Source organism: Armigeres subalbatus, chromosome 2 (genome assembly GCF_024139115.2).
Source record: "Armigeres subalbatus isolate Guangzhou_Male chromosome 2, GZ_Asu_2, whole genome shotgun sequence".
NCBI classification, from domain to species: domain Eukaryota; kingdom Metazoa; phylum Arthropoda; class Insecta; order Diptera; family Culicidae; genus Armigeres; species Armigeres subalbatus.
The window spans coordinates 453,689,304-453,921,688 of NC_085140.1; the positions used below are offsets into that span (position 1 = coordinate 453,689,304).

Consider the following 232,385-nt stretch of genomic DNA (forward strand, 5'->3'; position numbering starts at 1 on the left):
CAACTCAAATTAGTTGCTTTGAATCCATTACACCCAGGTTTTTTTTTACACGGTTGGAATTCTTTAATTTCTCGGTTAACCCGAACTTTCACAGCTTTTTAAATACCACCTGAATTTTCTTTGATTTTTTGTGAATTTTTTCGTGGGGTTAACTCATTGTTTCATTGACGTTGAAGGTCTTAAACGACTAAAACCAAACCGTGTAAAAAAAAACCTGGGTGTATAACACTCTTTTGGCTGCTATAATGAAAAAAACCGTATAAAAAACAACTTTTAATCGAAAATTGTTTTTTCGCGATTTTTTCGCAATCTATCGACCTGTTTCAAATATGGTACATGCTCCTTGGCACGGCAAATGCTGGGTAAAGCGTACCATTGTTACTTCGCGTACCTGAAGGAATAAAAAAGACCCCATCTCGCGGTCTTTAGCCTCTTACCCAGCAACTCCTATCCCTACCTCCCCGCGGTGCTGGCCGGGATATGAGCAACCTTAGGGAAGATCGGGTAACCAACCCCGGTGGGAACTATGGTCGTATGCTGACAGGGAAGGGGGGTTTGCTCCCCTTCGGAGGTGCAAATCTTACTGAGCGTCTGTTCTCCATGTCAGGATCGGCTCACAACAGCGTCTGTTCTCCATGTTAGGGGCGGCTGATCATCGTTCGAGTGCCAGCGAGGGACTCTAAGTGAAACTGTGCACCATGGTCCACCGGAAATAAGGAGGAGTGGTCCTTCGGAAATTTAGGGGGTTTGGTGTCAGGCTCTGAAAGCCAGCCTTTAAAAAACATAGGCAACGAACAATCAGCAAGATAGTACGCACCGGAACCATCGGCGAAGACCACGGCGACGAAAAGGGACTAGCGATTGGAAACTCGGTTCGTGGAACTGCAAATCTCTCAACTTCATCGGGAGCACACGCATACTCGCCGATGTGCTCAAGGACCGTGGATTCGGCATCGTAGCGCTGCAGGAGGTTTGTTGGAAGGGATCAATGGTGCGAACGTTTAGAGGTAATCATACCATCTACCAGAGCTGCGGCAACACACACGAGCTGGGAACAGCTTTCATAGTGATGGGCGATATGCAAAGGCGCGTGATCGGGTGGTGGCCGATCAATGAGAGAATGTGCAGGTTGAGGATCAAAGGCCGGTTCTTCAACTTCAGCATAATCAACGTCCATAGCCCACACTCCGGAAGCACTGATGATGATAAGGACGCATTCTACGCGCAGCTGGAACGTGAGTACGACAGCTGCCCAAGCCACGACGTCAAAATCATCATAGGAGATTTGAACGCTCAGGTTGGCCAAGAGGAGGAGTTTAGACCGACTATTGGAAAGTTCAGCGCTCACCAGCTGACGAACGAAAACAGCCTACGACTAATTGATTTCGCCGCCTCCAAGAATATGGCCATTCGTAGCACCTACTTCCAACACAGCCTCCCGTATCGGTACACCTGGAGATCACCACTGCAGACAGAATCACAAATCGACCACGTTCTGATTGATGGACGGCACTTCTCCGACATTATCGACGTCAGGACATATCGTGGCGCTAACATCGACTCGGACCACTATCTGGTCATGGTTAAACTGCGCCCAAAACTATCCGTCATCAACAATGTTCGGTACCGACGACCGCCGCGGTACGACCTAGAGCGACTGAAGCAACCTGATGTCGCCACTGCATACGCGCAGCATCTCGAGGCAGCGTTGCCGGAAGAGGGTGAGCTCGATGGGGCCCTCTTGAGGACTGCTGGAGTACAGTTAAAGCAGCCATTAACGACGCAGCGGAGAACAACGTCGGGTATATGGGTCGAAGTCGACGGAACGATTGGTTCGACGAAGAGTGCAGACAGATTCTGGAGGAGAAGGACGCAGCGCGGGCGGTCGCGCTGCAGCAAGGTACCCGGCAGAACGTGGAACGTTATAGACGGAAGCGGAGACAGCAGACCCGCCTTCTTCAGGAGAAGAAACGCCGCCTGGAAGAAGCGGAGTGCGAGGAGATGGAACAGCTGTGCCGTTCTCAAGATACACGCAAGTTCTATCAGAAGCTCAACGCATCCTGCAAAGGCTTCGTGCCGCGAGCCGAAATGTGCCGGGATAAGGATGGGAGCATCTTGACGGACGAACGTGTGGTGATCGAAAGGTGGAAGCAGCACTACGAGGAACATCTGAATGGCGCTGAGAGTACAGGCAGTGAAAGTCAAGGCAGCGGAGGAGATGACTACGTCAGTTCAGCGGACGATGGAAGCCAACCAGCCCCCACCTTGAGGGAAGTTAAGGATGCCATTCAACAGCTAAAGACCAATAAAGCAGCTGGTAAGGATGGTATCGGAGCTGAGCTCATCAAGATGGGCCCGGAAAAGCTGGCCACTTGCCTGCACATACTGATAGTCAGAATCTGGGAAACCGAACAGCTACCGGAGGAGTGGAAGGAAGGGGTTATATGCCCCATCTACAAGAAAGGCGACAAACTGGAGTGTGAGAACTTTCGAGCGATCACCATCCTTAATGCCGCCTACAAAGTGATATCCCAGATCATCTTCCGTCGTCTGTCACCATTAGTGAACGAGTTCGTGGGAAGTTATCAAGCCGGCTTCGTTGACGGCCGCTCGACAACGGACCAGATCTTTACTGTACGGCAAATCCTTCAAAAATGCCGTGAATACCAGGTCCCAACGCACCATCTGTTCGTTGATTTCAAGGCGGCATACGACAGTATAGACCGCGTAGAGCTATGGAAAATTATGGACGACAACAGCTTCCCTGGGAAGCTTACCAGACTGATCAAAGCAACGGTGGATGGTGTGCAAAACTGTGTGAAGATTTCGGGAGAACACTCCAGTTCGTTCGAATCGCGCCGGGGACTAAGACAAGGTGATGGACTTTCGTGCCTGTTGTTCAACATTGCGCTAGAAGGTGTCATGCGGAGAGCCGGGTGTAACAGCCGGGGTACGATTTTCAACAGACCCAGTCAATTTATTTGCTTCGCGGATGACATGGACATTGTCGGCCGAACATTTGCAAAGGTGGCAGAACTGTACACCCGCCTGAAACGTGAAGCAACAAAAGTTGGACTGGTGGTGAATGCGTCAAAGACAAAGTACATGCTTGTGGGCGGAACCGAGCGCGACAGGGCCCGCCTGGGAAGCAGTGTTACGATAGACGGGGATACCTTCGAGGTGGTCGAGGAATTCGTTTATCTCGGATCCTTGCTAACGGCTGACAACAACGTTAGTCGTGAAATACGAAGGCGCATCATCTGTGGAAGTCGGGCCCACTACGGGCTCCAGAGGAAAATGCGGTCGAAAAAGATTCGCCACCGCACCAAATGTGTCATGTACAAGACGTCGGGGGCAGCAGGGACTATGTCCAAGGGCTTGACGACCCCTCCCCAGGCCATCTGCGAGTTGTGGCGCCTGCCTAGGATGTGGTGGGGTTTGACAGTGGGCCCTGTTAAACCTCTATAAAAAGCTGCATGTATCCGCAAGTAGGCTCCGCCAAAGCGACCGTGTGCCGCTCAAAGCGCGCAAGCCCAAGTCCTGGTGTTGGGTGGGACGCTAAACAGCCCTGACACGACGGCCCTCCGACGAGACAGGAGGTTTGCGCAGGCCCAATAAGCCGCCTTTAAAAACAACTATTACGAACGACATAGAAGATAATACGACTCGATACAATCGGCAACGACCTAGGCGACGAATAAAGGATCACGATTGGAAGCTTGGAACATGGAACTGCAAGTCGCTAGGCTTCGCAGGTTGCGATAGGATAATCTACGATGAATGCCCGCAACTTCGATGTCGTAGCGCTGCAGGAAATCTGCTGGACAGGACAGAAAGTGTGGAAAAGCGGGCATCGAGCGGCTACCTTCTACCAAAGCTGTGGCACCACCAACGAGCTGGGAACCGGCTTCATAGTGCTGGGAAAGATGCGCCAACGCGTGATTGGGTGGCAGCCAATCAACGCAAGGATGTGCAAGCTGAGGATAAAAGGCCGTTTCTTCAATTATAGCATCATCAACGTGCACTGCCCACACGAAGGAGATCCGACGACGAGAAAGAAGCGTTCTATGCGCAGCTGGAGCAGACATACGATGAATGCCCTCTGCGGGACGTCAAAATCGTCAACGGTGACATGAATGCTCAGGTAGGAAGGGAGGAAATGTATAGACCGGTCATCGGAGCACACCGTATCGAATGACAACGGCCAACGATGCATAAACTTCGCAGCCTCCCGCGGAATGGTAGTCCGAAGCACTTTCTTCCCCCGTAAGAATATCCACAAGGCCACATGGAAATCACCTAATCAAGTAACGGAAAACCAAATCGACCACGTTCTAATCGACGGTAAATTCTTCTCCGACATCACGAACGTACGCACTTACCGCAGTGCGAATATTGAATCCGACCACTACCTCGTCGCAGTATGTCTGCGCTCAAAACTCTCGACGGTGATCAACACGCGTCGAAGTCGTCCGCCGCGGCTTAACATTGGGCGGCTACAAGACGGTAGACTAGCCCAAGACTACGCGCAGCAGCTGGAAGTGGCACTCCCAACGGAAGAGCAGCTAGGCGCAGCATCTCTTGAAGACGGCTGGAGAGATATTCGATCCGCCATTGGAAGCACCGCAACCGCTGCACTAGGCACGGTGGCTCCGGATCAGAGAAACGACTGGTATGACGGCAAATGTGAGCAGTTAGTTGAGGAGAAGAATGCAGCATGGGCGAGATTGCTGCAACACCGCACGAGGGCGAACGAGGCACGATACAAACGGGCGCGGAACAGACAAAACTCGATTTTCCGGAGGAAAAGCGCCAGCAGGAAGATCGAGACCGTGAAGAGACGGAGGAACTGTACCGCGCTAATAACGCACGAAAGTTCTATGAGAAGTTGAACCGTTCACGTAAGGGCCACGTGCCACAGCCCGATATGTGTAAGGACATTAACGGGAACCTTCTTACGAACGAGCGTGAGGTGATCCAAAGGTGGCGGCAGCACTACGAAGAGCACCTGAATGGCGATATGGCAGACAACGGTGGCGGTATGGTAATGAACCTAGGAGCACGCGCGCAGGACATGCGACTTCCGGCTCCGAATCTCCAGGAAATCCAGGAGGAGATCGGCCGGCTGAAAAAAACAAAGCCCCTGGAGTTGACCAACTACCAGGAGAGCTGTTTAAACACGGTGGTGAAGTACTGGCCAGAGCGCTGCACTGGGTGATTACCAAGGTTTGGGAGGATGAGGTTCTGCCGCAGGAGTGGATGGCAGGTGTCGTGTGTCCTATCTACAAAAGGGCGATAAGCTGGATTGTAGCAACTACCGCGCAATCACATTGCTGAACGCCGCCTACAAGGTACTCTCCCAAATTTTATGCCGTCGACTAACACCAATTGCAAGAGAGTTCGTGGGGCAGTACCAGGCGGGATTTATGGGTGAACGCTCTACCACAGACCAGGTGTTCGCCATACGTCAGGTATTGCAGAAATGCCGCGAATACAACGTGCCCACACATCATCTATTTATCGACTTCAAAGCCGCATATGATACAATCGATCGGGACCAGCTATGGCAGCTAATGCACGAAAACGGATTTCCGGATAAACTGATACGGTTGATCAAGGCGACGATGGATCGGGTGATGTGCGTAGTTCGAGTTTCAGGGGCATTCTCGAGTCCCTTCGAAACCCGTAGAGGGTTACGGCAAGGTGATGGTCTTTCGTGTCTGCTATTCAACATCGCTTTGGAGGGAGTAATACGAAGGGCAGGGATAGACACGAGTGGTACGATTTTCACGAAGTCCGTCCAGTTATTTGGTTTCGCCGACGACATTGATATCATGGCACGTAACTTTGAGAGGATGGAGGAAGCCTACATCAGACTGAAAAGCGAAGCTAAACGGATTGGACTAGTCATCAACACGTCGAAGACGAAGTACATGATAGGAAGAGGCTCAAGAGAGGTCAATGTGAGCCACCCACCACGAGTTTCTATCGGTGGTGACGAAATCGAGGTGGTTGAAGAATTCGTGTACTTGGGCTCACTGGTGACCGCCGATAACGATACCAGCAGAGAAATTCGGAGACGCATAGTGGCTGGAAATCGTACGTACTTTGGACTCCGCAAGACGCTCCGATCGAATAGAGTTCGCCGCCGTACCAAACTGACTATCTACAAAACGCTTATAAGACCGGTAGTTCTCTACGGACACGAGACCTGGACGATGCTCGTGGAGGACCAACGCGCACTGGGAGTTTTCGAAAGGAAAGTGTTGCGTACCATCTATGGTGGGTTGCAGATGGCGGACGGTACGTGGAGGAGGCGAATGAACCACGAGTTGCATCAGCTGTTGGGAGAACCATCCATCGTTCACACCGCGAAAATCGGAAGACTGCGGTGGGCCGGGCACGTAGCCAGAATGTCGGACAGTAATCCGGTGAAAATGGTTCTCGACAACGATCCGACGGGAACAAGAAGGCGAGGTGCACAGCGGGCAAGGTGGATCGATCAGGTGGAGGACGACTTGCGGACCCTCCGCAGACTGCGTGGTTGGCGAAGTGCAGCCATGAACCGAGCTGAATGGAGAAGTCTTTTATGTGCAGCACAGGCCACTCCGGCCTTAGTCTGATGATAAAATAAAAACAAGACGTTAATAAGACCGGTAGTCCTCTACGGACATGAAACATGGACAATGCTCGAGGAGGACTTGCAAGCACTCGGAGTATTCGAGAGACGGGTGCTTATGACCATCTTTGGCGGTGTGCAAGAAGACGGTGTGTGGCGGCGAAGAATGAACCATGAGCTCGCCCAAATCTACGGCGAACCCAGTATCCAGAAGGTAGCTAAAGCCGGAAGGGTACGATGGGCAGGACATGTTGCAAGAATGCCGGACAGCAACCCTGCAAAGATGGTGTTCGCTTCCGATCCGGCAGGTACGAGACGGCGTGGAGCGCAGCGAGCGAGATGGGCAGACCAGGTGCAGAACGACTTGGCGAGCGTGGGGCGTATCCGAGGATGGAGAGTAGGGTGGCTCAAAAAACACTTTTTCAAATTTTTTGATGGGCCGCCCTCTTATTCGGTTCTATTTGATGCCCTGATGCTCTGGACAAAATTTCAGCCAAATCGGTCAACGTTTGGGCAGTGCTAAAATCTTTGGAAGTTTATATGGAAAAATGTATGCAGAAACATCCAAAAACAGTGATTTGAAGTTGGACGGCACATTTTACGATCAAGAACCATGATACTCATTCAGCTCTTGTAAAATAAAATACAGAATGTTATGCTGAAAACCGCGAGAAGATTAGAATTTATTACGCAAAGATATTAGCATTTTACTGGAGTGTTGTAGGGGTGAATTTATTTCTTTTCAAAGGTAAAAGAAACGAAATTTGCTTAAACCCCACTGCAGAGAAATGCTAATAACTTAGCCGGGCAAACTCGAATCTTCTCGCGGTTTTCTGCATAACATTCTGTATTAAATTCTCCAAGATCTGAATGAGTATCATAGCTCTTCGTCGAAAGTTGTGTAGTACAGCTGCAATTTACTGTTTTTGGATGTTTCTGCATACATTTTTCCATGTAAACTTCCAACGAGCTTAGCACCGCCCAAACGTTGACCGATTTGGCTGAAATTTTGTCCAGAGCATCAGGGCATCAAATAGAACCGAATAAGAGGGCGGCCCATCAAAAAAATTGATCAAAGTTTTTCCCATACTAATTTGAGCCACCCTAATGGAGAGATGCGGCCTCGAACCGTGCATTGTGGCGTCAAATTGTTGATTCAGTGTTATCTGTTTAGATGTTAACTAAATAAATGAAATGAATGACATGCTCCTTGTGGTACAGAGAATATAATATGTACACAGCATAACTTCTCGATCATCCATAAAACAAAGCACAATATTCTTCCATGACTGCCTTTTATGCGAAAACCCACGATTCTTTCATTTGGTAGCCTGATATAGAAAAAGGCGCTTTGCTCTCAGTCTTATGACGATCATGACCTTTTGCAGTACTGCAGAGCGGATAAATTTTTCACACCTGAGAGCCTTGGAAAATAATCACGAAAGTTGTTATTTTGTTGCAAGACACAATAAAAAGCTAAACCTTTAAATAGAGTATGCAGACATTAAAAATGAATATCTCATTTGCATTTCGAATTGTTCTTTTCACAACATGCTACATGCAATGCAATGAAACTGATTCAGTTCGTTCGTCAACGTTTATCAATTTGCTCTCCTGTTCAGGATGATTCAACAATATCTACAATTATTTGTAATCGGTTCTTATTTACTAATGTTCGTTAGATCCACAGTGATTAATTCAACCAATCGTTTAAACTTCGATGACGAGAACGATCTCGTGGACCTCGAGCGACTTCTAGTAGACCTGGTGGCCAAAATGAAAGCTGGCCACTGTTATGTGTTCATCACGGACACTATCTATCAGAGGGTACTGACAGATCGACTCTTTCTGGAAATCCGAATAAACCCGCGTTACGTAGTCATAATACCAGATGATGAAGATACGCTCGACCCAAGTGCACGTGTTCGATGTATGCTCGAGGAAGTTCGGAAAATTGGCTGCGGAGCTTACGTAATGTTGCTCGCCAATGGCATTCAAATGGAACGACTACTACGGTTTGGGGATAGGTAAGAGACTATCGACTATCGATTCTAAGTAAGACTAGATTTGAATTTCGCTTTCGATTACACCGTAGAACAAGGATAATCAATACCCGCGCAAAGTTCATCATTCTTCACGATTATCGCCTGTTCGTGCCTGACCTGCATTTTCTTTGGAAACGAATAGTCAATGTCGTGTTCGTTCGAGAGCTGGTGATTGACAGGTCGAAAAGCATGGAAACTAGCCATCATTATGAATTAAGCACCGTCCCGTTTCCATTTCCTCTCAGGGGAGTGTTTATTTCACGACGACTTGATTTTTGGTATGATGGAAAATTTAGGAAAGGTCGAAAACTGTTCACAGATAAGACGAGCAACTTGGACGGACAATCGATGAAGGTTGTAGTGCTTGCTCATACGCCTGCAATATTCCGAACTACCCACAATGAAACGGATCAGCACCTGAAATACTACGGCTTGGAAATAGAGTTACTCAAAGCGGTTTCCGACGCAATGAAGTTCAAAATGAATTTTTATGAAACGGCAGATGCGGCCATTGCAATGTGGGGAACGGTAACGGATGGCGAGAATGCCACAGGACTACTTGGCGAAATGGTAAGAAATTTGAATCATGTCATATAACCTTTTAATGAAAAACCCATATTCATCCAACTAACGGTTGTGGTGTTTTTCTCGTGTATTGTAAAATGTACAAAGAAACCGCTTTAGCAAGTTCAATAGCACTTTAGGGAAGAGTTAAGAATTTATTTCATTTTCTACTATCTGGTCAGTCTTATTTTATGTACAGACAAAACACTGAAGAAGTTTGCAAGGAAAGAAAATACGTACCAGTTGATGTACATAAATTTGGTGTCAGCCCAACAAACATTCACTAGTTGAACAAACATCAGTGTGATGATTCTATTCAGCGCTGTGTTGAATTATGTCTGTACTATTTCTTATCACAACTTCTGTTCAAGCTTTGTTCACACAATTTTGGCGAAGTTATACAACTACATCATCTCATTTTGAAAAACAACTTTATTAACTGATTCGTTAAACCTTTAATAAGCATTTTACTAAGCCTCAATTCAGCTACATGTGAATTCTTCGAAAATAATAACGCATAGAAGGTAACATCAGTAAGATCTTCAATGAACGTATTTTAAGGAATTGCTATTTTCATATAATCATTTTAAAATTTTCCTAAATCGGGTCTCGAACTGCTGTCATTTGATCATCCGCCGGTAACGTTGTCATCCGCGCCATCCTTGATTTGTTAGATATGGCTCACTCAATGCATAACATAAATAATCTTATTGCTGAATATGAATCATAATTGGACTCTTATTCAATAAGTCGATCTGTCAAACTACAGTTTGTTAATAACTGTACAATTTTTTATTTCAACCATTGTTCAACCAGTCATAACCATCGCACACTAGGAAAAATACGTAAAAATAATGTCGATAAACGATAAAATAAAATCCGTCCCCAATGCTATTTATGAATTTATGAAAATAAAATCAATGTATATTCGGCCTTCCTCAGAATCTCTTGATAATCGGTTGCGATATGATTGTCAAATGCTAAGATAATTTCAATTATTTCGCCGCAATAAAGATCAACATCCATGCGATAATATTGGGATTCCACACATCAAAGATTCAATAATTTTCCGATGTTATTCAACGGCGTTATGTCCGGCTTTTAGTAAATTTAGTTCCGCATGAATGCATGATTTTTTTTATTGCTCCAGCAGTTTTGTTCGTTATAATCTCCGACAGTTTAATAAATCACGAAAATAAAAAGCATGTCTTGAAAATAAATCATTATTTTTCTATAAATCAAATTTCCCAGATCTAGAACCCAGATTTTCTCTCAAACTGAAAAAGCATGTTTTTTCCCACTGTGCGATAGATCAGATAAATTTGTAGTCCAATGGTTAAGAAGGATGTCTAATGCCTGCTTATTAATTTACTATTCAAACTCAATTCGACCACCATTTTTGAGCATCACATCATAGTCGAACAGAGAACTTTAAAAATCATTGGTTCAGTACATTGTTAAACTTCCCCAATGTGCTGAAATATGATAAAACGAAAACGTAAGTTCGACTCCAAATAAAGGTAGTAAACAAATAAATAGGCCATGTCGAATATTAGTTAGATTAAATGCTGAAATGAAATTTGTCTAGCAAATTATTCAGCATCCATTTTATTCAGCTACAAAGATCACAAATAAACAATAATTCAACCTAGATGCTTATTTGTAGCTTGTCGTTGTTTGTTGGGAGGCCATTAGGCCGAATGGTCATTAGGCCGAATGGTCATTAGGCCGAATGGCCATTAGGCCGAATTAGCAAAAAGTGAAAAATGAGAAGTTCTTCCTTCTCCCTTCTTGTATCTTCCTTCTTCTTCCTTCATTCTTCCTTCTTCTTTCTTTCTTCTTCCTTCTTTCTTCTTCCATCTTCCTTTGTCTTCTTCTTCCTTATTCCTTCTTTCTTCTTCCCTCTTCCTTCTACCTTCTTTCTTCTTCCTTAGTCATTCTTTCTTCTTCCTTTTTTCTTCTTCCTTCTTTCTTCTTCCCTCTTCCTTCTTCTTTCTTTTTTCCGTTTACTTCCTTCTTCTTTCTCCTTTCTCCCTTCTTCCTTTCTTCTTCTTTCTTCCTTCTTTCTTCACCCTTCTTCATCCTTCCTTCTTCCTTCTTTCTTCTTCATTCTTACTTTTTCCTCTCATTTCTTTTTTCTTCTTCCTTCTTCTATCTTCCTTCTTCCTTTTTCCTTTTTTCCTTTTTCCTTCTTCCTTGTTTCTTCTTTCTTCTTTCTTCTCCATTATTCATTCTTCCTTCTTCTTTCTTCCTTCTTCCTTTTTCATTCTTCCTTCTTCCTTCTTCCTTCTTCATTCCTCATTCTTCCTTTTTCCTTTTTCCTTCTTCCTTCTTCCTTCTTCCTTCTTCATTCTTCATTCTTCTTGCTTCCTTCTTCCTTCTTCCTACTTCCTTCTTCCTTCTTCCTACTTCCTTCTTTCTTCTTCATTTTTACTTCTTCCTCCCATTTCTTCTTTCTTCCTTTTTACTTCTTCCTCCCATTTCTTCTTTCTTCCTTTTTCCTTCTTCCTTCTTTCTTCTCCCTCCTCCCTTCTCCCTTTTTCTTATTCCTTCTTCCTTCTTCCTTATTCTTTCTCCTTTCTTTCTTCTTCCTTCTTCCTTCTTCCTTCTTCCTTCTTCCTTCTTCCTTCTTCCTTCTTCCAACTTCCTTCTTCCTTCTTCCTTCTTACTTCTTCCTTATTTCTTCTTTCTTCTTCCTTCTTCCTTTTTCTATTTTCCTTCTTTCTTCTTCCTTCTTCCTCCTTCCTTCTTCCTTCTTACTTCTTCCTCCCTTTTCCTTTTTTATTCTTCCTTCTTCCTCCTTTTTCTTTTCTTCTCCTTCCTCACTTCGCACTAGTCACTTCTCACTCCCCAGTTCTCTTTCGGCCTAATGGCCATTCGGCCTAATGACCGTTCGGTCTAATGACCATTCGCCCTAATGACCCAGCATCCATAAATTTATACATATAGTGGAAAAAGAAAATTAAGTGGAATCGCTTGACTTGACATTAGTCGACACAAGTCGTTATACACTGAAGACAGCCTTACTGTTGAGTTCGAAACACGTATCTGTAAACTTGCAATTAAGTATGTGGCAACACACTGAACAACACACGGTTGGTATTTTGGCTAATTACGAGAAAGACTGTATCACTACTAGGTGAATTAAATTGGTTTTTATGCTAGTGTTAGAATGATTATTTTGTTCGTTCCAGAATGAAGGACGCGCTGATTTTGCCTTGGCCGATCTGCACTACACGCAGTATCATTTAGAAATCATGGACCTGAGTATTCCTTACAACACCGAGTGTCTGACGTTTCTAACTCCGGAAGCCCTAACGGACAACTCTTGGACGACATTGATTCTGCCGTTCACCGGAGGTATGTGGGCCGGTGTCCTAGCGTCGCTGTTTTCCATTGGATCTGTTTTCTATGCCCTTTCGAGACTACTCATGTATGTGCGCCATGAGAAGTCCTACCAGAGTGATCAAGATATGATTGCAAAAAGACCCAGAAAACGCAAAAGAAGGGAACAATTTTGGATATTCTATGCCCTACTGGAGAAATGTAAGGGAAAGCTGAGCAACCTCAAATGCCTGAAGCTTAGGAAGACTATCGAGGATACAGAAAAGAATAAATTAAAAATGCTTAAAATGATTCATTTCAAACGACAAGCTCTTCCATGGAAGGATCCACTGCCACCACGTGACATATTTGATACTTTCTCCGGTTGTATCATTTATACGTACAGCATGCTGCTGCTAGTTTCGTTGCCTAGACTTCCAAAAGGTTGGCCATTGCGTCTTCTCACTGGTTGGTATTGGATCTATTGCATTTTGCTAGTAGTTGCATATCGAGCATCGTTGACTGCCATTTTAGCTAATCCTGTAGCTAGAGTTACTATCGACAAACTAAAGGACCTCGCCGAAAGTCCCATTCGGTGTGGGGCTTGGGGAGAACAGAACATACTATTCTTCCAAACTGCTTCAGACCAAGTATCGATGCAAATTGGAGAGAAGCTTGAACATACGCCAATAGTGGAAACTGCAGTAGAACGAGTGGTGCAAGGCCATTTCGCATATTACGACAACGTTTACACTTTGAAACAGCTTCGAGCAACACAGAAATCAACAAAAGCTCACGAAACATTGCATATCATGGAGGAATGTGCCGTCCATATGCCGATATCGATTGGGATGGAGAAGAACTCCCCGCTGAAACCAAAGGTGGACAAGTACGTGCGGGCGCTAGTGGAAGCTGGACTAACCAAAAAATGGCTCTCGGATGCCATAGAGGAATTCCAATCCAATGTAGAGTTACCTCCGCAAGAAGCTACAATGGATTTACACAAACTAACGGCTGCTTTCATAGCACTTGCAATCGGCTACGGGGTATCGTTGCTAGCTTTCAGCACAGAAAAACTGTACTGGCGTTGCGTGATTGAAAAGCATCCTGCCTATGATAAATATATCGTTGGATCGTACCGTGGACAAGTTGTAAGAGATTGAGGAGGAAGTGCAGAAATAATATAACTACCTATTTCATTTCGATTTAGAAAGAAACTTACAAATAATAAGAAAAAATATTTAAGCTCTTTTAGTGTAATGCCTTCAACTGTCATAGGACGAGTTTTGTACTTTCCATTTTATTCCACCACGTTTTGTAATGTTTGCTGATGCGTATTTTGACCTTAACTGTAAAACCGTCTTCTGTGTCTCGTGGAATTGAATGGAAAGTACAAAACAGTACAGTTACAAATTATTCCTAAGCACATGACAGAGTATAATCCCCCAATTCTCAGCATATTAGTTCTAGTTTATGGGGAAAGCATAAAACATGATGGCAGTAGACGTCACACGGCGGTGGTGCAAAGGGTCGACATGAAACATTTCCATCCTGAGCGTTGCCCGGCTATCGCTTTAACCTGTTGCCAGGTTAGATTTCGGTCGACTTCTTTTATTTTTTTATTGAGGCTTCGCTGCCATGAGCCTCTGGGTCTGCCTCTGTTGCGATGTCCCGCTGGGCTCCAGTCTAATGCTTGTTTACAGATTTCGTTTCCGCCCCTACGTAGAGTGTGGCCGACCCAGTCCCACTTCCGATCCCGAATTTCTGTTGCTGGTGACAACGACGATGGAGCTCGTTGTTTGAGGTTCAGTTGTGAGGCCACCAGGCCTGAATTATATACCGCCGGCATCTGTTAATGAACACCTGCAGCCGTTGAGTGTTCTCCACTTCGCTAGCGTATAACAGCACAGATTTCACGTTAGAGTTGAAAATTCGTATTTTGGTGCGTTCACTTATCTGCCTGTTTTTCCAGATATTTCTTAAACTGGCAAAGGCAGCCCGTGCTTTCTTGATCCGTGCGCCTATGTCGATCTTGGTACCGCCGTCTGACGCCATTTGGCTACCAAGATATTGGAAGCTTTCAACATTCTCCACTGGTTGCCAGGCTACTGTGAAACTAGAAGGGGCGCCCGCGTTTACATCCAACGATTTGGTTTTGTTGACTGGTTATAGGCTGCCATAACAGCCCGCGGTTTGGTTCACGGTCAATCGCATCTACCAGAATCTCATCGATTACGATGAGGAACAGTAACGGTGATAGAATACATCCTTGCCTCACACCAGCTACGACCCGGATAGGGTCGGACAGGACCCCATTGTGCAGCACTCTACACGAAAAGGCCTCGTACTGTGCTTCGATGAGTCCGATGATTTTCTCAGAAACCCCCTTGCGTCTCAGGGCGCCCCACATATTCTCGTGATTGAGACGGTCGAAAGCTTTTTCGTAGTCAATGAATACCAAATAAAGGGACTCTTGGAATTCGTTGACCTGCTCCAGAATAATACGGAGCGTGACAATATGGTCCACACAGGATCTTCCGGCACGGAATCCGGCTTGCTGCCGCCGGATAGTCACATCGATCTTCTCCTGAATCCGAGCTAGGATAATTTTGCACAGAACTTCGAGAACGGTACACAGCAACATAATGCCTCGCCAGTTATCGCATACAGTCAGGTCACCCTTTTTGGGCACCTTCACTAAGATACCTTGCATCCAGTCGACCGGGAAAGTTGCTGTGTCCCAGATATTACGAAATAAACGATGCAGTAGTTGAGCGGATGTCATGGGGTCAGCTTTGAGCATCTCGGCTGAGATGCGATCGACCCCTGGGGCTTTATTCGATTTCATACTTTGGATGGCTGTTTGAATCTCTAGCAGTGATGGAGCTTCGGTATTGACGCGTGTTATACGTCGGATCCTAGGCAGATCATGCCGAGGTGGTGATGGCCTTGCTGGCACTTGAAAAAGTTGTTCGAAGTGCTCGAACCAGCGTTTCAGCTGGTCAGTTGGGTCGGTCAATAACTGATCATTCGCGTCTTTCACAGGCATCGTTGCATTCATCTTCGCCCCGCTTAAGCGTTGTGAGTTATCGTAGAGGAGGCGGATGTCCCCGGTAGCGGCGGCTCTCTCTCCTTCGTCGGCCAGAGTCTGCCCATGCTAGCTTGTCTCGTCGACAAGAGCGTTTTACTTCCTTCTCAAGAGCCGCGTATCGTTGACGGGCTAAGACTTTGGCTCCTCTGGTTTTCGATCGCTCTATCGCGGCTTTGGCTTCTCTTCGCTCCTCTATCTTCCTCCAGGTCTCATCGGTGATCCATTGTTTTCTCTGGGTGCGTAGTTCGCCCAGATTGTTCTCGCTGGTGGCGATGAAGGCATTCTTGATGACCATTGGTCTTCCACGCTGGCACCTTTCGGAATATCTGCAGCACGCGTCTCCAGTTCTTCAACGAAGGACCTTCCACCGTGGCATCTTCCAGTCGTCGTCGTCCAACTCTTTCCTCCTGCCGACGAATCCGCGCAATGCGCAGGCGTATTTCCCCGATGAGGAGGTGATGATCAGACGCGATATCGACACTACGTTTATTCAGTACATCAAGAAGGCTCCGTTTCCATTTTTGGCTGATGGAGATGTGGTCGAATTGATTTTCTGTAAAGCTGTCACGGGAGACCCACGTGACCTTGTGAACTGGTCGATGAGCCATCCCCCGATCACCATGTCGTTATTACCACAAAATTCTGCGACCAGCTCTCCGTTTTCGCTCATTTCTCCGAGACCATGGCGTCCCATAATGCGCTCATGGTTCAAGTTGTCGGATCCGATCTTCGCATTGAAGTCGCCCAAATAGACCTTGATATCACCCTTCGGAATTCTATCTACGACGGCATTGAGTTGACTGTAGAAGTTCTCTTTGTCTTGCAGATCGGCAGCATCGGTTGGCGCATAACATTGGATTATAGTAAGGTTTCGGCCCCGTGTTCTAAATCTGGCAACGATTATCCTTTCACTTAAAGGTTCCCACTTCATAAGCGCAGAGTGTGCCTGAGCGCTTAGTAGGAAGCCAACTCCGCGATGCCGGGGAGCGTGTTCACCTCGTAAACCAGAGTATAGCAAAACTTGTCCCGACGGCGTTCTGTGTTCTCCAAAGTTTGGCCAACGGACTTCACTCAGTCCAAGGATCTCAAGCTTCATGCGGCGTGCCTCATTGGCAAGTTGTGCCAATTTACCCTGCTGGGCTAGGGTTAAAACGTTCCATGTTCCTATTCGTGTCCGTTGTTTCGCGCTAAGAGTCGTCGCCGTAAAATCAGTCCGTATTCTTTCATTATCGGATTCTCGAACAAATTGATGTTTCGGAAACAGTAGGTTGTTGGCCCAAGGCTCCCTATCCACCGGAATGGGGCTGCCATCTTAGGTATAGCTTCCGGGAAATAGCATTTCATACTCAGCCGCTGGATGCCAGAACAGACGCTGTTGGAACCTCATGATGGTGTCAAAAATTACTTTGTGTAATTGTGAATCAAATTTCCATCCCAACAACTCTTTGCTGCATCGTGAGGTTCGTGAGAGATTCGATTTTTTGTTTCTTAAAAGCCCAAACCGTCTAAAACAAGGTTATTGTTGAAAATGAAGGTGTTTCAGCTTTTATCAATGGCTTTGGAAATGTTGCAATATTTTAAAAAAGGAAAGGAATGCAAAATATATTTATTTGGACAAATTGGATTAGGATGTCGATTTATCAAATTAAAAATTAAGGAAAGTGACATATATTTTTAAATTTGTTTGAGTTTCCGTTACGTACGAAACATTGGAAGCTCTAAAATAGAATGGAACGAGCCTACCAATTCTCTCGCGATGTTTGAGATTGCTGCACTAATGTTCACAAAGAGACAACTGCAGATTTTCAAATTTGCCCGGTGTTTATTAAAATTCCCGCATAATTCCCGACATTTTCCCGGTTTTCCCGGTTCGCTGGTCACCTTGCACATAAATGAGGTTTCAAGATTGGCTGTGATATTATGTTTTTTTAATCTACAAGCTCAATTCACATTTACTGCTCTTTATTATCTGTATAGTTTAAATATTGATTTTTCTTGAAGTTCTAATGTCACCACTTTTTTCGATTCTAATCTCCTGTTTGTCTGTGAACAAAACCTGACCCAGTCAACGTTTTCAAAAGGAAATGATAGGATGGAGAAAGTAGTGTTTTTTCCAATGTACTTTTGATAACACGTCCGAGTTCTAGCAGCCAGATGTGAAATGAGTACATATCGCGCTTGATCTAGTACTAAATTAGGCCAATCAAACCTACTTAATTAGGGTTCCTATAACGATAAACCAAACTAGAAACAACTACGATTTTTTTACTTGAAAACATGGTTTTGAAAATATGTGTAGCGATTATTTTTGATCTTAAACTTAGTTGGCTTTTTAATTTCCATGTCATATCACATTATTACACGTTTTTTTAAATTTTAACTGTGGTACTTGTTATTCTTCTTGGAGTACAAAAATAATTTATTAAATTAGTTACCTCACAATGTATATAATTCCTTATTCCATCCTTCAACTCATCAATTAAAGCTTTTGCCACAATTGCGTTCTTTATTACTACATCTTTTAATCTGAGATCTCGAATTGTTCATGAATACAAAATGTCAACGACATCAGTCTTTAACGAATTTCAATCACATCTATTGTTGCTTCGAGTGAAGGAATAGAAAAGCAAAGAATGTTAATATATTCAGTAACAAGAATCAGAACGATTCGAGATGTTGTGTTTTAAATTTTTGAAATCATTTCATATGAAAATTATTCCGTTAGAAAAATGTATGACTATTGGAAATTTTAGGACAAGGTAATCACATTGAATACATTTAAACTGATATGACATTATTTTTTTACGACGCCATTTAAGAACTGATTTCTTTCAAAAAATTAATGCATTGCCAACTTTTTCGCAACACATATTTTCTGGAGTTAGAACCAAATGTTTTTCCACACGTCACGCTGCTGCCAAGGACTACTTACAATTCTGATGAGGACGACGACGGTGCATTTCAATTATAAATCCTAGCTTTATCATTACTTAACTATCATACTAATAGATAGAGCTACTTCTTCCATCTGAAAACTAAACAAACGTATGGATATATTGTTGGGGAGTCGAGTCTGTAGAAAAAAAAAAGTTCGTAGTTACGGTAATAAAGCGCGCCTTGCAGGGTACGCTACACAAGTCGATCCACAACGGTAACGCAACCGAACTGAATAGAAGGCAAACGAAGATTCCTTAACAAAGTGTTACATTGCGAGTGTTTGTTGGGTGTTGCTTGGTTCCGAGGGTAATTGTGTGCACCGAAACGCCAATAGGGAATCGAGGATCGAATCTTGTGTGACCTCAAGGGGAGCTTTGAGTTAGCGAAGCACACAGTTCAGTTCGCGAATAGACTTAGAAAAAGAATGCGGCCTACTACGGAATAGTTTACCTGGCGGTTGGTTTCTTTTGCTTCTGAATTTGGAATTCCGATTTTCATTGAGTTGTTGCTATTTTTTATTACTCTTGTTTCAATTTAGTTTATTAGTTTTAGTATGTTTTCCTTCGTTATGGTTAGAATTATAAATATTAGTGATTTTCACATAAAAATATACAGAACGTCAAATTTAGGAAATCACGTTGCATATCTGAAAAAAAAAATGGAAAAAAAGGCGATTATGTGTCAATTTGGATGATTGCGGAGAACTATTCTTGCTTATTCTGCGTTACGACATAACTCGATAGGCGTCGAATCATAAATTGTTACATAAGTAATTCGTGTACAATATAACATTCATTTCAATTTACATACGTATTGGCTAACATGTTTGCATGTGTTTTACTTCTTTTGTTCTAGCATTATACCAAATGGTTGTTATGCCGAACAGCAAACTACAACTATTTTCCAACGGTTATTCTAAATGCCAAATGGCCCTTAGTAATTCAACTTGTTATGCCAAATGGCATTATGCCACATGGACTTCTCTCATTATTTACATAATATCATTACACCCGACGGAGGATGCGTTCTGTGTTAAAAAAGTTTTCAATTCAAAATTTAAAAAATCCGTGTGAAAAAAGTTTTATGGTTTCTCAACGAATCATGAAAAATGGAGCAACTTTGCAAAAATTGTGTATGGGATGTTTTTTACACGGCCGTGTAAGAAAAATCCGTTTAAAAACAGAATCGGGTGTAATTCTAAAATACTGCAAGGAGATCATAATGGCAATCAATTAATTGGAAAGTTTGAACAGTTTAGCTCAGAACAAACTGACTACTGATTGTAGGTAATTGAAGACAGCTCAAAAAACTATACCAACTACTAGCTAACCCGACGAACATCGTCTCGCCCAAAAGTGATTCATCAGGAGAAATATTTCTAAGCATTAAAATAATTGAAAATAGTCATAAAATGTGAAATACATCGATTCATCGAGAAAGGAACTGATTTACACAGATTTCCAGCCTTATCGTAACTCATGATTTCCCAAACTATGGGTCCCGACCCCCAGGGGGGTCGAGAGCGGATTGTTGGTGGGTCGCGCAGAACAAATATTAATTGCAGCTCGAATGCCGAATCTTTTGATCATTTTTTTCAGGATCATTATTTCAAGTTCCAACCGCATTTTATTTTAAATATCCATCACCACGCTATTTTGTTTAATTATTTATGTCTTTATAGCTTCCGGCTCAGTGGTGCCCCGACGACGCGCGAAGCCGGTGCATTCGCACGCCACGATCTACTCAACTGGTCCCAGGCGGTGGACCTAGCCTACTCCGATTAACCGATTTCCCATGCACTGCACCTTTTAGCTTCTTGCTTAACCGTTGAGCCATATAGCTCACGCCTTGGTAGCGAACTACTCGTATAGTCCCCGGTGGTGGATCAATCATACTCCCCGTAGGACGACCCGTCTCAACGGGTGACCGGACAAGTGCCGAGGTCAATCCAAGGATTCCGGGTGGAGATAACATCCGGTTCAATGGTACCTCGACGACCCGGAGTTAGTGCATTCGCACGCTACGATCTACTCAGCTGGTTCCCGGCGGTGGGCCTAGCCTACTCCGATAACCGAGTTTCGATTGCCTCGAGCCATGCAGCTCTCACCTTATTCGTTGAGCCATTTAGCTCCCGCCTCCGTCGCGATCGCGAACGACTCGGATAGTCCCCGACGGCGGATCTAACCTACTCCGATGAGAAGTTCCCCGAAAGCGGGAGCTCCTCCGAAACCGGACGTTTCGTCACGTTCTGAGGCTACGCGCAGTAGCTGGCGCTGGCGTTCCCATTCATTATCGACATATATATTCACGACCGCCGCTGGAGTACACGGAGGCGTAAAGGCTGCCTGCTGCTGCTCTATTCGCCAACTTCGTTGTAAGATAACGGCTATCCTGGACGTCGCTCTTGCGACCGCTCTCCTCTGTTCTGGGTTCTGGCACATGTTATCGGTGGTAGTGTCCGTTCCACATGCTTCCAATATCGCACGCCTCTCCGTTTCGCACCGGGGGCATGTGAACAGGGTGTGTTCAGCCGTTTCTGTAACGTCTGGGCATTGCGGACAGGCGGGAGAAGCCGCGTGTCCGAAGCTGTGTACGTACCACTTGAAGCATCCGTGGCCTGTTAAGAACTGGGTCGAGCCAAAGTTTAGCTCTCCATGTGGTCTGTGCCGACATACTTAGGACTAGGCGATGGGTTCACCTTCCCTTAGCCGAGTTGTCCCACTCCCTCTGCCATTTGGCTACCATATGTTTGGCTATGATATGCGCTGATGATTCTCAGGCACATTAGCCTATGAGTACTCTCCAGCTTTCGCACGTTGCAGTTTACACTCAACACCGATCCTCAGGCTGGACCTCCGTATCGTAGTATTGAAACCGCAACGCTTGCCAGCAACCTGCGCTTGCTGGAGCACACCCTAGAGCTGTTCGCCATCATCCTCGATAGTGCCGCTATCGCCGTCGACGCGCGTTTGCAGGCGTAGTCGACGTGACTTTTAAAGCTCAACTTATCGTCGAGCATCACCCCCAATTGTTTCAGAGATCTCTTGGAGGTGATGTCGCAGCCTGCCGTGATGGGGCGCTAACCTCCATCCAGCATGCACTGTTGAATGCTTTCCGCACATCGAGTGTTATTACTGCGCATTAACGTATACCACGCCGCTTGCATTTGATGGCGACCTTTGCAGTGTCCACCACCGATTTAATGGCGCCCAGATAATCCTCCTACCTCCTTCACGTACGGCGAAAGCCTGTTCAGGATCAGAACTTCTCCAGTAGCTTCCCTACCGTGTCTATTAGGCAGATTGGTCTGTACGCTGAGGGGTCTCCTGGTGGCTTACCAGGTTTCGGTAACAGGACCAAACGCTGTCTCTTCCATATATCCGGGAATGTCCGCTCGTCCAGACACCTCTGCATGGCTAACCTAAACATGTCCGGATTAGTCATTATGGCTGCCTTCAACACCATGTGCAGGATCCCGTCCGGACCAGGTGCTTTACTCGGGTCGAGTACCCTCCTCTACCGTCACTCTCGCCACTTCGTCATTTGCTCCTACCCTCGCTGCTGGCGGCCAATGGGTTGGGCCGTGGTGCGGTAATAGTGCTTCAATTATCGTCCTCAGCCTTGTTGGACATCGCTCGGGAGGTGCCAGTGCTCCTATTGTTTTGGCCATCATTAACCTATAGGCGTCTCCCCATGGGATCGAGTTGGCGCCCTGGCATAATCTGTCGAAGCAGGCTTTCTTGCTTTCTTTGATGGCCTTGTTTAGATCCAGTCTCGCTGCTTTGAATTGCTCGATGCGTTCCTCCCTCATTTCCGCCGAGCGTGTCCTTTGCGTTCTTCTTCTTTCCCGGAGGCAGGCTGCTAGAAGGGCTGCAATATGCTCGTTCCACCAGTATACCTGTGATCGACAATTCCGCAGTCGTGCCTTAATAACTGTGGAAGTGCTTAATGAACACTAAGCTGCGAGGCGGCAATGTTTCAGTGGGGGATGTAATGCCAATAAGAAGATAATGTTGTTTGGCATAAAATCATTTCTCTAAATGAGTTGGATATACAAGGGCCATTAAGCATTGTTAGAAACTAGACTGAAATTCGATCGGCCTTAATGAGTAATGGCCAAAAACAGGAAGAGCGAACAGCACGCGTTGCCCAGAGGAAACGAAAACGAGTAAATGTTTCCTCCGAAACACGAATGTATCCAGGATAAGGTAAACGAATAGATGATGCCTTCTTTGGAAACATGCGTGATTTAGGCATTTGACGGGAATAAGGCGAAAGAGTAGATGATTCCTCCTCCTGCTCGAAGGCGAAGCGTTAATGGATGCTTCTGGAGAAGCAATGAGACGAAAGGGTATAAATGGCTTTTTAAGGCAAGAACACTTCTATTGTAGATTCTTTTCCTGTTTCAGGAAAGTTCGCATATACCATTCAGATACAAGCGACCATTCATGCCATTCGGTGTCAACGGTGTGAATGGAGCTAGGCCCATTTTTACACTCATTGAAGTATGGAACTATATAGATATACCAATATAGGCACACAAATCATTGAGATTTTTTTTTTATTATTGGAAACATATTCTGGGATACGGTGCATTTTGGGGAGTGGTTTTCGGGGAAATGGTTCATTCTGGGAAAGAGTTTTTTGGGGAATGGTTTCCTGGCGACTGATATAGAAACGAAATAAATGCCTGGTTGTTGGAGCAATGACGTAATTCGGCTGTTAAGTTTTTTTTATCAACATGCCGTAATTTTCGAATAGAAAGAAAATGTAGCCAATCGTTTTAAAAAAATGACAAAGTAACAATTATTGCAATTTAAATTTTTCATTTCAACTCTTGATTTTCTATCTATATGCGAAAGTTATGCTTTTATGGATGGAATCGAGGGTGGAACAGGTACTTTAAATTTGTCAACATCTGATGAACTGTAGTAAATAAATGCAACAACTTACCTCTTAGTCCACAGGCGAGCAATTCGGTCATGCTCTTCCCGATTTTGCAGATATTGTGTGGCAATACTTCCAACCAATGGATCAGCTGTAAAACACAAAACATGTAAATATACATATGACAAACGACGGAAAGATGGATACGCACCTGGATTGCAGTCTGTTAGTAGAGAACAAATGGAAAGCAGCACTTTCGAGATGGTGAGCGCAGGTGACCAATTGTCCTTGAGGATGTCGAGGCAGATAACACCTTGGCTGTTGATATTGCAGTGATATATCCTCGTTCTGAATGTGACCTGCAAACAAAAAGAAAATATAAGTTATTAATCGTATATATTTTAGCAGGATCAACTAGACTGACCTTGGGCGGTTTGAACGGATATTCCGGTGAGAAGTGAATATCCAGGAAGAACACACCTCCCTCGTAGACGGATCCTGGAGGGCCCAAAATGGTAGAAACCCATTCGTACAAGTTATCGCCTTTCGGGCCAGCACTGCAATTCGGAGGCGGATCAAGTGTGATTTCGGCCAACTCCTTTTGGATGCGTTTGGCCGACGTTCCTAGTGCCTTGGAAATTTTCGGGTTGGACTTGGTTTCCTTCGTCTCGGGCTTGGGCACTGCCGGTGTTTCGGGTGTGGTGTTTCCACTGCCATTGCCGTTTCCGTTGCCATTGCGACGTCCACCACCGGAACCAGTACTGCTGCTACCACTGCCGCCGTTGCCAGCAGCGCTGCTGCCTCCTGCGTTACCGGCCGAACCGCCGCCACCGCCACCTGGAGCCGTTGTACCGGCAGTGCTACTAGATCCGGCACTGGTCGACATTTTTGCCCACAAGCTGCAGAATTGCACTCAACTTCCGATCTGAAATGTATTACGAGAAGGAATGCTAGACGTTAATGGTTTGCCTATTTCACACATTATTGGCTACTCGCTTGAAAGCAAAACAGCGGCTCTATCCGGCACCACCCAGCGTTAGACATGTGTTTTCCCAACCAACTAAGCTTTGAAGGACCTCCGTCGTCCTCCGCAGCTTAGCGGGTATTGATGAGACCACATTCTCAGCACCAGGCACGTAGCCGAACTCTCGCAATCTATTTTTAGAACTAGCTCTCTCTCATGTGTTATTTGTACAATGCCAACCAAGTAAGATGAGTATTTAGGGTCTGTCTCATTTGGAGAATTAAACTTAAAAGTAACAGTTCGAAAATTAGCAAGTAACCCAATCATAAGAATGGCTGGTGCTACCCAGCAATTCCAATAAGACATCGATGCAAAATGATTCGATATCTGTCGAAAGTAATCTTGCTCTGCGAGCAGGGTTATTCGATAATTATTGAAATGTCACTTTTAAGTTTAATTTCAGTTTAATTCTTTAATTGAGACAGAGCCTTAGTATTGTCTGGCTCCAACACACTTGCTTCATCAGCAACTGCGTTCGATGAAGTAAGTGTGTAGGAGATTGTGCCAGTTGGTCGTCAGATCCCAACCCGACGATATTTTTGCCTTTGATATAAGCATATAAGTACCGCCATCGGAGGGTGACAATGGGTCATCGCTCTCACCGGCAACGTGGAGGTCGGATAACAAAATCGTTCAAAAAGGTCTCTTATATTTTAGTCTTCTTGCCCTCAGGTACATTCAATCTATTCTACAACATCTAAATTTTCCTAATTCAAATTAAAAGCTTATTCATATTTTTACAATCAAGTGATTCAAGTAAAATCTATTCTTGTTCTTAGAGGTTACTTTATACCTAATCCAGTTGGCCATACCGCCCCAAACCAATCTATGTTGGTGAAAAGTTAAATATCCTATCGGTATCGATCATAATTACTGTGATTCTCCCAGATGTATCATTGTAGACAGGCTATAGTTATACGAAAACCTTGTTATATATCAATTTGTGTTATAATTATAATTATAAGAAAATTCGAATTTCTGCTAAACCATCTTGAAATCTATATTAAATGTTGTACTAACTGCTAGACTAGACATTCTAACATGAACTTGGGAATGGGGCAAGATGGGTCAGCACATACTGAAAGGCATAGTTCGTATTCAAAACATATTTTCCATTGCTAATTTAATAATATTAAGGTTACTTTTGAGCATAATGATGTTAATTTGTTAATTAGAAATGTATCAATTTTGTATTTAAGAAAGCATTACATGGGCGGCTTGTTTCCATAAGAAATTGCAGACATTTTTAAATATAGAGCCCCTTTGTTCATCCAAAGCCCAAAAATCTCTCATTATTCAATAAAATCATTAACAATAAACCTATCTATCTGTGTGTCTCCAGTAGCCTTGCGAGCAAAGGCGAACACACTAAGTTTTCCTTTTTCGAGCTCGACAAAATCAGGCACCGCTGTAGCTCAGTAAATTTGAAAACTGAATCTCGGCGGAAAATTTCGTTTATTACTGATTTTCAGCAACATATTTACCGTATCTCAGCAACCGAAACGTCACTTTTACTGAGATTTCAGCAAAAATCATGTTTGCTGAAAGTCGGCAGTGCCCACCTCGGGAAAATAAGCACAAAATACTGAGATCTCGGCGAAAAAAAATAAGTGTGTAGGATTGCCAATCCGGAGATGGCGAGTTCGATTCTTGGTCCGGTCTAGGATGTTTTCGGGTTGGAAACGTTCTCGACACCCTGGGCATAGTGTATCCATTGTACTTGCCACACAATATACATATATTCATGCAATGGCGGGCATAGAAAAGCTTTTAATTGATAACTGAGGAAATGCTAATAGAATACTAAGTTGAAAAGCAGGCCAAATTCCAGTTGGAATGTAGAGCCATTGAAGAAGAAGAAGATCTGTGTGTAATTTATAATTGTGAATAAGAACAATATTTATTGCAGAATTCAAAGGTGACCCATCTTGCCCCGTTGTTTGACCCATCTTATCCCGGCATTTTTTGATTGACAGAAAAATAGACTTCTACTTTAATGACACAAAAAGATATAAAAAGTGGAATTTTTATTATTTCATACCCCTGACTTAGGGAAGATCCATTAATTACGTAACGCAAAAATTGGACTTTTATTCTGTTAATGAATTCTGCCCAGGTTAAAACAACCGCTACATGTACTTTTGTGCGTGACAATGGGTTTGGATGGGGCACTCGGTGCGGAATGGCAATACATCGACCCAGTGGCGTAGCCACGGGGGTGGTTTTGGACATAACCCCCCCCCCCCCCCCCGGCAATAAAATTTTCAAAAGAAATTTTTTTTATCGAAAAAAAATGTTCGGAAAACCCCCCTCCTGACCAATTTTCTGGCTACGCCACTGCATCGACCACATGTTAAATTGAATGAATGTTATCCCAGCGTGGACAATAATTAGGTATTGGATTATTTGCATGAGCCATGCACCTTTTTTGTCGTACCACCCTCCTCTCCTTTTGCTCCTATACTATCTACGTCGTATATGGAAGACCCCATATGAACATGGCTAATGAGGCAATCAAATTCTTTCATTGCGTATTAGTCATATTTTGAGTTTTATGACAAAAATTCGGTAAATAACGCATGGATTAAATCCAAGGTTATACTAAGGACGCACAACATGATTCCAGTGTGTTACGTACAGTCGACTGTCGAAATGCATATAGAAAACCCAAATTAAATCACCTAATAATGATACTTCCTTTCTTACATTTAGCCAAGACACCAATCTTTCCGGTTTGGTTCACCATTTTCATTATATTATTTGTACGCAATGACCGATCGTTATCAAATTCAATATCGATCAACAAGACTTTACCATCTTTCGAATGCAACTTGCTACGAGAAAATCGGTTAAGGATTAGTATTATGAAGAGTTTGTTTCAATTTTTTCATCTTTTCATCCTCACACATACACACACTCACGGACGGACAGACATTTAATCTTCACAGTTCATCGAGCTGAGTCGATTGATTTATAACACTATGGGTCTACGAGCCTTCTATAAAAGGTGAAATGACTTTGTTGTACAAGAAAGGCAAAAATGGTATCATGGTACAGAAATCACAGTGGAATCAGATGTCTGTACACAACTACTCAGAGCGAATCTCGCTAAGGTTGAAGCGGATCACGATCCGACCCAGTTGAATAATTGAACGTTTTCACAGGGGCTAGGGCCTAGGGCAGGGCTGGTAGCGACCATTGCCGCTCAAAATAGTGACTTTAGTGACCAAAGCTGACGAAAAAAGGGACCAAATAGTGACTTTCAGTTGCATAAAAAGTGACCAAAAAGTGACTTTCAGTTTCAGTTGCAATTTCGATGAGACGAAATTAAGCGTTTCTGGGTCGAGGGAAAAAAAATTTTCGTAATTTTTTTTCGTAATCTGCGAGCGAATCAAACGTTTGCGCCACTGGAAGTTGGTTATTTATCACTCATAAGACCTGTTTTTCTTCCCCGAAAAATGATTTCTAGGCAAAAATCTGCGTGAATGAACATTCTCTTCTCGTGAGAATGAGTGAAAATTACTATCAGTGGATTAGCTGAACACCTACTTAAGAAAGATGCAGATTTGCTATAGGTTTAAGAAGTTTTTGGTTTTTTTAGTGCGAAAGGAACATCAGTACGGATCGTTTTGGTAGAAAACGAAACAAAAATTATGAAAATTCAGTTACAACGAACCTGGGATTGAACGAATTGAAGAATCTTTCACATTTATGGTATTTTAAATGTATAAATTATCATCTCTCTCTCTCTCTTCATTGGCATTACATCCCCCACTGGGACATTGCCGCCTCGCAGCTTAGTGTTCATTAAGCTCTTCCACAGTTATTAACTGCGAGGTTTCTAAGCCAAGTTACCATTTCTGCATTCGTATATCATGAGGCTAACACGATGATACTTTTATGCCCAGGGAAGTCGAGACAATTTCCAATCCGAAAATTGTCTAGACCGGCACCGGGAATCGAACCCAGCCACCCTCAGCATGGTCTTGCTTTGTAGCCGCGCATCTTACCGCACGGCTAAGGAGGGCCCCATAAATTATCATGATAAATTATCATCGCAATATATTTAAAAAAATCCAAAACATTAATCGAAGTGGATGTTGGAAGGGAAAAACGGCTTTTATTTTCTCATGTTCTTACAGCAAAATTACTTTACATATTCAAAGTATCGCCTTTCAATTCGAATGCAGTACAATCATAGATGCAGCTATCATTATTTCGATTTGAAAATAAATATTTTCATTTTACCAAAATATCACGCGCTGAGAATCATAACTTCGTTAATAACTCAACAGTTACAACCGTGATTATTGCGTCTGGTGCAAGATACAATCATCCTTTATTACACCAAACCATTAAATCTTCGGCAAACTACCGCAATTTGCTACAATGATAAAAAGAAAACATCGACGAAGAGCAATGTATTAATGCAGTTACGTCCCTTCTGTTATAAAAAAAACTGATAAGCATGTTTGTTTTAGGTATGCACTAAATAACAAGCCTTTCATCAACTATTGGGTTTCCTGAAGCACCAGGAAGAATATCTAAAATTGAAAAGTATAATTTGAACCGCCAATAGTGCAATTGATAGGGGAGACTGGGCAGACTTGATCCACTTTTCTCTCAATTATCTTAGCGCATGCAATCTTCAAAATCGGGGAAACTTTATCCCCTTTATATAATATCTATATCCTTTCCCGTCAAAAATTGCATCTCATTTTATTGTCTCAATCGATTCTTTGGCTTATTTAAGGTAAACTTTCTCTCTCTTTCAACTCTCTCTCTCTCAAGCCTCTAACTATTTTAAAAATCCAAAACAAAAGTTGAAAAAATGCTGCACATGTGAACCGGTCTGAAAAATTCACCCGCTGTTCGTTCAAAATCGGGCGAATGTTAGCCCAATCTTAAAAACAACACTTTTTAAATATTTTGTTTTAAATTTAAAAAATACTTAAAGGCGTCAAAAAAACATGGGTTCGTTGGGAAAGTTGACTTTAAATAAAATAAAGAATCGATTGAACAAGTTTAAAAAATTGACGGGAAAGGTCAATTAGCTACTGGTGAAATACCAATAAGAGCAGCGAGTAATATGGCTGGCGAAGTTTCAGAGCGATCATTTTTCCAAGATCCGTAATTTCATTTCCGCCATGAACAAAGCATCAACCGACTTATACATAGAGCTTCATTAAAAAATAGTCAATAGTTTCAAAATAGTTGAAAATAGTGACTTTTTGCGAGAAAAAGTGACTTTAGTGACTTGAGGTCGAAAAAAGAGACTTTTTAGTTACTTGCCCGAAAAAAGTGACCAAGTCACTAAAAAGTGACCCGCTACCAGGCCTGCTAGGGCTTTTTAGGGCTGATCTAGCTTCGCCCAAGCAGTAGCTAAAAACGACATTAGTTTTTTTTAAATGTTTACAAAATAGAGAACGGTTTGAAACTAGAAAATAATTGAACTGGATTTCAATTAGTGTATTCTGAGTTTGAAGAGTTTGGACTGACTAGGCAAACAGCAAACAAGTATAGACCCAGAACAGGTCGACTGGACAACACTTTTGTGTTTACAAAATTTCAATCGCGATGCGCAATGCGACACAGGGTGACCGCTGTGGCTCGGATGCATTCGAATCAATCTATTTTGGCATTTGTCTAACGTTGCATATGAAATGTAATATGAACAAATTTTTATTTTACACAAAATACCTGCAATGCAATAAATGCTTTTAATGATTATTAAAAATTATATCAGTACTCGATCATTCTTTTGTATACTTATATATCAAAGTGATTGTAAATGATTTGTTACACAAATTCTAAATTACTTGCCTCAAAAACAATGCAAATAATTAATTTAAATGCAGACAGAAATAAAATCATGATATGTGATTGTAAGGATAGAACTATAAATCAAACACATTCGATGATTCATTAACCAAAATTAAATTTATATAACGGGAACCATTAAAGAAGGATTTTGCCAGAACTAGAGAGAAGAAGAATAGCATTTTCTGAGAATGATTGCTTCTTTCTTTGTTTTCGGCTTTTTGCTGTTGTTTCCTCCACCAAAGCAGGAGGCTGGGAACTTTTTAATCCAATCGATACAAAATATGCCCACAGATGATTCTGTTTTCTTCGTCTTTTTAGATCACTTCTGCGACTGATTTTAATTTTCTTTAATTTTTGAAAATAAGCACTACCAATTAACACACTCAACTATTGATAAACTAAACAGAATATTAACTAATATTGATTTTAATATATCCGTTTCCTTTTTTCCAATAAATCAAAGCGGCCATTTTGAGACATTTTTCGTACTATTTTTTTGATATTTTAACGATGAACTACTTATTATTCACTTTCACCTTAATGATTACCTATATCACCAATTGTAATTGAACAGCTGGGAAATTGTTTCAATAGTTTTTCCCAGACAAAAGCACCGAAAAAAAACTTCCTCCTACAACAGGCAGGAAATCATTCGCCTGCCTTCCTTCTATCACAGACTCGAACTCAACTCTTTTGGTTTTGATTTCCTTCTTTGCTTCTCCGCTCACTCATGAGTGCACTGTCACCCGGTGACATACGTTTGAGAGCCGTTTTGCATTCACTCTAAAAATGTAATGAAGTGTTTGAAAATATCCTAATCTCCTCGGTTTCTTGTACACAGGATTTTGTTTTCACACGATTTTTTTTCGCTCGTATTTTTGATCGTGTGACTTCAATTTGCCACCAATCTCTTCGCAACATGTTTCAAAAAATCCAGAATAAATCAAAGAAAAATCACATGACAATTAATATACGTTTAGGATGAGTGGAAAATTGAGAAAATGTAAATCGAGCAAAAATAGAATATTTATCATTTATGCAAAAAAAAAATGCCAAGATAAGGTATCAGTGTTGATTTGAGTTATGCTACGTTTTGACAGGGCAAGTGAATTGAACAACTCAGTTGACTTGCCAAAAGTTGAACATGTTCAACAAAAGATGTTTTAGGGTCTGTCTCATTTGGATAATTAAACTGAAATTAAACTTAAAAGTGACATTTCAATAATTATCGAATAACCCTGCTCGCAGAGCAAGATTACTTTTGACAGATACCGAATCATTTTGCATCGATGTCTTATTGGAAATGCTGGAAAGCACCAGCCATTCTTATGGGCGGGATATGTGCTAATTTTCAAATTGTCACTTTTAAGTTTAATTCTCCAAATGAGACAGACCCTTAGTTACAAGATAAACATTGTCGCTGTCCGAAACATCTTTTGCTGGCGAGGATAGGGGATCTAAATGTCAATGAAGGAAAAATACATACGATTTGACAGTTAGGTACCACACATGTTTCGGACAGCAGAACAAAGGGAACCGAAGCGACAATCTTTATCTGGTAACTAAAATATCTTTTTGTTCAACTTTCTTTTCGTTCAAGTGAATTGAATTAAGGTGTTTACACGTTTAGTTCGCGTTCGATTCATGCGACTTGCTCAATTCACTTGTCTTGTCTAAAAGTAGCATTAAGGTCTAAATACGCATTTTTGTTACAGACTTGTTTTCCAATTAAGATTATGATGCGCGTTTTCTTTCTGAAACCCTTGAAAAGTTATTCTAGGACCACATCTGTCAAATATTTGAGTTACTCACATTCAAATCATCATGCAGTCACTGGTCACTGTTCACCCCTCACTTTCAGCTCTCAGCTCGTCAAGGGTTCATCAACTTCATGCAGTGTTGCCAAACTAATAATTAGTGTATTGCTTCTCCACTAATGCAGCATACACACGGTGAAGCAGTTTGACCCCAGATGAATACAAACAGGTGTTGCAAAAATATATTTTAGTTACCAGATAAAGATTGTCGCTTCGGTTCCCTTTGTTCTGTTGTCCGAAACATGTGTGGTACCTAACTGTCAAATTGTATGTATTTTTCCTTCATTGACATTTAGATCCCCCATCCTCGCTAACAAAATACGTCCCGGACAGCGACGACAGCGACAATGGTTATCTTGTAACTAAAATATCTTTTGTGTTACAGTATGCCAATTTCATGATTCATAATGATCATTTTGACGTACACTCTGAAATAAACTTATTCTAAATAGTTTAAAAGTCATTCTAAATGACTATTTGCCTGGTTGACCCCAAATTAGTATTCCATCCGAAAATACCGGGATAGTATAAATTTCAAAAAATGTTCTATAGTATAAGTAAGCACTATGATTGGTTAGCTTATTTTGGATTTGGTCATAGTTTCTAGGTTATGTTTGTTTCTTGTCACTGGGTTCTCCTTCAATGATATTGAAAAGAAACAGCAAAATAAGATAAATACATGTTTTATTCTCCATTTATAAATAATTCGGCATTCCGTCACATTCGTGATGGTCGTTGATGCTTCTGGTGATGAGCCGACCGAATCATTGATGGTTCACCTAAAGGTACGTAGCGAGACATAGTTGACACGTTGAACATAGAAGTGGATTATAAGTGTTGCTCGTCTTCCGGGGCTCAGTAATCCTCCTCCATTCTCCATGGTTCTACATGGTCCATGTAGAAAGTGCAGCTAATCTTTTTTTCATTCGTATTGAATTCGACGATCTGGGAAACATAATTAATTGAATACAAACAACCTCCAAAAACTGACGCTGTCTTACCAAAATAAGAGGCCGAGTTTTTCCTATCGAATAATCCGCTGGGAACATGGGTAGTTGTTCCCTCGTCGTAGCTGGCAGGTGTTAGAGCGTCTTCTTGCACCGACGCTGTGTGAGTAGTTCCGGGATCAGGTGTGCTAACTTTTTACGGGTTAAAGGCAGGAGGTGTCGTCCTTGAGAAAGGGCTGCAGTTCTGTTCTGGAAATTGCCCAAACAGGCCACCAAACGGATAAAAACCGCGTGCACTAGTTGCTCCATTTGTAGCAGTTCGAATTGGATGGCGTTCTCGGCAATATCCACTTCCACTGCCAATTGCCTTGTCGTGTGGCTCCGATCAATTGCTAATAAAGTCCAATTTAGGACATTTTAGTTAGATTGCGGTCCGTAAAATACTCTGGATTTGTAATAGAAGTTCGCGGAGCACTTGCGATGGAACGACTATTATTTTTGGCCGAGTTTTTGCCTGGAAAGTCCACCGGAAAATACTCGAACGGACATTGTTGCACACGCGATTTGATGGAATTTTGCAAATGACAGAATGCAAACAAAAATATTTTTACGTTATTCCGGGTTAGTATAAATTATAATTCTCGATAGTATACTGTTTATACTTTGTAAGGTATAAAAGTGAATAATGACTGGAAAGAATAATTTTAAATCCGTTACGGATTAATTTTATTTCTGAGTGTATAAGAGCCCTGGTTTGACCAATATTGACTCCAACTCTTAATCAGTCAAACATCCACCAAGTTTTACCAACAGTGGCACGATCAATCAATTCATTTGACCATCAATATGACACACGAACAATCGAAGCGCCAACTTGAGCACCAACCATCAACAAAAAAAAATATGGGGGTTTGTGCAACTTCACTAAATACAAATGCACGGCGAACCTTGACTCTGCCCCCGACAGCTAAAACTAAAATCTAACCGTTTTATTTTTTCCAACCGAGCCGCCAACTGACAAACGGTTGTTCGAACAACTTCACACACGATCAAACAAAGCAGCAACCGAAGCATTTCCTTGGGGGCGGAGTCAATGTTGGTCCAACGTGTTTGAGCGTCTCGTCGACTTAATCGAGTCAAGTACGAGACACTGAAGACGGCCTTACTGTTGAGGTCGAAATACGTATCTGTCAAGATACATGATTAATTTTTTTTTAACCTTGTCAAGATACAATTAAGTGGTGGAATTCAATGGGATTGTAAAAACTCGTCTTATGACAAGTGCTGATTTGTTGTTGAGATGTTTTCGGCTTCTTCAGAGAATTCAAAGAATTCCGTCTGTTGAGCTATCCTCAAGCTCTGGGTTTGCAGAAATTGCTCTCAATAGATAACGAACAACGATAAAAGAGAGGCAAAAACCTCTTCGAATCATAACAAGCCATGAAAACAAAACTATCGCACTTGTATACAAGTTGGAAAAAAACTGATTCGGATAGGCGGTCCCCACCGATGGGGTTTGATAAAACGCTTTTTTCTCGTTCATTTTATGTTGGAGACCACATTTTTTTCGCACTGCTGTGTAAAACAAGTTGAAATGCATCATCAGAACCGGTGCCCCCGCAATTGGGTTGTTTAGGGGTATATAGGTTTTTACATATTCTGAATCTGCATAAAAAACTAAGCCTAACCCCAATTTTTCAGAATTTTTGGAAACCCGGAACTATTTTTAATTTGCATTTTAAATTTATATGGGACTAAAAATTTGTTCTTATGCTGCATGGGCCAACTGTTATTCTATGAATCTTAGTGTCATTCTATCGATTGAAATGGCTTATTGTTTGCTGTATAAAAATGTAAATAAAAGGTTTACAAACAAAATAAAAATATGTTGGAGATCAGCAAAGCATGCTCTTTACGTTAAACTATAAAAAACCTCATATTTTTCTTTGCTAAACAACCCAATTGGGGCTTAATACAAGAAATTTATCATGGGTTGTAGCCCCCCGAATCAGTTCATTGTCGTAACAGCTATCGAAAAACGTCTCTCACGTCTCTCATGCTACCTATCGAGAGTGTATACAGACATGATATAAAAGAAATTTTCTCATTATCCTTTGGATTCAAAACCTGATCCTGGTTGTTAAAGGCAATATCAAAAGTAGGTGCAGATGGCTCAACTTCACTTTTTGGAACTTAGCATAACCCGATTTACTCGCAACAAGTTGCATTCGCCGGAGAATGCGGTCCCATTGTTTGCTATTGAAAATTGGCCCAATCGGACATTGCATTTCGGAATTATTTAAAAATCATTGTTTTTCCCAAGGGTCCCCCTTGGAAAAAAAATTTCAAAATCGAAATTGTTTAAGGATGGTGGCAATGCATAGTAATTAATGCAAAAACATGCAAAATGATGGAAAATATGCGATCTATCCCCCTAAGGTCCTTTTTGACCTTTCTTATGTGATTTTTTTCAGTACAGTTTACGATGCACCAGAAAGGCATCATCGCCGCTACGTGGATTAATCTGGGTTTTTCTTATACATGTCAGAAATATTAATAATAAACAACATTAAATTTGTTTTACGTGTACGATTACGGTTCAGTAACAATATTATCATTATGTTACAACGTGGAACGTAAACCGATCCAATAATCAAGGGCCCCAAACGCCTGTCACTGGCGAACAAAGCTCGTGTACTCTGCATCGAAGCTTAGAACCGGTGTTAGGGCGCAATCTTTAATGCGAACATATTCACATCGTTATATTGCTGCATGATTGAGTGTTTTATTTGGATATAATATCGAAAACAAAAGTTTGCATAAAAATTGCCTCGCCATAACAAAAAGATGGTAGAGAATTAACACTGTTGTTTACATTTTAGAACCAAATCCTCGGGGTAGTGCTCCGCCTTCTCCCCTGCCAATAATAGCTATTGTTTTGATTTATGCGGGAAGCCGTGTTTTTATGAAGCCATGAGGCTCTAGACACCCCAAATCTTGATTATTTTACGTTTTGACCCTTCCTTCGGAAGTGTCTATAATTTCACTTTGTATGCGTTACGCAGGTGTGTTACGTATTGATCTATCAAGAAATCTCGTGAATTATTAAATAAAATGTATGGTATTTCAAACAAATACACTTTGACATTGAAAATATAATTATAACAAATAATATGACATGGAATTATGCCTATTTTTCTGATTTGTTTCAAAGAAACAAATGATTTTAATTTAAGAACATATAGAAGCATGTACAAAAAATCTTCTCAGAAAAGCAAAAACGTAAAAATTGAAAGGGATTTCAAAAATTTCTTCAGTGGAAGCTAGATAGCAAATGTGAGCATGTTTTGAGACACTAATAGATCACTTGTATGCATGTATGTGTGCGTATGTGTGCAAATTCTGAAATTTACTACCATAAAAATCTCGCTCATTTTTAAGGTATTGAACAAGTTCAGTTTTACCAAATTAGGCATCCATAAGGCGAAATATATGTTATTATTGAACGCTATTGAGTTTCGCTCAGATCAATGACTGATTTAGTTAGTTCTGGATTAATTAATATCGAGGTCTCTGGAAATTACGAGTACAATATATTAATCCACCGTTACGATAGTTACTAACCATGTCACAATAGTTATTCAATCCGACGAGCGCCTTATAGATAGGCAGCATGAAGCACAGTACGTTATCATTCGTTAAGTTGTTATTCAACCCATGACATCCGCCTTTGGGTAGGCAATTATTTTGTCAGCTTCACGATAAATCACCGTGGGAAGCTGAGTAGTTTTATCTCGGTTTAAATACTGGAGTCTGGAAAAAATTCCTTATAACTAAAGCCCCAAACGCAATACAACGGAACGGCGACGGAAACGGAAAATTTGACAGCTAGCCCATATATTTTCTGTCAAATTTGCCGTATCCGTCGCCGTTCCGTTGTATTGCGTTTGGGGCTTAAGGAAGGGTCAAAATCTCACTGTAGGTGGATTAATCTGGGTTTATCCTAAAGCAATAAAAAATGCATAAGTTTGTTATGCAGTTATTTATTTCAAGCAACAAATATGGCATCACTGTATAACTCGAGCTACGCATACTAACACGATTCGTGTAGCAAACTTTACTAATACAATCACCGATCACTTCCAATATTTTCAAGTGCATCGTAATTTACACATTCTCCGGAACTATGATTTACTGCTTATATCCGACAATACCTAGTTAATACTAACAGAAATATTGGAATCTTTTATTACCCACCTTATTTGTTATCAAAAATCTACGCACTGATTAATCATAAAAAAAAATCACTTCAAAAGCCGCTTACACTCGTTTTGCTACTGAATCGACTACTGAGTGAGGTAAAGTACTGAGTTCTGCTCACGCTCAGCTCGTCAGGTGAGATGGAGTTCAGCTTGGCACACTCAAAATAATTTTCACTAAAAAAAACATAAACTTAAAACATGTGTACAGTAGACGTTTGATAACTGCAAGTTTGATAACTGCAAGACCCTGCAAAGATTTTTTACTGAAATTTAATAGTAGTACAGTTACAGTTACTTACAAATCAATGAACGCTGTTAACCAAAGAGAAACATGGAATGCGATTTTCAATAAAAAAGTGTGTCAAGCAAAGTTTCAAGCCGATAAATATTCAAAAATGGTTTGAAAGACAGGAATATAATTTTAATTATTCTCTTTAAACACATTTCATTGAATGTTAACGAAAGTCTTCAGTCCCTGGAACGCAATACGCTAGGAAAAAAGTCAGAAAAGAAAAAGTAGAATTATGAAAAAAAAATTACATCGCGAGAAATGGGATCCAATTATCTAAATAACTCTACATTTGTTTACACTTTTGAATATCCACATTGTACATTTATTTGATAGTTAATGATATTTTTTTTCTCCTATTAATAGGTCCAATCGGGTCAATTTTCAGTACATTTCAATTTTCAATAGGAAACAATGGGACAAGATTCTGCGTCGAATACAATTTGTTGCGAGTAAATCGGTTAAGGATAAGTGCCTGAAAAATGAGCTAGACTTTTTAATATGCTTTTATTTGAAAAAAAAAAAGTATTTTGACCATAACTTCTAAGCCCATAGTCCGATCGGGTCAATTTTCAATAAAAAAAACAATGGGACAAGATTCTGCGGTTAAATAAGTACCTGAAAATGAGCTATACTTTTTGCGCACACACACACACACACACAGACATCACTCCAATTCGTCGAGCTGAGTCGATAGGTATCCAGCTTTTTACGCTAGCCATAAATTAACACGGGGTGAATCGAATTTGACATATGCTGTGAACTTAATTTAAAATAATATCTTGGTAGCCTTGGATTAGAGTTATAATCTTTCCCGTTACCAACGGAGATATTTAGGTTGTTTATTTTTAAATAACAAGGAAATTTATACATCTATATTTTCTTTATTACAAACCATTTTTCTATTTTAGGCATTTCAAGGGATGAATAAAAAATGATTTATAGCCACGCAGAACGCCGCCATTAGCAGATTTGATACGTTCATTTGTATCAAAATTGAGTCTTTACGAGTTCGTCAGATGCCGCGCCTGTAATTTTGGATCGTCCTTGGTTCTACGAACAATCCGAGACTCTGTGCTTTGCCTCTGCGACGTAACCCTTTGCAGCTATTTTCCACGATTAAATCCTAGCTTTCGGAGTGAAAGTTCGCACAGCTGTTCCTTATTTATTCAATGTTTATATTTGGTGGAATTCTACAGGTAATTTAGTCACGAATTGTGTAAAGATTTTTTTCCTGGAGTCTCCAACCCTGGGGAGGGTCATAGTTAGAGTTTTTCTCAAACTTTCTGACCACGAGCCTAAATCGAATGCACTTTGAATACGCGCTATCTGATTTCAAAATTGCTCGTACTTTACGAGTGAAGTAAGATGAACATTCCGTTTCGTGAACGACGAATTTAACACAAGAGCATTCGACTTTGATCAATGAAATATTAATTCGTCTACTACTACTCTCAACTACTACTCGTGAAATAAGCCCATGTGAGAAAAACAATTAGCTCATTACGCTCTTCCTCTCTTAAGCAGTTCTGTAATAGTAGATATTGTATTTCATCCGTAATTGAGGAGAAGAAACGCGCGGCTTTAAGAAAATTATCCAGGTATGCAACTTATATTTTAGATGCCATACATTATTGATCTCATTAGCCACATAACCATACATTCAGCCAACCATATCAAGTATTATAATACCACACTGCTTAGAACGAGTGTGTCCATTATTCTTGAAATAATGCATGAAAGCTCGTTAACCAATAATCCATCCCCCCCCCTTTTAACTGGCAACGCCACTGGGGGAAGTGTACCGGTTTTGGCCACCTTAGTGCCTAATTTGGCCAACCCTGAAAAATGCATATTTTCCAAAAACTATCGATCAGTTTCCACAGTGAAGAAGCATAAGAGATATATCTCCTGTTACAGCTAATAAAACCCTCGGAAATTGCTTTATTTTCGGAGCTATGCGAGAAACTGGCCAAATTAGGGACATGGTCAAAACTGGTTACCTACAGTTACAGTTACCCACCCAGTAATTTTTTCGGTATGGTTTCTATAGGCGAATTCGAGAAGGATCCAGTGGTAGAGTGCGCTGCGAGAGTTTGGGAGAAAAGTCGTCAGAAGCGATTATTTACATTCAATATCAAATTTTCTCCATAAAATTTACCTCATTTTTTGGCATATTGTCACATGTTTTCCACTGGCAATGGCTTCTTACAGTCTTTAAGCAACTGTTGAAGACGAATCCCACCCAAATAAGCCGCGAATTAAAAATCCGGGAATTCATAACCAATATAGTGCGGTGGAGGCACTGCAAGAGATGTGCTATTTAATCGGAAAAATCATATGCAAGCATCCACCGGATGGAAATTCATCCCAAAGAAAACAAAATTTTCTTCCAATTTGTGACTATTTCAGCTTTCATGAATGGTTGGATTAACCAGAAAACGCAAAAATCGTACTCCCTCCGTATGCTGCCAATGCACTTTTTTGGCCAACGACACTTTTTTCGTGGTTCTTGCGACGACCACCAGATGTCGAAATGATCGATGAGCTTTACTCAAATTCGCCTATTTCGATTTGGTTACTGTAGAATGTGTTAAATTTTAAATAAATAGACCACAATAAAAACATTTTATTTTTTTATTTTATTTTGTTTTTTTTTATGTATTTCATATCTACATCAGCACTTTTACCATTATTTTACAAAAAGGAGAATCTCTCATTTTAAACAACTTACAAGTTTTAAGTCTGAAACTGGTTTTCCTATAGCTACAGACAAATTACACAGGCTTAATTGATGTTTGATAAGCTTTTTAACGCGCTGAAAATTTCGCAAAATAATAGCTGCTAGTAACCAAATGTTTACGCTTCTTAATTGCACTTTTAAATAGAATATTATACATAATTTACTAGACAAATGACATCTAGTTTTCTATAACTTATGAGCAGAAACGACATATCAAAAATACAAGGCGATAGTATGATCATCACATCTTTGCAAACGCGCAAGTATTTTTGATATCAGCATTTCCGTATACTTTATAAATAAGAATAGCTGAATAACTCAACTCATATTTGCATTCCGTTACCTGACAAAAAGCTCTTTAAGTAGTAAATTGTAGTATCTCTGTTTAAACAATCAACAGATAGTATAGATACCCTTTAACTGGTTCATGATTTGCACTCTCTAAATAACTTAATCCTTAAATATCAATAGTGTAAACTATTCCGTAAGATGATTCACATTATAAATTTCCTTCATCCGGTCTCTTTTCTATTGTATTTGTTTCACTATGCTGCATTGATAGATTTTGCACAACTTTGTCTTTTGGTGGATTGATATAAATGATCGTTTACATCTGTTGATACAACTAGTTATTGTCGCTCACGTTTCTTAATCCCAGCACAATGGTGCAGCACTGGGGAACATTTCTCGAGATAACTACATACTGGCAATTTATATAATCTTTATAGAAAGGAATCTCTTACAGGTTATTTTAAGTACGATAGTTCTTTCATCATGATCTTAGAGATGCTTGTTCTTTTGTTCTTTTTCGGGTGGGGATTTATAATTTGGTTTATATAGCTGGTTCTGATATTCAAAAATATGTTCAAGTTCATGATATGTAGTGAAAATCCGGATCTGCAGAAGAAGCACCCCCTTCAGGATTATTTTTCATTTATTCTAAAGAGCATTGAAGAAGAGGAGTATTATACGCCACTCGGTACCATTTAGATGAGGTAACAGTAACTGTGCTGAAGATTGCAACTAGTCCTTCAGTCTATAATTTTGGCAAGAGATTCTCTAACAATAATGTACGAAAAAAGTGAACTTCGAACTCCAATCGAACCACATTAACATATCACGACACAATCAGAACTTATTAAATTTTTTCGCCATTACGCCCTTTTCAAATGTTGATCTAGAAATATTCTCTGCATTAGCGGGTGCTTGATTACACTCTCCAACTGTTTCGTACAACAGTGCCATATGGAGCGAGGAAGCATTTTTCACTAAGCACCTTGAAACTGTTCTCTCATGAAGCTATTTTTCTCGGGAGTATATCTGGTGCTGAAGCAGCTTCATTGCTTCGTTCATCCAAGCTCTGATCCTCCTCCTTACATTAAGTTTATGCCCAATGAATGTTGACCCTTCCCAAACGCCAGACCCTTCAGCAAAAGGGGCAGTGCAATTTAACGAAGGTTTTCATAGGTGCGGGAATTCATTTCAATTGAACTGAATGTTTGTAAATTTTGGCACCGCTCAATCGTCAGTAATGAACTCGTGCACAGAAACATAGACCAACGTCAAATGGGCTCTCCGAAAAAATATGACGTTTCAGAAAGTCGCATAATAAACGCAAAATTATCTTTTGTTTATGTGTACTTGCTTAAATGTAACAATTCATAGACCAACGCAAAATGAACAAGAAATTATGATGTTTGAGCGGGTCGTAAATGAACGCACAACGAAGAAGTGTCAAAATCCATAAGATGAATTAATTTGATGAACTCCTGCACAGGTCTATAGACTTATGCAGGGGTTCATCGAATTCACTCACCCGATGGATTTTGACATTTCAGCGGGTCGTCCACTTGAACAAAAGTTCATTATGCGACCCGCTCAAACGTCATAATTTCTTGGGGGAGTTCATTTTGTGTTAGTCTATGGGGCAGTGCATAGATTCATTACCGTGGACCCCCGGTAATATGACCGCTTTTAATCTGAAAACTTTTTAATTTGAACCCCGTTCGTTTGAACATCGTTCAAATTAAAAATGGTTCAAACGTCATTTAACACGTGGAATCGAAAAAAGAAAAATAGAACTTCGTGAAACGGAATGCAGAATTAAAACAAACCAGCAAAGAGAGCAGCCAGAAACCAGTTTTTCTGATGCAAATAGAGTAACCAGAAGTTCAAATTAAAAATGAACCCCGTTAATTTGAATGAGGTACCGTTCAAATTATCGGGGGTCCACGGTATTTGACTTTTGAGCGGTGCCGAAATTCATTTTGAATGAACTCGATGTATGAAAGAGTGTTCATTTTTTTCATTTTTTGAGTGAGTAAATTTGATGAACTCCTGAATTTTTCAAATCATAGGCCTATTAGGTTCTGCAGCATGACGTCACGGTCCTTCAAATGAAGTTTTTTGACAGTTCAGTAGTACTGATTTCGACGAGGACTCCGACAAGGGTCGCGTTCGTGATTGGTTGGCCGCCCCTGAGTCCAATAAGGGTCTGTCTCATTTGGAGAATTAAACTTAAAAGTGACAGTTCGAAAATTAGAAAATCACCCGGCCATAAGAATAACTGGTGCTATCCAGCAATTCCAATAAGACATCGATGCAAAACGATTCGATATCTGTCAAAAGTAATCTTGCTTTGTGAGCAGAGTTATTTGATAATTATTGAAATGTCACTTTTAAGTTTAATTTCAGTTTTATTCTCCAAATGAGACAGACCCTAAAAGTACTACTAATCTGTCACCATATTAAGGTTACGTACAGACGCTGCAGAACCTTATATACCTGTGCAGGAGTTCATCAAATTTACTCACTCGATGGATTTTGACATTTGAGCGAGTCGTCCACTCGAACAAAACTTCATTTTGCGTTCATTATGCGACCCGCTCAAACGTCATAATTTCTTGGGGGAGTTCATTTTGCGTTAGTCTATGGTTCAATGCACCGAATGAACACAATGACGTTTGAGCAGTTTGAACAGCGCACAGTTTACTAAAAATGAACACTTGAATGAACTCGATGAATGAAAAAATATTCATTCTTAGTAAACAGCGCACCGCTCCAACGTCAATGATGAACTCAATGCATTGGACCATGCGAATTCACTCAACCATCGGATTTTGACATTTCACTCGTTTAGCGTTTATTTTTCGACCCACTCAAACGTCAGAATTTCTTCAGGGAGTTCGTTTTGCGTTTGTATATTACAACCAATCATCAACAACTTTAAGCAGTGTATGTGTTTTGTGTTATGTTTGATCTCCTCAGGTAGAGGGTGCTTCCACGCTAGGGCTTTCCAATCTGCCTGCTTCTCTTTATAGAGTTAAGTAGGATAAGCAGTACTCCATAGTAAACTTCAATAACTATCATTAAACGCCGTCCACTGGCAACCAATCACGATTTATTCATTGCACTTCTAATGTAGCAATGCACAACTAGACATTTTGTTATTTCATGCGTAGTAGAACAGTAACGTATTGTGAAACGTTGATGAAGCCAGCATATCTTTTCGAAAGAATAAATTACTAATAACTAGGTTTATAATCTTTCTATGCCAAACAGTTCAGCTAATATTTGAGTTCAGTTTCCCATTTTCAAAGCAACGCAAAATGAGCTGCCCGAAGAAATTATTACGTTTGAGCGGGTCATAAAATGAACGCAAAATAAACTTTTTCTTGAGTGGACGCTCCGCTCAAATGTCAAAATTCATTCGGTGAGTGAATTTGATGAACCCCTGCATAAGTCTATTCTATATTAAGCGAATGAAGTTGCCCTACTGATCAGATTGAAAACAATCAAGGAGAGTAACAGTTGAAAACCAGTAGTTTTGTGTCAAACGAAACTAGCAAAATTACAATCGATAACGCAATCATAACTTGAAGCGTCTTTGTCCACATCAGATTGGAGTATATGTGTGTGGTTTGTAATTAGTATAGCGATTCTCGGTAATTCGAGTTTGCATATCCAAATACTATAGCCATCTATAGCTATAACGACTCTTTGTAAATGTTTCTCAGTAAACCCGGTTTCTTGAATATCATTCTTTACAATTAGTTTTTTTTCTTCATTAGTGTTCATTGAGCACAGTTATTAACTGCGGGGTTTCTAAGCCAAGTTATCATTTCTGCATTCGTATATCATAAGACTAACACATAATACTTCTATGCCCAGGGAAGTAGAGACAATTTCCAAACCGAAAATTGCCTAGACCGGCAACGGGAATCGAACCCAGCCACCCTCAGCATGGTCTTGCTATGTAGCCGCGCATTATACCGCACGGCAAAAAGGGCCATTTATTTCTATTCTGTGTAAATGCATGTCTTGCTTTAATTATTTCCAGGCAGCATGCTTTCAACGAAAGAATAATTTCCTATTTCATATTATTTCATACTCGGAAATGTAAATGTTTAGGCACATGCTGCTTAAAGTATACACAATCATTATTTGTTTTTACTTTAGATCAACAAACGATTAAAGATTTATATAGTAGTAGTTTGATATATATTGACGTTGAAATATGCGAGGCGTAGAACCAGGGGCGACTCGTCCATACGTTCTACCTGTTCATGGAACAGGTAACCATTTTTAGGTCAGAAGTAAGAAATTAATGTCTTGGCAATTAATTATAATATATAAATAATTTACAATGATTTTAACATCAAAACATCTAAAGAAACAAAATATTTCGTAGGCAGATCAAGTTAACGCCACATGCTTGGCGTACAGTCAAATTGCAGCTAAATGTGTGTTTCTCTGAAAAACCACACCCCATCACATAGAAAGCTTTTGCCAGTCGTGCGATCTATAATGAAGAACCAACAGCAGCGCTGCCAGAAGTAAAATTTAAAGTTTTGCGCCATGAAAAATGATTTGAAATAATTTCCTCCTTGGTATGCTCACTCGTTCTCCGCGCGCAGAGAACCAGCGTGAGCGTTGCCAGCTTTCTCCGTTTTCTCACATCATCGTCTTTCGCATGCGAAGCAAGCACGTTTAGATGCAAGTTCTGCTATGCGCGCAGGAGTCAAACCCGTTCGACGCGCTGCGAGAACAATCAACGACGCGACGCACCTTCGGTTAGACTCGATCGTAGTGTCGGGCTGTGCTTTGCCGAAAGGTGCACCGCGCACGCTTTCGCGCCGATGATTAGAAACAGTTTGTTTTTCTTTTTTCTCGTGATGAATATGCAATACATCAAGAACAATATTAAATTAATGTTTGCGTTTTCAAAAGAGACTTAAAAATTGTTTTTTATACGAATACTCAAAATCAATCAACATAGAGAAAAATGTATAGTTTTCACTAAATTTGAAAAATTAAATAACTGGAACACATTTCAGCTTCTAAATGTGACTCATTGGTCTTCACAATCTGGGGTCGCATCAAACAATAATTGTATAATTATATACTATAATTATTATACTAATAATGGTTAATAACTTTTCTTTCATAGCAACAATATATGTGAGAGTTTAAATATTAGCGTACCCTGAATGGTGGAATGAGCCGATATGAAAGATCTCTATTCTGAGCAATATCCAGTTATTGCCCAACTGTTACCAAGTTAGATTTTAGACGATTTCCGAGTCTAAAATTTTAAGTGCATCTAAATTTAAAACATTTTTGTAACAAAAGAGAAAAATAAGTCATTTATTGTTTTGTAAATCTTTTCTATTTAAATTGTTTTTTTTTTCTTCTAATATTTGATTAAGTTGTACAAGAAAAGGTTGTAATATAGATTAAATGCCCAACTTTCATTCGAAACCACTCAGCTTGATGAATTTGTTTTTATCAGCAAGGTAGAACAGGTGTAGCAAAAGTCCACGAGACGCCCCTGCGTAGAACTAATTTTTAATATTCAATAGACTTACTGACGTTTGAAATTCTGACGTTTGAGCGGATCGTATGAGGACGTGCACCGAATGAACACAATAAAGTTTGAGTGTTGCGCTGTTTACTTGAAAAGAATAATGAACCTATGCCCCATGAAATTCGGACGTTTGAGCAGATCGGATAATGAACGCAAAATGAACTTTCGTTCGAGTAAATATCCCACTCAAATGTCAAAATCCATTGGGTGAGTGAATTCGCGTCGCATCGCTCGTCGCGTTTACTCTGGCTTGCCCCTAACCCGTCTAACACTTCAATAGACACTATAAGGTTTGCTAACGTTGATCGTCTTTCTCTTGCACGCGCACGAAGGGGATAGGATTTGTTTTCATCAAATCCTATTCATTCTGTGCGCGCACAAGAGAAAGATGATCAAACGTCAGCAAGCTCTATCCAGTTTTCCGCGAGCGGTAATGGCCGCCAGCTTGCCTGCGGGTTAGTCTCTGATTTGACATTTCTGGAGGTCAACTGCACCCACCGTTCGAGAATTTTGATCAATGTGGTATATAAAAAGGCTTGAATTCACTTAATCAGCACCTTCTTTTATACCACATTGGTCTGAATGCTCGGAGCGGTGGGTGCAGTTGACCTCCAGAAATGTCAAATCAGAGACTAACCCGCAGGCAAGCTGGCGGCCATTACCGCTCGCGGAAAACTGGATACACTAACGCAAAATGAACTCCCCCAAGAAATTATGACGTTTGAGCGGGTCGCATAATGAACGCAAAATGAACTTTTGTTCGAGTGGACGACCCGCTCAAACGTCAAATCCATCAGGTGAGTGAATTTGATGAACTCCTGCATAGGTCTATGAGGCAGTGCATAGGTTCATTATTTGACGTTTGAGCGGTGCCGAAATTCATTTAGAATGAATTCGATGTATGAAAAGGTGTTCATTTTTAGTAAACAGCGCACTGCTCAAACGTCAAAGTGTTGATTCGGCGCATATTTCCAGCGACATGGTCAAATAAAACGACTGCAAATTCGCTCCCCATCGCATGCCGGATGCCTTGTTCGCCACAATCGATGTTCACGCCGGACAAAAGGTGCCCTCAGACGTTGCAAGCAAATCACTCGCAACGAGCATTTTGCTTGCAGAAAGTGACAACTGTCAAAAATTTGCCTGTCTGACTACACTGAAAGTGATTGCTAGTGCAGCACTAGCAAATTTTTCGCTCGCAAAAGTGAAAACGTTTTCAGGTGGCAGTATTAGGTTCTGCAGCATGACGTCACGAATGAATTCGGTCCTCGTCGAATGAACTTTTTTGACAGTTCAGTAGTACTTTCCACTGACTCCGACAAGGATCGAGTTCGTGATTGGTTGGCTGCCCCCGAGTCCAACGCGAAGTACTACTAATCAGTCATCAGTTTGAGGTTAGATACAGACGCTGCAGAACCTAATTGCACTGCAAAAATAGGAATGAAATTAGATTTTGTGGCCGAAAAACAAGTTTTTTGTTTTTGTTTATATTTGCATGAGAGTAAATCTGTCATTTGCTTAAAGTAAAAAACTGCTACGTGTGACTGCAATTGCGAGTGCTCTTAGAAATCATTCGCTCGCACGAGTGATTTGCTTGCAACGTCTGACGGGGCCTAAAGTGATAAATTTTCAATTTCCGAAAGTTACTGAAATGGCCCACTAATATTGCATTCCCTACTGCTTATGTTTTATTCCTTTTCCCACGTGTGTCGCGTGTTTTGCCAAGTTGCCTGTATATTATTTAGACTAAAATGGTTTGAAATAAAAATTAGTTCAATGAACAATGTTTCTCTCTGTTTTAATAACGAAAAATTCAATTGCAAAAAGATTAAAATCTCCCGAATATCAATTGAACTTCATGCAGATACAACGTAGATGCATCTGTATAAAGTAAGAGCTACTTTCAAAAACGTTCGTTTTTTGTTTTAGCTATTATTCGGTTTTTGGATGATTCGCACATGGTGTTTGTCGTCAGGCGAGCGACCAAATGCGTATCATCCAGAAAACGAATGACGTTCATTAAAGGGCAGGAGCAAATCAACTGTCAGTCATTATGAGGCTGATGTTTTGGTTCAGTGTAGGTGAGTGGATTTGATGAACTCCTGCACAGATCTATGGTCACAGAGAAACAGACGTCTCACTCAACACATGTTACATCGTTCACCTTTTCAACGGTTGATTTAGTTTTTGGTAGGTGGTCAATCAGCCACCGATGGCGCTTCCATCGATTTTGCTTGTGTTTGACGTTTGCGCACTAGCGCCATCTGGTTGCCGCTTGACCAAACACAATGATTTTAGCATTGGGGACTGTTTCCGTGACGATGATTTTGATTGCATGTTGTTCAGGGATTGCAGAAATCGCTCTCAATAGATAACGAACAACGATAAAAGGGAGGCAAAAACTGTTCCGAATCATAACAAGCTATGATAACAAATTTATCAAACTTGTATACAAGTGCGAAAATAGGCAGCCCCCACAGAAAAATGGTGATTCTCGCTCCTTTGGTTATTGCACAGCTGTGCAGAACAAGTTAAAATGCATCATCAGAGCCAGTGCTCCCACATTTGGAGCTTTCTAAAAGAAAATTATCATGGGGATGGGGTATAGCATCCCGAAACAGTTCTCTCGCGGTATGCTACATATCGTATATGTATACAGAGATGATAAGTGAAAGACTTGTTCTTTCTCTTTAGGATTCAATCCCTGTTTAGGCCCCTATTAACGTCAAATGAGTATTCTAGCATTAAAATCTGTTTCTTACGTTTCTTCGCCTTTCGAGTTCTCAGCCTTATGTAAGATTTTTACTTTTTAGGCCTTTTGTGTGCAACTTTATATGGAGATCCCCAATTTCAGACCATGAGTTTGAACAAACATTTACAAGAGGTGCTTCGGGTTGGCAGTTAGATTATCTTACTACCATTTCGCTGTGTATAACTCTGACATAGATTCAAATTTGAAAATAACGATGCTCTAGCAGTTGTATAAATCAAAAGTTTGTTTTCGAAGTGATAGCCTTTCGGTACAACTTTGTTGTACAAAAAACGCAGAGATGTTTACGAAGATATTAGGCCACAGGTTAATTCGGACATATTAGACCACAGTTAGGACATTTTTGAAATATTGCAGAATGATTTACAACTGACTATGAACCAGTCATTCCATTTGTTAAATTTAAAAATGGTTATTACAGCAATCTTTCATTTGTGTGTTGCTGTTTCATATTAAAATATTGGAACTATCAGAAGTTATAGATACAGATGTCTATTTTGGTAGTCAACAATAGAAAAGACTCTTAAAAAGATTCTATCCCATCCTATCAGGAAAGATATATATAAGTAAAATTTAAATAATTTTGCAATAGAAAAATTTGAATAGTTAAATATGTAATAGAAAACACAAATATTCCTCTTCTGTCAATACTCATGCAATAAATTTCTAAACGTAAATTAATGATCGTGTGACCCAACTATTGAAAGCTAGCATCCTCAACATGAGTATCACTGAAATAATTTCAGATGGCTACTCAATGGATTGCAAACTTCGAACCATACCGAGAATCGCGTCCCAAATGTAATGTGTATCGGATGTTCGTTAATAGCACAGTTATGACGACGTTGTAACCAATTCCAGCTCATCCAAACCTATACCGGATAGGTTTGCTCCTACCTTACTTCCTGATGATGAACGGCAACTGGGCGGCACAGAAGCAAGCCACCACGTAAAGGATACCAAAGAACAGATTCAGTCTTGCCGTTTGCCTTGGCACGCCGTGGAGTGTTGCCTCATTGCGGAACTGCTTCTCAATTTTGAATGCTTGCGGAAGGGTCACCATCGGCAGAAGAAACGCACAGGAGTACTTAACACCCAGCACCACAAACATTACATACGGCGTGAAAAGAAGCAGTGCGTAGAGAATGTACGAAGACGTTCTGCCTATCAGGATTGCTAGCGTGACTATTCCCACCTTTTTGTCGGACTCCGCATCTCGGGTATTATTGCTGTGCAGAATAGCTTCAGTGTTCAAAGCCAATGGTATTGCGTAGTAAATGGTCATCCATTCCACGTAACCTGTTTGCGCCATGTAGGCAAATAGGACCGAAATCGGTCCGAAGATAACCAGAATCAGCACGTCCCCCAGGGCAATGTACTTTAATCCAATGCCACCAGTGTACAGGAAACTGGAGGATAGTCCACCGAAGTAAACCAAGGCCAAATGCTCCAGCTTAGCCGGTGATAGGTAGACCAAAAATATGAATCCAAAGCACCCGGCACAGTATAGCAGTGCGCCCAAAGTAACGACCTAAAAATGCAATCTTTAACATTTGATATAACTATTTTAACCAATTAAGCCGACTCACCTCATCCTTACTAAGAATATGATCCACCAGTGTCCGATCGTCTGATTTGCGGTTGTCAATGCCTTTAACGAAATCGAAATACGTGTTGACGACATTGCCTGCACAGTGAACCGTCACGACGGTGAAGATCGTGAACAGAAACGTTAGAAAGTTGAACTCATGGAAGCCATTGGTCCGGTAGGCAATCGCTGCTCCGAGCAACGTCGGTACCAAACTGGCCGACAGGGACCACGGCCTCAGTGCTGAGAGGTACGTTTTGATCTTCATCAATGGAGCTATAGAAAAGGGAGAAATTGATTAATGTTGGTCAGCTGTGGAAATGTAAATAGAGAATTGCACGCCCAGCTTACGTCTACCTCACCTTTTCTTTTGTACTTTTCTTGCTGATGGCAATCGTCTGTCTTGTAACCATCAGCATTGCTATAGGAGCCATCATTCAATGAACTGTTCTCCATTTCGGTGCGGTGCTCCAATGGGAATATTCAGGGCCGAATTTAGAAATCACGGGGCCCGGGGCCGGGAATTTGTGGGGCCCCTGTGCGCGTTTGTACGATGTACAAAAATGATCTGCTCCAGAACTGCCACAACAGGGTCTATGAAGAATAACAAAAATATTGTAAGCTAATGGAGCATAATTGTTGGTTGATTCGATATTTTGTTTCATAACTATCATCAATATGACAATTATACCATATTTTTGTTTTCAAAACAAGTTATTCAAATTGTTGTGCACCTTCTACTAATTCAAAAATACTCCACACGTGTGTTTCGTTTTATCTTTCTTATGAATGTAACCATAAATATAGTATTTTGCCTAGTATTTTCAAGGCGTTATAACTAGCCGTATTATAACTTGCTAAAATTCACCTTCACCGAATTCAGAACGTATTTCAGCAGATAATAATTGAGAAAAGTTTACTGAAACGCAAAAGTTTGTATGCTGTCGAGAAAATTTCTCATCCGAATGGTAGGTCGAAAAATCGAACCAGCCTCTTCGACTAGATCTCAAGGTTCTAGATGATATGTTTACGTTTTACTTTAGTTTAATGTTTGAATTTGGGAAGTAAATTAACCAGTTGGAACAATTAACTAGCCAAAAGTTGAACATGTACAATTTTATTTCTATTCAAGAAAGTTGTATGAAGTTGTTTAAAAGTTCAATTCTTGTTCAAGTCGAGCAACTCGCTTATTTGCATTATCTAAACTTGAAATAAGGCTCGGTTATACGATGTAAGTGAGTAAAACAAATCATGTGAATAGTCATAAAACGAGATATTAATTATTCAACCACTTGATTGTACCATAACATTAGTGCTGTCCAACGAGCAGCTCGAAGTAGCTCGAAGTTGTTCCTGTCACGCTCATGCCCGTTTGTTGACAAAAAAGAACGAGCAGGACGGGAACAACTTCGAGCTACTTCGAGCTGCTCATTGGACAGCATTATTGATACGTACTTCGACCATCGCAAGGCAAGTCAAGTAGAGTACGAGACACTGAAGACGGCTTACTGATAGGTTTGAAATACATGTCTGGAAAGTGAAGACATTTTCCTAAAAACTCTCAACTCTCAAATGGTCGGGGTTCAGCCAAACCGCACCGAGCGGCTTTTCGACTGACTTGTGATATTTTGATCGTACAAGGACAACGGAAATAGTTTCATATCAATTTAAGCGTACATTTGCAGAAGGATATCCTCAGTTATGGGGTTGAGGGATATCCGAAACGATTTGCGTTCAATTAAATCTGCTAAACGAAACTTTTAGCAGAAAAATCGGTAATTTTTCGTTGGCGCTTGGTGCGATTTGGCTTAACCCCGACCAAATAAGTCAATTGACTTAGGTGATATTCCATACAATTAAAATTAGTAGAGCTTTCATAATATATTCAGCTCTACTACAAAAATAAGATTTATTATATGAACCGCACTTCATTCTGCCCCTCCTTAAATGCTACCCTGACTAGCCTACATATTCATCACTTTCGTTCGTTCAACTGACAGCTGCTTTAAAATATTCAATTGAATGTACTCAAAGAAATATTATAATTCAAACTTTTCATAACTCGTACAATCCTTACCTTTGTGCTCTTGGTCTCAGAACATCGAAGATCACTTGCCCTCACTGATTGCTACTTTTTTCTATCGTTCAAAGATGAAACTGGTCCAGCAGCTTCTTTCAGAAATCGCTGTTGACTCTTCTCGTCGATTTGTAGCACCAATTCATTCAGCGCTTTTCCACCTTTTTATTTTGGATAAGTTTCCCTGAAGCTGGAACTGGAATTAGATGTGTTCACAGATCGCCCAAATCGTCTGCCGTCCGTTTCGAATACTCCAATATTTACAGGCTTTTTATTCAATCCAGACACCGAACTCCTCCGGATCGTCTACTCGGATGTTGATTTCTGGCGCTTGTCACGTCATCCAAAACCGAGAAAGCATCTCACTCCGCACTGATGTACAATTTCTAGTGTAATATTTGAAAGCAAGCTAACCACCGTCGGAAAAATGCTTCAGTAGTATTTGAATGAAAAAGTTTACAATATCGAAAGTAAATAATATTTACATTATTACAATAAAAACAAGTTGGATTACATATTATAAAATATAACAAATAACACTTTGGAAGTGCTAATTGTTGAAATTTTTAAATAATGGACACTTTAAAAATAAAAAAACAATAGGGTATTTTGAAATGTAGCGTTAGAATTCCCGTTTGACAGATCTCATTTTTGTCGCGACTTGATGACGGTGTAGCCACACGCTAACCTGAATCTATCCAAAATATGTACACGGTTAGAAAAAAGTACCTTATTTTAGGTACTTTTTTTTCTCTTGCATCTCCTTCACGTAAAAAAACTTATTTTGTTTTATTTATTCACTCTGAAATAAATTAATACTAAATAGTTTAAAAGTCATTCTAAATGGCTATTCGCCTGGTTGACCCCAAACTCGTATTCGATACAACAATACCAGGATAGTATAACTTTGAGAAAATCGTTCTGTAGTATAAGTGAGATATATAACTTTTTAGTTTATTTTGGAATTGACTATGATTTGTAGGTTATGTTCGTTTGTTTTGATTGATTTACATTCGTAATATAGTAATTAAAATGAAAATCACAGTAAAAGTATATTCATTATCATCTTTATTAAAACCCATAATTTATGATCGGTGAAACTTGAATTTGGTACCACGATCATTCGCAAAGCTGGCGTCGTACTTGACCAGGGCCTGAGGTGCCTCTGAGGTACACTTTCAACAATCTATTCTTTTGAGGGGCGGTGTTGGTGGTGGATATTTGGGATTACTTGTGGATGGGGAGCCGGAACCTCACTAACTAGCTAATGTGGATACGGGCAGCTGGATTCAGTGTTTGCTTTTTTTCCACCGAGAATGCCTTCCTAGCACCAGATAGAAAGTGTTGTATGCAAGTCTGCATCCGGAACGTGAACGATCCGGCCATGAGTAACAAGGTGCATGTACAGGTAATCTGCAATGTGTGAATTTCCTTTCTGGCGCTCATCCAGCTCCGGTGGTACGGTACGATACGTTCTCGGGTGATTGTCGGTGACCACCAATAAGTTGAGGTAGTAAAGTGTCCTAGCTGACGTGAAATTGCCATGCCGTTCTGTCACCAAAGAAAGGCCAAGATTTTAGCCGACCGAAACATGAGCGCTCTTATGATCACCACTACGAAATGATTTATGCTGCAAAATTAAACATATTTTGAGCATTTATAACGACTGAGCTTATTTCAATTATAATACTTACATTTTTCTGCAGCATTGCTGTTCTGTTTAAATACAAACTATTAAATAATAAAATAATGAAAATTCTTCGCTCTTTCACTAATGCGAAAAAGCGGTGCCATCTTTTTCGAAGAAATCAATTCTAGAGGTAAATACATTCACGTTATTCTTTCATAGTATACATTTTTATTATTGGTAGTATACTATTTAAACTATGCTTCGTATAACTTTCAAAAATACCAAAAATGTATAATTTCAATTCTATTTTAAATTTGTTATATTTCTGAGTGTTAAATTTGATTCATATAAACTACACAGCAAAAAATGTTGAATATTACATCGAAATCGCTGCAACCCATTGAATCCATCGCTTGTTTAATATTACATTGTATTGTCTATGCGGGTCATCGCGTCATCGCTGGACCGTCGCGTCGCTCAACCAGCGAGCGCTTTCCAGTTTGGTGCTGTAGCGACGCATTGAATTTGCCTTTTGGAAAGGGTCGCCAGCGACTAGCGACGTTTCAGTCGAGCGACGTAGTTGAGACAAGTTCATACATGTTCTTGATTTTATCTGCATCGACAATACGATGTAATTTCTTTCGATGGAATAAATAAACAGATGTAATTGAAGCGATGTAAAAGAATGTGATGTAAAACCGTGCGTATTGCATGGTGTTGAATAAATATATTTTGGTGAAATAATTTGCATAGCGTGGCATTTTCGTTTTTAAATTAATTTTTATTGAATTTGGTTTGATATTCATTTGTTTTCTTATTTTTATTATTATATAATAGATATAATATGAATTTATTTTAATAACATAATATTACACACTTAACTCATTTCACCGTATTCGGTAAGTTTTACCGAAATCTCAACAGCAGAACTGTTCGGTAATTTATTTTACAGATTTTTTGTAACTTTTTCCATTGCTCAACTGTCAAAATCACCGAAAATCAGTTAAATTATTTACCGAACAGTTCTGCTGTTGAGATTTCGGTAAAATTTTACCGAATTCGGCGATTTATTTTAAGTGTGATGCCCAAAGATGGGTTTTTATATACAGCTGAAGCGACCCATTGAAATTCGGTGACCATTTTCGTTTCGTTTTATTTTTGATGCGTTGTCCTGATCAATCTATCCGCAGCTCTGACATGTACAGTCGTGATTCGCTGGTTGGGCCACGACCTCGACCCAACTAACGAATTCGGTTTTTTAGTTGGGCCAACTGACAGCCATTTGAACACGTGTATTTCGACTTGAACATCACAAATGATGTCTAGTGACACCCAATCCCGTTTTCCGTGTTTACATTGAGTTTTGACGTACGGTTGCTTTTTAGTTGGGCCATGACCCAACCAGCGGAGGCCCAACTAAAAAAAGGCCCAAGTATTAAAATCCCAACCAGCGAATTCCGACTGTAATGGCAATATTAGACAGTTCAAAGAGCCATTGTGAATATGACTTTGCGATGCGACGAAAGGTGAGCGGCTTCTTACTCGAAACTCGCAGGTCGGTTTCAGATGACCCAACCGGGCAATGACGTCCGGATATCTGCTGGTGTTGTTCTTCTGGTTTCGGCTGTAGATGTTAACTCTGCCATCCTCTAGCAAATGGATCTGAGCGCGTTCTTCATCGTACTTCAATTTGCAGGTAAAATCTATCCCATCGAAACACTCCAACTCTTTCTGTATGCCTTTTGTGGGATGCGCCAACATGGGTTTCAGAGGAGTTCCCTGTATGATTGGACACTTTTCTAGCGAATAATCGATACCGTCATCCAACAGGACCGGAATAATTTGATTGTAGTTTGGGCGCTGACAATAGACCGTTTTCAAGATGAGAGCAATGTTGTCCACTTTGGCCCTCGCAGTTACTCAGAGCATTTGTGATGATTCATTTCTGTGTGCTTGATTGGGCGTAGTTATAGCACACGTTTGAGTCACTGCCTGGAGTAAATGTACAAGAGTACTTCGTTTGTATGTTTTTTGATGCGTTGTCCTGATCAGTCTACCCGCATAGAAATAAATCGTACGCTGAACAGTTAGTATTATAAGTTTTCCATTACACTTTTAATCATCATGAACAGTATGATACATGTACAATCATATGATTAATACTTTTAATGAGCTGGCCATATAAAATTATTGACGGATTATACATGTTGCAATAATGATTACTAGAATGGGAAATGAAAAATAATCTGAAGAGCAAAAAATCATTCATGATATGATTTGGGTTGCTATTCACACATGAGGGCAGAAATTAGGTGAATTTTATTTTCAGTGTAATAGAGACATTTCTGCCAACGGCAGTTTTTGTCGGGCCGATTTGAACCAACGGCAATTTTTTTTTTCCAAAGTCGGTGTTGAAAGAAAAATTACAAGTGAAAATACTTGTTTAAAGGGATTGAAATGCATGTAAGTGCGAAAAATTATTATATACAATAAAGAAGTAAATTTAATTCTGTTTCTGTTTAATTTTGTTTGTTCCTAGAAACATCCGTTTCCTTCCACTTCAAGAGGAAATCTCAAAACGGTGTTCCGCCACTGCGCTAGGAGATTCGGCGGAACCACAAAGATATGCATGCGAAGGTAAGAATCTTCTATTATGGATATTCTTCAATATGCAGTGTTCGACGCTTAGAATAATAAGAGTGATCTAATTACTCAATGGTTTTGCGACACATCGTTTCAGGATTCCGGAACTCCAAGTCTCTCCAAGTCACCATAAGTCTGGAACACAATTAGTCTGGCACTTGGTCTGGCACGACCAATCCCAATAATCTTTCAACCTGCTTTCAACTTCATTGGGCCGATGTCAGTTGCCATTTATGTTATTTCCGGACATTTATTAATCATAAAATAAATAATTAATATTATAAAGAAAAAAAATGTTGACTTATTTTAAAAACCGAAAACCAAATGAATATTCCCCGTACAATAGTTTGTGAAATAATATTATACATATTGTAATACAATAATCATAATATTGAAAGATTATTGCACAGCTTTTAATTTGGATCAACTGCTGAATCGTTCTATTTAAAGTCTTTCATTCAAAATCATTCTATTTAAAGTCTTTCGTGAATATAATCATAATCGTAATAATCGCTAGAAACAAAAAGTGAAGATAAACTAATGATTCATGGTAAAATTGCATTACAAAACCCTGATTAATCCACCTAGCGGTGATGATGCCTTTCTCGTGCATTATAAAAATAGTATTTTGGCCATTACTCTTGAGCCCATAGTCCGATCTGACCAATTTTCAATTGGTACCAATGGGACATTATTCCGCGTCGAATGCAGCTTGTTGCGAGTAAATCTGTTAAGGATAAGTGCCCGAGAAAAGAGTGACACTTTTTCACGCGATTATTCCGTAAAAAAAAGTATTTTGGCCTTAACTTCCGATCACATAGTCCGATCTGGCCAATTTTCAATAGGAAACAATGGGACAGGATTCTGCGTCGAATACAACTTGTTGCGAGCAAATCGGTTAAGGATAAATGCCTGGGAAATTAGTGACATTTTTAATCAATTTTTCTATAAAAAAGGGGTATTTTGGCCATAACTTCCGATCCCATAGTCCGATCTGACCAATTTTCAATAGGAAACAATGGTAGAGTATCCTGCGTCGAATGCAACTTGTTGCGAGTAAATCGGTTGAGGATAAGTGCCCGAAAAATGAGTGACACTTTTTTACGCGATTATTCAGTAAAAAAAGTATTTTGGCCATAACTTCCGATCCCATAGTCCGATCTGACCAAAGTTCAATAGGAAACAATGGGACAGGATTCTGCATCAAATGCAACTTGTTGCGTGCAAATCGGTTGAGGATAAGTGCCCGAAAAATGAGTAACACTTTTTTACGCGATTATTCCATAAAAAAAAGTATTTTGCCCATAACATCCGATCCCATAGTCCGATCTGGCCAATTTTCAATAGGTAACGTCGAATGCAACTTGTTGCGAGCAAATCGGTTGAGGATAAGTGCCCGAAAAATGAGTGACATTTTTAATCAATTTTCTATAAAGAGGGGTATTTTGGCCATATCTTCCGATCCCATAGTCCGATCTGGCCAATTTTCAATAGGAAATAATTGGAGAGTATTCTGCGTCGAATGCAACTTGTTGCGAGTGAATCGGTTAAAGATAAGTACCTAAAAATTAGTGGCATTTTTGTTTGGGTGGATGCGCACAGACACACACACACACACACACACACACACACACACACACACACACACACACACACATACACACAGACATCACCTCAATTCGTCGAGCTGAGTCGATCGGTATATAACACTATGGGTCTCCGGGCCTTCTATAAAAAGTTTGTTTTTGGAGCGATCATATAGCCTTTACGTATACTTAGTATACGAGAAAGGCAAAACATAAGCAAAAGTTGATGTTTTTGAATGGTAACGATACTTAACAACCCATTCAATCTATCATCCAAAATCAAAATATTACATACACGCTTACACTCAGAAATATAACAAATTTAAAATAGAATTGAAATTATACATTTTTGGTATTTTTGAAAGTTATACGAAGCATAGTTTAAATAGTATACTACCAATAATAAAAATGTATACTATGAAAGAATAACGTGAATGTATTTACCTCTAGAATTGATTTCTTCGAAAAAGATGGCACCGCTTTTTCGCATTAGTGAAAGAGCGAAGAATTTTCATTATTTTATTATTTAATAGTTTGTATTTAAACAGAACAGCAATGCTGCAGAAAAATGTAAGTATTATAATTGAAATAAGCTCAGTCGTTATAAATGCTCAAAATATGTTTAATTTTGCAGCATAAATCATTTCGTAGTGGTGATCATAAGAGCGCTCATGTTTCGGTCGGCTAAAATCTTGGCCTTTCTTTGGTGACAGAACGGCATGGCAATTTCACGTCCCGAAAGCTAGGACACTTTTACTACCTCAACTTATTGGTGGTCACCGACAATCACCCGAGAACGTATCGTACCGTACCACCGGAGCTGGATGAGCGCCAGAAAGGAAATTCACACATTGCAGATTACCTGTACATGCACCTTGTTACTCATGGCCGGATCGTTCACGTTCCGGATGCAGAATTGCATACAACACTTTCTATCTGGTGCTAGGAAGGCATTCTCGGTGGAAAAAAAGCAAACACTGAATCCAGCTGCCCGTATCCACATTAGCTAGTTAGTGAGGTTCCGGCTCCCCATCCACAAGTAATCCCAAAAAATATCCACCACCAACACCGCCCCTCAAAAGAATAGAATGTTGAAAGTGTACCTCAGAGGCACCTCAGGCCCTGGTCAAGTACGACGCCAGCTTTGCGAATGATCGTGGTACCAAATTCAAGTTTCACCGATCATAAATTATGGCTTTTAATAAAGATGATAATGAATATACTTTTACTGTGATTTTCATTTTAATTACTATATTACGAATGTAAATCAATCAAAACAAACGAACATAACCTACAAATCATAGTCAATTCCAAAATAAACTAAAAAGTTATATATCTCACTTATACTACAGAACGATTTTCTCAAAGTTATACTATCCTGGTATTGTTGTATCGAATACGAGTTTGGGGTCAACCAGGCGAATAGCCATTTAGAATGACTTTTAAACTATTTAGTATTAATTTATTTCAGAGTGTAGATCAGTTTACCTACACGGTAACCGCAAATTACTCCTTTTATGAGTACATTTCACACATTTTCCAGTTTATATTGTATACGTCACAAAATGAATTATTTTTACTTCTCAATAAGGAGTAGAAAATATGCATTTTCATAGATTTACCATCATCCTAAAAATGCGTAAAAAATAGTACCAAACCATTTTCCATTTGTGTGCTCGCCATTTTTTATTTGTTTGTTCCGTGAATGCACATAGTTTCGTGCTATCTTTGGTAAAAGGTGGAAAAAGTGAAGGATTTACTAAATGTTTTGGCTGAAGATAATTTTGAGAAGCTTTCGGGTAAGAATTATGATTTTGTAAATAAAATTCCAGCCGAAATTGCAGCCACAATCGGGCGTTGATGTTCCTTTACATCCGGAATAATCCAATGGCATTCGACGACAAACTAAGCACAACGAATGATGTCGAATGAACTCGATGATGAATCCTAACTGTTCCAGTCTGATCCCAGCTTTTTTTTTTCTTATAAAGAATATAATGAATATAAGAGCTTTTTTTTTTCCCTTTTTACGTCTAAAGGCCAGTATCGACTTAAAAAGTAGAGGAGTTACGGAATTTTGTTCATTATTCCCAAGCGGAATTTTGACAACTGATCTGCATGGAGTAAAATGTCACTTGTACCTTCGGAATAATCGAGCAGAATATTTTTCCGAAAGTAAAGTGACAGCTCCCATTACTTTGCGTGGGAACCTTACAAATTCCAATTTTGATTTTTGTTCTTGTCAGGTGGATACTGCTGAAAGAATTTTGTTTCGATTCTTTTCTTTTCCGATTCAGTAAACGGAATTTAGGGTCTGTCTCAATTGGATAATTAAACTGAAATTAAACTTAAAAGTGACATTTCAATAATTATCGAATAACCCTGCTCGCAGAGCAAGATTACTTTTGACAGATATCGAATCATTTTCCATCGATGCCCTATTGGAATTGCTGGGTAGCACCAGCCATTCTTATAACGGGGTGAATTTTTAATTTTCGAACTGTCACTTTTAAGTTTAATTCTCCAAATGAGACAGACCCTTAACATGTGATTGAGATAGAAAAAGAAATTTCTTTTGAACACGATACCAACCTTAAAAACAGTTGGCCTGAAAGAAATTTAACATTTAATCATATTTTCGATGAACCGAGAAACTCACCCATATATTTCTCGCCTAACTTTTCAAAAGGACCTAAGTAACATTTTTCCATGAATTAATTTGAATAGCGCAATCAACAGAACAACATGAAAGCTATTGATTGCACTATTCAAATTAATTCACGAAAAATTTGGTCCTTTTGAAAAGTTAAGCGAGATTTGTTTACTAAAAATGCGTTAATTTCACTCATGAGCAAATTTCTTGGAGGAATAAAAAGTACGCAATTTTTGACATAGAGCTGGAATACGCATTAATGAGTAAAAGAGTTTTACCCATTTATTGGGTAGTCCCAGTTGGTCACCGAAATGCGTATTTTGTACTAATTATTGAGTATTTTGGGGTTACCGTGTATATATGGGTACTTCCAGGCTATAGACATCCCTATCTAACTCCATTAGCCTAAAAATAGCCACCATGTCCCGGGCACAGTGTGCAGATAGACCGCTGTCAGTTGCATGAGATGTCAACAATCGTCAACAACACCAATGATTGTAGCTTGATAATTAAAAATATCCACAAAAATAAAAGAGCAGGATTTATTTTTAAATTCTGCTCAAGCTTTTCACGGTGAAATAAAAGACAAATTGTTGTTCTTCATGTAAGTAAAATCAAAATTGATCATGTAGATAAGTTTTGAATCAATTAAACTCATTAGTCATATTTAATGAATATTCCCGATTAAAGTTGCATATTGAAGAAAGCTGAATTTGGATGTTTTATGATGTTAAGCTTTTTTAGATTTGACGTACGTTGCTCGGCGTTGGTGTTGGTGTTGGCTACGCTAAACATGAGCTCTTAGCATAGGCCTGGGTACTTCAACCACCCATATTTGGGTACTGCAAACATTACTCATATTATGGGTGAAATGTACTAAGAAAATTAGTAAATTTAACTCATATTATTGGTAACATGACTCTACCCATATATAGGTAAACCAATTTACCCATATTTGGATGAAAAAATAAACATTAGCATCAAAACCACAACCAAACTAATAACAAGTTTTGAGGGCGTGTAATGTATTTATATAATGTCGGAGTTCGTTCGGTCAGCTGAAATAAAAATCAGGATCAGCTTCATCCGAACGCAGTGGAAACAAAAATATTTGCAGAGGACCACCTGTCCCTGGCCCCGATCAAAAGGTAAGTTTAAATAATAATCTGCTCCTCTAACTTTTATAGGTAATCAAACTACCTTTGTCACCCTTATAGGAACAGCAGAAGTCGTGGAACTATGCAGCTCGAATCACAAGGTTTTCCGCTGTTGGAAGTTCCGTTTTCGTTCGTGCCAGAACTGAAAGAATTCGACTTGCGTGCTGTGAAATACTTGCACCCGCCGGCACTCAAACAAGTGCAGTTCCTACTTTTCACCAATAGTTATGACCAGCAGATCCTCGAAATCCACTCATCACGGTAAGAGAAGCTGGTGATTTTGTGCTATCAGAAAGACTTTATGTGTATTATTATGTTTCAGGAAACCGCTGGCCGCGACAGAAACTTTTTCTACCACTAGCAGCTGCCGTCGATCTACAAGCCATGGCACCGCTAGCTGGAGTTACTCAGTTGCAGGGCGATATTACGAAACTCAGCACGGCGAATGCAATCATCGAACAGCTTGGAAAGAAAGCTCAGCTGGTAATTTGCGACGGGGCTCCCGATGTGTCCAGTCTTCACGACATCGATGAATACATTCAATCTCAGCTGCTGCTGGCCGCCCTCAACATCACAACTCACGTCCTGGCCGAGGGGGGTACATTCATTGCGCGATCAATTTTCCGCGGACAAGACACCACATGGAATGAATTGTCATCGGGAATACCTGTTTTTTTTTTTTTTTTTTTTTTTTTATTCTTTATTAAAGTGTTTTTTTAACGAATACCTGGTTTGATACTGCGAAGTGTTCAACGTGATGGGCAGCAGGCACGGATATTCGGCAACATGTCGACGGCACCAGCTTTTACTTAATCAGATGCGGCTCTTGGTGTTCCCGACTTTAAATTCATTACTATCATATTTCAGTCTGCTGAATGGAGGCTCGAATTACCTATGTATACTTTAAATCATTTTTACTTGATATTATATCGATTTATGATTTTTTCATTAAAATTATTTGTTTCTTTATATCTTTTCGAAAAACAAAACAAAAACACTACCTAAATATGGGTGAAATTTACCTATAAACCGATCCTATAGAAGTACCTATATATGGGTGAACTGGGTTTACTCATAAATAGGTAAATGGAAATTCACCCATATCTAGGTATGTGCACTTTTTGATGATTTTAGGTACTCTTCACCCATATTTGGGTGAACTGAACTAAGCGTGTAGGCTATCGTAAATATCATTCGTCGTATAATTACTGTACAATATTTCAAATGATTCCATAAAAAATTCAACTATGATTTTTTATACTCAAAAAACGATAGCTAGAAAAATAGTAGTATGATTCTTTTTTATTCGGGTATCCGCAGCTCTGACATGTAATCGCAATATCAGCCAGATTAAAGAGCCATCGTGAATATGACTTTCCGATGCGGGGAAAGGTGAGTGGACCGAAACTCGCAGGTCAGTTTCTGATGAGTTGCCATCGTGGAAAACAACATAACGGAGCGGCCAGGGGTCTTGGGTGACGTCAAGCGCTGAAAACGAGAGAGAAGTTTAGTAGGCGTGGAGCGATAAAAGATATTATTTGGAACGATTCATGTTTTGCTATTTTTTATATCACTGATGATTTCCTAGAATTGCCTCGAAGAAAGCTCTGAAACTTTTTCTAGAGTTCACATGGGGAAAATTTGATATTCCATAATCTTTAGGGATTCCGAAAGGTAAGTATCTTCAGGAAGTTCGAAAAGATCCCTCTGGACTTTTGAAAGGCATTCTTCTGGAATTACAAAGGATATCCTTCTGAAATTCTGAAAAGAAGCCTTCTGGGATACTGCAAATAATCCTTTTAAGATGCTGAGAAGATTCCTGGGATGAGAAACCTCCTGGGATTTTAAAAAGAAACCTTGGATACTGAACAGATTTCACCTGAGATTCTGAAAAGAACCATCTGGGTTGTTGAATGGAATCCTTCTGATGGGATTCCAAATGGAATTCTTTTGGAGTTTAAAATTGAGTCCTAATAGGATTCCAAATGAAATCTTTCTGGGATTCCGAGAGAAATTCCTTTGGAATTCCAAAAAAATCTTTCCAAAGGGAATGCAATGTTTATGAGTTTTTGAAGGGAATCCATATGGGATTATGAAGAGAGTTCTTATGGGAATCAGAGTGGAATATTTATGACACTCCAAAAGAAAACCTAATGAGAGCCCTTGCATATGTCATCATTCAAATAAATTCAATGCAGATGTTCTAGAGTCTCCAAATTGTCCGGGAGTTGAGTTCAAATGGTCTACTCTGCCAACTACGCCTGGTATCAAACCAATAGCAACCCAGCGTTTCCTTGCCCTTGCGTATGCTTCACCATTCAAACAAGTTCAGCACAGATGTTCTAGGTTCTCCTAATTATTTGGCAGTTGAGATCAATTGGTTTACCATGTCAACTATAGCTGGTATGAAACCGTTAGCTATTGATTAGCTATATGATTTACTATTCAAATAAGTCTTTAGCAGATATGTTAGGGTCTCCAATTAATTATGAATATCACATTAGTTGAACTACCAAATCCACCGGCACTGATAACAAACCGGTAAGATGCGCGGCTACAAAGCAAGACCATACTAAGGGTGGCTGGGTCCGATTCCCGGTGCCGGTCTAGACAATTTTTGGATTTGAAATTGTCTCGACTTCCCTAGGCATAAAAGTATCATCGTGTTAGCCTTATGATATACAAATGCAGAAATGGTAACTTAGCTTAGAAACCTCGCCGTTAACAACAGGAGAAGTGCTTAATGAATACTAAGCTGCGAGGCGGCAATGTCCCAGTGGGGGATGTAATGACAAAGAAGAAGAAGAACAAGCTGATAGCAACCAAGCATATACACAAAAGTCCTCAGAGCCCTGCCCTGGTGAATGATGAACTGTTCGAATAATTATTTATTTAATTTATTTATTTATTTAAAGCCGTAGTGGCCTGTGCGGTATATAAGAGTTTTCTCCATTCGGCTCGACCCATGGCTACATATCGCCAACCACGCAGTCTACGGAAGGTCCGCAAGTCATCTTCCACCTGATCAATCCACCTTGCCCGCTGCGCATCTCGCCTTCTTGTGGCCGTCGGATCGTTGTCAAGAACAATTTTCACCGGATTACTGTTCGACATTCTGGCTACGTGCCCGGCCCACCGCAGTCTTCCGATTTTCGCGGTGTGAACGATGAATGGTTCTGGGGAATCGTTGAATGGGGAAACGGAATGAATGGGGAGGAATCGTTAAGCCCTTGGACATAGTCCCTGCTGCCCCCAAACTGTTCGAGTAAGCCTACATCTATTATTCTGTGTCCTCTGAATTGGGTCCTAAAATGAAGAATCGATATTCGATTTTCTTTCAGGGAAGGTAATCATTCTAAACGTGTCAGTTTTTCTTTAGACTCAAAAATCGAGAAGAACATTGTTTAATTTGAAATTGAAAAATAGATGAAAAATGCTTCCTCGACCTTTTCGGTCTTGTTTGACGTACGGATTCAAACGCACTAGCAAAACACCGCAGGGCACTTGACTCAACCTTTGACAGGTAATATACACGCTTACTTCAGTTCACCCAAATATGGGTGAAGAGTACCTAAAATCACCAAAAAGTGCACATACCTAGATATGGGTGAATCACCATTTACCCATATTTGGGTGTTTCGTTAGGAACAGTGAATATTACCCAAATCTAGGTACTTTCTTGAGCTACCTGAGGATCGTTTTTGTTATGGACTCAAAATTGCATTTGTATGTTCCGATTTATTTTTAATTGCAAAAAAATGTTTATACAATTAAATAAATACGTGATAGAAATCATTTTTATTTGTGTTATGTTTATGATACATTTCAAGACAATAATAAACTGATTAAAAGGGTTAATAATACGTGTGGGAGATGATTTATGTTGTGATTTTCTTGGCTCCTTCCAATGTTGAACCATCTGAAAAGGCCGTTGCGGATTTCATTTTCTGGAATCTGGATCAGTAGTGGTGCTCGTTGCTGGCGACATATTGCTAACATGTTGTGCCTTATTGTGTCCAGTTTTGTGCTGCTGATGTTTCCGCGGTCGGCATCGTCGGCCCCGATGATTGTTGACCACGCCACGATAGCTCAAATACGCAGATATTCGGCACACCATACAGTGAAGTGAATTGTAATTGAGAATGATATCTGTCGCTTCATTGTGACCGTCGATATTTTTAAATCCATATGTTCGTTTCCACTGCAGCGCGGCGGTCAACGCTCGGGCGGAAACAGAATCTGAAATTCAAAAAGAAAATGTTCATGAAAGGTAAAAATAAAGTGCCTCTTGCCATATGGACAATTATTACTTATAAGTTAAATACTCACCAATAAATAAAATACATCTTTAGATTCAATCATTCCAAATAAAGGGGAATCACATTAAACACACCGAGGTTCACACTGGTCCATACTGATCTCGACTGAAAGAAAATGTTATTTTTTTCATCCAAATATGGGTAAGTTCATTTACCCATATATAGGTAAATGCTGCTTCACCAACATTATAAGTGAATTTTACTGACTTTATTGGTATATTTTACCCATAACTATGGTGTACCCAAATATGGGTGAATCAAGTACCCATAAATAGGTAAAGTGAACTAAGCGTGTATGGGGCTGACGTTTTGGGCTGCACTGTGCCAGCAAAGTACTCTTTAATGGGTGAAAAAGTACCCATTTTGAAGTTAAATAGTTCAACTCATTAAAAGAGTAAACAGCGTTTACTCATTAATGAGTAAAAGGCATATACGTCATATTCGGGCGTACTTTTTACCCATTACCGAAAAAAACATTTTTGGAGAAATGGGTATTTTTCACCCTTGATTATTTTTAAAAAATGGCCTGAATTTAATGATATTCATTAAAAAGTGACGCAATTACAAGGTATATGTAAAAAAAACTCTTTATTTTATTTATTATTTCCTGTAGATACATGACAAGACATATTTAGAATAGCAACTTTGCTTTTTTTGCTCGCAAATCTGTTTTACTACGGGGCGCATCGAGGAAACTATCAGAAGAAAAGATTCCACAATTGAAGAAAGAACTCGTTTTATGCGTGGGAGCTCCCACGGTGGCTGTCTCTGGAACCAGTCAACCAAATTGATGGTTTGTGCCAACCATCTTTGTCGATCGCCGCAACAACGGAATCGCCAGGGAAGTTTGGATTTGCGAAGCTGACATTCTGCAGACTGTGCACTTGGAAGACCAATTGCACATCCTCGATGTACCCAAGCACGACACCATCCATATTAAGGCGGAACAATCCAGTACTATCCTCGTACTGAGGCCTGCGGGTGAAAACAAAATAATTATTTTGTGAAGGTGGGCCGGGTTCTGAGGAACTTACATTCTAATCACTTCCACTAAGTCCGATTTTCCTGTGACGTTTTTGGATGAGTCTGACTGAAGTACAGCAGCATATCGTTGCATCCCTTCATTATGAACAGCATCAAATATCAACCGCAGTCTGATTATTCTATTCTGGAGAGAAATGTAAGATTAAAATGGAAAAGTTCGGCGCATCAAGCAAGCAACTTACAATCCTCATGAAAGTTCCTTAGCTATTTTAGCAATCCTTGTCTTGGAACAGCTGGAACAGTTGGCTGACGTGTTAGCTTTCCCATCCATGATGGGGTACCTCGCGTTATATTATATTTCGTAATATTTTAAAATATGTGTACCTAACATAATTAGCAAATGCTGCAATCGACAAATTGCACAAAAAGATTATGTACAAAAAGTACATTTTGTTTTTCACTCATTAAAGGGTATAAACAAGGAACTTGAAAATGGGCATAAAACACTCATTGTGCAAAAAAAATAATCACCCATTTTTTTGACATTTTCATATATCACCAGAAAAGGGGTGATTTTTACTCCTTAAAGAGTATTGTCGGGTTTACAGTGTGATGGTTCATTCGTTCTGAAATGTTGCACAGCCCAAAATTTGCCTTAAAATGTCTTGAACACAAAAATATTATTTTTATTGATCTAGAAATTTACCAGAATTTTTATAACAACGGTACAAGTATTCTTGACCGATGCACTATCGTTTGCAACTATAAACGAGGTAGGGCTTTAGGACCCAATTGTTCTAGAGTTCATATTAATTTTCCTACCAAGTCAGCTGCTGATTTTCAGTACACTGCTAAAAAAGTTTACACACAAAAGACTTTGAAGTATGCTCTTTTGACTATAAAGTATTTGTAGAGTAGGTGGTTCTACTTTTGATTTTGTGGTTTATGCTAACGTAAAAACAGCTAACGTAAAAACAGTTGGACATAGTCCTGATGATGGGCAACATCGCGCCCGAAACCGGTCGACGTAAAAGGTAATTTTTTAAATCTTAGTTGACGAATGTAAAAACGATAAGTGTTATGTCTTGTCTCGCGTCGCGTTTTATTAGTGTGGTTCTACTTGTTTGAAGAAACTTCGGAGGATTTAAGAAAAGACGTCCAAAGTTAGCGATTGCAAATTAACGAATGAATATTTATTTTCAATCAACAAATTATGTTACTAAGGGGTTTCTAGGATAACGTTGAGTATAACTGATTGGCTACTTGATTACACCCCCTTTCAATCAGTCAGTCCAAGGCTAGTTCGTAGAGTTTTGAATCTTGAGAAATCCAATGCTTTGGTGAACATATCTGCTAGTTGGTCCTGGGTTTTGATAGGTTCTATTTTTAGAGATCCAGAAGCCACATGATCACGTAAGAAATGATATTTAATATCTATGTGTTTCGTCCGCTTTGTTTCTAAGTTCTTCGCCATACAGATACTGCCTCTGTTGTCCTCATAGATGGTAGTTGGTTTGATAGCTTCTTGCAGATCCTCTAGAATCCCTTGAAGCCAAATTGCTTCAGTGACCGCCATGCTTAAAGCAACATATTCAGCTTCACTGGATGACGTTGCTACGGTACGTTGTTTCTTGCTGCTCCAGGAAACCGAACAACCAAACACCTTGAACAGGTAACCGCTCACCGATTTTCGATCGTTTGTGTCCGAAGCCCAATCCGCATCTGCATATCCAATCAATGATGAACCTGATTCGTCCCTGTTGGAATAATAGTTTTATGTCTCTTGTTCCCTGTATATACCGAACCACTCGCTTTAGTGCTTGCCAATGTTGAGATTTAGGACTTTGCTGGAAACGACCCAAGTATCCAATCGGAAAACAAATATCTGGTCGCACGCACAGCATGAGATACATCAGCGATCCCAACATTTCCCGATATGGTTCATCGATGTGTTGTCCCGTCAAGTCCAGTGACAATCCCTTTTCCATCGGAACTCTGACCGAATTGCAGTCACTCATCCCAAAACGTTTCATCAATCGGTCGATACTTGCACCTTGTGAAAGCTGCATCACTCCGTATTCATAGTTGTAATCTACTTTGATTCCTAAAAAATGACGAAGTTCTCCACAGTCCGACATTTCAAAAGCTTGGCCAAGTCTAGCTTCAGTTTCCGAATCGATGAAAGATTTCGTCCTGCAACCAACAGATCATCCACATACAGAATGATGATTAGTTCATCGTCTGGAATCAGCTTCGTATATAGACAATAATCGTGCTTCGATCTGGAAAATCCCATTTTGAGGAGTTCGTCGTTAAAACGTTCATTCCAGCATCGAGGTGATTGTTTGAGACCATATAGCGATTTGATTAAACGACATGTTTCATCAGGCTTCGCTTTAACACCAGCCGGAGGTTTCATATAGTTGATTTCCTTGAGACGACCATGCAGGAAAGCAGTCCTTACGTCCATTTGGTGGAAGTGGAACTTGCGATGAACTCCAACAGCTAACACTACACGGATTGTGGCCAACCTTGCCACTGGTGCGTAAGTTTCTTCAAAATCTCGTCCTGGTTTCTGGAGATATCCTTTCGCAACTAACCTTGCCGTATATCGGATGGGCCTGCCGGTTTCATCCTCTTGTAGCCGGAATACCCATTTTGATGCCAGGGGTTTTACACCGTCTGGGCACGTCGTTAGCTCCCACACGTTGTTTGCTTTGAGGGATTGAAGTTCGCTGTGCACCGCTTGAAACCATTCTTTGCTATCGTCTCGTCCAGCAATCTCGTCATATGTTTGTGGGACATCTGCATAAAATGAATCGCCAGAAGTTGCTCCGTAGCCAACAAAGTAATCCATAAACTTACCGGGGAGCGTGCGCTCCCTTTCGAGCACCTCATTTGCGTTTGTCTGCTGGACTCGCAATGTTCTAAGTGCGAAGGGAGCGCTGACAGTGGATGACAGGATCATCTTGTTGAATTTCATTACGATACAATTGGTCATCTGCATATTCAAAAGCATCATCGGTCTCTACATCAATAGGTTGAGAACGTTCAGCACCGATATCGACATTAACAGGTTGAACACGTTCAGCTTCCTCCTCTTGTTCAGCCGGGAATATTACCACCAATGGAGCTTGTGACGTCTCATCTGGTTTGGTGGTATAAGGAAATCTCGTCTCGTCAAACTTAACATCACGGGCTACGATGATTTTTCGATATTTACGGTCCCAGAGTCTGTAGCCATTGGGTGCATATCCCATCATGACCACTTCCACGCTTTTCGGATCGAGCTTCTTCCTTGATTGGCTTGGTATCCACGCAAAAGCTTTACAGCCGAAGATACGTACCTTCTTCAAGTTTGGCTTCATACTAAACCAAAGCTCCGCTGGCGTCGTATTGCACGGGAGACTTGTTGTAGGGCTACGATTCAGAAGATACACACCGGTGTAGGCTGCTTCAGACCACATATCTTTCGGCACTTGGGAGTCCAATAGCATAGCACGCACCTTCTCAATAAGCGTCCTATTGAAGCGTTCGGCCACACCATTTTGCTGCGGCGTATATGCAATTGTTGGTTCCATTTGAATACCCTTTGATTTGTACCACAATTTCTGCTCGTTGGAACAATATTCTCTTCCTTGATCCACTGTAAGCTTCGAAATAGCCTTTGCTGTCGCAGCAGCTTCAAATTCGCAAAACTTTTCACAAAACCTGGGATTTTTTTTCATAGTGTAAATAACCGAGAAGTGGTGGTCATCAATGAATGATACAAAGTATCGTAAATCATCCCACGCCGTCGGGTCAATTGAACCATAGACGTCCGAGTGTATTCGCCCCTATTCCCACGTTGCACGTTGCCTGGTTCCGCTGAAAGGTTCACGGTATTGTTTACTTTGTATGCAGGGATCGCAGAATCCGAGAGGTTTTGGATTTAAGTTGATTCCTTGGAACACGTTGTGTTGCACCAATTTCGCTATTCCCTGTTCGTTCAGATGGCCAAGTCGACGATGCCACAATCCGGTTGTTTCTACTTGGCGTACATTAGCAGAAAATGAGTCGACGCTAACCTCCAGCTCGTATAAACTGCCTTTCAGATGAGCTGTAGCAATCACTTGATTTTCCTTTCGCAGCACTGCTTGACGTCCATCGAATAACACCGAAATTCCAGCACTTGCCAACCGTTTGACCGACATCAGATTGTCTCTCAAATCAGGGATGTACAGAACGTCATTGATATTAACCGGAACTCCTTTGTTGCTGTATCCATTTATCACGCCCTTAGTCTTCGCCACCAGACTTTCACCATCCTTTGCTACTTGAATGACGATTTGATTAGGTAATTTTGATGACGACGAAAACACTTTGGCATCATTCACCAAATGGTCACTTGAACCAGAATCGAGCTTGAAAATTAGTTTGCCGCTTTCACATGGGTAAGTTTCTTCACGTTTAACCATAAAACTCACTGCCTTGCTTCCTGCTGCAACGTTAGCCTCACCAAAGCTTTTCTGGCGACAGTCCTTCTTCATATGGCCCTTCCGGCCGCATTTATGGCACTTTCCACTGAAAATCTTGAACTTTATTTTGCTTTTCTCACCGGCAAACGCTGTCGACTTCTCCAATACATGACGCCCTTAGTCTTCGCCACCAGACTTTCACCATCCTTTGCTACTTGAATGACGATTTGATTAGGTAATTTTGATGACGACGAAAACACTTTGGCATCATTCACCAAATGGTCACTTGAACCAGAATCGAGCTTGAAAATTAGCTTGCCGCTTTCACATGGGTAAGTTTCTTCACGTTTAACCATAAAACTCACTGCCTTGCTTCCTGCTGCAACGTTAGCCTCACCAAAGCTTTTCTGGCGACAGTCCTTCTTCATATGGCCCTTCCGGCCGCATTTATGGCACTTTCCACTGAAAATCTTGAACTTTATTTTGCTTTTCTCACCGGCAAACGCTGTCGACTTCTCCAATACATCTAGCTGCCGGTCTCGCTGCTTCACTTCCTCTGCTAGAAGACGTTGCTTCGCCGTATCCAATGTTAGCTCATCCTCACCTAGATTCTCAAGCGCCGTGATCAACGGATCATATGATTCCGGAAGTGTTCCGAACAGCGTCACGATTAAGTCCGCTTCCGCCAATACCGCACCCGCCAGTTTGAGTTGCCGAATTAAATCTTCAAACGCCACCAAATGACTGCGCATCCCAAGTAACATTTTAAGTTTTATTCCGCTCTAAGAATGGTTTTCAAGATCAATTTATAAGATCTAACAATAAAACCGAGTAATACACGGCAACCTTCTGATGACCACTATAAGAGTAAGATATTGCCAAGTGGCCCTCTCCAGATAACCACTATAAACCTATTATAAGAGCATTTAGAAACCCTTTTTAAACCACCCGCAAAAAAGGGAATTTGGCTGCGGCAGCTGTCAAAATGTTGCTTTAAAAAAAGAGAAACAAATCTTTGCAGAAAAATAATAACAAAATGGATTGTTGATGAAAATTATGATGATGACAACAAAATAATATTTTATTTCAGGTCGTTTTTACGATTCAGTACCATTGAAAAGAAGTGCGCTTCCGATTTTATGGTCAAATGTTGTGAAAAAAATAAGGTTGAACACCACGCGCCGGCCATATAACGTAGTTCAGGGAAATAAATCGAAAATATTGATCACCACAACATCTAGGATGTCCACTAAATCGATTAGTATTTTTGCCAAAACTATTAATTAATAAAACTATTTATCGGTAAAAGTATGATAAGCGGTAAAAATTTCGATAAATCATGCATTTCAGTGATGTATTTCACTGACTGCGAAATGTTTTTCCGTTTTCAATATGGCCATCATGGAATTTGATCAGAAAATTTTTGCTTTTATAAAACACCGTCATAAACTCTTCCCAATACAAACATTCTTATGGGGGTAATTCATTTGACCACATTATGACCAAAAATTGTAGCTTTATTCGAGCATTGAAAATTGGATTTATTACGCTCTTCATCACTACCATAGATCTGTTCATATGGTCAATAGGCATTTGACGTTTGAAGCTTTTTTCAGCAGATTTATGGGAGGTTTATTGATAGCAATAAGAGCGCCAATAAAACTGAGCAATCAGCTTGGTGATTGCTGTCATAAGTCCGCAATAAGAATTAGATAAATCCAAGAAGCATGGAAATTGTTACTTGGGATGGAATCACATTCCTTCATTCTTAACCGTCCCAGCTGCTTCCGCACTAGGTTTTGTGTTACAAGAGACTTCTTAGCAAAGGAATTCTCCAGAGCTCACCACATTTGCTTCGCCGTGACTTTATCCCGTACCATCTCCAAGCACTCATCACCCAGGAAACTGATCAACAGGGATTTCGCCTTTCGGTCCGCCTCGTCGAATTAGACTTTATCGGCAGCCTCCGCCGGAGAATCTTCTGTTAACGTGTTGACCACTCCACTAGCGTCCAGGAACATCCGCACCCGAAAACTCCAGTTGTGGAATCCAGAACCTCCGCTGAACTGAGGTATTCCGTGCGCCGAATCCTTGGTCGAGCCCATAACCTGTAGAGTAGGTGGTTCTACTTGTTTGAAGAAACTTCGGAGGATTTAAGAAAAGACGTCCAAAGTTAGCGATTGCAAATTAACGAATGAATATTTATTTTCAATCAACAAATTATGTTACTAAGGGGTTTCTAGGATAACGTTGAGTATAACTGATTGGCTACTTGATTACAGTATTCAATTATGATTTCAAAGTACGCTCTTTCGTGGGAGAATGGGACTACACATAAAAAGGAATAAATATTATGCACAATTATGGCTATCTTTTATTCACAAATGATTAACATTTATGCATAAAATCAGGAAAAGTGTGTAAAACTTATTCTTTTTATGCATCAAATTTTAGTCCTTTTGTGGGTAGTTCCATTCTCCCGCAAAAGAGTGTATTGCTCCCCAAAAGAGCATACTTTCAGCTGTGCGTGTAGTTTACGTTGCCGATTTCGTTATAATCAGCATAAAGTAGCCGAAAGTACTGTAATTGAATAGTTTTGACGACCGTTTCAGCTTAAAAAAGTACCGAACATCGACTAACCAATTAAGTGTGTAACTTTCTAACAGGTTACACAATAGAGGTAATAAACTATAGAGGACGTTTGTCGCTGCGGTTCCCTTTGTTATCGTTCCCAAACATGTTGCGTACCTATCTGTCAAAACGTACTGATTTTTCCTTTGTTGACATTTAGTGCCCTATCCTCGCCAGCAAAAGATGTTTCGCCAGTGACGACAGCGACAATCTTCCTCTATATAGTTTATTACCACTCATATTACACTGCCAAAAATATCTATATAAGATATATGTGTCGCCGTTATAGATTTTTGCAATAGCTCCACCCTAATATAATCGATACAGAACTACACATAAATTAAATAATTGCTAATTCGAGACCACACATAAAGTTTATTTGGATATATATTTTATCAGTAGTTCGCGTGGAGAATGATTATGTGTGCGCTGATACACATCATAAGTTAAATCTAAGGATTTTTGCCAATAAATATGTGTGGATTTTTAGTAGTGTAGGGTCAAGTTAGAGTAACCTTGTTTGCTAATGGGTATAGCTGCACGGTTAGATGACTTTACCCATTAATGGGTACTATGTTATTGTTGATATTATTCCCACCGTGAAAAATTCACCCATTTTCTTGAAAAAGTGCCACTACCCAAAAGTCCCCAGCAAACAAAATGTGAGTCGTGAGGCATTCGTTAGGCACTAGTGAGTGGCTGAAAATTGAGAAAAAAAAACAAACGTTTGATCGAAGCGTTTGAGCCTTGTTGATATTGTTTTTATTATTTCTCCACCGATGCACCAGACCTTAGTACTTGCGAGAAAAAACATGTCGTCGCGTCGGCGAAATCGTTATCTTTATAAAATTAAGCGCGTGTGGTGAAGTTTCAAACATCCGCAAACTAAATCCGGTCGATTTTCCGCGAAAGTGTCCAGTGAAAGTGGATTCCGTCGGGAGAATTGTAAAAACGAGGTGAAAATTTTCTTTAATTGATCGGGGTTTGTTTTTCGATAAAAAAAAGTGCTTTGTTGGGAAAGTTTTTGCCGGAGAAAATGTTATGGTGCTTCCACGAATGATCACATAAAGTAGATTCCGTCCGGAAATTGGTAGAAAACGTAGTGAAAATTTTATTACACTGATCCTTGCACTGATCGGTGTTTCTTTTGCAATGAAAAAGTGCTTGAGTAGAGGAGTTTTTTCCGGAGAAATGTCATGGTGCTGGTACGAATGGTTACATCCAGCGGCCGGTGAAAAAAATGCAAATTACGAGGCATGGTATTTTGAACCATGGGCGGAAGTGGATGAGTGAAATTTTGATAATAATCGCATCGTTGTGTTCTCTAATTCGATGAATTCCGTCAAAGGTGGAATATACGGTTTTTTTTCAGAAAAGTGTATCATCAGTAAACAAGTGTTCCAAGTATCTGGGAAAGCTTCAATTGCTTCGAAAATCATATTCGGAAGTGTATGTTTTATTATTATTGTCAGTATTCAAGAGACTTGTAGCCCTAGGCTGGCTCATTTCTAAAAAGTGTAAATACATAGGTGAATTCCTTCCGGCGGTAGTTATGGGTATGGCATTATTGAGACCCACCATTGTGCAGGTAGTGTGACTATGCATCAGTACGCGCATAGCAAATGTTATTTTGAGGTCCTTACTGTAGTGGCAAAGTCCACTCGGTAGAAAGGTAAATCCCACTGGTTGGGTTCTCATTTCCAACTGCGCTTGAGTGATCAATGTATTGAGTTTAAGATGAATAAACATCTTGTTATAGTTTGACTACCAACTGAACTAGACGTCTCATTCCCTGTGCAAACTCAAAGAAAACCCATATAGTTGAACTTTACAGTGGCGACGAGGAAGAATTTTTTTTTCAATTTCCCGTACTTTTCACGACCGCCGGTTTCATTATACTTTTGGCGTGAATTTTATCGGCGTAAGTTGATTTTGGTGAAACTGAGTGTGAATTCAGAATTTTGTTTTATATTTCACTATCGCATTGTATGACGCGTGCCGACTGTGTAGTGTTAAAATTACGGCGCTAAGTTCATTTTGAAGAGTTAATTGCTTCCATAGTGGTGTAGACGCTTTTCCTTGTGGATTTTTCGTCACCCATTTTATTTTATTTGGGAAAAGAGGCGTATTGTTGTTTTTTTTTGCTTCCTTTTTTTTCGCAGACAATTGATACAAAGGATTTTTACTTTCCATATTTTACCGCATTCTTTGCATTGTTCGATTTTTTTATAGGTGCCATTTTTATTTCTTCCGCAGCACGAAGTATACAGCTGCAACGCACCCTAGTCGTGGTCAACTGTGGCATACACGCGGTAAAATCATCACTTCCACTGAATTTGACGTTTTCGAGAAGGAAGTGAATAACGCCGAAAAGTGCATCAGTTGAGAATTTAGGAGTGCATTTTGTTTTGCTTAATGCTTTGCTATTTGCTATTGCTTCGTTCGACAAGACCAGTCGTTGATGGTGCATAAAGAGATCATATCGACCTTAATCAGCTGATGACTTCCGTGTATATCGTGGTGGTTGAGCGGATTTTGTGAAAGTGACTTTCCCCGCCGGTTTCTGTTCAACCATTTCGCAGAGATTCATCGCTGTTGCTGTTGTTGCCGTGTTGCTTGCTGTTGCTGCTGGGTGCATTCGGTGCATTTTGCTGTATGCTGCCGGAGTTTTTTTTCTGCTGGGCTTTGAGTACCGGCGCTTTAAGCGGTGATTTTTGTTTTTCACTGCAGTGTCAACAGATCTGCGCATAAGCGGCAGATCAAAATCACTGGAGACACTCGCCACCGATTTTCTCATCGTTTTGTTTAAAATGGAGAGAGTCCGACACAGCTTTCAATCGAGCCAAGCAACAGCACTTATTCAAGCAGCGGCAAGCGAAAAAGAGACAACAAGGAAGCGTCCGATGATTCCGATTCGGATTTTTACGGTTTCGCTGCTGACTCCTTTTTGTTTGAGGAGAATCTTCCACGCATGCCGCATTTGGATGATCAATCCACTCGAACTGCAGGATCAAATGATGCCGTTTCGAGTGGATTGATCATCCAAATGCGGCATGCGTGGAAGATTCTCCTCAAACGAAAAGGAGTCAGCAGCGAAACCGTAAAAATCCGAATCGGAATCATCGGACGCTTCCTTGTTGTCTCTTTTTCGCTTGCCGCTGCTTGAATAAGTGCTGTTGCTTGGCTCGATTGAAAGCTGTGTCGGACTCAAAATTTTATGGATTTGTTTGCAAAAAAAAAAAAGAAAGTTTATGTTTGTTAAAATTAGAGTTAAGAAATCGTTCTGTGTAATGTCAGCATGGAATTTCGATTTTGTGAATTAAAAATAATTATTTGCTTTCTGAAATTTCTAACTAGCAAATATGAAAAAAAAAAAAAAAAAAAAAAAAAAAAAAACTTGAGTGATCAATGTATTGAATTTAAGATGAATAAACATCTTGTTATAGTTTGACTACCAACTGAACTAGACGTCTCATTCCCTGTGCAAACTCAAAGAAAACCCATATAGTTGAACTTTACACTTACAACTTACAGTGCCTACTGAGGATCACCAGGGCGCATATAATGGGAATCAAACAAAACGAATAGCGTGAATTAAACAAAAACAACACAAAAGATATGGACTTAACCACGAGCGTGCGCGAACGCGTCTAAGCACTCGTGAAGCAGAATATCAGCAAGAGGATTCCTTTTGTCTTGGACGCATTCGCGCACGCACACGCGTCACTATGTCATCAGCCTTAGTCCATAGACCATCGAAGAAGAAACACTCCTTGAATTCGGACTCCGGCGATTCCAACAGTTCCTGTTTCCACCACGCTGGAGGCAAGCTGTCCTGGCATCAAGAGCAAGTTTCCCATAAAGACAAGGTAGGTCTTGGAATATTCAACATGCTTTTAGTCGTAATAGCTCAAATTGAAATGCCCACCAGGGGACAAGTAGTTTTAACGTTTTAGTATGTATCCGCTCGCACATAGCCAAATGTTTTTTGAGGAGCTTGTTGTAACTGTCTTTGCATCATTGAACCCCACGAGAGTGCAAGTACATAATTCGAATATGCATCAGTTTGCGCATAGCCAAGTGTAGTTTTGCGGTGCTTGAGTTGTTGTAACTGTCTGTGCATTACTGAACCCTACCAGGGTGCAAGTAATTCGAATATGCATCCGCTCGCACATAGCCAAATGTTTTTTGAGGAGCTTGTTGAAACTGTCTGTGCATTACTGAAACCCACCTGGGTGCAGGTAATTCGAATATGCATTAGCTTGCGCATAGCCATATTTAGTTTTGAGGTGCTTGTTGAAACTGTATGTGCATTACTGAAACCCACCTGGGTGCACGTAATTCAAATAAGCATCTGTTCGCGCATAGTCAAATGTAGTTTTGTGGTGCTTGTTGAAACTGTCCCTGCATCACTGAACCTCACCAGGGTGCAGGTAATTCGAATATGCATCCGCTCGCACATAGCCGTATTTAGTTTTGAGGTGCTTGTTGAAACTGTCTGTGCATTACTGAAACCCACCTGGGTGCAGGTAATTCGAATATGCATCCGCTCGCACATAGCCAAATGTTTTTTGAGGAGCTTGTTGTAACTGTCTGTGCATTACTGAAACCCACCAAGGTGCAGGTAATTCGAATATGCATACGCTCGCACCTAGCCAAATGTTTTTCGAAGAGTTTGTTGTAACTGTCTGTGCATTATTGAAACCCACGATGGTGCAGGTAATACGAATATGCATTGATTTGCGCATAGCCAAATGTAGTTTTGAGGTGCTTGTTGAAACTGTCGGTGCATTACTGAACCTCACCAGGGTGCAGGTAATTCGAATATGCATCCGCTCGCACATAGCCAAATGTTTTTTGAGGAGCTTGTTGTAACTGCCCGAACAAGGGTAGTGGGGATGGAAAGCTGAACCCCGGCCAGGTACCTCCAAAACCGGGGGAGGAAGAACCTGGAAAGGTCCGTCCACCCAGGAAAGACGGTGGTAAAGGGGTTACGGTAGGCTGAGAGTTCTCAGCCGCACCAGACCAGGGAAATAGAGAGGGAAGGCGTCATGGACTCTGGTCAAGAACAAGAAGAAACCGAAGACGTCAAGGGCCGAAAAGAAGGCCCAGGCGAATGAGGGTAGCAAGAAGTCTAGGGTAGGCGCCAATCGCTCCAGGGGCGATGCCCTAGTCATCACGGCGGACGAGGCTAAGTACTCGGACGTTTTGAAGGCGATGAGGAGTGACGTCAAGCTCGGTGAACTCGGCGCCGACGTACGTCGAATAAGACGAACCCGGATGGGCGAGATGATCCTCGCGCTGAAGCGGGGCGTCTCGCAAAAGGGCGCCGCCTATAAAAGGTTGGCGGAGGAAGTCCTAGGCGAGACGGTCAAGGTGAGGGCACTCACCGCGGAGGTCAATCTAAGGGTTAAAGACCTGGACGAGATCACCGAAGTCGAAAAGCTCGTCACGGCACTGCGGCGACAGTGTGAAGTGGAGACGCCCACCGCAGCCGTTCGGCTACGGAAAGGTCCGGCTGGGACGCAGGTAGCATTGGTTCGGCTATCTGCAGCGGACGCCTCCAAGGTAGTCAAGTTAGGGAGCGTAAAGGTGGGATGGTCGGTATGTCCTGTGGGCATATACGAGCAACCCGAAGTTTGCTTCAAGTGCCTGGCACCGGGGCACAAGCAATGGGACTGCAAAGGCCCTGACAGAAGCAATCTCTGCCGACGCTGCGGATTGGAGGGACATAAAGCACAATGCTGTACGAACCTTCCCAATTGTTTGATTCGTTCCAGCAAAGCTGTGAACAGCAAGCACCCCATGGGGGTTCGATGTGCCCGGCGTTTAAGCGTGCTGCAAAATCACATTGCAGGTAACGCAGCTGGCTTGCTTGGCCTCACCCGAGTGTTTGGTGTGCGCAGGTTTAGAGGAAACGGCGGAACACGTGGTGTTCGTGTGCTCACGTTTTCGCGCAATGCGTGACCACATGCTTGCCACATGTGGTCTGGACACTACCCCGGACAACCTAGTTCGGAGGATGTGTAAAGATGAAGTTGGCTGGAACGACGTTTTATCGGCTATCGCCCAAATCGTTTCGGAGCTACACAGAAGGTGGCGCGTGGACTCAAGGATGGCTAGTTCACGCGCAAATAAGAGGTGGCCCAAGGGATCCGAATCGGCTTCGTGGGTAATACCGGTGGTCATACTCTGTGGTCGAACTCGATCCTTTTATCGAACAAGTGGCCGCGCGAAGAACAACATGGTATCGTCGCTTTCGCGGCGTCGGTCAACCGGGCGGGTTCCGAGCACGAGGACGGAAAGGGGTCTTCGTCAAGGCTGGGGAAGGCGTAGGCACCGCGTCGGCAAGTCCTACTGTGTGTTGGCGAATAGACCCTGTCGCAGAGAGGTCAATTTGGGATGCACGCGGCATCATCATTAATACGTGGCGAAACGTATAATGGAACTCCTGTGTGACGACCCCAACTACTTAAATTCCTTCAGGGGGTTTGGCACAATCTTTTATGCGGAGTCGGTTTACCTTGGCACCGACCCGCACTAGAAAAGAGTTTGCGCCCAGCAACAGGGTTCACTTTTGCTGTTAAAGCAAATTACAGCACTTGGCAAGGTTCTAAATGAACGCGTTTTCGGGAGCACACCACTCGATACGGAAGCAACGCACAACTGTCATTTTTATTATTTCACGCATGCTGCGACGCAGCAAAGCTAAATCAACAAAATGACAGTTGTGCGCCGCCTATGAACTGAGTGGTGTGCTCCCGAAAACGCGAGCACTTTGGAACTTGAATTCCGTCAGGAGTGACCTTAAAGAGAGAGAGAGAGAGAGAGAGAAAATTGTCAACATAAAGTAGGTTAGCTGTAAGTTAATAAAGAGTATGATTGGTACCACCGCAGCGGAGTGGTGTTTTAATTGATCATATACCCGAAATCCAGTGCCGCCGCGCTCACCGGCGGGGATCATCGCCCCGTCGGTGGAGGTGCGCTTCACCTGAAGCAATTCCTGGTGGAACTCTTGTAGCAATTCATGGTGAAAAGCATGATGAAACTCCTAGAACAATTCCTGGTTGAACTCTTGGAGCAATTTCTGGCGAAATGTGTAATGGAAATCCTAGATCAACTTTTGGTGGAACTCTTGGAGATATTTCGGGAGAAACGTGTGATGGAACTCCTGGAGCAATTCCTGGTGGAACTCTTGGAGCTATTTCTGGCGAAACGTGTAATGGAACTCCTGGAGCAATTCCTGGTGAAACTCTTGTAGCAATTTCTTTTCTGGTGAAACGTGTGATGAAACTCCTAGAGCAATTCCTGGTGGAACTCTTGGTAGTGCTTGATGGGGATGGGTTTGAAGCTGTTGAAGAATTTATTTAGTTTGAAGCGTTTCAATGTGACATGCGTGACATGTTTTGCCTTTCTCGTACACTAAGTGTACGTAAAGGCTATAGGATCACTCCAAAACCGAACTTTTGATAGAAGGCCCGGGGACCCATAGTGTTATATACCAATCGACTCAGTACGATGAATTGAGGTGATATATGTATGAGTGTGTATGTGTGTGTGTGTGTACAAAATGTGAGACACACTTTTGGTACTTAGCATTATCCAATTTGCTCGCAACAAGTTCCAATCGACGTAGAATTCAATCCCATTGTTTGCTATTGAAAATTAGATCGATCGGACATTGCGTTCCGGAGTTATGGCGAAAAACTGTTTTCACGTGCAAAAAAAGCAAAACGCCCTAGCTTGATTCGAAATCGTGATCTATGGGGTGGGAAGCGCTTACTATACCACAACACCATCAACACACTTGACATGTGAGAAGATACATACAAATATTAATCATCGAATTGGAGATATGTTTATTGCCTCTATATAGCATTAGAGTTTATCCTGCAAGGGTGAATGTTCCTATACTGGAAATATTAATGCATTTAGAAAAGAAAACATTTATTTTTATCGTTGGTGATTGAAAATATACAGTTTCATTACATTAACTAATAGATAAAATATTGATTTTAAAATAAGATTTATTTCACCTAACCAATTATTCAAAATCGCCTCGTGTCCTATGGATACATTGTTCCTTTAGTGGAGGTAAAAGTTGCTTCACCAAATGTGAGGAAGCCAATTTTGTTATGAAAAATTATATTGGTGTGATAGCATAATTACATCATACCGCTTCAACTAACGAAAGGAAACATATGTGTATAATAATGGGAAATATCAATAAGAACCCACTACCTCCACTCAAGGTACGGGTGCCTTATGGAAATTACAAATAAGCAATTTGGGGTGACCGTTTTACGATAGGATATCCGTTCAGTAATTGAAAACCCTCTTTTATGCTAACCGTCAGACATAACTTTTCTCATGTCTTATTGCTATCATACGCTAAGAAAAACACAAATACCCTATATCCCATACTCATGCAGCAATTTCAAAGAGCATCGTGCTTTGTTCAACGCTCTCCCGTACGAAAGCGCATGAAAGAAGGAATGCCGTCGCACAGTGGCGGGCCCCCATATAAATGTCAGACTAGACGAATCTTTCACATTTTAAATTGCCCACACATTTTTTTTAGGAGATGTTTTACAGCATCAACTTTTACCAAGTTACCAAAAATTAAACTTACAAGCTACAATCAACAAATTAAGGAATTAGCTCATTCACAATATGTGTAAAATTGAAATAATATGAGCTTCGCGAAAAAAACGAATCTTTCTTGAGGTTTTGTACGAGTTTCCGCCACTGCGTATCGATCGGCTTAACCACCTTGCATCACGCATCGCATTGTGCACAGCCCGTACTGTTCTATTTTTAGCACTGATAGAAGTAAATACCAATGAGGCAAGAAAGCACATAGGTAGATCATTTCGACGTCTGACGGTTGTCACAAGAACCATAAAAAAGTGCTGTTGGCGCCGAACTGTTTGAGCAGCATAGGATGGTGTATGTTTCTTGTAAAATATTCGTAAAATATTGTAAAATCATTCAGTTTGTGAGTTTCAGGAAATTTTCACAAAGTGATAGAAAAGGTTATTATGGAAGAATAAAATTTGATTTTAAAGTTTGAAATAACGACGATTAAACGACTACATAATATAATAACTTAATTATGATTATTTGCTTTTTGCTGATTCCAAAAGACGTTTTAGTGGTAGAGTATGCTGTGGGAGATTAGGAGAAAAACTCACACAGCATACTCTACCATACCACAAAAGCGTTCTCGAATTCGTCTTTTGGAATTAGCAAAAAAGCAAATCATAATAATTATGATATTATATTGAAAATTGCTTTATTGCATTTGTACATCGCATATTTGTACCATCTTCATTTTTGAATGATTTTCCAGTCCATAAATTGTCATAAAAAGCTTTTAAGTATATCACTGATTAAACAATGGAATTATTTTTATTCATACGGCGTAAGGCAGGGTGAATATTTTTCTGAATTTTGTCTACCCCTTGCATAAATCATTTTGAAAGGAATACAGCAAAAAGTATTGGTAATTACACGACATGTGGTCGGGGCTTCGCCAAATCGCACCAAGCGTCTTTTTCACTGACTTGTTGTATTTCGTTCGCAAAAATAAAACGGACATCATTCCATATCAATTTTTACGTACATTTGTTGTAGGATATTCACAGTTATGAGGTTGAGGGATATCCATACGATTTGTGATAAATTAAATCTGCTAATCGAAAATTTGAGTAGAAAAATGGGTTATTTTTTATTGGCGCTCAGTTTTTTTAATCAGATTTCCTCAGAAAAGGAAAGCAGATTAATAATTTGTTTGAGAAACTGCATATATCCATTTTACACAATTTCGAGAAAACAAATAAAACTGTTTTTGAACAAATTGGTACCGAATCTTTCGATTTCTTCAATACATATCAACAGTTTTTGGCAAATCTCACAACCCTGGGGTACTTCCAATGCGAAAACTGTAAGCAGTACTCCATAATTGCTCTTCGAAGTGCATGTACATATGTAGTTTCTCAAACAAACGATTTTTTTTTCAAATATTCCACAACAATTTTTTTTTGTTTTTTTGCCAGATTACGTATTTTTGGCCAAAAATGTTACATATGCAGTTTCTCAAACAAACGGTTCAAATTGAATCCATAGCCTAGCCATACAACATATTAAATGAGTACTCGACCTTTCTAGCACAGTTCGACCAGAAACTGCCAATTTTCGTTTAATTAGATGAAATAAATTGACCTCCGTGTTAAACAACATAAAGTTATAGGTTAATTTAAATTTACACTGTAATTTTCAAGTTCATATTATTAATGGAAAATGAAAAAAAAACTAGATCTGGAGAAGAATCGAACTAAGATCCGTAGAGTGAGAGCCCATGGCTTATACCACTCGGGCAATTTCACTTCTTGATAGCAAGGCGATCAACGTGTAACAGATTAAGCATTCTAGTGATTCAATTATTCTTCATCAAAATGTTTGAGAGACTCAGTAGGTATGCTGAATGCATTACAGATTTCTCGTCGAAATGCTTGAAAAGATTAAGTTATTGCAATGAAATGGCCACTTTGTTGGAAGTTGGAACATTCGAATATATCTATTTGATTAATGTTTATATGAATAAAATAAGCACCAGCTGCAGTTTGCATAAAATGGAAGGGGATTTGTTTTAGCAGCCAAGTGCTCGCACAACAAGGTTTCCGTAGAACGCTAGTAAAATCAAGTCATACTGAATCGAAATATCAACGATTTTATCGTTTACATCACAGAAATAGAAAATTATGATCTGGTACACATTCTGTTAGCACATTTTCGTGGCTTTCGTAACATCTTACTGCGAGGTTTTCTGAATCGTTTTAGGACCACAATCTGCAAAAGATGGGCTCGATTGGTTGCGTCCCCGCTTTCCGCATCGCTTTCTATATTTACTTGATGAATAGTGATAGAAACCTCACTTTTAATTATTTTTTTGCCATTCTAATTTCCAACCAAGGGGCCGTACACATATTACGTAATCACTTAGGGGGGAGGGGGGTTCTGTCAATATCTTACGCGCCATATAAATAAAAAATCTATTGTATGGAAAAAATCTTAAGTGTACGGCCCCCAAACTATAAACGTGATGCGGGAAGCAGTATAAAGCGGTATAAAGGGCTAATTTTTTTTTTTAAAGAATGAAAACTTCGCTTATTTTGGTTCATTCAAAGTTAATTTCCTATGTTTCGGGTATTAAGCCACCCGGAGTGGAAATTAATTACTATGTCTGAAACTCGATTTATGCATATGCAATGCACAACATGTGATAGATTTAGCTCGGAAAAGGTATTGAAGGGTAACCAGACATAGTAATTCGCTTATTTTGTTACATTACAAGAAGCCGCTAGGAGCAAAAATCTTGAAAAGTACGTTTTCTATCTTTAATCATCATATAAATATAAAACACGATATGATGGAAACAATGAGATCTATCCTATCTATCACGATATATTTTATGACGATCGAGAAAGGCATCATCACTGCTAGGTGGATTAATCTGGGTTTTTTTTTATATTTTTAAGGAGACTTTCAGCCCTAGGCTGGCCTGTCTCCGGGATTGTGACATGGGGCAATGGCATTTTCCGTGAAGTGAAAAGACGTATTGCTTTTGTGAATATGACTTTCTACGGATTACTTATACCATCTTAGCCACCACAACATGCAGACGGAAACAAAATTTACTCTGCGTAAAACTCTGATTGTATCAGTGGCCCTTTCTGAAATTTATAAAGCATGGATATTAAAAGGGAAAGACCGGACAGTTTTCGGGGTTTTTAAGCGAATAATGCTGCATACAATACTAGGTGGGAAACCAGCAAATGGTGTGTGGCACAGACGAATGAATCACGAGCTGTATCAGGTGTTCAAAGAAGAAAATATTGTGAATCGAATTAAATACGCCAGACTTTAGTGGGCTGGTCACTTAGTGCGAATGTCGGAAGAATGAATAGCGAATATACAACAGAGAACCGGATAGAGGCCGGTGACTTCGTGGACGACCATGGACACGCTGCCTGCACGAGGTGGAATCGGACTTGGGACTGGAGGAACATCGCCCAAGACAGTCGATTGTGGAGCTCTACAATACGCTAGGCAAAGTGTATCGACGCTGTAGCCAACCAGGTGTCTAGGTAGGTATCATAAAGGACATACTGTTGATCGTTTGAGAAGCAAGTTTTAAAGTGAAATTTCCCTTTTTCCTTCTTTCGTTCCAGATCATATTGTTCGTGCTACCACCAGATCGTGTAAAAAAATACCTATAAAAACTTCAGGAGCGATTTTCAACTAATGATCGACTTGATATTATCATGGTACTTCAAGTAGGGACATTTTGTCAATGCGCTGTACACTATTCTTTAAAATATTGTTTTCTCTGTCTATAGAATTCTTCTGCAATTGTTGACTTCAACTATGTCAAATAAACACGGTGAGGGCGTCGTTGAAGTTTATGGCCCGATGTCATTATCCTACAAGATTACAAACAGATCAGTAGAAAACATTTCCAACCAAATGAACAAATGCATTTAATATTACTGTTAACGAAGCAAAATGCATCACTTGTGTTTTATATTTTAATTTGAAGTAAAAGATTTAATTTAAAAAGAAGGAAAAGGAGCAAGTGTAGTTATATGAACACAGTTGCTTTCATGAATTGCAACACGAAGAAGATAATTGAAATTCAGAAAACCTACAGATGTAAAATTAAAAAAAGCTAAATATTCAAATTTATCTGTAAAATGTTTCCAACAAAATGTTTACAATAAATAAATTGTTGAATCGATAAATAACATGTGTTTTGACTTCGTTTCTCATAACCTAGTTTGTTTGCTTACCTTCAAAATAAATACGGGAAATTGGTCAACCTTTAACTTGTCCACATGTTAGGGTGATAGCGGGGAATCGCCCACGATGAAAAGCTTTCAAGTCGGTCAAGTCTAATCTAATGAAAATTCTTGTAGGAGTTCCACTGAGAATTCCTTCAAGAGTTCCTCTGGATCTTCCTCCAGGAGTTCTACAGAGAATTCCTTCAGGAGCTCCTCTGGGAATTTCTCTAGGAGATCTGAGATTTTCTTTAGACGTTCTTCTGATCATTTTTCCAGGAGTTCCTCTAGCAATTCTATCAGGAGTTTCTCTGGGAATATCTCAATGTGCTACTCTGGGGATTCTTTCTGGACTTCTTCTGAGAATTCTTCCAAGCGTTTTGTAACAATTCTTTGGAGGTTCCTATGATTTTCTCCAGGAGTCACTCTCTGAAAATTCCTCCAGGAGTTCTTCTGGGAATTCCTCCAGGAGGTCCTCTCAGATTTTCTACAGAAATACTTCCAGGAAATCCTCTGGGAATTTCTTCAAGAGTTCCACTTGGGATTCCTCAAGAAGTTCCTCTGAGAATTTATTCAGGAGTCCCTCTGGCATTTTTTCCAGGAGTTCCATTAGCCTCTCTGAGAATTCTTCCATTAGCTTCTTTGAAGATTCTTCTAAGAGCTCCTCTTGGAATTTTACCAAGAGTTCCTTTGAGAAATCTTCCATGGTCTCTTCTGACAATTCTTCCAGGAACTTCTCTTCTTCCATGAGAAGAATTCTTTTGGGACTTCCTCTGGGAATTCTTCCAGAAGTTCCTCTGGGAATATTGCCAGGAGTACCTCTGGGAATTCTTCCATGAGCTTTTCTGAGATTTCTCACCTAAGTTCCTCTGGGAATTCTTCCAGAACTTCCGGAATTATTCCTGGAGGAATTTTCGGAATAATTCCTGGAGAAACTTCCGAAAGAAAATTTCGAGGAACTTCCGAAAGAATTCCTGGAGGAACTTCCGGAACAAATCCTGGGGAAACATTCTGAGGAATTCGTGGAGGAACTTTGCCGAGGAATTCTGGAGAATCTTCCGGAAGTAACCCAGGAGAAATTTCTGGAGAAACTTCACGAGGAACTCTTGGAGGAACTTCACGAAGAATTCCAGGAGAAAGTTCCGAAAGAATTCCTGAAGGAACTTTGCGAGAAATACTTGGAGGAACTTCTGGAGGAATACTTGGAGAAAGTCCACGAATTCCTGGAAGATATTCCAATGAAACTCCTGGAGGAACTTCCGAAGAAATTTCCGAAGTAATTCCTGAAGGAACTTTCCGAGGAATACCTGAAGGAATTCCGGAGGAACTTCTGGAGAAATTTCCAGAGGAATTCTTGGAGGAACTTACGTAGGAATTCTTGGAGTAACTTCACGAAGAATTCTTGGAGGAACTTAGCGAATAATTTGTGGAGAAACTGGAGGAACTTACTGAGGAGTTCCTGAAGGAACTTTTGGAGGAATTCTTAGTGAAACTTTCGGAGGAACTCCTGGAGAAACTTCCCGACGAATTCCTGGAGGAACTTCACGAGGAATTCCTGGAGAATTTTCCAGAGTAATTCCTAGAGGAACTTCTGGATAAATTCCTGGAGAAACTTCCGGAAGAATTCCTGGAGGTACTTCCCTAGGAATTCTTGGAGGAGCTTCGCGAGGAATTCCTGGAGAAACTTCTGGATAAATTTCTGAAGGATCTTCAGGAGAAATTTCTGGAAGGATTCCAGAAGAAATTCTTGAGGAATTCTCGGAGTATCTTTCAGATAAATTCTTGGAGGAACTTCCCGAGGAATTCCTGGAGGATCTTCCGGGGGAATTTCTCGAGGAACTCTTGGAGGAATTTTCGAAGGAATTCCTGAAGGAACTTCACGAGGAGTTCTTGGAGGAACTTCGCGAAGAATTCCTGGAGGAACTTTTGGAGGAATTTCCAGAGGAATTCCGAAGGAACTTCTGGAGAAATTTCCAGAGGAATTCTTGGAGGAACTTACGTAGGAACTCTTGGAGTAACTTCACGAAGAATTCTTGGAGGAACTTAGCGAATAATTTGTGGAGAAACTGCCGGAGGAATTCCTGGAGGAACTTACTGAGGAGTTCCTGAAGGAACTTTTGGAGGAATTCTTAGTGAAACTTTCGGAGGAACTCCTGGAGAAACTTCCCGACGAATTCCTGGAGGAACTTCACGAGGAATTCCTGGAGAATCTTCCAGAGTAACTCCTAGAGGAACTTCTGGATAAATTCCTGGAGGTACTTCCCTAGGAATTTCTGGAGGAACTTCGCGAGGAATTCCTGGAGAAACTTCTGGATAAATTTCTGAAGGATCTCCCGGAGAAATTTCAGGAAGGATACCAGAAGAAATTCTTGAGGAATTCTTGGAGTATCTTTCAGATAAATTCCTGGAGGAACTTCCGAGGAATTCCTGGAGGATCTTCCGGGGAATTTCTCGAGGAATTCTTGGAGGAACTTTCGAAGGAATTTCTCGAGGAATTCTTGGAGGAACTTTCGAAGGAATTCCTGAAGGAACTTCACGAGGAGTTCTTGGAGGAACTTCATGAAGAATTCCTGCAGGAACTTCCGGAGTAATTCCTGGAGGAACTTCTGAATAAATTTCTGGAGACACTTCCGGAGGAATTCCTGAAGGTACTTCCCTAGGAATTCCTGGAGGTACTTCCTCGCGAGGAATTCTCGCTTAACTTTTCAAAAGGACCTAAGTCACATTTTTTTCATGAATTAATTTGAATAGCGCAATCAACAGAAAAACGTAAAAGCTTTTGATTACAGTACTCAAATTAATTCATGAAGCAATTGTTACTTAGGTCCTTTTGAAAAGTTAAGCGGAGAGAGAGAACTTCTGGATAAATTTCTGAAGGATCTTCCGGAGATTATGGAAGGATTCCAGAAGAAATTCTTGATGAATTCTTGGAGTTTCTTGCGGATAAATTCCTGGAGGAACTTCCCGAGGAATTCCTGGAGGATCTTCTGAGGGAATTTCTCGAGGAATTCTTGGAGGAACTTTCGAAGGAATTCCTGAGGAACAAGGAAGAATTTCTGCAGGATTTTCCGAGGACTTCCTGCAGGAGCTCCCCGAGGAACTTCGCGAGGACTTCCTGGAGGATCTTTCGGAGTAATTCCTGGAGGATCTTCCGGGGGAATTTCTGCAATATTTTCCCGAGGAATTCCTGGAGCATCTTCCGGAGTAATTCCTGGAGGAACTTCTGGAGAAATTCCTGGAGAAACTTCAGGGTAATTCCTGGAGGAACTTCTGGAGAAATTCCTGGAGAAACTTCCGGAGGAAGTCCTGGGGAACTTCCGGAGGAATTCCTGGAAGAACTTCAGAAAATAATTCTGGAGGAGATTCCGGAGAAATTCCAGGAGGTTCTTTCCGAGGAGGAGGATTGTAGGATTTTCGAGAGGAACTCCTGGAAAAACTTTCGGAGGAATTCCCGGAGGAACTTCTGGAGAAATTCCTGGAGAAACTTCCGGAGAAATTCATGGAATATCTTCCAGGGAAACTCTTGGAGAAACTTCCGAAGCAATTTCTGGAGGAATTCCTGGAAGAACGTAGCGGTGAATTCCTAGAGGATCTTCCGGAGGAATTCTTGGAGGATCTTTCGGAGGATATCCTGGAAGAAATTTCGGAGGAACTTCTGGAGGAATTTTAGTAGTAACTTCCCGAGAATTACTCCTGGAATTACTCCTGGAATTCCTCCGGAATCTCCTCCAGAAATTACTCCAATATTCCCTCCAGGAATACCTCCGGAAGTTCCTCCAGGAATTCCTCGGGTAGTTCCTCCATGAATTCCTCGTGAAGTTCCTCCTGAAATTCCTCCAGAAATTTCTTCGAAAGTTCCTCCGGGAATTCCTCACGAAGCTCCTCTAGGAGTTTCCCCAGAAGACCATCCAGCAATTCCTCAGGTAGTTCCTCTGGAAGTTTCTCCAGGAATTCCTCTAGAAGTTCCTTCAGGAATTTCTCGTGAAGTTCCACCAGGAGTTCCCCCGAATAATACTCCAAGAATTTCTCCAGAAATTCCTCCGGAATCTCTTCGCGAAGTTCCTCCAGAAATTCCTTTGAAAATTCCGGAAATCCTCGGGAAGTTCCTTCAGGAATTCCTCTGGAAGTTTCTCCAGGAATTCCTGTCCTGCGGCAGTTTCTATGAGAATTCTCCGGGAATTTCACAGGAAATTCCTTTAGGAATTCCTCCGGAAGTTGCTCTAGGAATTCCTTCAGAAGTTCTTCCAGGAATTCTTTCTAAAGTTCCTCCAGGAATTCCTCCAGAATGAATAAGGTAGGAACTGAATGGCTCAAGGGAATCAAAACTCGGTTATCGGAGTAGGCAAGGCCCACCGCCGGGTACAAGCAGAGTAGACCGTGGCGTGCAAGTGCACCGGCTTCGGGTCATCGGGGCACTATTGAACCAGAAGTTATCTCCACCCGGAATCTTTGAATCGATCGACCTCAGCACTCGTCCGCTCACCCGTTGAGACGGGTCGTCAGTTACGGGGGAGCTTCCGACGAGTAGCTCGCAGTTAAGGCGGGAACTGAATGGCTCAATGGTTTAGCAAGTAGCCAAATAGCTGAGTACATGGGAAATCAGTTAATCGGAGTAGGCTATATCCACCGCCGGGGAACAGTTGAGTAGATCGTGGCGCGTGAATGCACCGGCTTCAGGTCGTCGGGGCACCATTGAACTGAAGTTATCTCCACCCGGCATCTTTGGTCTGACCTCGGCACTCGCCCGGTCACCCGTTGAAGTGAGAAAGTGCGTAGGACTTGAGCTGAGCTTTGAATATGCTGACCAGGTGAAAGCGTAGTGTTGGTAATATAATAGCCTTCCACGGATGCGGGTCGTTGGTATCAGGGGAGCTTCCGCCGCCGGATGACTCCCCGTCTGAGTAGGATAGATTCGCCACCGGGAACTATGTGAGTAGCTTGCATGTGCTGAATGGCACAAGGAAAAGATAAAGGGCTTGAGGGCTCAAGGCTTTTGTGTGCTTTCTGGCACAAACAAGCAAGCTTAAGGTAAGAAGTACCGGTTTGGGAGGAGTACGTTTAGTACTGCCTATCATACAGAAGTAATACTGGAAGGTCGTCCCGGGTAGATCAGGGCATTAGAAGAGAGAATAACTCAAGTAGCGTTCCTTTACTTGCGTGGGTTTACTGGGTCACCCTTCCGCCAATCCCAATCCTTGAGTGATAATTTCAGGTGTCTGTTTTCAAATTTGCCTTCATCCCTCTATACAAAAAAAAACATCTGTTCGTCGACTTCAGAGCAGCATATGATACAATGACAACCAATATAACTGATACGGTTGATAGAAGCGGCGATGGATCGGGTGATGTATGTAGTTCGAGTCTTAGGGGAATTCTTGAGTCCCTTCGAAACACGCAGAAGGTTACAACAAGTCGATGATCTATCGTGCCTGCTATTCAAAATCGCTTTGAAGGGGGTAACGGGCACGGATTGACACGAGTGATACGATTCACAAAATTTGTAAGACTGCGGTGGGCCATATACGTAGCCAGAATGTGTGACAAAAACCCAGGAAAAATGGTTCTCGACAATGTTCCGACGGATACAAGAAGGCGAGGTGCGCAGCGAGCAAGGTAAATCGATTAATGATTTACGGCCCCTCCTTAAAGTGCATGGCTGGCATTGCCATGGACCGTGCTGAATGCGGACGATTGTTATGTACTGCAAAGGCCACTCCATCCTTAATAGGCTGAATAAATAATTGAATTGGGTTTAGATTGGATTCGGATTAGATTTGGATTTGAATTTTGATTTGATTTGAAATAGATTTGATTAGGAACGGATTTGTATAAAAAAAAGTAAGTAATGTAAGTAATGCATAGTCATTGAAGACGACGCGGCATTCAGTTCACTGTTAAACATCACCTTGTCCTGTTACTCGGCAGCAATCTTCCTCTGTCCTCTAATTTTACCCAAAAAAAAAAAAAATTACTTATCTCCTGTTGTATGTATTACAACATGAAATTGAAATTTTTTTATACTAATATGTTAGAGCGTGGAAACGCCCTGCGTCACATCTTTGGTCTCGGATTGATGCCATCCTAGCTCATTCGCTAGATTAACTTCATCAACAACTGCACAGCTGGAAAATTGATGAGACTTCTATTTTGATTTAGGTACCTCCTGAAACCGAGTAGGTGGACAATGTGTCAAAATTCGAAAAAAAGCGAACTAGGTATCTATTTGTAACTCTTAATTACCTCACGAACTGTTGCGAGTCATCTCCGGTTGCCAATCGTTTCCCTCTTCACCGAATCACCGTCTTCAAATCGATTTTACGATGCTTGCTGAGTATACACTCCTCGTTTAACTTTCGGGTGCGATTGCAGCAGCGCTGATGGCGTAAGTAGCGGATTTACAGACGATTCCTTCAATTCATGTGAACATTCCGAAATGTGTAAGCACCTGTCCTTCGATCGGTTACATCATGATGTCCAAATCCTGAGATCGTGAACGACGTCGGTAGAATCGTTGATCGAAACGATCGTCAAGTCGGCACCACTACGCACTCGCCACCACCACTGGTCCCAGCCACTGACGAGTCCTCCGCCAAAACGCCACGAATGCCAATCTTTCATGGTGTGGGCAAGCTCTATATGAACCAGAACCCGTTATAATTTGAGATCCGGAACAGCAGCCTCGAGCTGGTTCGGGTCGTAGGTGGCATTCTCCCGTACGAGTGTATAACTACCTGTTGCGCTTACTTCAGGTGAAACGATCGTCACGTCGGCACCACTACGCACTCGCCACCACCACCAGTCCTCCACCAAAACGCCACGAATGCCAACCTTTCGCGGTGTGGGCATGCTCCATACCGACCAGAACCTGACGTAATTTGGGATCCGAAATGTGGAAGCCGCCTCGAGCTGTTTCAGGTCGTAGGTGACGTCCTCCCGTACAACGGATTTTCCTCGCGGATTTCAACCAATGCCGATATCGGATTATTCCTCGGTTCGAGAATAGAAATAATCCAAAAACCGGTGGCAAATGATGCTGAAGAAAACCCCTTTTCTATGCTATCGGCACAGCGAACGACGACCATGATATTTTCACTTCACAATTTCACTTTTTTTTTCTCACTTATGGCATCGGCAGAATTTTTTCTTTCTTTTTTTAAATTGTTTACATCGATCTGTCATCGAAGATGTACATGTAATGTTGTTGTATTAGTGAACACAAATCATGTTCTCACTACTACATACACTATTTTGGTCGACTCACTGAAATGACTCACGTTAGGGTAAGGTTACACTAATGTTACCCTAACGCAGACGTTTGATATCAGCAAACGCCTAACACGATGTTGCAATATAGCGTAATTTTAGTCGAGGTTTACCCTAACGTGAATCATTTTTTTAGGCTCATGAGGTAACATGTTACCCTAAAGTTCGGGTCATGTTAGGCTAATTCTCCTTGCTGGGTCATCTAACCGTGTGGAGGAAAGCTCAAAGCTCATTGGGGGAGGGGAAGTTAAAAAAGGCCTTTTCGCCGGTGAGTTTTCCTCCATGCTAGTGTCAAATGCTACAGTGACCGATTGATTTTTTCACACCGACAAGCCGCCATTACCGAGCGTGGAAAGCTGGATACTGTGTGTATATTATAATATCACAAATTAAAATTTAGAAAAGAAATATTGTATCTCTGGTTGTAGGATTGCTATCGGAAATGGCAAATTTGACAGATAGCCCATATATTTTCTGTCAAATTTGCCGTTTCCGTTGCCGTTCCGCTGACATTGTGTTTGGGATTCATCTCTATTTCGAAAACGGTCAAATTACCGAGGGTCCACGGTACGATTAAAAAGGTAGAATCGACTACGGTGTAACTGAAAAGACCAATTTATGTGCTGCGGTTTTGTTATTGTTATGATTCGCACACGAGCCAAAATTTGCGCACATCACATCATACTCGCATGCTGTTTTAGTTTTATTTTTTTGCAACATTGCATGCATTTTAACTAATTGTTTCTCTTTTTAATATTATATATAGTTTTTATTAGTCTCAATTTTTTCAATAAAGTTTCAAGTAGTAATGGATAGTGATAATAACAATTCGCAAATTGTCTGCCGGTTTTGCCTACAATACAGCAGTGCAATGTGGCCTCTGGAAACGGTCTACAACAGGGAGAGATCGTTTCTGGAAAAAGTCTACCAATGTGCTCACATCAATGTAAGGAAATAACTCATAGTAGGATATGGAGGTTTGTATGATAAATTGTGGGAAATTATTTTGCTAGATACATTATAGATATATCTGCCCCCGTTCTATGAAATCGCTAGGTAGACTCCATTAACAAACAAAACTAAACTGAAAAAAATCAAACATGTTCAGGGTCGCCTAATTATAAGTTATTATTATAAGTTGGTTTGTTTATATTTGGTTACTTCAGGACTAGTATCGACTAATTTATAACAGCTTTTTCAAATATAGCGTCAACTTTGTAGGTGCACATATTATAACAACGATTAAACTAGTTTTTTACTGTAACAAACTGATGGCCAAAGGTGACAGAAGGGCCGATTTCGACTACGATAACACTTGCAAAGAATGGCTTCATTTCATTTAACTCGCGAACGAGTTGACTGATTTCAAGATTTTGTCACTAATCGTTGATGCGCATTTTTTTTACGTAAGAAAAGTTAATAGAAAAATGATTCAAACGAATCGGATTCATTGAAAAGTATCGATCGTCCATAAATAAGAATACGGGTGATTGACTAGTACGCAAAGCTTAACAGCAAACCCGTTTTGATAGTAGTTGAGTAGATATTTCAGGTTAATCAAGTACCTGAGTGGGGACCCTCCTTAGCCTAGCGGTAAAATGCGTGATTATAGAGCTAGACCATGATGAGGGCGGCTGGGTTTGATTCCCGGTGTCGGTATAGGCAATTTTCGATTTGGAAATTGTCTCGATTTCACCGGACTTAAAAGTATCATCGTCTCATGATAAACGAATGCAAAAAAGGTAACTTGGCTTAGGAAACCTCGGGGTCAATAACTGTGGAAGTGCTGAATGAACACTAAGCAGCAAAGCGAGGCGGGAGGGATGTAATGCCAATAAGAAGAATTCATTACTTTGCCAATGAATGTGAAACAAAGCAAGCTTGTGAGTCTTGAAGTGTTGGCACACATTTTCTGACTAATTATGCGCATCTACTTACATTCGTTCAATTTATGTTTCCCTAAATTTATCATATTTGAGTGAATATTGAATAGACAAACTAAGATCATTTTATCGAATTACAGATTATTGACCTTGACGAATTGCGCACGTGGGTCTGCGAAAGCTGCCTAAACAACATCGAGAAATTCTATAGTTTTCGAAACATGCTCCAACACAACTTGGCGGATTTTAACGAACGGTTTCGTGAGGAACAGAAGGAGCATCAGCACGAAACCGCCTGGAACGACAATCAACAGGTGGAGGTCTATTTTAGTGATTTTAGCAACTGCGACGATTGTTACGAGATTCCGCCAACAGATTCAGAGTATGAGACGGAAGGTGAAGTTGGAGTTCGTGAGCGAAAACCGGACGACTATACGAGAAAAGGCTCGTATGAAGTAGCTCAAATCGAAGCAGAATTTGCGGAAATACTTACGGAAGATTGTCCTTTGACCAATTACGAAATGTGTCCTCCTGTCGAAAGACGGGAAGAAATCAAACAAAACTGTACATAATTTAGGAGAGTTGTTTGAACTGTTTGGAGTAGATCATTAATTCGTTGAATGAATTATGTTGTTGAAATTGTTTTTCTTTCCAATGATTTTACTCGGTTATTGTGTTTACGAAAATCTATTATATAATTTGTATAATGAAATAAATCGTGCCAGAAATTTACTTTTGCTCCCCTCCTATTGCTATTTTGGATTTGAAAACACGCACCGAATTGTCCGACCCTCCCGACAGAATGAATTTCGGATTCGACCAATCGCAGGCCAGCACCTTGTCTTCGTGACCAATTAGCTCAAAGATGGGCGCCTTCGGGCTGCGATAATCCCACAGCTTGACATGGTTGTCGTAAGCTCCGGACACAAACAAGTATTCATTGGTATTGCTCCAGCGCACCGATTGGACCCACTGCGTGTGACCGAGGTAGGTATTCTTGACGATGGTTCCCTCTGTGAAACGGGTAACAACAGATGTGACACTCAAAACTTAGAAATTGACTTAAAACTATGCAGTAGAGACAGTTACGGATAGTGCTAAATAAATTTTTAGTGCATCATGCTAAATCCAGTCACCCAGCATTAGTCAAATCATTGCATCAAACTCAGTAAAGCCATTTTTAGTAATTTTATCAAGTTTATTAATTTGATTGTCTACTGTTTATACTTGAAATAAATTTGTTCTGATTCTTTTAATCGTTATTTTTTCAACATTCATTACGCATGATAAAAAACAAAACGAAATCAAACTTCTTTGCCAGTAAGTTTCCAACTTCAATAAAATTAAAGTAAAGTTTATACTCACGGTTTGACTTGGGATCATACAGTCTCAGGTTTTTATCTGGCGAAGCAGCAATGATCAACCCGTTCAAATGGGAGTAGCTCAAATCGAAGAACGATTTGTGACCGCAGATTTCCGACTTTATTCCGTTGAGGGATAGGTCCCAAATTTTGATGGTGTGATCCCACGAGGACGTAACGAGCGTGTTGTCGTCGATCCACTGCACACCGGAAATACACTCTCGGTGGCCGGCCAGGGTAAGGATCGGCGTTCTCGCATTGCCTTGGTCAAGTTTTTGTCTCTTGCTAGTAGAGGGCTGCGTTTCACTTTCGTTACGCACATCCGTGGACCAAATTTTAAGCATTGTATCCCAGCTTCCGGTGGCCATCCGCGTTTTGCTCCGATTAGCTGAAATACAGTCAACTCCACGTTCGTGTCCTTTGCAAACTTGAACGCACTCAACCGAGTTTGCTGCAACATTCCACTCCCACAGCATGACAGTTTGGTCCTGCGAAGCGCTGGCAAATACTCCCTTCTCTTGATCTAACGACACCCAAGTGACTCCCTTTACCGGCGCAATGTGACCCGGGATGGTCAACTTGTGCTTCCCTTTCGTGGTCCAGATATTCAAGGTGTTATCATAACACCCTGTCAGAATCCAGTTATCCCTAGCTTCGACAGCTGAAACCCAGTCATCGTGTAGCAGACAATCTTGTGGTTCCGGGGCCGGATATCGTTCTACATATTCAAGTTCCACTTTGTCTTCGAACGATATTTCTCGCTCCTTCAAGTGTTGTCCCAATGAAATCTTAACAAATTCTCCATTTAGGAGAAAATCAAATTCAACCTTGCCGGCCTCCGGGTTTCCCGAGTCTTTAAGCAACGTATTAATTAGCACGTTTAGCTCTTTATTGTTAACATTCGCTCGAATGGAGTACGGAACATCCGGTACGGCAAATCTGTAAACAGAGTGATTAGGCCGGGCACTCATTGTCGATCATCGTGGATACTCACTGTTTTTGCTTGGTGTAAAGATGCAACTGCAGTTGTCCTTCGGACTTGCCTGTGATTTTAAGCGACATATTTATTGTTTAGCACAATAGGTGCTCTACGTTGATTATTGCTGATGAATTTCAGTTCGTTTTTCCACGGGTTATTCACTGGATAGCACAAAATCCGCAAAAAAAAACAATCCGCGCTTTGGAGACACCGACCACGCTGATAGTAAAAATTCTTGTTTTGACAGTTTGTCGACCACCAGGGTGGCCAGATATTGTTCTATAACAAATTTGATTGTACCACCGGTAATTATCGGTATACCGATAACCTATATCCAGTTTTCCGCGCGAGCGATAATGGCCGCCAGCTATAGACCAGTGCATGATGACGTAGATTGACAGTTCACAGAGCTTTTTCTCCGGGACTTAGCCTCCGGCGCAGCTTCCGATAAAATTGTTTCGTCATTTATTCGCATGTAGATGTTCATTGCGATTGATTTCATGCTGAATGCAAAGAATAACACTAAAATATTCGGAAGACAGCAATTTTAAAATAAAAATATGAATTTTAATTTTCCCTTCGTCGATTTTTCTTCTAACACCTTGTAAACAAGCTCCGTGAACTGGCAAAATAAGTGAGGTTAAGTTAGAGTTTGCATTGGTCTATAGCCTGCGGGTTGATGAAGTGAATTCAAGCCTTCTTAAATATTATATTTACCACATTGATCAAACTACTCAGAACGGTGGGCTCAGTTGACCTCCACAAACGTCAAATCAGAGACTAATGCTACGTTTAGACAAGGCAAGTGAATTGAGCAAGACGCTTGAATTGAACGCGAACTGAACGTGTAAACACCTTAATTCAATTCACTTGAACGAAAAGAAAGTTGAGCATGTTCAACTTTTGGCAAGTCAATTGAATTCAACTGAGTTGTTCAATTCACTTGCCCTGTCAAAACGTAGCATAAAGGGGCAAGCCAGAGTAAACGCGACGAGCGATGCGACGCGACGCGACTCACGTAAAAGAATAACAATCATTATTAACAGGCATCGCACGTCGCGTTTACTCTGGCTTGCCCCAAACCCGCAGCCAAGCTGGCATCCATTACCGCTCGTGGAAAACTAGATAGGTTTAGACTATGAGGAAAAAATGAAACGCCCCAGACTGAGTTCGAACCATGGACGTCGGGGCGTCCATCGACGCTTGAATACTCGGGAAGGTAACTGATGAGTATAAGAAGTATTGTCGGTGAGATAATCAGTCGAAGATTTTTTTTCCTTTAAGTGATTTTTTAATTTTAAAATTAAGTTCATCACTAACAGTTGAAGATTCGTAAGGCACTAGTTATGAATTTCGATAAGAGATATTTTAGTTAGAATATAAAGATTGTCGCTGTCGTCGCTGTCTGGAACATCTTTTGCTGACGAGGATTGGGTGCTAAATGTCAATGAAGGAAAAATACATACGATTTGACAGTTCCGACATGTTTCGGATACCGTCATGTTTCGGACACCAGCAAAAAGGGAACCGAAGCGAAAATTTTTATCTTGAAACTAAAACATCTTTTATTTCGATAGTCCAGTTTGCTGAGTGAAAGTTTGTTGAAAACAAGTTTAAAGTAAATTTATTTAACTATGATCGTGTAGAAAAAATTAATAATTTTTTATGTCAAAATAACAACATAGTTTTCAAAAACACTATGCTGCCAAGGTACATAATTAACCATCTAATACTAAAGACACACTGGTGGTACAAGTACCACGGTTATATACCCTAGTACATATTGTACCATGGTTTTCCACGTTGTACCAGCATGGTACAAGGTGACACACTAGTGGTACAACTTGTACCATGGTACGAATACCACCAGTGTGTCATTAGTATAACCTCGCCATCTACACTCAAAAAAATGTAGCGGACGAAACTATCATTCCGAGGGTTAATTTAAGAATACGCACCGACGATTTTTAGCAGACAACAAACCCGTTTGATTTTACCATCCGCGCAGTAAAAATCAACTGTGGTCCTGGTAGAATGTTGTTGCATGAACTGAATCAGTGGTGAATTTATCCGAATGCGTGGTTAATTTAACTGAAAATTTGTGGTTGTTTTAAAAACATGACGTAGTCTACAAAATAGTAACCGTTACCATGGAATTTTTTTCTGTGTACATGGTTAGGCTTACAACACCTGTTCTTGTTCAGCTGCAGGAAAGCTCTCTGGCGTTCCTGGTTGAGGGAAAGGGAAAAAAGGCCTTTTCGCCGGTGAGTTTTCCTCCAGCTAGTGTCAAAAAGTACAGTGACCGATTGATTTTTACACACCGACAAGCCGCCATTACCGAGCGTGAAAAGCTGGATACAAATATATCGTACACGCTCGTCCAGCTGAACTCAAATTTGGGTCAGTTTAACTCAAAATCGGAAAAACTGGCTCAAGACAAAATTGAGTTCACGACCCTTAACTCAATTTTGAGTTATTTAAAGAGATATTTTATTATGAGTTACATTCACTCAAATCATAAAATCGATTTTTTATGAAATTGAGTTTGTCATGCGAGAATGTTATTATAAATTTCAATTTCAAAGAGAATGTTTGAGGTGAAAAATGAAAAGCATTTTATTCATTTTATTTGCCAAACTCGTTCGCATATAAATAGATACAAAGCTTAATATAAAATAAATTGAAAAGGATTAAAAATATATGTATGAGATTGGAGGAAACGGAGAGCTCGTTGTTTATAGATCTGGCCATATTTTCTGCGACGTATGTTGGACGCTTCGGAAGAAGTTTGCGATGAGCCTTTCTTAAATATATTAGCATGCTATAGATGTTCGTGTCATGTCTTCGGAGCATCCTTGACTAGAATTTCGCCGATAAAGAGTCTCGTGATAGCTGGCAACGATGTAAAAAATCAGCAGTCGTCGAGCGAAGTCTATAAACAACTGGATGCAAATGCAATGTTGTTCATTTAATCTGTATCAAAACATAAAACAACATATTTAATCGTGATTCACAGACACAAAATGTATATAATTTTCTCTGGAACTTACCGAACAAAATTCCCTGGCCCTTTCTAATTTCCTATTAGATAATTTCATTAATCATATAACTCAATCTCTTTGCAAATCAAATTCTCATTGCTAGCAAGTATGATTCTAAATATAGAATTGTTATAAAAAGCTGCCTGTTACTTAGTAGCAGTAAATAAAATGTAAAAATATATTGGTATTCATTTGTACCCGCATACGAATGCTATATACGGTCGCTACGCTCGTGCAGGCCTCATACAAGTAAGAATGTGTGAGGTTGATGTTCGGGTAGCGATGGTGTGGTAGACGTGTGCGTGGTATTAGAATCCAATAGCATTCAAATTCTAATTGTAAAAAATGAATCCCATTAGAACTCACTTTAATACTTTCTCATTACTCTAGTACTTCTAATTCTCATTCATAAATTCCTACCCCATAGATCGCATCACTTACCAAAGTGAATCCAGATAATATATCCCTTCATACTAACACAATATCCTATCCTAAGACTATCGTGGAAATGCAGAGGTATACTCGGTCTCTAGTAGCAACGAGAGTTGAACTAATAATCCTTCCTTCCCTTGATGACCGTAAGGACGTGGCCGGCGCCGTAATTGACTTAGTAAAATGCATTGAATTTCCGAAATTTGCACATTGAGAATGATAGCTAAACCCAAGCTCCATTCAATTGGTTCCCTGTGCAATTTCGCAAGTTCTAGTCAATCACGGAGTAGTAACTACGAATTGTACGGTTATCCTGCTCATGCTCATGCTCATAATTTTCTCTGGAACTTACCGAACCAAATCCCTCCTGACTGTTTTTGCCTTTCTCGTATTTTTCTGGTGATTAAGCTGACTCCAATAAAATCTTTTCCGGAATAAAAGCCTCTGGACTCGGCTCTGGAATAAGAATGACAAATTTCATCAAAGAGGAGGCAAAAAATAACGTTTTGATAATTTTAACTTACATGAAACAAATTAACAAATTTTAACCCTTTTGCTATTACTGACCGTTGAACTTCGCAATTTTTCTAAAATTTTCACGGTGAACTCAAATTTCAGATAGGGGTCTGTTCAAATATTACGTAACGCAATAGGGGGTGGGGGGTTGTTTTATTTTTGTTACGATTTGTTACGCAAAATATAGGGGGTGGGGGTCCTTCAAGAAATTGTTACGCGTAACAATGAGAAAAAATATTTATATTTTTCAAAAAATAGTTATTGTCTTCAAAATAGCATAAAATACACAAAAAATAATAATTTATTGTATCGTGGTTCTAATTCTACCGAAAACAAGATTGTTCTAAAAAATGTATTTGTTACGCGTTACGTATGGGGGTGGGGGTAGTTCTAAATTTTGTTACAGATTGTTACGAGGGGGTGGGGGGTTCTTAAAAACAACGTTTTTCGCGTTACGTAATATTTGAACAGGCCCTAGTTACTTATTTATTTTAGTTTGAGTAACAGTTACTCAATTTCATAAATCTCTCTTACTCAGCGTTTGACGTTTTAGAACAACTTATGAAATGTTAAAGAACAACATCTGGCAACCCGGTTGTATCTTATGCAATCGCCGCTACTGTGGTGTGCCCCTACCGGATAGGCGTCACTGTGGTAGCTGTCAACCTTTCCCTCGTTTTTCAACAAATGTAAAAATCATATCGAACAATATAAACGTGTTTAATCTTGTCTCTTCAAACAGTATTCTTTTATTTCCGTTTTTCCGTACCAATCCGAAATCCTATTTCAGGTTTTGGGTCCAGTAAACGCGTTGCGCGAGTGGAACATTTTAGTGAAGTGGTTTCGTGATGGAAGTTGAAAAAGCCGATCGTGTTTTTCTGCCGCTTTTCGACGGCACAAATTTTTCAGCATGGAAGTTCCGCATGCTGGTACTCCTGGAAGAGCATGAGCTTGTGGAGTGTGTGCATACTTTTGCTGCTGATGTACCGGCTTTGCAGTACGAGGCTGGTGACAGCGATGCTGTGAGGAAGACGAAAGATGTGGCCAGAGAGAAGAGAAAGAAAATGGACAGGAAGTGTAAATCGTTGCTAGTGTCGCGTATACATGATTCGCAGCTGGAATATATTCAGGACAAACCCGATCCAAAAGACATTTGGGATGCACTGCGTCGTGTGTTTGAGCGCCGCAGTATCGCGAGCCGCATGCATCTTAAGCGCCAGATGCTCACAATGCGGTTTGAGGGTGGTACGCTACAGCAACATTTTCTTCGGTTCGACAAGTTAGTGCGTGAGTATCGTGCGACGGAAGCAGTGCTAGAGGAGATCGACGTGATTTGTCATCTTCTTCTCACACTTGGCAATTCGTATGCCACCGTGGTTACCGCGATTGAAACAATGCCGGAAGAAAACTTGTCGCTCGAGTTCGTAAAATGTCGGTTGCTTGACGAAGAAACCAAACGAAAAGGTGTCGATTTGTGTTCCTCAGCTGCGAGTGGTGAAGCTGCTTTTTCGGGCTCAAAGAAGCCAATGAAAACGAAGAAGATGAAATGTTTCGGGTGTAAGCAGGAGGGACATAAACTTTCGGAGTGCCCTGTGAAGAAAAAGGAAGGCAATAAATCGAAGGCGAATCTTGCCGATCAAGGTGGCGTGTGTTTTGTTGGCTTCAGCAGGGGATCTGATGTACAGTGCGGATCGCGAAAAGTGAAATGGTTCATTGACTCTGGCTGTTCGGATCATATAGTGAATGACAGGTCGCTGTTTGATGATCTGAAAGTATTGGATCAGCCAATCGAGATAGCGATTGCTAAAAATGAACAGTGCATTGTGGCAAAACATTCCGGAACGGTTCGCGTTCTCTCCGAAGTTAACAGTAAACAAATTGAGTGCACAGTAAAGGACGTTTTGTACGTGCCGGAATTAAGGTGCAATTTGTTTTCGGTGATGAGAGTAGACGATGCGGGAATGAAGGTGATTTACGAGAATGGGAAAGTGCAAATTTTGCGTGGATCGGAAGTAGTCGCCACTGGCTCGCGTGTGGGACGCTTGTACGGTTTGAACTTTTTCGTTGGCGAAGAAAGTGTGCGTAAATCGTTGTTATCGTGCGGGCGGATTCCAAAAAGTTTGGAATTATTGCATCGTCGGTTCGGACATTTAAATGCAAGAACCCTTGAGAAACTTATTCGCAATGAAATGGTTATCGGAATAAAATCGGACAGTGCAATTAAATGCAAGGACATGATAGTATGCGAGCCGTGCGTCGTAGGCAAGCAAACTCGAAAGCCTTTCGCAGTGCGTGAAGGAAAACGTTCATCGCGTGTGCTTGAACTGATTCATTCGGATGTTTGCGGTCCGGTTACACCAGTTGGAGTTTCGGGAATGAAGTACTTCGTTACGTTCACCGATGACTGGAGTCATTTTGCCGTAGTGTATTTGATCACATCTAAGGACGAGGTGTTCGAGTGCTTTCAGATGTATGAGGCATTGGTATCGGCAAAGTTTGGGCGTAAGATTCATCGACTGCGCTGTGATAATGGCGGTGAGTACAAAAGTAAGCACTTTGATCGATTTTGCAAATCTAAGGGGATTCAAATAGAGTGGACGGTTCCTCACACACCTGAGCAGAATGGGGTTAGTGAGCGGCTGAACCGCACTCTGGTGGAGAAGGCTAGATCCATGCTTGAGGATTCGAAGGTGGATAAGCGTTTCTGGGGTCAGGCAATCCAAACGGCTGCATATTTGCTTAATCGTAGTCCATCATCGGCAATCATATCAAATGTGACTCCTTATGAGCTGTGGGAAGGCTGCAAGCCGGATGTAAGCAAACTTCGAACGTTTGGCTGCAACGTGTATGTTCATGTTCCAAAAGAACAACGAACAAAATTGGATGCTAAGGCATGGAAGGGGATTCTCTTGGGTTATGCTAACAATGGTTATCGCATATGGAATCCAAAGATAAGTAAAATCATTCATGCTCGAGACGTAGATTTTCTTGAAGGGAAAGAGTCAAAGCTGAACCCCAACAGCTTGGTGCCGAGTGATATTTTCTCTGTTTCGAAGAATTCTGCCAATAGTGATGATGAAGAAGAAATCCCCGTATCCGATGATGAGTTTGACAGTTTCCGCGAAGAGGATGGTCCGGATTCTGGTGAAGGACCGGTGGAAGAAGATCTTGGAAACAGCTCGGGAAACAGATCAAACGGAGAAGCAGCTCAGAACGATAATGGAACAAGTCGTCCTCAGCGAAATCGGAGTGTGCCATTACGGTACGCGGACTACGATATGGATTATGCAGCATATGCACTGAATGCAACAAGTTATGTTGAGAATCTACCAGATTCGCTAACTGAAGCAAGAAGGCGAAGTGATTGGAGTTTATGGCGTGCTGCCATTCTGGAGGAAATGGATTCCTTGAAGAAGAATGGCACGTGGAAGTTGACGAGACTACCGAAGAATCGTAAGCCGATAACCAACAAGTGGGTTTTTAAAATCAAGCGTGGCATGGATGGAGCTCAAGACCGGTACAAGGCAAGATTGGTCGCTCGTGGATTCAGCCAGAAGTATGGAATTGACTACAGCGAAACATATTCTCCAGTGGCGAAACTGGATACTCTGCGCACTGTGTTAGCGGTGGCGAACCAGGAGAAATTAGTCGTCCATCAGATGGACGTAAAAACGGCTTTCTTGAACGGAACGTTAACGGAGGAGATCTATATGGTGCAACCAGAGGGATTCGTGGAAGGAGAAGATTTAGTGTGTCGTTTAGAGAAGTCCATCTATGGGTTGAAGCAGGCTTCACGTGCGTGGAATCAGAGGTTCCACTGTTTCATCGAAGAACGATTGAAGTTTGTAAGAAGTGAAAACGACCAATGCTTGTACACTCGAAAGGTCGGATCGGAGAAATTGGTCATAGTTTTATATGTTGACGATATTCTCATAGCAGGGTCGCTGAAAGCAGTGAAAATGGTGAAAACTCTTCTTTCGCGAGAATTTGAAATGGCGGATATGGGCGACGCTAGAAGCTTTCTTGGAATGCGAATTGATTACGACATTGAAGGTGGTGAGATGCGCATCAGTCAGCAGCAATATCATGAGGATGTTTTGCGAAGATTCGAAATGTGGGACTGTAAACCAGTCTCGACCCCTTTGGAGAACCGTTTGAAACTTCCAAGAGGAGTAGAGGAGAACAGAATCAACAAGCCATATCGGGAGTTAGTAGGTTGTTTGACCTATGCGGTGATGACAACGAGACCAGATTTGGCAGCAGCTGTGAACTTCTTAAGTCAGTTTCAGAGTTGTCCCAATGAAGTACACTGGGTGCATCTCAAGAGGATTTTACGATACATCAAAGGCACCGTAAAAATGGGCTTAGTGTATCGGAGAATGGACAATGTGCCAGCAGTGGAAGTATATTCTGACGCAGACTGGGCCAACGATCAGTTTGATAGGCGTTCTGTCAGTGGCTGTATATTCAAAGTGTTTGGATCAACGGTTAGTTGGATAACTCGAAAACAGCAAACTGTATCTCTATCATCAACCGAAGCAGAGCTGACTGCATTGTGCACAGCAGCTTGTCACGAGATGTGGTTAGTTCGCGTATTGGAGGATCTTTGGTGTAAACCTAAGGAAGCGACGACGTTTTACGAGGACAATCAGTCAGCGATGCGCATTATCGAGAACTCAAAGGATTTTGGGCGACTTAAACATGTGGATGTGAAATTCCATTTCTTACGGGATCTGGTGAAGCAAGGAAAAGTTCGACTTCAGTTTTTGCCTTCGTCGGATCAGCCAGCCGATATGATGACCAAGGGTCTACCGTTGGCAGCCTTTCAGAGACATCGAGCTGCTATTGGTCTAACGAGTTGCAGCGATTGAGCAGGGTGTTAAAGAACAACATCTGGCAACCCGGTTGTATCTTATGCAATCGCCGCTACTGTGGTGTGCCCCTACCGGATAGGCGCGCGTCACTGTGGTAGCTGTCAACCTTTCCCTCGTTTTTCAACAAATGTAAAAATCATATCGAACAATATAAACGTGTTTAATCTTGTCTCTTCAAACAGTATTCTTTTATTTCCGTTTTTCCGTACCAATCCGAAATCCTATTTCATGAAATTGAGTTAAGTTCACCCAAAATTGAGGTCGCCTGGACGAGCGTGTAACAAAATTAAATAGCCCCCCACCCCCCAACCCCTACTGCGTTACGTAATATTTGAACAGACCCTTTGACCCAATGAGCTAGACTTTACTAAGGTGGCGCAGATCAGCGTTGCGTGCCACTAGTTGTCTCTTTTACTCTTCCGCTATTCTTATGCAACGCAAATAGTGACGTCACTATTTGCGTTGCATAAGATCAGCGGAAGAGTAAAAGAGACCACTAGTGGCACGCAACGCTGATCTGCGCCACCTTAGTAAAGTCTAGCTCCTTGCCTTTGACCATTGAGATTCTCACGTCCGAATGTGTGAGTGGCGATAAAAGGAAAACAAACACTCCTAGATGGAGCTACTCAGCAAAGTTTGGGTAAAAATGAGTATATTTCCATATAATTTTTGACTCCTTCGCAACCATTGTGATGACTCGATCAATTTTGAGGTTATGAGCAGAAGGAAAACAAACATGTATTTACACATGCTGAATTGCACATCAGTGTGCGAGCGTTAAACGTCACTCATCTCTATGCTTCGATCGAGGCTGAGTGAAATATTTCATCGTCTTCCATTCCTACCCCTGTAATAACAAAAATTGTTTTATTTTTTCCCATTTTCTTTTCTGCTTTCTTGCTTGACGTTCGCGGAATTTTTCTTATTACGTCTTGTGAATCTCGGCGCAGTAAATCAAGTGCAGAAAGTTGTCAATTTCCAGTGAAAAGTGAAGAAAACATGTAAATTCGTACAAAAAAGTGGTTGAAAAACGTTACGCCTGGATCAAGTTTCCGCGGAGGATTGGAATCTGTGCTGCCCCCGATGTTGCAGTTCCTGAAAAAGTCGGGTAAGTTGCAAGTTGCAATGCTTTCCAATGGAACCCCCTGTCGCTCAAAAGTATGCCAAACCATGATCGCCTTCGTCATGGTCGTCATCACTAATCGTCGTTGTATTGTGATTTCCGACGTCAAATTATCGTATGAAGCGGGTGGTGGGGAGATTTTTTATTGCATTCCACTGGATATTTCATTGAAATTATCTTTGATCGCTTTGATCAACATACAACATACACTTTTCGGTGGAACCGCAATGTTGAAGATGTTTTTGTTTTTTTTTCTAACACAACAGGGCTAGTAGCGAGTCATTTATATGATTTTGGTATTTGAGAGCAATGTCATGTTTAATAACATTCAAACAGCTTTTTTAAATATTGTTCTTGTCTACTGCAATAAACTGTAATACAATCCAAGCTTGCAGGCGCTTATACTGATCAGTCGCCTTGGTCGAACTATCAACCGTCTTAAAAAACAAAAATGTTTTTTTTAATCTTTATTAAAGAGACTTTCAGGCTGGTTCGTATCTTATAAGTGATTTTATTTTGTACGGTTGGATTGTATAAGAATAGATTATGAATGAGTGCCTCGTCGATCTTTTGAAAAATTGTGTTTTTATTCACGGTAGAATTATAGAAGCGCATATGCCCAATCCCCAATTTCTTTGATTTTGATCATTAATAGAAAGCACTATTTTTTTAGGAAATTTGTATGGCATAATATTATGGTCTTTTATTTATTTCTATTTGAATAGTGTTTGCTACCAGCCCTGTAGCACCCTCAGGTAACGCGCGGAAAAATCAATAAACGATTTTGATGATAATGATGATAACTACAATGAAAGGAAATGATCAAAAACTTTCTAATTTTGTTGTTGTTTTTCTTTTCCTAACCATTCAGCCGTGGCGCGAAAAAACTCCAACAGCAGCAGTAGTTCAGCGCATCAGGAAGAAAACACCAAAGGCAAATCATCGAAGGCCGGTGATGTCATCAATGGCTCAATTGGATACGAACCGGTGAACGATGAACAAGCACTGCTCGAAGCGGAACACTACTGGTTGGAGCGATGGAAGAACTTACCGGAAGTGAGATCACGGTTATCCAGAAACCTTTTGGACATTTTGGCCGAACATAGCTGCATATGTTACTACGTGCAATTTCTAGAAACGAAAGATGCCCTTCCGCTGGTCAAATTTTGGCTAGATGTCGAGAGTTTCAAGGCCGCTGCAAATGTGGAAAATTCGCGGTTGGACGGCAGAAATTGCAAAGGGGTGGCGCATCGTGGCTTACAGAGAAGCGTCTCTTCGGACGGATACGATAGTTTGTCCTTTTTGAGTGTTGACTGCGATTCGATATCAACTTTTTCGGAAAATGCTTTCGATGACGGTACAACGGCAACTGACGAAGGCGGACCAAGCTGTCGAACGTCCGGCAATTGTACTCCAATCCCACCCGCTTTGGAAGTGGTATTAGAGGAAGAAAAGAAGCCATTAAGCGACAGTTGCAAGCAAATGCTGGAAGTGTGTGATATGACTATGCGCCAATCGTTGACCGACGACGAGAAAACTCAGATCTGCGAATCAAACAAAATGAAACAAGAGGACACGCCCGATTCCGTAACACATAAGGAAAACGGTTTCAACTCGTTGGTGAACTCGGACGCGGTAAGAATCTACCGAAAGTATTTGACCAGCAACTCGCCTTGTTACATTGATGTGCCGGCGACAGTTCTGTCCCACATTTCGTTAGCACTCTGCGGTGGCAGCTGTAGCGAACGAATTTTCGACGAGGCTCAGCAGTATTTGCTGGATGTGATGGATAAGAACTACCTGAGCTCGTTCCTGGAAAGTAGCTTCTACTGTAAATACACCTTCGAGGTAGGTATTGCGACCTTGTAACTGACTGTAACGGCTAGGTGGTGACCATTACTGGATATGACGCAGTTTCATACAATAAGTCAATCCCGTAAATACATTATCATTACGTATTATAGGGGAACTGTTCGGCACTGTCGTAGCCAAGCAAATCCGTCTTCCGATTTTCCCTCTACCAACGAAAACAAGCGTAGAACACCGAAGGATAATTCGCATGTTCACGCCTCAAAAACAGAACACTGAATGATGATCGTTTATTTTCACCGTTCTAATAATCTAGAATTCTCTGTCAGCCTACTGAGATTAAATTTCAAATTTCTTCTCATTAGCTTCTTAATATGCTGGCATTTCAAATGCCTACTCACCGAGAAAATTCTTTAATACTAATGCTCTCATTATGTTTTCTTTGCTCGGGTACCGGACAATTTTTACTTTTTATTCGGAATAACTCCCTATACACTGCTAAAAAAGTGTACTCACAAAAGACTTTGAAGTATGCTCTTTTGATTATAAAGTATTCAATTTTGACTTCAAAGTACGCTCTTTCGTGGGAGAATGGGACTACACACAAAAAGGAATAAATATTATGCACAATTATGACTATCTTTTATTCACGAATGATTAACATTTATGCATAAAAACAGAAAAAGTGTATAAAACTTATCCTTTTTATGCATCAAATTTTATTCCTTTTGTGGGTAGTTCCATTCTCCCGCAAAAGAGTGTATTTCTGCCCAAAAGAGCATACTTTCAGCTGTGCGTGCTCCAAAGCCCTATAAGATCAATAATTTTCAAATGACACTCAGTTAAATTATTGGTCCACGTCCACGTAGTTCGGCAGGGTTGGCAGAATAAACGATTTTTTGCATATGGTTTGAACTAGAGGCCTTGATATCGAGGCCTCTAGTTTAACACTCAATATAGCGTTATAACTTTTTTTGTGGACGTTCCAGACTTCAAACGTGATAAGGAAAGCGAGGCCCAAATTCTGTTTAGGACCCAGAATTGCTTCGAAAAACCATTGATTTGAAAAAATGACCATGACGCCCCACTCCATTGTCCATATATCACCTAGATGTTTATTGGGGAGGGGTGGGGGGTTGTGCAAATGTCTACAGTTAATACACATTTTTGAAAAATTGTATGAGCAATTGCCTACGCTAAGGCAGGGGGTATCCAAAACTGATCAAAACAGTCCTTCCGCACTTAGAGGTATGCTCTGGTTTAAGCCTAGTACGCTGCTCTTACGTAATGGGTTTACTGAAAATTTGATCAAATTACCACGGTAAATTTGACAGCTGATTCAGTATGGGACAAATGTCACTTTTCCGTACGGAATATTTTTCCGTAAGGAAAAGTGACAGCTCCATTCAGTATTTTATTTTCTAAAATTTATCGAAAAATTAAAAAAATAAATCTCATTTTTTTAGGAATTCCTTAGGGAACTTATTTACCGTGGAGGTACCATATTCTGCGCATTTCATAAATCTATGAAGCATGAAAATTTTGATAAAATTGACGAAGAACATATCGTATTAATCGTTTTGTAAATTGCCATATGGTTCCTAATTCTGCGCACATATTTTGAAATGTTCCATATTCTGCGCACAATGTTCCTAATTCTGCGCACAATAATAAAATCTCAGTTGGGTAATTTTATGTTTCATGAAATGGTTTTGAGCATTTATACAAACATTTCATCAACTTTTGCACGTTTTTAGTGCCATGTAGGGGAACCAGGGGCAAAAAGGACACCGGGGCAAGAAGGACACCTTTGATTTCCCTGTAAAATGTAATAATATAAGCATAATCGATGACTTCTTAAACTTCTTGACAGTCTTATAATGTAATATACATCAAATTTCGTATTGAAAGTCTTGAATAAAGCTAAAAATAGCTGAAAAAACAAAATGCTACTTGGATCTGGTAAAAAATTATAATAATGACATCACATAAAATAAGAATTTTCAAAGGGCATTTTATATATATATATATTTTTTTTTTATCTAATTTTATTTGCTAATTATCTAATACATGCATTCATCTCTTAAACTAGGTGTTCCGTGTTTTCTTAACACTATCATCCTTATTTGCTATGTTATATTTTTAGTTATTATTAATACATTTCAATTGCCTCTGGCAGTTAGAATTTTTCCTCTGGTTGAATTAAACCATGTAGGAATTACAATGTTTTCTACTTAAACTAAACTTAACCTAATTTTAACTAAGGGTACAAGGAGCTAATCGTTGCAATAGAAGATTGCAACGATTTTTGTCTAAAATTGGAAATTATTTTGTTGGACATTTGTTGCAATGTCTCAATATTAGAAATTCTATGAAGTTCATTGGTACTATACCACGGAGGCAACTTCAGAATCATTTTCAGAATTTTATTTTGAATCCTCTGAAGTGCCTTCTTTCTGGTATTGCAGCAACTAGTCCATATTGGCAGTCCATGACTCTCGTACTTACGAGTCGAGTCGAGTCAAGTACGAGACACTGAAGACGGCCTTACTGTTGAGGTCGAAATACGTATCTGTCAAGATACAATTAAGTGGTGGAATTCAATGGGATGGTATAAACTCGTCTTAGGACAAGTGAAGACATTCCACTAAAAAGCTCAAAATAATTTTCTTATCAAAATGAATTGACGTTTGTCGCATAAAATATTAGACACTCTTTTATGTATAAGCAATAAATTGCCCCCAAATTGATTTCAAATGCGTTTTTAAACCAAAATGATTTTTGGCAAATGAGTGAAATGATGCGTTTTAGCATGAAAAATTCAAGCGTGATGCATTCCTTTAAAATCGCAGACGATTTCGTTCGCCCGGGAACGCTCGTTGATTGAGATTTGTGAGTGATTTTACCAACACTGCTTCTTGCCCCGGGCTCCCCTATACTTTCTAAAGTACATCTGACTACAACGTTTTAACGTTCTTGTACGCTAAATATACGTAAAAACGTCCGGACCAAAACGAACTTTAATAAATACAAGACCTGGCACATTAGACCCAATCCAAATCGACTCAGCTGCGATGAATTGAGATGATGCCTGTATATGCGTGTATGTGTGTATTATGTATGTGCACAAAAATCTTATTCATTTTTCAAGACCATTATCCGATTGCTAGCCATAGCCACAAGTTGCTTTCGACAATCCATTTTTTTCTGTTAGACAACTTACCAAATCGGATATAGTGTTCATATCAATGGTCAAATCAATGTTTTGCCTTGTTTACTGAAGGATATGTTTATGTTTATGATTATGTTTACGGATATTCATATGGAATGGAAATAAATACAATTCAACGCGAAAAATAAGACCAGTCCTACATGAATGTGAATATTGCCCATAGGGGAAGGTGGGGAGACTTGATCACTCCCCGTTTTATCGAGAACTAAACCGCCGCTAACCGCAAGTCGATCACATCTGTATATGGGCCTCCATATACAGATGTGCTCGACTTGCGGTTAGCGGCAGTAAAGTAGTTTTGTTCTAGCGTATTTTTTAGTATAGATCCTCTAAACAAATGACCTTTATGTGCACACTTAACTCATTTCACCGTATTCGGTAAATTTTACCGAAATCTCAACAGCAGAACTGTTCGGTAATTCATTTTACAGATTTTTTGTATTTTTTTCCATTGCTCAACTGTCAAAATCACCGAAAATCAGTTAAATTATTTACCGAACAGTTCTGCTGTTGAGATTTCGGTAAAATTTTACCGAATTCGGCGATTTATTTTAAGTGTGTGGTGCACACTTAACTCATTTCACCGTATTCGGTAAATTTTACCGAAATCTCAACAGCAGAACTGTTCGGTAATTTATTTTACAGATTTTTTGTAATTTTTTCCATTGTTCAACTGTCAAAATCACCGAAAATCAGTTAAATTATTTACCGAACAGTTCTGCTGTTGAGATTTCGGTAAAATTTCACCGAATTCGGCGATTTATTTTAAGTGTGTGAGTTATTTTTTGGATTGACAACCTTGTTTATTCTGCAGGGCAATTTGTATGTTTGTATGTTTTGACCTTCCTAAAGATTTTTTTTCTTGGCCACGCAAAATTTGAACAACTTTTAATAACAATGACCAAATGCTTTCGTTTTGTCACAGCACAAAGCCATAAATATGCTTAATGATCTGTACTGATGAAAATGTTAACATTCCATCAAAGTTTTAGGATATTTGGATTTGAAGTTATTGCCTCAATATGGGGACACTTGATCCCCCATTAGTCGCCCATACAAAAATTCGTCGAAAAAAATTAATAAAATATAAATCTGTTCTCATGCTTCTATTTTTTTGTAGATTTGACAGTTTTGACAAAGGGTTGGCAGGAAAAATTATTAATTGCGTAGACATCATAGAAAGGGGATCAAGTCTCCCCAAATTTAAAAATTGCATGTGCTGTCGAATTCACTAACAAAAATCGTTCGGAATCGTTCAATTCCGCGTATTTCGAAGGAAAAAATATGTAAAAAATCTGACGGCACCTTTCTAATTTTATCAAAGCGAGTTCTTAGAGAGGGACCAATTTCCCCCGAATATTTTAAAAGTCGATTTTTAACAAGCACTCCAAAAAATCGATTGTGTATCAATAACAACAATAATATAAGGACTGTCATACATCAGTAAAGTTAAATACTATATTTCTTAGAGAGTCTGTGTGGAAATCGTGTATGTTCATTTATGTTTGGCTGTGATACATCGGAAATCCGAAAAGGGGATCAAGTCTCCCCAGTTTCCCCTAAGTGCTATTTTCTCAAATGTCGGAATCCCAGTCCAGCCTAGCAAAATCAAGTTGAAAATTATGTCGATTGTAAAGGGAAAATAATTCGTGCTAGCCACGTGATATACACATTTTTAGATACCTACCGCGAAGTTTAAAAAACGCTTAGGGGAGCTGTGGTGCGCAAGGCCAAGTAGCAGACGTCCCTTGTCTTTTTCCGGATAATCTATCATCGCATTTTTCTTGCTCTTCTTTTTTTATTCCAAAATTTTGAAATATTCTTCCTTGCTAAAACAGTTGCTATGTCCAATTTGGGTTGACATAACGGGCCCGCGCGCACAATTAGGAACAGAAAGCTGATTTTGTGCCATATTCTGCGCAACATAAATTGCTTTCTATAAGATAGAGATTACACTCTGACAGCCAATTTTCATCATATTGAAGCAACCTGCTTTTACACTTAACTTAAAAAAACGAGTCCAAATCGTTTTAATAAAATATGAAGCAAGTAGGAAGAAAGAAGAGAGAATTAAGGAGAAAAAGGAGAAGAAAGAGGAGAGAATGTATAGCCACCCTCGATTTGTACAACCACATATGCTAAGCTATGCTAAAAGGAGAAGAAAGAGGAGAGAAGAATAAAGAATAAAAAATAAAAAATAAGTATTCTTGGCAAGAATTAAAAACCAAATACATGAACCAAGAACAATAAAGTCTTGTTTTTTTCTATGTTACCTCAAAATTGTTTAAGCTGTGTGTAGTGACCACCCTATCAGTGTGGCGCATGCGATGTTTTGATTATAAAGGACTGTTGGTCTGTTCTGTGAAATATATCGCTCATTCGAGCCTGAGCCGTTGACTTAGACGGAGACATATTATACTTGTTATATATATATTTCAATTCGATAAAGAAACCCCTTATACGGTAACATATTGTTATAATAATTATTATTATCATCTTAGTGATAGTACATCACAGTGGCGACGAGGAAAATCGTGGAACAGTGCACAAAGTGTTGTTGAGAAAAGACAAGCTCAAACGGAGTATATCCAGAGTGGGCGAACGTAAGTATTACACAGAGTTTCTTTGAAAGTAGCGTTTCGAGAAACTTGATTCTAGACAGATAGGTTTTGCTTGAAGATCGTTGCGTCAAAAGACGATTAGAGCGCCTGTTGGGTCATAAAAATAGTAAATTGTACATATATTAATATTGTGAAAGCCCCATATGCAATATCGAAAAGCGTGGTTTTAACACCATTTTGATTTCTAATCGTTTCATTCTATAGCTCTTGGATTGGCGCTCTTCATAATTGCTCTCCAACCTGTTCTCCATACGTCGAGATCTCTAAGAGAAACTGTCGGATGAGAGTGAGTGCCTCTGAACATTAAGTGTTCAACTCCGTGCTGCTGCTGTTGCTTGGATATACCTGTTGTTGCTGTTGCTGCTTAGATCCGTCGTGCTGCTGTTGAGAAAGGTGCTACCCACTCGAGAACGGGAGAAATCAGGTAGTAAAGCTACTGAGATCCTTTTCATCCAGTACTAGATTGTGGCGGAGATTTCTCACATCTCACGAAGCTCTACGGCGCGAAAGTGAGGACACATCAGATGTGGTAGACGACTGCATGATATCGTTGAACCTACCTACAGTATAGAAAAGTGCATGCTGGGAAATTCGTTGGAGGAGCAGAGCTGATTTCATTAAGTGGAGTAGAAATCTATGGTGAGATAAATCTTCAAAGACCGTGAGTAGATTTTATATTTTGTCTTTTTGTTCCTAGTGAAAGTAGTACAATGACCACTATGATAGGATCGATCGATCAATATCAGCGACACAAATCATTCACTCATTATGTAGAACGCTTCGAAGTGATGTGTAAGCTAAATAAAGTTAATGATGAGACGAAGCAGTCTTGGTTCATTTCGGTTAGTGGGGATGAGGTTTTTGAAGAGATAAAACTAATTTTTCCAAAAAAGGATGTTTGTGAAATTCCCTATGACGAAATGATCAAGAAGCTAAAAGCACGGTTCGACAAAGTGGAGCCCGCGTTGATGAACAGATATGAGTTTTACAATCGTATTCAAAAACCGAACGAGTCTGCTGAAAATTTTGTGCTAGCAGTTAAACTTTTAGCTGAAAACAGTAACTTTAGGGAATTTAAAGATGAAGCTATTCGCGATAGATTGATCATCGGGCTTCGAGACAAAGACCTGAGGAAAAAGCTTCTAATGGACGATGATGTGAATTTGGAAACTGTTGAAAAGACAATAATAACAAGTGAGAAGGCTGAGAGTAGAGCTGATCATATTAACGATTTTAGTGAATCGGGCAAAGTGATGTCAGTTAAGGAACGTTTGGGCAGAAGATTCGATGATTATGAACGTAGGGGTAGCTATGAAAGACCTCGTTATCGTAGTTGGAGTCGTGATCGAAGTAGAAGCAATGATCGTGCTAAGGGTTTTGTTAGGAATAGAAGCAGGGACTATGAGTGGAACAGAGGCCATCGCGATATTCGACCAAAGCATATTCACGGTAGTGCAGTTTGTAATTACTGTAAACGTAAGGGTCATATCCGTAAAAACTGTTACTTTTTGCAAAATGATAAACAAGTGAAGACTGTCAACTTTGTTGACGAAAAGAAAGACATTGAGGAGCCATCAATTACGGATAAATTCGATAGAATTCGCGTTAACGACTCTAGTGACGAATCAGAAATCAGTTGTATGATGATAAGTAGTGTTAACAGGATTTCTGAAGCGTGCATGGTTGATGTTTTGATACATGGTTACAATGTATCTATGGAGATCGATACAGGATCCGCTGTAGCTGTAATTAGTGAAATGCTATATAAAAGATTGTTTCGTGGAATTAATATTGCCAGGTGTGGCAAAAAGCTGGTCGTTGTCAATGGTTCCAGTATTTCGGTAATAGGACAGATTTATGTGAAAGTAGAACTGAACGGAATGCACGCTGAGACAAATTTAATTATTTTAAAAACTTCCAAGGATTTCACTCCACTTCTGGGTAGGAACTGGCTGAAGTTATTCTACCCGAATTGGAAGGATGGTTTCAAGCAGTTTCATTCTCTCAAAAGCATAACTTGCATGGAAACACCTGAGCAACAGTTGAGTACAATTAGACAAAGATATGCCAAAGTATTTGATGAAGATTTAACCGAACCAATTACAGGTTACGAAGCGGAACTCACCTTTAAATCAGAGCAGCCAATCTTCAAAAAGGCCTATCAAGTGCCATATAAAATTAAAGATAAATTTTTAAAACATTTAGAATTGCTTGAGAGACAGGACGTGATAACACCGGTACTGGCGAGTGAATGGGCATCCCCAGTAATAGCTATTATAAAAAAAGATGGAGAAATTAGAATGGTAATAGATTGCAAGGTATCTCTGAATAAAATTTTGATACCAAATACTTATCCTCTTCCACTCGCTGAGGATATTTTTGCATCCTTGGCTGGATGCACAATTTTCTGCTCTCTTGATTTGGCTGGAGCATACACTCAGCTGAAACTTTCTCAACGTTCCAAGAAATATGTTGTTATAAACACTATTAAAGGTTTATATACATACAATCGTTTACCCCAAGGGGCCAGTTCCAGTGCTGCAGTTTTTCAAAAAGTCATGGACCAGGTTCTTGAAGGTCTGACGGGTGTTTGTTGTTATTTAGATGACGTGCTCATTGCAGGCAAGACTTTAGAAGAGTGTTTAAACAGATTAGAGGAAGTTCTTGTGAGACTTTTCAAGGCAAATATACATATAAATTTTAAGAAATGCAAATTCTTTGTATCTTCCTTACAATATCTAGGGCATTTGATTACTAGCAATGGAATATTACCGGCTCCTGACAAAATTTCCACAATTGAAAATGCAAAAACCCCTGAAAACGTGACTGAGTTAAAAGCTTATCTCGGTTTAATCAACTATTACAACAAATTTGTACCAAATGTTTCAATGAAATTGAAATGCTTATACAACCTATTGAGAAAAGATGTTTGTTTTAATTGGACTAAACATTGTGACGATGCTTTCAAAGAAAGTAAATTAAATCTTTTAAATGCAAATTTATTAGCATTTTATGACTCAAAAAAACCACTAATAGTTGTTACGGATGCATGTACTTATGGTTTGGGAGGTGTTTTAGCTCAAATAGAGAATGGAACGGAGAGGCCAATTTGCTTTACTTCATTCTCACTGAATGCTGCACAACAAAAATACCCGATTTTACATTTAGAAGCCTTGGCTTTAGTTTGTGTTATAAAAAAGTTCCATAAATTTCTTTTTGGACAAAGATTTCAGGTGTTCACTGACCATAAACCCCTAATTGGAATTTTTGGTAAGGAAGGACGAAACTCAATATTTGTTACGCGATTACAGCGTTATATAATGGAGTTATCCATATATGATTTTATAATTGAGTATCGCCCTGGTTCCAAGCTAGCCAATGCTGATTTTTGTAGTAGGTTTCCTTTAGACCAAAGAATACCGAGCAGTTTGGATCAGGAACATATACATAGTTTGAATTATACCAGTGAGTTGCCAATAGATTTAGCGTTAGTTTCAAAAGAAACACAATCTGATAAATTTTTAACAGAAATAGTTAGATTTATTACGTTTGGATGGCCGAAAAAGATTTCAGTTCAATTTAAAGATTTCCTTGCGCAAAAATCTAAGTTAGAATTAAACAATGGTATATTAATGATGGAGGACAAAGTGGTCATTCCTTATGCTTTAAGAAAAGGTATATTAAAATTGCTGCATTCAAATCACCAAGGAATAGTAAAGATGAAAACTTTGGCGAGAAGGGTGGTGTATTGGCCTGGTCTGACTGTAGATATTGAGGATTTTGTAAAATCATGTGAAGTTTGTGCAAAAATGCAAATAGTTAAAAAACCAGAAATGACTACCTCTTGGATACCCACTTCACGGCCATTTAGCCGCCTACATGCAGATTTCTTTTATTTTGAAGGCAACAATTTTCTTTTGGTCGTCGATAGTCACACCAAGTGGCTAGAAGTAGAATGGATGCGGTCGGGTACAACAGCTAGAATTGTCAACAAGAAATTTGCAGCCATTTTCTCGCGCTTCGGCCTTCCAGATGTGGTCGTTACCGATGGTGGACCACCGTTTAACTCACACGAATTCATTAATTTTTTAGAGAATCATGGTATAAAAGTGCTCAAGAGCCCGCCTTATCACCCGGCTAGTAATGGCCAAGCAGAAAGGATGGTAAAAACTGCTAAAGAGGTTTTAAAAAAATATTTGCTTGATGACGAAATGAAGACACTAGATATAGATGATAAACTAAATTTATTTCTTATCAACTATAGGAATAGTTGTACGGGCGAAGAGAATTTATTTCCATCAGAGCAAATGCTTTCATATAAACCAAAGATGTTATTGGATTTAATTAATCCAAAAAGGTCTTACAAACATTATTTAGTTGAATCTACTGAGAGCAGGCAATCTCATAACCAAAACAGGTCAGAGGTACCGAATGTAATACCTCAGGATGACTTGGACCAGCTTGTGGCAGGGGATAAGCTATATTATAAGAATGTCAATAAATTCCCTAGATGGCTGGAAGCTGTTTTGATTAAAAGAGTATCCTTAAATGTTTTCCAGGTCCTAGTGGGTAAACATACGACGAATGCGCACAGGAATCAACTAAAGGTTGCGCATAAGACTGGTAGACAAAAGACTGCGATCTTTTGCCCACGACAGGACTCGTTGTGTACAAGTAAGCGAAGGCGGACCTCTTTAGACGACGAAGATGAATTTGAAGGATTCGGGGATGTCCCAGAGGCGAACAATAGACCGAGGAAGAAGAAAATCAGAACACGTGAGCGAAGCCCAATACTTACGCGTTCGAAAGATGTTCATCGTAGCTAGGCGAATACGCTGTAGCGTTTCATCGTCGAATATTCTGAATTTGGAGTGCTAGTGTGCAAGTGCAAGTTATTGAATTATTGAAAAAAAAGTAGCAATGAATTTGCATTCGAATTGTATTATTTTACATATCGTAATTATTTACTTAAGAGGGAAGAATTGTAGTGACCACCCTATCAGTGTGGCGCATGCGATGTTTTGATTATAAAGGACTGTTGGTCTGTTCTGTGAAATATATCGCTCATTCGAGCCTGAGCCGTTGACTTAGACGGAGACATATTATACTTGTTATATATATATTTCAATTCGATAAAGAAACCCCTTATACGGTAACATATTGTTATAATAATTATTATTATCATCTTAGTGATAGTACATCACACTGTGTAGACTAAAAAATAACAATACAGTTTTAGAAAAAGGTTTGCCTACTTTCTGCAAAGGATTTCTCGAATCCTCATAATTGTTACATACGTCTTTATGAAAAGTTTGCTTCGACCGCGGTCATTTATCTGGTTCTACTTTTTGTGCGAATCACCGCACAAAAGTAGAGCGCAAGAACCAATCGCACCAGTGGTCGTAACGAGACTCTGAAAATTTACTGGGTTTGTAAAGAATTGGTATTTTTAATGTTTTTACGTTGATAATCAAAAGTTTTAATGGGCTTGAAAAATTGCTGGAGTGTTTTTGATTCGATTGATAATAAAATATCAAAAATCCATCGAAAGATAAAGGACCTATTAGCGTTTGAAATCTCGCCTAATTTCGTGACGGTCTCGAATTTGGAAATTTTTCGAGTTCTCTGTATTTGAGTCTTCCCCTAAGACATAGTTTACGTCAAAGGATTTGGATAGGCAGTCTGCAACGGGAGTGCTATGATATAACGCTTTGTTCTTACTCATTTTATGTTAAGAACCATATTTTTTTTAAATTACTATGTCTGAAACTCGATTATGCATATGCACAACATGTGATAGATTTAGTTCGGAGAAAGTATTGGAGGGTAACCGCCCCTTCGGTGGGGTTTGATCCCACGAAACCAGTACGCTAGACAGGTGCTTTCCCTACTAAGCTACAAAGGACCTCCGTCGTCCTCCGCAGCTTAGCGGATACTGATTAAACCAAATTCCCAGCACCGGGCCAGCCGAACTCTTGCAATACATTTTCAGAACTAACTCTCTCATATGTATTGGTTGGCATTTGTGCAAAAATTTGTACTGGTTGTACTGTACAAACATCAGAACTGGTTCTCCATGTAATTGGACCGTATTTTATACATTTATACTGGAGCACACTGGAATATAGCCCCCGAATCAGCTCATTGTAACAGCTTGCGAAAAACATCTCTCACGATCAGTATGCTACACTGCAAAAAATCCACACAAATGTATTAATCGAAGAAAAAACATAAAAACAATCAACATTTATAATACTAGAATCAGGTATTAAATGAAACCTCAATCAAACATTTTAGGTTCTATCAAGCGACAGTTTGACCTTGAAGGATATACTCTGCAGTGAAATGGCTCTGTTCTACTTCATGGAGTATCTCGAGCAGAAAGGTAAGCGCCACATTTTGGAGTTTCGCGTTTCAGCTAACGACTTCCGCAGGAGTGCCGAAAACAGTCAAGCACAAGCCGACGCCGTTGTCTTGTACGAAAAGTATTTCTCGCTGCAGGCGACCTGTCCGTTGAACGTTAGTGATAAAATCCGCTTTCTGGTCGAAGAGGGAATTTGTTCCCAGGATGCTGCTTCCATCAAAAACTGCTTCGAATTGCCTTCAAGAATAATAGAACGCTTTTTGGAGCGAAGGTATTTCCAGGGATTCTTGAAATCTCAACTCTACACGCAATATCTCTCCGAACTGCTGAGCAAGATCAAGACTACTCCGGCGGGAGAATCCACCGGTAGCAGTTTGGGCATTCTGGCGGGTCGAAAGCAAATATTTTCCGCCGACCGAAACAGAACGAACAATCAAAGACGCGGCCATCGGAAAACGTTCTCGGATGTGACGAGTGAGAGTTCCGGACGAGCGAAAAATTTTGTTTCCTCGCAGAACACTCTGTTGGCCATGTCGGATACGAGCTTTCATCGTAAACGAACAAACACGATAGGAGCTGCAACCACAAGCGACATCATGCAAATCGATTCACGTCAACTGTACAATCCGGACCTGTTGTGGAGGCGGAACTCGGTTGCCGGGCTAACGTTCGGCCGAGTGGACGCGTTGGGGCGCTACGAGCGAGATTTTGATATCGCGGAACCCCCGCAGGACGACGACCGTTGGAGCAAGAACCGGCTGAAAAAGGCAATGCGAAAGCTGGTGAATTTGCCCGAGGACAAAGCACAGGAGGAACTAGCCTGGCAGGTGGCGGAAATGATTGTTAAGGATATCACGAGCGTTACGATGAGTGGCAGTAGCGAGGGTGGCGCTCAAACGTGATTGTGGTGCTGGCTCTCATTTACGTTTTATTCCATTTCGAAAGTATTTCTTATCGTATGTATTTTATCTCCCTAAATATGTTAAACTAATCCCATAATAATGTTTATTGTTTATTTAATATTGTTTCATCGTACGTCCACGTTGTTTACTCGAATAATCCTTAAGTACTTCCTTGAGTTTTTAAAATTTTATCTCTGTTTATTTCTCTCTATAGTTGATTATTTTCATATAATAATTTATGGTTGCAAAAAATGTACAATCTGTAATAAAGACATGCGTGTAGAACTTGTTTAGTATAATTCCGCTACTTTTTTGCATCTTGGCAGATAATGCTTATCGGTTAAGATTAAAATAATAACGCATTAAAAGTAAACGGAATATTACAAACTCGATCTCTAGACGTTTGAATAAGAACATTATTATTTTGTAGGAATCAGATTCAATTGATCAAATAAACTCTCTATGACTCTTTCTACTTCAACTCATAGAAAACATGAATCTGTATGGTGCTTGATAAATTACGTAATAAAATGGACTTTATATCGCTCGAAATTCACATATAAATTTTTCATCGAAATTTACTCTTTATAACTAAGATCAGACAGTCAATGTATTTTCGGTTGTTTAAACTATAGCCAATTGTCGTAAGGTAATTAGGAGCAAAATTTATTCACCATGTTCTCTTTTTTGTTATGAATGATAATTCAGAGCAGGATGACAGAAATGTGAAAAGCGTGCCAATATCGAAGAAAGTGGATTATTTTCGTTTTAATTTGAGGCAAATAGAGCACGAACATTAGGAATGTTTGAAGGCGTACTATTGATGTAAATCTTGTGAAATTCTGATTGATGTTGACAAAATCGATAGTGATGAAAAGAAAAGGATTACCATTAATGGCAGAATAATTCTAGAATTCTAATAAATAAAATAGGTACACAATTATGCATAGGTTGAATTATCCATTTGCCGACCATGTTTGAAGAATCTATCTCTCACTCACTTACGTGTCATGAGCACCCCCACACGGTAAAAAATATACACGTCCATGCGAACTGTTCTGCATTTGAATATGCACTACTTTGGAATCAAATCAATATCAATAGCTGAGCTCGTCGCATTCAAAGACCACCACGGGGCCATCCAGAAACCACGTGGTCATATTTTTGAAGATTTTCAACCCCCCTCCCTCCATGTGGCTTATCGTGGTCATTTGGCAAACCACCCTCCCCCCCTATGACCACGTGGTTTTTCCAAGTACAAAAATTAAAAATAAAACCTTATGTAACTAAAACATATGGTTAATCCGATCAATTTTGAAGATGGACAATTTCAATTGATTCAAAATTAAACTAAACCCAACATGGAAATTATAAATTTTCATGAAGTCGAAAATTTTGATTATGTTATCATGTTGTAATGTGTATCAGGTATTAGGATATCTAGAACTCGCACACCTTCAATGCATCAGGAGGATACAAAAAAATGTGGACTCGCGAATACCTATCTATGATTTACAAATTTTCCAAAATATCCCTATATTTTAATTTTTTCAATTTTTTTTTTAGTGTTTTGTTTTAAATAACTGTAAAGTTCATCACTGAATATCCCTATAGATACCTTAGAATATTTGGGACCTTCCATAGCTCTGGAGCTGGAATTCCTAAAATATTAACCTCAGCGAAGCATCTGAACTGAACTCCTACATCGAAAAGTATATCAGAGAATCACAAAGTTAATATGTAATCTTAGAGATGCAAATAAAACTTCCTACTGTTGTTTCTTTTGAGTAGCATTCTTGTAGAAATTTCAGTATTGTTTTCAGAATCATCAATATTAGAAATAAATAATTATAATTTTTTTTTAATTGATCATTGCTAATATTGATTTATTCATGAAATTTTTTTATTTTTTCGTTGAAAATTTTGATTTCTTTATGGAAAATTCTTATTTCGTAATTGCAATTTTTGCTTTTACAAGTGCTAATTTATTATTGTTGTGTGTATTATTGTTCTTTATTGGCAATTTCCTATTTTATTATGGAAAATTTCTATTTTTATCTATTAAAGAGATTTTCAATCCAGAGCTGGCTCATCTCTCAAAACTTCTAATACTTCATTGAAATTTTATTTTGATATCGACTCGTGGAAGCCAATGATGCCATACTAAAAATATTTTCTCGGTCACTCTGATGGTTCTTTGGAATAATTTTTCAAGGAACTTCTATTCCACATCTCGAATATGCTTCAGTCAATGGTCCTTTCATAAGCGACTCATAGAGGAATGGATGTATTATAGACCAATTATTATTTTGGAGTTCAGATCATTCGATTTATCCAATTAACCAACATATGAATGATGTATGATATAATATCCCAGTAGGTCCATTGGGTTGATATGACTTCAATTATTATTTATACAAGCTACTACAGACTTTTCAGGTTATACAAAACGTGCTGGAAGTCGTAATGTTTGAACTACTTGATCATTCAAGTCCGTGAACCTAGTGCTTCTAAGGCCCTACAAAGCGAACAAACCTCATAGTCATTGTGCAACTTGCTGTTGATTGGGTATATACCGATGATGAGAACATTGCAAATGTCTTGACTGATCTGGTAGATTCGTGGGCTGAACTTGAGAGCATTTTGAAGTACCTTGAGCATCCCGTATTCCTGAATATTAATCACTGGCTTAACGTTCAGGATGACCCATCTTATCTAACCACCCATCTGAATGATTCAAACATTTAAAATTTATTTACACGCTCTTAGAATCGAAATCTTCCCAAGGTTTCGGATATCTGAGTTTTCATGGTCAGTCAAATTTGAGCTCCCATATTTTTTCTGTAAAGCCAATATCTAGATAAACAATTTTACTGAAGAAAATGGTGGCCTACCTCTCTTTTGTGATTTTATAGACAATCTAAAACGCTGGGCATATATGATCCATCACTCCTGAAAGGGTTGAGATTTGTTTTGGAATTCAATTTCAATCGTTATTATAACACTATTTTTTAACCTAGATTGTTTTAGGAATTGGAGAGTTTTTTTTCTGGAACACTGCCACTTTTTTTCAATTCGCAGGAATCTCTTTAGTTCTAAGACCCTTTTATGAATTTAAAAAGCATTTTATTTAGAATTTCATGTTGATTTTTTAAACGCAAGCTTCTCTATGTCATAACCTTTTTCATGCGCAGCGCACTACTAGAATTTTGTGCAATCAGAACATTTAGGTGCATTATTAATTTTTTCGATCAATTATGATAATTATTAAATATCATAAAAACTAGGCTTCTTAAGCCTAAATTATTGCCTACATTTATTGCTTGGATTAATTTTAAATTCCAAGATCTTCTTAATTTTCAAGAATAATTATTCTGGAGTTGCAAGGGAAACCCTTCGGAATATTGATAGGAAATTCTTCGGAGTCTCCCCGGAAAATCTTTAGAATTTCAACGACATTTTTTTCCGAAATTCTGTGGAAGAGTTCCGAAAAATGTTCGGCAGAAATTTTGAAAAAGTAGAAGAATCCGTAGAAGGATCGGAAATGCGATTTACGATGAAAAATCCAATAAACATCAAATTCCGAAGAATTTCCAGTATAAAATAAAAAAAATCCAGCTTACTTTTTTACAGAATCTCTAGTGTTTTTTTTTTCAAAATCCTGGGCAAGTTTAATGAATCTTCAAAGGAAATTCTTCTAAATTTCCAATGGATTTTTTTTCGTTTTCCAAAAGAAATTCTTAGACATTTTTAGCAGTTTTTTTTAATTTCCAAAAGAAATCATTCGGAATATGCCAAAATATTTCCGATGGAAATTCCTAAGATTTTCCAGTAGAAAATCGAAAAAAGTACATCTGAATCACCAATAATGATTTTCCCGAGGAAATTCCGATGTTTTTACAAGTGGAAATAACGAAACAAATGTATTTTTGTAGTACTTCTAAGGGTTGTACTTTTGAAGCATTTCCAGTAGGAATTCCTTAAAAAATTAAATCAAAATTTTAAAGATTTTTCGATGTGAAAATTCCTTAAACCTTCTAAATCATTTCTTGTACATCTTTGCATGGTAAAGATTTAAAGCAATGTTTAGCTAAACCTACAAAGAAATCAAAATGACACCCCGAAGAAGAATGAATTCCCGATGAAATTTTGAAATGATTTCTGGTTAAAATTCAAAAAACATGAACCTTGAGAATTCTAAAGATTTATTCTTTGAAAATCCAAAGAATTTTTGAAGATAATCCATAGATTCTTCCGTGGAAATTCTAAATAATGCCTCGAATAAAAAAATACTTGGAAAATTTAAAAAAATGTGATAGAACTCACAAACAAGGATGTTATCGATCACTTAGTAATCTGCCTTCGATCATTTAGTAGTTTTTCAATAACTCATTCCAGAGGCTAAATTTCAAAATGTGTTGTATGGTGGACTTCTAGTGCAAAGGTTTATCTACAACTCTGCCTAACAGTTTGTTGTTCGAATTTCACTAATAACGGAGCTATAAGGCTTGTAGCAGTAACTTAGACTAAATGATTGCATATTTTCATTTAGTATAAGTATAGCAACTAGCACCGTAACTCCTTTAATAATGGAATTCGAACATCGACCTGTTAAGAAGAGTTGTAGAAAAACCTTCGCACTAAAAGTCCACCACACAATACATTTTGAAATTAGGCCTCTGGAATGAGTTATTGTCAAACGACTAAATGATCGAACGAAGATTACTAAATGATCGATAACATCCTTGCTCACAAAAAAATTAACGGAAATAACAAAGTGTTTCATGTGGCATTGGCTCCATATTCCAACTGGAAGTTGGTCTGCTTTTCAACTTAGTATATTCTATTAGCATTTTCTCAGTTATAAATTGAAAGCTTTTATATGCCAGCCATTGCACGATTATATATCTTGTGTAGCAAGTACGATGGATACACTATACCTAGGGTGTCGGGAATGTTTCCCACCCGAAAACATCCTAGACAGGAACGAGAATCAAACTCGTCATCTCCGGATTGGCAATCCTACGCCTTTGCTCGCAAGGCTAACTGGAGACTGAACATTTTGAAGTGCACTCCTTAAAATCTTCGAAAAACTTCTTTTGTAAATGAAGAAGAATTTCTGGTGCAGATTCACTTGTCGAAGAAATTAATTAGAATGTTTTTTCACCGAAAATTATATGTATTTCCCACGGGACTGTTTTTAATTTTCAGACAGAATTCACATGGAATTTTTTTCGGAGTTTTAAGGAAAATTTTTCGGAATTAACACTGGAGATGTTTTATTTTTTTTTTTTCATTATCAATTCGTATCAAAATTTTTCAGAGAGAAATGTTCAAAAAAAATTCTGAATGCTAGGCACTTTATCAAGATTGTATGAAGTAATGTCAAAGTTTTTACAGGAAATTTCTTTACTTGATCTTTCCTGAATATCCACAAGAAATTCTTTTGAATTTTTCTTCTTAAGATTTTTTCTTGGATTATTGTATAAACATGAACAATTTTCAAAATTGTAGCTGCAGTCCGTTGATGAAAAAGTGTGGGCGGCGTGATGCCAAAAACCATCTGCGGCAGATTTTTTAAAAATATTTTTCCATTTTTCCTATCCAATTTTTTTTTGTGGAAATTGAGACTGAATCGCAACCTGTTTTTTCGTTTATTTATGTATGGACATAGAATCTTAGGCTAAGATGGTCAAATAATGCAGATATGTATCGGCGTTGCGACCGACGCTGCGTTATCGATTTTTCTCGATGCACACCTACGTCTTTTTAACGCTGAGTTGAAAAGACGCTACGTGGGCATTGGCCCTTAGATGCGCTGTGCGTTTAATGATTTAATCATTAAATTTTAATGATTTGTATTTTTTACACCGCTATTCCAAAAGTTTTTCGTGTAAAAAAAAACCACGTGGTTCGAGAGCAAACCCCCCCTCCCCCCATGTGGCTTATCGTAATCATTTTCCAAACCCCCCCCCCTCCCCCAATATATGACCACGTGGTTTCTGGACGGCCCCCACTTTCATTTGACGTGCACAATGTTTTGAATATAAAACAACAAAATAAAAAAATAGAATTACCTCAGCTCAGATTTGAATAACATACCTTTGCTTAAAAGTCCTTCGTCTTACCATGACTCCATCTCACACTTCGAAATACCTCTTGAAATAAGCAGAACAGATCAAAGAACTGTCATCTATTTTTAGAACAACACCAATATCGCTTGTCATAAGACGAGTTAATACAATCCCATTGAATTCCACCACTTAATTGTATCTTGAAGACACTGAAGACGGCCTTACTGTTGAGGTCGAAATACGTATCTGTCAAGATACAATTAAGTGGTGGAATTCAATGGGATTGTATTAACTCGTCTTATGACAAGTGAAGACATTCCACTAAAAAGCTCAAAATAATTTTCTTACCAATATCGCTCCACTCTTAAATCCATAGCCTTGAACCTGTGAATTCAATAGCATAGCACTTTAAATTCTAGTGGAGACATTATTGGTGCACAGAAAAAAATTCCATGGTAACAATTACTATTTTGTAGACTACGCCATGTTTTTAAAACAACCACAAATTTTCAGTTAAATTAACCATGCATTCAGAGAAATTCACCACTGTTTCAGTGCATGTGACAACATTCCGCATGGCCCACAGTTGATTTTTACTGTGCGCATGGTAAAATTAAACGGGTTTGTTGTCTGCTGAAAATCGTCGGTGCGTATTCTTAAATTAACCCTCGGAATGGTAATTTCGACCGCAACATTTTTTTGCGTGTGCAGTTCGAAGTGCTAATCATTTCAACATCCAGTGAGTAGCACTTTGATCAACAGTGTTGATGTTATGGAATTGTCTGCATTCAACACACTTGTGAAAGGTGTGACACCACTTTAAAATCAAAGGAATATCATTTTCAATAATAGTGATTTTAAAATTGATCATTCAATAGATGGAACAGTTAAATTGAGCGTGCTAATTTTTTACTGTGTGGGGTAAATAAGGCAAACGCAAAAGTAATCTCTACTACTAAAATAATCGATTACTTCGATTAATCGATTCATCGTTATGATAATCGATTAATTTTGAATGGATTCCTATCCAATGATTAATCGATTTAATAATAGAGGAGAATCGAGAGTAATCGATTAGTTACTAATCGATTAAATTGGATTTTACGACATCATTAGGATGTCGCAAATTAATCGATTACTTCGAAAAATTGATTCATCGTTGCGATAATCAATAAATTTTTAATCGATCACTAGCCAACGATTAATCGATTCAATAATCTACAAGAATCGAGAGTGATCGATTGATTATTTATCGATTAATCGGGATTTTACGACATCTGGGCCCAGGTCAGATTCCTGTTGATTTTCTTTATTTCTTTGTTGAGGCTACGTCGCCGTTCTGTTGGATTCCAGTCCAGTGCTTGCTTGAAGACTTCGCCTCCGCTCTTTCGTAATGCGTGGCCGACCCACCTCCATTTACGCTCTCGAATTTCAGTTGATTTCAGTTTTTGATTACGGCTCAGCTTTCAAGATTCAGTTGTGAGGCCACCTGGTCCGAATTATATAATATAACCTTTAATTTGAGTATGCTGGCATTTGGAATAAACGGAATAAATTCGAAAACTATTCTTTCTGTCCTATCAATTTGGCACCAGATAACCCAGACGTATCTTCTGCCGTAGAACTTAACTTTCAAATTCAAATAAAATTCATGAACTGATGGTAGACAGAGCAGTGTTCTCGGCTTGAAGTGAATGAATGACTGCATCAGCATTTCCTTTTTATTACTCGGTAGACCGTAATGACGTGGTTCACACCGTTATTAGCCATTGAAAATTATAGAGCTGCTTTGACTGTTCACATTGCGATTGGAAAGCAAATCCCATACTTTATCTATAAGTTCCCTGTGTTAGTACAATTGTTCTGGCCAATCACGGTATTAATATGTACGGTCATCATGTAATGCAATCTGGTACGGCTCCGCACTGCTGTGTAGAACAAGTTGAAACAAGTGCAAAATGGGTGCCACAGACAGCCATTCCTCTGGCTGCGGCAAAATTGACAAGCCTCAGGCCGATGACATACTCACGCGTGTGCGTGCGCGAACGCGTCCAAGACAAAAGAATTTCTCTTGCTGATATTCTGCTTTACGAGTGCTTGGACGCGCTCCGCATCGCTCGACGCGTCAGTATGTCATCGCCCTCAAGCCGTTGTCATTAGGAGTTAATAAAATAATGTCATCCATGCGAATAAATTTTTGGAGCGTCTCCCTCTGACGCGCCTCGTGATTATGATACGGACGGCAACTTTCTGCCATCGCCAAACGATTATGATTTGCACTTTGAAGAAAACATGCGCACCTACATCCCTACAGATGCAGGAACCATCGTCATCGATGCTGAGACAGCTACCGGCCAAGTTCCAGTTGGAGAGTTGTAGAGATATAGAAGAAGAGGAAGAACTACTACTGCCCATGATCGCATATTATTTGTAACATTTGCATTTCGGTTGATTTTGTAAATTGTTTGTCAATCCTCCACAAAAACTCAATCAGTTCCAGATTACCATAGATAAGGAAGATAATAAAGCCTATTTTACTGAATAATTATTTGCTTAGGGGTCTAGTCTTAGGGGAAAATGTTACACGGTTGAACGACTATTGTCTTCCTTTTTCTCCCACTAATTAGTTTTGTGGTATCAACACAGATACGCATTTCGCCCTCCACTTGAGGACTTCTTCAGTGTGAAGTCCTCATGTGGAGGACAAAATGCGTATCTGTGCTAATACCAAAAAACTAATTAGTGGAAGTAAAAGGAAGACAATAGCCTATTTTACTGTTGTTTGATTGGATACAGTAAATTGAGACAATTAAATCTGTACAATTCACAGGCTTTTTACAAAATGAACAAAAATGCGAGTGTTACAAATATGTGATCATGGGCAGTACAAACATTATTTTAAAGCTGAAATCAGAATTTCTTTCATTTGTTTCATTATTTGAAAAATATTTTTGACAAGATGTGAGTTTATTAAAAAGATTATTTATGATTACGGTTTCCATTTTTGATCACGTTTTAAACACAGCTTATAGACACATGAGCGCTCACTCCAACTATGACACTAATCTATACATAATACTGAATATTGTTCACACGTGGTTAATACATTTGCTATTTCTAGGGCTTTGAATGACAGCTATGTTGCTGAATTAGAAAAATGAAGAAGATGCAAGCATAGATTAAGTTGGATGACAAAATGCAAAAAACCTTAATTCGGCGGTAGCCCATATTGAAGGCTATAAGCATTCTTTATGATTGGCTTATATGATGACTGAATGACTTTCCGCAATTTGTCTTACAATCGCAGATGCTTATGGGTATTACAATGTCTACAAAACGTCGTTGTATCGTTCCTCAAAGTTATTTTTAAAAGCAGTTGTTGTGTGTATAGATAAAACATTATAATATTAAAAGCGAATACTGATCATATTATGCAGAAAATAACATATTTAGTCTAATGCTGCTTTGCGAGCAAACTGCGTCAGGGATGAAATTTCACTCGGGTTCGAGTCGGAAGGTAGATTACTAAATTCGATCTCTTCGCTGATAATGTGTTCTGGAAATGATAAGATGTTTTATTTTACCATTAGAAAATAGATATTAGGTGAAACCTGATAACAATATACGCACCGGTAGTTTCGTTGGCTGGCCATTTCTTATGGCTCGGAGCATAGAGAACAATCAGGGCAAAGATATAGATATTCCACATGCCGTAGACTCCAGTGAAAAAGGCTGAGGTAAATTCCAGATCAATGTTCTCATCCCACTTCCAACGACCCTCCGATACTTGACCGATGATGAAGCCAATCACGGTAAGGGCTGCACACAACAGGGTGGCCAACATTAGGAATTGGAAGCGATAGATTATCCCTTCGTAGTGTAGACGGCGAGCCGATGACATTGATGGGAGTGATGTCCTTTTAAGATTTATATTGCAGAATACCCTCCAAACCATGTAGCAAAGAAATAGGAAGTATAGTCCTGCCGAGATGCCCGCCAGAATTATAAAACCAAGCTGTGCACAAAATAATCATTAGGTTTAAATAATGTTGATATTAATAAATCGAATTTAGATACTTACAGCAACGGTAGAGCCAATCCTTGAAACCCAAATCGAGTAGAAGGGATTTCTTAGTTGTACACCACGCTCGCACATGTCGAACATGAACAACGAAATACATCCAACAGCTACCGCGCTCAGATGTTTCCAATAGGTTTTGAGAGTAGATTTTTCGCCAGATTCTTGGATGAGCATGTGCTCCCCGGCAAACACCAGCCAGAATGACAACAAGCAAGCGTAAAATATACCTTGGCGTATATCACTTAACAAAAGCATGAACGGCATATCGAAAACCAGTGTTAGATATTCCAGAGGAAGATTCAAGAAAGTTAGAGCACTACCGAGAGCAAGCAACATATACTCCAGTAAAGCGGGTTTACGTTGAAGCAGATGAACGCGCTGCCAGAACCAAGCCATAATGATAACGACAAAAGGCAGAAAAACAGTTTTCAACGAAACCCATATTTTCGTGAATCCACCGTTCTGGTAGATAACCGACAGATGCAAGTCTTGAATGTGACCGATATCCAGATTCATCTTTAAATCGCTGTCGACCGGAAGCCGCACGTTCAGTAGATAATAATCATGGTGCAGAGAGCCCAGTTCAAATAGTGGAATGGCATTGCAGTTGTACAAATATTCGTCAGTTACGTTGTCTGCGGCACAATCTAGATCGCGTCGTTCCAGCGACGAAGCAAGATATTTCCAATCCTGATCGGAATCACCTTTATTACGGTACGCCAACCGTGCATCAATAGTCATCTTGGAATGTGGCTTTAGCAGTATGTTCTTATCGTAGGCAATGTCTGTCTGGAGGACACCGATCAGATTCTGCTGCCACCGAGAATAGTCCAACTGGCGACCTTCCCGCGGCAGTGGCATTTGAAACACGAAAACAATTTGGTTGGCCATTTTAAGGTCGTGGTTCTCGATGTCCAGATGGTCCAAACTTTGGCAGTGATCCTCCCCGCGGGAATACAACCAAATGGAAGTGTCATTGTGCGAACCGGGCACGTCCTTGCAGATTGTAGCTAAAATAGTTTGCACACTCGATGGCACAGGAGCTGAAATTTAAATGAAGGTTTGAAACTATCAAGGAAATTGAAAACATATTTCATTTATATTTTACGAGGATTCTGGATATGGATTTTGAACGTCATGTCAGCATTTAAATATGAATTTGTTTTTAACATAGCAAAATATTTTCCATGATTTTAATTTCATCATTATCAGGATAGAGTGGAGAGGAACAGTGTCTTGAATTTAATATTTTTATAGTAATGTTTGCAGAAAGATATTGTGTTCATAAAATTGGATTATTTTAGTAAAATAACATGCCATTTATTTGATAAATCTTTTCCCTTGATTATTTAATATAAAAAACAACTCATAATTTTACTTATTTGGAAATTAGCAGATCGCCATCATCAATATAAATGTGAATATGTAGAAACATTATCAAATCTATAACGATGCTTCCCGGTGAGCAACAAATAAACAGCATGCAAGTACACCCACACATCGAAATGCATATAAAATATAGTAATAAAATAAACAAAGGTAGAGCGCCGAGACGCCATTTTTCGACGTCTACCGAAAACTATAAAAATACCATTCTCATTTGAATTACACCGCTGGTATTAATGATCAATGATATTGAACAGATCTTATGAATAATGAGCCAAAACCAAACATACTATTCTTAATGAGGCACACATTGATATAGTTTCTAGACAGACTCACCTATAAGACCACCCAACAGGAAGCAAAGAAATTGCAGAAACAGCAGACACGAAACAAGAATGCTGAGCTTCTTGCCGCTGAGATTCTCCAGAATCGTTCCGGACATGACGCGGTGTGATCCCGTTGCACCAGTTCACCTTTTTAGCTGATGTTCTAATCGAAATTGAAGATGAAAAATCCAATCGATACAATACAGCGGAGATGTATCTTTGTCGATCCTACTCCGATACCTGGAGCCGACCGATTGATGGGTAAGTAGAAGAAGGTACACTCAGAAATTAAATAAACCCGTAAAGGCTTTGAAATTAATCTGTTCAGTTATTTTTTACTGTTAAACATTGCATAGTATAAAAAGTATACTATTCAACATCATTATTTATACTAAGCCGAAATAACGCGAAAAAATGTTTGTTAGTATTTTGTCTTCTGTGAAAATTTATATTTCGTTAAATGTTGCCGCGATTTTTTTGCCAGAAAAGAGCTGAGCAGAATGGATACGTTTGCGTGCGTTTTGACAGTTTTGCCATGGAAAAACTGTCAAAACGCACGCAAACGTATCCATTCTGCTCCGCTCTAAAGGCGAAGTGCGGACAACTAGCTTGCATTGGGAGATAAGTAGGCCTCTGAACTAGAAGATGTCACTGGAACAAGCAGGAGCTGCCATTTACGGCTTCATACCAACAGGGTATGGCATGGAGCAGCGGCCAAATTTGATTACGGTTACAACGCTAATCGGTTCCATAATTCAGAGGACGTACAGTACCGGCGGAATTGTAAGTAATATACAAAATTTGGTTTGGTTAGTGAAACCATTTTGTTGAAATCATATTCATATAATGCAATACAAACTTGAATTAAATTGGAAAAAATATTTTCAGGTTAGCGCTCAAAATCAAAATTTAACTTTCCGGCTAACACCAGGATGGTGTTCATCGAGTTCTCATGCCTGGTGAAATGGACCAACACCGAAAGGCTCGATCCAAGGTATTCAAATCGGCCAATGTAATGGTTTTTCTGGACCGTCACTTCTATTCATGGACACGGCCGACATCCGAAAACGAATCCGATTATTTCCCTGGTGAAGCGTAAGGCTTTGTAGTATTTGATGATTGTGCGGCGATGGCAAGATCACCCATCGTCTATAAACGTTTGAACCTGCGTTTGTATTACTTCTGTTAATCCCTGCGACCTGAGCTTTTGTTGAAAGACAACTTAGCACAGTGCGGTTGACGCATCATTTTCCAGTTCATCGAATAAATGACAGGTTGCGGCTTCGAAGCTCCAGAGCTCCCGAGCATTCACATCTTATTAATGTATCTGATCGCATGGTTTTAATAAAACTAATAACTTTCACTGTGCGAAATCTTAACTCTCATTTTTATTTTCACTTTTCCAATAAGAAAAACAGAAAAGCAAAAGAACATAACCCAAAAAATATAAACAAATCGAAAGTAAGCTAAACAGTCATAAAGCTTAGTTATACTAGCGAACGATTATCTTCAACACGCAGAAAAATAGTTTGTTCTCTTAACAAAAATTTGGGTCAAACTCGGCAAACATGTTTGTTATCTGAGGGCTTACAAACATTTTTGTTGAATTCAACCCGAATTTATTGTTAACTCAACAATCTTGATAGTTATCGCCAGAAATCGAAATGACAGCCCATTCAACAATCAATTTTGTTACATCAACAATTCGGTTTGTTGATTCAACAATATGTTTATTTATTTTGATATTTAACCTCCAGATGTTTTGTTTTCATTTCTTGTGAATAAAAATACAGTTTCCATACCTGTCTTAATATTATTTATATATATTTTTTATTAACATTTTTGTACAAATCGATCACTAATTTATGTATCCATAAAATTATTCCTTTCTCCATTTTTTTGTTCCACGAATAACGCCTGCAGCGATGGGTAGTCCGCTTGTTCTCCACTAGAAAACAAATGTTTTTTTATAGTTATTGTCACTCTTAAATAATTATTTGAAGTACTTACTGCTTTTTTGTTGTAGTTTACGAACAACCTAGAATAATGAGCATGAATAAAACTCGAGATAAAACTTACTATTAAGCACAATAATTCCACAGGATTCTTCTTTTAGTTTGATGAAACATCCAAGGATGAAACTAATTTCTCTAGCACTACACTGTGAATTTTTTTTACAAGTTTCAAAAAACTTCTCCATTTTCAACAAACTAGATTGTTAACTCGACCTTAAATATAGTGGATCAAACAATACGTACTTATTGATGTGACAAAAATTGTTTGTTGGTTTGACAAAAATAGTTAGTTGCATATGACAAACTTTTTTATTAAAACAACCAAACACAAATTCTATGCGTGAAGTTATACTATCCCAGTATTGTTGGTTCGAATACGAGTTTGGGGTCAACCAGGCGAATAGCCATTTAGAATGACTATTAAACTATTTGGTATATAAATATTTCTGAGTGTAGCATTTCCAGTTTTCTTTTACCATTCTCTTACGCAGTAGGGTGTTCCATTAAAGCTTGATCTGAGTCCACAGTTTCTTTCAACTGGATGAATTTGCCTCAATATCAAAAGCATCACCTAGATTTAAAAAAAATATCAATTATTGAACATTAGTGGTCAAAGTTTCATGTAATTTTATATTACTAAACTGCTTTTTTGTGAGTAAATGACGATTAGTTGAATCATATACAAACATGAAGAATAATTTTCTAACGCTCCATTCTGTGAAAATAATTTGTATGGGAAATATCTTAGCATTGGCTGTAGGAAAGGGGAAAACAAAACTCTTTACGTAATTAATGTAATATAGTTTCTAATTTAAATTAAAAATTTAATACCTATTTTTTCATTGATTGGGTCACCTCTGGTTTGGGTTACACCCTCTATTCAAGCAGTCAACGGCCCACCAGCTCATACAAATAATACAAAATTAGCGGAATTCTTCAATGAATGCCACTATAAGCAGGTTGCGAGAATATGAATGAACAAAGTTTTGGGATCGAATATTGATTCGATTGAAATGATTTTGTTTTTAATAGTTCTAACGGTTATTATCGGTATTATTTTAACTATTGAAAAAAGAACTGTGCCTGATTTTTCACTCATTTAGCATAGACATCTCAAGCAATCATAAGATTAAATTAAAATTAAAAATTATTCAGAGCTTTTTAGACTTCATTAAAGTGGTGGAATCAAATGGGATAGCAGGTACTAACTCGTCTTACGACAAGTGATCAAAAGTAAAAACAAATAAAATTCAATAGCAATCAACCAGGCTTAGGTCGAATCCAACTAAATCCCAAGTCTTGTGCTAAATCCGCGTGGACATCTATGTTGTTGACAGGTCTCTCGCTCATTTGGAAACTGAATGTGTATGAAAGTGACTGCCTGAATTGTAACACATGAGGATACTGTCATTCGAACTAAGTCGAATGGCATGTTAGGATGTATTTAAGTGACTTCACGATATAAGCCGTTGGAAGAGTAAAATGATAGCTTTCGGTACGTTCTCATACAAAAAAGCATAATATCCTATATTTTTACATTTTAAACATTGACAATGCTCCATTTCTAATGCATTTTTTCGATTTCATCGCTCCGATATTATTAACATTCGGGGGTTCTCGTTGATATGGGGGTCGCACGGTGTTGTATATCACTTTATCGTATATCGTTTCTTTTGAGGGCCTAGATTAGTGAATCCATAATTTAATTTCGACCAACAAATAAACTTTCCCGAAAAGTTCCATCGTAGTTCTTTTTGTTTGTTAAAGATTTGAATATACATTTTTTATTCTTTATTAGTGATTTTTTCACATAAATTAAAGAATTCATCACTTATAAATTACAAAGGTGGGTTTTGGATGAAACCCTCCTTCGCACCCAACAGGTAACATTTAACAGGTTAAAAGCTCAAAAGCCAGGTTCCGGTAATTATTGACGATACAGAATACAACTGAAAATTGTCGCCGTTTTAGAGACGTACATATATGACACAACAGAACAGACTGCCGATAATATGTATACATGCCGGTTTATTATTCTATGTATTCTTATTTTTTATAAGGGTTATATGCAGCATTTTTTTTATTTAACAGGAACATTCATCTTTCAATTCAGTCTTTTAATCTTTCATTCAGTCTATACTTTCAGCGCTATCAATTAATATGAAATATTTCAACGGAGTTTTTTGCTCGGGTCCATTCATAACTGTATCGTCTGCGGCTGCCTGTCATCGTTGTCTTCTCGGTCGCATTCATTCTCGCATTCTTCTGTTTATTTACAAGTGCTTGTTTACAAGAAATTTTGAGAAATTTTCTTTCACGCGCATGTCCAGTACTGATTTCATTGATAATTTTTTTACGGTAGTACTGTTTTCACCGCCGTGTTTACGCAAAATACCGTTAGTTCTCAGAGTGTTTTGAATTTGTGGTTTAAAAGTACGTATCCACAATTAAGTATACATATGCGTTATGCTGCCATCATAATTTAGTTAAATTTGTTTCATTTTTAACAATCCGTTGACCTGATACAAAGTGTTCCAACAATCGAGGTAGGTTATTGTCTTTTGCAATATTATCTAGCAGAGCAAAACAAGTCAGTGTATTTGGATAATAAACTATTTAGTACAAACCTGTACAAACAGGTTTTTGAATAAATTTAAAACTAACATTTAAATGTTCCTCTATTTGGATATCCATATCGTCCCCGAATTTCAGATGTTATCGGGCTCTGGTGACAACGACGATGGTGCTCGTTGTTTGTGATCCAATGTGTTCTCCACATCATGTTTCACTAGCATGTAGAAGCCCAGATTTCATGTTAGCTTAGCTTTGCTATAGACTGACTGTACATATCAATGTTTGCTACTCCGTGATTGACCAGAACTGGTGTAAATTGCACTACGATCCAAGTAAAAAGTGGTTGGGATTTACCATCTATCTCGAAGTGCACGTTTCAGCAACTCGCAAATGTTGTACAATAACGGCGCCGGCCAAGTCCTTTCAGTCAGTTAAGAAAGGAAGGGAATATTAGTGTGTGGTTATTGTTGCTACTAGAGACCGAGAATACCTCTGCATCTCCACAGTTACCGCGGGAAGGAATTTGTGTTAGTTGGGTGGGGTATTCAGTAACATAGATCGAAATTCAGCATGGAAAGTGATGTGACCTATACAACTTCTACACAACAGTATTAGCATTTCCTTAATTTGTTCATTTGAATTTCGGGTTAGGCTCCCGCGTCGTCATTTCTTTAACATAAGGAAAGTAAAAAAAAAAACGGGATTAAAATTGAAAATAAAGTAATAATTTACGGCTGTTCAACCACATTGATAGTGATCGGAAAGCTAATGTCAATCAGCAACCCTTATTTTATCTCTATTTAAGGTTAAATAAGAATGTTCTGCCAGACATTTTTTTGTTAATTTACGTTTATTTTACGTCGTTTGTTTTGCATTACTTCGCGCGCGCGCGTGTGTGTCGTTTGCCGTGACCCGTACATATACCGTAATCAGGATCTTACTGGCATTAATCCTGATGTGCTGGTTGGTACTCGTGTTGGACATGTGTGCTTTGAGCTGCACACGGTCGCCTCCCAGTCAACATAAATCGTACATGGTGCATGTTGTAACAGATGAAAAAGTGGTGGTGGACATAATAAAGTACGGAGCAAGGAATCACATTAATAAAACACATAAATCGTTTATTCGATAGAGTAAATATATCTGACTACTCTTTGTATCTCATCAATATCGGGGTGCGTTCGTAGGGCTGATACAACAGTGGATGGGAAAAATCTTACATGGGGGGAGAGGGGGTTGAAAAAACCAGAAAAAATGCTTACGTAATTAGTGTACGGCCCCTATTCTGATCATCTATTTTAATGTGTAATTGTAAACGATTTGAATAAACAACAAGGGAGATATGAAGATAGTTAATTTTCTGATCATTTTGCTAAAAATAATTGTGTTTTCGCCACTAGTATTCCATTACCATATATACGTTCAATCAGGTGAACATTATACCATTTCGGTAGCCTATTGTGTAGAGTATTTTATGGTGTAGAACATTAATTCGGTTGGTTTTCCAAGAGGTTTTCAAAACCATAAACTGAATAAATTTTGGGGCTGTGGTGTAAAAGTACGCAGAACGAGTGGGGCAAGAGTACGCATGTGAACCTTTAAGTTCTGTTGTCAAACCCGTATCTCCGGCCGAAATAAGTCTACTTCTAATCCGTATAAAAGATCCAGCACAAAGAAAAAAGGAACAGAAATCGAAAATTATCATAAGTTCTCCTTTTAAAGATAAGTAATTTGGTATTAGAAAGGAACAAAACACTGAAGCGAAATTGGAAAATTGTATTTGGTATTGTTTTACACCTCAACATAGTCCGAAAACACAATTTCATCTAAATGACAATACTGTAATCAAAAGAAACATCCATAAATTATGCAACGCTGAACTGGGAGGCGTTGCGAGATGTATGACGATTCATAGCATTCAGGGGGATTCATACAAAAAGTGTAAGATAGGGGGCGGGGTGATAAAATGGTCAAATTTTCCGTTACGTAATTAGTGATCTTTCTTTAAAGAAAATTCCTTTGTTCAAGCCACGCGAAACCTGGTATATTTTACACCTGTAGCTTTTTTTGTATATAATAAAAAAAATGTTTTTTTGTAGACGGGCTTGATGGTCATATGGCTACCGCTTCTGCCTCATCCGCAGGAGGTCGTGGGTCAATCCCAGGCCCGTTTCATTCCTTCACTTTGTATCTTTTCATATATTTCTCATGTTCTAGAAATTGCTAGAACTGGAAATGGGCTTTCATACCGTTTCCATATTCTATCCTATACCTACAAAACTTGACTACCCAGCCAACACAAAGTCACATATGCTAGCGAATAAGTGTACAAGATAGAGGCGATATAGGCGCATTCTTCCATTTGACTGCATGCAAAGTGCACGTATATGGCCTCCACTTTGTACACTTATTCGCTAAGATATACGATCTTGTGTTTGCTGGGTAGTTCTAGCAGGTTACTGTTAGAAATGAGCAAAAAAACTCGTTTCGGCATCCAATTAGAATATACACCACCCTTTCATTACTATCACATTGGCAACCCGTTAAACAAGACGACCTCTACCATAAAACCTAACCCCCCGATTCCAATAAAATTCCGCAGGAACTCGTGGCGAGTGCAGAGTTGTTCTCGGCTTGCAGTGGGCGAGTGACTGCATCATCAATTCCTTCCCATCCCCGATGACCGTGAGTACACCAGCGCCGTTATCGACCATACAAAATACTAGAGCTCTCAGACTGTGCACATTGAGGTTGGAGAGCAAATCCCATGCTTCCATCCATTTGTTCCCTGTGCAATTGCGATTGTCCTGGTCGATCACGGAGTAGCAACTACGGAATGCACGGTCATTATGCTCATGCATGCTCAATAAAAAAAAAGTTGTTTCGTGTGAAAGTTCATATTGCAGAGTTACGTAATCTTTAAACATTCTATAATATACTTTCAATAAACATCAATTAAATATTTTTTACTTTTATTTTTATTAATATATACTTGAAACACATGACTGGAAAATTGCGTAGTCTCACCCCACCCGATACCCACTCTTATCGCACCGGTGGGGTAAGAGTGCGTTTTTCACATATCTTGCAATAAAGGTTCTACTAAAACTAATTACAAATATTTCAATATTTTTTTCCACTAGGTAACATATAGGAAGAATATATGAAAAATATAAGAATATTCCCATTCCATATGGAAATTTGTTTGACCGTATAATGGAACGTACACATGTTCAAGCAGTTTGACCAATATTGACTCCACCTCTCGTTTATTCAAACATCCATCAAGTTTCACCAACAACGACACGAACAATCAATTTATTCGACCAACAATATCACACACGAACGACCGAAGCGCCAACTTGAGCACCAACAATCAAAAAATATATGGGGGTTTGTGCAACTTCACTACACAGAGTCTCAAATATTCATCTTCATGAAGCAACTTCGGTCCGAATTTTGATAAACATCGCATGAATATTCAAAACATAGAATGACATAGTCAGACGACTACTCCACGAACTCATTCATTCGACTGTCACTGAATGTGTTTACTATGTGCAGAAAAAAACATAATTAGCATTGTTTATGCTGGTGTTTACCACTGAAAGTGCCTCGCGGATGAAAATCGGATTCAGTCCTGTGTGATAAATCACTTTACTCATTTGAAACGTGTTCAGATTTCAGATAATTTATCAATTTGTAAAATGTGCATAAATATTCAATGACTAATATTCAACTGAATATTGACTGTCCAGAGCCGACTATGAATGTGTCGGAAGTGAACTGACAAATGAAGAAAAATGGTCTTCACTAAAAATTTTCGATTATTTTACACTCTGTCACTACAAATGCTCAAACATGTTCGGCGAACCTTGACTCCACCCCCGACAACTCAAACCAAAATCAAACCGTTTAAATTTTTTCCAACCGAGCCGACAACTGTCAAATGGTTGTTCGAACAACTTCACACACGTTCAAACAAAGCAGCAACTGAAGCGTTTTCTTGGGGGCGGAGGCAATGTTCGTCAAACTGCTTGACTGGTGTGTACGTTGCATAAAATAAAAGCATGAACGTGATAAACGACTGCAAGAATAGTACTGCCCAGAAACCTCTCAATTATTAATTGTTGAAATATTTATTCAACACTTGGCTGCGACAGTGGGGGATGTGAAGACAAAGAAGGAAAGAAAATACATAATAATCTTCAGTATTTCGTATAATAATCCTTAGTATTCTAGATTTATTGTTTCTTCTTGATGATCGGTCATCATTAGCATTGACGGGACGCTTCCTTTTTCGCAAAGGAATCAATAATTTAAAAAACGTCATACTCATTACTTTTTGTTTATTCATTCAACTATGTTACAAACGAATTTGTAGTCACGAACTAGTACACAAATATGTCTATGTCTTATTCATCGAAAAGGTTTAATACTCCAAATTTTAAAATGCGACCTTAGTATAATGCCTATATCGATACGTAGGAATTGTTGAGCCCGCTGCTTCGTTCTCCAATGTGCGTATGAAACTAGTTACAGTATGGATGGCATCATCATGTAGAATAATTTGCTAACGAAAACTAATGTCTACTGCCGGGATGTGTTATAAACTATTTAGCTTATGAAGAAGATAATTCATTTATTAATTGAACATGTTAGACTGCAGAACATTGGAGTTCACTAAAATAAATTAAACAATTTAGTTCGATGATTGAGATGCTGATCAATTTTCGATTTGAGCACAAGTTGTAGCGTTCATGAGTTACAGAAACGACCATATTTTTATATCCAAATATGCCGAAATATTGAAACTGAGACCCCCTTTTATATGATTCTGTAAGTACATTTTCCTAATACATACACATAATGCACTCTATTCGCGTGGTAGTTATTTTCCCGATTAATTTTCAATTAGTAGAAAGTCAGAATAAATATTTGAGTTAACTTTTTTGTACATTGAAAGTTGCTATCAGAAATCAAAATTAAAAAGAGAATGTGTCGTGGGAAGATGCATATTTCGAGTCACTTGTAATTAATCCACAATATTACAAATATTTCCTTGGTGGATGTAATACATTATTTATAAATGGACATAACTTTTAAAATAAGAAACTATTGGCTGCATAATAAGTTATATATTCATATGTTCCCGGCCTTAATAAATAACATAATGATAACTTTCCAAGCAAAGTGTTAAATAATTAAAAAATATCTCTAGATGTTTTTTGAAGACTTTTTTTTTTCTCTGATACACAAATCTAAACATCACACTCGTTGATATTTGCCCCTTGATACGTCGTGTAATCAGCTGTATCAACATTATTCCCCAGATAGATATCCTGTATGCATCCACTAAAAGCGGCCGAAAATTTTCCAAACGTTCGATTTCGTATATTTTCGTCGGGAAATCCACCTGAATCGAAAAAAAAAATGTTATCTACAATTACCGACTATCACCTTATAATTCGCTTACCCAGATATGATGCTTCATCAGAGGTGTATCTGAGATCTGTTTCAGATTCCATCGCATTCGACCATATTCTCAATTCACTAAATAGTGGATAACCGTCCACCAGGACTTGTACGGTTCCATTTTCAGTATCTATCTTCACGTTGTGCCAGTCTCCGTCAGCAACATAAGCCTTCCAAGGATTCGTCGAGACAGTTGGATTCTCTGTTTCCTGTACCATGTTGCTAGCGACAGTAATGAATCCGTTCTGAATACCAACTCCAAAGTATCTGGAGTTCCGATCGGTGGTCCAGAATACAACACCATCATCAAGTGTGGAAATGTTGAACGATATCTGTAGTTCTAATCGAGGACTAAAGCTGATCGATTCACCGTTTCTTTTGTCCTTCATTTTAATCTTTTGCGAAGGTATCAGAATGTAGCTTCGATCGTTGAATCCTAAGGCAGAAAATTTCGTTGTCGCTATTTCACAGTAATACCCCGTCCATCCTATCGCACAACTACAACGCCCATTTTTCAGACATTGTCCATTGTTACGACACTGCACTATTTCACAAGATTCTTGAATTTCACAGTTTACTCCCTTGGAGAATTCTGGGCATTTGCAATGTGGCTGCGAATACTCGTCCAGCCAACAGAGACCACCTTTCGTGCAGATATCGCCTCCGCAGGGTGTACCGTCGCAGTCGTTAACGTTTCTTGATTCTACGATACTGCTTTCGTTCAGTGTGAGTCGAGTGCCATTCAGGTTGACGTTTCTGATGCAACCTCGGAATGGAATTGGAAATCCGGAGATGGCGTCAAAGGGTAGTTCGGATAAGTCTGGCAGTCCTCCGAAGTACACTTTCATGTTTGGGTTGATGAATTCTTCACGGACCGATCCAAGCGTAGATGTGCTCTTACCTTCAACCCATAGGCTCAGCCGTTTACCGTACTTGACGATTTTGATATTGTGCCATTCTCCAATTGCCAGAACATGATTACTTCGGACGACTGAAGTCTGCATTTGGGCCGACGATACCCTGTACTCGATTACACCGCCTTGTAGAGAGAGACTGATGAAGCCTTGCCTTTGTTCGTTCGAGTCGAATGTTCTCACGAACATAAGTAATCCCTTTTCTGAAAGAGGCCGTACCTGCAGTTCAATCGAGAGGTAACGAATCTTCAGCTGACGATAGTTCTGCGATCGAGTTGTTAAGGTGTGGGTGTATAAAAGGTTGTTACCCGTGTCGTTAATGTTGACGTTCAGGACGTCATTTATTTTGTCAAGTTCTCTTATAGACTTCAACAGAATGGATTGATTCTGAGACATTAAACTCGAAGGTTGAACTATCTTCTCATACCGAACTTCATTCTCTAGGTAGGAGTAGTCACTGTTGACTGCAGGCCATTTGAGAGCAAGGTAAGATCGTCTCCCAGAAAAGGATACATCGCTGAGATATTTGAGATTGGCCTCACAGCGTTTTCCGATCTTTCCAAATGGACAGTCGCACTCATAGCCTGATATTAGTGGGAAGCAACTTGCTTCTGCGGAACACTTGTTAGTATCATCACAAGGATTATTTTTTTGTGAGCATAATAAGCCATTCCAATCTTCCTGACAGATGCACGTGAATGTGGATCCGTGCTGCAGACAAGCACCGTTGTTTTGACACGCGTGTCGATGGCATTCCTTAGTTCCACATTGTCCAACACTTCGACCACGCATACCTCCGATGTGCTGTAATGGGATATGTACAGGCCCAGCTACTATGTGAATGTCGAACAGGCATCCTTGAAATCCAGAATGTAGTGGTAGGTCGTGAGGTAGGCTTGAAAAATTCGCCTGTTCGTGACCTCCGATGAATAAATGAGGTGACACATTTAGTTTGCTACTGCTTCCCGGAGAATTCCCGGAAATGTTAACCTTCCCGTCAATCGACAACCATGATAGCCGTCCATTTCTGCCAACGTTGATAGAAGTAGGGCGCGAGGGTTGAACATGCACTGGCTGCTGTGTGAAGATTCGACGGGGACCGCTACCCAAATTCCACGTGACCAGAATAAACCCTAGAATAGATATTTCCACGTCACCTACCATTTTTGAAAATATGGCTTAATCGATTTACCTTGAATGAAGCTAACGGAAAAGTGGTCACTTCTCTCTGAGTGATCATCTAATTGCCCAACAAACGCAAGTAACGATATTTGCGATATCGTTGTTGGAATAATTTTGAAACTGAACTCGAAGCGATCCTCCAACGAAAACGAAATTGGATATGCTACGTACGACGAGAGACCCTTGATACTGCCGAAAAATGATGGCTGCAGAATGTCCAGATCGTGTTCGCACAAGTGGCCGTGCTTACCATAAGGACATAGGCAGAGATAACCACTTTCCGGAAAGGTTACGCACGTTCCTCCATACTTGCAGGGATTGTTGTCACATATTGAACGTTCACATGTTCTTCCCATGTAACCGAATGCGCATTTGCAGCTCCAGGTAGCTTGAATGTTAGTTTTATATCGACTTTCCGGGGTAGTGCCTTCCTCTTCTACACAGATGGCCCCGTTTTTGCAAGGGCTGGACAGGCACGCCAGTGAAGTACACTCATAGATCCTGAAGGCATCTTCGGCGTTTCTGAAAATAGAAAATTCGTTATGTTGATGTGTAAATATGAAGTGTTGATAAACTCACTCAAAAACTGCAGTCGGTTTGCGGTTCACTTCCAAATTGTAAATGCATCCCGTAAATCCTTGATACCGGGAGATGTTATGACTCAACGTATACATGGTCTTGATTGGTCGTCCACCTAAATGCAACCAGCTGTGTCTGATAGGAACTGTTGTACTGTTTCTTTCTCCATTAAGATCCATATTCATAAGCCATGTTGGTTGTTCTCCACTCATGGCAAGCGTTTCGTTTACATGAAGAGACGCATTGCAGTGCGTTAGACGATTGTTGAAGTTCAATCTGCAAAATAAGCATCAGTTAACTGAGGGATCAATCTTGGCACCCTTCCAAACTTACTCCACTTTGATCTGTAGCTCATATCCATTGTTGACTGGTCCTTCAATTTCACTCAACAGCATTGTCTGAAGTCCACAAGAAAACTGAAACTGTAGCAGCCCTTTATGAAGAAATAGTGCCACATAATGACTGCCTTCATTCCCTTCGGCTGCAGCAAGCATGATCAACCCTTCCCGGGAAGTCATCTTCGCATTGAATCTGACACTTATTGGTAGCATTTGCTCGAGAGTGATATTTCGAAATTCACTGTCGTTTCGCCGGTAAATGATATGTCTCAGAAACGAGTCTCTCGAGAATGCAGCATTTTGAATGCTGACAGGAATGTCGCAGTACGTTCCCATATAGCGGAAATCACAATGGCACTTGATTCCACCATGGGTCATTGAACAGGTTCCTCCGTTAGCACATACTTTGTCGTCACATTCAGTGATGATTACGTCGGTCGGTCTTGGCGATGAAACGGTTGTCGTTGTAGAAGTAACAGAGGAAGACGAAAATTCAACTGGGCTGGTAGGGAAGTATGATGCGGTATCGTAGGAGGACGTTGTAGTAGAGGTAGACATTGTTACTTGTTCAACTGGTGGTGTTGATGTTGATATGTTTCCTGGCGATTCTGTAAAGAACGGAGTTAAAGTAACATCTACGAGTGGAATGTCCGTTGATTCTGTAGACGTTGGTATTCCTGCTTCTACAGCCGTGGCCGGTGATGTTCTGGGTTCGTCGACAGGCTTTACTGAAACTTCGTGTATAGCACCTTCAGTGGTCTTATCAACGAAATCAGTATACTCCACGGGTTCTGTAGAAACTTCTCGGGGGGTGGATGCCCTAGATGTTGTAGCTATATCTACAACTCCACCAAGTGTTGTTGAAGAATCCCTAATACCCGTCGTAGCTGAATCACCATCATCTGATGTTCCAGATGATGTTTTTTGATCATCAACTTGTAAAGTTGTGAAGGTTATTTCTGGCTTAGATGTTGTAATCGTTTCTGGCCCTGTTTCTATTGCTGATGTAGATAGATCTGGATTCATGGAGATCTCCCCAGTTGTAACTGCCCCTTCGATAGCTTCAGTCGAAACTTTAGTTGCATATTGGTAAGCTGTGGTTTCCGTCATTCCTTCAATAATAGTCACGGTTTCTATTGATGTAGGTTTCGTAGAAAACGGCATTCCGCTTACCGATGTGTATGAAGTATTCTCCATATCCGGTTGATACGTTACTGATACGTTGGAGTACAAGGTCGGGGTAGTTGATTCAATTGTACTTCCAGGACGCCAAGTTACGCTTGGCATGCTAGAATCTGTGTCAACACTAAATGAATACTTAGTGCTGAAAGTTGAATCGAACCAAACACCTGTCGAAGCATATTCCAATGTGGTCATTTCGGGAGCTGTATAATTGCAATCCATTTGAGAGTCCTCCAATACTAAACACTCACAATTTGTTCCACTGAACGAAGGGGCACAAGAGCAGGAATATTCATCTACCCCATCTATACAAGTTCCTCCGTTCACGCATTTAGGATACGGCCCAAGTTGACACTCGTCGTACTGAAACTCACATCGTTCACCGTGAAAGTCTGGCACGCAGTAGCATATAGGTTCACTCTCTTCCACTAAACATAAGGCCTGGTTGGCGCACGGAGAACTCTCACAGTACATGATCTCTTCTTCACAGTTATCGCCACTGAATCCCATCGTACAGGCACACGTGTAGCTGGCGAACTTGTCGATACAGATGCCACCATTTTGACAAGGAGACGACTCGCATTCGTCTGTTTCCTTATCGCAGAACTTCCCTTCGTAGCCTTCGACGCACTGACAAGAAAACTCTAGCCCCGGACCCTCTATGCATTCACCACCGTTGTGGCAACGATCGCCCGTCTCACACACGGCAACGTCTGTCTCACAGAACACTCCCACGAAGCCAGCAGCACAGCTACACATGAATGCATTATCCTGATCATAGCAGCTTCCTCCGTTCTGGCACGGGTTCGAAAGGCATTCGTTGAAGTTCTCTTCACAGTTGGTTCCTGGGGGAACATGAAAAATATTTGTAAGTGTGTATTTTTGAATGATTGTAGATTTTTCTAATGACATATGTTGTCAATGCTGATGAGGGTGAGGCATAATTCAGCGTCAGTTCTATAAAATACTTATTAATAATAATAATATAATCTCTGTACTGGTACATTCCATTTCGTGAAACGAAGCCTGAGCATAATGTAATAAATTTTATTACATTATCCTCAGGCTTCGTTCCACGTAATGGAATGTACTAGTATAGAGATTATATTATTATACCATTAAATCGTGACTGATTGCTTGTAATTGCTACTCAATTATGACCTAATCAGTTATTTTTGTACAGAACAAATTCTGGTTGTCTTAATTGATAGACCATTCCTTCCTCTGTCGAGCCGAACGTGGTGAAGTGAACAGATTGGATGGTAAATTTATTTGCCGACAGTAATCTGAAAATACCTCAAGTTCATTCCAGGAAAGTCCAGAAAAATTTCCAACCCGAAATTGTTTTATATCGAACCGATAATTAAACCAAGCCACCTACAGCGCAGCATATGATCTTTCTTTAAAGCATTGAACCTTAGCACTGGGCTAAGAAAATGTGTCTTTATTACTTTGAAAGATTTTATGTGGACTATAAATATACGTGGAGGCAAGATTTACTTACTGCAATAACAACTAAGTAAGCTTACCTATAAATCCGTCTCGACACGTGCAGTTGTAGGATGCAATTCCATCTATACACGTGCCCCCGTTGCGGCAAGGGTTTGACCAACATTCGTCCCAGTTAGTTTGGCAGTGTATTCCGGTATAGCCATCTATACAGTAACAGGAATATGTGCTGAGGGATAGATAAAAACAGAAAATAACGAATACAAAGTTCAACATGAAACTGTTAATATGCGATATCAAGCCTCCTCCCCCCTTCTGCTAAATCATTGCGAAGAGCATGGTGGAATTCTTTTCGATCACGCGAAATAATTTCTACGCTGCTAGTTTGCTAGTGAATACCTAATTTACAACCTAGCGCACACCTGAGTGAAATTTTGTTTATGCTATGTAGTCTGCTGCAGTCGTATTAGGTTCTGCAGCGTCTGTATCTAACCTCAAACTGATGACAGATTAGTAGTACTTCGCGTTGGACTCGGGGGCAGCCAACCAATCACGAACTCGAACTTTGTCGGAGTCCTCGTCGGAGTCAGTGGAAAGTACTACTGAACTGTCAAAAAGTTCATTTGACGAGGACCGAATTCATTCGTGACGTCATGCTGCAGAACCTAATAGAAAGGCATATGGTGTGAGACTCAAAAGTTTGTATGTTTTATGATTGTAAGCGATTTATACATACTTAGTTGTATGATAGGGTGTACCATATATAAATGGTGAAACCATTGTACAAATCCATTAGAATGAAATATTGAAAAAGTTTGCTTAGAAAAAATTGAATAATTCAAAACATGAATCCTGATTAATTCACCTATCTGTATCAGCTGTTTTTTGCACGATGCACTTTTATGTTTGCCACTGGCCAGTGTTGATTTGCTAGATTTCTGCCTATCTGGATAACAAATGTCTGGAAGCACATACAACATTGTCTATATCATGGTCCTCAACGACTCTCTGTATTTTTCCTTCATATTTGATGCTTCTCGATTCAAATTAAGCCCCTTTTTAATCGAAGTTTTACAATGTTCGACATTGAATCGCTTTAAAATGTTTGCCAGCCAGGCTTCTTGAGCAAGTCGAAGCTTAATGTGGCTACTGCTTCTGCCTTATAAGCAGAAGGTCGTGGGTCAATTGCAGGCTCGTCCCTTTCCTACTTTATATTTCTATCATAGTTTTTTCTGTGTTTCACGTTCTACCAACAAGATTCCTACTGTTATAACCTTCCACAATAACAATTCCAAAACCTCCCGTGGCATCTATGAGAGGTCGTAGAGTTCTCTGCATCTTTCTTAAGTAGGTGTCCGACTAACCATCCTTCCCCTTCCGCAGCATTCACAAGGACGTGGCCAGGACAGATCTGGACTACTGGAGAGTGCATTGCTTTCATCTAAGACAGCGGTTCTCAACATTTTTCATTAGTGGTACCCCTTCGAACTTTTTCATTTATTGAGGTACCACCTATATTTTTTCGTAAATAAAAATAAGCGTAACTCTCAAGATATATGCAAAACGGACCTGCAAACTAACGGGATATATAGTTATCCAACAAGTTGTCTGAAATATTCGTTATTCCGTAAAACTTTTCTATTGAAATTACGTTCATACATCAAGCTTCCCACAATACTTTGAGGACTTTTTGAGCTTTCCGAGCCTCTCAAAAGGAGGCTTCAGCATGTTGATAGGACGCTTCTCAGCCCCTTGAAAGGAGGTTTTCAAGCCACTCGAAAGAATAATTCCGTAACTCTTGAAAGAAGGCTTCCGAACCTTTTAAAAGTAGGCTTTCGAGCTTCTTAAAAGATGGCTTCCAAACTTCTTAAAAGGAGGCATCTGAGCATCTTCAAAGTCTCTTGAGGGGACACTCCTAAGCCTCTTGAAAGGGGGCTTCCAAGCTTCCGAGCCTCTTAAAAAGAGGTTTCCGAGCTTCTTGGAACAAGGCTCCTAAGCCTCTTGAAAGGAGGTTTCCGAGCCTCTTGAAAAGAACTCTCCGAGCTTGAAAGCAGACTATCGAGCCTCTTGAAAGAAGAATTTCGAGCCTCTTAAAAGGTGGCGTCTGAGTATCTTTAAAGGGAGCTTCCAAGTATCTTGTAGGGAGACTCCCAAGCCTTTTAAAGAGAGCCTCTTGAAAGTAGGCCTCCAAGCTTTTTGAAATGAGGTTTACGAACCTCTTGAAGATAAGTTAACGAGCCTCTTTAAAGGAGGCTTCCGAGCTTTTTGAAAGAAGGTTTCCGAGCCTTTTAAAAGGAGACTTCCAAGCCTCTTGAAAGAAGAATTTATAGCCTCTTGAAAGGAAGCTTCCGAGCCTCTTAAAAGGAGACTTACGAACCTCTTAAAAGGAGGCTTCCGTGCGTCTTGAAACAAGGCTTCCGAACCTCTTCAAAGAAGGTTTCCGAGCCTCTTGAAAGGAGCTCTTCGAGCCTTGAAAGTCGACTTCCGAGACTTTGGAAAAGAGACTTCCGAGCCTCTTAAAAGATGGCTTCCAAACATCTTAAAAGGAGGCATATGAGCATCTTTAGAATATGCTTCAAAGTCTCTTGAGGGGACACTCCTAACCCTCTGGAAAGGAGGCTTCCGAGCTTCTTTAAAGTTGGCTTCCGAGCTTTTTGAAAGGAGGCTTCGGAGCCTCTTGAAAGGAGACTTACAAGCCTCTTCAAAGAAGAGTTTTAAGCCTCTCGAAGCGAGACTTCCGAGCCTCGTGAAAGTAGGTTTGCGAGCCTTTTGAAAGTGGAAGAATTCAAAGCCTTTTTAAAGGAGGCTTCTGAGCCTTTTTAAAGGAGGCACCAAAGTCCAAGTTTTCAAGCCTCTTGAAAGTAGGCTTCCTAGGTTTACGAGCCTCTTAAAAGGATGCTTCCGAGCCACTTGAAAGTAGACCTCCAAGCCTTTTGAAAGAAGAATTCTGAGCCTCTTGGAAAAAGGCTACCGAGTCTAGCAAGGAAGCTTCCGAGCCCCTTGAAGAGAGGCAGGCATCCAACCCTTTTGAAAGAAGGCTCCTAAGTCTCAATGAACAGGCCTGGTGGCGGGTCACTTTTAGTGACTTGGTCACTTTCGGGCTAGTCACTAAAAGTCTCTTTTTCGACCTCAAGTCACTAAAGTCACTTTTTCTCGCAAAAGTCACTATTTTCAACTATTTTAAAACTATTGAAACCAGGATTTTTTTATCAAGGTTTATGTATCCATCGAATGATGCTTTTGTTCATGGCAGTAATGATATTACGGTCTAGGAAAATGATCTTTCTGAAACTTCGCCAGCCATTCAACTCGCTACAATTTATAAATTGGTATACAGTCATGCAAGCAGGTGACCTGTCGATTTCAAGTTATTTTAAACTCAATCTTTCTATACAGGAAGGGAAGGTGGGGAGATTTGACCCCTTGGGAGACATACTTCTCCAACCAAGAACTAAAAGTAGTATTGTTATACCGTATTTTTATAATAGATCCTTCTAGACAAATGATCGTTATGTGGAGAGTAATTTTTTTCTTGACAACCTTATTTACTCTATTATTGACTCTTTTTGTTCCTCCTAAAGATGTTAAAATTCAGGAAAATATAATTTGTTTTCAATTTTTGTAATTGGACAGATGTAATGAAGGGTTTGCTCTAAAACAATATTTATTGAGTAGATATCATAGAAAGGAGATCAAGTCTCCCAATTTTTAAGATTACATGCGCTGTCGAAATCCATAGCAAAATTGGTTCATGAATACGCTCAGCAAGTCGAAAAATCTGCGTATTTTGTAGGAAAAAGTATTTAAAAGTTCAGAGAGCATGATCGAGAGTTCAATCCCAGGCTCGTTGTATGTTAAATCTTCATAATTTTGTTTCGTTTTCTACCAAAGACGAATCCGGTACCAAGTTATTCCTGTTGCATTAAAAATTCCAAAAACTTCCGTGGCAATTCAGTGACAAATCGTAGAATACTCTGTATCTTTCTAAAGTAGGTGTTCAGTTAACCCAATGATCGTAATTTTCACTCATTTTCAAGAGAAAAGAGTGCCTAACTCACGTAGATTTTCGCCGAGAAATCATTTTCGAAAGAAACAGGTGTTATAATTGATAACCATATTCCGCTCACTTCCAGTGGCTTAAAACATGATTTGCTTGCAAGACTACTCATAGTTTTGAGTAGTCCTGCTTTAGACTGATATTGAGTAAAATTTCCGTGGGGTTAAAAGAGAGGGTAATACAATTTTACTTACCCTAGGAGCACAACTCACACTGATTTGGTTGCAGCAACTCAAATGTGACCAAATTTGGTTGCATAAAAGTTACCGTAACTACTCTACAACATGTTACTCGGTCCCGAGCAGCAACACATGTTGCACAAAAGATACTGTAACCTCCATACAACGGAATTTAGTCATACATTTTAGTTGCTGCAAACCAAATTGGTCGGGATTTAATGCTGCTAGAAGGTCACTGAGTAGATAAAAGTTAGCGTGTACGGTTTTCTCTTTTTCTATTCTGAGTTTGTTGTGAGAAAACAGTGGTGAGATTAAAGATGTTTTCCGCCACAAATTACGAAAAAAGATTCTCATTCGACCCAAAAACGCTTGATTTCGTCTCATCGAACTTGCAAATGAAACTGAAAGTCACTATTTGGTCACTTTTTCTGCGACTGAAAGTCACTATTTGGTCCTTTTTTTCGTCAGCTTTGGTCACTAAAGTCACTATTTTGAGCGGCATCGGTCGCTACCAGCCCTGCATGAAGGAAGGCTTCCAAGTCTTCCAAAATTTTTACCAACAGAAGTTACTGAGCTTTTTCAGAAAAAAGCCTTCACGTCTCTCAAATGGAGACTTTCGTCTTTAGATTCTTAATTTTAGTTCAGAAATATATTCCTTACATATTATTCAACATTTTGTCTCGATCAGGCAGATTGCATTGAATTTTTTTAAAATTTGTTTATTCGACGTTTTGTGCCTTTGATCTTTTGTCTCATAGCTCTTTATACACTGTGCCGCATGGGAATTGATTTACTGAACGCCATGCATATTATCTACAATATAACTTTATAAGAACTTTATCAAAAAGTTTTTATTGAATATTTTCCATATCCGGGCCATTACGCATTTTGGTCCGAAGTAAGTACCCCTAGGCCTAGGGCCAAGCAGAAGGTACCCCAGAATGTTTATGTACCCCAAGTTGAGAACCACTTTGGAGTCTCTATATGCATAAAGATGATTATTTTCAGCACTAGTAATACGTTTATCCAACGAGGCTTTTGCCTCGCACTCTTCAAAAATGAAAAAGAAACATCTGCATTTGATTTTTTTACAGTTTGCGTTATAAGCAAGGGGGAAGGGATATAAATTGTTACTTTTTGAAGCATGAAAACCACAACACTGTATAATAGAAGATGGGAGTTCAAATTTTAGCTTATCTAACGTTATTTCTAAACAACTCGAAATGAGATTTTCAGAAAAAAAAATTTAAGCTCTCTTTAGTGGAACTCCATTTAATTCCACCAATTATTTCAATATCTTTGCAGATACGTATTTCGACCACAACTGTGTGGTCGTCTTCCAGTGTCTCGTACTTGATTCTCGATTTCTTCAGCTTGACTCTCGAGAGGTCAGGTCAATTACGAGACACTGAAGCTGTTCAATACTGAGTCCCCTAACTCGTCTTAGACGGTCGAAATGAGAGTTCTGTTTGATAAGAGTAGTAGATTCATGACACTGCAAAAACATTAGCACCCATTCCGCTCGAGCTCACTATGCTATGGAAGGAAAAGATCCTTTTGATCTTAATAAACCATTGTTGACAATAATAGGTCCTAACCTGCCGAAACCGTCATTTTTCCTTCACAAAATTGTAAGAATATTGAATAATTATAAAAATATGAGAAGAGAAAAAATCTGTTAGAACATACCCAATGGAAAACCATTCTCGGATAATTCGTTAAAAAATCAAACAATTTTTAGAAATTAAAGTCAGAGATTTTACATTTTGTTTTACGTTTTTCACCGATTTTGAAGGTTGTCATAAAATGATATGCTATTAAAATCCAGATTCCTCTACCAGCGGTGGTAGTGCCCAACATTGTAAAATGTAATGGCAGAAAAACACATGCTACTATGCTTCAGAGAAGGTATCCAATGCAGGTTGCAGTATAACCACTCCAATCTTGGAAAGAGGGGAACTCAATGCTATTCGTAAGCTGTACAGATCGCGATTTGTACAGCCTGATGCCGTCGGAGAGTTGTGTCTATCTTCTCCTGGTTTCGATTCAGAATGGCATTTACAGCATGGGGCGCCTTCAAGAACAATGCAGTAGCATGATGCCCCAAATCCAGTGGTCGTATTATTCAGCTATGAATATCACAAATAAACATTAATTTCGCGCTTGGGTACTTGGTGGCAACTTGTCGTTGTTTGCTTGGGGAACGCACTTTTCGGTACCTTCACTAAGAGGCCCTACGTTTAATCGACCGAAAATCTGGCCTTGTCCCGGATATTACAGAATATTTGATGCAAACATATGGGGTGATAGCATGGGGTTAGCTTTGCGCATCTCTACTGATATGCGATCGACCCCGGGAGCCTTGTTGGATTTCATGCTGCGGATGGCTGCTTCAATCGCCTGCAATAATGGGGCACATGTCGAGTAGTTGATGGTTGGTCGAGCGTCGAAACTTGAAGGAGTTGCTCGAAGTGCTTGAACCTACGCCTACGTTTCAGCTGATCAGTTGTGTCGGTGAATTACTGACCTGTCGCGGCTTTCACCGGCGTCGTGAGGTAGTGTACAGGAGGTGAATATCGGCAGTTGTTGCGGTTTTCTCCCCGTCGTCGGACAGGGAGTTCACTCACGCTTGTTTGTCCCATCTGCAGCGTTTAACTTCCTTTTCTAAAGCCGAATAAACGTTGACGGGACTCGTATCTCGGCATTTGCTTCTCTACGCTTCTCAATGTTCCGCCAGGTTGCATTCGTTGTCCACTTTTTCCACTGAGTGCGCAGTTCACCCAGGCTGTTCTCGCTTGTTACGCATTCTTGATAGCCATCTACTGCTCTTCTATGCTGGCACCTGCCGAAACAGTCATTACCTGAGTTTTACGTTCTTCAACGAAAGATCTCTTCACAGCTGGATTTTGAAATCGGCGTGTGTTGAATCGCCGTCTCTCCTTCCGCTGCTGAATCCGAGCAATGTGTAATCGGATCTTGCCAATTGGATGGTGATTGCCAGACGCGATGTCAATAATGCAATTATTCCGTACATTAAGTAAACTACGTTTCCATTCTCGGCTGATGCAGATGTGGTCGACCTAATTTTCAGTATGTCTATCATGAGAGAGCCACGTGACTGTGCACCGGTTGATGGAAAGAGCAATCCACCAATCTCTATGTTGTTTTTGCCATAGAGTTCTGCAAACAGCTCGCCATTTTCACTCTTTTCTCCAAGACCATGGCGTCATATGACACGCTCATAGTCCGGGTTGTCGGAGCCGATGTCACCTTCCGCAACATTATCCACGTCGGCATTCTATTCACTATACAAATTCTTCTTGTTTTGATGCTCAGCAGCACCGTTTGGTTCATAATATTCGTGTTCTGGAACTGGAAATGATTATTTGCTCTTGGTTCCCACTTCGCTTGATGAACGCCGCATGTACCTGGACGTTGTTCGAATACCGGAATATAACAATACCCGTCCCGACGGTAGTTTGTGTTCTCCAAAGTTTGGTCAACGGCCTCCACTCAGTCCCAGGATTCCGAGCTTCATGCGCTGCGTCTCGCCGGCGAGTTGTGCCAGCTTAGCATACTGAGCTAACGTTAAACCAATTTGTATCTTACGGTTCATCCCCAAAGTCGTTGCCGTTAAATCAGTTCTCGAGCTTTCTTTGTTGTCTCCTCGAATTGTTTGTTCAGTTTTGGGGAACGGTAAGTTGTTGGCTCAAGGTCCCTATCCACCGCGAAGGGGCTGCTATCTTAGATATATTTTCCAGAAAATATTCTATTTTTTCGCATACACGACGATTATTATAATAGATGGCGTAATCTGGACAGGCTTCGAGAAAAGCTACTTTGATATTTATGATAATTTGGCCGCAGCGTGGTGGACTCTGGCGGTGCTTTGATGCTATTTGTACTGCGGATAAATTTAACACATCTATGAGAAATGATCAGGAAAGTCATTTTGTTGCAAGGCTCAATATTATAGCCCAAAGATGGGACCTGTGAGAGTGAGATTTAATAGAAATTGGGCAATCCACTCTGAGCGTGCATTGATGACAGACATGTAAATATAATAACATTGACTAGTGAATAGCAGGCCATGACTTTACCTCTTTCCTCGTTGCACGCTCGAGAAGACAGCGATCAAATCAACGAATAGCTCGTTCGGCGGAATTAGGCCACACATTTGGCGATCTTGCCAGATTGTTCCTGGTTGGAAATTATTGTTCTGTAAGTATCCTGTGGGCGTGGTTGGGACATTTTTTTCTCTTTGGTTTCGACTTGTGATGTGATGTTTCGACTTGTGTCGCCGGAATAAATTATTTGTTTTCTCATCGGTTTCGACTTGTAATGTCGAAGACGCTCTGGAAGAGCGTCGGATTGAATAATTTTCTCAAGTCGATAGACTTGTGATGTCGAAGACGCTCTTGAAGAGAGTCGGATTAAATGATTTGCTCATCGGTTTCGACTTGTGATGTCGAAGACTCTCTGAAAGTGCGTCGGATTGAATGATTTGCTCGTCGACTTTGGTATGTGATGTTGAAGGCACCATGGAATTAAAAATGTGTTGTTGTTAAAAAATGTATTGTTTTTCAACGGTTTCGACTTAAAAAATTGGGGTTGAATACAAGACACGACCGCTTGACGTAAACTACGTCAGTCAAACCAAATATAGTACACTGAGTCAACTATTCTGCCTCTATATAGAAGAGAAGGAACCATCCAATTGATCACCCAGCTTTAGCAGCATCTCCTACTCAGAGGGGAGTAGGGACCCCACTGTTCAGCAGCTGGGCCACTCCCCATTCATACACCCCAGTTCAACAATATTGATAATACCCTAAAAGTTTACCAAGGTTTGGAACGCTCTGCATAGGAGATGCATGATGCATGAAAGAACTAAAATTTTCAATAATTTCCAATACTAATGGCCAATTGGTGGAGAGTTTGCGAATCGATTGATGTATAAATCTTTAAAATCCATTGAAAGATAAAGGACCTATTAGTGTTACAAATCTGACACGATTTCGTAACGGCCCCCAATTTTGAAATTTTTATTTTACACCCTGTATCCGAGCCTTCCCCTTAGACGTGGTTTACGTTCAAAGTCGAAGGCGCTCTGGAAGAACGCCAGCATAAATGATTTATTTTTTCATTGGTTTTGATATGTGATGTGATAAGCTGCTGTGGTAGAGCACCAGCATGTCGATTTATCTTTTCATCGGTTTTGATATATGTGATGTGATAAGCTGTTGTGGTAGAGCACCGGATTGAATGATTTGCCCATCAGTTTTGGCTTGTGAAGTCGAAGACGAGTACGGATTGTTGCAGCTTTTTGATGGTTGTGTAGAAAAGGGGCGAATCGTTCGCGTCAAAGAAACGTTAATGCGGTGGACCAACGTTTCAAATTTGAATTTTAAAGGTGTTATGTGAGAGTGCCGGACCGATTGGCTTAAGTTTTTCTGAAGGGACCAATACAGAGCATGTTTGGAGAGCCATCGATATTGTTTTGACTTTTCTTGTTGGAATGCAATCAAAATTGTATTGGATATATTCTGTCAGTTTGAATTCTACTTGGTTTTGGAATGCAATGCTGGATATATCTGCAAAAAATAAGAAGGAATACAGATAAAGAATCATGAACATAAAAAAGTTGCCATAGTTCAGAAGGCTCAGAAAAGGCTGGATTAATGTGTTTAGTAAATATGGACTTGCTTTAGGATTGGAAAATCGTATCAAAACCTAGGATTGAAATATTATTTTGAATTAGGATAATTTTGAATATGGGAATTGAGTACGGATATTGATACCGAATTGTAAAATTAAATTTAAAAATGAAAAAAAAATGCGTGAAAGAAAATGGTGTAAATCGCAAGTCAATGCTTTTTTTCTTTTTAGATGAGAGAAGAAGGGAATGTGAGAGCAGATTTACTAGAAATTGGGTAATCCACTCTGAGCGCGTATTGATGACAGACATGTAAATATTTCATTCGTAAAACGGTCTGGTTGCCAACATTGACTAGTGAATAGTATGCCATGACTTTACCTCTTTCCTCGCTGTTGCACGCTCGAGAAGACAGCGATCAAATCAACGAATAGCTTCTTCAGAGTTCGGCGGAATTAGGCCACACAGGACCTAACCTAAAAACCTAAAATTTTTAATCAATCGAAGAGGGAGACTAAATCCTGAACAATAACATTAATAAATCACATAAAAAAACACATAAATAAAGGGGAAAATATATTAAGCTCGTTTAGTGGAATGTATTAAACCGTCTAAGACGAATCTACACTGTCCATTTAATTCCACCAGTTAATTTTCGTTATCTTTGCAGATACGTATTTCGACCATTAACTGTGTGGTCGTCTTCAGTGCGTCTTGTACTTGACTCGACGAAGACGAAGATTGAATGACGGCTCCATCAGTTTTGGCTTCAGAAGTCGAAGACGAGTACGGATTGTTGCAGCTTTTTGATGGTTGTGTAGAAAAGGGGCGAATCGTTCGCGTCAAAGAAACGTTAATGCGGGACCAACGTTTCAAATTTGAATTTTAAAGGTGTTATGTGAGAGTGCCGGACTGATTGGCTTAAGCTTGAAGGACCAATACAGAGCATGTTTGGAGAGCCATCGATATTGTTTTGACTTTTCTTGTTGGAATGCAATCAAAATTGTATTGGATATGGTCTGCCGGCTCGAATTCTACTTGGTTTTGGATTGCAATGCTGGATATATTTGCAAAAAATAAGAAGGAATACAGATAAAGAATCATGAACATAAAAAAAGTTGACAGTTCAGAAGGCTCAGAAAAGGCTGGATTAATGTGTTTAGTAAATATGGACTTGCTTGTGGATTGGAAAATCGTATCAAACCTAGGATTGAAATATTTGAATTAGGATAATTTTGAAATAAGGGGGAATTGAGTATGGATATTGATACTGAATTGTAAAATTAAATTTGGGTGTAATGAAAAAAAAAATGCGTGAAAGAAAATGGTGTAAAATCGCAAGTCATCGCGTTTTTTTTTCTTTTTAGGATGAGAGAAGAAGGGAATGTGAGAGTGAGATTTAATAGAAATTGGGCAATCCACTCTGAGCGTGCATTGATGACAGACATGTAAATATCATCCGTAAAACGGTTCGGTTGCCACCATTGACTAGTGAATAGCAGGCCATGACTTTACCTCTTTCCTCGTTGCACGCTCGAGAAGACAGCGATCAAATCAACGAATAGCTCGTTCGGCGGAATTAGGCCACACAGGACCTAGCCTAAAAACCTAAAATTTTTAATCAATCGAAGAGGGAGACTAAATCCTGAACAATAACATTAATAAATAACATAAAAAACACATAAATAAAGTTGAAAAATATATTAAGCCTGTTTAGTGGAATGAAGAACCGTCTCAGCCGAATTAAGTACTGTTCATTGCATTCTCACCTGTTAATTTTCGTTATCTTTAGAGAGACAGAAGCTGACCACAACCGTGCGTGGTCGTCTTCGTCGAGCCGTAAGTACAAGATTACTGAAGACGACCACACAGTTGTGGTCGAAATACGTATTCGCAAAGATAACGAAAATAAACTGTTGGAATTAAATGGACAGTACTTAATTCGTCTTAGACATAAATAAAGTTGAAAAAAATCCTGAACAAATAATTACCAGAACACATCGAGATAGAGAGATATCGAGATATTGAGGTTGTCAAGAAAGAAAGTAAAAATGAATGTGAATTGAAGGGACCGTGAAAACCATTGACATGGGGATAGACACCGTGATATAATTTATATCTCGGAGATATAGAACATCGAGATGTAGGGAGTCGTCTGTATATTTGGTGGGGTTTCGATCACCGTAAAACTTTATATTTTCTAGTGTGTTGATTTTTATCGGTGATCGCCAATAAAAATCAGCAAACCAGAAAGAATACGTCTGTATATTTGTTGGAAGTTTATCAAATCGTTTTTAAGATTCCATAGAAACTAAACCCTAAAATCTTTGGATTTTTCAAATATTTTAAAAATAAATGTTTTACAATCTCGACCTTGTGGCCTTGCTATTAGTGGCGCCGGTCGTCTGGTCTGATCGTATTGTGTAGTATGTTTTGTGGGTTGTGTATTATGGAATGAGGATTTCATTCCGGCTCCAATTGTTGAAACTCTTCAATAAGCGAAACATTTATCACTGGTCTAGTGGGTATTGTCCGTTTTATTATATTCAGTCTTCGGTTGTTTTTAGGCGTTTTCATCATTTTGCAAATTTTTAGAACTTTGTAGACTCAAGAATTCTCTAAACGTTGCTCATTTTTTGATATACTATTTTTTACAGATAATGGAGATGACTAATAGCTTTCCGATTTAGATCATTGATCTAAACTTTTCAGGATATATTATTAGAAATGTGTGATTTTAAAGATCATATAAAACCAAAATATTCCCACATTTTCTAGAACATTCCGGTTATTCAAATGTTTTGGATTTCTAAGATTTCTATGTTATCCCGAGTCTGACAATTCAATTTGTTGAACTTTCAGAATGCCTACATTCTTCAATATTTACGAAAGTTGTCTAGATTCTAGAAATTATTTAAATCTTCATTCTCCAAATTCAGTTAACCCGTCCAAATTCCCATTTGTCGTCTGATTATGCGGTATCTGTTAGCAACTTTCTAAACATTTTTCAGACTTTGCAGATTCATCATGAAGTGCGGGGCGTTTTCCGGGACTCCTGGCAATGTGGAATAAGTAGGCTGAATCCGGGACAGTCCCGCATAATCCGGGACGTCTGGTCACTACAGCTATACGTACGTCCTAGTACGTCCTTCATATGGAGCGAGTAATTCTACTTACTGTTGCCTTCAATTTCTCCAATCTTCTTGGCGATAACGGACTGTTCTGAGGTAGCATTGCCGGCGCATCTCGACTCGAAACGAGCAAATCATGCAAACTGTTATACGAAAGTGCTGTTGTAAGGAGATGCGCAATGAGGCCCCTGTTTTCGCCACGTTGTTTACAACCTGGCAATTTTTTTTAAGTGGTCACGCTTGATATTCCATAACTTACAAGTTATCAAGCCTATTTGGGAATTAGCAGACCACTATGCCCTGACTCACAAAATCCAACTTAACCCTTTCAGGTCCACGGGGTCATATATGACCACAACAGAAAAATGGATGCGTAAAATCAAACGATGGATAAAAGTGAACGGTCTCTTCAGCAAAATGGCTTGAAATTAACTCCCTCAACAGGGAAAATATCAGGCATGGATAAAAATGGCCTTTACGGCAGCCTAGAACGTCATGAACTTGGTGAAGTTATGAACAATACAATATAAGGTATATTAAAAGGATTTTACTGTTTCAAAAAATGATTTTGTTTCGAACGTATCCGCAGAGATACCGCATACACAATAAACTATTTTTAATCTTCCTTGGACGTCCTAGGGCTAAAATAGTCCAAACTATCCATGAGTTCAGGACTTGAAATCTGCTAAATTGCAAAAAGCTTTTTTGTTACTCTTTTGTTTATTCGAATATTAAACCATGTTCGTTACATATTATAGAAGGTGGTAAAACACCGCAATGTGTTTCCTGGAGTATTCTGGGTCATCCAAACTATCCTTGAGATCAGGGACTCTGAGATTTACAGCTGGAAGAGAATCTTTTTTTCAGTACTCAAAGCGTCAATAGGCATTCACTTATATCCATTACACCTCTTGGGAGGTCAATGGATGTCGTAAGACAGTTTAGAGATATTCTGAGTCATCCAAACTGTCCTTGAGTTCGGGACTTGAGATCTACAGCTGGAAGAAGAAAATCTATTTTCAGTAGTCAAAGCTTCAATAGGTGACCACTTATATCCATTGGCACCTCTTGGGAGGTCAACGGATATCGTAAGATAGTTTTGAGATATTTCTGGCCATCCAAACTGTTCTTGAGTTCTGAACTTAAGATCTACAGTCAAAAGAATAGTCTTTTTCAGTACTCAAGTTTCAATATGTTTTCAATTATATTCATTACATCTCCTGGAAAGGGCAAGGGATATCGTAGGAGGGTTTTGAGATATTTTGGGTCATCCAAACTGTCATTGAATTTGGGACTTTAGATCTACAGCTGGAAGAGAATCTTTTTCAGGAACTCAAATCTTCGATAGGCATTCAGTTATATCCACAAGCACCTCTTGGGAGGTAAAAGGATATCGTAAGACAGTTGCTTCAGATATTCTGGGTCATCCAAACTGTCCTTGAGTTCAGGACTTGAGATCTACTAAGCTCGAAGAAAATATTTTTAGTACTCAGAGCTGCGATATGCATTCAATTATATCCATTACACCTCTTGGGATGTCAAGGTCAACAGATATCGTGAGATAGTTTTGAGATATTCTGAGTAATACAAACTGTCCTTGGAGTTTCGGGACTTGAGATCTACAGCTGGAAAAATGTTTTTCAGTACTCAAAGCTTGAATAGGCATTCACTTATATCTATTACAATCTCTTGGGAGGTCAACGGATATCGTTAGAAAGTTTTGAGATATTCTGGGTCCTCCAAACTGTCCTTGAGTTCGGGACTTGAGATCAACAGCAGGAAGAAAATCTTTTTTAGTAATTAAAGCTTCAATAGGCATTCACTTATATCCATTACAATTCTTGGGAGGTCAACGGACATCATAAGATAGTTTTGAGATATTCTGGGTCATCCAAACTGTTCTTGAGTTCTAAACTTAAGATCTACAGTTGCAAGAATGGCCTTTCAGCAAGTACTCTCGCTTCAATATGTTTTCAATTATATTCATTACCTCCTCCGAGGTAAAGTGGGTGATATCGTAAGAGGGCTTTAGGATATTCTAGGGTTATCCAAACTGTAAGTTCATCATCATCATCATCATCATCATCATCATCATCATCATTACACCTCTTGGGACGTCAACGGATATCGTAAGACAGTTTAGAGATATTCTGGGTCATCCAAACTGTCCTTGAGTTCGGGACTTGCGATCTACAGCTGGTGCTGGTATCATTTTTCAGTAGTCAAAGCTTCAATAGGCATTCACTTATATCCATTACACCTCATGGAGAAATTCTCCTTAGCCGTGCGGTAAAACGCGCGGCCACAAAGCAAAATTCTCATGCTGAGGGTGGCTGGGTTAACGATTCTGAAAGCTAGTCTAGACAATTTTCGGAATGGAAATTGTCTCGACTTCCCTGGGCACAAAAGTATCATCGTGTTAGCCTCATGATATACGAATGCAAAAATGGTAATTTGGCGAGAAACCTCACAGTTAACAACTGTGGAAGTGCTTAACGAACACTAAGCAGGAGGCGGCTCTGTCCCAGTGTGGGGGATGTAATGCCAAGAAGAAGAAGTTAGTTAGACCTCAGAGTGTCAACAGATATCGTAAGATAGTTTTTGAATATTTTGGGTCATCCAAATTGTCCTTGAGTTCGTTGGAACTTAAAAGCAAATAGCTGCAAGAATATCTTTTTCAGTACTCAAGCTTCAATATGCTTTCAATTATATTAATTACTCCTCCTGGGAGGCCAAGGGATATCGTAAGAGAAAGTTTTTTAGATATTCTGGGTCATCCAAACTGTCCATGAGTTAGGGACTTGAGATCTACAGGTGGAAGAGAATCTTTTGCAACACTCAAAGCATTAATAGGCATTCACTTATACCCATTACTCCTCTTTGGGAGGCCAAGGGATATCGTAAGAGAGTTTTGAGATATTCTGGGTAATCCAAACTGTCCTTGAATTCTTGAACTTAAAATCTACAGTTCTACCAGGTGGGTGTGTCACTATACTGAGTTGTGATGTGTAATCATTTTTACCAATTTCATTCGATTCGCGAGATGTTCTGGGTCATCTAAGCTATCCTTGAATTCAAAAAACATGAGATTCACAGTGGTATTACGGATTTTTTCGCTATTATAAGTTGTGATATAAAATCAACTAAACTTGTTTCACCTTCTGGAAGGTCAAAATACATCATACAATGGTTTCGAGATGTTCTATGTCTTTCAAACTTCCCTTGAGTTTAAACTTGGGATCTACAGTTGCAACAACAGGCGCTTACTAGTACTAAGTGGCGATGGGTAATATATTACACTCATTACATTTTCTGGGACAGACATCATAAAATGGTTACGAGATGATCTAGTCTTCCAGATTAACTTCGAGCTCTTTAGCTTAGGACCTATGCTTGTAAAACAGATTTAATCGGTATCTAAGTTGTGATATGTGGGTAATATAGAGCAAAAATCCTCGCCGCAATGTTAACTTTACCCGAATATCTGTGGTTTGTTGTTTTTTTGGATCTTTTTGTTTTACTTTTTTTTCATTGGCTTATATTTACAGCTATTTACAGGTAAGTTAACATTGCTATTAGGGATTACGTTCTATTTACTACATCTACGAAATACCATCAAGCGTCCTGAACGGGGTTTCAGAAGGCAAGATGTATATAGTTGAATTCATATCGCATCTTTGTATTACAAAAAATGCATCTGATTCAAGAGTAGATTCGAAGTCCTGAACTCAAGGACAACTATGGATGACCCAAAAATATCTCAAAACTATCTTTACGATGTCTATGGGGTTTCAGAAGGCAAGCTGTATATAGTTGACTTCATTATCGCATCTTTGTATTACAAAAATGCATCTGATTCAAGAGTAGATCTGAAGTCCTGGAACTCAAGGACAATTTGGATGACCCAAAAATATCTCAAACCATTCTTGCATGATGTTCATGGGTTTTCAGAAGGCAAGCTGTATATAGTTGACTTCATATCGCATCTTTGTATTACAAAAAATGCATCTGATTCAAGAGTAGATTCGAAGTCCTGAACTCAAGGACAATTTGGATGACCCAAAATATCTCAAAACTATCTTACGATGTCTATTGAGTTTTCAGAAGGTATATAGTTGACTCTCATATCGCATCTTTTGTATTACAAAAATGCATCTGATTCAAGAGTAGATCTGGAAGTCCTGAACTCAAGGACAATTTGATGACCCAAAATATCTCAAAACTATCTTACGATGTCTATTGGGTTTTTAGAAGGCAAGATGTATATAGTTGCCTTCATATCGTATCTTTGTATTACAAAAATGCATTTGATTCAAGAGTAGATTCAGAAGTCCTGAACTCTGCGACAATTTGGATGACCCAAAATATCTCAAAACTATCTTACGATGTCTGGTGGGTTTTCAGAAGGCAAGTTGTATTTAGTTGACTTCATATCGTACCCTTTGTATTACAAAAAAATGCATCTGATTCAAGTGTAGATTCAAAGTCCTGAACTCAAGGACAATTTGATGAGACCTAAAAATATCTCAAAACTATCTTACGATGTCTATTGGGTTTTCAGAAGGCAAGCTGTACATAGTTGACTTCCATATCGCATCTTTGTATTACAAAAAATGCATCTGATTCAAGAGTAGATTCGAAGTCCTGAATTCAAGGACAACTTGATGACCCAGAATATCTCAAAACTATCTTACAATGTTCATATTGGGTTTTCAGAAGGCAAGCCAGTATAGTTGACTTTACATCGCATCTTTGTATGACAAAAAAAATGCATCTGATTCAAGAGTAGATCTGATGTCCTGAATTGAAGGACAATTTGGATGACCCAAAATATCTCAAATCTATCTTACGACAAGTGTCTATTAGCTCAGAAGGCAAGATGTATATAGTTGACTTCCATATCGCATCTTTTTATTACAAAAATGCATCTGATACAAAAGTAGATTCCATGTTCTGAACTCAAGGGCAATTTGGATGACCTAGCACATCCTAAAAAATATTTTTCAACATATTTAGCCGTTTCTACATTATTGAGCACCAAAACAAACGGAATACATCAAATTTAATGTTGTATGGTATTGCTTGGAAAAAAATTTGGGCCTGGAAAGGTTAACCTAATGTAGGTTTCATGAATAATTTTTATGTGATAAATACCCTTTACGAATATACGATATTATAAAAAGCATATTCATGAATTATATATTGCTTCTTATTCCTGAAATAAGTTTCATAATTGAAGAAAAATGTCCTATTTTATCACAATGTAATTGAAAGAAATAGAAATAAAAATGTTATGTAAATGATGATATGTATTTCTTAAATATACCAACGAAAACTGGTTGAGGTCCGCGCCTTCTATTGAAAATATCGTGGGAACCTCTTTCTGTAATCAGCGGAAAAAGTCAATGGTTACGGTTCCGACTTTTGTCCTTATGAAACAACAATGCCTAAATCAGGTCACCCTAATGCACAGGATCCCAACTAAACGAGGCTTCTGCAATGTATGCAAAACGTGGAGTGGCAAAGACACGCGAGTTTTACGCGTAGCTGAAATAGGATGTGAATTACGCTATTAATAGCCAGCTACTATCACAAACTATCAATATCGATTATACAGTCATTTTCCAGAGCATTAGATCTAATCTGCACTTAATACGCTTGCTAACAAGATTGATTAGTAAAAAGAGACACAAATGACTCTAGCAATTTATCTGATTAGGTTTTAATGATCCGTAAAGCCAATGACCTGAATAGAGTTACCCACCCGAAAAATAGACAAATTCACAATGGCGGTTATACTTTCGGAATTGTTCGATGGACTCCTACCTATTCAAATCATCGATGCACACACCGAAGATACACGGGTTGCTTAGACAGGCGAATCCGGCCTCGGTTTGGTTCAAGACCGAAACGGAAGCTATTCCAATCAGCAGTAGGAACAAATTCGTACGTATCCGTATCGGCATACAATTCCACGTCCATTTCGGATTACTATTTGTACATTTCTTCGTTGAGCAATATATCACTTCTGAATGACCCATTTTTATAGAATACACACAGTACAGTTACACCTTTGTCACTTATAAATCCCACTCGAACTCTGTTTCATAAAAGATCGATGAACATATCCATTATCCTTTAAAATCTGTGGTTTATCAGTTTTTCCTAAATTTTCTAGTGAAGAAGAATTTTTTTTCACAAAACCTTGCTTGCGGGCTAGGTGAAGGAAACTATTTACCGCCCGTAAACATTCTCCGGCAACAACGGTGTGCTAGGTTTCGCTTCCTGACTCCAAATGTGTGCATTCCTAGTTCATGTTCTCCAGCAGTTTGTATCCTGCTTGAGCAATACCTATCTGGTAGTGGGAGGAATCACTCTTCCGGTAGGGGCACTATAGGGTAATCGCAGTAAGCTTCTGCTGACCTGCCGGCGCAGCTGCTCGTAAAGAGAAATATCTGGGTTGCCCATAGTTACCGAAATAATAACCAACTTCAGCTGATTGTAGTAAGTAGGTAGCTTCGGAATGGGCTCGTGGTGAGAGAGTTCTTTCTATTTGACTGATATCGTAGTGTATTAGAAATGGATGTAGAGCATGCAACAATCTGGATTGTGGTTGGCAATGAATTTCGCCGGTAGTCATCGATGTGTCCCTACTGACTGAACGTAGAGCATGTGATATGTGCCGTGCACGTGCTTCTTTAAGGAGCCGTAGTTCTTTAAGTTAGTTGTTTCACCCGGGATCCATGTAAACTATTATTCAAGAAATGAGTCAATAACTAAATAACTCCCTCAATATTGAAAGATAGAAAAGTTTTAATAACTGGACCATATAAAATATATTGAAAACAATTGTTTACGTGGAACGGTATTCAAACAGTGACCCAAAATGTTGAAATTGAAACGCTCTATCTACGTCGATCAAAGGGAATTAGCGGTTTCATATTGTTTGTATTCACTCGTATGGAGTGACACGCAATGTTGGTGGTTTAATAATAATTTTGTATCATTCTTGAACGGTTGTGATGATTCTGACGAAGGACGGCATTATGCTTTTTATATACATGCATTTTTAATTTGTTGACATTTAAAGCTGAGTGATTGATGTAAAGTAATTTATAAAAAAAACAATGATAGCCTTTTTGAATCATAGGGGAAGTATTTCATTTCCCATCGGGCGTGCGTGCTCACTGCACAAAACTAAGGAACTAGTCCTACTCTTCCATTTTTATTTTGTTTCTTATAGCTTGATTTAACATTGAAGTTCTGAGATGAAAAACGGATACAATAACTCTTCACCCATGAAGCAATTATGTAAAATCATAGCATATACAGAAGACCGCAAAATTTTTATACAAAAAAACTTAGCAATCCCTTAGCGATGTTGGTACATTTCTCTTGTTTTGGATATTGTACCTTGCTACAAAATGACAACTTTATTGATCATTTTTTCAAGCCTTCCACAGATCTCAAAAAATTATCCGCAGTACAAATAACACATGCTATCAAAGCATTTACCGCTACAGACCACTACGTGGCGGTCAAATTTTCAAAATTATCAAAGTAGCTTTTTTACTGCAGGTATGTTTTTCTTATTCTTTTTATATTTTCTTTTCTTCGCTTATAGGCGGCGACTATCTGGCGCTTATTTTGGTTGCGACGAAAAGGAAGCGGATGAGTAGATTTTTTTATGTGCGGTTACAATATGTTTAAAAATATGGATATTTTTTTTAAAACCGTGTGACATTTTCCCCTAAGACGCTCGAAAATAATTATTAGTTAAAATGAATAAGTTGTTTTAGTTTGTTTTGCGTTCAATAAATAGTCTTCTTCTTCTTATTGGCATTACATCCCCACACTGGTACAGAGCCGCCTTGCAGCTTGCTGTTCATTAAACACTTCCACAGTTATTAACTGCGAGGTTTCTAAGCCAGGTTACCATTTTTGCATTCATTTATCATGAGGCTAACACGATGATACTTTTATGCCCAGGGAAGTCGAGACAATTTCCAATCCGAAAATTGCCTAGACCGGCATGCATGATCTTGCTTTGTAGCTGCGCGTCTTACCGCACGACTAAGGAGGGCCCGTCAATGAATAGTATTTGGGTTATTAATTCTGAGCCCGTAGTTTGATCTGTCCAATTTTCAATAGCACTGGCGAATGGTTGGATGGTCGAAATACATTCAAAAGTGTTTGGGCTTTGGACACCGAGCAGGAACTTATAAAGGCCCAGATAAATCCAACATGTGCTGGAAATGTGGGAAACAGCTCGATCTTGTGAGGGACTGCAGATTCGATTGACACCGCAAGCGAGCGGCAAGTGTGAAATTAATAGAAACTGAAGATTAGCAGAGGGCCATAAGGAGAGAACAAGCATTGTTGAAATCGCTGTTATTCTGCCTAAACGTCCACCCAGGAACGGCTTCTTCTGATAGTGACGTGTGGATTTACCGTACCAAGACGGCCTGTCTACGTAAAATCCATAAATTTTAATTTTAGGATTTATGGATTTATATATGCGCACATAACCGTCTATTTTGTGGGCAGCAGGGACTATGTCCAATTTGACTATCCCTCCCCAGACCATCTGCGAGTTGTAGTGGCGACATGAACGTTCAGATAGGAAGGGAGGACATGTATAGACCGGTCATCCGACCGGATAGTCTGCATACCGTATTGAACGACAACGGCCAACGATGCATAAACTTTGCAGCCTCTCGCGGAATGGTAGTCCGCAGCGCTTTTTCCCCGCAAGAGTATCCACAACTGTGGACCACAAGGCCACATGGAAATCACCTAAATCAAGAAACGGAAAACCAAATCGACCACGTTCTAATCGACGGTAAATTCTTCTCCGACATCACGAACGTCCGCACTTACCGCACTTACGTCCGCATGTTATGGCGCTGACAAACACCAGTCGCAAGAGAGTTCGTGGGCAGTACCAGGCGGGATTTATGGGTGAACGCTCTACCACAGACCAGGTGTTCGCCGTACGTCAGGTATTGCAGAAATGCTAATGAATACAACGTGCCCATACACATCAATCTATTTATCGACTGCTAAGCCGCATATGATACAATCGATTGGCACCAGGTATGGCAGCTAATGTAAATTATGCTAAAATAAATTATGGCAAATTATGCTTGAACATGGTTTTCCGGCGAAACTGATACGGCTGATTCGTATAACGTTGGACGGAAATATCGACGTCATTTGTTACCTTAGATGGATTAAAGCAGGGTGATGCACTCGAACCTACTGTTTAATATAGCGCTCGAGGGAGCGATTAGGAGAGCTGGTGCAAAGATAGCGGTACCATTATCACAAAATCGCATATGCTCCTGGGATTTGCGGACGATATCGATATTATCGGGATTGATCGCCGTGCCGTGGAAAAGGCTTTTATGCCTTTAAGAGGGAGACAAAGCGAGGATTGGACTCACGATCAATACCAGCAAAACGGGTACATGGTCGCTGGCAATCAAACGTGGTGGTGGTAGCGAAATAGTAAGCTGGATGGTGAAAAATTCGAAGTGGTAGAAGAATCTTGTGTATCTTGGAACATTAGTGACGTGCGATAATGATGTTACCCAAGTGAGGTGAAAAGGCGTATTGCAGCTGCAAATAAATATTACGGACCTCGTAACCAGCTTAAGTCCCGTAGTCTGCAAACGAAAAACAAAACTCGCGCTGTATACTACTCTGATTCTTCCGGTGGTTTTATACGGCCAGCGAGACATGGACGTTAAAGGAGGCTGATCGGAGAGCTCTCGGAGTGTTTGGAGCGTAAGGTGCTGTGACAATACTCGGCGGTAAACAGGGAGAACGGTATCTGGCGGCGTCGTATGAATCACGAATTGTACCAGGTGTGTATAAAGGGCTGAAAACCACAGTTTCTTATACAACACGGCAGACTACGGTGGGCTGATCACGTTGTTCGTATGCCGGAAGAACGTCAAGCGAAGATAATATTTATTAGAGAATCCGGAAGAGGCCGCAGGCTTCGTGGAAGGCCGCGTAACCGATGGCTTTTGCAGTTGAAGAGGACCTGAGGGCGCTCAATGTTCAGGGCGACTGGAAGCGATTACCCAGGATCGAGTCCAGTGGGAGAAGTATACTCCATTCGGCGTAGGTTCATCGAAGAGCTGTAGCCCATCAAGTATCGGCGCAAGTATATGGCAGCCACGCATGAAAACAGATTTCCGGATAAGCTGGATACGGTTGGATCAAGGCGACGATGGATCGGGTGGATGTGCGTAGTTCGAGTTTCAGGGGCATTCTCGAGTCCCTTCGAAACGCGCAGAGGGTTACGGCAAGGTGATGGTTTTTCGTGCCAGCTATTCACCATCGCTTTGGAGGAGTGATACGAAGGGTAGGATTCGACATTAATGAGGTAAGATTTTCACGAAGTCCGTCCAGCGTTATTTGGCTCGCTGACGACATTGATATTATCACACGTTACTTTGAGAGGAAGGAGGAAGTTTACATTAGACTTCGAAGCTAAAACGGATTGGACCAGTCATCAACACGTCGAAGACGAAGTACATGATAGGAAGAGGCTCAAGAGAAGACAATTCAAGCCACTCACCACGAGTTTGTATTGGTGGTGACGAAATCGTGGTGGTTGGTGAATTCGTGTACTTGGGCTCACTGGTGTCCTCCGATAACGATACCAGCAGAGAAATTTGAAGATGTACCGCGGCAGGAAATACATACGTACTTTGGACACACGTACTTTGGACTCCGCAAAACGCTTTGAGAAATATTCGGAACGATCTGGTATCATATATTGAAATCTATTTGTTGCATGAGTAACGGCAACGTGCAGAAATATTGTTGCTGCTAGGGTATACCCAGGGTGTCGAGAATGTTTCCAACCCGAAAACATCCTAGAATCTAAAACCCGAACCCGAAAACATCCTAGATCGAGAATCGAATTCGCCATCTCCGGCTCGGCAATCCTACGCCTTTGCTCACAAGTTTTCCTACTGGAGACCCCTCAGGGTTGCCTCATTAGAGTGAAGCGTCATGTTCATTTTTTCAAATCACTGGTTTTTCGAAGCCATTCTGGGTCCTGAACAACTATGCAGAATTTGGGACAGATTGGTTGTTTCCTCGCTTTCCGCATCGCGTTTGAAGTTTGTAAGGAAATTAGTATGGGAGAACGGTATTTTTGCATTTCTACCACTAGAGGTTTCAGTTCATCGTAAAACCGCGTGGCACATTGCGTTAAAGTATAACCCAAAGGATGCCGAAAAACTTTGTTGAAGAAGGCACGTTGCTGGTACGTCCACGAAAAAGCATATAACGCTTCAAAGATTTAGGTGTTCAAACCATATTCAAAAAATCGTTTATTCTGCCAGAAGCACTGCTGAACTACGTAGACTACCCACCACCAAGTGTTATTTCAAAATAATTGATCTTTATAGGGCTTTAGAGCTACTTAAGCTATCCGGAATCATTTCACAAAGAAAAAATCCGACAAGAAGGAAGATGGGTTTTGCCCTTCGATAACCATAGGTCGTCCGGTAGTGCTGCTGGCAGAAACATTGATTTCTTGCATATGGTTTGAACAATCAATTTTCGAAACGTAATAAAATTTTTGTAGGCCTTCCAGCTAAGTACCTTCTTTGGCAAAGTCTTTTCGGCATCTTCCAGACTATATGCTAACGCATTGAGTCACGTGATTGATGATAAATTGAAGCCGCCATTGCGCAAAAATGTAAAAAAGTACGTTTTCTCCCATACTAACTTCCATGTAAATTTAAAAGGCGATGCGGCATGCGAGGTCGCAATCAATCGAGCCCATATTTTGCACAGTTGATTAGGGTCCCAAACGATTCAGAAAAACCTTGATGTCACTTGATCGGACGAAGTTTGCGTTTTTCCATACAACTACGCCCCACTCTACGTCGCCTAGGCTGTTTCCTATGCGAGTCATCGCTGGAACGTTGCTGGACTGTCGCGTCGCTCAACTAGCGAGCGCATCTCCAGTTTGGCGCTGCAGCGACGCATTGAATTTGCCTGCGTTGCTGGAGAGCACTTACTTGAAAGGGTCGCCAGCGACGTTTCAGTCGAGCGACGAAGTTGAGACAAGCTTGGCTTACATGTTCTTTGATTTTATCTGCATCGACAATAGTTAAAATCGCGGGACGACGTGTCACTAACGTAAGTAAGCCTCGCATGGTACGCATGGTCAGTATTGATAGAATGAGTCTGAAGTATCGCTAGGTCTGGCAGGAGTGTACCTTTGCGGTACCTTAGAATTAGGGGTCTTGCTATACCCAGCATCAAATGGAGTATTCGTGTGCACGATTACATTTGATGCTGGGTACCTTGCGTGGACGCGGCGGGCACGCAGCTTGAAAAAAACGCTACGTGGGCATCGGCCTCAATAGAAATATTCTCAACAAAGGCATCCAGTGTAGTTAACTGATAGCACCAGCACAATCGGGGAACTCTCGAGCGCGCTTTATCGATGACCAATGTCTATCTAGACACCGACCAAGATTGGAGGCAAGCTTCCTGAAGCCGAAGTTTTCTTACACGCTAGTGAGGACTCCCGCCGAAGAAACATTCTTCACTCATGTCGCTGTTACTATCGCAGAGGATGAGAAGGAGCCAAAAGAGATGCTAAAGAAACGACTGGAAGAAGATGTTGATGCTCTTGATGAGATCACCTTGCTCATCAACAACGAAGTACTCAACAAGCTCATCGGTGTGAATTACGCCAAGGAGGCTATGGACCTACGAAAAGACTGGGACTGGGACTGCGGTCATGGTCAGCATGCGAGAGAGGCTGTTCTCTTAATTACCGGCACCGAGAAACATCTGTTGGTTCTCTGTGCAAGAACAGCTGATCAGATCATAATGGTGTAGCAACTACGGGCAGTCTATCAAGCTCAAGCTTAAGCTGAAAATTAATGCAAAGCTTAGAACAAAATATCTTGTGCAGCGGAGATATACATTTTTGTCGTGTGTCGCATGGTCTTCATCAGCATCAGCATAGTTCCCTTTGGTTGTCTTGGACGCTCTTTGTGCAATGATGGTTATCCATATGGCAAGAGTATCATTTTAAGTTTTCTATCAATTGCTTCATAGTGGTTTGTTCTATCGAGATTGAATTTGGGATGGAATGGATGAATGAATCGGGTTCATGCTCAGCCAGCATACATAGAAAAACATGAGTCTTGGGAACAATTGGGTCATCTGAGGAAGGTCGTTCGATTTATATCGTCACCAAAACTTGAACTCCTCCCGCTTTCAATTCACTTCTATATAAATTTCTTCCTACCTGCAGGATACGGAACTATCCAATCTATATTTTTGCCTCTATTTCTATCATGAAAATGTAAGTGGAATGTCTTCACTTTTGTCGTAAGACGGGTTTAGCTATCCCATATAATTCCACCACTTGATTGTAACTTTACAGATACGTATTTCTTTTATATTTGTTTTTCGCGTGGGAAGTGGTTATGTGTGCTCTTATATCATTAATCGAACTTTGTAGATTTTTGCGAACCTAAATATGTGATTTTTTGCAGTTTTTTATAAGCAGCTAATCTTTAAACTTTTTATTTCTACTTCTTCAGAAATGACGCTCAATGATCCGGACATAGTGTGCCTTGAACATTGTGGAAATAAAATTTTTGTCTTCACCATTCCATCACAATGCCCTATATGCAAAATGCCATTATCGCTATCGTCTGGAATTCTACCTTTTGCGTAAGTTCTTATTACAAATTATATCTTATGTTCTTGAACAAATTTAATCGCATTTTGAGAGGCACCCTTCCAAACAAATATGTAACGAACATCGACGGTATTTTGTGTCTCGTTCGGAGTATAATGGAATGTACACACGGTCAAGCAGTTTGACCAACATTGACTCCACCTCTCGTTTATTCAAACATCCATCAAGTTTTACCAACAGCGACAGGAACAATCAATTAATTCGACCAACAATATCACACACGAACGACCGAAGCGCCAACTTGAGCATCAACCGTCAAAAATATATGGGGTTTGAACTTCCTACAAATGCTCAAACATGTTCGGCGAACCTTGACTCCACCCCGACAACTCAAACCAAAATCAAACCGTTTTAATTTTTCCAACCGAGCCGCCAACTGTCAAATGGTTGTTCGAACAACTTCACACACGTTCAAACAAAGCAGCAACCGAAGCGGTTTCTTGGGGGCGGAGTCAATTTCGTCAAACTGCTTGACTGGTGTGTACGTTGCATAACAGAAGTTATCAATTGTTATGTGATGTCTGTAAGTATGTATGTACATATGCAGTGCACACATATGTTGTCTAGTTCGATCATGTCTTCTTCAGTGTCTTGTACTTGATTCGTTGACTGGAAAGTCAAGTCAATTAAATACGGCCCACTAAGGAGGGCTCCGTCCCTATTATAGACCCCGCGAATATTTCTACAATGGACACTTTCGTGTTTCTTTTTTTGCCATTCAGGTGCTTTTCGTAGTGCTGCCGCCACCTTTGGATCATCTCACGCTCGTTCATAAGACAGACTTATCAGGCTGTTTTCTTGGTCCATAAAAAAGTGAATGGCACGAACAAGACGCAAGTCGCCGGGCCACGAACGGATACCAGCTTAGTGGTGACATCGGCGCAAGAGACCGAAAACCCTGTAAGCTGCGGTCAGTAGGATGAAGATGAAGATGTAGTTCTAACCTCGGTTCTAACATAAATGCGGTCAAACCTACTGTGCAGTTGTTGTTGAATATTTCGGTGAAAATCAATACTTTACTTCATTGCATATTTAAGCTTTAGAATGTGGTCATCTCGTACCAATCGCATCATTTATATTAAGCGATGAATGGTCAGTCGTTGGGAGTAACTTAGCTGAGAGGTTTAATGTAATACTCTTTGGGTCGTCGACTTATTGGGATGTGACACAATTTCTGATCTAGTGTCCTGGATTATACACTGATAGACAAAAGTGTTGGGCAGACAAGTGAACCCCCTCGCAAAGAATAACAATACTAGAGTTTCTGCTCACTCACTGATTGATACTTCTTCCAGCAGCTGCAGCTCTCTTTATTCAACAATAGGTTGATTGGATAATAATAACAAACTTCCTTAATCTATACCAAAGAGCAACTACAACTAACCGGCGCCTGCTCCTTATCCATCTACGATCTACTGAGATGTGTCGCTACTATCCTGCCTCCTTCTAACACTAAAATTCGCTAAAATTCCTAGTCCAATTCTAGTAGAATTTTATGTGGAATTGTTCATTGGCATGTTAACTTCATTTCCTGCAAATCTGGCTCAATCGGGCGTTTCCATCCAATTTACTGTACGAAATAGTAACAGAGGTGTATTTTCCCATATATTTTGGCTGAAACCCCCATATTAACTTCAAATCAATTGCGCCAGCTTATGCAATTACCGATCAGGCTGAAATTTGTGTCAAACCGATGTTGGTGATGAAACAAAACATGCACTACAACATGATGCATGAATTATGCATGGCCAATTATAGTTGTTGAAGCATAATTTGGCAACTAATTAAATTGACTACAGCGCCACTAGCGTTCAGTGTTCTCAATCCAGTTGAAAACCGAATTGGGGATATGAAGTTGGATTTTTCTCACAATCCATTTAACTTCGAAGCGGTGCGCTGTTTTCATATCGCGAAGCGCTATTCAGCGCACCACTTCCGAAGTTAGGTTTAACGTACGGATCAGAGAAAAATCCAACACGTAAAAAAATGTAAAGTTGTTTATTATTAATATTTCTAATACTTTTTGCCAAAGCAGGCGCTTAATGACATGTATAAGAAAAAACTTATACATCGCATTAGTCACATATTATTCGGAAACTTATACTTTTCATTAACTTTATGAATGTTATTAGCTTTTTGATACGGGATCATTCATTGGGCGGCATAATGAAGAGTATAAGTATTTTCGAATGGTTTTTTGCCATAACATATGAGGTTATTTTTACGTGTACTTTGCTAGCACCCAATTTCGGGTTTCAACTGGATTGAGTATATTCTTATGTTCTACTGGAAGGCCATGGCCAAGAAAAGTAAAGATAAATAAAAATCTGTTTCTAAACCGAAAATAGTTTGTTTTCCGGATCTCCGACTACACGTATACAGTCTGAACTAAAAACTGTATGAAATGTACTCATAAAAAGAGTATTTTGCGGTTACCGTGCTCAGTCTCTGAGTGATTTGAAACGGGCGCGTAAGGGTTCTTTCTAAAATTACGTAACGCTAAATTTGGCGATTTTTGACCCCACCCTCGTAACACTTTTTGTATGAAAGGTTCAATTTTTTGTATGGTAACGCTCGGCTTGACCCCCTTCCTCCCCCTTCACCGTTACGTAATTTAGAAAGACCCTACATACATGTACGGCTAAAACCCATGCGTAAAATCGTGTAAATGGAAAACTGAATAGTTTTATGAAGTCGTGTATTCTACGGTCACGTCTGTCAGTGATTGTTTTTGTGTTTGCGTGAACAGGCTTTCCGATTTATTTTGCTCTGTCATCATTTTTGGGGCGGACGGACCTCCGTAATCGACGTCGCTCGTCATCAAACACAAAAAGGCAAGTGAACGTAGTAGTCATCGCGCATTGAGGAAAATTTCGCGTTTCCGACGAATTTTATCGCGTTAAATTTACCAGCTTGCAGTGAGGTGGTGCGCCTGAAGCTATCGAAAAGGTGATTATTGGATCTGAGAGATAATTTGAAAAGTGCAATTGCTGGATCAACAAAGGAAAAGCGTGATTTTGAAAGACCAAGAAAGATGGTGAAAAAATAGTTTAGTGAAAAGCGATTGGTCATGTGTGTGTAATTGTTACCTGCTTTTTTCTCCCTTATCTAGCGTAACATGTGAAACAAGATTAAATTCGTGAAGGTGAACAACGATTGTCCTGTTATATGCGGCTGATAATTTTGTAAACAAGAAATGATAGTTTATAGTTTATTGAAAATAATCATGTGAACCTTTTATATCAACACCCTATTATAAAAATTCAATGAACAGAGATCGGGCTAACTGCCACAGATTTCGACAATGAATACTTATTTTAGATGCTTCTACGTCTACCACATTTGAATACTATGATTGGTAGGTTGTAGTTTTTGTTATTTCAATTAACGAGTTATTTGATTCTTTTAGTAAATGTGGCATTCAAATATCTTTACCCATTTTTACGTAATTATTTTTTGTGTCCTATATCTACTCTACGTATAATATTCCGTTGTTCCGTTATTAAGTCGCTAGTCAGGAAGAGTTCGTACGAGTTCATCACGTACTTATAATCAACAGTATGCAAGCCGTCTTTGTTTGTTGAGCTACCAAATACCTAGTGAAATTGAATGGAATGGTGCTAACTTATGACAGGTAGATTTTTTGGTTTGTAATTGTTTACTTCTTTTCAACGATAACCAGTTAGTATATACATACTTTTTATAGGGTCAAGGAGTCAATTGTCTTAAACTATAATTACATTTAGATAGACTGATAGTTTTAACAGAATTACGGGTAAAGCAGTAGAGAACTGCAAAAGTACAGAGTAGCAAAAAAAACTAAAGAAAGCTTGTTAAATTTATGCTAGGGTCTTAAGCTAGAGGTTTGTTAGTTTTGTTTTTGTATTCGTGTAGATTTTTTTTTTTTTTTGATACGTTAATTTAACATTTTTATAGTTGTTCATTTTATCTTTATTCATTTCACAATTTTTACGGCTAGGTTTCTTATAGACTCTTTTCACATGTTGCGTTAGTTGTGTGGATTTCCCATCAATCTGTCATCCATCTCCAGATATTTTGCATTGTTGGTATGTGAGTTTGAATAATACAAGGTGCAATAGCAAAGCGATTTACATTTTCCAGCTTGAAGTGAATATGCCCGTGATCTACAACTTCTCCATGATTTGAATACACCCCATTACAGTGTACCTACATACAGTGATATCCGCTTGTGGAGGAGGAATTTTTGAGATAAGAGCAAAGCGAGAAACAGGAAGACGAATAGTGAACTTGGGTGATTTCGCTCGGAAATCGATAGAAAATGGTGCTTTCTTGCTAGTGGAATTCATGAGCATAGTTACTAATCGTTATTTTTCGTCAGTTATCGAATTTAGAACAAAAAATCTGCTACAATATTAAAACTTAACTAATGGTGAGATAATTGATTTGGGAGGAAAAAAAGTACACGTTAAAGTGAGCAGACAAAGAAGAAGGCCTTCTGGAACGTTGTTGGAAGAGCTCGGAAATAGAAGTGTTGGAATACGAGTAAAAGAGATGGAGCTTCCATAAGGTGATCGCAATACAATCCCGGTGGGTTAGATAGACTGTAATTATTTGAAAAAAATGTACGAAATCGGAACCCAAAATGCTTGAAAAAGTATTTTATGTTCTGAACTTTTCTTAAGCAATGTTTACCTATTATTTGTGTATTATACGCTAGTGTACTAAAGATAAAACCGAAACTTGTTAAAATGCTCAGAGAACCTAAATATACCAATACTCAGTTTGACGAATTGATGCCTATGTATATATGTGTGTGTATATGTACAAACATGTGAGTCACACTTTTTAGTTCTTAAGCCTCATCCGATTTGATTGCAACATTCTGCATTGGATGCGGAATGTGTCTAATTTTTTGCACGTGAAAATTGGCCTAATCGATCATTGAGTTCCGTGGTTATTATCAAAACATTGATTTTTTACCATTAGAACACAAGTTATTTTTTTCAGAAATTAGTCGGAAACAAATTTTGTTACCTTCTGTCTCCGTCCCCTTAAAATTTCTTGTCAATATTCAATTATTTCATAATATCAATATATTGATATAGATTTCATGTTTTACAGAAAAAATAATAAAATTATGAGCTTTCGTAGAAAATTCTTTAGGAAAACTGACGATTTTCTCGATTTTATCTATATATGGCTTGATATCGACTCATGGAAGCAAACTATGGATATTATGCCATATTAGAAAATATTGTCTGGGTTACTGTGATGTTTCCATCAAACATTTTTCCAAGGATTTTCTATTCCGCATCTCGATATTTTCATAAGTCAATGGTCCCTTCAAAATCGACGTATAGAGAATTGTATTCATTTATTTTTTATTTCCCATTATCAAAAGACCTATACATACTGCCTGTAATCGCATATTTGTCTCATCTTTGCTGGGTTTCCTATTCATATGGGACATGAGAGAACAGGCAGTACATGGGACAAAAAAACAACAATATTTGTCGTCCTCTGGAATGAACTAAAATGAATGCAAATACATGTGGATGGAAATAATGGAATCTATCTTCCTGAAGTGCTTTTTTGATCTCCCTCAATAGTTTGAAGGCTGTTACAACAGTCACTGATTTCGCGATTGTCGCGTTTTTCACGAATTTTGCGTATTTGTCGAGGATTTGCTTCCAGTCCTAAAAATCGCGTTTCATTTGAATATATTCGCAAAAATTGCGAATTTATATTAAGGTTCTCTCGAAAATTAATGTTTTTCCTTTTATATGAATGTATAAGGATAATAGGGTTTGGTAGTTATGTCGCTACCGCTTCTGTTTTATTCGCAGGAGGTAGCTGGTTAAATCCCAGGACTCAGGCCCCTTCCATTATTCTACTTAGCATGTTTCTCTATCTTTTTCATGTATTAGCAATCAGTATTGGGAAACACTCAAAATAGGGGGGTCCCGTAGCGTAGTTGGCTACACGTTCGCCTTACAAGCGAATGGACATGGGTTCAATTCCCAGCCTCCACCAAACCCTCGTCAGTCGCCGGATGCAGCCTAATGCGGTATGGCTGGGAAGCGCCCTTACCTCACATGACTGCCAGATGGCGACTGACAAATTGTTCTTCTCGGAGGCATTCCTCCAACGTACCCGGATAAATGGCAACCGAACATAATGCAAAGATCATTGGATTCACGACACGGACAAATGGACACAATGGACTCACGGTGAGATGGACAAGCAACGATAACAACAATGAATACTGGAGAAAATTTTCTTTTGATCTAATTTTAATCTAAAAATAGGTTCTGTATGGATTGTGGGCCCTTCTTAGCCGTGTGGTAAGACGCGCGGCTACAAAGCAAGACCATGCTGAGGGTGGCTGGGTTCGATTCCCGGTGCCGGTCTAGGCAATTTTCGGATTGGAAATTATCTCGACTTCCCTGGGCATAAAAGTATCATCGTGCTAGCCTCATGATATACGAATGCAAAAATGGTAACCTGGCTTAGAAACCTCGCAGTTAATAACTGTGGAAGTGCTTAATGAACACAAAGCTGCGAGGCGGCTCTGTCCCAGTGTGGGGATGTAATGCCAATAAGAAGATAAGAAGAAGATGGATTCTGGCTGCAGCATACCACTGTAGATCTCTGACTCTGAATCACAGTAGTGGTCAAGTAACACAGAGTGCCTACCAAATAAAGAAGGAAATAAAAAAAAACTAAAAATCTCAAAACTCATGAACGATTTAAAACAATTTATTGTGAGATGAAACGCACCCAACTCAGTACCTTTAAATTCATGGCTGTGTTGAATCACCGGTTTTCTTTTGTTCTCCTTCGTTAATGACAGCAGATTGACGTTGATCGCATAGAGCAATGAATACTCTTGCGTCTGTTAACAATAAATTGCCCTCAAATTGAGTTAATACGCTTTTTGGAACAAAATGTTTTTTTGGAAATCGAATGAAACGATGAGATTTGGCATGAAAAACTCAGACGTAAAGCATTCCTTTAAATTCGTTTACAAATAACGTTTTACAAACAAGTTTACTCGCACGGAAGGGCTCGATGATTGAGATGTGTGAAAGATTTTACCAACTCTGCTAGAAATCGCTAGAACTGGAAATAGACTTTCATACCATTTTTATCTCTGTCATATATCTTCAACTTCACTTTCGTAGTAGTAACAACTAGAAAAGGAAATAAATAAAGTTCGTTTTCTACATCTAATTAGAAAATTCCATCAAATTATTATCAGTGGCTACACACATTCTTCATCAGCAAATGCACTAATCAAGTAGAGGTTGTGGGTGCTGTTTGCTAGTCGGTCGTCAGGCTCAGACTTGACCGCATTGAATTGCGTACGTAAGAGCACGCAACTGAAGTGCAGCTCATTCAAAGTTAATTGCCCATATTTTGGCAATATCACACACAAACTCTGCTTGATTAGTGCATTTGCTGATGAAGGATGTGTATAGCCGCCAGACAATTTAAATACTTACGCTGACGCTAATGTGAATGTGTACTACACACATGTAGAAGCGTTGTTTTGATAAATGGATTGTGAGTGATTCGACTATGCGTCCGATTTGGAAATCTTGGGCTCATTCTGTAGGCGAGGTCCATAAACGACTATCGCACTAGATGGATAGATAGAATAAAAGTAAGAAATTTTGCATTGAAATGGTGTTCATCGCTGTTTTTGTTTTGCAGTTGCATCGCTAGGTGGTTTAAACCAGCTTTTTTTATCTTCTACTGGCTTTGGTCCACATTATGCATAGCCTATTATATTTAGAGCATTTGAACAGGATTTTGACGATTGATGTGTCAGACTACGGCACATAGCCCTCAAGTGAATTGAATTTACGTTGTGCGGAACAGAAACTTTTTTTCTCTAGAAAAACAAGTTTTGTTTTGTCATAAGACGAGTTAATACAATCCCATTGAATTCCACCACTTAATTGTATCTTGACAGACACGTATTTCGACCTCAACAGTAAGGTCGTCTTCAGTGTCGTACTTGACTCGTACTCGTACTCGTATGACACTGAAGACGGCCTTACTGTTGAGGTCGAAATACGTATCTGTCAAGATTCAATTAAGTGGTGGAATTCAATGGGATTGTATTAACTCGTCCTATAACAAGTGAAGACATTCCACTAAAAAGCTCAAAATAATTTTCTTATCAAGTTTTGTTTATTTTGTGCCCGTTCAGATCGAGTCACGTTCGCCCTTATACAGGGTTTACCTAAATCGCTCTTATTAGATAACGAACAACGATAAAAGTGAGTTAAAACTGTTTCGAATTATTACAAGTCATGAAAACGAGTTTATCATACTTGTATACAAGTGCGAAAAAACAGAATCGGATAGGCAACTCCTATCGAGAAGTGATTATAAAACGCTCATTTTGTGTTGGGGACTATATTTTTTTCGCACAGTTGTTGAAAACAAGTTCAAATGCATAATCAGAACTAGTGCTTTCCGCGTTTGGAGCATTTCAAAAGAAATTTATAATCCTCCCGAATCAGTTCTTTATCGTGACAACTTGCGAAAAAAAAGTCTGTCACGGTATGCTACATACCGTAAATGTATACAGAGATGCTAAGTGAGAGATTTCTTCATTCTCTTTTGGATTCAATCCCTGCCCTTATGCCTAAAGTCACTACATATAAAGTCTGGCGAAGACACTGACAGGTCACCAATCGAACTGTCATTTACGGGATCCAATCGAACATGACGCTTCAAATGAGCTTGAAGCAATGGAGAGTATTGAGATAAATATATTAGAAAACTATTCCAAAAATAGAAGAAAAAAAAACTTCCGATGAAAAAAGTCCGATGAAAAAGGTAAAGGAATTTGTTCTGGGATTTATTAGTTGAGCAACATTATATTTAATTTTTTGCGAATATAATGTGGAAAAAGTGTTTGAAGTGTGTGTGAAGGCAAATTATAAAAGGTTTTAATCATGCGAGAGCTTGAACTTTTTCAAGGGATGCCAAAATCTAACAAGTTTTTTTTCTGATTGGAAAATCTCACGGTTTCCACTCCGCCAGACTTTATATCTAGTGACTTTACTTATGCCTAGTGCAGTGGCTGCGGCGCTACTTTGAATGCGCAACACTGCTGCTGGTGTATGAATTTTCAAAATTCAATATGATTTTTGGAATCCATGAATTTAAATTTACTTTATATTCACGCACGAAAATCAAGAAGCAAATTCACAATAACCAAATGAAGTTCAGTACATTTAAAGTTAATTGCCTATATGCCGGGTATTAAGCCACCCGGAGTGGAAATTAATGTCTGAAACTCGGTTATGCATATGAACAATATGTGATAGATTTAGTTCGGAAAAGATATTGGAGGGTAACCGCCCCTTCGGTGGGGTTTGATCCCATGACCCCAGTACGCTAGACAGGTGCTTTCCCTACTAAGCTACGAAGGACCTCCGTCCTCCTCCGTTCATTGTCATCCGGAAGCGGTTATTTGTTTATTTAAATTGATCAGTAAATAACTTTATATTATATATTTATTTATTTTCAAACTAAAACTTATCGTTTTTTGGTTATTGTTTTTCGTGTGCACACACACACACACATACATACATTTGGTTAGTTCGACGAGCTTACGAGCTTAGCCTAGTAAGCAATGGCGTAGGATTACCAATCCGTAGAAGGCGGTTCAGTCTAGCATGGTGGAGAACATTCTCGACTATCTGTCTTAAGACGAGTTTAGTACTATTCCATTTAATTCCACCACGCTGTAATCTTGACAGATACGTATCTCGACCTCAGCTCTAATGACTAAGGCTGTGTTCGATTACAACGTAGTGGAATTAAATGGGATTACTAAACTCGTCTTATGACAGATGCAGACCTTCCACTAAAAAAGCCTAATAATTTTCCTATTCTTGACTACTTTTTGTGCATAGTGTATCCATACTTATCTGAAATCGTTTTTGAAAACCCAGCAAATAAAGAATATTTTCTTTTATATTTAGGAATTTTTATTTTGAGAAAATCCTCAAAATTTTCCGGATTTTTTTTTACTTATTGGGCAAAAAAAATCCAAGGGGAGAGAGAACATATTTCTTTTTAAAAATTTGTATTTATTTAGACATTTTCAAACTTTGACGAATTCCGATATGATTTATATTTATACAATATCAACCCACCGTGTATTGCATTAAGTGAAGTGCGATTGCAAAAAATGTCTGGAGCTCAAAGCTAAAGTTCTCTCACTTTAGCAACGTTGTTGAACAAAGCGAGATAGCAGACGCCAACACACACCCGTCCAGCAACGTGTTGTCGTCGCAGCCCACATGTCGTCGTTATACATAAGTAAAGTGGCAAAATAGAAGGAAAGAAAAGCGACATTTTCATGAATGGATATAGTGCGCACTTAGAAATTATTATTAAATTACCGCAACGGAGCTGCTACGAATTCCTTTTTGTTTTTAGCAAAGTGCCGAGGTTAGTTCAGTGCCGAAACATCCGTACTGGCCTGTCCTTCGATCAGGCCTTACCGTCACGAGTGCAGAAGCAAGCAAACCCAATAAAATAGAAACAGGCAGTGCGTTGCAACAGCAATAATGAAAAATATATCCCGTGTTGTGACTTAAATAGTTAAGTTGAAGAAAGCAGAAGGAAAACGAAAACCTACACCACCACAGCGACAGCAATAACAGCAGTTCGGTAATGAAAACAACTATGCATACAGTTATGTGTTCACGCAGTCATCACCCGGATGGATTGCCCCAGGCAAATTAGTGTCTGGAAGTAGAGACGTCGTTTCACACTATAACGGCCCCAGAAATGTGACGTTTGCTAATAGATAAGTAAATATTCCCCTTGTTGTTTGTGGTTCAATGTCGGTTGACGCGAGATAAAATACTGTGCATTCGTCGGAAGACAACAGAAGCCTTGCAGTGCAACGAGATTATCGTTGATTGCGGGTATCGGCACAATGGGAGATGTGCATATGTATTCACTTCATATAGGCGACTTTCAGCGATGCTAAATCAAAACGTGATTTTACTCTAGATTTGTTCTAGAATGTGGGTGTTGTAGATTTATATATGGTCTTTTTTCTTTAGAAATACGTCAAATGACGTATTTATGTTCGCGGCTAACGTGAGTGTGTTTCCTTGTGTGGACTCGAAGATAATTTTCTGTTGATTCGATGACTCACTCCTTGTTCAGTGCGTAGTATTGATAAGGAATTAGTTTGTTTCATGCATTTGTCGTATTTTTGAAGTGGTGTGAAACTGGTGGACATCAAATAAAATGTTTATTCAGAATGAGATTTCCCTGTGCTGGGATTATAATCATTAGAAAATATCTCGCGTCTAATATCATAACTTCATTGATCGAGCTCTCTAGCAAAGCAGCAAAATGCACCAGTAATTCCAAAAATTGTGTGGTTTGGTGTTATAAAGGGGATGATTGCATCTTGCACTACAAGGAACAATCAAAACTGTAGTCTTTAACTCTGTTGAGTTTATTTAAAAAAAAAAACAACTTAATTCACCGAGTGGTGATACTGCCTTTCTCGCATTTAGCCAAGACACCAACCTTATATGGCGCTTATATAGTTCGATTCCATTTTATTAATAACTTTTACCAAATTCAATAGTGATCAACTAGGCTTTGTTCCCTGTCGAATGCAACTTGTTGCGAAAAAATCGGTTCAGAATTACTATATGAAAAAGTGGCTAATGTTTTTCGGTTTTCGTGCGCGCACACACACATACATACACACGGACAGACAGACATTTGTTCAGTTCGACGAGCTGAGTCGATTGGTATTAACATCATGGGTCTCCAGGGTTCTATAAAAGGTTCGATTTTGGAATGAAATGATAGCCTTTCGGTACAACTTTGTTGTACGAGAAAGGCAAAACATTAAATCAATAAATATGACTACAGCAATGCAGGTATGTCCTCATGATACTTAGCGCAAGAATTTGTTTGTGTTGAGTTTTGTATTTTTATTAAAGAGGCTTGCAGCCCTAGGCTGGCTCACCTCTGGAGAGGGAGCATTAAGCTTGTAGACCGTATTAGTACATTGAGAGCATATAATGCCAAACAACATGTTTCAGTTATAGATTACAATACATATAGTGTTAAATGAGTAATTTTTTATATCTTTATTAGCGAGATTTTCAGCCCAAGGCTGGCTCGTCTCGTATATAAGTAATTGTACAATAACCATAATTTGGTTCAAGGAATAATACTTTGCATAATTTGTTAAAAATATTCGACGTTGACGTAACTGGCGCGATGGAGTGTAAAAAATTTATTTTTGTAAATTGTTCATTGGAATCTTTTGTTTAGCTAAATTATTTATAAATAATGTCATTGCTAACTCGCGCCTATTACCTAAAGTTTGGATATCAATAAGCATACAACGAGCTTCGTATAATGGTAAAAGAATATTAGTCCAACTCAGCTTTCTAAGTGCATATAATAAAAATTGTTTCTGGGCTGATTCAATCTGGTTAAAATGTGTAATTGAAAATGGAGACCAAACAATGCTGCCATATTCTAAAATTCACCTGACATAAGCAATGTTTAACGTTTTTATTGTATATGGATCACGGAAATTAAAACAAAATCGTTTAATGAATCCAAGCATACTATTAGCTCTATTTATAATAGTGTTGTAATGGCCAACAAAAGTAAGTTTCGAGTCAAAGATTATTCCTAATAGGCTTTTGTTAGACCATGTATTGAATAAAATAATATCATTTTTAAAAGCGAAGATATCTTCAGAAATTTTAATTTCTAAATATATGATAAATTGTTGATAAATATAATGAATAGTAGAGGACCTAGGTGCGAGCAGAGATGGCACGAACCGGAAAAGATTTTTTTCCATTGAATTTTACTACTAAATCGCGATCAGTCAAATATGATTCAACCGATTTACAGAGTGCTGGATGAAATCCCATCTTTTTTAATTTAAAAAGAAGCAAAGGTATTTATGTCAACGCGATCGAATGCTGTACTGAAATCTGTGTATAGAGCCTCTACATGATTACCTTCATCCATCCATTGCTTCCAACGAGTATTGAACGAATTCAAGTAGAAAAAATATTTTAATCTCTTTTTAGTGGAATGTTCAACCGTCTAAGACGAGTTTAGTACTTTCCATTTAATTCCACTACGTTTTGTTATCTTTGCAGATACGTATTTCGATCTCAAGTGTGTAGTCGTCTTCATTGTCTCGTACTTGAATTGACTTACTCGACTCGACCAAGTCGCTCTTGGGCTCTTGGACGCATCTGAACCTTTCAGTGAATCGAAAATGTGCCCCCCCCCCAAAAGGGTCAAAATTCAGAAGCAACTATTTAACTAGCATCTTCTTATAATTACATGTGCTTTTCTTACTTCCCACTTTCATCGAATTGTTTCAACAGAAAGCAGTATTTAGCATATCTTTAGGGTCTCATTAAACAACTTATGTGATCAATTGTATCTAAAAATAACAAAACTATTAAAAATAATCAAGTAATTATTGATTTGCAATTTGCAATTTTGTTTATTTCGACCTTTTGTTCTTCTCAACATTTAGTCTCTTTTGACCTTTGTCCCGATTCATGCTTTGTTCTTTCGGTCTTTTGTTCTTTTCGACCATTTGTCCCTTCGACCTTTTATCTTTCGACAGGCAACAGGATTACTCCAAAAAACAACTTTTGATAGAAGGCCCGGAGACCCATAGTGTTATATACCGATCGACTCAGTTCGACGAACCGAAGTGATGTCTGTATGTGTGTATATGTACGATTAACTCGCTACAAGTTGCATTCGACGGGAACTGCGGTTCCTTTGTATACTATTGAAAATTGGCTCGATCGAACGATAGAGATTTCGAAACAGTTATGTCGATGCAGTCAATTGAATCGAAAATTGAATGTCTCGTACTTGACTCGACTCGGTCAAGTACAAGACACTGAACACGGCCTTTCAGTTGAGGTTGACATACGTATCTGCTAATATTACAAAACGTGGTGGAATTAAATGAAAAGTATTAAACTAGTCTTAGACAGTTCAAGACATTCCACTAAAAGAGCTTAAATTATTTTTTTTCTGAATAGATACTTACATAAGTTTTAACTTCGAAGCAATCCAGCAATCAGTCAAGAAAAGTACATAGCATAAGAAAATCATTTAGATTAAACATAACATGAAATTTAAATTATTGACATACATATATTTAGTCGTAGCTCACTTTTAGTGTCAATACTACTGGTTTTGTGATAGCGATAGACTAAAAACGATAGCAGGTTTATTTTCGAAACAACATATTTTCCGCTCAGTTGGTACCAAGCTTTTTTCAGATGATCATATGTCGACCAATTCTAAGATTTTGACCTCGACGTTTTTATGCTCGAACATTATTGTTCCACTAATCACTATAACTTGTCGTGGCAAAAAACGATAGCAAACGTGTTTTTGAATCCAGGTGAACTTGCGACCAGTTATTTATCAACGACTGGAAATATTGTTGCTTCAAGGATATGGCTTTCTCAGTTTCTGGCTTAATTAAAACGTTTAGTTTTTGAATTGCCCGAAGTTTCGGCAGGATGTATTCTGCCTTTTTCAACGAAAAATTACTAAAATAGAACATTGCACAGTTAGTTAACTTAACCTTAGTAAGATGTTGGGGTCAATATGACCCAAAACGAAGCTTCAAAGTAGAATAACTTTTTACCTGATAATCCGATCGTTCTGAAATTTCTTGACTTTTAATATTTTGTGGAAATGAAGCATCTGACATGAAAAAAGAATTTTAAGGTGCAACAGGAACGACCCCACAAAAAAAGTTACGAATAAGATGTTAGGGTCATATTGACCCAGAAATGTAAATGCTTATAAAACAGTCAAATTATAACCGAATTACAAAGTTTATATACCGTTCGAAAGATAAACTCATCAATTTTGTGGCTATGTTGTGATATGCTGGTTCTGAAGACAATGGCCACCGGGAAACGACTTCCACGGGGACCTTATCGGTCATATAAGGGGAGCATAAAAATCGCTCCATATATGCCATTCGATCGCTAATTCTTCATAGACTCCCTTAAAACGGTAATGTATGGTCTATGAGAGGGCTTCCGGCGTAAGTGGCCACTCCTGGTACATGCAAGGTACCCCCGGGGAACCCGCAGAAGGGGTCATTTCCGTTTTAGCACCAAAGTATGCCGTGCGGCGGCTCTTTCGTCATGATTTTCCACCAAACAGATGGTTATGCGCTTGAAATCGATAAGTGACCACATATGCCACTCCTGGTACATGCAAGGTGCCCCGGGGAACCCGCAAGAGGGGACATTTCCGTTTTAGCACCACAATATGCCGTGCGGCGGCTCTTTCGTCATGATTTTCCACAAAATAAATGATTATGCGCTCGAAATCGATAATTGACCAAATTGGCCACTCCAGGAGCCTATGAGGTGTCCCCGGGGAACCCGTAAAAGGGGACATTTCCGTTTTAGCACCAAAATATGCCGTGCGGCGGCTCTTTCCTCATGATTTTCCACCAAACAGATGGTTATGCGCTTGAAATTGATAAGTGACCACATTGGCCACTCCTGGTACATGCAAGGTGCCCCCGGGGAACCCACAGGAGGGGACATTTCCGTTTTAGCACCAAAATACACCGTGCGGCGGCTCTGTCGTCATGATTTTCCACAAAATAGATGACAATGCGCTTGAAATCGATAATTGACCAAATTGGCCACTCCTGGAGCCTATGAGGTGCCCCCGGGGAACCCGTAAACGAGGATATTTCTGTTTTAGCACCAAAATGTGCCGTGCGGCGGCTCTTTCGTCATGATTTTCTACCAAACAAATGGTTATGCGCTTGAAATCCATCACATTGGCCACTCCTTGTACATGCAAGGTGCAGGGAACCCGCAAGAGGGGACATTTCCGTTTTAGCACCACAATATGCCGTGCGGCGGCTCTTTCATCATGATTTTCCACAAAATAAATGATTATGCGTTTGAAATCGATAATTGACCAAATTGGCCACTCTTGGAGCCTATGAGGTGCCCCCGGGGAACCCGTAAAAGGGGACATTTCCGTTTTAGCACCAATATAAGCCGTGCGGCGACTCTTTCGGTGTGTTTTCCCACCAAACAGATTGTAGTGCGCTCAAAATCGATAAGTGACCACATTGGTTACATTTGTAACCTATGAGGTTCCCTCGAAGAACACGTAGAAGATGACATTTCCATTTTTACACTAACATATGTCATGCGTCGGCTCTTTCGTCGTGATTTTCCTCCAAATAGGTGCCCTCGAAATTGATTATTGACATATTGTCCACACTTTGAACTTTTGAGGTGCCCCCGGGAGCCCGTAGAAGAGTACATTTCCATTTTAACACCAAAATATGCCGTGCGGTGGCTCTTTCTTTGTTATTTTCTACCAAACAGATGGTCATGTGCTTGGAGTTGATTAGTGATATTGTCTACTCTTTCTACTCTTGGAACCTTTGAGGTGCCCTGCGAACCCGTAGGAGAGGACATTTTCATGGTTATATCAAATGTACTGTGCCGCTAGCGGCAGCTCTATCTCCATGTTTTCCAACATATAGATGGTTATGCGTTTGAAATCGATTTAGATCACATTGTCTACCCTGGCCACAAGTCTTCAAAAAGTTGGTTTTGCGCTTGAAATTGTTCTTCATTTGAAATTGAGTACTGAGTCAAATTAAAAAATAGTTTCTGGGCTACTGTGATGGTTCCTTCGAACAGCTCTCCAAGGATTTTCTATTCCACATCTCGATATTACCATTAGTCGATGGTCCCTTCAATATCGACTCATAGAAGTTTGAGGTTTTTACCGATCGCCGTGGACAATGATATGAAAACGCAACATTTTGATATAAAAAAGGAAATCTCTCCTTCTGTGAGACTCCTGCGGGTACCTTGTAGGTTGTAGATATTAAGTTTAGAATGAATGACCTATTTGATAGAGAAAAAACAAGAATAATCTAGGGAGTGAGTGCTAGTAATGGACCCCTTAAGGGCGGAAATTTACTTCAATTGCTTCGCTAGAGTCAGGCTCATGACATATTGCCATTCTGTAGCACCAGATGACAAGTAACAGTTATCAGCAATGCGTTTCGTACATAAAACATGCTGAAACATTCATTTTTTCCACTAAAATAACTATTTTAAAATAATGTAGCCAGATTGCCTATTATGGCCACCCCCGGGACCATAATACGCAACATAGAGTTTGTTTACATACGTAAGTATTATGGTCCACCACCACCCCCTGACCCCACCCCCCAATTTGATTTACATGTTCCAATTCCACATTTTCCAGTTGCCTATTATGGACCCCCCTTGTGTGCTAGTAATGGACTCTCTAGTTAATATTAACTTAATTTTAGCAGAACGATCGGCCGGTCGTCGAAATTTGGTTTTGCTTTGTCCGGAAAGCAAAACGATCGGCCGGTCACCGAAATTTTGTTCTGCATTGTGCGGGTGAGTAAATTAATCAAAAAGTGAAGATTTAGTTAGCATCCAGTTGTGTAGTTTTGTCGATAATCAAAATAATTAGCTCGATTGTTTTTGTTTTAATTCAAACTACACGCTATACACGGCAGACCGTTTACCAAAACGAACCTTGTCACACTTCCTACCCCATATATCCAACATCCCAGTGATTTCTCGTGGAAGTGCAGATGACTCGTCGGCTTCTATCAAAGCGAGTATCACGTCAACAATTTCCTACCTATTCCTGCATTCGGACACGGCCGGCGCTGGTATTGCTCATTTTTGGGTCTTCAGTTCTTACACATTGAAGATGATGTTAGTCCCAAACATCATCTGTTGGTTCTCTGTGTAATTACAGCTGACCTGGCAATAATGAAGTAGCAACCGTGGGCGGTGAATCATGCTCATGCTCATGCAATTTTAGTATCCCAAGCCAAAACAATTGCATGGAACAACTACCCTGATATGTGAAGCAACTTTATCAAACGGAAATTTGCAGGAAATCGTTGATTCCAGCGTTAACTTTTGGTTTTTGTTTAGAGGGTCCATTATACGCACGGGGTCCATTACTAGCACTCACTCCCTAGTGGTGATGGTGCCTTTATCGTTCGTTCAAAAGGGTTGAGAAATATATAAGAAAAGTCTAATATAAAACTAATAGGTAGATAGCTCTTATTTTTCATATTTGTTTATTTGCATTCTAAAATTTCCTGCTGAACGCAACTTATTGCAAGCCAATCGGATGAGCATAAGTGATTTTCCCATGCAGGTGCTGAAATTAGTATTTTGGCCATAACTTCGGAACACATAGTCCGATCTGGCCAATTTTCAATAGGAAACAATAAGGCAGGATTTTGCGTCAAATGCTATTTAATACCGATATGCGAGCAAATCGGTTGAGGAAAAGTTCCTAAAAAGTGAGTGAGATTTTGTGTGCACAGACACTTTCAATGGATTCTTCGCGGCACTCCACAATTACCGAAACTGGGCCTGGGGTTCCCCCGGATTGATATTAGATTTCAAGAGCATAACCAACTATTTGATGGAAAATTATAGTGAAAAAGCTGCTACACGGCATGTCTTCAAGTAAGAGTAAGAGTATGCACGGAAATGTCCTCTCCTATGAACTCCAAGGCGGTACTTCATAGGTTCCAAAATGGAAAATGTGGTCACTTATTCATTTCGGTATAAAAACGGAAATGTCACCATCTACGGGTTCCCCGTGGGCATCTCATTGGTTCCAAGAGTGGCCAATGTGGTCACTTATCGATTTCGAGCTGAATAACCATCTCTTTGATGGGAAAACACACCGAGAGAGTCACCGCACGGCATATTTCGGTTTGAAAACGAAAATGTCCCATTCTACGGGTTCCCTGGGGGCCCCTCATAGATTTCAGGTGTTGTCAATGTGGTCCTTTATCGATTTCAAGCGCATAATCATCTGTTTTGTGGAAAATCTTGACGAAAGAGCCGCCGCACGGCATATTTTGGTGCTAAAACGGAAATGTCCCATTCTACGGGTTCCTCGGGGGCACCTCATAGGCTCCAAGAGTGGCCAATCTATTCTGTGGAAAATCATGACGAAAGAGCCGCCGCACGTCATATTTCGGTGTTAAACGGAAATGTCCCTTTCTACGGAGTCCCCAAGGGCACCTCATAGGTCTCAAGAGTGGCCAATGTGGTCACTTAGCGATTTCGAGCGCATAATCATCTATTTTGTGGAAAATCATGACGAAAGAGCTGTCACACGACATATTTTGGTGTCAAAACGGAAATGTCCCCTTTTACGGGTTCCCCGGAGGCACCTCATAGGCTCCAAGAGTGGCCAATGTGGTCACTTGGTGATTTCGAGCGCATAATCATCTATTTTGTGGAAAATCATGACGAAAGAGCTGTCGCACGACATATTTTGGTGTTAAAACGGAAATGTCCCCTTTTACGGGTTCCCCGGGGGCACCTCATAGGCTCCAAGAGTGGCCAATGTGGTCACTTAGCGATTTCGAGCGCATTATCATCTATTTTGTGGAAAATCATGACGAAAGAGCTGTCGCACGACATATTTTGGTGTTAAAACGAAAATGTCCCCTTTTACGGGTTCCCCGGGGGCACCTCATAGGCTCCAAGAGTGGCCAATGTGGTCACTTAGCGATTTCGAGCGCATAATCATCTATTTTGTGGAAAATCATGATGAAAGAGCCGCCGCACGGTATATTTTAGTACTAAAACGGAAATGTCCCCTCCTGCGGGTTCCCCGGGGGTACCTTGCATGTACCAGGAGTGGCCTCTTTCGTCGGAAGCCCTCTCATGGACCACACATTACCGTTTTAAGAGAATTTATGAAGAATTAGCGATCGAAAGGCATACATGGAGCGATTTCTATGCTCCCCTTGTATGACCGACAAGGCCCCGGTGGAAGTCGTTTCCCGGTGGCCATTGTCTCCAGAACCAGCATATCACCACATAGCCACAAAATTGATGAGTTTATCTTTCGAACGGTATATAAACTTTGTAATTCGGTTATAATTTGACTGTTTTATAAGCATTTACATTTCTGGGTCAATATGACCCTAACATCTTATTCGTAAGTTTTTTCTAATATCTGAAGAAGGTTAACACTTAAAACAATTTATAATAAATTTGAAGTGGTGAATTCCATTTAGGTTAAGGCGAGGTTTCTAAGCCAAGTTACCATTTTTGCATTCGTATATCATGAGGCTAACACGATGATACTTTTATGCCCAGGGAAGTCGAGACAATTTCCAATCCGAAAATTGCCTAGACCGGCACCGGGAATCGAACCCAGCCACCCTCAGCATGGTCTTGCTTTGTAGCCGCGCATCTTACCGCACGGCTAAGGAGGGACGGTTAGTTTGTAACAGCCAATTAATTTACCACATCTAAGCCTTTATCATGGCTAGGTTCTGTTTTGATCTACAAGTACGGTTGTGTTGAGCATTTGTTTGTGGTCAGTAATGATTGTGATAACATCATGCGTTGTTTTTATTATCTCTCATTATATAACCCCTGATCTTTATACTGAATCAAACCATTTTGTATTTGGTATCAAACTATATTAAACTAGCAGAACAACTTCCGCTCAACCAATGTAAACTTTAAGATAGTCTGATGGATGATCGTGACCAAACCGATATCTATTCGACCCCCATTGAAGAATCAGCAAGAGCAAAGCATGAAAAGCTCACGCACGTCAGGTAATAGCCGCTTTGTTCCGCTTCGACAATTTTTGTGCAGTCCAAAGCCAGCCATCGACCGTATGAAGAAGTTTAAGGACACTCTGTACGTCGGAGCGTTCGCTGCGCGTTGTTCATGCGAGCTACCGTTCCTCCTAGGCACCGACCACAGTGCATTGTGGTATACTTACTCATCAATAAAGGAGCTGGCAAATGAAATGGGAAAAATACGGAATAAACAGCGCTTGTGACGACGGCGAAGGTCAACACACAACAAGTGATTGCAACGATAATATGGTAAATTGGAACGCAATCTTTGCATGCAAAGTAATGTATTTATTAGGGAAGCAAAAAACTTCAACTGACTGCGTTGATGAAAATGGTCCCACTTAGTAAAAATTATATAAATAGAATAAATAGAGAGACTGATTTTGAGATGTACAAAGGACCAAGTTTCTTGTCAAACACAAGGAATCAAGTCATATGAAAGAATCCCAAGACATCAGCACTGTTCCTCAATAGTTGAGCTGGACTCCATATATGGTTCTTCATTTCTCCATGCGGCTTCGTTGTAGTAAATCAGCAACCATATCTTCAGTACTACAATAGACGAATTCTACTTTTTGCTTTAACTTGATATCACGAGCGTAATGGAAATGTGTTGGAATGTGCTTTTGTCGATTACTGAATTCCTCAAGTTTTTTCAAGGCGTTTTGATGAATATATATGTTATACGAACCGCCGGATATTCATCAAGATCACATAGATTTCAAACGTTTTATTGGATAGATTCGGATGAAGCCACAAACTCTGTTTCAGCCGTTGAAAGTAGTGAATATTTGCTTGCGATATGCTCAAATAATAGTCCCTCCATTGTAATTGATCAGCAACCGTTGTTGGGTTATCGATCATCTCGACACCCTGCCCAATCAGCATAAGATAATCCTAATAATATTCCTTCACTGATTTCCGAATGGCTTAGGTGCAAGCGAACGTTTCTTGTTGTCTTCAGGTATAGAAGAATTTGCTTGACAGGGTAACCATCCAGTCTGGAAAACCGTAGAAAACGGGAATAATGCGGGAAATCATCCAACCAAACCGATGATTGTACTATCAATCAAGTTTCAAACATTCATCATTTGTAATATTTTGAGTAGGATAACCGTACCCTTAGTGGAGGTAAAGGGATTTTAATGAGATTTTTCATAATTATAGGGGAGAATGTTCCCAAATCGACCCCCTAAATAACAGAGGTTAAGGGGGGTCCGGTAGCGTAGTTGGCTACACGTTCGCCTTACAAGCGAATGGTCATGGGTTCGATTCCCAGCCCCTCCACCAAAACCCTCGTCAGTCGCCGGTGTCAGTGTCAGTGTTCTATAATTGTAACCACGACAAAATTTTACCACATTATGGAACAGTTTAGTATTTCCTGTATCAATCGCTTCCTAATCATTTTTTGTGTCGACATCCACGCTTAAAAGCAGTAATTGTGGGTTACTGTTACATTGTAGCAATCACATTGGCGGTATGAACGAATTTGTAGCTAATATTTGCATTAAAAAGGCATTGTTTACATTCGCCGCCATTTTGGACAAGAAGTGTTCCATAATAAGGTTATTTGCAATCGATTGGATATTCAGTAATTTTGTTCTAATCCAACCTATTTTAGATTGGATATCACATAGCTGACCGAAAGCTTAGATCCTTACGTTGCTTTTCATGTATTAATATCTACAACTGGTTGGTTTTGTGGCGTGTTAGAAGTAATTGAATGTTGAGAAAGTCGTTAAGCATTCCATAATTGTGGGGGTAGTGTATGGACCAACATTACCCCCTACTCAAGAGTGAATTGCACGTATGACGATTACGTTCGCGGAGCAGACGGTATAATTGACGATGCCCCCTGGCCAAGACGCCCCTGTGAGATTTCTAGAAAACTAGAACTTACTAAGGTCTATAATCAGTTGGTACCTTTAAATATTTGTAAGACCAGTATGGTGAATGTTGAAGTATTTTTGTGTTACATAATGAAAATAATTGCAAAATTCAAAAAGTTACAGATTTGATGTAACTTTCAATGTTTGTTTGCTCAATATTATGGAGCGACGCTTGTATACTGTCTGCAAAACTTGCACTGAAGCACTCAGTTGGGCAACAAAGCAACTTTCCTCAGTGGTAAATATGATATAGGGGAACTTCTCCTGGATTTCATCTCATGGCTCCGATGTGCATCCCATCAAAAACAAAGCAATGAAAAGGTACTTGATTTAATTCTCATTTTTGTGATTTTATTTAGTTAGCACGCATGTTTATCAAAAGAAGCGATGAAATTGGTGCCGTATTTCTTTGTTTGACGATGAGATGAATATATGTTCAGTGAGATGGAAATCGGAAAGGTTCCCCTATATGAAATCTTCTTCTTCTTCTTCTTCTTCTTATTGGCATTACATCCCCACACTGGGACAGAGCCGCATCGCAGCTTAGTGTTCATTAAGCACCAAGTTACCATTTTTGCATTTGTATATGATGAGGCTAACACGATCATCCTGTTATGCCCAGGGAAGTCGAGACAATTTCCAACCCGATTGTGAAATTGTGTAGACAGGTACTGGGAATCGAATCCAGCCACCCTCAGCATGGCCTTGCTTTATAGCCGCGCATCTTACCGCTAGGCTAAGGAGGCCTATATGAAATAAACACTATATGAAACAATATGAAATTGTGTTGAAAATTGTGGGTGTGTTGTTGTAATTTGTGGGTGTTCCCTAATATATCACGAAGTCATTTAGAATTTCCACTCTCTTTCTCCCTTTCAAATCATGCAGTGAAAAGTAGAGTGCAATAAAATGGGGGTTCGGTTTCGGACCATTGCTTGCCGGTCGGTTTCGGACCACCCCGACTTTTTCTCAAAATGACGTGCCGTTCAACAATACCACCTCATACGACCTTATCTAAGTACGTGCAACATAGCTAAGACCATAAGCAATAAGGATAACTTATCGTTGTTCAATTTCTCAATACCCGCTGAAAATATTTTACCGATATCTCCTGCAGCCAAAAAATCAATTCCAACACAATTTGGCATGGTCAAAACACAATATGGCTCGAAAACTCCGAAAAACGCAACCTTGGAAGATGGCTGCCTACGTCCAAATTAGTAGTGATGCGGCAGTGTTCTACTGACAATACAGGCATATTCACCGAAAGCGCCATCTATGAAATCCGACGGTCGGTTTGGGAACACTCTCCCTACACTTTACGATGGTTTCAGTTGATGCATCGTGCGTTTAGTATCCTGTCAAAAACAACTTATCCTAAGATTTCGCCCGAAAAAATATTGAAATCAATGATTTCCCTCATAAAATTGACTCCCTTGCACCTTGTAGTGGTGTAACTGTACCAATAGTGGTGAGTCTCATAAGAAATCAATGGATAGCACCAATATGGGATCCAAAATTATTATTTACCACCACCAAAGGAACAGTGTACCCATTAGTAGTGCAAGTAATATTTGGTAGTTTTCGAAGAAATGACATCAATCTCATTTTTGTTAGCAAATTTATTAGTTTATCTATTGGCTTAGATATCAAAGCTGTAAATTTCCCATAATTATCAATTTAAAAAAAATCTTTTATGGATCTACTAATGCTTCCACTATTGGTACCGTTACCCTAACTATTATTTAAAAAAAATATGTCTGGTTTTAAGTTGTTTTTTTTTTGTTGTACTAATACAATCGGATTTCTAAAATCATTAGAAGTTCTGTGGAGGTTCTTTGAAGCAACATTATTCCGGAGCAAATGGTAGATTTCTTTCAAATAAAAATTCAGCATTGCCACCGAAAAGTGAATCCTATAGCTGACTCATAACTTAGCATTAGTACATTATAGATAATACCAGTTATAATAGACTAAATGCAAGAATAGTTTCCACTTTTTACAAGACATAACTTACATTGAGTTTGATAGTAATGACACAAAAAAAAAACCATGAAGAACCAATCACCCCTATTCTTGTTTACGGACGAATGAAACTTTCGAACGAATGCAGTTCGTTCGAATCGTTTCCCCATTTGATTTTGCTGGCGTAAATGAGAATGCACATCAGCTTTCGTTCGAAAACGCGTTCGTACGTAAACAAGAATACGGGTGAATAACTTAAGCAAATAAAGTAATTCAACGAACGCATACTCCATACCTTCTGACCATAAAGACAAGAATGACATTGTAGGATCCATCCATGTGATTAAAAATGAGATAATGGAAGAGGCCCTCCTCAGCCGTGTGGTAAGATGCGCGGCTACAAAGCAAGGCCATGCTGAGGGTGGCTGGGTTCGATTCCCGGTTCCGGTCTAGGCAATTTTGGAAATTGTCTCGACTTCCCTGGGAATAAAAGTATCATCGTGTTAGCCTCATGATATACGAATGTAGAAATGGTAACTTGGTTTAGAAACCTCGCAGTTGCTAACTGTGGATGTGCTTAATGAACACTAAGCTACGAGGCGGCAATGTCCCAGTGGGGGATGTAATGCCAATGAAGAAGAAGAAGAAGAAGATAGTGGAAGAGAATATCTATCTAAATTTTAAATATAATGTCTTTTGAGCCAGTTTCACAGTGTCTATGGACAACATGATCCTTGTACTGCTGGAGGACTGCTTCAAAAGTTATCAACTATATTATAAAAGTTAATTAAATTTATGAACCGGGGATTGAATACTATCTTATATTTGATAAAAAAAAACTCCCGATTCGGTTACTACGATGAAGCATTGAGCAACATGTTCTATGTGAGTCGAAAAAACTGCTTCGGTAGATCATCTAAACAACATAAAAACAGACAAAATGATTTGACTCTGACAATAAAATGACTTTAAATATTACGAAGTTAGTTAGCATAAGACCTCGTGATTCCCTCCGATTCAGTTGCAACAGCGTCTTCTTGGATGCTACGGCAGGCAAACTGCTTTGAAAGGAATTATGCAACGGTGTGTGTGTGTTTTTGTGTGTGTGTGTGTTATTACAATCTAACTCCCACTGTCTGGCAGTGGCATTATGGATAGAATATTCGTGCAACTATCAAAATTTAATATAATTGCAAGAATCTTAGATCCGGGAGCTAGAAGGTGATAGCTCTATTGTAACTCCTATAGCCCATTTCAAGAACGCAAGGATTCCGAAGCTATAGTCGTTTGCAATAAGCCCCGCGTGATTACAACCACATATCATAAGGATATCTGAAGTGCATTCACACTTCCTGGACCAAAATTAAACTTTCTGATCCTGGCGCATAATTAGTAATAAAATTAATCAATATAAAAAAAGGCATTTATGATTTATCAAAAATTACTTACCATTTTTCCAACAGTAATAGTACACTAACCATGTTTGTACATTTACATTTCTTGATCACATTATTAGTAAGGGCATTGCCCGTGCTAAAAATCGATCACTCAGAAAATGAGAAAAGTTTAGTTATAGTAAAAAGAAGAAACTAAACAGACTAAACAAACTAAATGACTTTCGGTCACCACACTCCTAAAAATAGTGCAAAAACTATACCCAATACAACTTACGACTCAACATTGAAACACGTTAAAAACCAACATGAAACTTGATCACCAGATTAACATCTGCATCCACAAAGTTCAAAGCCAGCAGGAACAGTACTTTGACTTTGTTGCGTATCATTTTTTACATAAAGAGTTTACACGCATATAAGGACATTTTACAGTCGTTATCACTTTTCAAGGTATCCAAAAAACACACGAGAAAATCACTATCCTGCTGGGTGGCGTAGCCCGAAACACCACCCGCCGAATCTCACAAAATGCAGAAAAATTGGCAAACCGACGCGAAAACAACAACACGTGCGTTCATAACCATGGCACACTTGGATCTCTTGAAAGGAATTATGCAACGGTATCGTCAAAAAAGGTTTACCAGAGACGTAAAGATCGACCATAAGACAACCTAGCCCATCATCAAATTGAAACTCATGTAATGTTTGGAAACTCATTACCTGTTGAATCTTGTTTGGAGGCGGTTCCGATGCTGTTAAGACCACCATAGGCCCATAAAGATAGTATTCGGCGTTTTCTTGAAATGTGCTTCAGGTATCAGAACGTCGGCTCCAGGGGCACGTTCACCTCAATTCGGGAGATTTGTGCCATCGCCTTCACAGCCTTTCTCATCACGCACCTGACGGAAAAGGAAGTGAACAAAAGGAAAGGAAATATGGATGGGAGAAAATGGGAAGTTTGGGAAAGGTACCCTTGAAGAGGGCATACAACGTATACAACACGTACAAAGCTCATAGCTCCTTACCACAACGGGTTATGAACAACAGAATACTTTTGAAGGTTCAGGTTTCTGTAGTCAATTTCACTTAGTAAGTGTTTACCAAATATTTGGAAACGCAGTTGCGCATAAACTGGGCAGTTACATATCAGATGATAAGAAGTTCCATAATCGGATTCACAACCATCGCAGACAAAAAGATTCAACACGTTGAATATTTGCCATGATATAGTTGAGTCGACAGTGACCTGTCAAGGCCTTGACTAAGACACTGCAATTCTGTTTAGACAGATTAGCTAAATAGTTAGCTACTACCGGAGATGGCTCTCGGATATACAATTTTGTTTGTCGACATGAATCTAAGCTACTCCAATACCGTTTGTGCTGAGTGGAAGCCCAAGAGCTAATCAAACGCTTCACCCAACACTTAGATATTGGAATAGCTGGCTCAGGACCAAAAAAGTCTTGTGATGCTCCAGTGCGAGCTAACTCATCAGCCAATTCGTTTCCAGCTATGGAAGAATGGCCAGGTACCCATATAAGGTGCAATGTATTAACTGAATTCAGTTCCTCTATTTGAGTTCGACATGCGATTACTAATTTCGACCTTGAGTTGGCCGAAGCGAGGGCTTTGATAGCTGCTTGACTATCTGAACAGAAGTATATTACTTTTGCCCATTATGTGTTTCTGCAGTGCGGATTGCACTTCATACATAATGGCAAATATTTCCGCTTGAAAGACAGTGCAGTTTCTACCCAGTGAGTAGAACTGTTCCAGTCTTAGATCACGTGAGTAGACACCAGTACTAGCTCTACCTCCTAAGAGCGAGCCGTCAGTGTAACAAACAATGCTGTCCGACATACTTCTTTCCAAATAGCTAGATGTCCATTCATCCCACGAGGGGAATTGTGTAGAAAATGTCCTGTAAGGAAAACTACTAGCGAGTGTGAGATCACTTGGAGCGAGGACTGTTCTGTCCCTATCAATAATGAGTTGTAACAACGAAGTGTGTGTGTAGAACTGCGGTTTACAGGATTCTCTTCCATGAAACCGAGAACCCATAATCGTGAAAGTACAAGAAAGTGCTTCTTGTTTGAGATGTATGTGTAGTGGGACAACGTCGAAAGAACCTCGAGAGCAGCAGTGGGAGTGGGAGAGAACGCACCAGTCATTGCCATTAGGCACATCCTTTGCAGATGGCCTAATTTAGACTGAATTGTCCTCACTTCACCCTTTTGCCACCACACAAGACATCCATATACCAAAAATTGGTCGTACAACTGTTGTGTAAATCCATTTGATGAATTTGGTTTTAAGACCCCAAGTTTTACCAAAAGTTCGTCGGCATTGGCCGAAAGCCATACACGCCTTTTTAACTCTGAACTCAATGTTAGGTGTCCAGGACCGCTTGGAATCAAGAATTAGTCCCACATTGTCCCGTTGCATTGATTTCAGAGTCAAAAAGATGTAATGGGCGAATACCATTACGGTTACGTTTTTCCGTGAAAAAGTACAATAGATGTTTTATTCGGATTAACCGAAAGGCCATATTGGCGACAAGAGCGTTTTGCATCAAGTCGTCAAGTACTACTTTAAGTAATACATAAACCGATTATCAATATTAGATAGTCGTCGGCAAATCCATAGGTATGAAAACCGCCATTATTGAGTAATCTCAATAGCGTATCTGCAACGAGGTTCCACAAAAGTGGAGATAATACTTCCCCTTGGGAGCAGCCACAGACACTTAATTTCCTAACCGCTGCTTGACGTAATGCCGAGTAGAGATGTCGGTTTTAAGGATCTGGTGAATCCATTTGGTAATTATAGTGGGTAACCCATGACAACGTGCGGCTTCCAATATTGCATCGAAAGACACGTTGTCAAAAGCACCCTCAATATCTAAGAACGCACCCAAGCATGATTGCTTTTGAGCAAATGCGTTTTCGATGTCGTAGACAACCTTGTGTAGAAGAGTCACGGTGGACTTTCCAGATTGGTAAGCATGTTGATTAACATGAAGAGGCATGTTTGCCAAACAGTCATCACGAATGTGATGATCGATAATACGTTCTAAGCATTTCAGAAGAAATGAGGTCAGACTGATGGGTCTAAAACTCTTTGCTTCTTCATACGAAGCACGTCCTCCTTTTGGGATAAACTTTACAGTGACATCCCGCCAGGATATGGGAATATACCCAGTAGCAAAACTGCATACTAAAAGTTTTTCAAAACATGTTTGATATGCTCAAAACCCTTCTAAAGAAGAACGGGATAGATCCCATCTTTAATAGATTTATAAGGAGCAAAACTGTTAGGAGCCCATTGAATCGATTCAGTAGTTATGATTCTACGAGCCTGAGCCCAAGACCCTACATGACCTACATGAAAAGACATCAGGTACATCCGAAGTTGATATATCTACACATCCAGGGAAGTGTGTATCAAAGAAGTGCTCTAACGCGTCTTCGTCAGAAGAAGTGTAGTCACTCATTTGGCTTGCGAATTTCGCCAACTTGGAAATCCTTGGATCTCGCAAGAATTTTATTCAATCGAGTGGCTTCACTCAAATTGGAAACATTTGCACAAAGGTTTTTCCAGCCGAATCGTTCAGCAGATCGTAGAGCCTTCTTGTAAGCTTTGCGAGCCAACTTGAAAGAATCCGTCCCTGCTGAATGGCGTCTGTTCCAACTCCTTCTACACTGCTTCCTGAGCTTAGCCAAATCGGAATTCCACCACGGGGTTCCTCTTGAGGTTTTCACAGAACGCAAGGCAAGCTTCTTCAAAGCTTCCACGATATGCAACGTTGTAGTATCAACGGCATCATCCAAGTCGGTAGGAGTTTCAATGGATGGTAGATATCCATGAAATTTTGTCGAGAGCAACTCTGTATAGAGATCCCAGTTGGTTGAACGGGGATTTCTAAAACGCAAGGTCTGCGAAGAAACATTCAACTGATCAAAATAGATGTAGCGATGGTCAGATATAGATTCCTCATCTGACACATGCCAATTCGTCAACTCGTGACTGATTCTATTGGAACAGAGAGTTATGTCTAATACTTCTGCTCTATTAGATACCATAAAGGTTGGGCGATTGCCTATGTTAAGTAAACCAAGTTCGGTACTACTTAAGTATTCCATCAAGCTGGAGCCTCTCAGATTGATATCCGAGCTACCCCAGATGATGTGATGAGCATTAGCATCACTGCCGACAATTAGCGGCAGGCCTTTTGAGGTGCAATATATGACAACTCGTTTGAAAGCATCCGTAGGGGATGGTTCATCGTGTGGTAAATAAACCGAACAATAGACGTATTTCCTGACGGGGGTTCCGCCAGTTGCATCAATTGTGACGGCACATACATCTCTGGTTGTTAGTTCAGAGATAAGTGTAGCAACGATAGCATTGTTAACAAGTACACATGCACGCGGCATTGATCGAGAGTTTGCCATTTCATTACTGAAAGCAGCAAAAACCGGGTTCACTAGGTTACCTAGGTAGAAGCTACCCTTGCGAAAATAGGGTTCCTGCACCAAAGCCACTTGGGATTTGCCATTTTGCATAAGTCTACAAAGATTAATCGTTGCTGTTCTTTTGTGCTGGAGATTGATTTGAGCTATCCTAACTGTAGCCATTACGAATTACGATAATACACTCCACAACTTCAACGAAAACAACAACACGTACGTTCATAACCATGGCACACTTGGATCTCTTGAAAGGAATTATGCAACGGTATCGTCAAAAAAGGTTTACCAGAGACGTAAAGATCGACCATAAGACAACCTAGCCCATCATCAAATTGAAACTCATGTAATGTTTGGAAACTCATTACCTGTTGAATCTTGTTTGGAGGCGATTCCGATGCTGTTAAGACCACCATAGGCCCATAAAGATAGTATTCGGCGTTTTCTTGAAATGAGCTTCAGAATATGTAGTGGTTAAAACAGTAAATTGAAATTTTTTGATAATTGCTTGGTCAATGGTTCTGAACTTTGGCCCTTTTATTCAGTTTCAGAAGCTTTCACTAAACAACCTTCAAAATTTTAGGCGTTTATTATTTATCAAAATCTAATGAGATGTTATTCAACCGTCTAAGACGAATTAAGTACTCTCCATTTAATTCCACCAATTATTTTCGATATCTTTGCAGATACGTATTTCGACCACAACTGTGTGGTCGTCTTCAGTGTCTCGTACTTTACTCGACTTGTACGAGACACTAAGACGACCATACAGTTGTGGTCGAAATACGTATCTGCAAAGATATCGAAAATAATTGGTGGAAATAAATGGAGAGTACTTAATTCGTCTTAGACGGTTGAATACATTCCACTAAAAGAGCTTAATATATTTTTCTGAGATGTTATTGTTCAAAATACGTTTCCATTAGTTTTCTAATTCATCATCAACTAATAATAAAACTGCCTCTTGTGAATGATGATTAACTCAATACCAAATTTTCAACGATTCAGTTTTGGTAGGGGGGATGGGAACGTTGATTTGATGAATCTGATAGCACTTTTACGCGTACCAGAGTCATCAATACGTAGAATGCTTCTGTTGCCCGAGTGTTGATGGTATTGGTCTACGTGGAATTGCTGTTGGATTCGTCCGAGCGACGTTTGAATTTTTGCCTGCAGAAGCGGATGAGTCGTTTTGAGAAATTGGTATTGACCTAATAAAATTTGAAAACGATTTTTCTAAGCTTCTTTTATTTGTTAGAATTGGCGCCCCTTACCCAATCTTTCCTTGAGAAAACAGAACAGTAATACTGTTAATTGGCCATGCATCGGAGCCCTAGCCACATCCTTGTCTTGCTTCTAGAATATCACCAGTAAAGCTACAAACCCGGGATTTAGCTCTATCTACAAGACCATTTCAATCTAGAAGTTGTTCAGTAACAAGAATTTCCGCGTGTTCCTCGAACTACCATTGTTTACCAGTTCATGAAGAGTTAGTACATCCGTAGAACCCTAACTCGAACTTTTTCCAGCAGTTAGTTCAGCCTAGGTCAATGGGCCCTGGTTTTATAACTAATTGCTAGAAAATCTGTTTCCGCTGCATACAATTTAGCCTCAAACGAGAGGAATTTGAGTCTTTCAACCATGTGCAGGATAAAATTATTTTGTTATAATTCAAAAACTGCAATTGGTAGAGAGGACTAAATACCTTGAACTACCACAACTTATTGCCCTAGCTTGAAAAATGGATTAAGCTAGGGCTCGGTTTGGTAGATCTTATACCGTAAAACACTACGTAAAAGTGATCTACCAACTTTACGGGAGACAGATTGATTTACTTCACATGAGTATTCTTACCAATAAATCATGTTCCCGCAGTGAACAATCATATTCCATGTTATCGTGCCACATTGATTAGCTCGACAAGCCTTGAAGCGATAGATAAACTGGCCTCTGGAAAATTCTGATGTCATGTCCATCAAACTGCTTAAATCCGCATAATGTAGTCATGTAACTATTGTTATGATGTTGGTTTTTCATTATAGCACCTATGTAGATGAGTGCTATAATGGATTTTATGCAACTCATTTGAGTTGCAAAATTTCGTTGGCATAGAAAAGTATTTAGGCCGTTTTATCACTGAAAAACAAACTGTTAACCAGGTATTATGATCAGGAATTGCAGAAAATCATTATTAAGCCTTCTTCTTTAGTAAAATTTTTGTTTTATCAACCATTTTAGCATTGAACTACATATTCGACCATATTGAGGTCTCCAAAGCAAATCTGTGTCTGTGTGTAGAAAAAATATCTCGGGTACTTATTCAAAAGGACGTATGTGGTTTTGTAAACAAAGATTCAAACGTCGATTTGTCCAATCTGATGGCACTCCCACGCAAACCAACACCACCAACAGGTAGCCGAAGGCTTCCCCTATCTGTCTGTGTTGATAGTTTGCGTGGGAGTGCCATCAGATTGGACAAATCGACGTTTGAATCTTTGTTTACAAAATCACATACGTCCTTTTGAATAAGTACCCGAGATATAATCGTTTTTTCGACTTCATCTTCAACAGGTGTTTCAACTGGTTGATCGACAGTGCATTTGTATTTGAAAAAATCGATCGTTTTTACTAATTACCACATTGTTGTTATCTGGATCAATTAGTAAACTTTAGATCTATCCGAATAAACGACAAACAACATTCACATAGTCCTTGGTTTTGATAATTTGATCATTTTGGTCTGGTAGCTATAGGTTACTTATTGCCAGGCCAATGTACTTTTGACTTCTTTCTTTTCTTTATTAAAGCTACACCACCATGTACCTTGGGTTTGTCTCTGGTGATATATTCTTCTGGGTTCCAGTTCAGCGCTTACTTTCAATTCTAGTTCCTGCTCATACTAAAAGAGGTATGGCCGATGGACCTTTACTTTTCCGGATTGTGGAAGTAATGTATCTGCGAGATGGCGATATGCTGAATGGTGCGATTCCAATAAGGGGCAGTCCATATATCACGTGGACAATTTTGGGGGGAAGGGGGGGGGGTATGTCAACTGTCCACAGTTCATACAAATTTTTGAAAATTTATATGAAGAATTGTCCACACGGGGGGGGGGGGTTTCTGAAACTGACCAAAACCTGTCCACGTGGTATATGGACAGCCCCTAATGGGATCGAATGTTGTTCCAAAGAATTTAGGTAATAAACCATAGAGGAAGATTGTGGATTCCGTCACTGATGAAACATATTTTGCTGGCGAGGATAGCACTGGCGCTGATTGCTAGTGTTTCCCAACCGGGAGGTGTGAACCCGTACCGAAGGGGTCGTTAGTCCATTGCAAAGAATTCGCCTTTTTGTGGTTTGTCTGTCATGAACACGTTTTAATGTTAAGAAAATTATTTTGAGCTTTTTAGTGGAATGTCTTCACTTGTCATAAGACGAGTTTGTACAATCCCATTTAATTCCACCACTTAATTGTACCTTGACAGATACGTATTTCGACCTCAACAGTAAGGTCATCTTCAGTGTCTCGTACTTGAATCGAGTCGACGTGACGTTTTCATGGTTAAATTGATATAATATCATTTCTTTTGTACAAATATCTATTTATCAGGTTTACTCAGAATCAAGAGATTTAAAAGAAGAGTTTCTTTTCTGTAGTGATTTGAAAACTACAGCCTTGCCGCAAAAAATAACTTTTTTGAATCTGGTGGCAATCAGTTGGGGGAGTTCGTACCATAGGTGTTTATTGCATGTTTCACACAACTACAAAAAAGCTAAGTAATATAAGTAATATAATTGTGAATCTGTGAATATAACTGTGAATCTGATACATGTTTGTGGAAAACTCTGCAAACAAATGAATGCAGATCACGAAGTACATTTTTTCTACACTGCCGTGCGTTGGTTATCAAAAGGCGCAATATTTTAAACCACGTTTTTGAGGTATGAAATTAAAATTGTCTTGGAAAGCCTGGGTAGACATTATTTGCTTGCCAATCTCAATGAAGAAGGAAGTCAAAAACGTCTCGCTTAGCTATTACACATCAGCTGAACTCGCTGAACTGGAAGTTACAGGACAAGAAAACCAATCTGATGCAGTTCAGAGACAATTTACAAGCAAAGGTAAAAAACTGGCAACGCAAAGTAAGTGTCGGAATCGGAAATATTACAAAGTTTGATGAACTGTGCATTTTGTTTGAGACGGATTCAACTAAATTAGATGCAGATATCAAATTGGAAATTATGGCTTATCTTGACATCTTCATCCAGAGGTCGAGGGAACCTTGGCTAATTTTTACGATCCCGAAAAGGTTGGGAACCATCGTTCTATGTCGTTAGTCATAATTGCTTTCAAAGGCGGCTTATTGGGCCTTCCCAAACCTCCTATCTCATCGGGGCCCACGGAAACAAATGCATACCCACAATCATGAATAAAAAATCATGAAATCATGAATCATGCCGGTTCATGAAATCATGATTATAATTCATGATTTCAGGAACACTATTCATGGTACTGCGCAATCTTCAACAGTCGACAAAATGCATAACCGGTTAAAGTTCAAACACTCTCTTCCCAAGAAGTGAGAACGGCTGAAAGGAAGCACGCCGGACTCTCACTCGGTGTACTCGAGTTCAAAACCCTTGTTGAACTTTTTTTTTATTTTTCGATTTCAACAACCAAATCGTAACGCACTGGTTGCGTTACGCGAAAATAAATCATGAAATCATGATTTATATTCATGGTGTATTTTCATAACATGAAAACACGTTGGATTCATGAAATCATGAATTATTTTCTCATTTCCGGGAACGGATTTTTACCCGTCAGGCAGTGTTGGTAAAATCTGAAGTTTACAAATCTCATCGACGATTCAAATTCTGCGTGGGTCAAATCTCATCAGAATCATGGCCAAGAGAATCGCGATTTGCATCATTGCATGATTTTTACGTGTTCTTCATTGTTGAATGCGTTGAATTTACTTTTTTCGCTAAATCATTTTTCGGCGAGTGAGCGAAGTGATGCTATTCTGTGCGAGAAACTCAAGCGCGATGCTCTCCCAACAGAATCGCAAGCGAGTTAGTCCGTGCATGAAGCCTCGATGATTGAGATTTGATTATGATTCTACGTGATTCTACCAACACTGGTGTCACGTCTGTTCAGCGTCACACTAGAACTTAGGCTTAGGAAGTTTACTTAAATACGTCTATAAAGTGTTTGTAAGTGCTGTAAGGTAGGCAAACATTGTTGCTATGTATCACATTAAGGTGAAGTTCAACGATTGTATTGCGAACGGCATCATCACTGCCAAGTGGATTAATCGAAGATATTATAATACGGTACGCTACGCGAAAAGCGAGAATTCGACCAATCGGACCCAGCTTCTGCACAGTTAGTTGTGACCTCAAAATGAGTCAGAAAAAATCGATCTTACTTGGACGTTCCATTTGATGAACACTGAACAGTCCTGTTGCTGCGAAATGTTTGGTTTAAGGCTCACTCTGCATCTGCACCCAGTTTAGTCTACATCTTTATCAATCCGAATTAATCGTAGTCGTTCAGGTGCTCTATTAAAAAAAGACTGCCACAGATAATCGAGGTTTGTATCACGGTCAATTGCTTTCACCAAGATCTAGTAAAACAGATCCTTGACGCACTTCAATTACAGGGTTGTTACGACTACGCGGATTTGGCGCAGATTTACAAAACAATTTTAGAGTTTCGTGCGAATTTGGTGCGAATTTAGTTTTAGTTAAAAATTAATTAATAAAATTAGTTTTACGTCTATCTATATGAGCTTTATTTTCATTAGCAAATGTAGTTAACAACAAAATTTACGTTAAAAAGCTATTAACATTCTTTTTCGGATATGTCCAAGCCCTAATTGAATGGCATGCAGTCTTTAAACTAATTTTATGAGGAGAAGGACGCCACTTGATGTCATTTTTAATCCATTCGGAAATAAGACGCACACAAAACATTTCTATTGAAGGACATGAACAACCATTTCCATCTTGTCAATTTCTTTTTACTTCTCAGATATTTGTCAGTTTCTGATTGATTATTTCTTTTACAATGAACCACTTAGCATATCATATCATTTTTCAAAAGTTTTTACGTCAGGAATTCTTTTATAGTTTTGAAACATTTTATATGGTTTCATGGCATTCATCTAGAACGAATAAGAGTTCATACAACAATTGAAAACACAAAAATGTTCTTTGATTTGATGCAGATGCCTCATTTTAATAAATGCTACCGCAGAAAGTCGTCCAAAAATAAGAAGATTCTTAAAAGTTATTTCTGGGATTTTTTTTGTGATATTTTCGGATAACTCTGATGGTATTTTTACAGTAATACCAACAGAAAACGAAAAACCTCCTAATGAAATTTGCACAAGGACCCTATGAGGATCATTGGATAAATTCCTTGTAAATAAATTTTCACGTCCTAAAATACAGACTGAACACTTAACACCTAGCATAGCCAACGGACAGGACACATGACACCCAGTGGACCAGTGGAGAATTTTCCGATCACGAAAAGTTTCCTCCTTACCGGGGCAGGAATCGAACCCACACTTTCTAGCACATGCGCCTAGACGATGGACAACGCTAAACAATAGAGGTAATAAGCTATAGAGGAAGATTGTCGCTGTCGTCACTAGCAAAACATCTTTTGCTGGCGAGGATAGGGCATTAAATGTCAACGAAGGAAATATCAATACGTTTTGACAGATAGGTACCCAACATGTTTGGGGACGATAACAAAAGGATTCGGAGCGATAATCGTCCTCTATAGTTTATTACCTCTATTCGCTAACTGCACGGCCACGAAACCCACTAAAGATGATTTTTACAACATTTAAAATCTAAAAAATGATAAGGGATTTTTGGTGGAATTTCGCGGAATTTCTTGGAGCGGTGACCGCAGAAATGGCTGTAAAAATTCCGCAAGAATGTCGCCTTACAAAAGAGGTTTAGAAAGGTTATCCGGTTATAGTGATGATGCAGGAATTTCTGTAAAAAGTCCTAAAAATTGCACCGGGAGTTTTTCCTCAGGAAATCACCAATTAATTTCTGCAAGAATTTTGAAGCGATTCATGAATGGTTTTTGCAAGTAGACTCTAAAGATTTTCCGCAGGTTGTTCTAGAAGTATTTACCTGAACTTACATCAAAATTCTCAAACAAATTTCCCAGGAAACCTGGAGGAATTTCCGCAGATATTCTCGGGAAAATTTGCGCAGTCAATTATGGAATAACTTCTGCAGCAGATTCAAGAGTAGTTGGGTTTCTGTAAACATTTCTAGGAAAATTTCCGCAAGAATTCCCGGAGGATTAACCGCAGGAATTTCTGGGGACAAATCTGCGCTTGAATAATGAATTTCTGCAGGATTTTTTGGAGGAATGTTCGCAGATATTCAGGGAGATTTTAGCTGAATTTCCAGTAAAAAAAGGGAAATAAATTCCACCAAAAATATTGCTGAAGTTTCATCATCAACTTCTAGAGAAACTTGTTACATGAATTAATGGAGAAATAACGCATAAAAACGTTACCAAGTTACGATTTCTGCATTCGTATATCATTGGGTTTACACGATGATACTTTTATGCCCAGGAAAGTTGAGACAATTTCCAATCCGAAAATTGTCTAGACCGGCACCGAGAATCGAACCCAGCCACCCTCAGCATGGTCTTGCTTTGTAGCCCCGCATCTTACCGCTAGGCTAAGGAGGGCCCCATTGTTTATTAGCTGCATTGTTTAATTCCTTAATCTCTACGCATGTTTGTCTTGTGATGAATAATTACAACAGTGATGCATAATTTTTAACTTCAGAAGAAATAGTAGTTTTGCCAGATTTTTTATTATTTGCCAAGTTTATCTTTAATCAATTAAAATCAAATCTGGACTAATTTTTTTTCCTAAATCGTTGCATCTTGCGCTGCATTTAATGAAGTACAATCAACAAAAAATCCAACGACAATAACGGAACAAAACATACCTTAACCATCATCTCATCTAAAAAGCGGTGCTTATTGAAATAGTTTTGGTTGTGTAGCTCTTGTTCACTTAGTTTCAGTACTTCAAGTGGTGCAGTTTTCTTAGTCCTATTTTTAATTTGGAGGAATCATATTCGCGCGGATTTGATTTTAGTCGGTGCGGATTTGGCGCGAAAAATATTTCAGGATCTCCGTAACAACCCTGCAATTACATATGAGTCATTGGATGGCGCGCTTCTTATGTAGTGAGTTTTCAAAAAAGATTAACGATTGCGCTAGAAAATACTATTACTATCATTTAGCTTTTTTTGAGCCTATGTCGTAAATGGGATCCCAGTCGCGAAAATAAGTGTTTACCCTGTTATTTATATGCACCAATTAACATTGCATTTTTCGTATGTTATGTGAGACATACTTTACACAGCTAATGCCGATAGATTGTGCAACGTTGTTTACAAATAATCATGAAAGAAGATTCCCTATCGGAGCGCCTGTCAATTTATGAGGCACGGCAGACTAGTTAGCCACATCATTTGCAAAGCTAGAAAATGCCATTTTCTACACCCCAATGCAATTCGAATACGTTATCATTTCTGGGACTTTTTTGTGCTACGTAGGCAAAAAGGACGTGTGACGACGATGTTTGCAAGAACCGGTAATCAATGAACGTTTTGTTATAAGAGTTGTGTTGTCTGCTGTGGTGTGATTTACGGAATCGATTGTAGTGCTGATCCAATAATTGCTCTTCCTGATAACGCCGGAATATTCATAGCCGTTCATAGCAATAATAGTTGTTCTCCTTGTTCACAGTTGCGGAATTGAATCGAAACCAAGTCATCATAAGCGGCCGAATCCAATCACGTTCTTCACTTAGTATCAAGTTTTCATTTTATTAGTTTCCTTTTGTTATTATTTTTGCCTTGTTTTGACGCACTACCCCAGCCAACGGGCGGATTTCGGTTGGGGTCCTTCTGTCAGTAACAAAGCGTCACCAGCCACCCCGCAGAGAGGGAGCAGCTGTAGCGTAAGAGCCTTCTACTACGATTTCCAACCCCCTCCAACAGACACCGCAAAAGTATGGCAAGTAGTCCACGAGCCGGTGGCGGTGCACAGCGACCGAATGGCGCCACACAGAACAAAATCTGCCAGTTCAAGCTGGTCCTGCTGGGCGAGTCGGCCGTTGGAAAGTCCTCGTTAGTATTACGTTTCGTCAAAGGACAGTTTCATGAGTACCAGGAGAGTACGATCGGTGCTGCCTTCCTCACGCAAACAGTTTGTATCGACGACACGACGGTGAAATTCGAGATCTGGGACACTGCTGGACAGGAACGGTAAGGGCAATAGTGATTCGATTAGAATTTCTCTCTTTTTGCATTTAAGCATTAATTTGTTTTATATGATTTATCGTTCCATAATAAAACAGAACTTGACTTTTTTTTATTGCGATTGTAGTTTACTAAAATCCTCATTTCTCAACATTCCAGATACCACAGTCTCGCCCCAATGTACTACCGAGGTGCTCAGGCAGCAATTGTTGTCTACGATATTCAGAATCAAGATAGTTTTGCACGTGCTAAAACGTGGGTTAAAGAGCTTCAGCGACAGGTATTTCAACTTTCCGCATGGATCTGGTTTCGTAAATTAAAAAAACTCGTTTCAAATCGTAGGCATCGCCGAATATTGTGATTGCGCTGGCCGGTAACAAAGCCGATCTCGCCAACAAACGCATGGTTGACTACGAGGAGGCTAAGCAATACGCGGACGAGAACGGACTTCTGTTCATGGAGACGTCGGCCAAAACCGCCGTGAATGTTAACGACATTTTCCTTGCAATAGGTAAGTGAACGTAATTTGAACAAAAACAGCTGTTCTGTTTGCCCTTTCTATACTTCGTTGCTATTTGCTGTTTATGAATCACTCACAAAGTTGACCGGTCGTTTGTCGTGTCGTCCATCGTAGTGAATGGGAAGAAAAGCTGACATTGGAACTAGTTAGTAATTGGTTTATCGAATTGCACCACTCCTCTATGTGAGAAAAATATAAATGATGTGGCCCTACGAAAGGTTTCCGTTCCGATCGATTTTCATATGAGGTATGCCTTTTGGTGAAAAATTTCATCTCTAGTGCTGCTTTTGCTTATCGATTTGCTGAACCCAACGTCACCACGGGTATTCCTTTCGATGCGATTACAGCGAGGAAGCCGAATGGAATGCGTTTTACGACGTGCACATAAATATGGTTGTTTTTGTTTTCCTTTACTAGCTACTCGATATAACCACACCAATTGCTATTCGTTGTGTTTTGTCTGCTATTTACACGCGATACCTATGCGTATCGTGTTATGTTGTTGGAAGACACTTTATTAATGCGATCTTTTGTACTCTGCGATTTTAGCCTTGTTTTTGTTAAAAAAAATCCTCAGCCAACGAACTTTCCAAGTGCTCATTGGTGGCACAGCATTAGACGAGTATCCCGAAGAAACCGGCGTTCCCCAAGGGTCGGTCCTAGCGGTGACGTTTTTCCTTATCGCTATGGACGGGGTTTTCAGCGTTCTACCTACGAACGTGTATATATTCGTACAATGCCGACGACATTCTCTAAGTCGTGATCGGTAAAATGCCTGGAAGGACCAGGATTAAAACTCAGGCGGCTGTAAGTACCATTTATCGCTGGGCTTCATCCGTCGGTTTTGTAATGAACGCCATTAAGTGTGTCCGGGAACACGTCTTCAGTGGCCGGCACCAGTTAGCAGGGCCCTCCATAAAGCTCGGAACGGAAGTTATTCCCAACTGGGAGATCGTCCGGATGCTTGGAGTCGATATCGATCTAAAACTAACGTTTCTGCCGCACTTTTGGGTGGTGAAAATAGCATCAGCTTTATAAAAATCCTTGCGAAAAACACCATACCAACAATAGAAGCATCAGACTAAAAGTTGACTATTATCGACAGTCGTTTGCTTTATGGTCTCGAACTAAGGACTATTTCTCGCGTAACATATGGCTACGGCTTATAAACCAAAACCATGATTTTTGATTTTCTGGCATAAACGATTGCTTGGTAAATAATTCTTCATCCTAGGTAAAACTCCGTACTTGATATCTCCTAAGAAACACATTTATTGCTATTTTGAGTGAACGTCTCATGAACCATTTGCACCATAGTGGTTTTTAAGTCCTTTGTTGGCGCCCTCAACTACCATGCGGAATGTTTGCTTTGGTTTTTAGGCCATTCACTTTATATTGTTTATTTAGAAAAACTAGCTCCAAATTATTTTAAAATGTATATTCTTACTAGGTTTTCGATATATCGCATAGCAGAACTGCTCTGGCTAACAAATCCGATGGTGTTACTAGCTTTGAGCAAACGGCTTAAAAACCAGACGTGTTTCCAGTAATGCGAGTAAACGGCGCGATTTTTGTTTTAGCTGAAATTTTGTAGATTTCGAATGGTTTTTCAATTAATCTTTATCTGTTGTTATAATATACCCATTTACGTATAGCATTGACATGGTTTTGGCAATGAAATGAGTTTCTACTTCAATTAATGAATTAAATTAGTCATAGAAAACTTGAACCTCATTTTTCTCGGTTCAGCATTGTTGGTTTTTCGGCCCTAATCATATGTTGCTCGAGATTTGGTGTATTGAGAGGACACTTTTACATAACGATATTACACAGTCAGATTGCTCAATTTCGATGGAGTTTGCTTTATCGTAGATTATAATTCACTATCAATCAACTGTAATTTTTGAAAAGAGATAAAACAGTTTAAATACAACAAAATGGCGCCTATTGTCAAAGGTTATCGAATTTCGCGTAAACATAAGCTTCCCAACAGATTTTTTTTATAAGCTAAAAAGGTTAAAATATTTCAAACTTCCATTTACTTCTACTATATTCTATAGGAATATAGTGGAAGTAAATGGAAATTTGAAATATTTTAACCTTGTGGAAGTTTGAAATATTTTAACCTTGTAACATTTTCCCCTAAGACGCTCAATATTAATTATTTCACTAAATTGACAGTTTGTAAGAAAATTATAAATCGGCATGTCAACAAAATCATTAAGAAGATCGGCAATAAGCACAATGTCAATTATTTGTCGATATCTAGAAACAGTAGAGCCTGTGGCAGCCCGAAAATGGAGTATAAACGGTTGGATTGGAGCTGTTGAAAATTCAATAAATTGAGATTGTTATTAATAATGCTGTCCAATGAGCAGCTCGAAGTAGCTCGAAGTTGTTCCCGTCCTGCTCGTTCTTTTTTGTCAACAAATGGGCATGAGCAGGACAGGGAGAAACTTCGAGCTACTTCAAGCTCTCATTGGACAGCACTAATATCTCAAATGTCTGAGCTAGAATTGTTTCGTTGATAATTGGATTTCATTTCTAGAAGGTCAGACAATGGGTCGTATGAATAAAAAGTAGCAAAACTCAGCACTTGTAGTATCTACTCAAAAATAAAGTCCACAGAGAAAACTACATGTTTGATATGAATAAAAACATTTTCGAACTTATGGCATATGCTACATTCGAACATAGCCTTTACTACAGTTTACTACACGGAGAAACGTCAAAACAAAATAGACCCCATGATGACGATGATGATATCATCATTTTTTTGCGGCTAATCAACAAAAGACATGTCTGTTTTGTTTGTTTTCCCTAAATTGGACTTCTATTTTAAAAAACAAAAGGCGATTCACTTCGATTCTGATGAATAACCTGCATCTAAAAATGAGTAGCACCGTCCAAAGCAGACTACTATAAATCAGTAGTGAATACTCTTCTAATTCATACCGAATCAGTTGTTTGTAGTATGTCCGAAATGTGTAGTATGTAATGAAAAGTCTCTGTTATTCATACAACATGTTCCACAAGTGACGTTTAGTACTGAAAATATAGTAAAGTTGAACTTACTACTTTTTATTCATACGACCCAAAATATTCATCGAAAAGAAAACAGATTTCGAAAAAGAGTAATGGTTTAAAAAACATCGAAAATACAAAGTGTCCTCTTTAAAAACTAAACAGTCCTTAACGTGTCATGCCTACCGGAATCTCTTTGACACTTTGACACTCTCTACGTCCGGTTAGCCTCTAGCCTGCTTCCGTTTACCCACGCTGAAGCAGCATTCGTTTATGCCGGCACTCTTCCCTTCCGGCATTGGGTTCTGATGGCCATCTGCCGCAAAGCCTCCTATTTTGCGGCTGTCACTTAGAGAGAATCCAGGATCCCTCTCCTCGATGAGGCTGACCGAATATTGAGAATTGTGGCTGGCACCGGTCTCCCCCAGTGGCGTGGGTCCAAAAGGGCAAAGGGCTGGCTGATGCCTCCCATTAACATTGACCGCACCATCGCCTCCCGGTTCAAAAGAGGAGAATATACAGATGAAGTTAGAAGATCCGTTTTGCAACTCCGAAATAGCGAGATTCGGTGCACCGACGGATTTGTCTCCAGCCGCGTGGAGTCGACTTCGGAGTCTGTGGCCCAACCTGGTCAAATTGGAAAGTCTAGCTCGCCAGTGTAACATATTTTCCGACGAAGCCGCGGAATCCGCCAATGTGATTTCTGCCCTACAAAGTAAGACACCAAAACACTCCTGGATCCAGGGAATTCTTGCAGGTATGATCCCCGGTACCACCTTTGCCTGGATTCCCGGCTACTGCGGCATTAAGGGAAACACCGAAGCCAATGCCCTGGCCAGTGTCGGATACCAGAGGCCACCTGCTCTGTGTCGCTGCCCGACGTTAAAAAAATGTACTAAGAGCGTCGTCGGCCAGGACTGGGCTCGGATTTGGAGCAATAACAGAGGACTTTTCTTAAGGAAAATCAAAGGATCCATCGGCCCTTGATCCTGCCTCTCAAAAAGAACAGCAAATCATATCGAGACTCCGGTCCCGCTGTGACTTGCAAATTGGAAAATAACGTAGAACACTACGTTTGCAGATGGCCCAAGTACGACCATCCTCGAAATCTGTATGGGATTCCAGGTAGTATTCGTGACGCACTGGCGGACGATGGTGCTTCGATGGCTGCCCTTGTCTGCTATCTTAAGGATGCTGTTCTTGGTCTATACTTTCAAATATGATCCTTGGGCACCCCGAATACTCTACTTCGAGGATAACTCCTTTTGCCGAAAGTGAATGGGCCTTCTATGGATATAAGTACCATCCCCCTCCCCCCATTGACAACCCCTCGCTGTTCAGCTGGAGAGGCTGAGATCCATCCTTAATAAGGCAGTGAACACCACCGGAGAACAACGCATTATTTTCTGAAACCATTCGAGACAGTCGGATTCATCGTAGAAGCAGAGCATCGACAATAACGGAAGTAAAAGAATAACAATTATTATCAATGAACTGTTAAACTGCACGGTCGCGTCGCATCGCGCCGTCGCATTTACTCTGGCTTCACCCTAAGTCAATATTGGATGGCGCGAGTGGTCAAGCAGGTGGCAAGAAGTTCCCAACGTTTTTCGAGACGGCGTCCAAGGATGATCATAATTGGTCCAAAATAGCCCACTCCATATTAAGTAAGCGGACGAGCATATGCAGCCATACGCGGTAAAGGCAGGTCACCCATAGCTGGTGGTTGGGGACGTGTCCGATGGATTAACTGCATCTGGTTGTACAAACGGTAATAGTAAATGTTGAATTTTCGTTTCCTTGCTTGTCACTTCGTCACTGTCACTTCGTCAGAGTAGGATTCAATTTGTGCGATCCTGTACACATAATTTTCACCCGTCTTTAGTTTACAATTCGACAACGATCCAAAGGTCGTTTTTCGGGGTGTCGAAGTCATTGTATTCTTAATAAACCGGAACACGTATGCGGTACGACGAAAAAGCGGAATCCATTTTTACACCCTCTATACCAATTGGAGCGAGCCCACATTGTGGTAATCGATGATTGACTCCAAGAAATTGATGTGGACGTAATTTTTCTGAGCTATCGATGTGTTGTTTCGCCTTCCATTCTTCATCAGAGTTTTGTAAAAAATCCGACCCAAAGAACTACCGACTTGTTCTTCTCATGTTCGGAACTCGTTTCCACTTTGTACCCTCATCTGCAACATTGTTCTTCGTTTGAATCTACCGCCATTCACTAACGTCTGAAGTTTCATTCTGAAAGCGACAAACTGGCTATATCGTCGATGATTAGAGTTGAGCTAGCTAATAACATCGCTTGAATCGGTCTAAAAAAATCGTCGAGTAATCCTTATAGACCAAAGAGTGAGCTATGTTATTCGCAAATCTGACTCCGATAACGCTGGCTTGTAACTCCGAACGCGGAATAGATAAGAATTTGATTGGTGCCACATGAGTCTTCGATCCTACGAGTGCTGTTTCGATGGCAAGCCTCTTATTAAACCGCAGATAAACTGGGATCAGTACAAAAGGCCGAATCACAAAAGGCCTAAATTGTTTTAGCATACCACAAAAGGCCGAAATCCCAGAAGGTCGAATCACGAAAGGCGGAATGATACAAAAGGCCGAACCTTAAAAGGCCGAATCATTACAAAAGATTCAACCAAGAGAACTTGAAATACTTACTTAAAAATTAACGTTTACTCTCTTTACTGCTGTCCCATAAAGAAAAACTTGTCCACGTGCTTTGCAACTACTAGCAGCGATCTAATTAATCTTATTCAGTTGAGGTATTTAACGTGAGTTCAACGTCGAGGTTCAATCTTTCAATTGAAAGAAGTTGTATGACGGTGTTTACAGGGTCCATTTGAATCATCGAATATTGCATAATAAATCAATCTTTATTGCAGTAATAAAAGGATGAACTTAGTACATATTATAAATATTAGGCTAGCACTTCAAAGTAACTGAGTAATCCAAAAGATTTCTTTTTTTCATTCTTTGTTATTGTAGTAAACTAATCATCATCAACAGTAGTATTAGGAAGAGACAAATTCTAAAATCTGATGCAAGAGTGGTCGAGTTGAAGTCCACCGGATTCATGGCTCAGAGAATCGATTCGCCGATTTGGATTAATGTACGAGTGGTGCGCAATGATGAAAGATGAATGATGTGTGTTCTTGCCTGTTGTTTGCCTTCTTTGCCTCTCGGGGAATGTAAGGTTGATTTCAAAACAGAGAGAAAATAAAAAAATTGAGTAACTTTGCTTTGAGACTGCTTTGAGAATAGGTCGTATGTGCAAACGAGAGATTCTCTTTGGTCACGCTCTCTTTCGCTAATATATCGGCTAGTTTAGCATGTTTTGCTACATTTCCACTTCATCATGATAGACAAAGCTATTGTTTTTGGATATCTGCAAGAAATTCGAAGTAAACTTTTGTTGTTGTTTTTTTTTATAGTTTCGTAATAATCAAAAAAGAATAGATCCAAAGAGAGACTCTCTTTTGCACATACGACCTATTTTCAAAGCACTCTAGAGTTAAAAAAAACATCACCTTCATCCAGTGCGGCCGAATATTTACAACTGCACGTACCTATGCATTGCTTGGCAGCACTGTGTTAACAAAAATACATGTGCACGATTTCATTTAATGCAGGGTAGGGTTTCTCACCCCATTCCCGGCCTAACATGCGCACGACTGCATTATTTAATTGATATTTATGACTAGGGGCAACTTTTCTGAATTTTGTGGGCCGTGTAATATTGCGATGGGGTTCACCTCTGCTTCAAAAATAGTTATTCTTGCTAAACACCGCTTGAAAAAGCTTTTATTTGATTTAAATTAACATGGTGCAGCACTCATTTCAGTCATAGGAGATTGCTTATCCGGCATACCCAAAATCTCCTCGGCATACGCAATATTTTACTCAATCTCTCAACATCTTACTCTCATTCTCTCTCCCGGGACGGTAGAAAATGCGACGTAAACAAAAATATGCACGTTCCACGACAACAAGATGCCAGATGGTATTATTCATAATCATTTTTATTTGGTTGAGAAGATATATTTACTCATCCAAATTTCTTCCAAACACTTAAAAACAATATCTTTTCCACCTTTTGAAATCGAGAGAATTATAAATAACATTTTTAGCGTCAACGTATTAGACAGTTTTCCTATTAACGATGAAGGATTATCTTCATACTAAAATAAGACTTATGGCCTTTTGGCAGCACTGTACAGCTAGAAGTTCTTGGGCCGAGGTGATTTTTTGTTCGGTTTGAGGATACATTTTTAAATGTATTCCAATATGTTCATATAAAATCTAGTGATACGAACAATTACAAAAGATTAAAGTGCGTGAGTTTAGCATTATTGTGTGGTGATAAACAGCCTGAAGCAATGGTTGGATCGAGCACTGTGACGATTTTCAGGTAGGTGTTTATTTGATGATACCGTTTTGTAAAAGTGGAAAGAATCACTTCGGCTCAGTGGTGTTGCAACGAAGAGCAAAAGTTTGAAATCTACATTTTTATTTTCTATAATTGGATCGATTAGGAGTGAAATAAATGGTTGAAAAATATTGAGTATTGTGCGAGATAAATAGGAGACTTTTTTAAAATGATCAATCATAAACCTACGGCTACTAAACAGTATAAATCATTAGCTTTCTGTGCAGTGAGCCGGGAATGGGGTCCATAGGCCCAAGTAGTGATTTACCCTACTTACTACAGTACTTGCATCGACGCTTATTATGGTTTGGTGGATTAGCCTAGGATTTACAGTTACTTCAATAAAGATTGATATATATTGGATTGATATATAAAGGACTGTCAATTTGGGACCCCTAAAGTGTCCACGTGGTATTTAGACAGCCCTTGATCAGATTCCAAGTAATCTATCCCAATGGAATGCAGGTTCATTCGATTTTGACAACACAGTATTTTCAACTCGTTTGTATTTTCTTTCAAATTTATTTTATACTATTTCAACTAATATATTGTATTCCTTATTTCAGGTAAAAAATTGCCTAAAAACGAGGGTACTGGACCGCAGCAAAATATAAGACCTACCCAGAATGAACAGAGTCGGCAAAATAGCAGCTGCTGCAGCAAGTGATGTCGTTCAGCTGGTAAGCATTCAACAGCTAATTGTCTAATTGCAAAAAGTTTAATTCTTACCACATTCTATTCTAACATTCTTTCAGCAATATTTTTGTTAATTGTAACAAATAACGAAAACGGTTTAAGGAAATTTGTCATTATGATGGTAGGAAATAAGACCGATTCCAAATTAGTTATGCTATACCAAGAACAACAGTAAAAATGAAAAAAAATCATCAAGCTCTGCAACCTTAACAAATATACACAAAACAGAAAACACATAGTGAAATCAAATCAGCAAAAATTCTTTCAGAAATATACATTTTAAGAAACACAGTCTAACTGTAATGTCAGTCATTGGCAAAACAAAAGAAAACATTTCGACACAACACAGAACCAGACTAGAAAAATCCACACAAAAGAACACAACTAAATATAGAGCATCTTCATTATATGTTCAATGAAGGTAAATGCAGAATAAGAACCGTTAGTTGAACCGATTAACAGCAAGACCGGAAAAAGTTTATGAATATAACTATATTATTAGGAATTAAAAATCCCAAAAATAGTGCAACTCATTTAAAAAGAAAGCAACACACTAATCCTCACTTACAGAAAGCAACCCCCTTTTTTCGTATAGTTTTATTACAGTTTAGTCTTTTATTTTCCGCTTCTTTTGTGGATACAGATTGATGTGTTATTATTGTCTCCCCCTTCCTCTAATGTAAATCTTAGTGGGAATATATTTATTGCTAAAATACAAATCTTGAATATATGAATATATTTAATAAAGCAAAATACAATATCCAAAAGCAACGGAAACCGCAAGGTAGGGAAACAAATAGTGTTTACCAACTATGAGGGCAAGAAGAGGTGGCAACCGATTTCCGTCACATAGGACGCAAATACAAAAAAAAAGCGAGCAATTTTCGAACACGATGATGCGAGCATAAGTCGCAGGCATCAGTTGGTGGGTACATTTGTTACATAGAGACCGATTGCTGGGTGCTTATTCCGAATGGTCATTTTGTCGAACAGTCCGGTTACAATGTTGAAAGTGACAGAAAGATAAACATATTGTTTCCTAGTTTATCATAATTGTTTTCATCGTGTTTTTGAACGTTTTCAAATGCCCTCCCTTTTATGCAATTTTTTCGTTTGGAATTGAAAATGTTTTATTTTTTACTGATTTAAGTTTTTTTAACAATATTAATATATGGTTGGCTGCCACCGCTGTTTAATAATATTTTTCACCAATTCCATTTCGCTTATCTCATTATAGGTATTTCAATTAAAAATAAATCAATTCTGTGGAGCATTCTCTATCTCATGCTACATTATTTTGATTCCATTTATTGTTTTATTGTGCGACATTACATTTTATTTGCACATTTTATATGAAGCAGCTCTTTCCAATCATTTCTATAATGAATATTAAGCACATTCGACTTGCAGACCATTCGACATAAAAACCCTAATAGCCGGACGACACACAACATACCCATTATGTTAAAGAAGGTTCCCTTATTGTTGATTTTTCCTCTAGAATATTTTATTTTTAATAATTATTATTGCATACGTATAAATACAGTGATACAAATGTATGAAATCATAAATAATAGTGGCGTACAGTTTAGAACAAAAGAAACTAACCATGCAAAGCAGTTGATTTAAACAAAATGAAACAAAAATAGTGCTACTAAACTATAGATTCCATAGCTTCTCTTGTATTGTATTCAAATGAAGTGATTTAAATTTTAACTTTATCGCTCCCTGTGTCTAACCAATAAGAATTGTGATTTTTCTGGCCGTCCTGAATTTCCACCTAATATGGCCTCAATTTGACACTGCAAACACCATTGTAGTTTGTATCAAAATTAGTATGAAAAAGACATCTTTTACAATAATGTATTGCACGAAATCTCCTATCAGTGCTTATTGAAATAACTTGATAGCTTGGTTATATAGAAAAGTGAAGGAAAATGTGTGTTTCTAATCATACTTTTTTTTATCAACGATATTCGAGGATATTAGTTGAACGCGTGAAAGAATTTAATTTTAATTTAAGGGAGCAATTAAAATTAAAATTTAAATCACTTTAATAGACATCAATCATTCTTATCTAAGTTCTTTTATGCAGCATTTAAAAACGATTGTGCTGCTTTACTTGTAATATCGTTCATGCGGTGCAACGATATGATGTAAAAAGCACAACCATCTGTATAAACACCCGTCACGTACATCTGACTGAATATGAATCTATTTTCTCACGATTCTAAATTTTGACCCTTTCAAAATCGAACAAAACACCGCTTCTTGCATACCTTAGGTAATCTACGGAAATTATTGAAATCAAAACTCAAGCGATATCAAATATGTGTGATTACATGAGTTGATAAGAAGATTTTTCCCTTGATATATTTCTGTGAACGAGAGAATGTTGATCAAATATTTATTTTTTCAGTTTCAAACAACGGATCGCTTTGAAGTCGATGTGTAAATTAAAAACGATTTTTATGTGAAGTAAAGTTCATTTCTATTTCCAAAATTTGAAATGAGAGATATTTTTCTATGTTATATTTCGCCTATTCTGTGTAGTGATGAAACAGTAAAACGGTAAAACAAAATCAGTGTAATATCTGAAAAAGAACAAAAAACCTAAACATATAAAACCAGCAGAATCGATAAATGAAGTGGGGAAAGAAAAAGATATAAACCAGTTCGAGCATGTAATAACCGACATTCCTTTTTTAAAAATCGAATTGAATTAGTAAAATGAAAAGCAGTACACATTGAAGGCGAGGAATAAATTTAATTGGTGACACTGTGAAGAAAGTAAAGGTCAATAAAGCAACATTTGAACGAGGTAAATGAAAATTGTAAATCCAAAACAATTCAAATCATTCCCTTGGATAGAACAAAAAAGAACCTGCCTGAACGAAAAAGTAGCGGTCATGATCCTTCTAATATATGACGATAAAATATGCGTAAACATTTGTAGAGGACTATTTTCCGATTCTTTGGACGACGTTTATTTTCTCTGACTCCGTTAATGACGGTAACGAGACGTTACTTGACTTGACGGGGTATAGCTCGTTAGGCATGATGGACGTTAGGCATAAAATGATCCAAAGAACAGCCCATGACATAAAGAAGACAGAATTATGCCTAACAACCATTATGCCTAACGTCCGTTATGGCTGTCGTCCATCATCCATCCTAACATACGTATGCCTAACTTCCTTAAGCCTAACGTCGCAAACACGGAGTTGGTTTTGTATATTTCATCTAAAAGCAAACTTGGGCATTAGAAGAAAAACTTAAAGTTGAATACATTTATTCAAATAAATGAATGCTTCGATATTCTATTCTATGCTTGCGTTATAAAACATAATTCATGACATATTGAAATCACAATAATCTAGTAACAGCACAAACCGGATCTAGAAACCCTCACACACAACATGTAACAGCCCCACGTTACTATTATTTTATACAAACATAAAAATACTCAATCAACATGAAACAAATAACAAATTAAAATAATGCATGTTCTCTCCTGGAGCCCTGAGAGAGACTGCTAGGTGGTGCCCACTACGGGAAATGACGAGGTTTCATATGAGATTTTTGTCCATCAGCCAAATCCTGCAAACATATTTTTATTGCGTATTGCGCATTCTGTCTACAGCAGTTAGTTTGCTGTATTCATAGCTGAGCCTTTGTATTTGGGCACCTCGAATCAATTAATGCCATTTGGCATCAACATTCGATGTCTGTGTCTGGAACAAACTTGGGACAAATCACAACTAAATATTTTATTGCCTATTTTCAGACTTCTCTCTTGAGTCCAGACATGTTTTATTTTGTTCGAATAGTTGTAAATATTCAATCGAGTCTGTATCGTTTGTGCTATATTGTGTCTGTTTTATTTGTTGTTTCTGTGTCTGGACCCAAGATGAAAGCCTGAAAGTAGGCAATAAAATGTTTAGTTTTGATTTCTCCCAAGTTTGTTCCAGACACAAACATCGAATCGTTGATGCCAAATGGCATTAATTGATTCGAGGTGCCCAAAAAGGATAAGAATCCTGTACAAAGGCTCAGCTATGAATACAGTAAGCTAATTGCTTTAGACAAAAAGCGTAATACGCAATAAAAATATACATGCGGGATTCGGCTGATGGACCAAAATCTCATATGAAACCTCGGCATTTCCCGTAATGGGCACCAGGAGAGAACGTGCATTATTTTAAATTATTATTTAATTCATGTTGCTTGAGCATGTTTATGTTTGTTTAAAATAAAGTTGTTACACTGGCGCCCAACGTGAGGCAAGGCTCGATTCGGTTGGTTCGTGTGTGATTCATTTGATTTTTTGCGAGAATCATTTGTAATCCATCTTAATGTAGGATCAACAGAGTTAGTTTAGTGTAGCAAAGAATCTGATTATAGGACAATTTGCCAAGACTCGTTGGCGTTCAGGCAACTTTTGGTAGGATTCGCTACCGTTATTAAGATTTAGAATAGATTTAGTTTTTTGAGATTTGTGGCTTAGGTCAAGTTTTCAGTCTGTTAGTCCTCTAGTCAGATTTTTCGTCACTAGCTGACTTAAGAATTTTTCATGAATCGGTTCTTCGATTCATGAAAAATTCTGTGCTGTTGGATAAGGTTGTGTTGCGGTTGGGTTTATTAAGTTCAAATAGTTGTAAATATTCGATCGAGTCTGTATCGTTTGTGCTATATTGTGTCTGTTTTATTTGTTGATTCAGTGTCTGGACTCAAAAGAGAAGCAATAAATAGGCAATAAAAAGTTTATATGTACTTTGTCCCAATTTTGGTCCAGACACAGACATCGAATCGTTGATGCCAAATGGCATTAATTGATTCGAGGTGCCTAAATAGGATAAGAATCCTATACAAAGGCTCAGCAATGAATACAACAAACTAATTGCTGTAGACAAAAAGCGCAATACACAATAAAAATATATTTGCGGGATTTGGCTGATGGACCAAAATCTCATATGAAATCTCGTCATTTCCCGTAGTGGGCACCACCAAGCCGTCTCTCTCAGGGTACCAGGAGAGAATATGCATTATTTTAATTTGTTATTTGTTTCATGTTGATTGAGTATTTTTATGTTTGAATAAAATAATAGTAACGTGGGGCTGTTACACTGGCTGATACAAACTGATACAGACTCGATCGAATATTTACAACTATTCGAATAAAAGTGGTCGGATTCAATATTCGCACTGCGGTAAGTGCGTACGTTCGTGATTTCGGAGAAGAATTTACCGTCGATTAGAACGTGGTCGATTTGGTTTTCCGTTACTTGATTAGGTGATTTCCATGTGGCCTTGTGGATATTCTTGCGGGGAAGAAAGTGCTTTGGTTTGGACTACCATTCCGCGGGAGGCTGCAAAGTTTATGCATCGTTGGCCGTTGTCGTTCGATACGGTATGCAGACTATCCGGTCCGATGACCGGTCTATACATTTCCTCCCTTCCTACCTGAGCGTTCATGTCACCGATGACGATTTTGACGTCCCGCAGTGGACATCCATCGTATGTCTGCTCCAGCTGCGCATAGAACGCTTCTTTCTCATCGTCGGATCTCCCTTCGTGT

At 39.6% G+C, this 232,385-nt stretch overlaps 12 protein-coding genes and 2 long non-coding RNA genes across 22 annotated transcripts; 8 read left to right on the plus strand and 6 right to left on the minus strand.

Annotated features, from left to right (window-relative positions):
- Positions 1 to 1,465: 1,465 nt before the first annotated feature.
- Positions 1,466 to 13,715, plus strand: LOC134210472 (glutamate receptor ionotropic, kainate glr-3; the record flags this gene model as incomplete). Its single annotated transcript, XM_062686520.1, has 5 exons — positions 1,466 to 1,505; positions 8,376 to 8,646; positions 8,715 to 9,234; positions 12,423 to 12,690; positions 12,883 to 13,715. Coding segments are annotated over 5 exons (1,932 nt in total), but the record flags the coding sequence as incomplete, so codon positions are not given.
- Positions 13,716 to 17,588: 3,873 nt separating this feature from the next.
- LOC134213794 (ubiquitin-conjugating enzyme E2 E1) lies at positions 17,589 to 31,020 on the minus strand. Of its 2 annotated transcripts, XM_062693122.1 has the most exons (5): positions 30,863 to 31,020; positions 23,892 to 24,392; positions 23,679 to 23,826; positions 23,534 to 23,618; positions 17,589 to 19,226 (listed from the first exon to the last, which is right to left on the minus strand). In XM_062693122.1, exons 2-5 carry the CDS (start codon positions 24,351 to 24,353, stop codon positions 19,214 to 19,216), a joined length of 708 nt encoding a protein of 235 aa, XP_062549106.1. In that variant the 5' UTR covers positions 24,354 to 24,392; positions 30,863 to 31,020; the 3' UTR covers positions 17,589 to 19,213. The 2 variants fall into 2 exon arrangements, with proteins under 2 accessions (XP_062549106.1, XP_062549107.1); XM_062693123.1 differs by lacking the exon at positions 17,589 to 19,226 and having other exon boundaries at positions 23,530 to 23,618.
- Positions 31,021 to 49,370: 18,350 nt separating this feature from the next.
- On the minus strand, positions 49,371 to 53,050 carry LOC134213786 (ubiA prenyltransferase domain-containing protein 1 homolog). The gene is made up of 4 exons (XM_062693112.1): positions 52,674 to 53,050; positions 50,959 to 51,190; positions 50,598 to 50,872; positions 49,371 to 50,539 (listed from the first exon to the last, which is right to left on the minus strand). Exons 2-4 carry the CDS (start codon positions 51,050 to 51,052, stop codon positions 49,907 to 49,909), a joined length of 1,002 nt encoding a protein of 333 aa, XP_062549096.1. The 5' UTR covers positions 51,053 to 51,190; positions 52,674 to 53,050; the 3' UTR covers positions 49,371 to 49,906.
- Positions 53,051 to 56,644: 3,594 nt separating this feature from the next.
- Positions 56,645 to 57,169, plus strand: LOC134218235 (uncharacterized). The gene is made up of 3 exons (XR_009981286.1): positions 56,645 to 56,766; positions 56,843 to 56,940; positions 57,044 to 57,169. It is a non-coding gene; the product is annotated as an uncharacterized LOC134218235 (long non-coding RNA).
- A 4,392-nt stretch (positions 57,170 to 61,561) lies between these two features.
- LOC134210474 (uncharacterized) lies at positions 61,562 to 63,668 on the plus strand. The gene is made up of 5 exons (XM_062686521.1): positions 61,562 to 62,333; positions 62,403 to 62,476; positions 62,519 to 62,603; positions 62,665 to 63,011; positions 63,663 to 63,668. Exons 1-5 carry the CDS (start codon positions 62,222 to 62,224, stop codon positions 63,666 to 63,668), a joined length of 624 nt encoding a protein of 207 aa, XP_062542505.1. The 5' UTR covers positions 61,562 to 62,221.
- Positions 63,669 to 67,315: 3,647 nt separating this feature from the next.
- On the minus strand, positions 67,316 to 67,824 carry LOC134218236 (uncharacterized). The gene is made up of 2 exons (XM_062697159.1): positions 67,696 to 67,824; positions 67,316 to 67,636 (listed from the first exon to the last, which is right to left on the minus strand). Exons 1-2 carry the CDS (start codon positions 67,776 to 67,778, stop codon positions 67,399 to 67,401), a joined length of 321 nt encoding a protein of 106 aa, XP_062553143.1. The 5' UTR covers positions 67,779 to 67,824; the 3' UTR covers positions 67,316 to 67,398.
- Positions 67,825 to 86,512: 18,688 nt separating this feature from the next.
- LOC134218237 (uncharacterized) lies at positions 86,513 to 87,287 on the plus strand. The gene is made up of 3 exons (XR_009981287.1): positions 86,513 to 86,882; positions 86,967 to 87,071; positions 87,135 to 87,287. It is a non-coding gene; the product is annotated as an uncharacterized LOC134218237 (long non-coding RNA).
- Positions 87,288 to 95,366: 8,079 nt separating this feature from the next.
- LOC134218239 (uncharacterized) lies at positions 95,367 to 97,450 on the plus strand. The gene is made up of 2 exons (XM_062697161.1): positions 95,367 to 95,781; positions 96,859 to 97,450. Exons 1-2 carry the CDS (start codon positions 95,644 to 95,646, stop codon positions 97,288 to 97,290), a joined length of 570 nt encoding a protein of 189 aa, XP_062553145.1. The 5' UTR covers positions 95,367 to 95,643; the 3' UTR covers positions 97,291 to 97,450.
- Positions 97,387 to 99,292, minus strand: LOC134218238 (ribosome biogenesis protein WDR12 homolog). The gene is made up of 3 exons (XM_062697160.1): positions 99,074 to 99,292; positions 98,084 to 99,018; positions 97,387 to 97,731 (listed from the first exon to the last, which is right to left on the minus strand). The coding sequence occupies exons 1-3, from the start codon at positions 99,139 to 99,141 to the stop codon at positions 97,448 to 97,450; spliced, it is 1,287 nt and encodes a 428-aa protein (XP_062553144.1). The 5' UTR covers positions 99,142 to 99,292; the 3' UTR covers positions 97,387 to 97,447.
- A 9,528-nt stretch (positions 99,293 to 108,820) lies between these two features.
- LOC134213787 (A-kinase anchor protein 10, mitochondrial) lies at positions 108,821 to 124,919 on the plus strand. The gene is made up of 3 exons (XM_062693113.1): positions 108,821 to 109,029; positions 109,916 to 110,892; positions 123,004 to 124,919. Exons 1-3 carry the CDS (start codon positions 109,005 to 109,007, stop codon positions 123,970 to 123,972), a joined length of 1,971 nt encoding a protein of 656 aa, XP_062549097.1. The 5' UTR covers positions 108,821 to 109,004; the 3' UTR covers positions 123,973 to 124,919.
- On the plus strand, positions 116,460 to 121,637 carry LOC134213789 (uncharacterized). 2 transcript variants are annotated; one of them, XM_062693114.1, is made up of 5 exons: positions 116,460 to 116,688; positions 116,911 to 117,099; positions 117,163 to 117,345; positions 117,404 to 119,024; positions 121,266 to 121,637. In XM_062693114.1, the coding sequence occupies exons 4-5, from the start codon at positions 117,417 to 117,419 to the stop codon at positions 121,530 to 121,532; spliced, it is 1,875 nt and encodes a 624-aa protein (XP_062549098.1). In that variant the 5' UTR covers positions 116,460 to 116,688; positions 116,911 to 117,099; positions 117,163 to 117,345; positions 117,404 to 117,416; the 3' UTR covers positions 121,533 to 121,637. The 2 variants fall into 2 exon arrangements, with proteins under 2 accessions (XP_062549098.1, XP_062549099.1); XM_062693115.1 differs by having other exon boundaries at positions 116,911 to 117,345; positions 117,404 to 119,009.
- Positions 124,920 to 132,994: 8,075 nt separating the features above from the next.
- LOC134213790 (protein wntless) lies at positions 132,995 to 136,117 on the minus strand. Its single transcript, XM_062693116.1, has 4 exons — positions 135,850 to 136,117; positions 134,128 to 135,170; positions 133,677 to 134,061; positions 132,995 to 133,602 (listed from the first exon to the last, which is right to left on the minus strand). The coding sequence occupies exons 1-4, from the start codon at positions 135,953 to 135,955 to the stop codon at positions 133,496 to 133,498; spliced, it is 1,641 nt and encodes a 546-aa protein (XP_062549100.1). The 5' UTR covers positions 135,956 to 136,117; the 3' UTR covers positions 132,995 to 133,495.
- Positions 136,118 to 144,762: 8,645 nt separating this feature from the next.
- LOC134213791 (protein eyes shut) lies at positions 144,763 to 170,850 on the minus strand. 2 transcript variants are annotated; one of them, XM_062693118.1, is made up of 7 exons: positions 170,397 to 170,850; positions 151,628 to 151,776; positions 148,912 to 150,943; positions 148,579 to 148,854; positions 148,010 to 148,521; positions 145,905 to 147,950; positions 144,763 to 145,844 (listed from the first exon to the last, which is right to left on the minus strand). In XM_062693118.1, the coding sequence occupies exons 1-7, from the start codon at positions 170,609 to 170,611 to the stop codon at positions 145,690 to 145,692; spliced, it is 5,385 nt and encodes a 1,794-aa protein (XP_062549102.1). In that variant the 5' UTR covers positions 170,612 to 170,850; the 3' UTR covers positions 144,763 to 145,689. The 2 variants fall into 2 exon arrangements, with proteins under 2 accessions (XP_062549102.1, XP_062549103.1); XM_062693119.1 differs by lacking the exon at positions 170,397 to 170,850 and adding an exon at positions 151,970 to 152,150.
- A 10,266-nt stretch (positions 170,851 to 181,116) lies between these two features.
- Positions 181,117 to 227,921, plus strand: LOC134213795 (ras-related protein Rab-5B). 6 transcript variants are annotated; one of them, XM_062693124.1, is made up of 6 exons: positions 181,117 to 181,275; positions 217,598 to 218,118; positions 218,272 to 218,392; positions 218,455 to 218,623; positions 226,678 to 226,791; positions 226,867 to 227,921. In XM_062693124.1, the coding sequence occupies exons 2-5, from the start codon at positions 217,865 to 217,867 to the stop codon at positions 226,776 to 226,778; spliced, it is 645 nt and encodes a 214-aa protein (XP_062549108.1). In that variant the 5' UTR covers positions 181,117 to 181,275; positions 217,598 to 217,864; the 3' UTR covers positions 226,779 to 226,791; positions 226,867 to 227,921. The 6 variants fall into 6 exon arrangements, with proteins under 6 accessions (XP_062549108.1, XP_062549110.1, XP_062549113.1 ...); XM_062693126.1 differs by lacking the exon at positions 181,117 to 181,275 and adding an exon at positions 182,555 to 182,737; XM_062693129.1 differs by lacking the exon at positions 181,117 to 181,275 and adding an exon at positions 182,765 to 182,875.
- The last annotated feature ends 4,464 nt before the right edge of the window (positions 227,922 to 232,385 follow it).

Excerpts from the sequence above, each read along its gene's own strand:
- LOC134213794 (XM_062693122.1), bottom strand. The coding sequence starts at position 24,353 with ATGTCGACCAGTGCCGGATCTAGTAGCACTGCCGGTACAACGGCTCCA. Across the intron at positions 23,827-23,891 it reads ATCCGTTCAAACCGCCCAAG|GTCACATTCAGAACGAGGAT; the intron begins GTCAGTCTAGTT and ends TTTTGTTTGCAG. Across the intron at positions 23,619-23,678 it reads ACTAACAGACTGCAATCCAG|CTGATCCATTGGTTGGAAGT; the intron begins GTGCGTATCCAT and ends TGTGTTTTACAG.
- LOC134213786 (XM_062693112.1), bottom strand. The coding sequence starts at position 51,052 with ATGGAGAACAGTTCATTGAATGATGGCTCCTATAGCAATGCTGATGGT. Across the intron at positions 50,873-50,958 it reads AGAAAAGTACAAAAGAAAAG|CTCCATTGATGAAGATCAAA; the intron begins GTGAGGTAGACG and ends CCTTTTCTATAG. Across the intron at positions 50,540-50,597 it reads ATATTCTTAGTAAGGATGAG|GTCGTTACTTTGGGCGCACT; the intron begins GTGAGTCGGCTT and ends TTGCATTTTTAG.
- LOC134210474 (XM_062686521.1), top strand. The coding sequence starts at position 62,222 with ATGTCGGAGTTCGTTCGGTCAGCTGAAATAAAAATCAGGATCAGCTTC. Across the intron at positions 62,477-62,518 it reads GGAAGTTCCGTTTTCGTTCG|TGCACCCGCCGGCACTCAAA; the intron begins TGCCAGAACTGA and ends CTGTGAAATACT. Across the intron at positions 62,604-62,664 it reads CTCGAAATCCACTCATCACG|GAAACCGCTGGCCGCGACAG; the intron begins GTAAGAGAAGCT and ends ATTATGTTTCAG.
- LOC134218236 (XM_062697159.1), bottom strand. The coding sequence starts at position 67,778 with ATGCAACGATATGCTGCTGTACTTCAGTCAGACTCATCCAAAAACGTC. Across the intron at positions 67,637-67,695 it reads TTAGTGGAAGTGATTAGAAT|GCCTCAGTACGAGGATAGTA; the intron begins GTAAGTTCCTCA and ends TTTCACCCGCAG.
- LOC134218239 (XM_062697161.1), top strand. The coding sequence starts at position 95,644 with ATGGATAGTGATAATAACAATTCGCAAATTGTCTGCCGGTTTTGCCTA. Across the intron at positions 95,782-96,858 it reads ACCAATGTGCTCACATCAAT|ATTATTGACCTTGACGAATT; the intron begins GTAAGGAAATAA and ends ATCGAATTACAG.
- LOC134218238 (XM_062697160.1), bottom strand. The coding sequence starts at position 99,141 with ATGTCGCTTAAAATCACAGGCAAGTCCGAAGGACAACTGCAGTTGCAT. Across the intron at positions 99,019-99,073 it reads CTTTACACCAAGCAAAAACA|ATTTGCCGTACCGGATGTTC; the intron begins GTGAGTATCCAC and ends CTCTGTTTACAG. Across the intron at positions 97,732-98,083 it reads GTATGATCCCAAGTCAAACC|AGGGAACCATCGTCAAGAAT; the intron begins GTGAGTATAAAC and ends CCCGTTTCACAG.
- LOC134213787 (XM_062693113.1), top strand. The coding sequence starts at position 109,005 with ATGTTGCAGTTCCTGAAAAAGTCGG. Across the intron at positions 109,030-109,915 it reads GCAGTTCCTGAAAAAGTCGG|CCGTGGCGCGAAAAAACTCC; the intron begins GTAAGTTGCAAG and ends CTAACCATTCAG. Across the intron at positions 110,893-123,003 it reads ACTGTAAATACACCTTCGAG|GTTCTATCAAGCGACAGTTT; the intron begins GTAGGTATTGCG and ends CAAACATTTTAG.
- LOC134213789 (XM_062693114.1), top strand. The coding sequence starts at position 117,417 with ATGACCACTATGATAGGATCGATCGATCAATATCAGCGACACAAATCA. Across the intron at positions 119,025-121,265 it reads GAATGGTAATAGATTGCAAG|GTCCTAGTGGGTAAACATAC; the intron begins GTATCTCTGAAT and ends AATGTTTTCCAG.
- LOC134213790 (XM_062693116.1), bottom strand. The coding sequence starts at position 135,955 with ATGTCCGGAACGATTCTGGAGAATCTCAGCGGCAAGAAGCTCAGCATT. Across the intron at positions 134,062-134,127 it reads GGATTGGCTCTACCGTTGCT|CTTGGTTTTATAATTCTGGC; the intron begins GTAAGTATCTAA and ends TTTTGTGCACAG. Across the intron at positions 133,603-133,676 it reads GCCAGCCAACGAAACTACCG|AACACATTATCAGCGAAGAG; the intron begins GTGCGTATATTG and ends TATCATTTCCAG.
- LOC134213791 (XM_062693118.1), bottom strand. The coding sequence starts at position 170,611 with ATGGGTCATTCAGAAGTGATATATTGCTCAACGAAGAAATGTACAAAT. Across the intron at positions 151,777-170,396 it reads TGCATCGATGATTTGAATAG|CACATATTCCTGTTACTGTA; the intron begins GTAGGAGTCCAT and ends TCTATCCCTCAG. Across the intron at positions 147,951-148,009 it reads TTCCGTTAGCTTCATTCAAG|GGTTTATTCTGGTCACGTGG; the intron begins GTAAATCGATTA and ends TATCTATTCTAG.
- LOC134213795 (XM_062693124.1), top strand. The coding sequence starts at position 217,865 with ATGGCAAGTAGTCCACGAGCCGGTGGCGGTGCACAGCGACCGAATGGC. Across the intron at positions 218,119-218,271 it reads GACACTGCTGGACAGGAACG|ATACCACAGTCTCGCCCCAA; the intron begins GTAAGGGCAATA and ends TCAACATTCCAG. Across the intron at positions 218,624-226,677 it reads CGACATTTTCCTTGCAATAG|GTAAAAAATTGCCTAAAAAC; the intron begins GTAAGTGAACGT and ends TCCTTATTTCAG.